This window comes from Pseudophryne corroboree, chromosome 3 (assembly GCF_028390025.1).
Source record: "Pseudophryne corroboree isolate aPseCor3 chromosome 3, aPseCor3.hap2, whole genome shotgun sequence".
In the NCBI taxonomy this organism is placed as follows: domain Eukaryota; kingdom Metazoa; phylum Chordata; class Amphibia; order Anura; family Myobatrachidae; genus Pseudophryne; species Pseudophryne corroboree.
The window spans coordinates 240,248,938-240,460,347 of record NC_086446.1 but is presented as its reverse complement, the minus strand read 5'-3'; the positions used below and the strand labels follow the sequence as shown (position 1 = coordinate 240,460,347).

The 211,410-nt window shown below is 46.1% G+C and overlaps 1 protein-coding gene across 1 annotated transcript; it reads right to left on the bottom strand.

The window, feature by feature from the left end:
- Positions 1 to 1,472: 1,472 nt before the first annotated feature.
- LOC135057649 (opsin-5-like) lies at positions 1,473 to 139,772 on the bottom strand. The gene is made up of 5 exons (XM_063963463.1): positions 139,685 to 139,772; positions 85,436 to 85,598; positions 56,820 to 56,947; positions 53,095 to 53,429; positions 1,473 to 2,270 (listed from the first exon to the last, which is right to left on the bottom strand). The coding sequence occupies exons 1-5, from the start codon at positions 139,770 to 139,772 to the stop codon at positions 1,692 to 1,694; spliced, it is 1,293 nt and encodes a 430-aa protein (XP_063819533.1). The 3' UTR covers positions 1,473 to 1,691.
- Positions 139,773 to 211,410: the final 71,638 nt, after the last annotated feature.

Sequence of the window (211,410 nt, the reverse complement as noted above, 5' to 3'; positions counted from 1 at the left end):
AGTACAGCAGAATCACCTCTAAAGGTAACAACAATTTAGGAAAGTACAGCAGAATCACCTCTTTCTATTGGTGAGAACCAAGCAACACCTGTACCATTGGTTTTAAACTGATGCTACGCAGGCTCATGTACCATTATTTTAATAACATTTTTGGAAAAAAACAAACTTGAAACATTGTATTCAAAAATACATTTTGATAAAATAAATTATATTTAAAGGTGATAAAAAAAAATGTCACTGCTTCTGACCAATATAATGTCAATATCATGTAAAGACCAGTTTGAAGTTCCTGACTTACTCCTCTTCAGATCATGGCCTAATGAAGGTGTCACCAATTTAACCAATTAACTGTTTTCAAATACATTTTAATGACTTGACCCTAGTCCAACAGGTATGATTGCGGAAGCCCAGAAACACACAGATGTCACAAGATGAATCAAAGAAAGTGTTTCATACATTCTGGAGGCAGTGACCCTGCTGTGACCTCAGTGGTCTCAATCATGGATCTAGATGTCGAGGAATGTACCACAAGATGCACAGAGGATGGTGATGCATCACTGCCAGTTTGAGTCTTGACCAAAGATAAGCCATGGAACTCAAGCTCTCATTGTACAAGAGACCACTAACAATGTACATCACCAAAGAATTGTCTATTTAAAAATAAATATATAAATAAATTAATAAATAATGCAACAAGGGGAATTAGCAGTGCCAGCCTATAGGCCCGTGTCAATGGATCAAAATAATATTGATTTGACCTTAAAAGAAAATTACAATGAAGCTTTTTTACATTGTTTCCAAATGACAGAAAAACTGAATAAACTCAAAGAAACAAAAACTTTACATTAAAGACTCCATAGAGAAAATACTGTATTAATGTAATGTACCCATTAACAACTTAAAGTACATAAACCATAGACATCAGATTCACATTACAGTTTTCACATCGACCATAGACTCGTGGTTGGTAAATTAAAAATGTATTAGGAGACAATCTGACTAGGGGCCTCCACGCGGTTTAATCCAGCACTGGGCATTAGTGAGAAACACGTTTCTGTTTTCTCCTTAGTGTCTGACCCAGGAGGGTACATGATTTTTAGAAGTTGCAGATGTAAAAGGGCAACCGGTATGAGAGGCTACAAGCACCTCTAAAGGTAACAACAACTTAGGAAAGTACAGCAGATTCACCTCTAAAGGTAACAACAACTTAGGAAAGTACAGTAGAATCACCTCTTAAGGTAACAACAACTTAGGAAAGTACAGCAGAATCACCTCTAAAGGTAACAACAATTTAGGAAAGTACAGCAGAATCACCTCTTTCTATTGGTGAGAACCAAGCAACACCTGTACCATTGGTTTTAAACTGATGCTACGCTGGCTCATGTACCATTATTTTAATAACATTTTTGGAAAAAAACAAACTTGAAACATTGTATTCAAAAATACATTTTGATAAAATAAATTATATTTAAAGGTGATAAAAAAAATGTCACTGCTTCTGACCAATACAATGTCAATATCATGTAAAGACCAGTTTGAAGTTCCTGACTTACTCCTCTTCAGATCATGGCCTAATGAAGGTGTCACCAATTTAACCAATTAACTGTTTTCAAATACATTTTAATGACTTGACCCTAGTCCAACAGGTATGATTGCGGAAGCCCAGAAACACACAGATGTCACAAGATGAATCAAAGAAAGTGTTTCATACATTCTGGAGGCAGTGACCCTGCTGTGACCTCAGTGGTCTCAATCATGGATCTAGATGTCGAGGAATGTACCACAAGATGCACAGAGGATGGTGATGCATCACTGCCAGTTTGAGTCTTGACCAAAGATAAGCCTATTGGCTGTCTGACATCCGTTTGTTCCAAATGACAGCATTGTTGGTAATTACTGAAACACTCAAAAGCATCCACACAGCTCTGGCTTGTGCCATAATTCTCCATAAAAGGGGTTGCAAGTTTTTTTGAACTCCTAACATCCCTGTGTATACACTGGTCTCTCTTTGCAGGGGTCTTGCATGTTCCGCATGTCACCGCGCACACGGTCTGAAACACAGACAAGTCTTTGATTACAACATTCAGAAAGTTAGGTTTCAGCAGAAGATACACCATTGGGTTGTAGAGAGTAGATGATTTTGCAAACACAGCTGCAAGGGCAAATGCCAATGGTGGCACACTTCTAGCATCCCCAAATGTTGCCCACATAGCAACAACAGCATATGGTGTCCATGCCAAGAGAAATCCAATACAGACTGCGACACTGAGCTGAGAATAAACAAAGGGAGATTAATACAAAATAGTGTACAAAAACGTATTCACTGCCAGGTACTTTCTAGTGCTAAATAGCTGTAAAATGTCACATAAGCAATGCTATAAACACTGTGTTATAAGTTCCATGTATGCCTGTACACGTTTTACATCACCCAATACAACCTTTCCTAGTTATACTTTACCCAGCTAGATATAACCTTTTACTACTTAACAGGATGTAGGGATAACAATCGATAAATTTTTGGGTGCCTTCTTGCTTTTATTCCCTGGCAGACTGAAGTTAACGTCTGATTGATGTGTAATGTCACCCAATGATAAGTGCAGACTGACATATTGAAGGTGCGGTGGGCAGAGATCAGTAGATTGACGAGTGTGAAGGCTATATAAGATGTATGCTGAGAGATCAACTATTTCAGACTAGGCACATGAAACATACATGATGCATAGCAAGAGCAGGGCATTCTCCCCTCATGTCCCTTTCCTTCTCTTACTTACACTATCCTATACTCCATATTCCTTTTCATGGTACCTAACCTCTGGTTTTCCGCACTTGTCCTATATTGTCTTAAACTTTAAGTGCTGTTTTGCTTATTTGTTTATGTACGCTGTAAGGGGCGCTGCAGATACCTGGTGGTGCGATATAAATAAAGGATAATAATAATAATAGTGCCGTTAATACATACTGCATCACTACTGCATCTTATTCTAAGCGACATTCATCTGAACTAAACACAATGGAAATAGTAGCCTGTTTGGGGAGGCACTCGATATCACGGCGCTCTGCATAACAGCACCGGAATACTGACAACTATTCTCCCTCTTGTGGTGTCCACGACCCCCCTGGAGGGACAATAATTAGCATGGCGGGCGTAGCGCACCACCGCGCCCGCAGCATGTGGAGCGCAGCGAGCATGCCCGCAGCATGTGGAGTGCAGCGAGCTTGCCTCGCTGCCAGCATTCTGGTGGTCGGGATCCTGGCGCCTGGTATGCTGGGTGCTGGGATCCCAAGCGCCGGTATATCGTAGTAGACCTGCCTGTTTGTTACTACGGAGATATTACAACAGACTGAGACATAACATTGTTGAGTAATTACACTGAAGGGCCATCAGGTGGAGCTGTTGTTTATGTGTTGATTATGTGTTACAGTCTGTGATATGGGGGGGTCATTCTGAGTTGATCATTCGCTAGCTAGTTTTAGCAGCCGTGCAAACGCTATGCAGCCGCCCACTAGGGAGTATATTTTAGCTTAGCAGAAGTGCGAACGCATGTGCAGCCGAGCTCTACAAAAAAAGTTTGTGCAGTTTCAGAGTAACTCTGAACCTACTCAGCGCTTGCGATCACTTCAGCCTATTCGTGTCCGGATTTGACGTCATGCATCCTCCCATGCCTGTGTTTTTTCAGACACGCCTGCGTTTTTACAAACACTCCCTGAAAACGGTCAGTTGACACCCAGAAACGCCCCCTTCCTGTCAATCTTCTTGCGGCCGTCAGTGCGACTGAAAACTTCGCTATATCCTGTGCACAACCACAACGGGCTTTGTACCCGTACGAAGTGCGTGCGCATTGCGGCCCATACGCATGCACATAAATGCTGATTTTTAGCCTGATCGCTGCCCTGAGAACAACGGCAGCTAGCGATCAACTCGGAATGACCCCCATAGTACGGTACTTGTTTGTTATAGGAATCTTCCAGAAGGAGTAGAAGGAGAAAGAGAAAGAAGATGCATGCAATGTCTGTTTATATATACCTGTAATGTTCAGCATGTTAGTTTGCTTTATGATCTAAACAATTTCCTTATATAAATTATACCACTAAGAATCTTCCCAGTGTGTGCCTACTGATTATGTAACAGAGGGGATCCAATCTGCGAAGAAACACTTGTGCTAACAGTTATAGTGTCCATTTTTAAATGGTTGACGTGTTTTAATGGAGGATTAGCAGTGAAGCCCTAATATCATGGCGTGGATGGCATTATGCAGTATTCTAAACAATTACGTGGTAATAATGAGTACACCATTAACAGTGCTTTAAACATATTCATTCATCTGTCAGTGCTGTCCCTTATCTATAAAAGAAGAGTTGTCTCCAATATACATAAATCAGCCCCTGTCTGGTTTTATTTTTATTAAGTGCTATTTGTAGCCAACAGGTTAGCATCTAAAATATAATGACAAACATTAAGACATTTTTTTTGCTTTAACATGAGACGGCCTCTACTTACAATGGAAGTTTTGTTTCTGCGTATGAAAGGCTATTGAAGAAACTACAGGAAACAACCTCAAGCCTGTTAAGGCAGATTATACTGACAATTGCTTGAAGACATAAAATTCACTCATAAGATGATATGAAAATTGTTACTTTTACTTCTGACTGTAGTTGTTGTAATGTGTGTGTACAGGTGGTATGGCAGAGTGTAGGTACACACCAGCGGATGACCTGAGACAACGAACAGCCAAGTACTTAACCAGTGAGGTGGGTTATTCAGCAGTAATGTGATTTGTACAGCCGTAGTTACAATTATGCTTATACAGTTGTCCTGCAGCGGGGCATACAGGTCACTAGCCATTGACGGTATCCAACTAGCGGTGCAAGGTAGAAGTGGTCTCAGCATCTCCAAAGGCATTAACGATAGCAGTAACATCAGGTCACACTGAGCTAAGTGGAATACATCCGTCTCCCACTCTGGTCCTCTAACACAACAACAAGACCGTGGCCATCTTGGGTAAGGACTGAAGTCTTCCTGAGAAGCCATAATGGAGTAAGTGAGCAACACTCTCTAGTTTCAACAGCTGTAAGCTGTCAGGTGCTGTGTTCAGGGGTGTAACTCCCAGAGGCTATGAAGGTGCCTGCCTCCGGGCTCCAAGCTCTAAAGGGGCACCTACATGTACAGCAGCACCTGTATGGTTCACAGCGGGATCCGAGTGTGACCGCTGCTCTTCCAATGGAGCTCTGCAGCGCACCCACTGCTGCTGCATAGTTAATTGACTATATCCCAGAAATCCTGCTAAAACCTGAAATAGGGGACGGGATGGCACCCGTCTGATACCACTCAGCCTGTGCTGCAGCAAGTGACTGTACATCCGCCACTGCTGCTGGACAATGAGATGGGTTCCCCCAGTGATCACTGATTCTGCATGCTGCAGACGTGAGTCTGACCCTGACCCACCATCTGTTGTTACACAGCATAGCTGGAGCCCAGCCAATACACTGTGGGCACTGGTCCTAGTAGGCTGAGTGAGATCTGTAAGTTGTGTGTGTTATGTGTATATGTGTGTATGTGTATATATATATATATATATATATATATTAGTGATGAGCGGGTTCGGTTCCTCGGTTCACCCATTTTACACGGTTCCGAGGCGGACTCGAATCTTCCCGCCTTGCTCGGTTAACCCGAGCGCGCCCGAACGTCATCATCCCGCTGTCGGATTCTCGCGAGATTCGTATTCTATATAAGGAGCCGCGCGTCGCCGCCATTATTCACTCGTGCATTGGAGATGATAGTGAGAGGACGTGGATGGCGCTCTCTCAGTTTCTGTGTTCAGTGTGCTGCAAATATCTGTGCTCAGTGTGCTGCAAATGTCTGTGCTCAGTGTGCTGCAAATATCTGTGCTGAGTGTGCTGCAAATATCTACGTTCTCTGCCTGAAAAACGCTCCATATCTGTGCTCAGTGTGCTGCAAATATCAGTGCTCAGTGTGATTTATTGTGGGGACTGGGGACCACCAGTATTATATAGTAGGAGGACAGTGCAGAGTTTTGCTGACCAGTGACCACCAGTATTATACGTTCTCTGCCTGAAAAACGCTCCATATCTGTGCTGCATTGTAGTATATAGTAGGAGGACAGTGCAGAATTTTGCTGACCAGTGACCACCAGAATTATATCAGTACGGTACAGTAGTCCACTGCTCTACCTACCTCTGTGTCGTCAAGTATACTATCCATCCATATCTGTGGTGCATTTAAGTTTTTGTGCGCAGTATATATATAGTAGTAGGACAGTGCATAATTTTGCTGACCACCAGTATATAATATATAGCAGTACGGTACAGTAGGCCACTGCTCTACCTACCTCTGTGTCGTCAAGTATACTATCCATCCATACCTGTGGTGCATTTAAGTTTTTGTGCGCAGTATATATATAGTAGTAGGACAGTGCATAATTTTGCTGACCACCAGTATATAATATATAGCAGTACGGTACAGTAGGCCACTGCTCTACCTACCTCTGTGTCGTCAAGTATACTATCCATCCATACCTGTGGTGCATTTAAGTTTTTGTGTGCAGTATATATATATAGTAGTAAGACAGTGCATAATTTTGCTGACCACCAGTATATAATATATAGCAGTACGGTACAGTAGGCCACTGCTCTACCTACCTCTGTGTCGTCAAGTATACTATCCATCCATACCTGTGGTGCATTTAAGTTTTTGTGCGCAGTATATATATATATATAGTAGTAGGACAGTGCATAATTTTGCTGACCACCAGTATATAATATATAGCAGTACCGTACAGTAGGCCACTGCTCTACCTACCTCTGTGTCGTCAAGTATACTATCCATCCATACCTGTGGTGCATTTAAGTTTTTGTGCGCAGTATATATATAGTAGTAGGACAGTGCATAATTTTGCTGACCACCAGTATATAATATATAGAAGTACGGTACAGTAGGCCACTGCTCTACCTACCTCTGTGTCGTCAAGTATACTATCCATCCATACCTGTGGTGCATTTAAGTTTTTGTGCGCAGTATATATAGTAGTCGGCCATTGCTATTGATATAATACTGGCATATAATTCCACACATTAAAAAATGGAGAACAAAAATGTGGAGGGTAAAATAGGGAAAGATCAAGATCCACTTCCACCTCGTGCTGAAGCTTCTGCCACTAGTCATGGCCGAGACGATGAAATGCCATCAACGTCGTCTGCCAAGGCCGATGCCCAATGTCATAGTAGAGAGCATGTAAAATCCAAAAAACAAAAGTTCAGTAAAATGACCCAAAAATCTAAATTAAAAGCGTCTGAGGAGAAGCGTAAACTTGCCAATATGCCATTTACGACACGGAGTGGCAAGGAACGGCTGAGACCCTGTCCTATGTTCATGGCTAGTGGTTCAGCTTCACATGAGGATGGAAACACTCATCCTCCTGCTAGAAAACTTAAAAGAGTTAAGATGGCAAAAGCACAGCAAAGAACTGTGCGTTCTTCTAATTCACAAATCCCCAAGGAGAGTCCAATTGTGTCGGTTGCGATGCCTGACTTTCCCAACACTGGACGGGAATAGGTGGCGCCTTCCACCATTTGCACGCCCCCTGCAAGTGCTGTAAGGAGCACCCACAGTCCAGTTCCTGATAGTCAAATTGAAGATGTCACTGCTGAAGTACACCAGGATGAGGACATGGGTGTTGCTGGCGCTGGGGAGGAAATAGACAAGGAGGATTCTCATGGTGAGGTGGTTTGTTTAAGTCAGGCACCCGGGGAGACACCTGTTGTCCGTGGGACGAATATGGCCATTGACATGCCTGGTCAAATTACAAAAAAAATCACCTCTTCGGTGTGTAATTATTTCAAAAGAAATGCGGACAACTGGTGTCAAGCCGTGTGTTGCCTTTGTCAAGCTGTAATAAGTAGGGGTAAGGACGTTAACCACCTAGGAACATCCTTCCTTATACGTCACCTGGAGCGCATTCATCAGAAGTCATTGACAAGTTCAAAAACTTTGGGTGACAGCGGAAGCAGTCCACTGCCAACTAAATCCCTTCCTCTTGTAACCAAGCTCCTGCAAACCACACCACCAACTCCCTCAGTGTCAATTTCCTCCTTAGACAGGAAAGCCAATAGTCCTGCAGGCCATGTCACTGTCAAGTCTGACGAGTCCTCTCCTGACTGGGATTCCTCCGATGCATCCTTGAGTGTAACGCCTGCTGCTGCTGGCGCTGCTGTTGCTGCTGCTGGGAGTCGATCGTCATCCTAGAGGGGAAGTCGGAAGACCACTTGTACTACTTCCAGTAAGCAATTGACTGTCCAACAGTCCTTTGCGAGGAAGATTAAATATCACAGCAGTCATCCTGCTGCAAAGCGGATAACATAGGCCTTGGCAGCCTGGGCGGTGAGAAACGTGGTTCTGGTATCCACCGTTAATTCACAGGGAACTAGAGAATTGATTGAGGTACTGTGTCCCCGTACCAAATACCATCTAGGTTCCATTTCTCTAGGCAGGCGATACCAAAAATGTACACAGACCTCAGAAAAAGAGTCACCAGTGTCCTAAAAAATGCAGTTGTACCCAATGTCCGCTTAACCACGGACATGTGGACAAGTGGAGCAGGGCAGACTCAGGACTATATGACTGTGACAGCCCACTGGGTAGATGTATTGCCTCCCGCAGCAAGAACAGCAGTGGCGGCACCAGTAGCAGCATCTTGCAAATGCCAACTCGTTCCTAGGCAGGCTATGCTTTGTATCACCGCTTTCCATAAGAGGCACACAGCTGACAACCTCTTACTGAAACTAAGGAACATCATCGCAGAATGGCTTACCCCAATTGGACTCTCCTGGGGATTTGTGACATCGGACAACGCCAGCAATATTGTGCGTGCATTACATCTGGGCAAATTCCAGCACGTCCCATGTTTTGCACATACATTGAATTTGGTGGTGCAGAATTAGTTAAAAAACGACAGGGGCGTGCAAGAGATGCTGTCGGTGGCCCGAAGAATTGCGGGCCACTTTCGGCATTCAGCCACCACGTGCCGAAGACTGGAGCACCAGCAAACACTCCTGAACCTGCCCTGCCATCATCTGAAGCAAGAGGTGGTAACTAGGTGGAATTCAACCCTCTATATGCTTCAGAGGATGGAGGAGTAGCAAAAGGCCATTAAAGCCTATACATCCACCTACAATATAGGCAAAGGAGGGGGAATGCACCTGACTCAAGCGCAGTGGAGAATTTCTGTCTTGTGCAAGGTTCTCCAACCCTTCGAACTTGCCACACGTGAAGTCAGTTCAGACCCTGCCAGCTTGAGTCAGGTCATTCCCCTCATCAGGCTTTTGCAGAAGCAGCTGGATAAATTGAAGGAGGAGCTAATACGGAGCGATTCCGCAAAGTATGTGGGACTTGTGGATGGAGCCCTTCATTCGCTTTGCCAGGATTCACGGGTGGTCAATCTGTTGAAATCAGAGCACTACATTTTGGCCACCGTGCTCGATACTAGGTTTAAAGCCTACGTTGTATCTCTCTTTCCGGCAGAAACAAGTCTGCAGAGGTGCAAAGACCTGCTGGTGATTAAATTGTCAACTCAAGCAGAACGTGACCCATCAACAGCTCCTCCTTCAATTTCTCCAGCCACTGAGACTGCGAGGAAAAGGATAAAATTTCCTAGCCCACCCGCTGGTGGTGATGCAGGGCAGTCAGGAGCGATAGCTGACCTTTGGTCCGGACTGAAGGACCTGCCAACGATTACTGACATGTCTACTGCTACTGCATATGATTCTGTCACCATTGAAAGAATGGTGGAGGATTATATGAGTGACAGCATCCAAGTAGGCATGTCAGACAGTCCGTATTTATACTGGCAGGAAAAAGTGGCAATTTGGATGCCCTTGCACAAACTGGCTTTATTTTATCTAAGTTGCCCCCCTCCAGTGTGTACTCCGAAAGAGTGTTTAGTGCAGCCAGTAACCTTGTCAGCGATCGGCGTAGGAGGTTACTTCCACAAAATGGGGAGAAGATGATGTTCGTCAAAATGAATTATAAATTCCTCCGGGAAGACCTTTACCAGCAATTGCCTCCAAACAGTACAGAGGGACCTGTGATGGTGGATTCCAGTGGGGACGAATTAATACTCTGTGAGGAGGAGGATGTATACAGTGAAAGGGGTGAGGTATCGGAGGATGAGAATGAGGTCGGCATCTTGCCTCTGTAGAGCCAGTTTGTGCAAGGAGAAATTGATTGCTTCTTTTTTGGTGGGGGGATTAATTGCTTTTATTTTGTGGGGCTGTTCAAGTCAAAATACTTTCTAACAAATATTTAAAATGCCAGCTCTATTAAATACTGTGGATGCGCATCTTATTACCATGTGCTATGAATGTGCGCTATACATCGCAAAACACTACATCCCATAAGAGAAAACAATACACCCACATATTATCTGAGTTCCAAAGCTCATTGATGTATATATTTGTTATTAAAAGGATATGTATTCAAAATATCACAATGTACAGTATATATATAGTTACATGGTTACAATTTACACAGTAAGCAGCTATTACAAACTAATTCAAATACAGACACGGCCAGCAATACAATCACCATATTTTGCTCAAATGTCCTCTCCACTCCATATCACTCTTTCTCTCTCAGTAAAATCATGCAGCCACTGGACAGATAGCATCTCGACCATCGTCTGGGACAAACAGCAACTAACTCTCTAAGTCCTAGAAACTGCCTATATCACACAGTGGGAGTTTACAGTCTGTTGGTTTTGGTCTCCTTCTATTGGTCCAGAGGCCAGACAACTCAAGAACTCAACGGCTCATTGGTCAGAGTGAGGGCTTTTCTCCTGTGTTGCTGGCACATGTGTCTGCCCCCAGGGCCATGCTGTGGAGCTAGTTTCAAGTCTTCAAGAGGTCTTTTGTTCACTTTAGAATTGTGGCTTCATATTCCTACATATTCCTACATTTAATCATATCTACTCATGGCAATGTGCTACAACATAACCACAGGCATCAAATTGACACACACATTAATCTGGTTACTTTGACACCAAGCACGATATGTCCATCTTGCTCCACTCCAATAATACACATACATGATTTTACTCCATTATATAATTTGAAACCTTATGATGTCTGGTGCTTGATATGTTTAAATTTATGTGCTGTATGAAATATGTGTTGAATCTATCTCTGTGGCATGTCTGTGTAAATGCGTATGTTACCATATATTGCTGTGCGCGCTGTGCGTCTTCGCAAGCATAGCGACTCACAATGTGTGGAGTCTGTATGTTCTCTCTATGTATTTTTGACTTTGACAGTCCACCCTTTGGCAGTAAACAATAACTGCCATAAATTATTAACATAAGAAAAAACTATTTCAAACAATAATCGGTGACCTAGACACAAGTATGTATTCATTTCGCAAATCAGACATTTGACTATATTTGGGGAAGACAGGGAGGAGGATGAGACATCCTCTATATGCACTCGGTGGTAACAGGACCACTGGTTGGGTGTGGGACAACATTCAACCTATAGAGTATGCTGGGATAGTGCTATGGCCTATGATGTCTGATTTGAACGAACATTTCACACATACATGTCTTTGTACACTGATGTTCGGATTCTATTGAGGTTCTGCTGGGTAGAGGGTGAAAACAAAAACAAATTGTGAAAGAGACATATAAAATTTTCATGATTTACATTCCTATCATTCCCTGAACATTGTTTCCATTTCTGGAATGTATGCTAGGTCTGTTTTATCATTGGACAAGGGTTATAAGTAGTGTCCTTCCTAGATAACATAAACCTTCGGAGTTCGGGGAGAGCCACTCATAAACCTTTCTTCCACATATATTAATGAGCTCTTTATCTGCAATGTGTGAATAGCCATTGTCTGATTGTACCTGATTACCTCCCAATTTCCTGATTTCCTGAAATTGGTGAGATTTTAACATACCAAGGATTTATCTATGGTACTGGTGGATCTTAAGACTAGGAGGTCTAGTTATATTATATTCTTTGTCCACCAGTCTCCTCCCCCTTCCTTGTAATTCAAGTACCTCAGCTAACTCAAAAAAAAAATATGGCACTAATCCTGCATCATTTCATCTTAGAGGAACCTGTGAGCACATCCAACATTCCGTTTGGTTTAAGACCTTACCCACTAGTGAGTGGTAATCACTCAAGGGATGTCCATCAAATGCTGCCTTATTGCTAGACTGACATCTCTGGATGCACTCATCTTCAAATATGGGGTCACAATAACTACAAAATACAGTATTCCTCAGGCAATAGCATATCACGTTACTTCCGAACTCCATAACTAGTAGACATTTGATTTTTCTCTGGCTTTAACAAACTGATAGGCTAATCCTGGGATCCTCTAAGGAAATCACTCCTTACTCCAGAGCCAGTTCCAGTCCCACACTCGACTCCTCATGAAAAACCTCGCAAAAATAGAATGTCCTGAAAAAAATGTTTGTCAGCGGGAAAAAGGAAAAAAAATAGAACAAAACAAATCTTGTCCATAGCAAATCAATTACAACGACTGGTCTTTCTGTAACCCTTTCGTACGCTCAGGTAGTGTTCAACAGTGCCGCCTTTCAGTCTTCACGGAACAGACTCTCTGGTGATACTTTTGCGATCTCACTCCATTTACAAGTTCCTTCCGGACTACCGACTTTCCTGCAATGGGAATCGTGGACCCAAGTCTCTCTCTCGGCTACTTTCACTGGGATAGTGCTGTCAACAAAACTTGGTACGGTCTTTCCCACCTGTCTATTAGGCAACCTGAGCGTAAGAACAATCACACAGTCTCTTGGTTCACAATCAAGACAGTTAGTATTTGGCATACCAGGAATCAACAGTTTCAAGTTCTTTTGTCAAGTTCTAAAATGCTGGCTCATCTCGATAAGGTACTGTACTGTCACCTCATTGGTGTATTTCTGATCATTGTGCAGATCAATCATGACATGAGGTTGTCTTCCAAGAACAAAAAGCAAAACAAAAACAAAAACAAAAATTTCGAAGAGGGTGATTCGTCAAGTGAAGATCTGGGAGTGGTTCCGATGCTACATAATACTAGTGGCAGTGTCTATGACCACAATAGTCCAATTTCAAGCTTCGCTCCTACTCCTAGGTGTACCATATCTACACACAAATTTCTGCACAATTTTTTCTTTGCGGTATTCACAGCAGCATCCGTGGCGGCAGGAAATGCCTCTACCCAGTTTGAGAAAACATCAGTGCACGCCAATACCTAACAATAATTCCTAAAGTGTGTTAACTGTACGAAGTCGATTTGTATTACCTGAAAAGGTCCGTCTGCAGGAGGGATATGGGATGGCTCTGTTAGTACTACCTTACCAAATGTTCTTCCTCATGCAAGTAAGACAGGTCATTGCTTTCCTGCTTGCCTGAGAAGAGAACCCTGGTACATGCCAGTAAGCTCTTACCAATTTGCACATACCTTCCTTACCCCAGGTCAGTCAGACCATATGCCGCCTCAGCTAGGCTTGGGAGATACGTCCTGGGGGCCACTGGATTAACTTGTCCATCTCTCCAGAGTCCTGGGGACTCCTAACCATACCCCTTCCACTTCCAGACCTCCTTTTCCTGTAGGGAACACAAATTTGTATCTTAATTTAACTGTTGTGTGTTTGCAATGTAGAGTACCATGAGCATAACTTAAAAAAAAAAAACATCTCTAGAGGAGAGAAAGAAGAAGAAAATATCAGGTCTGCGTTCACCAACGGGCATATCAGTGTCTATACAAAATTTCCCTTCACCAGTATTCTCATCCTTCCTCCACCCTTTGTGCATGACAAGGCACACTGCAGTAATGCTGGTGTCATCGTGATGGCGAGATATACTGGGTTCGGGCAGAACTCTGAAGGACCAATTAGGCATGTAGTGTTTGAACTGTAATCGGGTCCATGTATTGTACCCTCCTGTTGGTGAACGTAAAAGATGAAGAGGGAACTGTTGAGAAATAGAATAGAGGTTGGTGATTTTATTAAAATGACAACTGGATTGGGCACTACTGGGAATTGATTAACTACTTGGTCTACCCCTCTTAAAGCTTGTGCATACTGTGTCACCACTGGGACTACTTCAGCCATCAATCCAGTCCATCCTAAGTTCATAGGGAACCCGATATCTGTGAGATAATTTCCTCTACCTGTGATGGACATGATTCTAGAACAGTGTAATGCAACATTAGTCTTTGAGGGTATCTAACATACCTTGTACTTCCTGAGCGGGAGTACAATATATGTATTTCACATTTAACAAAATCTCTGTCGATTAAGTTAGTCAGGGGCCACTGCTGTTTGTAAAAAGAAGGAAAGGAAAGGGTTTAGCATCGTAGAGGCCCAATCATAACTTCAGCAGGTTTTTGTCAAAGGGTAATGTTGCACTTCTTTCGTTCCTCCCATTTGCCGAATTAGTGTTTACCAGTGATCTTATCCAGATGGAGAATTTTCTAGTACTGCAAAAGACAAAAAAAAATCAACAAGCTTCCAGGTCATGCAAAGTATTCATTCAATCCTTCTCATCCCATATTAAGGGTCTGTACATGGTCCAACAAACATTTCCGAGCTCATCTTAACTAGGGGCATTATTAGGAATGAATACTTCTTATATGGTAACTAAAAGAAATACCCGGGGGTTACCCTATTTCTGTCCGCTTTCCTACTGGCAAATACTAATGTGCGGACAGGATTATTCTCCATTTCTGACTTTACTTTCTTGATTTTTATTTTATTTTTGGGTTTTACTATGTATGTACACGAATGACTCCATACTTACCAGTTCCACTGGTCTCAACCACTTCCCCTGCAGGCTACTCCTCTGAGTGCATGAGAAATGGCTGAAACCAGTCAGGTCGCCTTCTCCTCATAAATAAAACTTCAACATTTATTAGTACATATATAGGTTACATTCATATTTTTATTATTTTTATTATTTTCTATAGTTTGTATGCTGGCCGTAACTGCTTCCACATCTACATATGGCGGTGTACTTGCTTTCTCTTTTTTTCTACTTGTTTATTGTTGCTACAAGTTCAAACAGTTCTTATATTTCCGTTCTTGTCTTATATGACTGTGGTTAGACATACTACCTGCAATACCTTAGGATCAAACTCACCAACCCTAGGGAATGATGCCCTATCCCCCGCAGTCATACATACCCATTCATTGCAAAAAGCCTCTGCGTGTGGACCACATTTCCCTCACATTATAAACCGAGCTGACCCTCTTGGCCGTAGCTCTCCAGCCTGAACCCTGGCTGCTGAACGTCTCTCACTTGAGCAACTGGCTCCCATTGTGGGTCCTCTTCACCTGCTCTCGCCAATGCTGGCCAGTACTATGATACACTGTTGATAGCGGATCACGATGTACCCAACTTAGGGCTCCTATCAGACCTTACAGCACTGTAATTTCTTTCGGTGGAGGTTCTGTTGGAATATTTTCCTGAGAGAGGCAGCAAAAAATTCCTTTTCAGTATCTTTCCACTGCAATTTTTGTAGGGTGGAAAATAGAAAACTTCAATAACTATTGCTCACCCTTTCCAATGGACTTCCACCAGGAAGATTTTCCGACGTAATCAGCGAAAAAAAACCTTGTTTACACAATCACGTCTGCGTATGCTTTTCCACAGCACATATGACACTATAGTATCACGTTGTGCTGTGTAGAACACACGGACGTGCGGTTCAATCGCACGGCCTATAGATACTTGTTATCTGTATGCCCTACGAATCCACAAGCTGCGCTCCTCAGCTGGAGCGTAACAAAAAACCTTTACTTCAATTCACAATTCTATATTCACAATTCACAATTCCCTATCACGCTCCTGTGCAAGTCTCCTCACGACTTGCATATTTCTCTATATATTCACATAAGGTAGCGGACCTTACGCCACTGGGCCTCTACTAACCCAGTGTTCCCACGGGATCCTGATTTCCCGGTTCAATACATCCATTCCTACTTTCACTCACTCAGATACACAGTGTTTTTCTTTTCTATACAGAAAATATCACTCCCTTTGACTAGTAGTCTTATCCCAGAGGTAGTACAGTTTAAACAAAGTCTTACACTAATCTGCTTTTGAAATCGGATAGTTATGTGCTATTGTATTAAATGTAATTTATCCCGCCTTAATTTGAACTGCTATTGTGCGGTTATAATTTGCGCTCGCAACTCTAAGTTACCTTGCGTAAACATGCAACCGTGCGTGTTTCTACGCCATGTGTGTGCCTCTGTACGGTGTCCTCACGTACCATACCACGTGTACAAACGTGCATTCTCAATTTAATAAACCACACTATCTTGATAAATGTGAGCAATAAAAACTACTATTACTCACTGACACGACACACAATTGTCCCATATAAACCTAAACGACTAGGCCAGAACTGCATTTCCTTTTTTTTATAATTACTCCCTTAACACACTAATTCAAATATATATATATATATAGCAAATAAATGTATCCGATTTCACACAGATCTATAATGACTGCAATTATCTATAATGTAAATGCTATGATTCAGATTGGATAGCTATCTTGCAGAACATACACTAATATATATATACACACATAATTATAATAATATAATATATATACATATATATATATATATATATATATATATATATATACATACACACACTTGTGAGACACCTCACCCCTTCACTGCCTCTAATTTGAATATCAAAGATATTTGCCTTGCTTGTACAAGAAAGTAGTTACACAAGTTAATTAACATTTGAATCGCTATCCTACCCTAGCAAACAGAGTCAACAAGTCTTGGAAGAAAAAGAAAGAAAGGAAAAAAAAACCCTCTATTTCCTTTTTCTATCTGTGTGCAACTCCCCCACTTGATGTAAGGGAATTACACACAGATAAAAAGAAAAAGTATTCACTTATCTCACCATTTATTCTCACTAGACCCAATTGAAACTATTTGTAGTTGACTATGGCATGGGTTAAATAAATTCATTGGTAACTTATAAATGGTGCTGGATTTGTAGAAATGTGGAAACTTTGTGACAAAGGAAACTGATTGTTTTAACCAAACTGAAAGTCAGCTATTTAGAAAGTGACCTTCCTAAAATGGCCACTGCTCCTCCCCCTTTCACATCCATGTGGCTTGAACAAAATGGTGGACAGGCCATGTGGCTAGCCCAAAATGGAGGACAGACCATGCGGCTCTTAGGTCACAAAGAAATCACACTCTATACAGGCACCAAAAGATACTTTAGGCCTGAGTTTAAAAAGTATACAAATTTTCTTAGCATGCTAACACAGCTATATTATGGCTATGCAGCAACTTTTAAATGTTCTTTAAATTTACTTAACAGATAAACAATCCAATCTGAATCAAACACAATATGACTTATTTGAACTTTGTTTTGCAACAATAAAAATACGCTGTAGCATTTTGAATATTGTGAGAAACTCACTGTCCCTTGAATTTCATATCAGCGCCTTACTGATAACACAACAAAACACACGGATGTGATTCGGCAGCATGTCGCAATGCATCCATCATTAGCTAGTAGACCACAGCGGCGTTTGTACAGTGCAATCATCAAGAACGTGATATCGCGGAAGCAGCCCCCATCTGTTCAAGTCAAATTACTTTCTAACAAATATTTAAACTGCCAGCTCTATTATATACTGTGGACGCCTGCGCATCTTATTATGTGCTATGAATGTGCGCTATACATCACAAAACACTACATCCCATAAGAGAAAACAATACACCCACACATTATCTGAGTTCCAAAGCTCATTGATGTATATATTTGTTATTAAAAGGATATGTAATCAGTATATCACAATGTACAGTATATATATTTAGTTACATGGTTACAATTTACACAATAAGCAGTTATTACAAACTAATTCAAATACAGACACGGCCAGCAATATAATTACCATATTTTGCTCAAATGCACTCTCCGCTCCATATCACACATCTCGACCATCATCTGGGACAAACAGCAACTAAATCTCTAAGTCCTAGAAACTGCCTATATCACACAGTGGGAGTTTACAGTCTGTTGGTTTCGGTCTCCTTCTATTGGTCCAGAGGCCAGACCTCTCAAGAACTCAACGGCTCATTGGTCAGAGTGAGGGCTTTTGTCCTGTGTTGCTGGCACATGTGTCTGCCCCCAGGGCCAAGTCTTCAAGAGGTCTTTTGTTCACTTTAGAATTGTGGCTTCATATTCCTACATATTCCTACATTTAATCATATCTACTCATGGCAATGTGCTACAACATAACCACAGGCATCAAATTGACACACACATTAATCTGGTTACTTTGACACCAAGCACAACATGTCCATCTTGCTCCGCTCCAATAATACACATACATGACGTTACTCCATTATATAATTTGAAACCTTATGATGTCTGGTGCTTGATATGTTTAAATTTATGTGCTGTATGAAATATGTGTTGAATCTATCTCTGCGGCATGTCTGTGTAAATGCGTATGTTACCATATATTGCTGTGCGCGCTGTGCATCTTCGCAAACATAGTGACACACAATGTGTGGAGTCTGTATGTTCTTTCTATGTAATATTTTTTTACTTCAACAGGGCCCAAACAAACCAATCATTTCAGCCACAGTTGTGTGGCAGACCCTGTCACTGAAATGATTGGTTTGTTAAAGCGTGCATGTCCTGTTTATACAACATAAGGGTGGGTGGGAGGGCCCAAGGGCAATTCCATCTTGCACCTCTTTTATTTCTTATCATCATGTGCTGTTTGGGGACTATTTTTTTTAAAGTGCCATCCTGTCTGACACTTCCGTATATGTCCAGTGGTACTGCCATTTAATTCCAGTGATTTGGACGTATAATTTCAGTGATTTTGACATTTAATTCCAGTGATTTGGACATATAATTACTTTTAATACAAAGAAAGGATGTTGTTGTAATGATACTCGGACTAGTGACTTTATTATGTCAGATACTGTCTTTTATTTAAACTGAAAAATATGTCTTCATCTGCTGCAAACACTAAGAACTTATGCAGTTCTATGGATGGTTGTGGTTTAAAAATGGGGAAGGGGACGGGGCAGTGGGGGATGTGGGGGGGGGGGGGAATTGGGATCTGTGTGCCTGGAGGTATATTAACGAGTCCGTTAATGTGAAGGAATGGAGACACTCAGGTCGGTGGCGTCCCACCTCTGTAATGTCTATAGTTCTGTTAGAATGTCCAGAGCCTCTAATAAGTATTTGTAATGTGTCCAAGTGGAAAGGTTCAAAACAAATAGGGGTACCCCCGGAGGGCCGGTATGGCACGGGATCCTAGTGGTTGCTATTAATCAGGTAGTGAGGGCTCCGGACATACCGTCCACCCCTGTGCTCTGACAGTTCGCGGTGTCGCTCTTTTGAGCGCACCGTGGTTGTCTGTGCAATTGAGGAAGCGGTCACCGTCTTGGAGAGGGAGGAAGACAACTGCTTCTAGCCCTATTGGGCTGTCTGCCGTGTCTTCTCCTCTCCTACAGAGTCCCTTACCTTGTCCTCGTAGCTCCGTCTTGTATCCTCTAGCCGGCGGCCTGCTCCGTTCTTCTTCAGCGGCGCTGTCCTCCTCTTGCTTCCGGGTTGTTCTGGTCACGTGTTTAGGTCACGTGGCCGCGGCGTTTTCCTTCAGTGAGGCGGCTGTTCTTCCTTGCCCGTCTTCGTTTCTCTCTCTCTTGAGGCTCTGTTAAGGTTAAAGTAAATGACTGAAGTACTCTGTAATAGCTTGGTGATGTGTTTCCAACGCGTATCGGCCCATTGCGGCCTTCGTCAGGGAATCTAGTTCAGCCATGTTTGGTGTGGGCTATTTAGCCCATCTTCAGAAAAATTCTCTCTGTCTCATTGGTCCTCTATGTAATTAGGGGCGGGGTAAGGGGCGGGTTAGAGTGGGAATGGTTCTGTACATGGGGGTTTGAGAAGGACAAGAATAAATAAATAAAATAAAATAAAAATAAATGAAAAATTGCACGAGATCTAGAAAAATTAGACAACAAAACAAAGAATTTCAATCTTAGCTTAAGAGAAAAGGAGGCACTTAAAGATCTAATAGAGAACAAGGACATAGTGGTAAAACCGGCAGATAAGGGAGGGGGGATTGTCATCTTAGAGAAAAGTGATTATGTAAAAGAATCCCTGAGAATATTAGGTGACACAAACACGTATGAGACTTTAAAGCAAGACCTGACCCCAAAATACAAAAAGACGTTAGAACCTTTACTCAAACAAGGCCTAGAACAAGGCATTCTAACCAAGAAAGAATATTGCTTTTTAGACAACACACATCCCATTATACCAGTCTTTTACTATTTGCCAAAGATACACTAAGACCGGACCAACCCACCAGGACGCCCAATAATATCCGGGATAGGATCACTAACAGCAAACTTGTCCCAATACATCGACAGCTTCCTACAACCCTATGTACAGATCCAAAAATCATACATTAGGGATACAACCGACATCATAAAGACACTTGACGACATCACATGGTCAGAGGAATACTGGCTATGCACTAGTGACGTGACATCACTATATACAATTATAGATCAATCTCAAGGATTAGACTCACTACGATATTTTTTGAATCTGGACCAAACAATGACAACAACACAAACAAACTTCATTCTAGACTGTGTAAATTTAATTCTAAAGCACAATTACTTTTGGTTTCAGGACTCATATTACAGACAAACCACCGGTACCGCTATGGGGACCAGGTTCGCCCCAAGTTATGCTAATTTATTTATGAGCAGATGGGTGGATAACCACATTTGGGACGGGCATGACTTTGGGGCAAACCTGGTCCTTTGGCGGCGATATATAGATGACGTAATTTTCATATGGAAAGGGACTGAGGATCAACTTTTAAGTTTCCTTGAACATATCAACTCGAACAACAGTAACCTAGTATTCACCACCAACTACAGTAGAACCACTGTTAACTTTTTGGACATCACCATCTTTACAGAGGAGACGAACATTTGCACAAAAATATATCAGAAAAGCGTGGATGTCAATAGTTATATCCTCACAACCAGTGGACACCATCCCAACTGGTTAAAAAATGTACCGTCAGGCCAGTTCAAACGAGTTAGAAGAAATTGCACTAAAATAGAAGACTATCATATCCAAGCAAACAAAATGAAAAAACAATTCATGGATAGAGGATACAAAGAAGAGTTCCTAGACAAGGACTTACAAGAGACTGCAGAGTTAGAAAGAAAAAAACACTCTTAACATATAAAAATAAAAAAGGACAGACAAAAGACCCAAAGGATTGGAAAATCACTTTCCAAACTCAATACAGTTGTAAGAACCGAAACATAGAAAAGATCATACGTGATCACTGGAACATTCTTTTAGAAGATGAGCTATTAGGGACTTTACTACCCAGACAACCAAAGGTGATATACAGGAAGGCACCAGACTTAAAATCCAGGGTGACCCATAGCCATCTAGAAAGAAAAGAGTCAGTACAAACCACCTTAACAGGGAATAAATTGAACAAGGGCTTTTTCCATTGTAACTGTTGCCAATACTGCAAGTCCATCCACACCACAACAAAGGGCACATTTAACTTTCAGTCAAACAATACACAGGAATCATTCACTATTCAGGAACACATTACATGCCACACCAAGGGGGTCATCTACCTAATAGAATGCCCCTGCCATTTACAATATATAGGGAGAACAGTGAGACCCCTCAAGACTAGAATATCAGAACACATAAGGAATATAAGAAAGGGTCTAGAAACACATAGTCTCTCGGATCACTTTAGAGAGAGACACAAACAAGATCCAGCAGGGATGAGAATCTTAGGGATAAAAATGGTTAAACAAAACTGGCGGGGAGGAGACTTTATTAAGAAAATAAATAAAGAAGAACTTAAATGGATATTCACACTTAAAACCCTGAAACCGTATGGGCTGAATATAGATAACGAAGTAAGGTCAGTGATTGTGGGAGTTAGACCATGAGACGGTGGACAAATTCTTGAAAGTATTCTTTATTTCACCCCCAGCATTATACCAACATCAAGCACCTGGAACATGGTAATTCATAACCCCTCACTACAATACGAAGGGAGTATGTGCAGATGTGAATGCATGCATCCAACAGAATGTGCACATGCATGCAAAGGTTATATATAAATATATGGTCAGCTTCATCTATTTTTAATATCAGGACATTATACTTTTATTTATCACTCCTTTTTGGATGCTCATTATTAATTTGGCATCCAGACACTATTGTAAGACTGTCAAGACTTCATCCCCCACACAGCGCTAGTTAACTAGCATCGTCGTGCAATTTTTCATTTATTTTTATTTTATTTATTTATTCTTGTCCTTCTCAAACCCCCAAGTACAGCACCATTCCCACTCTAACCCGCCCCTTACCCCGCCCCTAATTACATAGAGGACCAATGAGACAGAGAGAATTTTTCTGAAGATGGGCTAAATAGCCCACACCAAACATGGCTGAACTAGATTCCCTGACGAAGGCCGCAACGGGCCGATACGCGTTGGAAACACATCACCAAGCTATTACAGAGTACTTCAGTCATTTACTTTAACCTTAACAGAGCCTCAAGAGAGAGAGAAACGAAGACGGGCGAGGAAGAACAGCCGCCTCACTGAATGAAAACGCCGCGGCCACGTGACCTAAACATGTGACCAGAACAACCCGGAAGCAAGAGGAGGACAGCGCCGCTGAAGAAGAACGGAGCAGGCTGCCGGCTAGAGGATACAAGACGGAGCTACGAGGACAAGGTAAGGGACTCTGTAGGAGAGGAGAAGACACGGCAGACAGCCCAATAGGGCTAGAAGCAGTTGTCTTCCTCCCTCTCCAAGACGGTGACCGCTTCCCCAATTGCACAGACAACCACGGTGCGCTCAAAAGAGCGACACCGCAAACTGTCAGAGCACAGGGGTGGACGGTATGTCCGGAGCCCTCACTACCTGACTAATAGCAACCACTAGGATCCCGTGCCGCACCGGCCCTCCGGGGGTACCCCTATTTGTTTTGAACCTTTCCATTTGGACACATTACAAATACTGATCAGAGGCTCTGGACATTCTAACAGAACTATAGACACTACAGAGGTGGGACGCCACCGACCTGAGTGTCTCCATTCCTTCACATTAACGGACTCGTTAATATACCTCCAGGCACACAGATCCCAATCCCCCCCCCCACATCCCCCACCGCCCCGTCCCCTTCCCCATTTTTAAACCACAACCATCCATAGAACTGCATAAGTTCTTAGTGTTTGCAGCAGATGAAGACATATTTTTCAGTTTAAATAAAAGACAGTATCTGACATAATAAAGTCACTAGTCCGAGTATCATTACAACAACATCCTTTCTTTGTATTAAAAGTAATTGTCTATTTGGCGCACCTAACCCTGCATTTTCCTGTATCTATATCGAAGTTTGAGGTACTTCTGAAACAGGTTGCAGCCTTAGGACAATATAAATACTCATACACACGAGCGCTGGATACCCTTCCTTCTAACCTTTCTTTTAATTATGGTCAACAACTGCAGCCACTGGTGGCTGACTTACACAAACAACATCATCAACACCATCAGTGTCAGATAGTAGTAGTACACACAAATCCCCCTTATCCTATTCTACTTCCACACATGAATCCTCAATTTCTATTATGTCCTCCACGTCATCACCATCTTTACTTGTACTGCTGCCCGCATGTGCAGATGGTGCAGAAATAGCGGAAGGAGGTGAAAGTTGCTTCTCTATGAGGACTGTGTGAGAAATGTCAGACTCACATATACTGTAGCTGACGTGTACACCCCTAAACGTTCTTCAAGAATATCAAATGGTTCTGATTCTGAATGCACAGTTTGGCTTTCTGCCTATGGAGCTACCTTTCCCTTTGATGTTTTTTTATTTACCACTGTAAAATTAAATTGCTTCTTTGATTTTTAGATGCCCTGATTTAAGCACTCTGTGCCCCTGGGCATCGGCCTTAGTAGATGACGTTGACGGTCTTCTATCATCATGATTGGTGGCAGCACCTGCACCACTAGTATGTGGTGCACTCCTGCACCACATACTAGTGGTGCAGGAGTGTGTCCTAGTATGTCCTGCACTCCTCTCAATTGTTCATTCTCCATATCTATCCACAAACATGAATGAAGTGGGGTGCAGCACACACCACAATTTTTACCAAAAATGTACCACCTTTAGTGTTGCACAATATGTGTATGAATCAAAACTAGTATTCAAATACTGCCGTTTAATTTCACCAACAGTGTCGCACAATACTTGTATAAGCATAAAATAGTAATCAAACACTGAGGTTTAATTTCACCAACAGTGTCGCACAATACGTGTATGAGTATGAAATAATAATCAAACACTGCAGTTCAATTTCACCAACAGTGTTGCAAAATACGTGTACGATTCAGAAATAGAACACTGCAGTTGACCTTTACCAACAGTGCCGCACAATACATGTATGAGTAGGAAATAATATATTACTGTGATACCACCTGCACCCACAGCGTCACACAATACGTGTGTGTATCAGAAATAGTAATTGAACACTGCGGTTGAACTTCACCAATAGTGTCACACAACACGTGTATGAGTACGAAATAATAATATACTGCAGTCTGACCTGCAGTTTCACAGTACTTATGAAAATAAAATAAATATTGTATAGTACACTGGGGTATAGCACAAACAAAAAGCAATAATTTCTCTAACGTCCTAGTGGATGCTGGGGACTCCGTAAGGACCATGGGGATAGACGGGCTCCGCAGGAGACTGGGCACTCTATAAGAAAGATTTGGTACTATCTGGTGTGCACTGGCTCCTCCCTCTATGCCCCTCCTCCAGACCTCAGTTAGATTTCTGTGCCCGGCCCGAGCTGGTTGCACACTAGGAGCTCTCCTGAGCTGCTAGAAAGAAAGTTTAATTAGGTTTTTTATTTTACAGTGAGACCTGCTGGCAACAGGCTCACTGCATCGAGGGACTAAGGGGAGAAGAAGCGAACCTACCTGCTTGCAGCTAGCTTGGGCTTCTTAGGCTACTGGACACCATTAGCTCCAGAGGGATCGACCGCAGGACTCGTCCTTGGTGTTCGTTCCCGGAGCCGCGCCGCCGGCCCCCTTACAGAGCCAGAAGCATGAAGATGGTCCGGAAAATCGGCGGCAGAAGACTTCAGTCTTCACCAAGGTAGCGCACAGCACTGCAGCTGTGCGCCATTGCTCCTCATACACACTTCACACTCCGGTCACTGAGGGTGCAGGGCGCTGGGGGGGGGCGCCCTGAGCAGCAATAATATCACCTTGGCTGGCAAAATAACCACAATATATAGTCCCAGAGGCTATATATGTGGTAATTACCCCTGCCAGAATACAGAAAAAAGCGGGAGAAAGGCCGCCGAAAAAGGGGCGGAGCCTTCTCCCTCAGCACACTGGCGCCATTATTCCCTCACAGTTCCGCTGGAAGGAAGCTCCCTGACTCTCCCCTGCAGTCTACACTACGGAAAGGGTAAAAAAGAGAGGGGGGCACTAAATTTGGGCGCAGTTTAATATAATAAGCAGCTATAAGGGTCATAATTCAGTTAGTCCCTGTATTATTATAGCGCTCTGGTGTGTGCTGGCATACTTTCTCTCTGTCTCCCCAAAGGGCTTTTGTGGGGTCCTGTCTCCTTGTAAGAGCAATCCCTGTGTGTGTGTGCGGTGTGTCGGTACGGCTGTGTCGACATGTTTGATGAGGAGACTTATGTGGAGGCGGGGCAGATGCCTATTAATGTGTTGTCACCCCCTGCGGGGCAGACACCTGAGTGGATGGATTTATGGAAGGAATTACGTGCAAGTGTCGACTCCTTACATAAAAAATTTGACGACATGCCAAATTCGGGACAGCCGGCTTCTCAGCTCGTGCCTGCCCAGACGATTCAAAGGCCGTCAGGGGCCCTGAAACGACCACTACCTCAGATGGCAGACACAGATGTCGACACGGATACTGATGCAAGTGTCGACGACGATGAGTCAAATTTAATGTCCACTAGGGCCATTTGTGGCATGATTGAGGCAATGAAAGAGGTATTACACCTTACTGATATAAACCCGGGTACCTCAAAGAAGGGTATTATGTTTGGGGAGAAAAAACTACCTATAGTTTTTCCCCCATCTGAGGAATTGAATGAGGTGTGTGAAGAAGCGTGGGCTTTGGTGATTGGTGAAATTGGTGATTTCAAAAAAATTACTAAATTACTTTCTCGCCAGAGGATAGGTCACGTTGGGAAACTCCCCCTAGGGTGGATAAAGCGCTCACACGATTGTCTAAAAAGGTGGCACTACCGTCTCCGGATACGGCCGCCCTAAAGGAACCTGCTGATAGAAAGCAGGAGGCTATCCTAAAATCTATTTACACACACACTGGTGTTATACTGAGACCAGCTATTGCCTCAGCCTGGATGTGCAGTGCTGCTGCTGCCTGGTCAGATTCCCTGTCGGAAAATATTGACACCCTAGACAGAGACACTATATTGCTAACCATAGAGCATATAAAAGACTCGGTCTTATACATGAGAGATGCACAGAGGGAGATCTGCCGGCTGGCATCTAGAATAAGTGCTTTGTCCATTTCTGCTAGGAGAGGTTTATGGACTCGGCAGTGGACAGGAGATGCAGATTCTAAAAGGCACATGGAAGTTTTGCCTTATAAGGGTGAGGAGTTATTCGGGGACGGTCTCTCAGACCTTGTTTCCACAGCAACGGCTGGGAAGTCTGCATTTTTGCCCCATGTCCCCTCACAGCCTAAGAAAGCACCGTATTACCAAGTACAGTCCTTTCGACCCCAGAAAAACAGGCGCGGAAAAGGCGGGTCCTTTCTGTCTAGAGGCAGAGGAAGGGGGAAAAAGCTGCAACACACAGCAGGTTCCCAGGACCAAAAGTCCTCCCCCGCTTCTTCCAAATCCGCCGCATGACGGTGGGGCTCCACAGGCGGAGCCAGGTACGGTGGGGGGCCGCCTCAAGATTTTCAGCGATCAGTGGGCTCGCTCACGGGTGGATCCCTGGATCCTTCAAGTAGTATCTCAGGGGTACAAGCTGGAATTCGAGGCGCCGCCCCCCCGCCGTTTCCTCAAATCAGCCTTACCGACGACTCCATCGGGCAGGGAGGCTGTGCTAGAGGCCATTCACAAGCTGTATTCCCAGCAGGTGATAGTCAAGGTACCCCTACTTCAACAAGGCCGGGGCTACTATTCCACACTGTTTGTGGTACCGAAACCAGACGGTTCGGTGAGACCCATTTTAAATTTGAAATCCTTGAACACTTACATAACAAAATTCAAGTTCAAGATGGAATCGCTCAGGGCGGTTATTGCAAGCCTGGACGAGGGGGATTACATGGTATCCCTGGACATCAAGGATGCTTACCTGCATGTCCCTATTTACCTTCCTCACCAGGAGTACCTCAGATTTGTGGTACAGGATTGCCATTACCAATTCCAGACACTACCGTTTGGACTGTCCACGGCACCGAGGGTGTTTACCAAGGTAATGGCAGAAATGATGATACTCCTTCGAAAAAAGGGAGTTTTAATTATCCCATACTTGGACGATCTCCTTATAAGGGCGAGGTCCAGGGAGCAGTTACTGGTCGGTGTAGCACTATCTCGGGAAGTGCTACAACAGCATGGCTGGATTCTGAACATTCCAAAGTCACAGCTGGTTCCTTCCACTCGCTTACTGTTCCTGGGGATGATTTTGGACACAGAACTGAAAAAAGTGTTTCTCCCGCAGGAGAAAGCCAAGGAGCTGTCATCTCTAGTCAGAGACCTCCTAAAACCAAAACGGGTATCGGTGCATCGCTGCACACGAGTCCTGGGAAAAATGGTGGCTTCATACGAAGCAATTCCATTCGGCAGGTTCCATGCGAGGACCTTCCAGTGGGACCTCTTGGACAAGTGGTCGGGATCGCATCTTCAGATGCATCAAATGATAACCCTGTCTCCAAGGACCAGGGTGTCTCTACTGTGGTGGCTGCAGAGTGCTCATCTTCTAGAGGGCCGCAGATTCGGCATACAGGACTGGGTCCTGGTGACCACGGATGCCAGCCTTCGAGGCTGGGGAGCAGTCACACAGGGAAGAAACTTCCAAGGACTATGGTCAAGTCAGGAGACTTCCCTACACATAAATATTCTGGAACTAAGGGCCATTTACAATGCCCTAAGTCAGGCAAGACCCCTGCTTCAAAACCAGCCGGTACTGATCCAGTCAGACAACATCACGGCAGTCGCCCATGTGAACCGACAGGGCGGCACAAGAAGCAGGATGGCAATGGCGGAAGCCACAAGGATTCTCCGATGGGCGGAAAATCACGTACTAGCACTGTCAGCAGTGTTCATTCCGGGAGTGGACAACTGGGAAGCAGACTTCCTCAGCAGACACGACCTACACCCGGGAGAGTGGGGACTTCATCCAGAAGTCTTCCTACTGTTGGTAAACTGTTGGGAAAGGCCACAGGTGGACATGATGGCGTCCCGCCTCAACAAAAAGCTAAAGAGATATTGCGCCTGGTCAAGGGACCCTCAGGCGCTAGCTGTGGACGCTCTAGTGACACCGTGGGTGTACCAGTCGGTTTATGTGTTTCCTCCTCTGCCTCTCATACCAAAGGTACTGAGAATAATAAGAAGGCGAGGAGTAAGAACGATACTCGTGGTTCCGGATTGGCCAAGAAGGGCTTGGTACCCGGAACTTCAAGAAATGATATCAGAGGACCCATGGCCTCTACCGCTCAGACAGGATCTGCTGCAGCAGGGGCCCTGTCTGTTCCAAGACTTACCGTGGGTGCGTTTGACGGCATTGCGGTTGAATTCCGGATCCTAAAGGAAAAGGGCATTCCGGAGGAAGTCATTCCTACGCTAATAAAAGCCAGGAAAGAAGTAACCGCGAACCATTATCACCGTATTTGGCGAAGATATGTTGCGTGGTGTGAGGCCAGGAAGGCCCCAACAGAGGAATTTCAGCTAGGTCGCTTTCTACACTTCCTACAGTCGGGAGTGACTATGGGCCTAAAATTGGGTTCCATTAAAGTCCAGATTTCGGCCCTGTCGATTTTCTTCCAGAAAGAACTGGCTTCACTGCCTGAAGTTCAGACTTTTGTAAAGGGAGTGCTTCATATTCAGCCCCCTTTTGTGCCTCCCGTGGCACCTTGGGATCTCAATGTGGTGTTGAATTTCCTAAAATCACATTGGTTTGAACCACTTAGAACTGTGGATCTGAAGTATCTCACGTGGAAAGTGGTCATGTTGTTGGCCTTGGCTTCGGCCAGGCGTGTGTCAGAATTGGCGGCTTTGTCTTGTAAAAGCCCTTATCTGATTTTTCATATGGATAGGGCAGAATTGAGGACTCGTCCCCAGTTTCTCCCTAAGGTGGTATCTGCTTTTCACTTGAACCAACCTATTGTGGTGCCTGCGGCTACTGGGGACTTGGAAGATTCCAAGTTACTGGATGTAGTCAGGGCCCTGAAACTTTATGTTTCCAGGACGGCTGGAGTCAGAAAGACTGACTCGCTTTTTGTCCTGTACGCACCCAACAAGATAGGTGCTCCTGCTTCTAAGCAGTCTATTGCGCGCTGGATTTGTAGCACTATTCAGCTGGCGCATTCTGCGGTAGGCTTACCGCAGCCTAAATCTGTAAAAGCCCATTCCACACGGAAGGTGGGCTCATCTTGGGCGGCTGCCCGAGGGGTCTCGGCTTTACAACTTTGCCGAGCTGCTACTTGGTCAGGGGCAAACACGTTTGCAAAATTCTACAAATTTGATACCCTGGCTGAGGAGGACCTGGAGTTCTCTCATTCGGTGCTGCAGAGTCATCCGCACTCTCCCGCCCGTTTGGGAGCTTTGGTATAATCCCCATGGTCCTTACGGAGTCCCCAGCATCCACTAGGACGTTAGAGAAAATAAGATTTTACTCACCGGTAAATCTATTTCTCGTAGTCCGTAGTGGATGCTGGGCGCCCATCCCAAGTGCGGAGTGTCTGCAATACTTGTATATAGTTATTGCCTAACTAAAGGGTTATTGTTGAGCCATCTGTTGAGAGGCTCAGTTATATTTCATACTGTTAACTGGGTATAGTATCACGAGTTATACGGTGTGATTGGTGTGGCTGGTATGAGTCTTACCCGGGATTCAAAAATCCTTCCTTATTGTGTCAGCTCTTCCGGGCACAGTATCCTAACTGAGGTCTGGAGGAGGGGCATAGAGGGAGGAGCCAGTGCACACCAGATAGTACCAAATCTTTCTTATAGAGTGCCCAGTCTCCTGCGGAGCCCGTCTATCCCCATGGTCCTTACGGAGTCCCCAGCATCCACTACGGACTACGAGAAATAGATTTACCGGTGAGTAAAATCTTATTTTTTTTTTAGAATTATAATTTTAGGCTTTTTGTTTTTAACTGTTATTATTTTAAATTTACACTGGGGCAGAGCCCCTGGACAGACGGACAGATCACCTCTTTCAGATACAGCAGACAGGGCACCCCTGGACTGATACAGCAGACAGGGCACCCCTGGACTGATACAGCAGACAGGGCACCCCTGGACTGATACAGCAGACAGGGCACCCCTGGACTGATACAGCAGACAGGGCACCCCTGGACTGATACAGCAGACAGGGCACCCCTGGACTGATACTGCAGACAGGGCACCCCTGGACTGATACTGCAGACAGAGCACCCACCTGTCGCCAGACAACACAGTACTGAGACGGACACGTCCATCCAGTACACTCTCCACAGCTGGAGTGAAGATGGCGCCGATCACCCGGGACCATTATAGAATTCAAAACCCGTGAGAATCCGACAGCGGGATGGTGAAGTTCGGCCTTGATTTGGGATCTGAGTAAGGTGGGAATCCCCGAGCTGAAATCCCGCCTTGGATTCCAAAGTTCAGGTGGGTCCGGTTCTCCCATAACCGGACCCGCTCATCTCTAATTCAGATTTGTATGCAATGAAGATGTTCAAGCAACTGAACAATTATTGGTAGTCTGTGCACGTGCCATGATCCTACTACATATGCACCAAGGTACTTTTGTGATTTCACTCATAACCAAGAATGAAAATATAGTGCTACGGATTGTTAAAGGAGGGGAGCCCCAAACCAGTATCTTGCCTGGGGCCCTATGAGGTCTAAATTTACAGCAAATGCCCCCCAATTGTGTCCGTGCACAGTCCTGATTTCAAACACGCCGGGAGAGATGTAATGAAAATGTAGTGGGTTCCTGGGTGGTGACAGGGAGGTGTCTTACCACATGTATGGAGACAGTCTGTTTTATGAGCGTGGTATGAGAGTGTCGCAGGTGTGTTATTGATATTGGTTGCATACACAGACGCTCAAAAACTCACATAGGAGGTCATACATGCAGGGATAGAGAAGCTGCACCTGCAAGTGGGCTGGTGAAAGTTTCAATGTTGCGTATGTCAGTGTATACGGGCACATTCACACACACGTGTGTACACCAGGGAAGGACTTTGTAGCTATATTTGCATAAAGTCACAGAAGGGCCACTCCCAACCCAGTTGCGTGCAATTCTGTGTCCAGCTCTGAATCAAGCCCACAGTCTTTTCTCCTCTCCTTCTAAGAAACCACCTTGTACAGTACATTATTTTGTTAAACTAAAGATGCCAGTTAGATGTGTGTGACAGCATTGTAGCAGGCATTGGCACATCAGTGATGAGGAGACAGGCAAGTCCCAAGTCCCATATTTTCCTGGAATTGCTCATATACAGTTTAATCTTTCACCAGTACAATATTTTCTTCACATTTCTGCATATTAAGTTCTGCTTTAAAGGGATGAACTTCACCATGAAATGAATACCAAAAACATATATGGGAATGATCATGGTACTTTAAATAAAATATATTAAGGCATAAGGAAACCTTTGCAGTAAGCTGATTGAGAGAATGCCAAGAGTGTGCAAAGCTGTCATCAGAGCAAAAGGGGGCTACTTTGAGGAATCTAAAATATAAAACATATTTTGATTTGTTTAACACTTTTTTGTTTACAACATAATTCCATGTGTGTTCTTTCATAGTTTTGATGTCTTCAGTATTAATCTACAATGTAGAAAATAATTACAATAAATAAAAACTATTGAATGAGAAGGTGTGTCCAAACTTTTGACTGCTACTATACATATATATTTTAGATGAGGCATACTGTGTCTTTTGACATTGTGAGTGGAATCCAATTGTTTCTTGCATGCCCATAAGTAATGTCAGATGCAAATGGAAGTGAGTTCCGCGAGCGCCTGTTACTTGTCATTCAAAAGTACTTGGTTTAACTGCGTAAAGTTGCTAAACCAGTCTAAACTATTGGGCATGCTGCCAAAACAGCAGTTTGGGCGCTCCAACAGCCAGACTTTCACAGAAATCATGCAGTCATGGCAATACAATTGAATAGTTCTGTCGGGGGCCCATTACTCATAATGGCACCCAAAACATAAATTCCCCACAGTGACTCTCTCTCTCTCTCTCTCTCTCTCTCTCTCTTGCTAGATAGATAGATAAATTGATACATATAGATATATAGATAGATTTTCTATTTCTCCTTCGTCCTAGAGGATGCTGGGGACTCCAAAAGGACCATGGGGTATAGACGGGATCCGCAAGAGACATGGGCACTTTAAGACTTTAAATGGGTGTGAACTGGCTCCTCCCTCTATGCCCCTCCTCCAGACCTCAGTTAGATTCTGTGCCCAGAGAGACTGGACACACACTAGGGGAGCTCTACAGAGTTTCTCTAGAAAAGACTTTCTGTTATGTTTATTGTTTTCAGGGAGCACTGCTGGCAACAGGCTCCCTGCTTCATGGGACTGAGGGGAGAGAAGCAGACCTACTTCTGTGAGTTAAAGGCTCTGCTTCTTAGGCTATTGGACGCCATTAGCTCCAGAGGGACTGATCACTTGGTATAGCCTAGCTGCTCGTTCCCGGAGCCGCGCCGCCGTCCCCCTCACAGAGCCAGAAGAGAGAAGCCGGGTGAGTAACCGGAGCAAAGAAGACTTCAGTGAAGGCGGCAGAAGACATCAGTCTCTGAGGTATCGCGCAGTGGTCGCCCTGCGCGGCATTGCTCCCACTCACAAACGGCACTACACGGGTGCAGGGCGCAGGGCCCTGGGCAGCAATAAAACCTCTTTTAAGATCTGGCACAGAGGTATACAGTGCGCAGGCACTGTATACAGACCCCCGCCAGTATAAATATAAGCGTGACACAAGCGCGCCATTTTGGGGGCGGGGTTTCGTCCTTCCAGCTCTTATCAGCACCATCTTTTCTCTTCACAGCAAGCTGCAGAGACGCTGGTCCTGGCCCTTCACTTCTGTCACAAGTAACAGGGTGCAAAAATAGGGGGGGGCACAGCATATTTGGTGTTGAATATATATATATATATATATATATATATAAAAGTGCTGCAAGGTCTGGGGCATTGTATATTCCTTCAGACCGGGTGAGGTGCAGGGTGTGAGCTGGCAAACTCCCTCTCTGTCTCTCTAAAGTGCCTTACTGTGGGTCTGTTCCCTATAGCCCAGTGTGATAGTGGGTGTCGGTACGCGTGTGTCGACATGTCTGAGACTGAATGCTCTTCCCAGGAGGAGGCTGGTGTGGGGGCAGAACAGAATGTGGGAGTGACTCTGTCGGCACCGCCGACGGCTGATTTGGTAGATATGTGGAGTGTCTTCAATGCAAGTGTGGCTTTGTTGCATAAGAGATTAGACAAATCTGAGTCTCAGAATCAAGCATGGAGACAATCCATGGAAGATATTTTGTCACAAGCTCAGACCCCCTCAGGGTCACAGAAACGTTTGTTTTCCCAGATAGCAGACACAGATACCGACACGGATTCGGACTCCAGTGTCGACTATAGTGATGCCAAATTGAATCCTAAACTGGCTAAGAGCATTCAGTACTTGATTGTGGCAATTAAGGACGTGTTACATATCACGGAAGACCCTGCTGTGACTGAGACAAGGGTCTGTTTGTATAAGGGAAAGAAACCTATGGTAACGTTTCCTCCCTCTCATGAACTGAACACTCTTTTTGAAAAGGCTTGGGATACTCCTACAAGAGGTTGTTGATTCCCAAGAGAATTTCTATGGCATATCCATTTCCCTCTGAGGATAGGGTAAAGTAGGAGTCGACACCCACGGTGGACAAAGCTCTAGCGCGGTTGTCCAAGAAGGTGGCACTTCCGTCTCCTGACACGGCAGCCCTAAAGGATCCTGCGGATTGTAAGCAGGAAACTACCTTGAAATCTATTTATGTCACTACAGGTACGCTGCTCAGACCTGCCGTGGCAGCGGCATGGGTGAGTAGCGCTATTGAAAAGTGGGCAGATAACTTGTCATCTGAAATTGACACCCTGGATAGAGATAGCGTGCTTTTGACGCTGGGTCATATCAGGGACGCTGCAGTCTATCTAAAGGAGGCTGCGAGAGATATTGTCTCTTGGGATCAAGGGCCAATGCCATGGCGATCTCGGCTAGGAGAGCATTGTGGACTCATCAATGGAATGGTGATGCTGACTCTAAGAAGGCTATGGAGGCTCTGCCCTACAAAGGTGATGTTTTGTTTGGTGAAGGCCTCGCGGACCTGGTATCTACAGCTACCACGGGTAAGTCATCTTGTCTACCTTTTGTCCCTCCACAGCAAAAGAAAACGCCTCAGTATCAGAGGCAGTTCTTTCGGTCTTATAAATTCCAAAAAGGACGAGGATCCTCCTTCCTTGCTGCTAGAGGTAAGGGAAGGGGAAAAAGATCGCCGGCTGTGGCAAGCTCCCAGGAGCAGAAGTCCTCCCTGGCTTCTACCAAGTCCACCGCATGATGCTGGGGCTCCGCTGCAGGAGTCCGCACCGGTGGGGGCACGTCTTCAGCTCTTCAGTCGGGTCTGGGCTCACTCAGGCCTGGATCCTTGGGTGCTGGAAATTGTGGCCCGAGGATACAAATTGGAGTTTCAAGACGTGCCCCCCTTCCCCCACCGATTTTTCAAATCGGCCTTGCCAGCTTCTCTTCCGGAAAGAGAAGTAGTGTGCGCTGTAATACAAAGCTGTGTCAACAGCAAGTCATTGTCACTGTACCCCCGTCACAACGGGTAGAAGGGTTTTATTCAAGCCTGTTCGTGGTCCCAAAGCCAGATGGCTCGGTCAGACCAATTCTGAAATTAAAATCCCTCAATCTATATTTGAAAAAATTCAAATTCAAGATGGAATCTCTCCGAGCAGTGATCTCCATTCTGGAAGGGGGGGATTTTATGCTGTCAGTCGACATAAAGGATGCTTACCTACATGTCCCCATATATCCTCCACATCAGGCTTACCTGAGGTTTGCTGTTCAGGATTGTCATTACCAATTTTAGACATTGCCGTTTGGTCTTTCCACGGCCCCGAGGATTTTCACCAAAGTAATGGTGGAAATGATGGTACTCCTGCGCAAGCAGGGTGTCACGATTATCCCATACTTGGACGATCTCCTGATAAAGGCGAGATCAAAGGAGCAGTTACTAAAAAACATTGCGCTCTCCCTGACAGTTCTGCCACAACATGGTTGGCTCCGAAATTTGCCAAAGTCACAGTTGATTCCGACAACACGGCTGTCGTTCTTGGGCATGATTCTGGAAACGGAACTGCAGAGAATTTTTCTCCCGATGGAAAAAGCTCTGGAAATACAGAACATGGTCAAGGGGATTCTGAAACAGGCAAGAGTGTTGATTCATCAATGCGCTCGGGTGCTGTGGAAGATGGTGGCGGCCTATAAGGCCATCCCATTTGGCAGGTTCCATGCCAGGGTTTTTCAGTGGGACCTGTTGGACAAGTGCTCCGGGTCTCACCTACACATGCACCGGAAGATAAGCCTATCTCCCAGGGCCAGGATTTCTCTCCTGTGGTGGCTCCAAAGTTCTCACCTTCTAGAGGGACACAGGTTCGGGATCCAAGATTGGATCCTGGTAACCACGGATGCAAGTCTCCGAGGTTGGGGAGCAGTCACACAGGGACAAAATTTCCAGGGAAAATGGTCAAGCCAGGAAGCTTGTCTGCACATAAACATTCTGGAATTAAGGGCCATCTACAACGGCCTTCTACAAGCGGAACATCTTCGCGGCCTGCCCATACTGATTCAGTCGGACAACATAACAGCAGTGGCGCACATAAACCGCCAGGGTGGAACAAGAAGCAGAGCGGCGATGGCGGAGGCCACAAAAGTTCTTCGCTGGATGGAAAAACAGGCAAGCGCTCTGTCGGCGGTCTTCATACCAGGCGTGGACAACTGGGAAGCAGACTTCCTCAGCAGACAGGGGTCTTCATCAAGAGGTTTTTGCAGAAGTGACAAGTCATTGGGGAATTCCTCAAATAGACATGATGGCGTCTCGCCTCAACAAGAAACTTCAGACATATTGTTCCAGGTCGAGGGACCCTCAAGCAGTAGCAGTGGATGCCCTAGTGACACCATGGGTGTATCAGTCGGTCTATGTGTTCCCTCCACTTCCACTCATCCCAAAGGTGATACGGATCATAAGAAGAACAAGGGTTCAGGTGATACTCGTTGTTCCAGATTGGCCACGGAGGGCCTGGTATCCGGATCTTCAGGAGTTACTCATAGGAGATCCCTGGCCTTTTTCCTCTAAGAGAGGATCTGTTACAGCAAGGGCCATGTGTGTTCCAAGACTTACTGCGGTTGCGTTTGACGGCGTGGTGGTTGAACGCAAAATCTTAGCGTGAAAGGGTATTCCCGGTGAGGTCATCCCCACTCTTCTGAAAGCTAGAAAGGAGGTGACGGCGAAGCATTACCACCGTATTTGAAGAAAATATGTGTCTTGGTGTGAATCCAAGAAGGCTCCTATGGAAGAGTTTCAGCTGGGTCGGTTTCTCAATCTTTTACAAGCACGTGTGGATGCGGGCCTGAAGTTAGGCTCCATTAAAGTGCAGATTTCGGTCTTATCAATTTTCTTTCAAAGGGAATTGGCCTCGCTTCCAGAAGTACAGACTTTTGTGAATGGCGTGCTGCACATCCAACCTCCATTTGTGCCCCCAGTGGCACCATGGGACCTTAACGTCGTGTTACAGTTCCTTATGTCTCATTGGTTTGAACCTTTACAAACGGTTGAGTTGAAATTTCTCACTTGGAAAGTGGTCATGCTATTGGCGCCTTTGTCTCACAAAAGCCCCTATTTGATTTTCCACGAGGATAGAGCGGAGTTGAGAACTCGTCAACAATTTCTACCAAAGGTGGTTTCTTCGTTTCACATGAACCAACCTATTGTGGTACCTGTGGCTACTGAAGCCTTGGCTAATTCAAAGTCTCTCGATGTGGTCAGAGCTTTGAAAATTTATGTAGCCAGAACGGCTCGTATTAGGAAAACGGAGGCTCTGTTTGTCCTGTATGCTTCCAACAAGATTGGGGCTCCTGCTTCAAAGCAAACTATTACATGCTGGATCTGTAATGCGATTCAGCATGCTCATTCTACGGCTGGATTGCCGTTACCGAAATCAGTGAATGCCCATTCTACCAGGAAGGTGGGCTCATCTTGGGCGGATGCCCGGGGAGTCTCGGCGCTACAACTTTGCCGAGCAGCTACTTGGTCGGGTTAAAACACTTTTGCAAAATTCTACAAGTTTGATACCCTGGCTGATGAGGACCTCATGTTTGCTCAATCGGTGCTGCAGAGTCATCCGCACTCTCCCGCCCGGTCTGGAGCTTTGGTATAAACCCCACTGTCCTTTTGGAGTCCCCAGCATCCTCTAGGACGAAGGAGAAAATAGGATTTTAATACCTACCGGTAAATCCTTTTCTCTTAGTCCGTAGAGGATGCTGGGCACCCATCCCAGTGCGTACTATATCTGCAGTACTTGTTCATAGTTATTGCTTTTGTTACACAAAGGTTGTGTTTTTGGTTTCGATCAGCCTGTTGCTGATTTTTTGGTTCATGCTGTTAACTGGTTTTAGTTAAATGCCATAATATAGAGATATGGATCAAACAATAGCGCTTAGTGGATTAAAAGCTGCCCAGATATATTCAGGTGATTCCCAATCACCAATAATGAATAATCTAAGTATACAAATTTTGAATATAGCTTGGGCGCTACCACCTTAAACACATAGGAACAAAGTTAATGGATGGAAAAAAAAAAAAAAAGTCTACGATATTGTCCCAGCAAGATTTCCTTATTCTTCCACAGGTCCACTTTTCTCCAAATAATCCTCACATCAAAGAACGTCTTGTGTAATTAATGTCCTTACAAAAAAAGGAAAAGTAAAAAGGCACATATAGTGTAGTATTTTAGGTTTTAAAATTGGTAATTTATTTTAATTCCAAAAGAATATAAAAAGAATAATCTTTTACATAAAAGTGAAGGCAATCACTTTAACATTGATAAAAATGGAACCGTACCGTGCCAAGCTCCCAGCATGGAGCAATGAAAAGAGCAACAAATTTTGGAGTTTTCCGGAATTCCTCCTTACTCCTTCCAAGCTAGACGCCGGCAGCAGGACTAGGTAAGTTCCTTTCCAATTATGGATGCAGGTGAATGGATCAGAAAGCCGCCAACGCGTTTCGAGTTCTTATCAACTCTTCCTCAGGGCAGAATGATCCATACCTGCATGCATCCCCTTTTATACTAGAAGTAACCCGGAAATGAATCCATCATTTCCTTTGCAATCCATATATCTTGAACAAATAAAAATTCAAATCAACAATAGCTCATCATACTCATACACTTACGTGTAAAAAATTGATCAGTTATATATCATAAAACTTATATTGTACATCAATATTAAAAATCATATACTGTAAGTACTTCCTGTGGGTCAGAGTTACACCCACAGTGATGACACCTCAAATCACAAAATAGAGTTCCACTTGTCCCATGCTGTCCATCCCCACACAGCCTCCATATCAAAACGCCGCCTCACAAAATAAATACATTCATAATAAGTGTTTTTTCATATCGGAACGCTATGCGTTCCACGCTCGCGTACCCGGAAGTTCTATGCGTTCCACCGGTCTTTCCGATGACGCACTTCCGTTATAGTCATAAATAGCGCTATGCGTTCCACAGTAGCTTAGCCTGTGGACGCATGCGTTCCATAGGTATAAGGGGGATGTCATGCTATTTCTTATCATAGCGGTACACTCAGTTTAAAACGATACATAATACACACTATAAAATACATAAAACTTACATATAATCCACCAACTAATCTAAATTTTTAACATCCTTATCTCTTCAATTAAAAAGGATTATTGGTATACACAATAAATCATTAGTCACTCTAAAAAATATTATATATATAGATCAAGATGTAAAAAAAGGGATTTTTTCTTAAAAGGCTTTGTGTTCAGATTTCTCCCAGTGTACTGCAATCTAAAGAAACCACTTTATTTCGAATTCTTTGTTAAGTCCATCAGGGACAATGGTCTTTAAATTGTGTATCCACTTCATCTCTGCCCTAGCTAGCATACTTTCGGAGTCCCTATCTTTCCAATTTATTTTTTACATGCTGTATTCCCAAAAAAACGTTTTATTCCATTTACTTTACACTTGTGTTTGATTTTGAAGTGATTGGAAAGATTGTGCGTTTCTAAACCTTTGCCAATATTCCTGACATGTTCCCCCATACGTGTCTTCAGTGCTCTTGATGTTCGTCCTATGTAGATTAGTCCACATTCGCATTCCACCAAGTAGATTACATTACTTGTATGGCACGTTATAAAATTACGGATCTTATATTCCTTATTTTTTATATAAAAACTTGAAATTTTTTGATTATTTCCCGGGACTAATTTACACATGGTGCAACTACCACATCTATAGAAACCTTCTGATCTAATTGGGTTCATTGATTGAATGGGTAACGAGCTCCTTACTAGATTTAATTTCAGGTTATTGGCTCTTCTGTAAATGAATTTTGGTATATCTGGAATTAGTTCATTTAGTATGGGGTCCTTTTTAAGGATACACCAATGTTTTTTAATAATAGTTTCCACTTTCTTATAATCTGCTCCAAAGGTGGTGACAAAGGCTAGATTGAATTTATCTTTTTCCTTAGGATTCGATTTCTTTTTTTGTAACAAATCCTTTCTATTCATTCCTTTCACTTCCTCCTTAGCTTTAATTAATTGTTTTTCCGTATATCCTTGTGATCTGAAATTATTTAACATGGCTTCACTTTGTTCAACATATTCCTCTGGATCATTACAATTTCTTTTTATGCGTATGAGTTGGCTTTTCGGTATACCTTTGATCCAATTAGGGTGATGTTGACTTTCTTTGCTTAGATATTGCTGAGAGTCTGTTGGTTTCACATATCCCTTTGTGTTCAATTTATTATTTTCTTTATAGATGGTTATATCAAGAAAATTGACACTAGTTTTATTTATATCAAAGGTAAAATTAATACCGACATCTGTCCTATTTAAATCCTTACATAGATTCAAAAGGTCATCTTCTGTGCCTTCCCATAAAAATATAACATCATCGATGAATCTTTGCCCCATGTTCCCGCGCCTAGCTACGCTAACCTCTTCATGGCATATTGGGAGAATACCCATGTTTGGGGAAATGTGGCGATGGCGTCGAACTTGGTCCTCTGGCAAAGATTCATCGATGATGTTATATTTTTATGGGAAGGCACAGAAGATGACCTTTTGAATCTATGTAAGGATTTAAATAGGACAGATGTCGGTATTAATTTTACCTTTGATATAAATAAAACTAGTGTCAATTTTCTTGATATAACCATCTATAAAGAAAATAATAAATTGAACACAAAGGGATATGTGAAACCAACAGACTCTCAGCAATATCTAAGCAAAGAAAGTCAACATCACCCTAATTGGATCAAAGGTATACCGAAAAGCCAACTCATACGCATAAAAAGAAATTGTAATGATCCAGAGGAATATGTTGAACAAAGTGAAGCCATGTTAAATAATTTCAGATCACAAGGATATACGGAAAAACAATTAATTAAAGCTAAGGAGGAAGTGAAAGGAATGAATAGAAAGGATTTGTTACAAAAAAAGAAATCGAATCCTAAGGAAAAAGATAAATTCAATCTAGCCTTTGTCACCACCTTTGGAGCAGATTATAAGAAAGTGGAAACTATTATTAAAAAACATTGGTGTATCCTTAAAAAGGACCCCATACTAAATGAACTAATTCCAGATATACCAAAATTCATTTACAGAAGAGCCAATAACCTGAAATCAAATCTAGTAAGGAGCTCGTTACCCATTCAATCAATGAACCCAATTAGATCAGAAGGTTTCTATAGATGTGGTAGTTGCACCATGTGTAAATTAGTCCCGGGAAATAATCAAAAAATTTCAAGTTTTTATATAAAAAATAAGGAATATAAGATCCGTAATTTTATAACGTGCCATACAAGTAATGTAATCTACTTGGTGGAATGTGAATGTGGACTAATCTACATAGGACGAACATCAAGAGCACTGAAGACACGTATGGGGGAACATGTCAGGAATATTGGCAAAGGTTTAGAAACGCACAATCTTTCCAATCACTTCAAAATCAAACACAAGTGTAAAGTAAATGGAATAAAACGTTTTTTTGGGAATACAGCATGTAAAAATAAATTGGAAAGATAGGGACTCCGAAAGTATGCTAGCTAGGGCAGAGATGAAGTGGATACACAATTTAAAGACCATTGTCCCTGATGGACTTAACAAAGAATTCGAAATAAAGTGGTTTCTTTAGATTGCAGTACACTGGGAGAAATCTGAACACAAAGCCTTTTAAGAAAAAATCCCTTTTTTTACATCTTGATCTATATATATAATATTTTTTAGAGTGACTAATGATTTATTGTGTATACCAATAATCCTTTTTAATTGAAGAGATAAGGATGTTAAAAATTTAGATTAGTTGGTGGATTATATGTAAGTTTTATGTATTTTATAGTGTGTATTATGTATCGTTTTAAACTGAGTGTACCGCTATGATAAGAAATAGCATGACATCCCCCTTATACCTATGGAACGCATGCGTCCACAGGCTAAGCTACTGTGGAACGCATAGCGCTATTTATGACTATAACGGAAGTGCGTCATCGGAAAGACCGGTGGAACGCATAGAACTTCCGGGTACGCGAGCGTGGAACGCATAGCGTTCCGATATGAAAAAACACTTATTATGAATGTATTTATTTTGTGAGGCGGTGTTTTGATATGGAGGCTGTGTGGGGATGGACAGCATGGGACAAGTGGAACTCTATTTTGTGATTTGAGGTGTCATCACTGTGGGTGTAACTCTGACCCACAGGAAGTACTTACAGTATATGATTTTTAATATTGATGTACAATATAAGTTTTATGATATATAACTGATCAATTTTTTACACGTAAGTGTATGAGTATGATGAGCTATTGTTGATTTGAATTTTTATTTGTTTAAGATATATGGATTGCAAAGGAAATGATGGATTCATTTCCGGGTTACTTCTAGTATAAAAGGGGATGCATGCAGGTATGGATCATTCTGCCCTGAGGAAGAGTTGATAAGAACTCGAAACGCGTTGGCGGCTTTCTGATCCATTCACCTGCATCCATAATTGGAAAGGAACTTACCTAGTCCTGCTGCCGGCGTCTAGCTTGGAAGGAGTAAGGAGGAATTCCGGAAAACTCCAAAATTTGTTGATCTTTTCATTGCTCCATGCTGGGAGCTTGGCACGGTACGGTTCCATTTTTATCAATGTTAAAGTGATTGCCTTCACTTTTATGTAAAAGATTATTCTTTTTATATTCTTTTGGAATTAAAATAAATTACCAATTTTAAAACCTAAAATACTACACTATATGTGCCTTTTTACTTTTACTTTTTTTGTAAGGACATTAATTACACAAGACGTTCTTTGATGTGAGGATTATTTGGAGAAAAGTGGACCTGGTGGACCTGTGGAAGAATAAGGAAATCTTGCTGGGACAATATCGTAGACTTTTTTATTTTTATTTTTTCCCCATCCATTAACTTTGTTCCTATGTGTTTAAGGTGGTAGCGCCCAAGCTATATTCAAAATTTGTATACTTCGTTAAATGCCATGTTGTATGGTGTGTTGTGGTGTGAACTGGTATGTATCTCACCCTTGGTTAACAAAAATCCTTTTCCTCGAAATGTCTGTCTCCCTGGGCACAGTTCCTATAACTGAGGTCTGGATGAGGGGCATAGAGGGAGGAGCCAGTTCACACCCATTTAAAGTCTTAAAATGCCCATGTCTCCTGCGGATCCTGTCTATACCCCATGGTCCTTTTGGAGTCCCCAGCATCCTCTACGGACTAAGAGAGAGAAAATTACCGGTAGGTATTAAAATTAGAGATGAGCGCCTGAAATTTTTCGGGTTTTGTGTTTTGGTTTTGGGTTCGGTTCCGCGGCCGTGTTTTGGGTTCGAACGCGTTTTGGCAAAACCTCACCGAATTTTTTTTGTCGGATTCGGGTGTGTTTTGGATTCGGGTGTTTTTTTCAAAAAACACTAAAAAACAGCTTAAATCATAGAATTTGGGGGTCATTTTGATCCCAAAGTATTATTAACCTCAAAAACCATAATTTACACTCATTTTCAGTCTATTCTGAATACCTCACACCTCACAATATTATTTTTAGTCCTAAAATTTGCACCGAGGTCGCTGTGTGAGTAAGATAAGCGACCCTAGTGGCCGACACAAACACCGGGCCCATCTAGGAGTGGCACTGCAGTGTCACGCACGATGTCCCTTCCAAAAAACCCTCCCCAAACAGCACATGACGCAAAGAAAAAAAGAGGCGCAATGAGGTAGCTGTGTGAGTAAGATTAGCGACCCTAGTGGCCGACACAAACACCGGGCCCATCTAGGAGTGGCACTGCAGTGTCACGCAGGATGGCCCTTCCAAAAAACCCTCCCCAAACAGCACATGACGCAAAGAAAAAAAGAGGCGCAATGAGGTAGCTGTGTGAGTAAGATTAGCGACCCTAGTGGCCGACACAAACACCGGGCCCATCTAGGAGTGGCACTGCAGTGTCACGCAGGATGTCCCTTCCAAAAAACCCTCCCCAAACAGCACATGACGCAAAGAAAAAAAGAGGCGCAATGAGGTAGCTGACTGTGTGAGTAAGATTAGCGACCCTAGTGGCCGACACAAACACCGGGCCCATTTAGGAGTGGCACTGCAGTGTCACGCAGGATGTCCCTTCCAAAAAACCCTCCCCAATCAGCACATGATGCAAAGAAAAAGGTTAGGTGGTATACAATTATGGACGGACTGCCTGCCGAGTGCAGACACAGAGGTAGCCACAGCCGTGAACTACCGTACTGTACTGTGTCTGCTGCTAATATAGACTGGTTGATAAAGAGATGTCGTAGTAGTATGTATGTATAAAGAAAAAAAAAAAACCACGGTTAGGTGGTATACAATTATGGACGGACTGCCTGCCGAGTGCAGACACAGAGGTAGCCACAGCCGTGAACTACCGTACTGTGTCTGCTGCGACTGGATGATAAATGATATAAAAAATATATATATATCACTACTGCAGCCGGACAGGTATATATTATATATTATATAATGACGGACCTGCTGGACACTGTCTGTCAGCAGAATGAGTTTTATTTTTATAGAATAAAAAAAACAACAACACACAAGTGAAGTCACACGACGAGTGTTTAACTTTTTCAGGCAATCACAATATAAGTATACTACTAACTATACTGGTGGTCAGTGTGGTCAGGTCACTGGTCAGTCACACTGGCAGTGGCACTCCTGCAGCAAAAGTGTGCACTGTTTAATTTTAATATAATATTATGTACTCCTGGCTCCTGCTCTAACCTATAACTGGCACTGCAGTGCTCCCCAGTCTCCCCCACAATTATAAGCTGTGTGAGCTGAGCAGTCAGACAGATATATAATATATATAGATGATGCAGCACACTGGGCTGAGCCTGAGCAGTGCACACAGATATGGTATGTGACTGAGTCACTGTGTGTATCGCTTTTTTCAGGCAGAGAACGGATATATTAAATAAACTGCACTGTCTGGTGGTCACTCACTATATAATATTATGTACTCCTGGCTCCTGCTATAACCTATAACTGGCACTGCAGTGCTCCCCAGTCTCCCCCACAATTATAAGCTGTGTGAGCTGAGCAGTCAGACAGATATATAATATATATAGATGATGCAGCACACTGGGCTGAGCCTGAGCAGTGCACACAGATATGGTATGTGACTGAGTCACTGTGTGTATCGCTTTTTTCAGGCAGAGAACGGATATATTAAATAAACTGCACTGTCTGGTGGTCACTCACTAGTAAACTCTCTGCACTCTCTACACTTCTACAGTACTCCTCCTAGTCCTAAGCTCCAGTAAATCTCTCTCTCTTATAATCTAAATGGAGAGGACGCCAGCCACGTCCTCTCACTATCAATCTCAATGCACGTGTGAAAATGGCGGCGACGCGCGGCTCCATATATAGAATCCGAGTCTCGCGAGAATCCGACAGCGTCATGATGACGTTCGGGCGCGCTCGGGTTAACCGAGCAAGGCGGGAAGATCCGAGTCGCTCGGATCCGTGTAAAAAAAGCTGAAGTTCGGGCGGGTTCGGATTCCGAGGAACCGAACCCGCTCATCTCTAATTAAAATCCTATTTTTTCACACGTATATATATATACGTACTACTTCCCGCCCCCTACGGTCGACCAATGACCGTCACCTCTCCCCCGCCCTGGTCACTGCTTCCCATGCTCGAGTTCAAGACTATGCCCATGCTGCATCCCTTCAGTGTAACACACTCCCCGCTCCATTAGACTCTCCCCGACCTTGCAAAGCTTCAAACGGACACTAAAAACCCACCTATTCTTCAAAGCATATCCTCCCGATGCATAACCTAGTCCTGAGGCCGCTCCTCCATCCCCCTGCCTCATGCCTTGAAAATCTCAGCTTTGTTTAAATACTGCCATCAGGCTAACTCCCGCTTGCTTGCACCTCATGTCATCTGTCCGTCGACCCTTCCCACTAGACTGTTAGCTCTTCAGAGCAGGGCCCTCTTTCCTCTTGTTATCTAAGCCCTCTTCTCGACACATTTCACTCGCAGCTCTCCCCTACTCAGCGACCATCTTTACCCCCTTCTTCTCCTGCTGGTAAAGGCTCATCTCCATCTATGGCCACCAGCCTCTAGTAGTACGATAATCACTCCCTCACTACTTACATCTTAGCTGTATTATGTCTTGAGAATTGTGGTGCTCCTTGTTACCTGCACTCTATTTCTGTTATTTATTTACTGTAATGCTAAGTTTTGTCTCCCTGTACTGTCTTTTCTATGGCACTGCTAAACACTTGTGGCGCCTTATAAATAAAATGTAATAATAATAATAATAAATAAATACAGCCCTGATCACGCACCTATCTCCATAGCTCCCATCACAGCCCCACACACACCCCATGCGGAAGCACACAATAGGCCCTTTAAAAATTTCAGCTCCAGGCCCATTAAGACCTTAATCGTGCACTGATCTTATGTATATAGATAGTTTATGTGTATTGTCAAGTAATAATAAGATGAGGTAGTGCATCTGTAAGAATCCTGCAGCACAAAAGGACGTGATCAGGGAATAGATACAGAGAGAAAGGAAGGAGAAGAACAACAGCCATGAGGAGCTGAATCCATTGTCTGTCTGTAATAATGCAAGTATTACCATTAAGAAATAAAATACATAATCAACATACTTGATGATTAATTGCTCTAATGAGAGATACATCAGACTACAACAACTGGCGACAAGTAAAAACTTTTCAGTACTGACACTCCGCTACCTCCCTCACATTCACCATGGCTGACATGCTAGCATTCATTCCTCAGTTCCTGCATGTTGATACTCCTAATGCTGCAGAATTATGGAGACAATGGCCTGCATGGTTTGATAATTTTATTGAAGCCATGGGGGTAACTTCTGACAGCAAAAAGAAAAGCATGCTTCTTATCAGTGCTGGCCCCAAGATTTATGAGCTTTATGATACTATGGCAGAGGCAGAAACCAAGGACTATAGCAAATGCAGGGATTCTTTGACTGCCTACTTTGCTCCAAAATGTAGCCTATCGCATTCAAAATACCTGTTCAGGACAGCTATGCAACTGCAAACTGAATCTGTTGATGCATATATTACTAGATTAAGGATTCTTGCCAGAACATGTCAGTTCCATGATGTTGAAGATGAAATAAAGCTGACGTGCTCTTAAATCTGCAATGACACTGACAGCTGCAGCAATATGCTAGAAGTTTTGAACTCTCAGAAGCACATGCTAAAGACATGGGAGGTCATTCCGAGTTGTTCGCTCGCAAGGCGATTTTAGCAGAGTTGCTCACGCTAAGCCGCCGCCTACTGGGAGTGAATCTTAGCATCTTAAAATTGCGAACGATGTATTCGCAATATTGCGATTACACACCTCGTAGCAGTTTCTGAGTAGCTTCAGACTTACTCGGCATCTGCGATCAGTTCAGTGCTTGTCGTTCCTGGTTTGACGTCACAAACACTCCCAGCGTTCGCCCAGACACTCCTCCGTTTCTCCGGCCACTCCTGCGTTTTTTCCGGAAACGGTAGCGTTTTTTCCCACACGCCCATAAAACGGCCTGTTTCCGCCCAGTAACACCCATTTCCTGTCAATCACATTACGATCGCCAGAACGATGAAAAAGCCGTGAGTAAAATTACTAAGTGCATAGCAAATTTACTTGGCGCAGTCGCAGTGCGGACATTGCGCATGCGCATTAAGCGGAAAATCGCTGCGATGCGAAGATTTTTACCGAACGAACAACTCGGAATGAGGGCCATGGAGAGGGGCATGAACCAGCTGCAAATGTGCAATATATTACATACTGACACAAGTGAGAATCGAAATACAAGTAAATTTAAATCATGCTACAGGTGTGGAATGCTTCTATCCACATACAGGAGACTGTCCTGCCACTGGCAAAATTTGCACTGCATGTGGCAAAATGAATAATTTTTCCTCAATCTGCAAATCCAAAGAAACAAAATCTACACCCAAACAGTCTTCACAGCAGTTTAAATCCAGAAGAAGTGCATTGTGTGTATCAACATTCTACATCGTCTCCAACTGCAGAATCATCTAACAGTGATGATACACCAGAAGGCTTTATCTACATGATTCATCAGGTAGGAAAAAAACAAGGTCAGTCTAAAAACGGACATCACGTAGACAACACTTCTGTTGAATTTCTAATAGATTCCGGTGTTTCTGTAAATCTCTGGATGCTACCAGTTTTAAGAAGCTACATGGCAAGGTGGTTTTGAATCCAACATCGGTAAAAATAATCACTTATTGTAATAAATGACCCCTTTCCCTTACAGGGTTCTTTTGAAGTTATTGCACACAAAAATGACCAAAGTCTTATTTTTGTCACTAAATATGCGAAAGAAAATTGCTTGGGATTAATACTGCATCAGAGCTAGGTCTTATACAAATTGTTGCCCACACTCACAATTCTTGTCCTGTCATACACAACACTCCCAATTCCACTCCTGTCCTGCATGAACCAAAACCACTACAAAATGATGTGGATGTTTTACTACAGGAGTATCTTTTTCATGGGATCGGAAAACTTAAAGACTATCAAGTTCATCTTCACATTGATCACTCCGTTATACCAATTGCTCAAGAACATCTGCGCATTCCTATCAACATAAGGAAACAAGTGGAAGAGGAGATACAAGCTCTTGAAGACTTAGATATCATTGAAAAGGTGTCTGGCCCAACACCATGGTATCACCTATTGTGGTTGTGCCCAAATCAGGGCTACCAAATGCAGTCAGAATATGTGTTGATATGCATCGTCCTAATGTTGCCATTAGAAGAGAGTGCCATATTACTCATACTATGGATGATATTATACACAGACTAACAGGTGCATGCTTCTTTTCAAAATTGGATTTAAATAAAGGTTATCACCAACTGGAACTTTATGAAGAGTCATGACAAATAACATTCTCAACTCATGTTGGGTTACGAAGATACAAACGACTGTCATTTGGAATTGTGTCTGCAGCTGAGGTGTTTCAAAATGCTATCCATCAAGTTATACAGTCAGTTCTAAATGGCATCAATTACAGTGATGATATTCTGGTTTTTGGAGCAACACGCCAGGAACATGATGTGACTCTGCGTCAAGTGCTTCAATGTCTACAAGACAGGAATTTAACACTGAATAAAGATAAATGCATCTTTCTTCAACAGAAGCTCACATTTTTTGGTCACATTTTCTCTCAAGATGGGGTGAGTCCTGATCTACAAAAAGTTCAGGCTATCACAAATATGTTGAAACCTACCAATGCTGGTGAAGTCAAGTCATTTCTTGGGATGACTAACTATTGTTCCCAATTTATTCCAAATGATGCCACTCTGACAGCTCCACTTAGGGAACTCACAAAGAAAAATGCTAAATTCTTATGGACTTTCTCTCAATCACAAGCATTTAATGACATAAAACGATGTCTGCAGGATAGTGTCACAATGTCATTACAACACTTCCTGGAAAACAGAACTTATTATGGATGCTAGTCCGTTGGGGCTAGGATCTATTTTGAGTCAGCTGACTACCCATGGGTATCATCATATTGTAGCATGTGCAAGTCGCAGTTTGACAGAAGGGGGAAAACGTTACTCTCAGCCAGAAAGGGAAGCTCCTGCAGTAGTCTGGGGTTGTGAAAGCTTTCACCTCTATTTATACTGCATTGACTTTACCATCCAGACTGATTATCAAGCACTGGTGACACTCTTTGGAAATCCAAAATCCAAACACACCAGCTAGGATACAGCGATTGGTCTTACGCCTGCAGGCATACAACTTCTCTCTCATTCATAGAGCTGGCGCTGATAAGCCTTCAGATTACAAGTCTAGACACCCTCTGCCTTCTGACTTCACAAAGTCTACTTCAGTGGAGGAGTATGTGAAGTTTACTATCAATAATTCAATTCCTGATTCACTTACTAGAGAAAGCATCAAAGAGGCCTCATCCTCAAATAAAGTTTTGTCGGCAGTAAAACACTGTTATCTCCAATGATTGGCGGCTGGGACAGTTTTTATTTTAAATTGATGAAGAACAGGATTTTAGAGCACTTCATAAATATTGTCAAGAACTAACTGTGCATGATGATTCAATCATTCTCAGAGGTGACAAAATTGTTATTCCAGCTGCTCTGAGAAAGCGGGTAATTGACATAGCCCATGCCAGTCATTTAGGAATTGTAAAGACCAAACAACTTTTGCATGAAAAGGTATGGTTTCCCTCCATGGAGCAACATGTTGAATTGGAAATCCAAAACTGCATGACATGCACCCTTCTTTCTACCCAAACTAAGAGTGACCCATTATGGATGACTAACCTACCTGACAATTGGGGGAATTCAAAGTTGATCGCAGCAGCAAATTTGTTAGCAGTTGGGCAAAATCATGTGGACTGCAGGTGTGGCAGATATAACATTTGCAGAGAGAGTTAGATTTGGGTGGGACATTTTGTTTCTGTGCAGGGTAAATACTGGCTGCTTTATTTTTACACTGCAATTTAGATTTCAGGTTGAACACACCCCACCCAAATCTAACTCTCTCTGTACATGTTATATCTGCCTCCCACACCCTGCAGTGCACATGGTTTTGCCCAACTGCTAACAAATTTTCTGCTGCGATCAACTCTGAATTGCCCCCAATGTCTGGTAAAATGTTGATGTTGACTTCTGTGGCCCATTATACAATGGTAAATACATACTAGTGGCTGTGGATGAATATTCACGATATCCTGTTCTTGAAATAATATCTTCAACATCTGCCACATCTGTCTTACCAGCGTTGGATAGAATTCTCACTACTTATGGAATTCCAGGCACAATAAAGACAGATAATGGTCCGCCATTTCAAGGTAGTGATTTCAGAAAATTCATGAAACATTTTGGAATACGACACCAAAAAATTACTCCCCTGTGGTCACAAGCTAATGGTCTTGTTGAACGTTTCATGTGTAATCTTAGAAAGCAAGAAAAGATTTGTAAAGTTTCCTAAATTCCTATTCAACAATCTTTAAATTAATTTCTAAGACAATATCGTTCAGTGCCTCACTCCACAACAAATGTCCCTCCTCAGACATTAATGTTTCAAAGAAAAGTGATCAGATCCACACTTCCGGAAATTAATTTGACTCCTTCATCTGAAGATCGTCAGGTTCGGAAGATGGATTCTGCCAATAAACAAAAGGCTAAACAATATGCAGATGGGAAAATGAGGGTTACTGTTTCTGACGTACAAGAGGGAGATCGTGTTCTGGTGAAACAAAGAGTAGTACACAAGTACATAACTGCTTTTCACCCATGTCCACTGACTGTAGTAAAAAGGAAAGGAACGATGATTGTTGCAGGAAATGACAATCAAACAGTGACAAGAAATGTGTCCCATTTCAAGAAGATATTTCCTCCTTTATCTTCTGATGGACCAAGTCAAGAGGATGTCATCACAGTACCTTTAGCATACTCAGCACAAAGTGATCCTATTATGGAGTCTACTTCTTTGAGTGAAGGATCAAATATCCAGACTAAAAGAGGCAGAGTCATTAAACCTCCTGCCAAGTTTATTGAGCAGATATAAGTCGTAACTTGTTGTTCTAGAACAGTGGTAGCCAACCCTGGTCCTCGAGAGCTACCAACAGTTCACATTTTCTAGCTCACCTGGCAGGTACACATGTGCAGTTAAAACTAACTGTCACATTTTAAAAGATCCACAGGTGTATTCTGCGAGGAGACCTGGAAAACGTGCACTGTTGGTAGCTCTCGAGGACCAGGGTTGGCTACCCCTGTTCTAGAAGGTATTCCAGTTTCATGTGTATTGGGTTAATGTTCATGCTCAGGTACAGTTAATATATCATTATAAGTTTAATTTCATAAATGCATTACTTGGTTGAATATAACGTCAATGTTATGTGTCCTAAAGCAAATATATGAAAAGAAGGGGGAGATGTACTATATTATGTATATAGATAGTTTATGTGCATTGTCAAGTAATAGTAAGATGAGGTAGTGCATCTTTAAGAATCCTGCAGCACAAAAGGACATGTGATCAGGAAGTTGTTACAGAGAGAAAGGAAGAAGAACAGCCATGAAGAGTTGATGCCTTTGTCTGTCTGTAATAATGCAAGATTACCATTAAGAAATAAAATACATAATCAACATACTTGATTCATTGCTATAATGAGAGGTACATCAGACTACAACAACTGCGATGTTACAGGCTCTCTACACTTTATCTTTCTCAAAGGTGTAGTATATCTTCTACTATGTCACCTGTGCTCAAACATGGATAAACTTAAAACCTGGACTGTAAGGACAGAGTATGGGAAAATCTGATCTAAACATTTAATGAATGGATCAGGGTCCTTATTCAGCAGCATACGCTGCTGCAATGCGATCGCATTTCCCCTGTACCCGGAGAACTGAATAAGTGAACCGAACGCTTCTGCCTGATTGACAGGCAGAGGTATTCACGGGGCGGTGATGCAGCACTGCAGTGAAAATGGGGACAGGCTGGTGCCGCTTTTGAAGGTGGCCACGTGACGTCAGACAGAGAAAATGGCGACAGCCCAACTGTTATTAGCAAAACTGCAACTGAAGCTGAATGAGGGCCTAGACCAGTGGTTCCCAAACTGTGTGCCTAGGCACCCTGGGGTGCCTCAGGACACTTGCAGGGGTGCCTTGGATTGGTGGTCCAGGACCAATCAAAATTATTTCTGGACAATGTAATACGCAAACCAGCTCCTAACTGTCATTTTTCAAACCCAGCCTGTGACATGGTAGTTAGGAGCTGATTGGCTGGTACTTTATCTCCATCCACTTTATCTCCACCCATGGCTTAGTAAATAGACCCCTATGTAACAACAACAAAAAACTAAAGTTAATGATGGCCATCCAATTCATGGCTTTGCATTAGCATTGTGGGTGATCTAGACTGTAGAGAAACACACCTTTATGATGAGACTGTGGATGCTGCTTCCTTTGTTCTGCGGGGACAGGTGTTGCTGCACTGCTTTTCTTGACCCCATCACGGTGAGGAGTATGAAGGTGTAGGAGATCATTATTAATATGCAGGGAATGATATAACAGAAGACGAACAAAGAAACAATATAGGTAATGGCTGTGTGCTCTTGGTTGGAGGCTTTCCAGTCTATACAGCAGGCTGTACCATATGGCTCCGGTCCATAACTTCCCCAGCCGGCCAGTGGGGCCGCAGCAAACACAGAGGCATAGGCCCAGACACAAAGCAGCAAGATGCGGGAATGGGATGAAGAAAACTTATTTCCTATCAGAAAAGAATACATTTCAATTTACAAACATTACACAATCCAGGAGTTTCAATGGTAGATTACATTATGCAAAAAAAAAAATCTCTATAAGTGAACATATAACATGTTACAACAGCACAATATTACTAGATAAATATTATTATATATAATAGTAGTGGTAAAGACTCCCAGTTACTCCATATGTGGTGCAGCGATCTTACCCTTTATTAATGGTTGTCCCCTCTAATGCTGATGGGGACACAGAGGCTAGTTGCCTTTAGGGAGGGATGATGGGTGAGTGCCGTTTCAGAATTATTTATGTGGCAGAAGGGTTTGATAAAAAGGCCCCTATTAGCATGCCATATCCTACTTCGTTCTACTAATACAACATTGCAACGTTTATGTGTTTGTATCTATCTAGTGTGGTGCATTCATTCACTTCGTAGCCTTACACGTTAAAAAGACTATGTGAATACATCCAAATACCCAGGCCCACTAAGTCTGCGTCTGACGATGCAGACCATAGACCCATCACACCGGGATCCGCCCCCCAAATGCACTGTGGCTAACAGGTGGCTGCGATCGATAACGCAAGACCGTTCAGTACATCTGCACAGCGGGTCTAGCTCCTGCGCAGACCCCTAACCAACTAATTTGTATTGGTTTGCATACAAATCTGAATTAGGCCCTAAGTGAATGTAAGCTCTCACGAGCAGGGCCCTCAACCCTCATGTGCTTGTCCTTCTCTTACTTAAACCATCCTCAATGGCATCAAATCCTGCGGTTTTCTGCCACTCTGATACTCTGATATGTCAGTGTTTATTTACCGGGTACTTGTCCTATATTGTCTTCAACTGTTAGTCACTATTGTCCTGTTTTGATTTTTTGTTTATGCACTCTGTAATTGGGCGCTGCGGATCCCTTGTGGCGTGATATAAATAAAGGATAATAATAATAATTCTAATAAGTGCATGAATGTAACACAGTAGAATGATACAAACACACGACCACTGTAACACTGTATTATGAGTTCATAGCAGGATACAGAAGTACTGGCAATATTTTGGACAAGCATTTAACCCTATATTATCAGACTATCTAATCAAAATCATAAACACACTGATGAAGGTTATTGCATGGACCACCTAGACTATGTTATTAATGTTATGGTGTCTTTAATGTGGTAATCTGTGGGAATACATATTTATTAATGTGTAGAAAACACATGTATCTCACTATCTCGCAGTCATATGATAGATGAAGGTAACATGATAAATGGGCATTGATATATGCAGGTTACAGATGATAGAGCTTCCAGTAATAACTGTAATGTAATTTAAACACTAGAGGGAGCATTTCCACATGAAAACATTTCGTATGAGTGGTAAATGTAATAAGCTGTAAATCATACTGATGGTTAAGGGGTCTATTCAGTTATTGTCGGAAATTCCCAGCTTGACAAAAAAACATAATTTTCCGACTTTTTTAGGTTGAATCTGGATTCGACCTATTCAAGTCCAGTGCCGTTTTTCAGACTTGTCGGAAAACACGTGGATTGGCGGATTAGCCGCGGATGCATGTATTTTGTAGAATTTGGGGGCGTTTCCAACAAGTTTTTGCCCTGTTTTTGACAATGCCAATCTGACTATAAAAAAAAATGGATCGGCATTGTCGAAAACGGGTAAAAACCTGTCGGAAATGCGCGCAAATTGAATACTGAAGTGTCGGATCCTCTCCATCAGAGAGGGACCGACAATAATTGAATAGACCCGTAAATCATAAATGAGGATTAACCATAACTGTTTGTGTAATATTATTATTATTATTATTATTATTATTATTATTATTATTATTATGAAGTATTAGAACGCATCACGGAAGACTGTACCAGCTCTATGGATGCTCAGATTCTCAGTCTGAACATGGCCGCTGGTGTAAGTGTGTCTTTACTCTTTAGACTCAGCTATGACCACAACACGCTCACGACACACCTGCATCTAGCTAGCCCCATCTAGAAACACCCACCGAAATTGCATCTCTCTTGGGCGGTAACCATTGGGACACATGAGCAGACGCATATGCCAGTTGAAAACATTGGCTGCCTGCGTCCAACAACACCACTGTGCCCACCTCTGATTCAGTCCCTTTGTGTCTTTATCATTAGTTCCGTATACAGTGACAATACACTATTAATCTCTCAGCCTGAGGATGATTGCTTATTATCCCTCCCTCTGATCTCCAGCATTTTTTATGTGCAGCCCATCAACTGAGCCCCTCTAACCAGTGGTGTAACTAACGTGGGTGCAGCTGCTATGGGGCCTGAGATGCTGCAAGGGCCCGCAGCTCCCCCTGAACCCAATCACGGGCTGCCTCCGATGACTGCTGCTCCACTTTCACCCCCGCCCACAGGATGAACGGCCGCTGCCGCCGTTAGCACCCCCTTGCAGCCGTGTGGAGGATGAGGCAGAGGGTGGGGATTTAGGGGTGTGGCCTAATGCCGTGAAGCCCTGCCCTCATCAGAGACCTTCGCTGTAGCAGGTAATGTATCTCCTGCTCACCCCCCCCCTCTCTCTACCCTCGCTCTCTCTCCCTGACACTTTCTATCTTGCTACACTCTCTCTCCCTGACACTGTCTGTCTCTCCTTCACCCCCTTCCTGACCTGACACTCTTTTTCTCTGTCATTGTCTCTCAATCTCTCCCTGACACTGTCTCGCTCTCCCTCTCTCTACCCTCGCTCTCTCTCCCTGACACTTTCTATCTTGCTACACTCTCTCTCCCTGACACTGTCTGTCTCTCCTTCACCCCCTTCCTGACCTGACACTCTTTTTCTCTGTCATTGTCTCTCAATCTCTCCCTGACACTGTCTCGCTCTCCCTCTCTCTTACACTGTCTGTCTCTCTTCCTGACACTGTCTCTCTCTGGAACTCTCTCTCCCTCTCCCTCCCTCTCTTCCTACCTGACACTTTCTCTCTCTCTCCCACTGACACCCTCTCTCCTGCTCCTTTCTCTCTTTCTCTTATTCCCTCTATTTCAATGAAACCCTCTCTCTCTCCCTGACCCCACTCTCTCCCTCTCTCTCTTTCTTTCTTGCTCCTCTCTCTCTCTCTTCTCTCTCCCCCTGACACACTCTGTTGTTTCTCTCTCACACCCCTCACTCTCTCTCTCCTGCTCCCCTAAGGGGAATTGTAGTGACAAAGGCCTGGGGGGGGGGGGGGTAAGGGAAGGGGGCCCCTTTAAGATTTTGCTATAGGGCCTTCATGGTTCTAGTTATGCCCCTGCCTCTAACTAATGACCTGGATGATATCCTATAGAGCCTAATAATAAAGGTATGTCACCATTTGTCTTTCAAAGAGAACTGACACAGAATTGCAGAGACTTGGTATAGTGCCAATAAGGTGTAACTCACCATAAGATGGGTAACACACTTTCATACAACAGACAGAGCTCAATACTGTGAGATTAGTTAAGCTGCAAAGACCAAACAGAACTCCACAAAAAGCGTAGTATTTACACGTCACTCTATCAAACAGCCACCTAAGGAGAGGGAGAAGATTATATTATACTCTGGAACATTAAGGTTGGGAAAGAAATATACAAATTAGTGTGTGTGTCTGGTAATGTAGGTGAATATGCTTAATTTTGTGGGACCCTTAGCAACATTTTGAAAGTGCTCCCACCTAATGCTTCTAGAGAGACAGAGACACCTCTCTCCAGCAGTTGGTTATGTTTTGCTCCATAATAGTGCCTTAGTTAATGCTATGCCGCAAAGCAGTGTCCTGGGTTCACTTTCTGCCACATTTCAGTTCATACTGTGCAACATCACATACCTCCGAGTTCATGCAGTGCAACATGACAGTGCCCCAGTTTATACAGTGCGACATTACAGTACTCCCAGTTCATATCATGCAACATTACAGTGCCCCCCAGTTCATACAGTGCAACATTACAATGCTCCCAATTCATACAGTGCAACATTACAGTGCCCCCAGTTCATACAGTGCAACATTACAGTGCTCCCAATACGTTGTAACATTACAGTGCTCCCAGTTCATACCGTACGACATTATAATGCTCCCAATTCATACAGTGCAACATTACAGTGCCCCCAGTTCATACAGTGTAACATTACAGTGCTCCCAATACGTTGTAACATTACAGTGCTCCCAGTTCATACCGTACGACATTACAATGCTCTCAATTCATACAGTGCAACATTACAGTGCTCCCAGTTCATACCGCGCGACATTACAGTGCTCCCAGTTCATACAGTACATTACAATGCTCCCAATTCATACAGCGCAACATTACAGTGCCCCCAGTTCATACAGTGCAACATTACAGTGCTCCCAATACGTTGTAACATTACAGTGCTCCCAGTTCATACCGTACGACATTACAGTGCTCCCAGTTCATACCGTGTGACATTACAGTGCCCCCAGTTCATACAATGTGACATTACAATGCTCCCAGTTCATACCGTGCGACATTGATGTGCCCCAGTTCATAGTATGCGATATTACAGTGCCCTCATGCCCCCAGTTCATACAGTGCAACATTACAGTGCCCCCAGTTCATACGGTACAACATTACAGTGCCCCCAGTTCATACAGTACAACATTACAGTGCCCCCAGTTCATACAGTACAACATTACAGTGCCACTAGTTCATACTGTGTGACATTACAGTGCCCCCAGTTCATAACGTGCTACATTACAGTGCCCCAGTTCATACTGTGCAATATTACAGTGCTTCCAGTTCATACAGTGCAACATTACAGTGCCCCCAGTTCATACAGTACAACATTACAGTGCCACTAGTTCATACTGTGTGACATTACAGTGCCCCCAGTTCATAACGTGCTACATTACAGTGCCCCCAGTTCATACAGTACAACATTACAGTGCCACTAGTTCATACTGTGTGACATTACAGTGCCCCCAGTTCATAACGTGCTACATTACAGTGCCCCCAGTTCATACAGTACAACATTACAGTGCCACTAGTTCATACTGTGTGACATTACAGTGCCCCCAGTTCATAACGTGCTACATTACAGTGCCCCAGTTCATACTGTGCAACATTACAGTGCTCCCAGTTCATACTGTGTGACATTACGGTGCTCCCAGATATACTGTGCAACATTACAGTGCTCCCAGTTCATACAGTGCGACATTACAGTGCCCCCAGTTCAGACAGTATGACATTACAGTGCTCCCAGATCATACTGTGCTACATTACAGTGCCCGCAGTTCAGACAGTATGACATTACAGTGCTCCCAGATCATACTGTGCAACATTACAAAAACTCAGGGGTTGATTCAGACCTGATTGTAGATGTGCTAAATTTAGCACAGCTACGATCGTCCACACAGACATGTGGGGGGACGCCCAGCACAGGGCTAGTCCGCCCCGCATGTCTGGCCCGGCCCCACCGCACAAGTACAAAAGCATCGCACAGCGGCGATGCTTTTGTACTTGAAGAGTAACTCCCACCGCTGCTACTGCGTGCTGCCCGAGAGTTATTCGTTGTTGTGATGGTCGCAGCGGCTGCGGCCCGCCCCCTGCACGGCCTGACCACGCCTGCATTGGCCGGACCGCGTCCACAAAATGGCGGCCATTGGCCGTGCCGCCCCTCCTGCCCAGCGACCGACGCTACCTGTCAATCAGGCAGAGGCCTTCGCTGGACAATAACAGCCGTCGGCTGTCTGGCATGCGCCGGCGCACTGCGGCGCCAGCTCATACGCACTTCTGAACTGATCGCTGCACTGCGATGAACGGCAGCGTGTGATCAGGTCAGAATGACCCCCTCAGTTCATATTTTGGGGGAGATGTGTCAAACCTTCGAGAGAGATAAAGCACAGTCTATAAAATAATCATTAGAAGCCAGGTGACCAACCAGTTAGAAATTCCACTTTATCTGGAGATCTTCTTAACCTTGCAGCTCAAGCCACACCCTAGGTTAATTCACAAAGGCTGTAATCAATGAGAAGGCTGCTCACAGCTGTGTCTGTTAGGGTGAAACATGAGTTCAGGAGATGGATCATATCAGTGTGGAGCTTTACTGAGAAGGAGAGACAGAGACCACAACCTATAGTCATACTTGCCTACCTGACCCTCTCCATGAGGGAGAAAATGCTCTGTTCCTGGTCTTTCCTGGTAATGTATGATTGCCATCACCTGTGGTGAGCTAGGTAATTGATAAGAAAGGTGTTTCACCACAGGTGATGGCAATCATACATTACCAGGAAAGTCCAGGAACAAAGCATTTTCTCCCTCATGGAGAGGGTTAGGTAGGCAAGTATGCCTATAGTATATAAGTGCCAATGACGTCATGCAGCCGCTGCGGCCCGCCCCCCACACGGTCCAGCCACGCCTGCGTTGGCCGGACCGTGCCCCGAAAAATGGCGGCCAAATGCCGCCGTGCCACCCCCTCCCGCCCAGCGACCGCCTCTGCCTATCAATCAGGCAGAGGTGATCGTTAGGCAAAGACGGCCTTCGGCCGTCTGGCATGCGCTGCCGCACGCCGGCGCATGCGCAGTTCCGACCCGATCGCTGCGCTGCGAACAGCAGCGTGCGATCGGGTTGGAATGACCCCTATATGTCCTGGGTGCAGGGGAGACAGGCCCTAAAGACAGACCCCATAACCCTCTAGACCCCATAGTAATGGCGCCACCTGCATCCACTATAGCTAAGCCCATGTGCATATGCATTGTATGGTGAGAAGGTGCAAGTTTTTCCATTTCAAGTACAGGGACGTGAGCATCTAACTAATAGCGGTTCTATTTAAAACTCAGGAGGGCCCAGAGAACAGTTGCATTTAAGGAGGGATGTTTGATAAGGGGGACAGAGCTGATGCATTTGAAGAAGATATTATAGGCCTAATTCTGAGTTGATTGCAGCAGCAAATTTGTTAGCAGTTGGGCAAAACCATGTGCACTGCAGGTGGGGCAGATGTAACAAGTGCAGAGAGAGTTAGATTTGGGTGGGGTGTATTCAAACTGAAATCTAAATTGCAGTGTAAAAATAAAGCAGCCGGGGGGGCGTGGCCTGGCAGGCAAGCAGGGAGGACGTGTCTGAGGGGAGCTCCCAACCTATGCCTCAAAAAGTGCCTTCTCTGACCCCTTTTTCAGCCCGCATATTGCTCTCCCTGCTCCCTGCATTCCATCCCTATCACCCCTGATCTCGGTGTGTGAGGTCCCGGAGCCGGAGGGGGCCTCCTGCCTCCTTGCGGATTGGGGCCTGCGCACCCTCCAGAAGCCAGGAGCTAAATTAATGCTGAAGCCCGAACTTGGCGGACCCCGCCGTGGAGACTGTGCAGTGGCTCCCTCTGACCCAGCTTCCCTCTATACCCAGCTCCTCTCCCCTCTACTCTGCCCTGTATGGGTCCTCCGCGTGCGCCTGAAGGGGCTGACAAGTGTGCTCCGTACCTTGAGTCCGTCCTGAGGCCTGTTTCCGCCCACTGAGCTGGGGACTGCAGTGACTGCGGCGGCCGCCGCATACAGCCGGATACATATCAGACCCGACACCTCCGCGGCTGGCCTGGAGGTGCTCCCTCCTGCTCCACAAGACCGGCGTCACCTGTCTCCCAATCCCTGGCACCCGGGGAGCCGTTACCTGTTTGGTGCTGGGCCCTGGATGCTCCAGCCTCTCCTGATGCCGGTGGCCATTTTGGATTCGTGGCCTGCGGAGTTCCTGCTTCTCCCTGTAGTTGGAGGTAAGGGTGGGGTGCCCTGGCTACTGGCTGGTCTGTGGCTGGGGCCCTCCGCCTTCTAGGCACTACCTCCTGTCACCCGGGGGCGCTTGATGGAGAACCGTGGGGAGGAGGTCTGCACACGCCATTACTCATCTCCCTATCTTCATTCTGCCTGGTTCTCTCTTATAATTTTACCACAGTTGGGGGCCTGACCACGCTGTGCCACGGTGATAGATATCAGAGGGGACCCCCCTTAGACTGTACTTCACATACTGGGATTATTTCTATTATACACCTCCAGTGCCTCGGATGTCTCACATCACCTATGATAACTAACGCTGGAGCTCCATCGTCTGGTGGCTTTTATTGTTTGATTTACTTTGCCTGAGAGAGCTCGCTTTCCTTAACATGTGATCCATTGGACCATGCTCTGAGTCTTGGGACTTTCTTTTACCGATATCTATGTCATAATAATTACAGTATTGTCTCCCTACTACCGAGATTTTCCTAGCTACGTACTACAGTGACCTTCTCAAGTTGTTCTGTCTCTAAGTTCCATCATGCCTAGAAGTAACAAAAAACAACGTGGAGCGGATCTGACCCAAAGCATTAAAAAAATTGCCTACTCCCATGCTAATTCTCTGGGTCCAGATACCCCCTCGCTACCTGATATTTCAGACTCGGAGGACTCAGACCACTGCCCATTGACCCGGAAAGATTTACAACTGCTCTTCCGTGAAATAAAGGAGACAAGGAAATCCATCCAGGCGGAGGTACATACGCCAATTGCCTCTTTTAAAACCGACGTTACTGACCTTGGGGACAGAACAGATCACCTGGAGTCCAAAGTGGACGAAGTGATCACTTCCCAACAGGGCATGGGCGATGACATTCATGGTCTAAAAAAGGAGATCCAGCTTATCCTGGAACACCAAGAAGACCAAGACAACAGGGCACTACGTAATAATCTCTGCATCAGAGGCGTCCCTGAGGACGTTGACATGACGTCCCTGCATGATTACCTTAAAAAACTGTTTGTGCACCTTTTGCCATCGACTCCAGAGGACCATCTCTTGTTGGATAGGGCTCACAGGGCTCTTCGTCCTCGTTCACAGGACTCTGCTCAACCTAGAGATGTTATTCTGAGATGCCATTATTATACGACTAAAGAGGCCATTCTTAGAGAAGCTAGGAAGATCTCCAAACTACAATTCCTGGGCCACTCACTCCAAATATTCCAAGACATTCCACCTGCTACTTTGATCAAGAGAAAGGATTTTAGGCCTATAACCTCGGTGCTTCGGGACAATGGCATTCGCTACAGATGGGGTTTCCCCTTTCGCATTTTGGTGTGGCATCATAACCGCCTCCATTCGGCTAGAGACCTGGCTGAAGCGCACAGACTTTTGCACACCTTGGGCCTCTCTCCTCCACCGGTCTCATCTGAATCTCCGCAGCGGGCACACGTGGCCTCGCCTATGGGGTCGACTGCCACCCCCTGACGCACCTGAACCGGGACTGGACGAGAGTACCCTCTGCATGGAAATCTGCTTCTGCTGGCCCTCCCACCTGATGCTTCATATGTCTTTATGCCATTTCATTCTGTATTTTACCATTTTTGATCACGCATATGTTGTGGAGAGGTTATTTTTCTCTTTTTCTGCCTCAGCTTTTAGCCCTGATTTCCCCCGCACCTTATATGTATATGTAGAACCTACGTTCTTTCCACTGTATTAGTGCATATTTGACATGTTTCTTGCTTTGTCCCCCCTTACGGGTGATGTACCCCTCTGTACTGGAACCAACGCCCCTTGTCTTGTTGTCTGTTAGTACCATCACCTGTTCCAGACAAGATTTGTTATAGACCTGGGGAGTTCCGTTTATGTTACTGGCTGCCCTATATGGTAGTAGGATCTGGGACGCTCTGTCCCATCTTTTCTCCCTTTACCACTAGTCCCTAGACTCAGGACACATGTTGTTCAGTGTTCGCTGTCCCTGATGCGCCTGGCCTGGCTAGGCCACGTCCCCTCAACAGGGTCTTATACCCGAGTCTGGTTGTTGTCACTTAGTAACTCTTCTCTGTCGTTTCCTGACCGGCATGTTGGACCAGATGTCGTTTCTTCTGGTCCCCAACTTTCCCTTCTTCCCTACTTTCCCCGAACCCTGTTTCTCTTGTTCCTTTTTCTTTCTTCTCTCGCTCAGCTGTTTATTGATGTATGCCGATTGCCATGTCTGTTTATAATGTTTTTTGTTTGGTTTGTTGTAGAGCTGCGGAGTCCGGAGGGAGGAAATAAGGCGTTCCGAAGAGTTGACTGTCATGGCTCTTAGGATATATTCACATAATGTTAAAGGTTTGCACAGTCCTACCAAACGCACCAAGCTCTTTCTTTCCCTTTAACAGGCCAGGGGTGACTTGGTTTTCTTGCAGGAAACCCACTTTAAAAAGTCCCTTCACCCTGACTTAAAATCTAAATCCTACCCACTTACATTTCATGCGTGTGATGCGACACACAAAAAAAGGGGGTCTCCATCTTGTTCGCTGCTCATCTCACGTTCGAGTTGTTGGACAGTCATGCAGATAAATCTGGTAGATGGCTAATTCTTGTTGGGAAATTAAATCGCACCTTGTGTACCCTTGTTAATGTATATGCTCCGAAAAAAATCAGGCTGCCTTTTTTAGAAGTTTGAACTCACATCTGACTAGGCTCCGTCAAGGAGAAGTTATAGTGGCCTGCAATTTTAATGAGGTTCTTGACGCCTCGTTAGATAGATCCTCCCCTTCCTCTTCTCTTCCTTCTACCTCCAAACGTCCATCCTTGGCATCTCTCGCCCTGCTAGATCTTTTGAAACTCCAATTACTATTTGATTCCTTTAGATTAACTGACCCACTTACTAGGTACTACACTTTTTATTCCCCTGTCCATAAGTCCTACTCTAGGATCGATATGATCCTACTCAGCCGGGACCTTTCCTCTAAACTGAAGTCTACACGTATAATCCCTATGATATGGTTTGACCATTGCCCGATCACTGTTGATCTCCATTCTATTGCCCCCCGTCCCCCTCCTGCCTCTTGGCGATTGAATGACTCCCTATTGCATAGCCCGGAAATTACTAATCAGATTAAAAATTGCATCACTGATTATTTTTTATTTAACGATCTTCCAGAGACTTCGCCTATCACTCTATGGGAAGCACATAAGGCTGTTCTCCGGTCATTTGATAAGCCAGGCAGCTAGGTTCAAAAAGACACAGGAATCTAATTTTCTCTCTCTGTCAACTAAACTCCAGGTGCTTGAAAGACAACATAAACTCTCCCCTACCCCTGCTAACCTAGAGATTTTGCTGAGGGCGCGGTCTGAGATGTCGCTTTCTTTATCAGAGCACACAGCTAAGACTCTCCAGAGGCTTAATCAGTCCTTTTATGAGAAAGGAGACAAAGCGGATAGAATGCTGGCATCCCTCCTCAGAGCACAGCGCTCTCGGAATAATATCCTGGTGGTACATACTGAATCAGGTGAGGTCACATATGCCCCGGATGCCATAAACAGGGTGTTTCAGGACTATTATTCTAAGTTTTATAATTTAAATCCTGCTAATCCAGGTCCTGGCCCCCCAGATGTTTTAATCTCAGAATTCTTACATCGGGCTAACCTCTCTTGACTGTCTGACTGTGCCTCTTCGGAGTTGAATAAGGATATAATGATATAAGGATATAACAGACAAGGAAATTGCTGCCGTTCTGAAGACCTTTAAATCCTCTAAAGCTCCAAGGCCCAATGGCTTTTCAGCCTTGTAAGAAATTTGCTTCCATTTTAATCCCCCATCTCAGAGTATTGTTTAATGCTGTACTACATGGCACCCCATTCCCAAGCAATATGCTGGAGGCCAGAGTAATAGTTATCCACAAAGAGGGCAGAGACCCTCGGGACTGCGCTAGCTATCGGCCGATATCCCTATTGAATTTGGACATTAAGCTCTGTGCCAAAATTTTAGCTACTCGTCTCAGTGGTGTGCTCCCTGATCTGATACATTATGAATGATCATGCAAGTTTTATTCCTGGACGTCAGGCCAGGGACAACACTAAGAGAGCAATCGATCTTATACAACAATTGAACTGCAGACACACTCCATCTATTAACCTTTCACTTGACGCTGAAAATGCATTTGACCGCATTTCATGGCCTTTCTTATTTCAGACTCTGCAGGCGTTTGGGATATCGGCTGAATTTTTGACGGGGGTCTCTGCTCTCTACTCCTCCTCTATAGCTAAGGTTCTTACTAACGGAGTGCTATCCGCTCCCTTCCCTTTATCCAATGGTACGAGGCAGGGCTGTCCTCTCTCCCCCCTGGTGTTCGCCATGGTCATAGAACCCCTGGCAGCTATGATAAGAAACTCTGACAGAATTCGGGGAGTGAAGGTGGGTTCGCAGGAGTTTAAGATCTCGCTCTTTGCGGATGATGTACTGCTGTCCCTCACTCAGCCACAGTCTTCTCTCCCTGCCTTGTATCAAATTATAGAGGACTATGGTTCCCTGTCGGGATATAAAATCAATTTTATTAAATCTGAAGCTATGTTATTACATGTATCAGGAGATCTCAGACGCACTTTACAGTCCTCCTATGACCTTCGCTGGCAGATTAATAAGATTAAGTACTTAGGTGTCTATATTACATCCCACTATAGCTCCTTGTATTCAGAAAACTTCCCACGCCTGTTCACTAAGATTAAGTCTGACCTGGCAAGATGGAGGGCTCATATCATATCCTGGCTGGGTAGGATAATTGCTCTCAAAATGACAGTTATGCCACAACTTCTCTACCTCTTTCAAACTTTACCTGTCAGGGTTCCGGAGAAGGTGCTTAGAGACGCCCAGGCCTCATTTGTGAAGTTTGTTTGGAATGATAAACCTCCAAGGATAGCTTTTACGGTACTTCGGCTCCCTCGTTCTGAGGGTGGTCGGGGATTCCCCGACGTTAAAATTTATTACCTGGCTAGCCACCTGAGCCAAATAGTAACTTCCTTTGTACCCCGAGGCTCTATTGCCTGGGTTAATTTGGCGGCCCTTTCCTTGGGGATCTGTTCATTGGCTTCGCTATGGGGTCTGGGCAAACCATACCAGCTCACTCTGGTGAACTCTTCTCCTTCTCTTAAATTCCATCTTTTTGTCTGGCATAAATCTCTCACGAAATATAAACTGTCCTCCTCCTGCTCCCCCCTCACCCCCCTCTGGGATAACCCTGCTTTTCCCACTGGGGTTTCAACCTTTCGATTCACACCCTGGTATAGCGCTGGGGTCCATGTGGTGCATGATTTATGTCTTCAAGATCACTGGATGTCAATAGATGATCTCAACTGTAAGTTCTCCTCTATATCCCCTCCATTCTTTGAATACTTTCAGATCCAACACTTCCTTCTCTCCTTACCTCAAACTGATGTTCTGCGGGACCTTACCCCCTTTGAATCTCTATGTACCAAAAAACCTATATGTAGAGGGCTAATCTCACTAATATACTCCATGTTGGTTGGGGCTTCCTCGGGCCCGCAGACTCGCCATGAACGGGAGTGGGAGAGGGGCCTAGGCCCCCCGCCGTACAATTCCTGTTGGGAGGAGGTACGGGAGGGCATAGCTAAAAGTTCTATCTCAACCCGACTCAAGGAGACATCCTATAAACTATATTATTGGTGGTATTACACCCCGGATAAATTGTCTAGGATGTTCCCTTCTGCTACCCCGGTTTGTTGGCGAGGATGTGGGCATCGGGGAACTCTCTTCCATATTTGGTGGACCTGTCCATGTATAGCTCACTTCTGGAATAGGGTACTCGATATATTGAAGTCCCTCTCTGGACTTCCCCTCGTGTTGGACCCGTGGGTATTTTTGTTAGCACGTCCATATCCAGATCTTGACCCACTTTTGAATAAATTGTTTTCCAATATAATAGTGGCCGCTAAATCCTTGATTGCCAGAAATTGGAAGTCCTCCGCCGCCCCTACTGTCTCTGCGCTGAATAATTAAATTTGGTTTCTTGCTAATATGGAGAAGATCACTTATTATCTGCATGACTGTCCCCACAAATTTGAACTTGTTTGGAGCCCCTGGTTGCTTAAGATGTCTCCATCTCATTGATGTTCAAACTGTCCTTCTGTTCAGGCCTTCTGGAGTTACCCGCCATACTGTACCTGGACCCTCCCTCCGGACGCCCTCCTGCCTTCCCTGGCCGTCTCTTGTTTTCGAGCAGTAATCTGTCCATCTGTCTGTATTCATATTGCTATGTTTATACACTACATATAGTTACGTTTGGTATACCTTTCTCCCCATGGCTTAGATCGGCCCTGTTCGTTTCTATTGTTTCTACCCTTTTCTTCTTATCTTCTCCTCTCCCCGTTCCCCCCTTTTCCTTTTCCTCTGCCCCTCTCTGTCTTCTTCTCCCCCGTCTGTTGTCCCCTCTAGAGGGACACACTTGTTTTGTTAACTGTAGAAAAAATTTGAAAAACATCTAGGAGAACTATCTGTACTTTCTCTAACGTCCTAAGTGGATGCTGGGGACTCCGTAAGGACCATGGGGGAATAGCGGCTCCGCAGGAGACTGGGCACAACTAAAGAAAGCTTTAGGACTACCTGGTGTGCACTGGCTCCTCCCACTATGACCCTCCTCCAGACCTCAGTTAGAATCTTGTGCCCGGCTGAGCTGGATGCACACTAGGGGCTCTCCTGAGCTCCTAGAAAGAAAGTATATTTAGGTTTTTTATTTTCAGTGAGATCTGCTGGCAACAGACTCACTGCAGCGAGGGACTAAGGGGAGAAGAAGCGAACCTACCTAACAGGTGGTAGTTTGGGCTTCTTAGGCTACTGGACACCATTAGCTCCAGAGGGATCGACCGCAGGACCCGACCTTGGTGTTCGTTCGTTCCCGGGGCCGCGCCGCCGTCCCCCTTACAGAGCCAGAAGAGTGAAGAGGTCCGGAAAATCGGTGGCAGAAGACTTCGGTCTTCACCAAGGTAGCGCACAGCACTGCAGCTGTGCGCCATTGCTCCTCATGTACACCTCACACTCCGGTCACTGATGGGTGCAGGGCGCTGGGGGGGGGGGGGGCGCCCTGAGGGCAATATAAGACACCTTGGCTGGCAAATCTACATCATATATAGTCCTAGAGGCTATATAGATGTAAAAATACCCCTGCCAGTATTCCAGAAAAAGCGGGAGAAGTCCGCCGAAAAAGGGGCGGGGCTATCTCCCTCAGCACACTGGCGCCATTTTATCTTCACAGTGCAGCTGGAAGACAGCTCCCCAGGCTCTACCCTGTAGTTTTCAGGCTCAAAGGGTTAAAAAGAGAGGGGGGGCACTAAATTTAGGCGCAATATATGTATACAAGCAGCTATTGGGGGAAAAATCACTCAGTTATAGTGTTAATCCCTGCATTATATAGCGCTCTGGTGTGTGCTGGCATACTCTCTCTATGTCTCCCCAAAGGACTTTGTGGGGTCCTGTCCTCAGTCAGAGCATTCCCTGTGTGTGTGCGGTGTGTCGGTACGGCTGTGTCGACATGTTGGATGAGGAAGGTTACGTGGAGGCGGAGCAGAGGCCGATAAATGGGATGTCGTCCCCTGTGGGGCCGACACCAGAGTGGATGGATAGGTGGAAGGTATTAACCGACAATGTCAACTCCTTACATAAAAGGCTGGATGACGTAACAGCTGTGGGACAGCCGGCTTCTCAGCCCGCGCCTGCCCAGACGTCTCAAAGGCCATCAGGGGCTCAAAAAATGCCCGTTACCTCAGATGGCAGACACAGATGTCGACACGGAGTCTGACTCCAGTGTCGACGAGGTTGAGATATATATATACACAATCCACTAGGAACATCCGTTGCATGATCTCGGCAGTGATAAATGTGTTACGCATTTCTGACATGAACCCAAGTACCACATAAAAGGGGTTTTATTTTTGGGGAGAAAAAGCAGCCAGTGTTTTGTTCCCCCATCAGATGAGTGAATGAAGTGTGTAAAGAAGCGTGGGTTCCCCCGATAAGAAACTGGTGATTTCTAATAAGTTACTGATGGCGTACCCTTTCCCGCCAGAGGATAGGTCACGTGGGGAGATATCCCCTAGGGTGGATAAGGCGCTCACACGTTTGTCAAAAAAGGTGGCACTGCCGTCTTAGGATACGGCCACCTTGAAGGAGCCTGCTGATAAAAAGCAGGAGGCTATCCTGAAGTCTGTATATTCACACTCAGGTACTATACTGAGACCTAAAATTGCCTCAGCATAAATAGTGCTGCTGCAGCGTGGTCTGATACCCTGTCAGATAATATTAATACCATAGACAGGGATAATGTTTTGCTAACATAGAGCATATTAAAGACGTCGTCTTATATGAAGGATGCACAGAGGGATATTTGCCGGCTGGCATCCAGAATTAATGCAATGTACATTCTGCCAGGAGGATATTAGAGACCCGGCAGTGGACAGGAGATGCTGCCTTGAAAGGCACATGGAGATTCTGCCTTATAAGGGTGAGGAATTGTTTGGGGATGGTCTCTGGGACCTCGTATCCACAGCAACAGCTGGGAAGAAAAAAATTTACCTCAGGTTTCCTCACAGCCTAAGAAAGCACCGTATTTTCAGGTACAGTCCTTTCGGCTTCAGAAAAGCAAGCGGGTCAAAGGCGCTTCCTTTCTGCACAGAGACAAGGGAAGAAGGAAAACGCTGCACCAGACAGCCAGTTCCCAGGATCAAAAATCTTCCCTCGCTTCCTCTGAGTCCACCGCATGACGCTGGGGCTCCACAGGTGGAGACAGGTGCGGTGGGGGCGCGTCTCGGGAACTTCAGGGACCAGTGGGCTTGCCCACAGGTGGATCCCTAGGCTCTGCAAGTAGTATCACAGGAATACAGGCTGGAGTTCGAGGCGACTCCCCCTCGCCGTTACCTCACATCAGCCTTGCCTGCTGCCCTCGGAGAAAGGTAGTACTGGCGGCAATTCACAAGCTGTAGTTCCAGCAGGTGAAATCAAGGTACCCCTCCTTCAACAAGGCCGGGGTTACTATTCCAAAATGTTGTGGTACCGAAACCAGACGGTTCGGTGAGACCCATTCTAAAATTAAAATCCTTGAACACTTATATACGAAGGTTCAAGTTCAAAATGGAATCGCTCAGGGCGATTATTGCAAGCCTGGAGAATTTCAGGGTATCACTGGACATCAAGGATGCTTACCTGCATGTCCCTATTTACCCTCTTCACCAGGTGTACCTCAAAATTGTGGTACAGGATTGTCATTACCAATTCCAGACGTTGCCATTGGTCTGTCCCCGGCACCGAGGGTATTTACCAAGGTAATGGCCGAAGTACTGATCCCGTACTTGGACGATCTCCTTACAAAGGCGAGGTCCAGGGAGCAGTTGTTCGTTGGAGTAGCACTATCTCGGGAAGTGCTACAACAGCACGGCTGGATTCTGAATATTCCAAAGTCGCAGCTGGTTCGTACGACGCGTCTACTGTTCCTGGGTATGGTTCTGGACACAGAACAGGATAAAAAGGGGTTCTCCCGGAGAAGTCCAAGGAGTTGGCGTCTCTAGACAGAGACCTCCTAATACAAATACAGGTGTCGGTGCATCAATGCACGCGAGCCTTGGGAAAGATGGTAGCTTCTTACGAAGAAATTCCATTCACCAGGTCCCATGCAAGGATCTTCCAGTGGGATTTGTTGGACAAGTGGTCCGGGTCGCATCTTCAGATGCATCGGCGGATAACCCTGTCTCCAAGGGCCAGGGTGTCGCTGTGGTGGTGACTGCAGAGTGCTCATCTTCTAGGGGGCCGCAGATTCAGCATACAGGACTGGGTCCTGGTGACCACGGATGCCAGCCTTCAAGGCTGGGGGGCAGTCACACAGGGAAGAAACTTCCAAGGCCTATGGAAAAGTCAGGAGACTTCCCTACACATAAATGTTCTGGAACTATGGGCCATTTACAATGCCCTAAGTCAGGCTAGACCCCTGCTTCAACACCGGCCGGTGCTGATCCAGTCAGACAACATCACGGCGGTCGCTCATGTAAACCGACAGGGCGGCACAAGAAGCAGGATGGCGATGGCAGAAGCCACAAGGATTCTCCGATGGGCGGAAAATCAGGTGTTAGCACTGTCAGCAGTGTTCATTCCCGGAGTGGACAACTGAGAAGCAGACTTTCTCAGCAGACACGACCTCCACCCGGGAGAGTGGGGACTTCATCCAGAAGTCTTCCAAATGATAGTACACCGTTGGGAAAGGCCACAGGTGGACATGATGGCGTCCCGCCTCAACAAAAAGCTACAAAGATATTGCGCCAGGTCAAGGGGCCCTCAGGCGATAGCTGTGGACGCTCTGGTAACACCGTGGGTGTACCAGTCGGTGTATGTGTTCCCTTCTCTGCCTCTCATACCCAGGGTAATGAGAATAATAAGAAGGAGAGGAGTAATAGCTATACTCATTGTTCCGGGTTGGCCAAGAAGAGCTTGGTACCCAGAACTCCAAGAAATTATCTCAGAGGACCCATGGCCTCTGCCGCTCAGACAGGACCTGCTGCAGCAGGGGGCCTGTCTGTTCCAAGACGTACCGCGGCTGCGTTTGACGGCATGGCGGTTGAACGCCGGATCCTGAAGGAAAAGGGCATTCCGGAGGAAGTTATCCCTACGCTATTTAAAGCTAGGAAAGAAGTGAACGCAAACCATTATCACCGCATATAACGGAAATATGTTGCATGCTGTGAGGCCAGTAAGGCCCCAAAGGAGGAATTTCAGCTAGGTCGATTTCTGCACTTCCTACAAGTCAGAGGTGACTATGGGCCTAAAATTGGGTTCCATTAAGGTCCAGATTTCGGCTCTATCGATTTTCTTCCAAAATAGAACTGGCTTCACTGCCTGAAGTTCAGACTTTTGTTAAGGGAGGGCTGCATAGTCAGCCCCCGTTTGTGCCTCCAGTGGCACCGTGGGATCTCAACGTAGCTGAAGTCGCATTGAGTTGAGCCACTTAAATCCGTGGAGCTACAATACCTCACGTGGAAAGTGGTCATGCTGTGGGCCTTGGCGTCGGCCAGGCGTGTATCAGAATTGGCGGCTTTGTCATGCAAAAGCCCTTATCTGTATTTTAGATGGATAAGGCGGAATTGAGGACTCGTTCCCAATTCCTTCCTAAGGTGGTATCAGTTTTTCATGTGAACCAACCTATTGTGGTGCCTGCGGCTACTTGGGACTTGGAGGATTCCAAGTTTCTGGACGTAGTCAGGGCCCTGAAAAGTATATGTTTCCAGGACGGCTGGAGTCAGGAAAACTGACTCGCTATTTATCCTGTATGCACCCAACAAGCTGGGTGCTCCTGCTTCTAAGCAGACTATTGCTCGCTGGATCTGTAGCACGATTCAACTTGCACATTCTGCGGCTGGACTGCCGCACCCTAAATCTGTAAAAGCCCATTCCACGAGGAAAGGGGCTCTTCTTGGGCGGCTGCCCGAGGGGTCTCGGCTTTACAAATTTGCCGAGCTGGTACTTGGTCGGGTTCAAACACTTTTGCAAGAGTCTACAAGTGATACCCTGGCTGAGGATGACCTAGAGTTTGCTCATTCGGTGCTGCAGAGTCATCCGCACTCTCCCGCCCGTTTGGGAGCTTTGGTATAATCCCCATGGTCCTTACGGAGTCCCCAGCATCCACTTAGGATGTTAGAGAAAATAAGATTTTACTTACCGGTAAATCTATTTCTCGTAGTCCGTAGTGGATGCTGGGCGCCCATCCCAAGTGCGGATTGTCTGCAATACTTGTATATAGTTATTGCCTAACTAAAGGGTTATTGTTGAGCCATCTGTTGAGAGGCTCAGTTGTTATCATACTGTTAACTGGGTATTGTATCACGAGTTATACGGTGTGATTGGTGTGGCTGGTATGAGTCTTACCCGGGATTCAAAATCCTTCCTTATTGTGTCAGCTCTTCCGGGCACAGTATCCTAACTGAGGTCTGGAGGAGGGTCATAGTGGGAGGAGCCAGTGCACACCAGGTAGTCCTAAAGCTTTCTTTAGTTGTGCCCAGTCTCCTGCGGAGCCGCTATTCCCCCATGGTCCTTACGGAGTCCCCAGCATCCACTACTGACTACGAGAAATAGATTTACCGGTGAGTAAAATCTTATTTTTTGTTGTACACCTGTTTGTCTCTCCTGGTACAAATAAAGAGTTTAAAAAATAAATAAATAAATAAATAAAGCAGCCAGTATTTACCCTGCACAGAAACAAAATAACCCACCCAAATCTAACTCTCTCTGCACATGTTATATCTGCCTCCGCTGCAGTGCACATGGTTTTGCCCAACTGCTAACAAAGTTCCTGCTGTGATCAACTCAGAATTACCCCCTCGGTTTTGCCCAATTGCTAACAAACTTGCTGCTGCGATCAACTCAGAATTACCCCCTATGTGCGAACAAGGGACAGCTGGCATGTATCAAGAAATTATTATGTGTCAGCAAGACACAGCTCAAAATATATTGACCAAAACATTAATCAATTTAAGTAGTATGAAATATAGAAACATATTTTTATAGTACAATGCAGTTTTTTAGACCATACTAGGGTTGGATTCAGACCTACCATACTGGTTTGTACATTAAGTGCATGATATGCAGATATTGGAGTGTTCTTTCTAGGGTGACAGCGGACAGGATGCTGTCCGTGAAATAAGGCTCTTCTGCCTGACCCAAAGGCACGTGTGCCCAAAGATGGGGTGTGGCCACTAGGGGATGGGTTTGACCTTGTGACACACCACCTTTTCATCACTCGAGGGGGGATACCCAATAAGTACGGAGATGTTGGACTGCCCCAAATCTATCCCTGCACTGTGAACACTAAACTGCAACAGCAGAGGGCAGGCTGTTTCAGTTAGGAACCTCCATAATGGGCGCATTTTGTCATTTTAAAAATCGGGCAGGGTGCAGCGCACACACTATATTGGAAATGTAATGTGGAATAGTGTCTAACAACACTTTCCATGTCATTCTGCCATTGGTATTTGGAATAGGGGTATGCAGGGGGCTACAGAAATAATGCGATTGGCCCTGAGAATATTCGATGAATGCAAAGCAGATAGGCTATGGCAGGAATAAGGTGAGGAGTCTTGGTTATCAGAGCCTAGCAGGGCACATCTGGCACTGGCATGCACCTTGCTTGGAGTAATATGCATGTTTCAGGAACATAGCAATGGAAAATATTTGGGTTCTGCTAAGATAGATAAGACGTTACCTGCTGCAGCTATAATGATCAATCTTGCTAATGGTATCAACAATGATAAAGCTCAAGGGACAGTGATGTTGCAATACAGGCCATAGCTTCAACCAGATCTAAGAACCATTATATAAAATGTGCCCTATTTAAATCTGAGGCACTTCAAATATTGCCAGTCACTGGAATACAATATGGGCACCCAGCTTCCATGTTTATTGTACAAAACAGTGATTTCTTCTCCCCCAGGAAGGTCTTCCTAATGACAGGAACACAAAGCTGCAGCTATTGACCCATAGGCCTACTTTATTAAATTAAATAAAATAAGGTAAATGTGATTCAACCCAGCCAAGCATGTGACCGCTCTTGGCAAACTAATGTGATGATTGTTGTGAGCGAATCAATATAGAATGGTTTTGAAAAAGGGAGTGGTGTTATTCATGTTACTATGCTGACATGTGACTTATTACAGAGGGGAGAACAGCCCAGCACCTTCTCTATCCATCAGAAACGTCACATTTATGGACAATGCAACCACTACCTTACTGGCATATTTAATAGATCACAGCAGTATAAATGTTCTAAGTACCAGAACTCATGGAATAGTGTAATAACTGAATAGGTGTTTGGTCGGAACGTGTCTTTAATTAATTCCACACAACTGTAGTTACGGTAAAACAAAAGATTTATTTTGAGTCAAGAAATTACTTAAACTGAATTGTGGGGATTCTAAACACAACTCCAATTACCTTTTAGTAATTCTGATGGAAAACCTCTGAAGATAGCGAAAACGTTTATTTTACTGCTCCGGATTAGTTGAACTCTCTTTTTAAAAAAAGGTACCTAGAGTTCAGTTAGCACAACTATACGGTTAATCTATACTATGTTTCAACATATAAATCAGACTTAGTGAATCTTTCTATATAGTATTATACGTGCATATCATCACAGAAAAATTACTGAACACAACATCGGACAAAACAATTTATGGAACATTAACATGTATTGCAGTTGCTTTGATGCTAGCAGGGTTGGTAGTCTTGTTCAGCTAAAATGTGGTCCCTAGCAAACGGGTTAGCGTTTTACTTCCAGAATTTGGAAATTGAAGTTGTAGTTTATAGGCAGGGTCCCTGAACCTATGCGGTACTTTAATTATAGGAGATGGCGCTACACTGTTAAATACTTGAATGATGCAAACCCGGGTTTGTTAGCGCAATTTTAGGTATCTTCCTGTCCTGATCACTGAATTCCCTAGATGATGCTGACGTGACTGTGTACTACTTCAACTGGGTTTGCGCAGATCTGTAGCTTCTTCTGGAATATTAAGCAAATCCGGACACTGGTGAAGTTCTCTCTATCCGGTCATATGGCATGGCCAAGCTCCTTTTCCCTGTCAACTGAATGTGTGGACTGTCTGTACTCAAATATACTATGCTAGATGATGCAGTGCAGCGGCAGTGGGTCTGGAGTTCAGTTAGTTAATGACCCACAACGGGTCTGTGTGCACTATTCAAGATTCTGTGCGGCGCAGGTGACAGACATTAAGTACATTCCAATATCTGAAGAAAAGGGCGGCTGAGATCATAAGCATGCAACTTTTCACTAGTCGCTTAACTGAAGTACTGCGTTTCCATATACTCTCCCTTACTATTAATCGGGGATGGCTATTATCAGTTCGGTTAAATACAGACAGTCTATAATATTTGTTGACTGCTGTTGGGTGCAATTACAGCCGATCTCTGGCTGACAATGTCTCTAGAGTCTCACTATAGCCTGTGGATCCTATGTGTCAGTTTAGACTGCAGCTTCTATAGGCCTCCCTGTGCTAGCTGTGTGTCTGTCCTGAGGCTTTGCTGTGCGGGGTTAGTATAAATCTGCGACCATACCTTATTTCCAGCAGTTTCAGCTTAAAGGTCAGTTTACCCCTCGGTTAATGGATGTCAATCAGAGGCAGCCTGTTCTTCCCCTTGCCTTATTTGGTGATGGGGCGGCACCCTTGAGGTGGAGCCACCTCCCGAGGCAGGCTGATTACACCTCCGTTGTGACAGTCTATCCGACTTCACTTTTCCTCCGCACGCAGCGTGTCTGTGTTATAGCCGGGAGCTCACTGCCGCCGCTGTCAGCGCCGCGTCCCCGTCCGTCTCTGGCGCTGGTAAGTTTTCTCCCCCGTGCCAACTGCGCAGCTCCCTCTTTTTATATCAGCAGCCGTTGCCGCGGGCTCCAACCGCTCCATGCCCGCGAGCGGTCCATGCCTGCACATTCCCCTCGCGATGCTGGACAGTCCACCCTTCCAGGGACACTGCTCAACCCGAGCTGCTCCTCTGTCTGCGGCTCAGTTTACTGGTCTGCCGCGTGTTGGGAATCGCTATCCCCTGCATTTTAATACAGCTGCTCCCTTCATATCCCCTCCATGAGGGAGAACATATATTTCAGGAGCATGTTATATTTAATTTTCTTAACATATATTATATACATTTATTATTTGTAGACCTTGGGGTATTACAATAGGAAGTTCCCTCCTAAAAGGATGCGTGTCCTCACGCATAACAATCTTAACTTATACTTCCATTTCAGTTATAAGTTCTACCAATTGTAACAACTTTACACTAAGTACTTGTAGATTTTCGCAGCAAATTACTTTCGGTATCTGCTGTGTAGAACACCCTTGGTACTACGTCCTGACCTCCTGACTTTTAAGTCAGTAATATTTCTCTCGGTGAGATCAGTCTTCTCCTCTACAGTTCGTTCCATTAAAGGTGCGGGAGTGACGTCTCTAGCGATGCTCAAGGGAACAGGTCCACACATGTACATTAATAAGTATATGGGACTTTTAAAAGGATTATTCTCAAAGAGTCTCCCGTCTTTAATGCCAATAGAACTCCTGGGTACAAGGTCAGGGACCTCTACAGTGCAGTTTTATTTGCTCCCGCGGTACTGTGCTGACAGATCCATCCTTATTTTTTTGAATTTTATAAGCATGAAAGTGGTTATCAGGAACTCCAACCACAATATAAGGAGTCTCTTCCCACATTGTGTCTAGCTTGCTGGATTGGTAATTCTTTCTCTTCCAGACTTTGTCTCCCACTTGCAAAGGAGCGGCTCTTACACCGGCATTATAATTTCTCTCTTGGCGTTGGTGTACTATTTCCATACGCCTTTCAACAATCTTTCTCGCCGCCTCCATGTGGTACTGGTGTGCGCTAACCCAATCAGTCTGCGGAGTTGTCAAGTCATTTGCCCCAGAGGTTAATTCTAAGTCCTTGGGTAGTTTCCCATGTCGTCCAAACATTAAATAAAAGGGTGTAAAACCAGTGGAGCAATGATTGGTGTTGTTGTACAAGTATGCTAGTGCCGGTAACAGGGAAGGCCACTGTGAGCGTTTGTCTTCCGAGAGGCTTCTGAGCATCCCGATGACAGTCTGATTTGCTCTTTCACACAACCCATTACACTGCGGATGGTAAGCTGTCGTATGTAACTTCTTATAACCATACAGGGCGCACAGTTCTTGAAACAGCTGTGCTTCGAACGCTGGACCTTGATCTGTCAATATTTGGTCAAAGAATCCATAGGGTCGGCCAAAGTATTTCAGAAATGTTGTAGCCGCCGTTTTTGCGGTTATATCTCTTACTGGGACTACGACCAGAAATTTACTGTAATGATCAACAATGGTCAAAGCATATTGAAACCCATTTGAGTTAGGCTCGAGTTTTACTTGGTCCAGTGCTACCAGCTCCAGTGGACGGCAGCTTTTTATTGGATGTAAGGGGTCCTATTGACTGGATTTGGGATATTGTTTTAGACTGCAGGCTGTACAATCATGACACCAGCGCTCGATGTCTATCTTCATTCCAACCCAGAAGCATCTTTTTCTTAATACGGCTTCTGTTTTCTTGGAGCCAAAATGCCCAGACTGGTCATGGTAAGTTTTGAGCAGAAATTCAGCCGATTGTCTGGGGACAATTATTTGTGTAATTTGCTGATGGGTTCCAGGGTCGAGACTAATCCGTACTAATAGTCCCTTTCGGAATTTAAGGCGGTCCCGATGTCTCAGTAATTTAATTAACTCTGGACTGGCTTCAGCTCTCTGTGCCTTAGTGAGTTGGTCGTTCCGCCGAATGATGTCAGATAATTCTTGTATCACCTGACTTTCTCTCTGTATGGTCTCCCAGTCAAAATGATTTAAATTGTTAGAAGCAGTTTTGGGTTCCAAGTCTCCTTCTACAGATACAGGGTCAGATGTTACGACTAGTGGCTCCCATGATGGGGACTTGAACAATGGGATCTCTACCTCTTCAGTACAATCTTCCCCCTTCTCCGTGACGTCAGTAGTCGGCAGACGCGATAATGCATCGGCATTACCATTAGACTTGCCGTTGCGGTAGGTGACCGTGTAGCGGAAATTAGCTAATGGAGATAACCACCTCTGCTCCAATGCCCCCAGACGGGCAGTAGATAAATGGGCCAATGGATTATTATCCGTTACAATAACGAATGGTGTGGCGATCAGGTAATTCCGGAATTTTTCAGTAACAGCCCAAATAAGGGCGAGTAGTTCCAACTTGAAGGTGCTGTAATTTTCGCTGTTCCTTTCCATCTTTCGCAACCCTCTACTGGCGTATGCAATGACCCTCTCTTTTCCATCTTGCACCTGTGACAACACTGCGCCTAATCCTTGATAACTAGCATCTGTATATACCCGGAAGGGTCTATCGTAGTCTGGATAAGCCAGCAGTGGAGCTTCTATTAAAGATGATTTTAGTTGCTTAAATGCATTTTGTTGTTCCTCTGTGCAAACTACCGGCGAGGTACCCCTCTTTTCTCGACCCAACTTGCCCCTTAAGAGCTTGTGTAATGGGGCTGCGATTCTGTCAAAACGTTCAATGAACCGTCTGTAGTAGCCGGCAAACCCCAGGAAGCTACGGACATCCTTTATTGTTTTGGGTGTGGGCCAGTCCCGCACCACTCGAATCTTCTCTGGATCGGGTCTTACCCCTTCATCACTGACTATATGGCCTAAATACTGCACCTTTGGTTTTAATAGGTGGCACTTGGATGGTTTAAGCTTCAATCCACATTTGGTCAAACGAGTGAATACATCATCTAGGTGTTTCAGATGTTCTTCGTAGCTTTTAGAAAATACTATGATGTCGTCTAGATATAAAAGAACCATCTCAAAATTACAATGACTGAGGCAGTGTTCCATTACTCGTTGGAAGGTGGCTGGGGCATTGCAGAGCCCAAATGGCATCCTATCAAACTCGAAAAGACCCATTGGGGTCATAAATGCCGTCTTTTCTTGGTCATCTGGGGCCATGTGTATCTGCCAGTACCCACTCATCAGGTCGAGTGTCGAGAAATATCTCGCCGTCTTCAGAGCAGTCAGTGATTCTTCTATCCTGGGTAGAGGATAGGCGTCTTTATGGGTGACAGCATTCAATTTCCGGTAATCGACACAGAATCGCAAACTACCATCTTTTTTTCTTACAATTACTATGGGAGCGGCCCATGGACTGTGGCTCTCATGAATTACTCCTGTGTCCTTCATATCGGTGAGCATCTTTAGAACTGGTTGGTACAAGGTGGGTGGCAAAGGCCGGTGTCTTTCTTTGATGGGCGGGTTAGTCCCGGTAGAGATGTGATGATAAATATTCTCTGCTTTCCAAAAGTCAGATGAATGTTGGCTAAAGGCTTCAGCATGATTCCGTACAATCTGAAGCACTCCTGCCCATCGGGCTAACGGGGTATCAGCATCTCCTACTTGAATTTCTCTCCACCACGGGCCTTCACTATTTCAGAGATTTTATCAGTAAGAATCCCCATAGGATCCTGCCCAGATTGTACCTGCTGGGCAACTGCTCCCTTGTATAGAACGTGTTCTACCTTCATAATTTGTTCAATATTTCCTGAAATTTCCCCTTCCAGTGCTTCAGGATCTGCCTCATATTCAGCATCCATGGTTGGGTTAAGGCCAAGAATCTGTAGCACTTCCTCCTTGAATTCCGAAAATGAACATGTTGTATTCTGACGCCTCCACATCCGTAGTTGGGCGCGCATGGCTTCTTCACGGGCCCCTTCAATAAACAAATTAATAAGCGTCTCGTCTTCCTGTATTTCTCCACTTGAATCTTTGGCCTTTATGGCTCGCATAGCCTCCTGAAGCCCCAGGGCAAAATCCCTCATCGATTCACGTGGTCGCTGTCTTCGCGCATAGAGGCGTCCCTTAAGTTTGGCGATTGTTCGTGAATCGTAAATACTGGCTAATTTCTTAAAGATGCTGTCAACGATCTCCTCTCCTCGTCTGACCATGCTTTCACCTCGCGACTTGCAGATCCTTTCAACTGCCCAACTACTATTTCCACTTGTTGGGCGTCTCTTAGTGGATATAGTCGGAACATAGCTTGCATCCTATCCTTAAATTCTTTAAATGTACTGGCGCCTTGTATTCGATTATCTCCGGAAAACGTTGGTAACCATGGAGCACCAAAATAATACGGCATCGTGATGGATGAGGCTTCCATTGTAGATGTCACCCTCTTACTGGGTGATGGATTTATTGCGGGTAACAACCTTCGACCTGATGCCGATGTAGGAGTTTGGGGATTAGACATTGTATACGTTTTTCCGTATCCTGTTAGTGGACGCCAAAAATGAATTGTAATAACTGAATAGGTGTTTGGTCGGAACGTGTCTTTAATTAATTCCACACAACTGTAGTTACGGTAAAACAAAAGATTTATTTTGAGTCAAGAAGTTACTTTAACTGAATTGTGGGGATTCTAAACACAACTCCAATTACCTTTTAGTAATTCTGATGGAAAACCTCTGAAGATAGCGAAAACGTTTATTTTACTGCTCCGAATTAGTTGAACTCTCTTTTTAAAAAAAGGTACCTAGAGTTCAATTAGCACAACTATACGGTTAATCTATACTATGTTTCAATATATAAATCAGACTTAGTGAATCTTTCTATATAGCATTATACGTGCATATCATCACAGAAAAATTACTGAACACAACATCGGACAAAACAATTAATGGAACATTAACATGTATTGCAGTTGCTTTGATGCTAGCAGGGTTGGTAGTCTTGTTCAGCTAAAATGTGGTCCCTAGCAAACGGGTTAGCGTTTTACTTCCAGAATTTGGAAATTGAAGTTGTAGTTTATAGGCAGGGTCCCTGAACCTATGCGGTACTTTAATTATAGGAGATGGCGCTACACTGTTAAATACTTGAATGATGCAAACCCGGGTTTGTTAGCGCAATTTTAGGTATCTTCCTGTCCTGATCACTGAATTCCCTAGATGATGCTGACGTGACTGTGTACTACTTCAACTGGGTTTGCGCAGATCTGTAGCTTCTTCTGGAATATTAAGCAAATCCGGACACTGGTGAAGTTCTCTCTATCCGGTCATATGGCGTGGCCAAGCTCCTTTTCCCTGTCAACTGAATGTGTGGACTGTCTGTACTCAAATATACTATGCTAGATGATGCAGTGCAGCGGCAGTGGGTCTGGAGTTCAGTTAGTTAATGACCCACAGCGGGTCTGTGTGCACTATTCAAGATTCTGTGCGGCGCAGGTGACAGACATTAAGTACATTCCAATATCTGAAGAAAAGGGCGGCTGAGATCATAAGCATGCAACTTTTCACTAGTCGCTTAACTGAAGTACTGCGTTTCCATATACTCTCCCTTACTATTAATCGGGGATGGCTATTATCAGTTCGGTTAAATACAGACAGTCTATAATATTTGTTGACTGCTGTTGGGCGCAATTATAGCCGATCTCTGGCTGACAATGTCTCTAGAGTCTCACTATAGCCTGTGGATCCTATGTGTCAGTTTAGACTGCAGCTTTTATAGGCCTCCCTGTGCTAGCTGTGTGTCTGTCCTGAGGCTTTGCTGTGCGGGGTTAGTATAAATCTGCGACCATACCTTATTTCCAGCAGTTTCAGCTTAAAGGTCAGTTTACCCCTTGGTTAATGGATGTCAATCAGAGGCAGCCTGTTCTTCCCCTTGCCTTATTTGGTGATGGGGCGGCACCCTTGGGGTGGAGCCACCTCCCGAGGCGGGCTGATTACACCTCCGTTGTGACAGTCTATCCGACTTCACTTTTCCTCCGAACGCAGCGTGTCTGTGTTATATCCGGGAGCTCACTGCCGTCGCTGTCACCCCGCGTCCCCGTCCGTCTCTGGCGCTGGTAAGTTTTCTCCTCTGTGCCAACTGCGCAGCTCCCTCTTTTTATATCAGCAGCCGTTGCCGCGGGCTCCAACCGCCCCATGCCCGCGAGCGGTCCATGCCTGCACATTCCCCTCGCGATGCTGGACAGTCCACCCGTCCAGGGACACTGCTCAACCCGAGCTGCTCCTCTGTCTGCGGCTCAGTTTACTGGTCTGCCGCGTGTTGGGAATCGCTATCCCCTGCATTTTAATACAGCTGCTCCCTCCATATCCCCTCCATGAGGGAGAACATATATTTCAGGAGCATGTTATATTTAATTTTCTTAAGATATATTATATACATTTATTATTTGTAGACCTTGGGGTATTACAATAGGAAGTTCCCACTTATCTGTAACAGGCCAGATGAACTTGCTGGCATAGTGTATGGCAGATGTACAAGCTAGCTATCTGTGCCCTGTACTCCGAGCACCATACCACATAGTAAAATAATGATCTGTGCCATTTTCAGCATAATTTAATCATTCTACTCAGTGACAGAGATATTTCAGACTAGGACAGGTTTTTGCGAGAGATACAAAATTCAAGTTATCTTTGAGTGAAGCTATAGGTGCGCTTTCATCCCCATAGCAACAGAAACATACAACTGAGGCATTATCATTACATGCTAACTCTGGAGTCAGTTCAGAGGCAATGCACAAAGCACATAATGATTATTGCTAGAAACGGCAGGAGGGTGTGTCGTGACGAGGGGGTAAAATAACTGCAGATTACTCTGTGTGTGCGGTGGGGGGGTGATACAGAATGCATGCGTGTGTGTTGGGAGGGTGTACTGGAAGGGACTGGAAAGGTAGAGCACATCTCTGTGGGGGATGGAGAAGGAGAAGTACACAGGTGCTCTAACTCTGGAAAGGAGGGGGGTAGAGAAGGAGAGGTGCACATGTTCAATATCTCTGTGGGGAGGGGGGGGAGTCAGTGGCAAACGCAGGATTTGCATGGGGGGGTTTCCAGAACTGGGTGGAGCCAATCATGGGGGTGGGGACTGAGGTGACCCAGTATATGCTGGGTCCGTAAAACTAGTGTGTGCGTGTGTGTGTGTGTGTATATATATATATATATATATATATCTACATATCTACACATATATAGGGTTCACTATGGTATGCCGGCGGACAGGCTCCCGGCGACCAGCATACCGGCGCCGGGAGCCCGACCGCCGGCTTACCGACAGTGTGGCGAGCGCAAATGAGCCCCTTGTGGCCTCGCTACACTCGCCACGCTACGGGCACGGTGGCACGCTATGCACGCCACACTATTTTATTCTCCCTCCAGGGGGGTCGTGGACCCCCACGAGGGAGAACAATTATCGGTATGCCGGCTGTCGGGATCCCGGCGCCGGTATACTGTGCGCCCGGATCCCATCAGTCGGCATACTGAAGACCACCCCATATATATACCGTGTATGTGTGTATATATATATATATATATATATATACACACACACACATACATATACACATATACATAGCATATTAAACATGCATATATATATATATATATATATATATATATATATATACACATACAGTACACGTATATATACACATGTATATATATCATATGTGTGTGTGTGTGTTTATATGTATGTATGTATATACATGTGTATATATGTATGCACATGGATATATATGTACTATAATTAAAATAAAGTAAACTTTTATTGCACTTACAAGTGCCACCAGGAAGACAGCAGGCTGCAGAGGACGCTAGACAGCCATTAATAATACTCATGCAGCTAAATAAAAAAATAATTTTTTTTTTTATTTTTTTTTAGTGGAGGGGGGTTTCTGGGTGCTCGGAAACCCCCCCCCTGGGTACGCCACTGGGAGTGGATGGAGAAGTGCACATGTTCTCTATTCTCTGGGGAGGGGTGGGGGAAGAGCTAAGATCCTCTATCTCTGGGGGTGAAGGAGAGGTGCACACATTACCTATCTCTGGTGGATGAAGGAGAGGTGCACACATTCTCTATCTCTGTGTGTGGGGGTGGAGGAGAAGTGCACATGTCCTCTATATCTGGGGGGGAGGTGGAGAAGGCGACGTACTAAGGTCCTTTATCTCTGGAGGGGGGGGGTGAAGAAGGAGAAGGTCACACATTCTCTATCTCTGGCAGGGGGTGTAGATGGAGAAGTGCACAGTTTCTCGATCTCTGGGGTGTGTGAACAATGAGAAGTGCTAAGGTCCTCTATCTCTGGGGGATGCAGAAGGAGTGGTGCACAGGTTCTTTATCTCTGGGGGGAGGGAGGTGGTGGAGAAGTAAAAGTGAGCACGATCTCTATCTCTGGCAGGGGGTGTTGAAGGGTAGTAGTGATGGTGCGGTGCTGTGGCACACAGTGTGTGTAAGGTGGGTACTATGGGGAAGGGATGCGGTCATGTGACTGGCGCATGGGATCCCAGCGGTCACCATGCCCACGTCAGAATCCCAATCGCTAAAAATGCCAGTCGACAGAATGCCGACCACAGGGTCTATTCCCACTCGTGGGTATCCATGACTCCCGTACAGTTGGAATAGAACCTGTGGAGAGAGTGCCGCAAGCCACCGAGCCCACTGCATGACAAACGCAACAAGCCCGCAAGAGGCTTTTCTGCGCTTGCCCCCCACCCCCCTGGCGTTATTCTACTGCCGAAATCCCGGGATCGGGATGCTGACCGCCAGGATCCCAGAGCCAGCCACGTGTTACCAACCCATGGAGAAGAGTACTAGGAAGACTCAGCCCTTGATATTACTATATACAAGCAGTTATGAAAAGAATATGTACTCAGGATATAAAGAAAGTACAGGATCTGGTCTAGTGATTGGGATGTAACACATAATTATATAGCTAAAAGAGTCCTTTGTGTTTATTAGCTATGCACATACCTATGAGCAAACAGTGAGGGGATAGCCAGGGGGAACAGTGTTCCTGTCATGCCGAGGTCACTGACAGCCAAGTTCACAATGAAGAATTCAGCCAGTTTAAGTATTGAGCGTTTCCGGTAAGCAACCAGTAGCAGCATGGAGTTTCCCATCAGGGAGAGAAGTCCTAGGAAGAGAAACAGACAATAAAGGCGTAATCCATATTGCAATTGTTTAAAATAATAAATTAGCAAATGTATATAATGGAAACTTGTTCTGCATGACCATTTGGCATCTTTACGCTCTCATTGCCTACCAGTGCGGACAATGTAAGCACCACAGTCCTAGCATCAGCCCTGATCTGCTCTATGGACGCAGAGTGATCGAGTCACACAGATACAATATTAATTAGTAGGTCATTTTATACACTACTTGCACTGTTCATACCATTACAGTCATAGGGGGTAATTCCAAGTTGATCGCAGCAGGAATTTTGTTCGCAGTTAGGCAAAACCATGTGCACTGCAGAGGAGGCAGATATAACATGTGCAGAGAAAGTTAGATTTTGGTGGGTTATATTGTTTTTGTGCAGGGTAAATACTGCCTGCTTTATTTTTACACTGCAAATTAGATTGCAGATTGAACACACCCCACCCAAATCTAACTCTCTCTGCACATGTTATATCTGCCTCCCCTGCAGTGCACATGGTTTTGCCCAACTGCTAACAAAGGTGGTCATTCCGAGTTGTTCGCTCTGTAATTTTCTTCGCATCGCAGCGATTTTCCGCTAATTGCGCATGCGCAATGTTCGCACTGCGACTGCGCCAAGTAAATTTGCTATGAAGTTTGGTCTTTTACTCACGGCATTACAAGGTTTTTTCTTCGTTCTTGAGATCGGAGTGTGATTGACAGGAAGTGGGTGTTTCTGGGCGGAAACTTGCCGTTTTATGGGAGTGTGTGAAAAAACGCTACCGTTTCTGGGAAAAACGCGGGAGTGGCTGGAGAAACGTAGGAGTGTCTGGGTGAACGCTGGGTGTGTTTGTGACGTCAAACCAGGAACGACAAGCACTGAACTGATCGCACTGGAAGAGTAAGTCTCGAGCTACTCAGAAACTGCACAGAGAAGTCTTTTCGCAATATTGCGAATCTTTCGTTCGCAATTTTGATAAGCTAAGATTCACTCCCAGTAGGCGGCGGCTTAGCGTGTGCAATGCTGCTAAAAGCAGCTTGCGAGCGAACAACTCGGAATGAGTGCCAAAATTCCTGCTGCCATCAACTTGGAATTACCCCCATAGTCATTACTTGAACATCTAAAGAAGTACTATTATTGTAGGGAGGGGACCTTTATGCTTGAAGTATTGAAGTAAGAAAATACCGTAGCTTATTATTTACTTGTGAGTGTTTTTTCACTTTACTTGCAATAAAAAACGTTCCCTATCTCCGTGTCTATATTCTATTTTCCTATGGATTACTAACATGTAACATTAGGGCAGTCGTGTAACTATCATGGGTACAACTGCTATGCAGCCCGGGCTGCTTTGAGGGCCTGGTGCTTCCCCTGCACCCAGTCACTGGCTGCCTCCAAGAGCCATAGCTCACCTTCACACCCCTCTAGGAAAGGCCACCACCGATAGCATAATCCCCTCCCCCGTTCCCCTGGGGCTGCAGCAGCACGGAGTTTGCAGCGGGGGGGGGGGGGGGGGGGCTACCTGGCTGGCTCCGGGTGCTGCGATTTGCAGGTATTAGGGGGGTAGGGCCTAATACCGGGAAGTGCCTGCCCCCATCACAAACCTCTACTGGAGTCAAGTAGTGCTCGCTCCCACTCCCTCTCTCAATCCCCCTCTCTCTCTCCCTGACACTATCCCTCTCTCTTGCTCCTATCTCTCTTTTTTCTCTCCCTGACACTGTCTCTCTCTCCTTGATGACACAGACACACTCTCCCTCACTCTATTCCTGACATACTCCCTCTCGCTCTCTCTCCCTGACACTATCTCTCTTTCTCCTTGACACTCTCTCTCCCTAATATTGTCTGTCTCTCTCCCCTTTACACTCTCTCTCTGACACCTGACACTTGACACTGTGTCTCTCTCTCCCTCTCCCTGGCACTGTCTCTCCCTCTCTCTGTCTCCCTGACAGTCCCTCTCTCACTCTCTCTCCCTGACACTGTCTCGCTCACTATCCCTGACACTGTCTCGTCCTCTCACTATCCCTGGCACTGTCTTGCCCTCTCTCTCCCCCTGACACTGTCTTGCCCTCTCTCTCTGACACTGTCTCTCTCTCTCTCTCTCTTTCTGACACTGTCTTTCTCTCTCTCTGACACTGTCTTTCTCACTATCTTTCTCTTCCTGACACTCTTTTTCCCTGACACACTCTCTCTCTCTCTCTCTCTCTCCCTGATACTGTATCTCTCCCCCTCTCTCTCTCCCTAATTCTCTCTCTCCCTGACACTGTCTCTTTCTCTCTCTGACACTCTATCTTGTTCTCTCTCCCTCTCTGTCTCTCTCTATTTCTCTCTCTGACACTCCTATTTTCTCTTGCCCCCTCTCTTTCTCTCTCCCCCCGACACTCTCTCCCTCACTTCCTCTCACTCCCCTCCTTCTCTCTCTCTGACACCTTCTCTCTCTCTGACACCCACTCTCTCCCTGATGCCCTCTCTCTCCCCTCTTATCCCTTTCTCTCTAACACCATCTCTCTCTTACCCCTCCCTCTTTCTCTCATTCATTCTTTTTCCATGAAACCCTCTTTCTCTCTCTCTCTTTTGTTCCTACCCTTCCCCCAGTTCTCTCTTCTTGCTCCACTCTTTCTCTCCCTCTGACACCCTTTTTGTCTCTCACTACCCTCACTCTCTCTCTCCTGCTACCCTAAGAGTCATAGTAGTAACAATAGCAAGGGGGTGGTTTCAAGATTTTGCTTTGGGGCCCAAAAAATTCTAATTACGCACCTGCATTAGAGAGATGTAAAAGTCTACTATAGTGGAGAAGTGAGCCAGTGGAGACGTTGCCCATGGCGTAACATTTATAAAGTGCATTCTATAAAATTATACATAGCAACTGATTGGTTGGGCAACTTCTCCACTGGCTAACTTCTCCACACTTTTCACTGCTTCATGGATAGACTCCTAGGTATTAAATCTAGTACAGTCTATAAAATGATAGTGATGGGGAACACCTCCACTTGACCACCTTAGAATGTTTGATAAATCTCCCCAACAGTGGAGCCAATTCAGACCTGTTCGCTGCTGTGCGTTTTCACACAGCAGCTGATTAGGTCTGAATTGTGCATGTGCCACAGTGCACCGGTGCATGCCAGACAGCCGACGGTGGTCTCAGCCCTGCAATCGCCTCTGCCTGACTGACAGGCAGAGGCGGTCACTGGGCGGGCCGGCGGCGTTTGGCCACCGTTTATGGGGCACTGTCTGGGCAATGCAGGCGTGCCCGGACCGTTGGGGGGATGGGCCGTGGCGGCTGCGTGATGTCACACACAGCCGCTGCGACACTCACAGCGATGAGTAGCTCCTGCAAACCCGCAGGAGCTGCACTGGTAGGGAGCTACTCTTCCAGTACAAAAGCATCACTGCTGTGCAATGTTTTTGTACTTGTGCGAGGGGGTCGGGCCTGACAAGGCCTGACATGCGGGGCAGACTGGCCCTGTGCTGGGCGTCCCACCGCGTGTCTGTGTGACTGATCGTAGATGTGCTAAATTTAGCACATCTGCGATCAGGTCTGAATTAGGCCCTGTGTTTGTACTGTGAATCATGTGTGCAGCCCAGGCTGTCGTGAAAAAGTAATGGTGATATAGTACAGCCCTCATGCTTTCCTCTTGTTTTCTTCACCATGTTCCATTGAGGTCCACTGACAAACAGTGAAGTGGAGGAAGTATCATAATAGTCTATAGCAAGAGTAATAAAATCCACTCCAAATGCTCTGACTTCCAGCACATCAAATAAGGTGGCCAAGGGATAGCATTGAAGGGCTTACTTGTAGTTGGCTTCAAGAACATCTTGTCAATAGCTGGGTATAAAGATGCTTCTGGTAGTGCTGGGCTGATACCTTTTACTGAGTGTTGTACCTGTCCCCCACAAAGCCCAGCTGATGTACCGTGTGAAGTGCCAGAAGACGAGATTGGATGGTACAAATTAGTGTCTAGTTTCAGTATGAGAGTCTTGGCCACAATGAAATGCAGGCAAAATGGACAGTTGTAATGAATTGTTTGTTATAATGGGGCTTATTCAGATACCGAAGGATCTGTGTCCTGATGCACAACGTACCGATGTTTGGTACTTTGCGCATGTGGATGTTAGGCGCCGGGGTCCGCTCGTCGGTGCGGCCCGGCGCCTAGCAACCAGGGACGCCGTGCGCGTACAGCCGCCGGCTCCCTGGCAACGCTAGACGCCGGGCGCACGGAGCCGCACGGACCCTAGCAACGGGGACGCCACTGGCGGGCCGCGTTCCCCGTTGCTGGGTCCATTTAAATTAATAAGGGCACCTGTTTCCTGGCCGTGCAGCAAGGCAGCTGCACGGCATTTAGTCCAATCAGCCTCTAAACAGCTGATTGGAGGACTCCCTGTTAAGTACACTCCCAGGGCTTCTCACAGACGCCGGTAATAGCTTCCTGCATGCTGTATCTGTTTGCTGAGAGTGTTTCTAGTCCTGCTGTACCCGGTCGTTCCTGTCCTCAGTTGTCCTGTACTCGGAAGTTGTCATCTGTTCCTGGAGTCCTTACTGAGCACCTTTAAACATCCAGTGGTGTTCGTGAGTCACGGCGTAGCCGTGTGTTGCGGCTTGGCCGCTTTATTACTTATTATTTATTATTTGTGTTTCGGAGCTTTTGCGGAGGATTCCGCTCCCACAGATCCACTCTGGTATCCAGCGGTGCTGGGTAGGAGTAACGGACTAGTGGATTTTGGTTGTCCTTTTATCTGGCGGTTTTTCCGCGCATACTTCTGGTTTGGTTAGTTAGCTTGTTGCCCCTGGCCTGTTGTCAGTCAGAGGTCCTCTTGTCATCATCCTGCCTCGGATTTCCCTTTGTCTCTCACTAAGACCGGGGGGCACCGGAGTTGGGCAGACATAATCCGCCTTTCAAACGTGGCTGCCAGGGGCTCAAGAAACCATAGTCTCGCAAGGGATTTCCGATAGCACGGGTGAGACAATAGAGTTAGGGCGCCAGGGGCAACTAGTCTTTCCAGCTCCCGTAACCAGCATTCCCTTCCAGTACTCTGGCCATTGCCATGAGATCTCCTCCGGTCAGGAGTACTGGAATCATAACATTATTACCGGCCAAACCAAAACTTAAAATTAAACAGGGTTTAATTTTTTACTTATTCAGTTTTGTAAGAGTTATCGGCCTCATGAATCCCACAGGTTTAGGGCCAAATCCTGGTCAGCTCCTAGTCAGCCAGATTCAAGAACTTACTCAGATGGTTCAGGATCTTTCCCTTCGGGTGAAGTCGCAGGAAGATCTTTTACGAACTTCCCCGAGGGTAGTCCCTGAACCAAAAATACACTTGCCTGACCGTTTTTCTGGTGATAGGAAGGAGTTTTTTAATTTTAAAAAATCCTGTAAACTTTATTTTCGTTTAAGACCGATCTCCTCAGGTACTGAATCTCAGCGGGTCGGAATTATTATTTCTTTGCTCCAGCGGGATCCTCAGACCTGGGCATTCGGTTTAAAAGCAGAGGATCCGGCGTTGTTGTCAGTAGACGCCTTTTTTGGGTCTTTAGGGCTTTTGTGTGATGACCCTGATGGAGAGGCATCCGCTGAGAGTCAGTTACGCGCTCTCAGACAGGGTAGAAATCCTGCAGAGGTTTTTTGTACAGAGTTTCGCCGTTGTGGCTGGAATGACCCAGCCCAGCGCAGTCAGTTTCGCCTCGGCTTATCAGAGTCTATAAAAGACAGTCTCCTTCAGTATCCCGCTCCTGAGACTCTCGATAAACTCATGGAGCTTTCTATTAAGATTGATCGTCGTCTCAGAGAGCGGAGGGCTGAAAAAGGAGCACCTGTCAGGTCTACTCCATGTGTATTTTCCATTCCTGAGGACGTAGAGGAGCCCATGCAGATGGGTCTCTCCCGGCTGTCTCCAGAAGAAAGAGCCAGAAGGCAAAACTCTGGTCTTTGTTTGTACTGTGGGGGTAAGGGACATTTTGCCCGTAATTGTCCGAACAAGTCGGGAAAACGCCTCGACCAAGTGAATTGTGAGGGGGTTCACTTTGGTCTGCAGCTTATCTCCTCGAATAACTCCCTTTTAGTCCCAGCTAAAGTTTCCTTTGGCAGCCTCAGTTCTTCGGTGTCGGCTTTTGTTGACAGTGGAGCTGCAGGGAACTTTATGGACTTAACGTGGGCCAAGGCCTTAGGTATTCCTCAGTTAGCCTTGGGTAGGTGTATCACCATGCATGGTTTAGATGGGAGTCCCTTGTCCAATGGGGTTATTTCCCTCCGTACACCCCCTGTACTACTTACGGTAGGAGCTCTTCATTCCGAAAAGATCGAGTTTTTCCTTACCCATTGCCCAGCAGTTCCAGTGGTTCTGGGTCACCCTTGGCTGGCCTTTCATAATCCCATCATTGATTGGCAGTCGGGGGAGATTTCACAATGGGGTACCATCTGTAATAAGGAATGTATTACGTTTCCCGTCAGAATAGCTGCTGCCATTCCCGAACTCATTCCCGTGGAATACCAGGACTTTGTTGATGGGTTTTCCAAGGGCAATGCGGACATTCTGCCTCCCCATCGGCCTTATGATTGTGCTATTGAGCTAATTCCTGGTGCCACATTGCCAAAGGGAAGGTTATATGCATTATCCGGGCCAGAAACTGCGGCCATGAATGAGTATGTTAAGGAGAGCCTAGGGAAAGGATTTATCAGGCCATCTAAATCCCCTTTAAGTGCAGGCTTCTTCTTTGTGGAGAAAAAAGATGGATCACTCAGACCTTGCATTGACTTTAGAGCCCTGAATAAGATCTCAGTTAAAAATACTTACCCTCTGCCGCTGATTTCTGTCCTCTTTGATCAGCTGCGTTCGGCTGTGATTTTCTCTAAAATTGACCTGAGGGGAGCGTATAACCTCATTCGAATCAAGTCGGGAGATGAGTGGAAGACGGCTTTTAGTACTCAGTCGGGTCACTACGAGTATCTGGTGATGCCGTTCGGCTTGTCTAACGCTCCGGCAGTTTTCCAGGATCTCATTAACGATGTGCTCCGTGATTTTCTAGGAAGATTCGTGGTCGTTTACTTAGACGACATCCTGATCTATTCTGATTCAATTGAACAACATGTTACCCAGGTGCGTCAGGTTCTTCAAAAATTACGTGAAAATCATCTATATGCCAAGCTGGAGAAGTGTGAGTTTCATGTCACGGAGGTATCCTTTTTAGGGTACATTATTTCCCCTCGGGGATTCTGTATGGAACCTAAGAAGCTCCAAGCCATCCTTAGTTGGGCGCAACCCACCAACTTAAAAGCAATTCAGCGCTTTTTAGGGTTTGCGAATTATTATAGAAGATTTATTCATTCTTTTTCCGACCTGGTTGCTCCCATTGTGGCACTGACTAAGAAGGGAGCGGATCCTACCAACTGGTCACGTGAAGCTGAGTTATCCTTTCAGGCCTTGAAACAAGCTTTTGTCTCAGCTCCAGTCCTCAGACATCCCAACCCAGAATTTCCCTTCATTGTTGAGGTTGATGCCTCGGAGGTTGGAGTGGGGGCTATCCTATCTCAGAAGGATCCGGACTCTCTGGAACTACATCCTTGTGCCTTTATGTCCAGGAAATTCTCATCCGCTGAATCCAACTACGATGTTGGTAACCGGGAGTTACTGGCTATTAAATGGGCTTTCGAGGAGTGGAGGCATTGGCTTGAGGGAGCAACACATACCATTTCAGTATTGACTGACCACAAAAATCTTCAGTACATCGAATCAGCTAAGCGGCTGAATGCCCGGCAGGCTCGTTGGGCTTTATTTTGTACTCGTTTCAAGTTTATTATCACTTTTAGGCCAGGTTCCAAGAATACCAAGGCGGATGCCCTGTCACGCAGTTTTCTTCCAGTTCATAATAACAGTCCTGTTACTCCCATACTTCCGTCTTCAGTCATTTGGGCAGGCCTCACACAAGATTTATTTACCCAGTTAAAGCAGCTTCAACATCAAGCTCCTGGAAATACTCCTGCTGGTCGTCTTTACGTCCCTGAGTTTTTGAGAGCTACTGTTTTGACTGGGTTTCATGATAGCAAAGTTGCCGGGCATCCGGGGATCTCTAAGACTTTGGAATTAGTCTCCCGCTCAGTATGGTGGCCTGGTCTTTCTAAAGACATTAAGGAGTTTGTTTTTTCTTGTCAGGTCTGTGCACAGCATAAGGTTCCCCGTTCCTTGCCTATCGGGCAACTTATGCCCTTAAATGTTCCTCTCAGGCCATGGTCTCATATTTCCATGGATTTTGTGGTAGACCTCCCTCTGTCAGCCGGATTCCGAGTCATATGGGTGGTAGTGGACCGTTTTAGCAAGATGGCCCATTTCATTGCTCTTCCCCGACTGCCATCTGCCCAGGGATTGGTTGTTTTGTTTCTCCGCCATGTTTTCAGACTTCATGGGTTGCCCACTGATATTGTTTCTGATCGGGGTCCACAATTCATTGCACAATTCTGGAAGTCTTTTTGTGCCTCATTAAAGATGAAATTGTCTTTAACATCCGGCTACCATCCCCAATCCAACGGGCAGACCGAGCGAGTTAATCAATCATTAAAACAGTATTTGCGTTTGTACTCAGCCAAACTCCAGAATGATTGGTCCGAGTTTCTTCCTTTGGCGGAGTTTGCTTACAACAATTCTTGTCATTCCTCCACTAATGTGTCTCCATTCTTTTCAGTTTTTGGTTTTCACCCCAGAGCTAATTCTTTTTTTCAACATTCTTCTGTTTCCTCGCTAACCTTAACCTCTCATCTCAGAGTCATTTGGAAAAAAGTGCACCTTGCTCTCAGAAGAGCGGCATTTCGAGAGAAAAAAATTTCTGACAGGCTCCGGCGTCCTTGCACTTTTAAGGTGGGAGACAGGGTATGGTTGTCGACTCGTAACATTAGACTTCGACAAACCTCAGCTAGATTGGGCCCCAAATTTATTGGACCATTTCATATTATTAAAAAAATCAATCCAGTTGCTTTCCGGTTACGTTTACCAAGAGCTCTCCGGATCGGAAATACGTTCCATTGCTCCCTGTTGAAACCATACGTTTCTTCCAGTAGATTTCCTCGGAAGATCTCTCAGGGGAAATCACCAGTAGATGTACAGGGACATCAGGAGTTCTTGGTGGAGAAGGTTCTCGATTCCAAATTGTCCCGGGGTCGGCTTTATTTTCTGGTGCACTGGAAAGGCTATGGTCCAGAGGAAAGGTCTTGGGTCCTGGATAAGGATCTCCATGCCCCGAGGCTCAAGAGGGCATTTTTTCGGGAATTTCCTCGGAAACCTGGCTTTAGGGGTTCCTTGACCCCTCCTCAAGGGGGGGGTACTGTTAGGCGCCGCGGTCTGCTCGTCGGTGCGGCCCGGCGCCTAGCAACCAGGGACGCCGCTGTGTGTACAGCCGCCGGCTCCCTGGCAACGCTAGACGCCGGGCGCACGGAGCCGCACGGACCCTAGCAACGGGGACGCCACTGGCGGACCGCGTTCCCCGTTACTGGGTCCATTTAAATTAATAAGGGCACCTGTTTCCTGGCCGTGCAGCAAGGCAGCTGCAGGCATTTAGTCCAATCAGCCTCTAAACAGCTGATTGGAGGACTCCCTGTTAAGTACACTCCCAGGGCTTCTCACAGACGCCGGTAATAGCTTCCTGCATGCTGTATCTGTTTGCTGAGAGTGTTTCTAGTCCTGCTGTACCCGGTCGTTCCTGTCCTCAGTTGTCCTGTACTCGGAAGTTGTCATCTGTTCCTGGAGTCCTTACTGAGCACCTTTAAATATCCAGTGGTGTTCGTGAGTCACGGCGTAGCCGTGTGTTGCGGCTTGGCCGCTTTATTACTTATTATTTATTATTTGTGTTTCGGAGCTTTTGCGGAGGATTCCGCTCCCACAGATCCACTCTGGTATCCAGCGGTGCTGGGTAGGAGTAACGGACTAGTGGATTTTGGTTGTCCTTTTATCTGGCGATTTTTCCGCGCATACTTCTGGTTTGGTTAGTTAGCTTGTTGCCCCTGGCCTGTTGTCAGTCAGAGGTCCTCTTGTCATCATCCTGCCTCGGATTTCCCTTTGTCTCTCACTAAGACCGGGGGGCACCGGAGTTGGGCAGACATAATCCGCCTTTCAAACGTGGCTGCCAGGGGCTCAAGAAACCATAGTCTCGCAAGGGATTTCCGATAGCACGGGTGAGACAATAGAGTTAGGGCGCCAGGGGCAACTAGTCTTTCCAGCTCCCGTAACCAGCATTCCCTTCCAGTACTCTGGCCATTGCCATGAGATCTCCTCCGGTCAGGAGTACTGGAATCATAACAGTGGAAGACCTGATCTGCACGAGCGCGAACTGGTCCTGCAACACAGGATGCAGTACGGCATCAGGCTTTCAGTGATTGACAGTCTGATGCTGTTTGGGGCGGAGAGGGCGCGGTAATTGCCTCCATTTATGAAAACGGAGGCATATCGCCACCATTTAGGGGGAGGGTAGATGCCAAGATCTCCACGGCCTGAGGTCCCACCCCTTACTCTATGGATCAGGATCCAGACTGTGCACTTGAATTATACATTATACATATGCTACATTATACTACACAGGACTATGTTGTATATTCAACAGCTGTTACTAATCATTACTATCATGCATGAACAAGCTGTACTGTATTCACTGTATATATTTATCAATTGGACCATGTTATGTACTCTCTAATGACTGACTGAGCCTCTGTGGTGGCTGGCCACACCCCATGCATGGGCCCTACCACTGCATTACCCTGGTGGGCTCTTCATGACCCAGTCTGACGGTGTTGCATTGATCTGCTGCTGCATCCTAGGACGCAGCTCGGTTCAATAATGCAGCAGGAGGTGTCTACTTGTAATAGACACCTACTGCTGCATTTACATACAGCGCTATCTCTGCTGCTTCCAAGGAAGAAGCAGTGATGGCTATTCCACCCACATCTGAATTAGCCCCAATGTTAGTAGAGTGGGAGCAGCTACTTGTAGAATTTTATAATACTCAGAGAATTATGAGACTGTATATAAGAAATGGTAATTTACACTTATTGGATCATTATATATATCTCAACTAACTTGCTTCCATCAAATCGCTTTCTAAAAAAATGTAAAAAATTTAATAATATGCATAAAATACAATGGCAGTTACTTCAGATTTTTGCAAAAAAATAAAATAATAATTATGTTTCCACTGTTTGGCATCTCTTGTCACATTGGACAGAAAAATGCTCTAACTTCTTCCTCCCACCTATAAAAAATATTTTGGGTGCAATCTAACATATGTGGTCATTCTGAGTTGATCACAGCCAGCAACTTTTTGCTGCTGCCTATGGGGGAGTGTATTTTAGCTTAGCAGGGCTGCGATCGCTTGTGCAGCCCTGCTAAGCTAAAAAAAATTCAAGCAAAACTAGACTGTGCGATGGATCCAGCGATGATGGGCCCTGCTTTGACGTCACTCCTCCGCCCTCCGTTCTGCTGGACATTCCTGCGTTATACTCACCACTCCCCGAAAAGGGCTCCAAACGGTCCGGATCTGCCCAGCCACGCCTCCGTCCTCCTGTCAATCTTCTTTGCCCACCACCTCTGTCACCGGGCAACGTCGCGCACAGCGTCTGCCACACATACGCATTCCGCACCCGTTCACACCGCAGCGAAAAAGCGCTGCGTGCGAACGGGTCGGAATGACCCCAAATAGTCTTAGTGCAGAAGAGGAGGAAGCTCTTCAAGAACAGAGGAACCTACGTATTATTTTCTATTATATCATTGGATTGGACACGTTTCCATTGTTTCCTGTAGGGAGTGATGTTTGCCCTGTTTTCTTCTTTAATTTAATTAGCCATATACAGTAGGTGATAATGTGTGTCCACGAGGTTTTCGAGGTCTCTTGAAAAAGACTGTAATATCCCAATGTTGTATACTGTCGTCGAGATACGCCATCCATGTAATTTTGAGAATCTATAAATAATTGTTCCAAATGAAATAAATAGGTTGGGAAATGCCAGAGATAAAAATGTGCCCCAGGAATGGGCAGCTGGATAGATAAGGAGACCAGCGGCAGCTCCAGCACCAACCATATGTCAAATCGGTAGAACTTAATGGAAGTGTGTGCTGAGGACTACTCGTACCTTGCAGCCCTGCAAACCATTCTGCCAAGGTGCTGAGTCACCTAGTAAGTCCATACCAACTGAGTTGAGTGACCCGTACCAACACCAGGAAAGGAAGGCCTGACAGATAATAGCCTTAATCCAATAGGCCAGTGTCTGTTTGGTAGCAGGCCACCCCTATTTGTTCATACTGTATAAGGCAGAGTCTGCGCGCTGAGCATCCTTGGTCAATACAGTTTAGATACAAAGAGCCCAGATCAGTGGCGTATCTAGAAATTTTTCTCCCCCAAGCTAAAAAATTATCTTGCGCCCCCCCCATCATAATTTGCACTATCAAAGCGCCAAAAAGGGGTGTGGCTTCATTACAATGGGTGTGGCTTCGTTGAAAGTGGCGTGGTGTTGCAGGAAAACACTACCTTATACCCCAGTTTTGCAACCTGCACGCCAAGACATTGGCGACCACAGGAAGAAAAAATAATCCTGATTCATGCCCCTTACATTATTTGTCATTATTCCTCCTTATAGTAATGCCCCTTACACATGACATTATACCATACACTGCAATGGCCCTTAGACATTAAGCCACACACCGTAATGCCTGTGACACATTATGCCACACCGCAGTGCCCGTTATAAATTATGCCACACACTGCAGTGTCACTGAGACATTATACCACACACCGTCATGCCTGTGACACATTATGCCACACATCGCAATGCCTGTTATACATTATACCACACACTGCAGTGCCCCTAAGACATTATGCCACACACTGCAATGGCCCTTAGACATTATGCCACACACCGTAATGCCTGTGACACATTATGCCACACCGCAATGCCCGTTATAAGTTATGACACACACTTCAGTGTCCCTGAGAAATTATACCACACACCATCATGCCTGTGACACATTATGCCACATGATTTGGAAAGGCACACACCTGTCTATATAAGGTCCCACACTTGACAGTGCATATCTGAGCACAAACGAAGCATCAAGTCAAAGGAATTGTCTATAGACCTCCAAGACAGGATTGTCTCAAGGCACAAATCTGGGGAAGGGTACAGAAAAATATCTGCTGCTTTGAAGGTCCCAATGACACAGTGGCCTCAATCATCCGTAAATGGAAGAAGTTCGGAACCACCAGGACTGTGGAGAGAGGAGAACCTTCCAGAAGACAACCATCTCTGCAGCAATCCACCAATCAGGCCTGTATGGTAAAGTGGCCAGATGGAAGCCACTCCTTAGTAAAAAGCACATGGCAGCCCGCCTGGAGTTTGACAAAAATGCACCTGAAGGACTCTCAGACCATGAGAAACAAATTTCTCTGTTCTGATAAGACAAAGATTGAACTCTTTGGTATGAGGGCCGTGTTTGGAGGAAGTCAGGCACCACTCATAACCAGGTCAAAACCATCCCTACAGTGAAGCATGGTGGTTGCAGCATCATGCTGTGGGGATGTTTTTCAGCGGAAGGAACTGGGAGACTAGTCAGGATAGAAGGAAAGATGAATGCAGCAATGTACAGAGACATCCTGGATGAAAACCTGTTCCAGAGCACTCTTGACCTCAGACTGGGGTGACGGTTCATCTTTCTGCAGGACAATGGCCCTAAGCACTCAGCCAAGATATCAAAGGAGTGGCTTCGGGACAACTCTGAGAATGTCCCTGGAGTAGCCCAGACTTGAATCCGATTGAACATCTCTGGAGAGATCTGAAAATGGCTGTGCACGGACGCTTCCCATCCAACTCGATGGAGCTTGAGAGGTGCTGCAAAGAGGAATGGGCGAAACCGCCCAAAGATAGGTGTGCCAAGCTTGTGGCATCATATTCAAAAAGACTTGAGGCTGTAATTGCTGCCAAAGGTGCATCAAAGTATTGAGCAAAGGCTGCCAATACTTATGTACATGTGATTTCTTTGTTTTTTACTTTTTTTAAATTCAATAATCTTTTATTGTTTTTCTGTTTTCTTTTAAACAAAAAGACATAACAACCGAACAAAAATACATTGAGAAATAAAAAAACAAAAACAAAGAAAACACAATACCGAACAATAGCGGCAGGTAAAAGAGAGTATGCATTATACAATCAGTAGTGTGGTCAGACAATGGGCACATATTATAGGGTCAGCATACAGCAATAGGTCAGGATCTACAATACACCTTAAATAAGAGTAAGAACCCACAGGCATCATATGAGCTCCCGCATCAAGGATAAAGTAAAAAGGACACATGAGGCCTAACACTGTAGACCATGAATAAAACACTTGCATAGGTATATAGAATACAATTAAAATAAGTGAAATCCTTAGACATCTGCCATACATAGAAATAAAACATAAAACCCTGCAGTATAAAATGAAAACAAAACACCCCAAAACAAACCACTGCATAACCCCCCACCCTGTATAGCCTAACCCCAACCTAGGTATACCTGGATCCCCAAAAGCCCTCTCCCCACTAAACTACTTACCCATTAACCCCCCCCCCCCCACCCTGTATAGCCTACCCCCAACTCAGGTATACTTGGATCCCTAAAACCCCACCCCGCCCCGAGCTACACTAACCAGCCAACCCCCCACCCCCACCCCACCCCACCACTGGATATTAAAGCAGAAGGATATTAAAGCACACGTCTGATAAGGGCAATAGACTAAAGATGACCTTATAGCTAGACTAAACCCAGCTCTCCCGTGGTTCAAGGATATCGTGTGCTTCTCATGCAGAACGCTAACCAGTTTACAAACAATATATATATAAAACAAAACAAAAGATGGAGGGCCCATAACCAGAAGGGTATATCAATACCGCATTATACAATACGAAACATCATCAACATAAAATCACGATAGGTGTTATTTAACACATATCGAGTAACAGTCCGGCCAGTCCTTCAGCGCAAGTAGGATAGCGAAGATGGTCACATCCCCAGTCACCCAGGGCCAGATAGAACAGGAGAAAAAATACTTATAAGCCAAATATCGAAACTTCCCTGCCATCCATGGACTTGTAAAGCGATACTGGAAGTGTGTGGGTGAGCGGGCACAAAACTGGAACATAGGCCCCAGAAGGGTAAAATCTACTAACAGGATATTATGGCCAGAATCAATGAATCCCTTAACAGGAAGAAACACAGACACGAGTGAAAGCACCTCCTGTATTGCAGGGGAGTCCAGGAGCATGTCTTGTACAGCAGGCGAGTCCAGGAGTACAGCGTGCACATCAGGTGAGGCGAGAGGCACATCTCGCACAACGGGTGAGGCGGAAAGTACATCCCGTGCAGTGCCGGCGCTACCCGCTCAGCAAGGACCTGCATTGCAGGGAGGCGCTGGCCAGGATAGGCGCTCTCCCTGCTCTGCTGCTGTCTGTCCACTGTTGCGATGCTACCGGCTGCTGGAGCCTGCGCCTGTCACACTGTGTGACAGGTAGCGGGCGGCTGCAGCAGCCAGCTTGAACAGTGAAGTGCGTCGTCCCTCCCACCTACCCCCCACACCTCCGCTCATCCCAGCTGCACTTGTTGGCAGGTCCTGCAAAAGGACGCTACTACGAGCAGAGGCGGAACTTCCTCCACTGCAGCCGGTGCAAAGCACCGAGGCCCAGCGCAATAAAGGGGCCCAAAGCCGGCACCATTATAATGAGTCAGAGTGACTCATTATTCAGTTTAGTGCCGCTTGCTGCCCGTCCGTCCCGGTCCAGTAGTGAGCTCGCTGATGCCTCTTGCTGTGGAAGCCATGTGATCCACAGTCCGGCCAGAGGAGGAGGAGGGGCACCAATCCCCTACTGTTCCCCACTCCTCCCCTTTCCTTCTGACCAGTCCGGCTCTTCCTATCTGCCAGGGAGGGGAAGGGAGGAGCCCTAGATTTGGAGCGGGTGCAGAGGTCATCGGGGGAAGGAGCGGCAAAGCCGGTAAGAGGAGGAGGGGCCACCTGCTGCAGAGAGCCCACTACCCACCGCCTGTCAGGCTTCTGGCGCAGCGGTTCCCCTGAGAAGCCGAAGGAGCAGTTGAGGCTGCCTTTGTCCTCCCCACCAAGAGTGTCCAGCCGCTGAGTCACCTATAGAGCCAGTGCAGAGAATGGGACCAGGCGGTGACTGTACAGTTCTCACTGCCCAGCGGAGCCTTAGAGGACAACTGGCAGGAGCTTGTTGTTGAAGCCATCAGTGCCAGTGTCTTAGCCATCCCCGCAATTAAGAAGTCTCCATTCACGCTGGTCTGCAGTTCAGGGCCTAGGTAAATCAATTGAAGTATATACAATATACATAGAACTCACTGTGACTCACTTATCTGCCTATATCTGTCACCCGCTGCCTGTACCTGTCACCCTCGCCCTCTACCTCTCACCCACTGCCTGTACCTGTCACCCACACCCTCTACCACTCACCCACTGCCTATACCTGTCACCCACTGACTATACCTGTCACCCTCTACCTGTCACCCACTGTTTATACCTGTCACCCTCTCCGTCTCCCACTGCCTATACCTGTCACCCTCTCACCCTCTACCTGTCACCCACTGATTATACCTGTCACCCTCTCCGTCTCCCACTGCCTATACCTGTCACCCTCTCCCTCTCACCCTCTACCTGTCACTCACTGACTATACCGGTCAAATCCCTCCACATCATCCTCTGCCTATCCCTGTCACCCACTGACTATACCTGTCACCCTCTCCCTCTCACACTCTACCTGTCACCCACTGACTATACCGGTCAAATCCCTCCACATCATCCTATACCTATCTCTGTCACCCACTGACTATAACTGTCACCCTCTCACCCTCTGTTAGGCGCCGAGGGTCCGCCCGTCAGTGCGGCCCGACGCCTAGCAACTAGGGACGCCGCATGCGGACAGCCGCCGGCTCCCTAGCAACGCTAGACGCCGGGCGCACGGAGCCGCTCAGACCCTAGCAACGGGGACGCCACTGTCGGACCGCGTTCCCCGTTGCTGGGTCTAGATTAATCACCTCATTGGTATCCTGGCCGTGCAGCATGCAGCTGCACGGCATGATTGTTAATTACCCTGTCTGGCTCCTGATTGGAGAGCTCCCAGTTAAAAGCACTCTCTGGACTTCTCACAGACGCCGGTAATAGCTTCCTGTTTGCTGTGTCTGTTGCAGAGAGTTTTCCAGTCCTGTCTATCCGGTCGTTCCTGTCCTCAGTGGTCCAATACTCGGAAGTTGTCATCTTTTCCTGGAGTCCTGACCGAGCACCTTTAACATCCTGTGGTGTTCGTGAGTCGCGGCGTAGCCGTGTGTTGCGGCTTGACCGCTTACTATTTATTATTTGGTTTTATTGTGTTTCGGAGCTTTTGCGGAGGATTCCGCTCCCACAAATCCACTCTGGTATCCAGCGGTGCTGGATAGGAGTAACGGATTTGTGGATTTTTGGTTGTCCTTTTCCCTGGCGGTTTGTCCGCACATACTTCTGGTTTAAGTTAGTTAGCTTGTAGCCCCTGGCCTGGTTGCTTAGTCAGAGGGCCCCTTGTTATCACCCTGTCTCGGATTTCCCTTTGTCTCCCATTAAGACCTGAGGGGGCATCGGAGTTGGGCAGACATAATCCGCCCTTCAAACGCGGCTGCCATGGGCTCAAGCAACCATAGTCTCGCAGGGGATTTCTGATAACACGGGCGAGACAACGGAGTTAGGGCGCCAGGGGTTACTAGGCTTTCCTGCTCCCGTATCCAGCATTCCATTCCAGTACTCTGACCTCCGTCATAAGATCTCCTCTGGTCAGACGTACTGGTATCATAACATTATTACCGGCCAGACTAAAATTTAAAATTAAACAGGGTTTGATTTTTTTTTCCCTTATTTCGGTTTGGAAGATTTGTCGGCCTCATGAATCCCACTGGTGTAGGGCCAAATCCTGGCCAGCTTCTAGTTAGTCAGATTCAAGAACTTACTCAGATGGTTCAGGATCTATCCCTTCGGGTGAGGTCACAGGAAGATCTGTTACGGACTTCCCCGAGGGTCGTTCCTGAACCAAAAATGCATTTGCCTGACCGTTTTTCTGGGGATAGAAAGCAGTTTTTTAATTTTAAAGAGTCTTGTAAACTTTATTTTCGTTTAAGACCAGTCTCCTCAGGTACGGAATCTCAGCGGGTCGGAATTATTATTTCTTTACTTCAGGGGGATCCCCAGACCTGGGCTTTTGGTTTAAGAACAGACAATCCGGCATTGTTGTCTGTAGACGCCTTTCTGGGGTCTTTAGGGCTATTGTATGATGACCCTGATAGAGAGGCATCCGCCGAGAGTCATTTGCGTGCTCTCAGACAGGGTAAGAATCCCGCAGAGATTTATTGTACGGAGTTTCGCCGTTGGTCGAACGACTGTGGATGGAATGACCCAGCCCTGCGCAGTCAGTTTCGCCTCGGCTTATCTGAGTCTATAAAAGACAGTCTCCTTCAGTATCCCGCTCCTGAGACTCTCGATAAACTCATGGAGCTTTCTATTAAGATTGATCGTCGTCTCAGAGAGCGGAGGGCTGAAAAAGGAGCATCTGTCGGGTCTACTCCTGGTGTTTTTTCCATTCCTGTGGACATAGAGGAGCCCATGCAGATTGGTCTCTCCAAGCTGTCTCCTGAAGAAAGAACCAGAAGGCAAAATTCTGGTCTTTGTTTGTACTGTGGGAGTAAGGGACATTTTGCCCGTAATTGTCCGAACAAGTCGGGAAACGCCTCGACCAAGTGAATTGTGAGGGGGTTCACTTTGGTCTGCAGCTTATCTCCTCAAATAATTCACTGTTAGTCCCAGCTAAAGTTTCCTTTGGCAGCCTCCGTTCCTCGGTGTCGGCTTTTGTTGACAGTGGAGCTGCAGGGAACTTTATGGACTTAACGTGGGCCAAGGCCTTAGGTATTCCTCAGTTACCCTTGGGTAGGTGTATCACCATGCATGGTTTAGATGGGAGTCCCTTGTCCAATGGGGTTATTTCTCTCTGTACACCTCCTGTACTATTTTCGGTAGGAGCTCTTCATTCCGAAAAAATTGAATTTTTTCTTACCCATTGCCCAGCAGTTCCAGTGGTTCTGGGTCACCCTTGGCTGGCCTTTCATAATCCCATCATTGATTGGCAGTCGGGGGAGATCTCACAATGGGGTACCATCTGTAATAAGGAATGTATTACGCTTCCCATCAGAATAGCTGCTGTCATTCCCGCACCCATTCCTGTGGAATACCAGGATTTTGTTGATGTATTTTCCAAGGGCAATGCGGACATTCTGCCTCCCCATCGGCCTTATGATTGTGCTATTGAGCTAATTCCTGGTGCCACTTTGCCTAAGGGAAGGTTATATGCATTGTCCGGACCAGAAACTGTGGCCATGAATGAATATGTTAAAGAAAGCCTAGGGAAAGGATTTATCAGGCCATCTAAATCCCCTTTAAGTGCAGGCTTCTTCTTTGTGGAGAAGAAGGATGGATCACTCAGACCTTGCATTGACTTTAGAGCCTTGAATAAAATCTCAGTAAAAAATACTTACCCTTTGCCGCTGATTTCTGTCCTCTTTGATCAGCTACGTTCGGCTGTGATTTTTTCTAAGATTGACCTGAGAGGAGCATATAACCTCATCCGAATCAAGTCAGGGGATGAGTGGAAAACGGCATTCAGTACTCAGTCGGGTCACTATGAGTATCTGGTTATGCCATTCGGCCTGTCTAACGCTCCGGCAGTTTTCCAGGATCTCATTAACGATGTGCTCCGTGATTTTCTTGGAAGATTCGTAGTAGTCTATTTAGACGATATCTTGATATATTCTGACTCTATTGAACAACACGTTACCCAGGTGCGTCAGGTTCTAAAAAAATTACGTGAAAATCACCTATATGCCAAGCTGGAGAAGTGTGAATTTCATGTCACGGAGGTATCCTTTTTAGGGTACATTATTTCCCCTCGGGGATTCTGTATGGAACCGAAGAAGCTCCAAGCCATCCTTAGTTGGGCGCAACCCACCAACTTAAAAGCAATTCAGCGCTTTTTAGGGTTTGCGAATTATTATAGAAGATTTATTCACTCTTTCTCCGACCTAGTTGCTCCCATTGTGGCACTGACTAAGAAGGGAGCGGATCCAACCAACTGGTCACGTGAAGCTGAGTTATCTTTTCAGGCCTTGAAACAAGCCTTTGTCTCAGCCCCAGTCCTCAGACATCCCAACCCAGAATTGCCTTTCATTGTTGAGGTTGATGCCTCGGAGGTTGGAGTAGGGGCTATCCTATCTCAGAAGGATCCGGATTCTCTAGAATTACATCCTTGTGCCTTTATGTCCAGGAAATTCTCATCTGCTGAATCCAACTACGATGTTGGTAACCGGGAATTACTGGCTATTAAATGGGCTTTCGAGGAGTGGAGGCATTGGCTTGAGGGAGCAACACATACCATTTCAGTTTTGACTGATCACAAAAATCTTCAGTACATTGAATCAGCTAAACGGCTGAATGCCCGGCAAGCTCGTTGGGCTTTATTTTTTACTCGTTTCAAGTTTATTATCACCTTCAGGCCAGGTTCCAAGAATACCAAGGCGGATGCCCTGTCACGCAGTTTTCTTCCAGTTCATGATAACAGTCCTGTTACTCCCATACTTCCGTCTTCAGTCATTCGGGCAGGCCTCACACAAGATTTATTTACTCAGTTAAAGCAGCTTCAACATCAAGCTCCTGGAAATACTCCTGCTGGTCGTCTTTATGTCCCTGAGTTTTTGAGAGCAACTGTTTTGACGGAGTTTCATGATAGCAAAGTTGCCGGGCATCCGGGGTTCGCTAAGACTTTGGAATTAGTCTCCCGCTCAGTATGGTGGCCTGGTCTTTCCAAAGACATTAAGGAGTTTGTTTTTTCGTGTCAGGTCTGTGCACAGCATAAAGTTCCCCGTTCCTTGCCTATCGGTCAACTTATGCCCTTGAATGTTCCTCTCAGGCCATGGTCTCATATTTCCATGGATTTTGTGGTGGACCTCCCTCTGTCAGCCGGATGCCGAGTCATATGGGTGGTAGTTGACCGTTTTAGCAAGATGGCCCATTTCATTGCTCTTCCCCGATTGCCATCTGCCCAGGGATTGACAGTTTTGTTCCTCCGCCATGTTTTCAGACTCCATGGGTTACCCACTGATATTGTTTCTGATCGGGGTCCACAATTCATTGCACAATTTTGGAAGTCTTTTTGTGCCTCTTTAAAGATGAAATTGTCTTTAACGTCTGGCTACCATCCCCAATCCAACGGGCAGACTGAGCGAGTTAATCAATCATTAAAACAATATTTGCGTTTGTACTCAGCCAAACTCCAAAATGACTGGTCCGAGTTTCTTCCGTTGGCGGAGTTTGCTTACAACAATGCCTGTCATTCCTCCACCAATGTGTCTCCATTTTTTACAGTTTTTGGTTTTCACCCCAGAGCTAATTCCTTTTTTCAACATTCCTCTGTCTCCTCACTGACCTTGACCGCTCATCTCAGACTCATTTGGAGAAAAGTGCACCTTGCTCTCAGAAAAGCGGCATTTCGGGAGAAAAAATTCTCTGACAGGCTCCGGCGGCCGTGCACTTTTAAAGTTGGAGATAGGGTGTGGTTGTCGACTCGCAATATTAGACTTCGACAAACCTCAGCCAGATTGGGCCCTAAATTTATTGGACCATTTCATATTATAAAAAAAATCAATCCAGTTGCTTTCCGGTTACGTTTACAAAGAACTCTCCGGATCGGAAATACCTTCCATTGCTCCTTGTTGAAACCATACGTTTCTTCCAGTAGATTTCCTCGGAAGATCTCTCAGGGGAAATCACCAATAGATGTACAGGGTCAGCAGGAGTTCTTGGTGGAGAAGGTTCTCGATTCCAAGTTGTCCCGGGGTCGGCTTTATTTTTTGGTACATTGGAGAGGTTATGGTCCAGAAGAAAGGTCTTGGGTCCTGGATGAGGATCTCCATGCCCCGAGGCTCAAAAAGGCATTTTTTCGAGAATTTCCTCAGAAACCTGGCCTTAGGGGTTCATTGACCCCTCCTCAAGGGGGGGGTACTGTTAGGCGCCGAGGGTCCGCCCGTCAGTGCGGCCCGACGCCTAGCAACTAGGGACGCCGCATGCGGACAGCCGCCGGCTCCCTAGCAACGCTAGACGCCGGGCGCACGGAGCCGCTCAGACCCTAGCAACGGGGACGCCACTGTCGGACCGCGTTCCCCGTTGCTGGGTCTAGATTAATCACCTCATTGGTATCCTGGCCATGCAGCATGCAGCTGCACGGCATGATTGTTAATTACCCTGTCTGGCTCCTGATTGGAGAGCTCCCAGTTAAAAGCACTCTCTGGACTTCTCACAGACGCCGGTAATAGCTTCCTGTTTGCTGTGTCTGTTGCAGAGAGTTTTCCAGTCCTGTCTATCCGGTCGTTCCTGTCCTCAGTGGTCCAATACTCGGAAGTTGTCATCTTTTCCTGGAGTCCTGACCGAGCACCTTTAACATCCTGTGGTGTTCGTGAGTCGCGGCGTAGCCGTGTGTTGCGGCTTGACCGCTTACTATTTATTATTTGGTTTTATTGCGTTTCGGAGCTTTTGCGGAGGATTCCGCTCCCACAAATCCACTCTGGTATCCAGCGGTGCTGGATAGGAGTAACGGATTCGTGGATTTTTGGTTGTCCTTTTCCCTGGCGGTTTGTCCGCACATACTTCTGGTTTAAGTTAGTTAGCTTGTAGCCCCTGGCCTGGTTGCTTAGTCAGAGGGCCCCTTGTTATCACCCTGTCTCGGATTTCCCTTTGTCTCCCATTAAGACCTGAGGGGGCATCGGAGTTGGGCAGACATAATCCGCCCTTTAAACGCGGCTGCCATGGGCTCAAGCAACCATAGTCTCGCAGGGGATTTCTGATAACACGGGCGAGACAACGGAGTTAGGGCGCCAGGGGTTACTAGGCTTTCCTGCTCCCATATCCAGCATTCCATTCCAGTACTCTGACCTCCGTCATAAGATCTCCTCTGGTCAGACGTACTGGTATCATAACACCCTCTACCTGTCACCCACTGCCTTCCTTGTGAACATACACCCCTTTATTTGCAAAGTATAGGAGGGAGGGCGCAAATTTATAGTTTGCAGGTGGGCGCCGAACACCCTAGCACCGGCCCTGATCCCGTGCAACAGATAAGTCCAGGAGGAGTTCAGGTAACAGCGACCCGAGGGTTTCCTTCACAGGCCCTGAGACGTCAGCTGCTAGTGCAGCATCTAACTGAGCAAGAAGCCTTTCAGTAGAGGCATTTACAGCCAGGAGGATCTGTTGTACAGAGACAGCCATCGTTATACCAGGATCAAGCAGGGAAGACGGGAGCCAGCATCAAAATGGCGGCGGCCGGCACACCACCAAATCTCATCAGCAACCGTGATGGGCACAGAGACACGATGGCGCCAAGCTTCAATCCCACCTCACATACACCGCAGCAGTCGGATGGAGCAACCAGGATCTTCCACCGAAGACAACCGCCAGCAGGATGAGAGCCACAGGGTAAGTATACGATCACTGACCAGTCCTGGGAGCCGGAGGCTAAAACACCAACAACAGGAGCGAAGGACAGGCCGTCAAGAACGCTCCGCGAATCACGCTGTAAATCACCACAGAAAAGTCCCCACACGGAGTCTCCGATAGTCAGGAACCACTCCCTCACTTCTCTGGCAGCATGAGGGGAAGAATTAGCACAGCAATCAGGAGAAATGAAGGATATCAGCGGGAGAGCCGAGCAAACGCACCCTTCCTCTAGCTACTCCAGGCCACGCCCCCAGACAGTCTCCTTTGTTTTTTACTTTTAATAAATTTGCAAAAATCTAAAAAAAAATTTTTTTTTCATGTTGTCTTTATAGGGTATGGGCCCTCATTCCGAGTTGTTCGCTCGCTAGCTGCTTTTAGCAGCATTGCACACGCTAAGCCGCCGCCCTCTGGGAGTGTATCTTAGCATAGCAGAATTGCGAACAAAAGATTAGCAGAATTGCGAATAGAAAATTCTTAGCAGTTTCTGAGTAGCTCGAGACTTACTCCTACATTGCGGTCTGTTCAGTCAGTTTCGTTCCTGGTTTGATGTCACAAACACACCCAGCGTTTGGCTAGACACTCCCCCGTTTCTCCAGCCACTCACGCGTTTTTCCGCACACTCCCAGAAAACGGTCAGTTTCCATCCAGAAACACCCACTTCCTGTCAATCACTCACCGATCAGCAGAACGATGAAAAAACTTTGTTACGCCGTCAGTAAAATACCTAACTTTTGTGTAAAATAACTAAGTGCATGCGCTATACGAACCTTGCGCATGCGCAGTAAGCGACTAATCGCAGTATAACGAAAATCGGCAAAGAGCGATCAACTCGGAATGACCCCCATTGTGTGTAGAATTTTGAGGGAAAAAATTAATTTGTTCCATTTTGGAATAAGGCTGTAACATAACAAAATGTGGAAAAAGTGAAGCGCTATGAATACTTTCCGGATGCACTGTATTTATGACACCTTGCATCTCAATTTACCAATGCCTCTGTGCGCACTTACAGATGTAGCCACGCTCAATGTGGCTACATCTTGCCACAATCGCTCCTTGTTAGGCATGACTGCGTCCACATCTGGGGCACGCACACGTCTTAGACATAGCCACGATGAGCATGGCTACATCTATACCATGGGATGCATGCGCTGTATGACGCTTTAGTGACTTAGACCAGTGGCTCTAAAACTCGCGCCTCAGGACCCCAAACAGTTCATGTTTTCCAGGTCACCTAGCTGGGCACAGGTATATGACCAGCTGTCACATTTCAAGGATCCACAGGTGACCTGGAAAACAAGAATGTGTGGGGTCCTGAGGACCGAGTTTGAGAATTACTGACTTAGGGGTCTATTTACTAAGCCTTGGATGGAGATAAAGTGCATGGAGATACTGTAAGGTACCAGCCAATCACAGGGGCGTTTTAAGAGAGGAAGAGGCCCGTGTGCAGCCTTCTGCTTCAGGGGCCCCCTCCTCTCTGACTGATGAACAGGTATTTTAATACTTACCTCTCCTGGGTCCCCCGGCGGTGCCATCCCTCTCCGCAGCACAATAGAGTCCGAGAACAGACTCTATTGCGCATGCGCAAACCTCCGGGACCACGGCACGGCGGCCATTTTCCCAAAGATTTTGCTAATGCGCATGCGAGAAACTCCGGAAAAAAGGCCGCCGTGCCATCTTTCCGGAGTTTTCAGAAAGCGCAATAGAGTTTGTTCCCCCTAGTGTTCAAATTCTATTACGCTGCTGAGAAGGGATGGCTCCAACGGGGGACTCCAGAGAGGTAAGTATTAAACAAATGGGTGCAGTGTGTGCGGGGTGGGCCCCCCAGGACCCTGGGGGCCCGTGTGCCTCGCACACACTGCACCCATTATAGATACGCCAATGGCCAATCAGCTCCTAAATGCCATGTCACAGGCTTGATTTGAAAAATGACAGTTAGGAGCTGATTGGCTGGTACTTTATCTCCATCCACTTTATCTCCAGCAGAGGCTTAGCAAATAGACCCCATAGACACATATACAGTACCATAAAAACTCTATGAACATCGGTATTACAGTATATGCCTAGTCTGTCAGAAGTGCTATAAACATACTGTACGGCAATAGAAGGAATAGACACTAATCTGATTGCTAGCAGCCATCTACTTGGTATGCCCACGTATCTAGTAACTCTGTGGCCACACATATAGGCTACTATTTAGTGGCTTGGATGTTCCACCAGATTGGTTAACGACATCAAAAAAAAAAAATCAACATCCGCCTACCCCCTCTGTGTCTGCAACCTGTATTGCAGACACAGGGGGCAGCTGCAGCCCAGCCCACAGCCTCCAGCGGCCTGCTGCATGATGAGGATGCTGCGTTCTGCTCCATCAATACGGGCAGCTCGACTCCTCTTCACAGTGTGCAGTGGCACGACATCATGACATCACTCTGCTGTGCCTGGACAAAAAAAACTTTATTGTGCTGCCCACCAGCGGCTGTGAGGGCTCTGCTGCTAGCTCCAGCAGCCGACTCCTTCTCTCTTCCTAAAGTTTTCCCCATTTTCATGTCAGACATGAAAACAGGTCAGACTGTGTCCCACAGGCGGTAGGGTGGTAGGGGGTATGGCTACTCATTTCTTAATGGTACAACGTACCACCCTGTACTGCCTAAATTTCACCACTGGAGTTGGGCATCTTTTTTCTGAAAATGCATCATAGCTGTAATGCAGTGCAACTAGGATGCACCAGGAGACATATGTCAGTATAGCTGCCTTTTGCCTTTTTATCAGAATTGTTCGGTTTGACAGTGTTCTCACAGTTCATAGTGTGCATGTGCATTTTCTCTTTTTTTTCTGTCTCAGCATAGTAGCGTCTCTTATTATGTTTAGAATTAGGGTGTGCAGTCCAGCCCCCCCCCCCTCCCCCTTCCCCTTCATATTCTATATTGTGTACATATGTGCACACTTGAAGGTGGAGACTTGGACTAGCACCCCCCTCTCACCTGCCCATGGGTGTTTTTAATTAGCATAGAGTCCTTGCATTTGCAGACTGCATATTTAAACAGTCACTATGAATGGTAATTTATATATGTCAGTATTAGGAATGGGTTCGGGGCATAGGGCCCGCTGGTCTGGTGTGGAAGGGCTGCTTCGGGGCTTCATTATTGTAACACTTAATCTAACACTTTGTACAGCAGTACCTAACTGCTTTTCATTAATGGAACACTTTGTAGCACCCTGATTATTACTGTACTTCTCACCTATGTAACACGTTTAGTACTGAGTTGCTGCTTTTTATTAATGTAACACCTTTTAACACTTAAACAGCTACCTCTCACTAGTGTGATGCCTTGGGGTGGTTTTGTTGTGCTGGTCCGGGGAGTCCCGTACTTTGGACTCGAACCTTAGGAATTTTAGGGATCCAACTGATGAGGTCACCTGGCCATGGTAGGTGGGCCCATATTTTTTTGCCAAAAATTATGCTAAGAATATCAGTTATACTTTGTGTTAAATTGCAGTTTATTATAATCATTGCCAGTGTTCTTAGAGTTTAGTATGCACCTGCATTTTCTCTTTTTTTCCTGTGTGATATTAATATAAGCCACGGGAATCAAGCAGCCCTGTTATACCATACAATACAAGGCACGAAAATCTGCAAGGTGATTTAATGTCATGCCTCCACCATAACTGACACTGGACTGCTTGGCTTTCACATTGCTCTGCTAGTTAATGTTTTTAATCAGTTGGGTGACTTTTTAACAACATCATCAACAAGCTTTGAGCAACATCATAGTACTTAAAAGAACACTGTTAACGGATTCAAACCAGATACACAACCAACACTAGAATCTCGAAGACTGTATATTAGCCCAAGAAGCCCCCTTAAGTTTTAGCAAGAGAGGATATCTCTCTCAATGACAAACCTTGGGACTAAAAGGAAGTAAAAATAAAAAAGGTATTAAATACAGTAGTAGGAGGATTGGAGATTTGAACCACTGTTACAACCAGGAGAATGTTGGTGTATGGAGTAGGCTACTGCTCTGTCTCCATAATGCTCCATTAGATGAATCATTCACCTTTGCCAAGATGGCTGCCGTTCTTTAGTCTGCACATGGGCTGAACCATCTTGTCACCATGTTTGAGCGCAGCAGTAGTACACCTGTGTGTCCTGTTATCCTGCCTATATACATGACCATTTGGTCCTCTGTATGCTCCAGGCCACCTACATTGTATGCGCTATCAGCGCCGCCTGTAAAACTCAACTGTGAGTACGGCTGTTGCCCACCATGTGAAGAGACGTTCAATAAACGACTAAAACATTTGGTTACCTATCTTTATTTTAATATTTTCTTTAAAGGCGGACTACAGGTGGCAGCGGTCCCTTAATGTCCAGGCATGCTGGCACTTGTTGTTCCAGCACAGGGCTCAGGGTTGCTCAGTAGGAGGGACCCTATTTTATTTTGGGGTGCTGCACTTTCTGAGGATGTCCAGCCCTGGGCTGACCAGTTTGGGAAAGCAGGAGGACCCCTTTCTTTCCCATTCTCTGTGATGTTCCCTTTCTATGGAATTCTCTACCTCTCCCCCTCAGACTCTCCGCCTCTCTACAAAACTTCAAACGGCTCTCAAGACACGCTTCTTCCCCAAACCCAACTATCTCTAATCCTAAACCCCCTGTGTCCCACGCTCACTGTCTATCCCATCTGTGTCACCCCTGTCTGTGTGGCCCTCCCCTATAAAATGTAAGCTTTCACGAGCAGGGTCCTCTTCCCTCATGTGCTTTTACGTCTCTTACTTAACCTATCTTCTTTTCAATACTCCCTTTGGCAGCACCAAATCCCTCGGTTTTCTGCCACCCTGATGTTTATTTCAGTGTTGTCTGCTGACGCAGCCATGTTTATATACCATGTACTTGTCCTATATTGTATTGAATTGTAAGTCACTGTTTTCTTGTTGTTGCATATTTATTAACTGTGTATTTGGGCGCTGCAGATCCCTTGTGGCACCATATAAATAAAGGATAATAATAATAACCACATGTCAGTTTTTTCTCTTTAATTTCCAATACCAAACCAGGCTGAAAGATCTGGGGCTGGTTACTAATTTGGGCTAGACCTCATGCTTTTTTTTGTCTATTCTCTAATTAGCCAGCGCCTTCCCAGCCATTGACGTCCCTTCCTGTCACTGTTCCATGGTCTGCCAGGAACTCAGGAAACTGCTACCTAACCCCCTAGAATTTACTTGCAGGGATGCACAGGCATGGCAGATAGAGTAAGCTACTTGCCATGTTTATTGGGATACATACATGGTAGCCTGTGGCCTTTCACTGGACCTGTAATGTACAGGGTTTGTAAATGATGTCCAAAAGGTATAGAGTAGTATAACCATGAACCTTTAAAAATTAAGGGGGTATCCAATTAGCTGCCAAAAATTTTCAGACGCAAAAAAAAAAGGGGGGTTTTCGAAAAAAAAAAAAATTACTGATTTTTTTTTTCAGGCTATCCAATTTGCCCCCATCATTTTTCCATTTTTAATTCAAAAACACATAGGATCCGCAAATAGTCCCGGGCCTACGTGTTTTCACGGGCGTGATCATAGAAAAAAAAGGCTTCTTATCACAAATTTTATCCCCGATAAGTGTCGGCATCGGGGCAAATTGGATAGCCCAAGGGGAAGTAATTAGGGGCCTAATTCAAGGTTGATTAAAAAATCTTCCTCTAATGGGCAAAACCATGTGCACTGCAGGTGGGGCAGATGTAACATGTGGAGAGACAGTTAGATTTCGGTGGGTTATATTGTTTCTGTGCATGGTAAATACCTATATTGGCTGCTTTATTTTTACACTGCAATTTAGATTTCCGTTTGAACACACCCCACCCAAATCTAACTCTCTATCTCTCTGCACGGGATCCGGTCTCTAGGTCGACAGTAAGTAGGTCGACAATGTTTAGGTCGACCACTCTTGGTCAACAGTAACTAGTTTGACAGGGTCTTTAGGTCGACATGTTATAGGTCATCAGGTCATAAGGTCGACATGAGTTTTTAACTTTTTTCTTTTTTTGAACTTTCTCATACTTAACGATCCACGTGGACTACGATTGGGAATAGTAACCCGTGCCGAGTGCAGTGGTAGCATAGCGTGGCACCTTGTCCGAAACATGGCGAGCGAAGCGAGCCATGCAAGGGGACATGGTGCCCTAATTGGGGTTCCCGGTCACTGTACGGAGAAAACGACACCAAAAAAAAATAAAAACCTCATGTTGACCTTTTGACCTGTCGACCTAGACCATGTCGACCTAAAGATCCTGTCGACCTACTTACTGTCGACCAATAGTGGTCGACCTACTTACCACATACTTACCTACCTGACCCTCTCCATGAGGGAGAAAATGTTCTGTTCCTGGACTTTCCTGGTACAGGTACACCACCGATTTTCCGGCATCCTCGGTTCAAGTGTCGTGCTGGATTATCGATTTTGCCGGATTAATGGTGGAAACTAATTTTGCACCTTCAGAACATTTCTAAAGCAATAAATAGTAAAATATATGCTACAGTATAATATTAATTAATGAATAAACACAGTAGTGTATGCAAAACTGTTTATAAGCAAAACAGGTATCAGGTACGTTTTGAACAACCATTAACAGTAAGTGAAACAGTCACCTGCAGTGCCCTCAGAAGCTGTACTCACTGACACTTGTGCGCGCTGTGTCTTCCGCCCATGTGCGGTACTTGCTGTGACCTTGGACGCCATAACAGCCCCACTGATGCTTGCTGTGTCACCTGCAGTGTCCGTGGAAGCTGTACCCACTGACACTTGCGCGTATTGCGTGTTACGCCCATGCGCAGAAAATGTTCCGGATTAAAGGATGTCCCTAACCCCCTTTAATCCGGACAAATCAAAATTGTCCGGATTAAAAGAGGTTCCGGATCATTGGTTGCCGGAAAATCGGTGGTGTACCTGTAATGTATGATTGCCATCACCTGTGATGAAACACCTTTCTTATCAATTAACTAGCTCACCACAGGTGATGGCAATCATACATTACCAGGAAAGAGCATTTTCTCCCTCATGGAGAGGGTCAGGTAGGCAAGTAAGACTTACCATTGACCTTACATACCACACCCCTCTGCACGTTTTATTTGCCCCACCTGCAGTTCACATGGTTTTGCCCATTACAGTAAGATTTTGCTTTTGCAATCAACCTTGAATTAGACCCTAGCTGCAGTAAGTTACCTTGGCTAACAGGATACAACCTTATTTGTTTCAAACACAAACACATGTAACAATATTGGCCCTCATTCCGAGTTGTTCGCTCGCTAGCTGCTTTTAGCAGTTTTGCACACACTAAGCCGCCGCCTACTGGGAGTGAATCTTAGCTTTGCAGAATTGCGAACGAAAGATTCGCATAATTGCGAATAGAAATTTCTTTGCAGTTTCTGAGTAGCTCGGGACTTACTCTGCCACTGCGATCAGTTCAGTCAGTTTCGTTCCTGGTTTGACGTCACAAACACACCCAGCGTTCGCCCAGACACTCCCCCGTTTCTCCAGCCACTCCCGCGTTTTTCCCAGAAACGGCAGCGTTTTTCCGCACACACCCATAAAACGTCCAGTTTCCGCCCAGAAACACCCACTTCCTGTCAATCACACTCCGATCACCAGAACGAATAAATTTCTTCGTTAAGCCGTGAGTAAAATACCTAACTTTTTGGCAAATTTACTTGGCGCAGACGCACTGCGAACATTGCGCATGCGCAGTTTGCGACAAATCGCTCCGTTGCGAAAACCACTAACGAGCGAACAACTCGGAATGAGGGCCATTGTTAGCAGGAATTTGGAATAATAGCAAAAATACAGAACATAAGGCAACTGGATTACTCAAGGAATGAACCTGTGAATCTCTCCTTCCATTTATTCTGGTGTCTTTCTGAATTTCTTCCTCTGGCCTTCTATCTAGCTCTTTCTCTCTTCCGGACCTGGATATGAATTCTTCTTTCTTGTAAAGGACCCCAAGCAGGCTAGGCTTTAATTACCCTGTGGGGTTGGTATTCTCCTACTATACTCTTGAAGCAAGATCTAATAATTTTGTAGCCCTGTCTGACAAACTGGCAACCTTCTTCACTAAACTGACAGCCTTGTCATCAGTTTAGGAGCTCTACCTGCTAGTGTGGCAGCTTTCTCTGTGAGACTGATGGCTCTGTTTATAGAGTGTAATGCTCTCATCTCTCATTATCTGTATGGGTGGGAAAGTTTCTATGTTCCCCTGTTTTCCCCAGCAACTCCAGTAACCAAATGGTATGTATGTTGTCTGCTCCTCTGGTTGGCTCCTGGACGTCCACACATGCCGCAGGGTCCCTTGCTGTCAGTGGCAGATCCAGAGGAAGAACTAGGTGATCTGGATGACCACCATCCTTAACAAGGGCTACAATATAGTTTGGGTACCTGCAAACTATATTGTAGTGTCTGATGGGTAAAAGGTGTTAGACTATGAGTATGTTACTGCAAATTTTCCATATTGGTTCCCACAGGGAGGCCTCATTCCCTAAACAAGATGGCCACCAATTGTGGTGGATTGGCCATAGGGTTAAAAGGGAATATTCCTGGTGGACCGATGTACATGTGGGGCCTGTTTTGTTTTGTTGACATGCGAGGGGTGGTGCTGCCGCCATGGTTACATGGTACACCTCTGGTACTGCCCATGTGAAGTCTCTTCTACAAATTTTTCCAGCGCCACTTTAAATTCCCAATCCACCCTATCCCAACTTTTAAAGAAAGTGCAATGGAATATGCTAGGGCTAAGTAAATGTTAGTAAATGAATATATGTTAGAGCCAAGAATTATAAAACCTCTTGGTGTCACTGGGCCTTTTAAACAGCAGTGGAAATTTTAAAACAAATTGTAATACCAAAAGCTATTTTATACATTTATTTATTTATTTTCCTGTGGGGGCCAATTTGTCCTATTGTTTTCTGTGGGGGCCAATGTGTTTTATTTTTTTTCTTGTGCAGTGTTTTTCATCTGTGCTTGTGAGTTGCACCACACATGCATGCACTGCGATGGTGTTCATACAGAGTTGCAGTACAGAGTCAGACACACGCACCAAGAATTGTATTAGAAATGTGTTGGGCACATAAACTAATTCGTACCCTGCCTTCTCATGGGAGGGTTACGGCTTTGTACTCCTCCCTTCTCTCCTCCTCTGGATTGGGTGGGTTGCCCGTTGCCCAACCTCAGGGCTAAATGGATGCTAGATTTAGGTGAAATTGATGAGGAGGATTGGAGTTATATATTGGCTTCCCCGCGTGCGGCCTCGGCGAGTGCTAGATTCCAGCAAATACAGCTATATATTTTACATAGGGTCTACTGGACTCCTTCTCGTCTATTTAGATTTGGAGGCTCGACCTCTGATAATTGCCCGAAATGCTCTGCTCCGGCTGCTGGGTTCTAGCACTTGCTCTGGCAGTGCCCGTGGGTGTATGGCTTTTGGGAGGATGTTGCGGCGTCTGTTGCCCGTACGGGTATTCGCATCCCGTTGCTGACTCCGCGTATTTGCATATTCGGCCTTGACTTGAGGGACCGCCTCCCACTTCACTCCTGTCTCTATGTGACTATTGTTATGGCACTGGCCGGGTGTGTATTGCTCGCACCTGGATGGCTCATGCTCCTCCGTCAACTGCTGAATGGGTTGCCATTGTAAATTCTACCCTTTCCCATGAGCGCTTTATGTACACTAAGCGTAATTCCTTATTGAAATTTGATAAGATTTGGGCTCCTTGGCCGAACTCTCCGTACTCTATTGACCCCCTACTTTAAACAATGTATACATGTGTTGACTCCCCCTGTGCACTGCTTCTGATACGGCCCGGCTCGCCTCCCTTCAGTATCTCCCCTTGATTTCTAGCACGACTTTTGATTTCTCTGTTTTCTCTTCTATGTCTGTTCTACATTGTTCTGATGAGTGGATGTGACTATGTCCTATATCCACATAACGCAATAGTTTGAAGAACTGCTTCTAAAGCACGTCTTTGATTTTGTAGATGTTTTTTAGTAATGTTTTCTTTTTTGTATTGTTTATTTTATGTACTTTTCTCATGCAAAACAATAAAAAAAATACTTGATTTAAAAAAAGAAATGTGTTGGGCATTCCTGTGTGGTTACAGGGGGCTGGCTAATCAGATGCAGATGTAACGTAGTATGGGTATGTTTCTGATAATGGGTGCATATAGAGAATTGAATTGCTTTAACATAGGGCTGGTGAAAGTTTCAATGGTGCGACCAATGGTGGCGTCTAAAAATACACAAAGCATGATTGCAGCATCTGTAGACACTGAAAGTGGGCATCTCAGTCTTTTCATATTTGGATGAACAGATGTACACCAGGGAAGGGCATTGTATCGTCATTAGCATAAAGTCACAGACACAACTGCAGCAAAAGATGCAAGGAAGGCCGGAACTGCATCCAACTCAAAATTAAACACTCAAAGGAGGACTCCCGCTCCCTCAACAGACTCCATCCCCACAACAGACCCGGCCCCCATTAGGATTGCTTCCATAAATTTCCTGGGCTGGTTTTCAATCCGCCCCTGGCCACCAAACATATTTCTGTGCATGTGCAGTGCCATCTTGTTACTGTGATAGAATGCCACAGTGGAAGATTGTGAATAAACTAGTGAATAAATCACTTCACTGGTTAAGCATTTGGGCTGTTTGTAGTTCAAGGCATCCACTGGTGTGTACACTAACTCTGCCCCATCATCACTAACACATTGTCACAACTGAGGGTTTTGGCTGACAGGAGGAAGCCTCAGTTGTAGGGGCTGGAATGAAATTAAACCTGGAGGGTTTAATCAGACCCCTGGACATGTAAGTGTAAAAGATTACCCGAAGGTGTGACCATGACAACCAGTTTAAAAGTCAATAAAGATTTTATTAACAGACTCCGTGTATAACAACAGTATTCACAGTTGATAAAAGCAAGTGGCATATAACACAGTTCCTGGATCACTTGTAACCATAGAAGGTATCACAGAGCACTGGTAGGTTAAGGAATAGATGTTAATGTCCCTTGATGGATTAACCTTACCAGGCCTGGCTGTAGTAGTGAAGATAGCTGAGGAACACGCCAGTGGAGGTATAGATGTAGTTGGTAACTTGAACAGACTGTTGTAGATACTGGATGGAACCAGCCAGGTGGTAGAGACACGGAGTGGATGCTGAATGGAATCAGCCAGGTGATGAAGACACGGAGTGGATGCTGGATGGAACCAGACAGGTGGTGAATACACGGAGTGGATTCTGTGAGATGCTAGGGAGCGGGGAAACAGGAGAGTAATGTAGAGGTTACCGGTGGTAGTGGATACTGCTGGTAAGTAGGGATCCACTGGAGTAACACCGGCACTTGAAGAAAGTGAATACTGCTGAAAGCTGAACGCTGGAAGCAGATGATAGTAGTTGGAAGCTGGAATAGCCACGGAGGGCTGCAGAGTCAGGCTGCACCGCAAGATGGAAAGCAGGTGCGGGTCTCGTTGTAGCTGCTGGAGACAGGAGCTGGAACCTGGAAAAACAACCACAGGGAAGAGACACTGGAACAAGGTATGACATTCAAAGCACTGACCATTTCCTGGTTCAGGCACAGGATACTTATACCTGCTGCAGGACAGGCATTGGCTGGCCAATCATGCAGGTTCACTGTGTAGCAGATTGGTGGAGACTGAACATGTGACTAAGGCAAACATGGCTGCGCCCATGTTAGTACTTGGAGGGAAAGCTGGTTTGGAAAACCATGTGGAATCATAACAGTAATGGCGGCGCCGGCCACGGAGGACAGGAGACGCCAAACTGACAACTGCACCCTGAGACACATGGATGACATCGGAGGCCGCGGCAGACATGGGGCACCACTCTGACAACCTGCATACTGTAACACAGGAGCGACGGCGGAGGCCGCGGAGGACGGGAGACGCCATGCTAGATTCAAACATGGCGCCGCTGTGACAGCGTCTCAGAGTGACAGGAGGGACATGCACAGTGTGGACATCAGGAACACAGATGAGATCCAGCCCTGGAACGCTGAGCCAGCCTCAGAAGGCATCTGAAAGGCAAGTAATGGCGTCCAGATACCCGGATCGTGACAGCACCCCCCCCCCCTTTAGGAGTGGCCCCAGGACACTTCTTCGGCTTTTGAAGAAACTTAGAGTGGAAATTCCGGACCAAGGCAGGAGCGTGGACATCTGAAGCATTGGTCCAAGAGCGTTCTTCAGGACCATAGCCCTTCCAGTCAATAAGATACTGCAATTGACCGTAACGGAAACGTGAGTCCAGAATCTTGGCCACTTCATACTCAACTCCCCGTTGAGTTTGGACTTTCGGAGCAGAAGGAAGTGCAGAATGAAACCGATTCAGGATCAGCGGTTTCAACAGAGATACATGGAATGTCCTGGGTATTTTTAGGAAGGGAGGTAACTGGAGTTTGTAGGCAACAGGATTGATGACTTGTTCAATTTTGAAAGGACCGATGTAACGAGGTGCAAATTTCATGCTGGGAACTCTCAGCATCAAATTTTTCGTGGACAACCACACACGATCACCCACCTTGAGAGCAGGAACTGCTCTACGCTTCCTATCAGCAAACTTCTTGTACCTGAATGAGGCTTTGAGCAGGGCCGCTCGCACATTCTTCCAGTTATTAGAAAACTGACGCAAAGTGACATCCACTGCTGGAACTGAAGTTGCTGGAAGCGGTTGGAATTCAGGAACTTTAGGGTGGTATCCATAGTTGATGAAGAATGGTGTTGAAGAAGATGAGGAGTGGTATTGATTGTTGTGGCTGAATTCGGCCCAAGGAAGGAGTTGAACCCAGTCATCTTGAGAGGAAGACACATAAATGCGGAGGAAGGCCTCCAAGTCCTGATTTACCCTCTCGGTTTGACCATTGGTCTGAGGATGGAAAACTTTAACTTGACTTGGAGGGCTTGACATAAACTTCGCCAAAACTTGGCTACAAATTGCACACCACGGTCGGAGATGATCTCTTCAGGAAGACCGTGGAGTCGGAAGATCTCTTGAAAAAACACTTGAGCCAGCTTGGAAGCTGATGGAAGACCGGTGAGAGGTATGAAATGTGCCATCTTGGTGAACCGGTCAACTACCACCCAGATGGTATTAAACTTGTTGCACATGGGCAGATCTGTAACAAAGTCCATCGACAAATGGGTCCACGGTCGACGGGGAACAGATAATGGAACCAGTTGGCCAGCAGGCGACTGGCGGGAGACTTTGTGTTGGGCACACTTTGGGCAGGAGGCAATAAATTCCATGACGTCCTTCTTCAGAGTTGGCCACCAATAGGACTTAGAAATAAACTCAAAGGTCTTCTGGATGCCTGTATGTCCGGCAAAACGGGAAGCATGAGCCCAATGCATGAGCTTCTTCCTTAACACCGGCTTCACAAAACTTTTCCCTGGTGGAGGCGTAGAGTCCATCCCTACCGTGGAAAATGCCAACGGATTAATAATAGGATGCTTGTCCGAAGACTCTGACTCATTTTCTTGCTCCCATGAGCGAGAAAGGGCATCGGCCTTGCGATTCTGAGAACCCAGACAGAACTGGAGTTTAAAGTCGAACCTGGAAAAGAAAAGTGCCCATCTGGCTTGACGAGGGTTAAGACATTGTGCGCCTTTCAAATATAAAAGATTTTTGTGGTCGGTAAGTATAGTGACTGAATGAGAAGCTCCCTCTAACAGATATCTCCATTCTTCCAGAGCGAGCTTGATGGCTAGCAACTCCTGGTTGCCAATGGCATAGTTGCGCTCAGCTGGGGAGAACTTCCGGGAGAAGAAACTGCAAGGATGTAGATGATCATCTTTAGCCCTCTGGGATAACACCGCTCCTACTCCAACGAAGGAGGCATCTACCTCAAGGATGAAAGGAGAGTCGATGTCGGGCTGTTTCAGAACTGGTGCAGAGATGAAGCGTTGCTTTAATAGATAAAAAGCTTGCGTAGCTTCTTCAGACCACTTGGACGGGTTAGCACCCTTCTTGGTAAAAGCAGTGATAGGCGCCACAATGGTGGAAAAGTCTCGTATAAACTTTCTGTAGTAATTGGCAAACCCTAAGAACCTCTGGACCCCTTTGAGGGTTAGGGGAATCGGCCAATTCTGGATTGCTTGTAGTTTCTCAGGATCCATCTCTAGTCCGGAACCGGACACAATGTAACCTAGAAACGGAATGGATTTGACTTCAAAAACACATTTCTCTAATTTGCAATAGAGATGATTGACACGGAGACGGGACAGAACCTCCTTTACCCAGAAACGATGTTCCTCTAGATTATTAGCAAAGATAAGGATATCATCTAGGTAAACTACGACATGGCGGTACAGGATGTCTCTGAAGATTTAATTTACGAAATGTTGGAAAACGGCTGGAGCGTTGCTCAATCCGAAGAGCATGACGAGGTACTCATAGTGTCCATTCCGGGTGTTAAAGGCGGTCTTCCACTCGTCACCCTCACGGATCCGGATGAGATTGTAGGCCCCCCTCAAATCCAACTTTGTAAAGATGGTTGCTCCGCTAACTCTATCGAAGAGCTCTGTAATCAAAGGTAAAGGATAACGGTTCTTAACGGTAATGTCGTTCAAACCTCTGTAGTCGATGCACGGCCGCAGGCCACCATCTTTCTTTTTAACGAAAAAGAAGCCTGCGCCAGCTGGAGAAGAGGAAGGTCGAATGAAACCCTTCGCCAGGTTCTCTTTGATGTATTCCTCCATGGAATGCGTCTCTGGAAGGGACAACGGATAAGTTCGGCCTCGAGGTGGAACCTTCCCTGGGATGAGATCAATTGGACAGTCCCATTCTCTATGAGGAGGAAGGATATCAGCAGAGGCTTTACTGAACACATCTGTGTAGTCTTGATATGGAGGAGGTGGAACATCAGACGACCTGGGGGAGGAAGAACAAACAGGAATCACTTTGGACAAACAGGTCTCGGCACAGGAGGGACCCCATGCTAGAATCTGCGTAGTCGTCCAGTCAATCGATGGATTGTGAAGACGGAGCCATGGAAGGCCCAAAACCACTGGATGTGTGGCTCTTGGAATCACTAAAAAAGAAATAAATTCTGAATCAAGAACTCCTACTCTCAGACGAACTGGTAGAGTCCTAAAAGAAATAACTGCGTCAAAAATCTTACTGCCATCAACGGCAGTCAAGGAAACAGACGTAGGAAGTCTCTCGGTGGGTAGGGACCACCGTTTAACATAAGCTTCGGTTATAAAATTCCCAGCTGCTCCGGAATCAAGGAGGGCAATGACGTTCTTATAACGTTGAGCAATTTGAAGCGAGACTGGGAGATTACAATCATGAGGAGATGGAGAGGAGATCATTACTCCTAGCCGGCCCTCTCCCTGGCGAGCTAGGATTTGGAGTTTCCCGGACGTTTGGGACAGGCATTGATAGTGTGAGACGGAGCTGCACAGTAGAGACAGAGAGACTCAGAAAGACGTCTTCGACGCTCAGCGGGAGATAGACGGGAACGGCCAATTTGCATGGGCTCATCTTTGGATGGAGACGGTTGACGAGGAGGAGGAGAAGACTTTGGAACAGATGATCTTCCTCGCTCAGTTGCTCTTTCTCTTAAACGAAGATCAACCTTTGTGCATAGTGAAATTAGCTCATCCAATTTAGAAGGCAAGTCTCTGGTAGCTAATTCATCCTTGATGCGTTCTGATAAGCCATGCCAGAATGCAGCATACAGGGCCTCGTCGTTCCATGCCAGTTCGGATGCCAGGATTTTGAACTGTATGAGATACTGTCCCACAGCACGTGTTCCCTGGCGTAAACGGAGAATCTCAGATGAAGCAGAGGTTACCCGGCCTGGCTCATCGAAGATGCGCCTGAATGTAGCTATAAAATCAGTATAGGAAGACAACAGGGTATCGGACTTCTCCCATAAGGTGATGCCCAGTCAAGGGCTGAGCCACTGAGAAGAGAAATAATATAGGCAATTTTAGTCCGGTCACTGGGGAAATTGCCAGGTTGTAGCTCAAAATGGATTTCACACTGGTTGAGAAATCCCCTGCAGAATTTTGGAGATCCGTCAAATTTTGCTGGCGTTGGAAGATGAAGACGTGGAGTAGAAATGGGTAAGGTGGGTGGGGTTACAGCTGGTGTCACTGTTGTGGACGCACCGGACGTGCCAGGTCCACGGAGGGTCGTTTGAATCCCATCCAGTCGGGTAGAGAGATCCTGGAGACAGCGGATGATGTGGCCTTGTGCAGCCTCCTGATGTTCGAGTCTGGCTGCCAGTTCTTGCATCGGCCTGGCCGCTTGATCCTGGTCTCCGACTGGATTCATATGGTCAGTGCTTACTGTCACACTGAGGGTTTTGGCTGACAGGAGGAAGCCTCAGTTGTAGGAGCTGGAATGAAATTAAACCTGGAGGGTTTAATCAGACCCCTGGACATGTAAGTGTAAAAGATTACCCGAAGGTGTGACCATGACAACCAGTTTAAAAGTCAATAAAGATTTTATTAACAGACTCCGTGTATAACAACAGTATTCACAGTTGATAAAAGCAAGTGGCATATAACACAGTTCCTGGATCACTTGTAACCATAGAAGGTATCACAGAGCACTGGTAGGTTAAGGAATAGATGTTAATGTCCCTTGATGGATTAACCTTACCAGGCCTGGCTGTAGTAGTGAAGATAGCCGAGGAACACGCCAGTGGAGGTATAGATGTAGTTGGTAACTTGAACAGACTGTTGTAGATACTGGATGGAACCAGCCAGGTGGTAGAGACACGGAGTGGATGCTGAATGGAATCAGCCAGGTGATGAAGACACGGAGTGGATGCTGGATGGAACCAGACAGGTGATGAAGACACGGAGTGGATGCTGGATGGAACCAGACAGGTGGTGAAGACACGGAGTGGATACTGTGAGATGCTAGGGAGCGTGGAAACAGGAGAGTAATGTAGAGGTTACCGGTGGTAGTGGATACTGCTGGTAAGTAGGGATCCACTGGAGTAACACTGGCACTTGAAGAAAGTGAATACTGCTGAAAGCTGAACGCTGGAAGCAGATGATAGTAGCTGGAAGCTGGAATAGCCACGGAGGGCTGCAGAGTCAGGCTGCTCCGCAAGATGGAAAGCAGGTGCGGGTCTCGTTGTAGCTGCTGGAGACAGGAGCTGGAACCTGGAAAAACAACCACAGGGAAGAGACACTGGAACAAGGTATGACTTTCAAAGCACTGACCATTTCCTAGTTCAGGCACAGGATACTTATACCTGCTGCAGGGCAGGCATTGGCTGGCCAATCATGCAGGTTCACTGTGTAGCAGATTGGTGGAGACTGAACATGTGACTAAGGCAAACATGGCTGCGCCCATGTTAGTACTTGGAGGGAAAGCTGGTTTGGAAAACCATGTGGAATCATAACAGTAATGGCGGCGCCGGCCGCGGGGGACAGGAGACGCCAAACTGACAACTGCACCCTGAGACACATGGATGACATCGGAGGCCGCGGCAGACATGGGGCACCACTCTGACAACCTGCATACTGTAACACAGGAGCGGCGGCGGAGGCCGCGGAGGACGGGAGACGCCATGCTAGATTCAAACATGGCGCCGCTGTGACAGCGTCTCAGAGTGACAGGAGGGACATGCATAGTGTGGACATCAGGAACACAGATGAGTTCCAGTCCTGGAACGCTGAGCCAGCCTCAGAAAGCATTTGAAAGGCAAGTAATGGCGTCCAGATACCCGGATCGTGACACACATATTCCAACAAGAGGCATGGAGAGGATCCTGTCCATTGAAGAGGCCAGACAGCATCCATTGTTTGCTGCTCAGACACAGCCATTCAGAGTGTGGCCAGAATAGCACACTGATTGGTGGATGGCACTTGTCTACGCTAACAACCCTTCTCCCAGATGACCCCTCTGAATCCACCATTGTTTGCTGTGTGTTTGTCTATCTTGTGCAGGCTCAGCAGACATGCAAACACTGGCATTTGGTAGCAAGTGTCTCTCCTCTGGGTCCTTTGGATGCTCCAGATATGCACACTGCAACCTATACATCCTTAGGATGCACTGGACAGAGTGGGTCATTCTGTCCCGTTCGCTCACTGCTTTTTGTCGCGGCCGAGCGAACGGGTCCCTACTGCGCATGCGTCGTAGTGCGTCGGCGCATGCCAGACGGCCGAAGACCATAGCAGGACAGCGATCGCCTCTGCCTGATTCACAGGCAGAGGTGGTCGCTGGGCGGGACGGTGGCGTTTGGACGCTGTTTCATGGGAGCGGTCCAGCCAACGCAGGCGTGGCCGGATCGAATGGGAGCCGCTGCTGGCCGGGGAGCGATGAGTAGCTCCCGGCCAGCACGCTAAAGCTGCGCTGCTCGGGAGCTACTCTTGAAGTGCAAAGGCATCGCCGCTGTGCGATGCCTTTGCACTTCTGCGGGGGGGGGGGGGGGGCGGCACTGACATGTGGGGCGGACTAGCCCTGTGCTGGGCGTCCCCGGCATGTCAGTGTGAAAGATCGTAGCTGTGCTAAATTTAGCACAGCTACGATCAACTCGGAATGACCCCAAGTGCTGTACTTCCCAGTAGCTGGCAGCTCTTCCCCCTTGGCATGACATCATGACATCATGCGCTTAGGCGTCGTGGCCGGTAAAACGGTGCCATAAAGAAAGGTTATGGAGCAGGTTTTGAGCGATCGTTACTATTACAGGCACGTTTTTACGATTCAGCAGCAGTCTGACTTGCATTTTGGCAACCACCACCTACTTTGTATGCCAGCAAGGTTTTCACTCAATGTATTTGTGACCCAATGGGTGCTACCATATTGTCTGAAGCAGATGTTCAATAAGTCAGACACAAACACTCAGACAAACAACTGTATTATAAATTAGGCTTTATGCACTTTTCAACATTAAGCACTTTTTGGGTACACTACTTATATACGTAGAAGCTATTGAAACTCGTGCGACTTTGCGGAGCTGTACTTGTATGCCACTATTTTGGAGCTGAGGTGGATTTAGACTTTATAGGGTCCTAAGCAAATAAACAATTTGGGGCCCCCCTTCCTCATACAATACATACAGTAGCATTATATAATGTCATCCCTGCCCCTGGCTGTGCCTGCCGATTTTGGCCACCTTCCCTCATACTGCCATGAGTTGACAGCAGCAGCGCAGGTCCTACCTGCATTGCTGTAGTGGGGGCAGATTCCGGAGCCTTCTCTCAGGCAGTGTGGTGACCAATTCTGCTTGTCTCCAGCCTCCGCCAGCTGCCGTGCTGCTGCTGGCAGCGGAGGCTGGAGATGGGTAGAATGAGAATCATACCCAAAAGCAGCACCAGCAGGGGCCGATCTATACTTTTCTTTAAGAGCTGGCAGTGGACATCCCCCCACTGTGAGAGGTTTGTGTTGTAGTTCAGAGAGAGATGCAGGCCAAAGGGGGGCAACAAGAAAGGGGAGGAAGAGATTGTGGACATGTGCAAGTAGTAAGATGAGAGTTTGCGTTAGACGTTTAAGAAGAGAGAGAGGGTTATATGTACTGAGTCTTGGAGAGAGATAAAGTGGAGAGAGATAAAGTACAGCCAATCAGCTCCTAACTGCCATGTTACAGGCTGTTTGAAAAAGGACAGTTAGGAGCAGGTTGGTTGGTACTTTATCTCTCTTAACTATATCACTCTCCAAGGCTTAGTACATCTGCCCCATAGAGAGAGCAAAAGAGGTGGAGAGGCAGAGAGATGGGAACGGAGAGAGGAGAGAAACACAGAGAGGAAGAGAGGGAGGCATAAAGAGAGAGGAGAGAGATGAGATAGTGGCACAGAGAGAATCAGAATCAGCTTTATTGGCCAGGTATACTTGCATATACTAGGAATTTGTCTTTGGTTTGCTATACAACAGTTACAGTAAGTAGGTGGTGGTGGAGTTGGGGGGGGATGTAAAGTCATACAGATAGGTATGCCGTAGGGACACAAGTGAGTTACATGTACGTCTAGTCAGTCAATGTTCAGGAGTTCAGCAGGTCCGCTTGGGGAAATAAACTTTTGAGGCTTCTAGTGGACCCGGCAGGGACGGCCCTGTAACGCCTGCCTGAAGGAAGCAAGTTAAACATGCTGTGGCCGGCGTGTAGCTGGTCCTTTACTATCTTTGTTGCCCGCTTTTTAGCTCTGGACAGGCACAGGTCCTGGACTGAGGGAAGGTCGGCCCCAATGATCTTCTCTGCGGTTCTGACCACCTTTTGGAGCCTGCATCTGTCCCTCACGCTGGCTGAGCCGTACCATACCAGTATCGATGAGCACTCCACAATCGTGGAGTAGAAGCTTTCCCGACAGTGGCGTCAGTGTTGTACCCTCATTTAAGGTCCCGGGAGATTGTTGTCCCTAGGAACTTGAATGAGTCCACTAGTGATACCACACTGTCAGCAATCGTTAGTGGAGGTGCACTAGCTGACTTCCTCCTGAAGTCCACTATCATCTCAACAGTTTTGAGGGGGTTGAGCTAAAGGTTGTTGTGGCTGCACCACTGGGCCAAGCAGTCTACTCCCTGTCTATAGGCCGATTCGTCCCCGTCCTTGATGAGGCCGATGACGGTGGTGTCATCGGCAAATTTGATGATCTTTACTGACTGCGCCTCTGAGGTGCAGTCATTTGTGTACAGGGAGAAGAGCAAGGGTGAGAGGACACAGCCCTGAGGGGCCCCTGTACTAATGGACCGCGCTTGAGAGGTGAATTCCCCCGCTTTCACTACCCGTGTCCTATCTGTCAGGAAGTCTACCATCCAGGAACATGTATCTGGAACACCTAGGCAAAGTAATTTGGGGTGGAGGATGCTGGGTACGATTGTATTGCAGACCGAGCTGAAATCGACAAACAGGACCCTCGCATAGGTACCAGGAATGTATAGGTGCTGTAGAATATAGTGCAGGCCCAGGTTGACTGCATCCTCGACACACCGATTCAATTGACAGGTGAACTGTAGGGGTCCAGGGGGCCAGTCACAGTTTTCAGGTGATTCAAAACCAGACGCTCAAACATTTTCATGTCCACAGACGTCAGTGCTATCGGCCTGTAGTCATTCAGGTTCGTGATAGAGGGTTTCTTGGGGACCAGGACAATAGTGGACCTTTTGAGGCAGGAAGGGACTTTCTGTAGCTCCAGCGATTTGTTGAAGATCTTGGTGAATATGGAGGCGAGCTGACCCGCACATGCTCTCAGGGCAGATGGTGACACTCTGTCAGGACCCGGAGCTTTCCTGGGTTTGGCCCTTTTGAACAGTGACTCCACCACTTCTTGGGCGACTTGCAGTGCCTGGAGTTGACAATCGGTGTTCGGGGCATCGTAGAGGTGATTGTGTCGCAGGGGACTTCGTTTGCGAACCTGCAATAAAAGTGGTTCAGCTCATCTGCTAGGTCTTGGTGCATGGTGGTGGACTTCGATGTTTTCTTGTAGTTGGTTATGGATTGCATTCCTTTCCATACAGATACGGGGTCATTGGTGGAGAGATCGTTTGTCAGCTTGTCTGAGAACCACTTTTTTGTTAGCCTGATTTCTTTAGTCAGAGAGTTCCTAGTTCGGTTGTATAGTGCTCTGTCACCACTGCTATAGGCCTCCTCTTTGGCCCTATGAAGTTGCCTGAGCTGGGCGTTGAACCAGGGCTTTTTGTTGTTGTAAATGCGGTAAGTCTTGAGAGGTACACACATGTCCTCACAGTAGCTGATGTAGGATGTGACAGTGTGTCAGGTCGTTCAGGTCTGTTGCCGAGGCTTTGAAGACCCCCCCATCCCGTGCAGTCGAAGCAGGCCTGGAGCTTCATCTTAGCCTCCTTGGTCCATTTCTTAACAGTCTTGACGACAGGCTTAACCGCTCTGAGCTTCTATGTATAGGTAGGGAGTAGGTGGATAAGGCAGTGGTCAGATAAACCAAGTGCAGCATGCGGGATAGACCAGAAGGCAGACTTGAGGGTAGTGAAGCAGCGGTCAAGGGTGCGCCCTTCCCTGGTGGGGCATGTGGTTTGTTGTTTGTACTTAGGTAGCTCCTTGCTCAGGTTAGTTCTGTTGAAGTCGCCCAGCACTATAGGCATAGATTCTGGGTGTCTTTGTTCTATGTCAGATATGCATACGGCCAGGTGGTGCAGGGCTTTGTACGCACAGGCGAGGGGGGGGGGGATGTACACTCCCACAAGGACAATTGATGCAAATTCCCGGGGGTAATAGAAGGGGTTGCAGTTGATATTTAGCATCTCCAGGCGAGCGCTACATGATTTGCCTAGGATCGTGACATTGGTGCACCATCTGTCATTGATGTAGAAGCAGATGCCACCACCCTTCGTTTTTCCTGAGAGAACCTTGGAGCGATCGGCCCTGAAGAGACCAAAGCCCGGCAGAGACATCGGGTTGTCCGCAATACGGTCGTCCAGCCACGTCTCCGTAAAGCAGAGAACGGATGACCTTGTAATGCCTGACCCTGTGATGCCCAGAAGTTCGTCGAGCTTGTTTGCCAGTGAGTGCACATTCGAGAGCAGAATCGCGGGAAGTGCAGACCGATGCCCTCGCCACCTTACTAGGGCGCCTGCGTGACAGCCTCTCCTCTGAGCCCAGGTCCTTCTACTAGGGCCGTTATGAGGGCCTCTGTCATTCTCTTTCCGGGGCCGCCGATCCTCCCGCCCGCCAGTCGCCGCCCGGGCTGAAGGGGGTGGGGGGGGCACGGCCGCTTGGCCATCCACGACATCTGCATCCCTGTCACACAGGCCAGCGAGGGCTGCAAGGGCCGCTGATCTGCCCACCGACGGGCCCGAACATGGGGTAAGTACCGTGGGAGCGCTCCAACTTAGGAGGGCTTCCCTGCTGTATTTGGTCACCAGTGGGGTAGACAAGGGCAGGGGAAAACAAGGGGAAACAGGTATTTTGGCTGAGCTGCATAGCTCCGAGGCAGCCATATACAGCACCATCTTGGATTGTAATCGCTACAATCATTATTGCTATAACCTATTGCTGCTCTTTAATCCAATGGGTATATTTGAAACAAGTGATAAATAAGAAAACTTTGCTTTTTCTGTTGCTGATTTAGTCAATTATTCCAGGACAAAGCAGTCTTGTGGAAAGGTGTTAGAATCCAATTCCTATTGTGTAGGTGGAAAAAATCTCAGTGTTATGGGCCCTACACACTTGGCGACCCTCCGCCGAGCTGCCCAGCAACTGTTAGACTACCTTTTGGAGGGGGGGGGGGGGAGGGGTGACGAGATTGTCCATACTGACCTGCAGGTATGAACGAGCCAGCACCAATGCTAAGCAAGCGCGGGGCTGGCATCGTTTATCGGTGGTGCCTACACACTGAACGATGTGAACGAGTTCTCATTCATTAATGAACGAGAGCGTTGATGACGTTCAGTAAAATTTTTAAGTGTTTAGGGCCTATAAGAGGCCTTTGAAGTAGATTTCTTGTGGGGGCAGTGATAACATATGTCCTGGGGAATGGCTCCTGCAATTTGAAATGAACAGTGACCCTTCAGCAATTCAGAGCCTGAATATACTGTATAGTAGTTGATTAATGCAAGAAGTCAGAGTTATTTGTTGCTCAGAGAACAGAGGTGAATGATGTCTAAGTGAGGGGCAGGATGGAGCCAAAGATAGGTTGTAGTCCACAGTACTTTGTCTGGGATGTTCAATGCAGAGAACAGTAGATTCCAAACTGAAGGACTTCTCAGTGGAGAGATGCAGAGGTTTCAATCCAGTGTGTATCCAGCGCAGTAATGCAATCTGTTGGTTTTGATGAGATGTCCGTGTAGAGTAGTACAAGTTAGAGTTAAGTCCTTGGACATTTATGATGATTCATGGGTCAGATGTGGTGAATTTAAGCTGTTTTATGGAGAAGATCAGGAGCATGCAAAAGGTGAGGCAGCCATCTTAGCTGGCATATCAGTAGGCAAAGAGGAGAGAGAGAGAGAGAGAGAGACGATAGAGGCAGAGAGGGAGGAGAGAGCAACAGAGGTGGAGAGATAGGGAGGCAGAGAGGAAAGGGGCAGAGAAAGGAACAGAAAGGAGAAGAGGAGCAGGAAGTAAGAGGAGAGAGGCACAGAGAGGAGAGAAAGAGAGAAAGGAGATGAGAGAGAGGCAGAGGGAGGAGAGAGATTGAGGGAGAGAAAGTGGAGCGATAGAGCCAGAGAGAGGACAGAGAGGTTCAAGAGTAGAGTGAGAGAGGCAGAGAGACACACAAACATACACAGAGAGGAGATAAGATAGACGGGATGTACTAAAAAGAAAATGCAACAAAAAAACTGAAAACAGATGTTTTAGGACTTCGGCTGCATTCCCCTTATGTACCGAGCTCTGGAATGCAATGCATTTCGGAGCTTGGATGTGGTGGATCACCATATAGAACCCTAAGGGCTTATTTCGTCATTTTCCCTACGAAGAATCCAATTGGATCCACCCCCAGCACCCCCCGCGGCCACTGCATTGCTCTGTGCAGAAGGGCTCCCGGGACCTAAACCTGTAACTATTCTATCGAAAAGGACAGCTCTCATTGGAAGTGCTGTCCTTTGCGAACAGTATCGATTTTCTCAGTACATACCCAAAAAGTTAGCGAAGCGTGACTGGATGTACCACATTGCGGATGCGATGCCTAGTACATCCCGCCAATAGAGAGCGAGGCACTGAGGGGAGAGATCGAGGGTGCAGAGACAACTTTAGACAGGTTTAGCTGGTGTTTTTAGGTACGAAAAGCTTGATATTTAATGTGTAGTACGCAGCCCCAGCGTCAGGCAGTACCCAGCCACTGCCAGCGTCAGAGATTGAGCTGGGGACAGAAGGCGGGGCCTCCTGGCCTCTGTTCAGTCTGTTCACTCCTCTGACTCTGAAATTACCACGTGATAAGACCAGGGCTGACTCCCAATTAGCGTTGGCCGGGTCACAAATTTTAAAATAATTAAAATCAAATAAAACTCCTATTGAAGTTTACCGCCAATCAGCGCCTGCCTGTCGCTGAGCCCTCTGGAACCTGCCGGGACCTAGAGCGGCTTCCTATGTTGCTTAGCGGTAAATCCGCTAGTGTCCTGGAGCATGCACACTGCAAATTAATCCATGCAAGATACACTCCGCAAATGGGCACACATTCTACACTGCATAACACCCTAATGAGCCTTTGTAAATATAATTAATAGTTCATCATGATAAATAAGCAGATAATTAATACCAGGCCATAAGCAATGACACTGATAGAACAGCTTTGTTGAAAGTTGTTTGATAAACTCTGCCTATTAAGGGATGACAGTCAATGTAACATTTCCTGAATTATCCAAATACACAGAAAGCCATCTGATAACTCTGGATAATAAACATTACAGTAGAAACTACCATCCAATGACGGGAAAGCAGGGACGGTGTATTATGCATGCGTAGTATCCAGTATAATTATTACAGAACATAAAAGGACCCGGGATGCACATTTTAATTGTAACAGTCATGTACTGAGTACACCACTGATCAGCTGCTTCCACTATACAGTAAAGTGAAACCTTAAAGACAAATAACTATTGGAAGATATATATTCTTAAAATCCAGTTATACAATTTAACTGATAAAATAGGGCCACAAAATATGTTGTTGGGTTTTTCATTAAATTATACCGGGATTGCAGAAACAGGGAAATCAGTGTTTCTAAGAACATTTAAATAGAAGCGTAACTAGGGGTGATGGCGCCCAGGACAAATAAATAAATGGCACCCTTTGAAACTGTTCTCTAAAATTCAGATACTGGTACTGAAATAAACATACACTGGAAACACAAACTAGAGAAGCACAAGAGCAAGCTAAACATCAATATGACATCATCTGAGCTAGTGTCATTGATTGTTCTGCACCCTTATGGCACTAAGTCATTATTTACTTCTTATTAGATTTTGCAGATGACAGTGTTTGCCTTGTGGAACTGCCTATGACTAAGAAACTACTTCGCAATCTCTCTGGGCGCCACAAATCAGTACTCCCTGTACCCTCCTGATGTTGCTCATAAATTAATTCAAATAAACCTGGTAAAGTCAAAATGTCATATTCTGTATAGTATTGCTATTGCACTAGGTTCCTGTCCTTGGACTGACATGTTGTCCTCTACACATATACATAGTGTGCTGTACATATGTATACTTTGTGTATATACATACTTGTATACATACTTTCAGGGCCAGATTAAGACTTGGGGGGGCGGGGGGGGGGGGGGCGACCGGCAGCCAATCCGGAGTCTTAGCTGCTGGTCCGCGAACTCTGATTGGCTCACGGACCGGCGCCTAATTAGAGAGGATCAACGCTGCCGGAGAGTGGAGACTGAGGGGCAGGAGAGGCGCACGCTGCTATCTCCTCCCCTCACAAGCAGCAGACTGAGCAGAGCAGCAGCGTGGCAGTGAGAAGCACTTGGGGGGGTGCAGTGTGGGGACATGTGTATCTTACACTAGGAGCATTACTGGCACTGGGGGGATGTGTATTTGGCACTGGGGGCATATCTGGCACTGGGGGGTACATGTGTTTCTAGCACTGGGGGCATATCTGGCACTGGGGGGACATGTGTTTCTAGCACTGGGGGCATATCTGGCACTGGGGGGACGTGTATCTAGCACTGGGGGCATATCTGGCACTGGGGGGACATGTGTTTATGGCACTGGGGGCATATCTGGCACTGGGGGGGAGTGTATCTGGCACTGGGGGCATATCTTGCACTGGGGGCATATCTGGCACTGGGGGGTACATGTGTATCTGTCACTGGGGGCATATCTGGCACTGGGGGGGGAGTGTATCTGGCACTGGGGGCATATCTTGCACTGGGGGCATATCTGGCACTGGGGGGGACATGTGTATCTTGCACTTGGGGCATATCTGACACTGGGGAGATGTGTATCTGGCAGTGGGGGCATATCTGGCACTGGGGAGATGTGTATCTGGCAGTGGGGGCATATCTGGCACTATGGGGACATATATGTATTTGGCACTGTGGGAGCATATATGTATCTGGCACTGTGGAGGAATATATGTATCTGGCACTGTGGAGGAATATATGTATCCGGCACTGTGGGGACATATATGTATCTGGCACTGTGGGGACATATATGTATCTGGCACTGTGGGGGCATATATGTATTTGGCACTGTGGAGGCACCCATTTTTTGGTGTTTTTATATGTATGTGGCACTTACAGGGGCTTTATTTGTATGTGGCACTGTACAACATGACTAAAAATGGGGTTATGACACAAGGTCATACTCCTACAAACGTCAAACCGAAAGGTGTGCGCATAAAAATGGGGTGTGGCTTTGTGACAACTATGCCCCAATTTTTGCCCGCACGCCGAAGGCTCTTACCCTTTACTACAGATCTTTTCTGGCTCTTTGCCACTAACTGGTTGGCTACCCCTGCACTACACAGCTCTGCTGAAGCTGCGGCCACACTAATAAATTTATAATAAAGTATCTTTGGGATAATTTACACCAGGCTTAATTTTTTTTTTTTATTAATAAATATTTTTTAAACAAAAAAAACTCCATTTAAGATGGCGCCATTACTTATGGACCAGTGCTCTGGACTTGCCCCCCAGGCTAAAAGTTGCCAGCCAGCCCCTGCTCTACACCCTCCTATCTCTCCTCTGGTCAGGAAGCTTCAATGGTAGGTCATGAAATCTGATACTCCTGTGTCTCTGCCTGCACTACATACTGTTCTTCTTGCATTCTGGCTAACTGGTTCCGCTGCTGCACAAGAGGGAGAGCTAGTGATGTCATTGTGATCTGTCCAGGGGGCCCCCTGAAGAGGGGGGCCCGGGGTACAGTATCCCCTGCGCCCCCTCCTAAATCTGATTGTGCATACTTTACATACATATAGTATACATATCAATAAAGTATATCCAGAAATATACCCACACATACTTAGGGGCTTATTTATAAATTATTATTGTGTATACCCACAAATAATAAGTGTCCCCTGAATTTATCTACAAGGCCTCCCATTTTCAACTGAAAAAGTGGCCCACATAGAATCCAGGGAGACGACGACTGCATTTTTGCCACATTTACCAAGCTCCAGAATGCTAAGCATTCCGGCGCTTCGACTCGATAGCTAACGTCATCTGAAGAGAAGATTCTATAGGATTCCGTCCCAGCACTAACCACTAGCGCATGCTCAGTAATGCAGCAGCACCCTGAAACTAATACAATCACTTTACTTTTACAAATCGCAGGGACAGGATCCTATCAGGGGCCCTATCCCAGCCTGTGTTTAACAATACATCTTGGTGGTAGATCATTTACTGTCACTAATAGCGGTGATCATGTCTTAACCTGGGTCGCGGTGCAGTGTGAACAGGAAAGCCAGGTCGAGGCAACCAGAGACCCTCTCACACTATAGGAATATCCGGTGCTTGGAGATGATGTCATCTTAAAGCACCGCCTCCGCACATTGCGTGGTGATGTAATCGACCCGGCAATAAGTCGGGGTGGGGCCACCAGTCTGAAAGGGTCTCAGCCAGGTCGCATCCGCCATATACCCGTGTAAAAACTCCTGGGCTAATCCGGCACTAGTGGTGTGAAAGGGGTATAAGTATCATGGGTATGGGACTCAGGGTTGACAGTGTCTAGGTCGACACCTATTGGTCAACAGTGGCTAGGTTGACACTAGAAATAGTTCGGCACGGCCATTAGGTCGACATGAACAAGGTCGACATGAAAAAAGGTCGATATGAGTTTTTCATGTTTTTTGGGTGTTGTTTTCTTCGTAAAGTGACGGGGAACCCCAATTAGTGCACCGTGTCCCCTCACATGGCTCACTTCACTTGCCATGCTTCGGGCAAGGTGCTTCGCTCCGCTACCGCTGCGCTCGGCACAGGTTACCATTCCCAATCGTAGTCAACGTGGATCATAAAGTATGATTGGGTAAAAAAAACAAGAAAAAAAATGTGAAAAGCTCATGTCGCCCTTTTTGCATGTTGACCTTGTTCATGTTGACCTAATGGTCACGTCAACCGATTTCTAGTGTCAACCTATTCACTGTCAACCAATGGCTGTCGGCCTAATGGGTGTCGACCTAAGTGGTGTCAACCCAGGGTCCGGATACCAAGTATCATGCCTTGGTGTGGGAGGTCATGGCAGATAGCAATATAGGCAGATAGTTCTTGGGAATTCGCAATACCTTATTTATTTATTTATTTATTTATTTATTAACAGTTTCTTATATAGCACAGCAAATTCTGTTGCGCTTTACAGTTGGAAACAACAAACCAAACAGTCATAAAGGTAGGCCCTGCTCGCAAGCTTACAATCTATAGGATTGTAAACTTATTATGAGATTCATCTGCCAGGCCATGCATCCGACCAACTTCTGCACCCAGGACACTTGCACTGCTTGCCCCACCTTGTTAGGCCATTGTTCGCACATCTGTGACTGTAAAATGGCTGGCAGTGACCTAATGGTAATAATAGATATTTACCAGACACACATGTATATCCTGACCTAAATGTAACTTATTATTTATTAACAGTTTCATGTATAGCGCAGCAAATTCCAGCGCACTCTGCAATAGGAAACAACAGTGATAAAACAAAACTGGGTAATAACAGACAGACATAGAGGGAGGAAGGCCCTGCTCGCAAGCTTACAATCTATATAACTTAAATCACTGAAAGCTCGCTCATTTGTGTTATTTAATTGATGTAATAATATGTAAATTCTAGTAAAGGTAAAGCAACATTTGTAAATATCTTGCCAAAATACAGACGCAGGGATCCCAACACTACTCGGAAAGTCGACACCGGCATCCCGAATAAGGTCACCAGCGCCGCAGGAACGAGCATCTGCCGGCCCACCTGAGAGGTAAGCCAGGGGGTGGGGGAGGTTAGGTTTAGGCTGTGGGGGGAGGGTAAGGGTTAGGCTGCACCCCGAGGGTGGGGGTTGGGTTAGGTTTAGGCTGCGGGGAGGGTGGGTTAGGTTTAGGAACCACCGCGGCAGGATAGGTTTAGGATCTTAAGTTTAGGCTGCTAGAAGGGAGGGTTAGGGGGCTGGGGGGGGGGTAAGTATACTTACCTTTCCCTGTCAGGATTCTGATCATCGGGATGCCGTGGTTGGTATTCTGACCGCTGGCATCCCAACCGCAAGTATTTCAATCCCAACCCCTCTGTGGCACTAAGGTTAAACAGTTTTATACAGTGCAGCAAAATTATAGGCACAAAACCAGTGAACCCCAACAGCACCGGTGGGTCCAAACACTTTCTATTCTAAAGAAATGGGAAGTAGGGAAGGTGGAAGCGCTGGCTGCATTATTATTCTGAATTCTCCAGAACACAAGTAGATAGGTTAGAAGCTACTTCAATATATGCACTACCAGAAGTATATTAAGGTTAATCTTTCTGTGGAGTTCCCAACAACAAGTTTAAGGAATGGTTATCGCTGTCTCCTTAATTCTTCATTGCCGACTATTTAATGCTCCTAAACAAAGGTAAAAACTAAAATTCATCCAAGTACAAATAAGAATATAATTAAAGCATGCGGAAAGATGGGACAGTTGAGATACATTACCAAACACAGAGTACACAACTCCCAGAATAATATCATTTGTTTTTGAAATTGAAGAGTGAAATTCAGAAGATTCAGATTCATTTCCCATCTGCAAGATGAAGAGGAGGGAGTTAGACAAATATTATTTGAGAATGTTAATTAGCAGCTTATTCATATTATGTGCATGCTATTATTAGAGGGTATACATTTTTTTTTTAAAGTTAGAATTTTTATTGAGAATGATCGGTAACCAAAACAGTATCAATAACAAAGTTGTACAGGGTGAGGTATTGAACATGAAGACAACAGGTGTTCATAGTATACCAGCCTAATAAAGACAGTTCTATGGTAATATAGGCTATCCGGTATTAGCAATATGTGCCCTGTGTAAGTCCGAATGTTTACTTGATCAGTCTCATTTTATTTTTCATTTATCGAATCGATTCTATATCAAAACAGAGTATAATCCTATAGAGAGTGGAAGCAAGAGAGAGAAAGAGGAGGAAAGGAGAGAAGAAGCAAGAAAACGAATGTTAGTAGAGGAGGAACGTTGAGAAAGTTACCTATAGGGAAGCAAGAGGTTGGGAACATTCCTCTGTATTGATAACAGAGGGAGGGACAATTGAAGTGATCGAGGTAATAGTAGTGTTAGCAGTATTAGCAGAGTCCGGGCATCAATAAAGACCTGCGAGGTACCAAGGAGACCAGGTGTTGTGGAACTGAGCCACAGTGTTATTCCTTAGGCTTGTAATGTATTCCATATTGGCTATGTAGTTAATCTTGGTTAACAGTACAGCCTTGGAGGGTGGTTTATGATCTTTCCAGCATTTAGCGATCAGTGATTTAGCCGCCATGCAAAGTTGCATGGTAAGCTTGTCTTGGGTTTTGGGTAGTGACGGTATGGGGGCGTGAAGCAAAGCAATTTCAGGGGAGAGATCAAGGTTATGCCCGCAGGTTTGAGCAATAAGTGCTCCAACCGTGTTCCAGAAGGGGCGGATAGAGGGGCAAGTCCACCATATGTGAAAAAAGGTGCCCTCCTCTCCACAGAGTCTCCAACACAGGTTTGATGACATATGTTCAAAGGAGGTGGGTGGTTTCAAAGGGGTAGTTTTAAGCTGAGATTTGAGGAAGCTAAGAATTTGGACATAATGGTATTGACACGAGGATGGGATACCAAAGCGTTCTTGAAAATCTCCAAACGAGGTCGGTGCTGAGTGGCCTTTAACATGGATAAATCTCGTGACACCCTGGGATTGCCATGGGGCTGCTATTCTTCGTTCGCAGCCTGGGGGGAAGGCAGGGTGACCCCAAATGGGTGATAATGGTGAGGGGTATGAAGATAGATTGTGGGTGCTGCGGAGTTTGTCCCACAGTCCAAGGGTGAATTTAATCGTGGGGACTGAATAGGCCGAGGCTGGTCTGCAGGACCTGGGGAGCCATGGAAGAGAGTCGAGGGGGATACCCTGATATATTGCATTCTCAATATCGACCCATTTTCTGTTCCCTTGGGGGGAATGCCAGGACACTATATGGTTAAGGTGACAGGCGTTAAAGTAAGCCTGAAGATCAGGGTATCCCAAACCGCCTGAGGTGGTACTCTTAGTCAACAGTGTTCGTCGCAATCGAGATTTACGATGAGCCCAAATAAATTTGTTGCACAGTGATTGCAGGGAAGCCAAAGTCACTCGGGGCACCCTTATTGGAATGGTCTAAAACAGGTAAAGAATACGGGGGAGGAGATTCATTTTTAGGGCATTAATCCGTCCGATCCATGAAACAAATAAACGGTCCCATTTATCTAGATCTTGAGTGAGAGTTTTAATCATGGGAACATAATTAGCCTGATATAGGCTTGTGTAGGATTTAGTAATAAATATGCCAAGGTATTTAATAGCCGAAGGTCTCCAAAGAAAGGGGAAAGAGGAAGTTAAAATCAAATGGGTATGGGATGGAACAATAAATGTAAGGGCCTCGGATTTGGTGTGGTTTCTTTTGTAACCAGAGAGGGAACCATATAAGAGTAATTCTTTCTGTAGGTTAGGGAGAGAAATCAGAGGGTTAGAAAGAGTCAAGAACACGTCATCTGCAAACAAAGATATTTTATACGAGTTCTGTCCCACTGTAACGCCCCCAATGTCAGTATTAAGTCTAATTCGGGCCGCAAGAGGTTCAATGCATAGAGCAAAAAGTAGGGGTGAGAGGGGGCAGCCCTGCCGAGTACCATTCTTCAGGCTAATTCGAGGTGAGCTCAAACCGTTGGTCAGGACCGCTGATGAGGGGTTAGAATAGAGAGCCGCTATTGCTGTGATGAAATGACCATGGAAGCCAAATGCGGATAAGGTAGAAAACAAAAAGGGCCAAGAGATGCGATCAAATGCCTTCTCGGCGTCTAGTGCCAAAGCAATCGCTGGTGTTTTCGTCGAGTTTATTTGATGAATCAAATTAACAATACGTCTGGTGTTGTCCGAGGCCTGACGGCCAGGAACAAATCCCACTTGATCAGGATCTATTAATGATGGCAGCACAGCGTTTAGGCGTGATGCCAGTATTTTGGCAAAAAGTTTGAGATCGGTATTTATCAAAGAAATGGGTCTATAATTTGAGCAATGCGAGGGATCCTTTCCGGGTTTTGGGATTACTATAATGCGGGACGTCGTGGAGTCAGTGTGAAAAGGCGTACCCTGTAGTATTTTATTAAACAGAGAAACCATGTGAGGAATGAGTTGAGGGGCGAAGGTTTTATAATACACCATCGGATAACCATCCGGGCCAGGTGCTTTAGAAGGCTTCTGGGTTTTTAGTGCAGCTTCAATATCCTCAGCTGAGATATCAGCATTGAGAGCAGAGTTAGTCTCCTCGTCTAACCGAGGGAGAGCGCACGTGTCTAGATATTGTTGTGTCTGGTCTGCTTGTGCTAAAGGGTCGGACGGGGGATCAAGGTTATAGAGTGTCTTATAATAATCAAAAAAGACACTATTAAGTTTTTTGGGGTCATAAGTAATGTTACCTGAGGGTTGTCTAATAGAGTGGATGCATTGATTAGCCTTTTTGGCACGTAAGCGATTAGCCAACAAAGTGTGTGCTTTGTTACTTTTGTCATAAAACGATTGGTTAGCCTATCGAAGTGAGCGCTCGATATTTTCCGCCAAAAGTGATTGTAGGCCATCACGTGCTTTAGAAAGTTCGGCTAGAGTTTTTTTAGAGCGTGTACGTTTGTGTTCCTGATCCAATGTTGCAATGTTATCTGTTAACAAAGCAATTTGGTTTTCCCGGTTTCTCTTACGGTGGGATGCAAATTGGATAATGGATCCCCTGATGACCGCCTTATGGGCATCCCATATAGTGGCTATACTGCAATCACTTTCTACATTAACCGCGAAATATTCCCGAAGCTCAGTTTTAATTAAGTCTTGGAACTTAGGGATCTTCAATAACGTCTCGTTAAGTCTCCATGTCGGTCTACCGTCAGGTATATCAAAAATGTCAAATGTCGCAACTAATGCTGCATGATCAGTCCAGGTAAGTGGGGTTATCGAGGAAGAGCAAGCGGTCCGGGAAAGAGGTGCACAACTCAAAAACATATCAATGCGAGAGTACACATCATGTGGATTGGAATAAAAAGTGTAGTCCCTGGTGGTCGGATTAAGGAAACGCCATACATCGAACAAACCAGCCTCGGCCATGCTCCTGTGTAATACTGAGGAGTTTAGGGTTTGACTACTACGCAAAGGGCCGGATCTGTCCATGTTTGTGAGAGCCATATTGAAGTCACCTCCGACAAGTGTTTTGCCTCGTCTATATGAGTAAAGGTCGTGAAAAAACTTACGATAGAATTTGGATTGGGCAGTGTTTGGAGAGTACAGATTAGCCAAGGTAACCTCCTCGTGTCCAATTTTTCCTCTCACCATTATATAGCGTCCTTCATTGTTGCGTTTACAATCTAGGAATTGAAAAGGGACTGACCCTCTTACTAAGATGGCCACCCCATGCCTTTTTGCTGTGTGATTGGAGTACCAGGCCATGGGAAATTGTTTAGATGTCAGGGAGGGATGGGAGTCCGATTTCAAGTGTGTCTCCTGTAAGAAAATCACGTCACCTTTTAATGTTTTAAGAGATCTGTGGAGATGAGAGCGCTTCTGGGGAGTATTCAGTCCCTTGACATTAATGGACAGGCATGTTAACGGCATGGTTGAAGCAAGAGAGGAAGTGGTTCGCTGGAAATCTTTAGGATCCCGGACTCTGCTAGGGTGGACGAGAAGAACAGAAAGGAAAAATAGAAAGGGAAAAATGGAAATGTATATTACTGTATACGAACAATATTTAATAATTAGGTCTATCTGTCTGTGAATACAGAGATGTCAACTTGCAGCTGTACTGTAACGGGGGCCTAAGAGAGGAAGAAAATAGGAGAAAGAGAAACAAATAAGAAAGAAGCAGACGTAGTATCCAATAGGCAGGATACTCGGCTGCCAAGGTTGAGCTCTAGAAACAAGAAAGAGCTCACTTGCGGGATACAAATGCAGTATAGCAAAAGGGGGTATTAACCCACTATGTTTGAATGTACCTTTGATCCCTATGAGTTGGGGGAGGATGTATCAAGACAGAGCACTGACGCCCCCCACCCGAAACCATTAATAATCAAAAAGAATGGACCGTCATGTAGCTAACTAAAACTTAACATTGGGGCGGAACAGTCCTGGATACAAAACGCTAAAGAAAAAGTGATCATATTACAGCTAGTATCAATAGAATAATAACACTAGAGCATACAGTAAAGTCGCAGAACAGGTCGGCGGCCAGAGACAGGCTCCATGGTGTCGGAAAAGGAGTCAATCCAGAACCCCATCCACAAGGCCGTGTCTCCGACCCGTCGACCAGACCAGCGAAACAACAACGTAGCAATGCGTGAAGTATTAAGATCCGCCAACAGGAACATTGTGTGAAAAAGTTAAAAGGGTCGTTAGTGTACAAAAACGGTATCTAATACATGGATTACATGACAGTTGAGCAAAGTTGAGAACAAAATCAAGTATACTAAACGTTACAAAAACACAGAATTTAAACGTAAACGTAAGGAGCATCACATCTATGAAGTAGCAGCTGGGGACAGCTGCAGCTTTCGAAGCAGCTTGTCCCCTTCATCAGGAGAGCGGATGGTGTGAACTTTGCCATCAATCTCCACAATGAGGCGAAAAGGAAAACCCCAGCGGTACTTGTAACCATTGTCGCGCAGTGTAGAGGTAACGGGACGTAGATCACGCCGTTTAGCAATGGTCACCGGTGACAAGTCTTGGTAGATCTGAATCCGGGAGTCTTCGAATAAAATTGTGGTTGAATTCCTGCACGCCAGTGTGATACTATTTTTAATCTTGAAGGACAGAAACCGGAGGATAACATCGCGGGGAGGATCCGAATCCTTCGGTTTAGGTCTCAGGGCGCGGTGCGCTCTCTCTATCGAGATGGCAGAATCCGTAAGCGATGGGACCAAGTGAAGGAACAAGCGTCGAAGGTATGGTTCCAGTTCGGATGCTGAGACAGCTTCGGGGATATTGCGGACGCGTAAATTATTCCGTCTCTCGCGATTTTCGCTATCCTCAACTTTATCCTTAAGGAGTTCCAGCTCGCTGGATAGGTAGCTCATGTCCTCGCCCACTTGTTTGCGGAAATTTTGTTGGTGGTCTTCCCGTGATTCCAGCGCGGTTGTGCGGGAGTCTAGAGCCGCCATATCAGATTTTAATTCCCCGATCGCTGACTGGAGAGCTGTCGTGAAAGAGTTCTTAAGGTCTAAGATCATGTTCTGAAGGGATTGAATGTCCGCCTTGGTTGAGGGTGCATCCGTCTGATCCATAATGGGGGTAGGCATCGGTGAGGATGGAGATGAAGTTTCAGACAGTTTTTCCCGGCGTGAGAAGTGTTGCGAGATATCTTGTGAAGCTCCCGGTTTTTTTGCTCTGGTGTTCGCTCTGCTTATAATATCTGGTAGGATTAAAACGTCCGTTTAAGGATTGGTAACAAGAATGGTCCACTTGGATGTTACGTGTTCAACAGTTGGTCCGGGTGAGGGGGAAGTCAGGCATCCGTAATACTACATCATTTACAGGACCTAGGTCCTATTTATCTGTGAAATCAGTGAGAGGGATCCCCAGGAGAGCGTCCCGATTTATCACACTCCTTTCCTTGAGTATATGGAAAGGTATATCAGCAGCTGCAGGGTTAAGGATCTGGACAGCTAAAACAATTGAGATAAAGCTGTTAGAGCAAGGAGCTTATTTCCATACAGCTCCAGCAGGGGCAGCACAAGTCAAAGAAAAGGGGCCTGTCCTGCCACCTCCAAGATGGCCGCTGTCAGCAATGTGCAGTGTGTTTCCCCACGTGTTCTCACAGCATTGCCTCCGTGGGTCCAAACCCTCCCGATGCTCCTGGTCTCCTCAGCGCCCTCAGCCAGACCGCCTCTGTCACTGTCGCGGTCCGCCTGCTGATCACAGCGATGCAGCGCCTGACTCCTGACAGACGCCACATCCAATATGGCCGCCGCCACCGGACCTCCGCAGCGCTGCTCGTCTCCGGCCCTGCCGCTCCCGGGGCGCCCGGGCTCACCTCGGCCTCCCGTCTAGGTCTCCCCAGGCAAGGGGCACACAGCAGGGCAGCAGGGTAAGTTCTTGTGCGTTTTTTAAAGCGGCCGGAAGTCGATCACTCTCGGGCGGGGGTGGAGGTAAATTGAGGTCCCGGCTTCACCTCACAGGGTAGGCCGCAACCTGCAAGCACAGGGCAGGCCTGTGCTCCGGCTCCGCAACTCGCTCCCCAAGTGTCCCTAATCGTAGGAGTTGATGTGGGACAATATAGAGGAGGTTTAGGCAGCGTGAGGGTTATTTTAATGTATTATAGGGGCTCGATCCAGCAGGAGCTCTCCAGGGACACGTCCTCTCAGTCAGGCCACAAGCCACGCCCCCTAGAGGGTATACATTTTATTTCTACATTCATCTCAGTATGAAAAGCTACATAACTGGTCACATACGTACCTATGACACACTTGTCTATGTAGGTGTAAAGTGACAAAACATAATTTTTTACGTATGGAGCACTGGCTAAGAAACCCTCAGCAGACTTTAGGATCCCCAACATCCTTTGGATGAATAGGTTAAACTGGGAAATAACCAGTGCTGCAAATGACTAGTCCGAACGAGGAATAGCCTGACATATATGAGTGTGTGGATAGATAGCAAAGTACAATTTGCTGCGGAAGGTGTTTTGCCAATCCAGCCAAACCACATAGTCACAAACACTGGTTCATGAATGGTAAAACAGTCAGAAGTCAGGGATGCAAGCACAAAGTCGGGAATATAAGCAAGGAGCTGGTACACAGTGGATGCTGGAGCTAGGGAAGTGGTCCTAATATTCTGGCTCCAAATGATGCACGTAGCAAAGTGTTTATATGCCCGCCAATAGCTGCAAATACCATTAAATGTTGCAAAGTGCCAGGCTCCAGCCCGGCATCTGCAACCAAGACTGCCACAAGGAGGAAGAAGCCAAGGAACGGTGGAGGTTAGGCCATGCCTCGCTGCTGGACTCAACTTTTGTGACAACTATACAGATAGGGGGGTCATTCCGACCTGATCGAACGCTAGGATTTTTTGCTGCGCTGCGATCAGGTCAGAACTGCGCATGCGTATGCACCGCAATGCGCAGGCGTGTCGTACGGGTACAAAGCAGATCGTCGCTGAGCGATGGATTTTACGAAGAATTCATTCACACAGCCGGAGATTGACAGGAAGAGGGCGTTTGTGGGTGTCAACTGACCGTTTTCTGGGAGTGGTTGGAAAAACGCAGGCGTGTCCTGGCGTATGCAGGGCGGGTGTCTGACGTCAATTCCAGCCCCGGACAGGCTGAAGTGATCACAAGGGCTGAGTAAGTTCTGAGCTACTCAGAAACTGCACAAAATGTTTTTGTACAGCTGGCTGCACATGCATTCGCACACTTGCAAGGCTAAAATACACTCCCCTATAGGCGGCGACTATCTGTTCGCAGCGCTGCAAAAAATAGCTAGCGAGCGATCAACTCGGAATGACCCCCCATAGTGCGTTGAATGTGTTGACCGAGGTAAGGGGAAGAATGTGTTATTACACAGGTGAGAAGGAGCTATTAAAGAGATGAGGGGGTTGGACAAATTTGTTACTACAGATGTAAGGGAGATGTGCCATGTGCTACTGTATGTCATGTGACCATACCTACTACATGGGGTGGTCACACAACTGCTAATGACGCACCATCTGTCTTAATGGTAACTGTTTGTAGTGATGTGCACCGGAAATTTTTTTGGGTTTTGTGTTTTGGTTTTGGGTTCGGTTCCGCGGCCGTGTTTTGGGTTCGGACGCGTTTTGGCAAAACCTCACCGAAATTTTTTTGTCGGATTCGGTGTGTTTTGGATTCGGGTGTTTTTTTCAAAAAACCCTAAAAAACAGCTTAAATCATAGAATTTGGGGGTCATTTTGATCCCATAGTATTATTAACCTCAATAACCATAATTTCCACTAATTTTCAGTCTATTCTGAACACCTCACATCTCACAATATTATTTTTAGTCCTAAAATTTGCACCAAGGTCGCTGGATGGCTAAGCTAAGCGACCCAAGTGGCCGACACAAACACCTGGCCCATCTAGGAGTGGCACTGCAGTGTCAGACAGGATGGCCCTTCAAAAAAATTGTCCCCAAACAGCACATGATGCAAAGAAAAAAAGAGGCGCAATGAGGTAGCTGTGTGACTAAGCTAAGCGACCCAAGTGGGCGACACAAACACCTGGCCCATCTAGGAGTGGCACTGCAGTGTCACGCAGGATGGCCCTTCAAAAAAATACTCCCCAAACAGCACATGATGCAAAGAAAAAAAGAGGCGCAATGAGGTAGCTGTGTGACTAAGATAAGCGACCCAAGTGGCCGACACAAACATCTGGCCCATCTAGGAGTGGCACTGCAGTGTCAGACAGGATAGCCCTTCAAAAAAATTGTCCCCAAACAGCACATGATGCAAAGAAAAAAAGAGGCGCAATGAGGTAGCTGTGTGACTAAGCTAAGCGACCCAAGTGGGCGACACAAACACCTGGCCCATCTAGGAGTGGCACTGCAGTGTCACGCAGGATGGCCCTTCAAAAAAATACTCCCCAAACAGCACATGATGCAAAGAAAAAAAGAGGCGCAATGAGGTAGCTGTGTGACTAAGATAAGCGACCCAAGTGGCCGACACAAACATCTGGCCCATCAAGGAGTGGCACTGCAGTGTCACGCAGGATGGCCCTTCAAAAAAATACTCTCCAAACAGCACATGACGCAAAGAAAAAAAAGAGGCGCAATGAGGTAGCTGTGTGACTAAGATAAGCGACCCAAGTGGCCGACACAAACATTTGGCCCATCTAGGAGTGGCACTGCAGTGTCACGCAGGATGGTCCTTCAAAAAAATACTCCCCAAACAGCACATGATGCAAAGAAAAAAAGAGGCGCAATGAGGTAGCTGTGTGACTAAGATAAGCGACCCAAGTGGCCGACACAAACATCTGGCCCGTCTAGGAGTGGCACTGCAGTGTCACGCAGGATGGCCCTTCAAAAAAGTACTCCCCAAACAGCACATGATGCAAAGAAAAAAAGAGGCGCAATGAGGTAGCTGTGTGACTAAGATAAGCGACCCAAGTGGCCGACACAAACACCTGGCCCATCTAGGAGTGGCACTGCTGTGTCACGCAGGATGGCCCTTCAAAAAAATACTCCCCAAACAGCACATGATGCAAAGAAAAAAAGAGGCGCAATGAGGTAGCTGTGTGACTAAGATAAGCGACCCAAGTGGCCGACACAAACATCTGGCCCATCTAGGAGTGGCACTGCAGTGTCACGCAGGATGGCCCTTCAAAAAAATACTCCCCAAACAGCACATGACGCAAAGAAAAAAAAGAGGCGCAATGAGGTAGCTGTGTGACTAAGATAAGCGACCCAAGTGGCCGACACAAACATCTGGCCCATCTAGGAGTGGCACTGCAGTGTCACGCAGGATGGCCCTTCAAAAAAATACTCCCCAAACAGCACATGATACAAAGAAAAAAAGAGGCACAATGAGGTAGCTGTGTGACTAAGATAAGCGACCCAAGTGGCCGACACAAACATCTGGCCCGTCTAGGAGTGGCACTGCAGTGTCACGCAGGATGGCCCTTCAAAAAAATACTCCCCAAACAGCACATGATGCAAAGAAAAAAAGAGGCGCAATGAGGTAGCTGTGTGACTAAGCTAAGCGACCCAAGTGGCCGACACAAACACCTGGCCCATCTAGGAGTGGCACTGCAGTGTCACGCAGGATGGCCCTTCAAAAAAATACTCCCCAAACAGCACATGATGCAAAGAAAAAAAGAGGCGCAATGAGGTAGCTGTGCGACTAAGATAAGCGACCCAAGTGGCCGACACAAACATCTGGCCCATCTAGGAGTGGCACTGCAGTGTCACGCAGGATGGCCCTTCAAAAAAATACTCCCCAAACAGCACATGATGCAAAGAAAAAAAAGAGGCGCAATGAGGTAGCTGTGTGACTAAGATAAGCGACCCAAGTGGCCGACACAAACATCTGGCCCATCTAGGAGTGGCACTGCAGTGTCACGCAGGATGGCCCTTCAAAAAAATAAACCCAAACAGCACATGATGCAAAGAAAAAAAGAGGCGCAATGAGGTAGCTGTGTGACTAAGATAAGCGACCCAAGTGGCCGACACAAACATCTGGCCCGTCTAGGAGTGGCACTGCAGTGTCACGCAGGATGGCCCTTCAAAAAAATACTCCCCAAACAGCACATGATGCAAAGAAAAAAAGAGGCGCAATGAGGTAGCTGTGTGACTAAGATAAGCGACCCAAGTGGCCGACACAAACACCTGGCCCATCTAGGAGTGGCACTGCAGTGTCACGCAGGATGGCCCTTCAAAAAAATACTCCCCAAACAGCACATGATGCAAAGAAAAAAAGAAGCACAATGAGGTAGCTGTGTGACTAAGATAAGCGACCCAAGTGGCCGACACAAACATCTGGCCCATCTAGGAGTGTCACTGCAGTGTCACGCAGGATGGCCCTTCAAAAAAATACTCCCCAAACAGCACATGATGCAAAGAAAAATAGAGGCGCAATGAGGTAGCTGTGTGACTAAGATAAGCGACCCAAGTGGCCGACACAAACATCTGGCCCATCTAGGAGTGGCACTGCAGTGTCACGCAGGACGGCCCTTCAAAAAAATACTCCCCAAACAGCACATGATGCAAAGAAAAAAAGAGGCGCAATGAGGTAGCTGTGTGACTAAGATAAGCGACCCAAGTGGCCGACACAAACACCTGGCCCATCTAGGAGTGGCACTGCAGTGTCACGCAGGATGGCCCTTCAAATAAATACTCCCCAAACAGCACATGATGCAAAGAAAAAAAGAGGCGCAATGAGGTAGCTGTGTGACTAAGATAAGCGACCCAAGTGGCCGACACAAACATCTGGCCCATCTAGGAGTGGCACTGCAGTGTCACGCAGGATGGCCCTTCAAAAAAATACTCCCCAAACAGCACATGACGCAAAGAAAAAAAGAGGCGCAATGAGGTAGCTGTATGACTAAGCTAAGCGACCCTAGTGGCCGACACAAACACCTGGCCCATCTAGGAGTGGCACTGCAGTGTCACGCAGGATGGCCCTTCAAAAAAATACTCCCCAAACAGCACATGATGCAAAGAAAAATGAAAGAAAAAAAGAGGTGCAAGATGGAATTGTCCTTGGGCCCTCCCACCCACCATTATGTTGTATAAACAGGACATGCACACTTTAACAAACCCATCATTTCAGTGACAGGGTCTGCCACACGACTGTGACTGAAATGACTGGTTGGTTTGGGCCCCCACCAAAAAAGAAGCAATCAATCTCTCCTTGCACAAACTGGCTCTACAAAGGCAAGATGTCCACGTCCTCCTCATCGTCCGATTCATCACCCCTTTCACTGTGTACATCCCCCTCCTCACAGATTATTAATTCGTCCCCACTGGAATCCACCATCTCAGGTCCCGGTGTACTTTCTGGAGGCAATTGCTGCTGGTGAATGTCTCCACGGAGGAATTGATTATAATTCATTTTAATGAACATCATCTTCTCCACATTTTCTGGAAGTAACCTCGTACGCCGATTGCTGACAAGGTGAGCGGCTGCACTAAACACTCTTTCGGAGTACACCCTGGAGGGAGGGCAACTTAGGTAGAATAAAGCCAGTTTCTGCAAGGGCCTCCAAATTGCCTCTTTTTCCTGCCAGTGTACGTACGGACTGTCTGACGTGCCTACTTGGATGCGGTCACTCATATAATCCTCCACCATTCTTTCAATGGTGAGAGAATCATATGCAGTGACAGTAGACGACATGTCAGTAATCGTTGACAGGTCCTTTAGTCCGGACCAGATGTCAGCACTCGCTCCAGACTGCCCTGCATCACCGCCAGCGGGTGGGCTCGGAATTCTTAGCCTTTTCCTCGCACCCCCAGTTGCAGGAGAATGTGAAGGAGGAACTGTTGATGGGTCACGTTCCGCTTGACTTGACAATTTTCTCACCAGCAGGTCTTTGAACCCCTGCAGACTTGTGTCTGCCGGAAAGAGAGATACAACGTAGGTTTTAAATCTAGGATCGAGCACGGTGGCCAAAATGTAGTGCTCTGATTTCAACAGATTGACCACCCGTGAATCCTGGTTAAGCGAATGAAGGGCTCCATCCACAAGTCCCACATGCCTAGCGGAATCGCTCTGTTTTAGCTCCTCCTTCAATGTCTCCAGCTTCTTCTGCAAAAGCCTGATGAGGGGAATGACCTGACTCAGGCTGGCAATGTCTGAACTGACTTCACGTGTGGCAAGTTCAAAGGGTTGCAGAACCTTGCACAACGTTGAAATCATTCTCCACTGCGCTTGAGACAGGTGCATTCCACCTCCTTTGCCTATATCGTGGCCAGATGTATAGGCTTGAATGGCCTTTTGCTGCTCCTCCATCCTCTGAAGCATATAGAGGGTTGAATTCCACCTCGGTGCCACCTCTTGCTTCAGATGATGGCAGGGCAGGTTCAGGTATTTTTGGTGGTGCTCCAGTCTTCTGTACGCGGTGCCTGAACGCCGAAAGTGGTCCGCAATTCTTCGGGCCACCGACAGCATCTCTTGCACGCCCCTGTCGTTTTTAAAATAATTCTGCACAACCAAATTCAAGGTATGTGCAAAACATGGGACGTGCTGGAATTGTTCAGATGTAATGCACGCACAATATTGCTGGCGTTGTCCGATGTCACAAATCCCCAGGAGAGTCCAATTGGGGTAAGCCATTCTGCGATGATCTTCCTCAGTTGCCGTAAGAGGTTTTCAGCTGTGTGCGTATTCTGGAAAGCGGTGATACAAAGCGTAGCCTGCCTAGGAACGAGTTGGCGTTTGCGAGATGCTGCTACTGGTGCCGCCGCTGCTGTTCTTGCAGCGGGAGGCAATACATCTACCCAGTGGGCTGTCACAGTCATATAGTCCTGAGTCTGCCCTGCTCCACTTGTCCACATGTCCGTGGTTAAGTGGACATTGGGTACAACTGCATTTTTTAGGACACTGGTGAGTCTTTTTCTGAGGTCTGTGTACATTTTCGGTATCACCTGCCTAGAGAAATGGAACCTAGATGGTATTTGGTACCGGGGACACAGTACCTCAATCAAGTCTATAGTTGGCTCTGAATTAACGATGGATACCGGAACCACGTTTCTCACCGCCCAGGCTGCCAAGGCCTCAGTTATCCGCTTTGCAGCAGGATGACTGCTGTGATATTTCATCTTCCTCGCAAAGGACTGTTGTACAGTCAATTGCTTACTGGAAGTAGTACAAGTGGTCTTCCGACTTCCCCTCTGGGATGACGATCGACTCCCAGCAGCAACAACAGCAGCGCCAGCAGTAGTAGGCGTTACACTCAAGGATGCATCGGAGGAATCCCAGGCAGGAGAGGACTCGTCAGACTTGCCAGTGACATGGCCTGCAGGACTATTGGCTTTCCTGGGTAAGGAGGAAATTGACACTGAGGGAGTTGGTGGTGTGGTTTGCAGGAGCTTGGTTACAAGAGGAAGGGATTTACTGGTCAGTGGACTGCTTCCGCTGTCGCCCAAAGTTTTTGAACTTGTCACTGACTTATGATGAATGCGCTGCAGGTGACGTATAAGGGAGGATGTTCCGAGGTGGTTAACGTCCTTACCCCTACTTATTACAGCTTGACAAAGGCAACACACGGCTTGACACCTGTTGTCCGCATTTGTGTTGAAATAATTCCACACCGAAGAGCTGATTTTTTTTGTATTTTGAACAGGCATGTCAATGGCCATATTCCTCCCACGGACAACAGGCGTCTCCCCGGGTGCCTGCCTTAAACAAACCACCTCACCATCAGAATCCTCCTTGTCAATTTCCTCCCCAGCGCCAGCAACACCCATATCCTCATCCTGGTGTACTTCAACACTGACATCTTCAATTTGACTATCAGGAACTGGACTGCGGGTGCTCCTTCCAGCACTTGCAGGGGGCGTGCAAATGGTGGAAGGCACAAGCTCTTCCCGTCCAGTGTTGGGAAGGTCAGGCATCGCAACCGACACAATTGGACTCTCCTTGGGGATTTGTGATTTCGAAGAACGCACAGTTCTTTGCTGTGCTTTTGCCAGCTTAAGTCTTTTCTTTTTTTCTAGCGAGAGGATGAGTGCTTCCATCCTCATGTGAAGCTGAACCACTAGCCATGAACATAGGCCAGGGCCTCAGTCGTTCCTTGCCACTCCGTGTCGTAAATGGCATATTGGCAAGTTTACGCTTCTCCTCAGACGCTTTTAATTTTGATTTTTGGGTCATTTTACTGATCTTTTGTGTTTTGGATTTTACATGCTCTGTACTATGACATTGGGCATCGGCCTTGGCAGACGACGTTGATAGCATTTCATCGTCTCGGCCATGACTAGTGGCAGCAGCTTCAGCACGAGGTGGAAGTGGATCTTGATCTTTCCCTATTTTTTTAACCTCCACATTTTTGTTCTCCATATTTTAATGCGCACAACTAAAAGGCACCACAGGTATACAATGTAGATGGATGGATAGTATACTTATGGACGACAAGTGACGACACAGAGGTAGGTACAACAGTGGCCTACCGTACTGCTATATACAGTATAATGGACCTGGTGGACACTGTCAGCAGACTGCTAAACTAGTACTACTAGTATAAAGAAAAAAAGCCACCACAGGTATACAATGTAGATGGATGGATAGTATACTTATTATAATTAATGGATGACGAGGGACTGACGACACAGAGGTAGGTACAGCAGTGGCCTACCATACTGCTATATACAGTATAATGGACCTGGTGGACACTGTCAGCAGACTGCGTTTATAGTATAAAAAAAAAGACACCACAGGTATACAATGTAGATGGATGGATACTTAGTATACTTATGGACGACGAGTAACGACACAGAGGTAGGTACAGCAGTGGCCTACCGTACTGCTTTATACAGTATAATGGACCTGGTGGACACTGTCAGCAGACTGCGTTTATAGTATAAAGAAAAAAAGACACCACAGGTATACAATGTAGATGGATGGATACTTAGTATACTTATGGACGACGAGTAACGACACAAAGGTAGGTACAGCAGTGGCCTAACGTACTGCTATATACAGTATAATGGACCTGGTGGACACTGTCAGCAGACTGCTAAACTAGTACTAGTAGTATAAAGGAAAAATGCCACCACAGGTATACAATGTAGATGGATGGATAGTATACTTATTATTATTAATGGATGACGAGTGACTGACGACACAGAGGTAGGTACAGCAGTGGCCTACCGTACTGCTATATACAGTATAATGGACCTGGTGGACACTGTCAGCAGACTGCGTTTATAGTATATAAAAAAAAGACACCACAGGTATATAATGTAGATGGATGGATACTTAGTATACTTATGGACGACGAGTGACGACACAGAGGTAGGTACAGCAGTGGCCTACCGTACTGCTATATACAGTATAATGGACCTGGTGGACACTGTCAGCAGACTGCGTTTATAGTATAAAGAAAAAAAGACACCACAGGTATACAATGTAGATGGATGGATACTTAGTATACTTATGGACGACGAGTGACGACACAGAGGTAGGTACAGCAGTGGCCTACCGTACTGCTATATACAGTATAATGGACCTGGTGGACACTGTCAGCAGGCTGCGTTTATAGTATAAAGAAAAAAAGACACCACAGGTATACAATGTAGATGGATGGATACTTAGTATACTTATGGACGACGAGTGACGACACAGAGGTAGGTACAGCAGTGGCCTACCGTACTGCTATATACAGTATAATGGACCTGGTGGACACTGTCAGCAGACTGCGTTTATAGTATAAAGAAAAAAAGACACCACAGGTATACAATGTAGATGGATGGATACTTAGTATACTTATGGACGACGAGTGACGACACAGAGGTAGGTACAGCAGTGGCCTACCGTACTGCTATATACAGTATAATGGACCTGGTGGACACTGTCAGCAGACTGCGTTTATAGTATAAAGAAAAAAAGACACCACAGGTATACAATGTAGATGGATGGATACTTAGTATACTTATGGACGACGAGTGACGACACAGAGGTAGGTACAGCAGTGGCCTACCGTACTGCTATATACAGTATAATGGACCTGGTGGACACTGTCAGCAGACTGCGTTTATAGTATTAAAAAAAAAGACACCACAGGTATACAATGTAGATGGATGGATAGTATACTTATGGACGACGAGTGACGACACAGAGGTAGGTACAGCAGTGACCTACGTACTGCTATATACAGTATAATGGACCTGGTGGACACTGTCAGCAGACTGCGTTTATAGTATAAAATAAAAGACACCACAGGAGTGTTTTTCAGGCAGACAAACGTATACTGGTGGTCACTGTCAGCAAAACTGTGCACTGTACTCCTGCTATAGCTGCTCCCCAGTCCCCACAATTAAGCAGTGTGAGCACTCAGCACAGATATATCATGCAGCACACTGAGCACAGATATGGTATGGAGCGTTTTTTTCAGGCAGAGAACGGATAAAAAACTGGTGGTCACTATTAGCAAAACTCTGCACTGTACTCCTCCTAAAAGCTGCTCCCCAATCCTCCCCACAATAAGCTAAGTAATCAGATCAACTGTGTAGTATATAACTATATAAATGGAGAGGACGCCAGCCACGTCCTCTCCCTATCAATCTCAATGCACGTGTGAAAATGGCAGCGACGCGCGGCTGCTTATATAGAATCCGAATCTCGCGGGAATCCGACAGCGGGATGATGACGTTCGGGTTAACCGAGCCATACGGGAGAATCCGAGTATGGCTCGGAAACCGAACCCGCTCATCACTACTGTTAAGAATGGTGAAAGGCATAGCATAACAGTTATTAGTAACTTTGGTTACAAGTTTTACGCCAAATTAATGCTATTTACCAATGTGGCCAAAAAAGAATTTGCTTCTCTGACTTACACAACACTATAAGTATAGCCTAAAAATAATACATAATGAGTAGAACTGCAATTAGAACCAACAGTACAATCTAAATGAAACAATCTATTGGGTGAGCAGCAGGTCACCATATAACAATGTGTATAATAAATGCACAGACTACCGTACCCATCCTTATACTTATACGGAACGTGAGAAAACCTTACTACACAAGATAATATGCCCCAAGATATCGGACATTAAAGAAAATATATGTTATGTGCAATAACACCCTATGTCAAAACCAGGCTGTTATCACCAAATAGATGAATGCACTCCATAAACAGACATGAACAACTGGTAAGCATTGTGGTGTAGCTGAACACACACAATTTCATCCTGGCATACATGCTGCGTATTACGCGAATCAAGGGCGGAACTGCCGGATACAATGGAGACAGTTGCTGCCAGGCCCCAGCCCTGAAGTGGGTAGCTCTCCATTGTCCTAGCACCCAAAGCCCCCTCCGTGTCTTGTACTCATCTGACTGTAGCCGAGCACCGCACAGATGGTAATAATAAACTTCTGGAGGTGGTATCGGAAGCACTTTAAGTAGCCACTGACAGGCACAGTAGGGCGTGAGTGGGCACATTACAGAACATACTGAAGGGGGGACTAAGTAGCACAAGAAAAGAAAAAAACAATTGGAGGGGAGTCAGAACGATGCTAATTTTGGTAAACACCAATGGGGGGGGTGGGGGGGGGAATATAATGGATGGTAAGGAGTACATTATAATAATTACTAATGTTGGTGGGGAGGCGGGGGTTTGAGGAGCACATTATAATAATTACTAACTGGGGTGTAAGGGGCACATTATATTAATTACTGGTGTGTAGGGAGCATGTTATAATAATTACTGACTGTCGGTGAGGAGCATACTAAATTTGTTTTACATTTGTCTACATTTGTTTTGCTAATTTTTTTTGTTTAAGTTAAAGGGCAGTATTCTAATGATTATCGCACCCGTCCTGACATCTAAAGTGACGTGAGATCATGGGGACAATCGCGTCCATAAAATTCTACGCAGCTAAACCTGACCAAAGTGCTGGTTGGTATTGCAAAAAGTGCTGTTTGGGTGCCAAAACTGGTCACTTTTTGTGCAATTAAGGTCGCCGACCCCATCACCTCACGCCTGAATGGAGCTACAATTAAATAGCTCCGTTTGGATGCCATCTACTGGCTGCTGGCAGAGCAAAATTTGAATCTCGGTCAAAGTGTCAGCTTGCGGGACACAAACATCTATCTTGCCTCAGGGCTACTGGGAGAAAGTTACACCACTGACATGAATAAGGCGTGATATATATATATAGGCATCGGGATGTATTTAATCAGTGTTAATTTAAAACTCTAAAATAAAAACCAAAAACAAATTCAGTATTTAATAAAAAAAAGTCAGCAAAATGTATGTAGTATTTAGTAACACTCTGTAAGTCTTTATATGCACCCCATGTTGTGTGAGTTTCCTCTGACTGCTCTGGATTCTACCCACACCCCAAAGACATACTGGCAGGTCAACTGGCTTCTGGTGAAAATAGCCTTCAGGGCAGATTCAGCTAGCCGTGGGTTGAGTTGCACAGTCTGTTACATTAGGTAAAATGCCCAGAGCTATTCAATTACAGACCTGTGATCAACCCACTGCATTAGGTAAAATGCCCAGAGCTATTCAATGTGATCAACCCACTGCATTAGGTAAAATGCCCAGAGCTATTCAATTACAGACCTGTGATCAACCCACTGAAGCACTGAGTAAGCTCTCATGGGTTAATTACTTGTGTGCAAATAATTAGCTTCATTTATTTAAGCAGCGTGATTCAACCCTTGGCTAATTGAATCTGCCCCTTAGTATGTGGCAGGATATATAATTGATTAAATATCTTCTGTAAAGTACTGCATAATATGTAGATGCTTCAAAATTAACAGTTAATAAAATAAACTAACTAGTTTGTAAACCCATACCATCAGAACATAATTAAATTGGTTGTAAGTTAGCTAAATGAAAATGAGCTAAATATAAATAATAGAAAAATTTTTAAGAAAGACAGCAAAAATGTTTTCCCAGTTAAATGCCTTCAATTCACAACATCTTCAGTGTAAGGAATGACCTAGTTAACTCTGGCATCCTTTAGTTGGAATTAAGTCCTTTTATTGTTTACTTTTAAACGAAAATGTTCATTCTGTACCTGTGCACAAAAGACTAGTGCATCTTACTCTGCAACTCCTCATGTGTGCTTACAGAGGCAGAAGGAGGAGCAGAAGGGTCGGGCAAGTATAGGGTGTGTACAGTAAAAATTAGAGATGAGCGGGTTCGGTTTCTCTGAATCCGAACCCGCACGAACTTCATGTTTTTTTTCACGGGTCCGAGCGACTCGGATCTTCCCGCCTTGCTCGGTTAACCCGAGCGCGCCCGAACGTCATCATGACGCTGTCGGATTCTCGCGAGACTCGGATTCTATATAAGGAGCCGCGCGTCGCCGCCATTTTCACACGTGCATTGAGATTGATAGGGAGAGGACGTGGCTGGCGTCCTCTCCGTTATAGTAGAAAAGAGTAAAGACTGAGTGACTTAGTTATAATTGTGGGGAGGATTGGGGACGGGGAGCAGCTGTTAGGGAGTACAGTGATTTAGATTAGGAGAGAGAGAGAGAGAGAGATTGACCTGATTTACTGGAGCTTAGGAGTACTGTAGAAGAGAGTGCAGAGTTTACTAGTGACTGACCACAGTGACCACCAGACAGTGCAGTTTTATTTAATATATCCGTTCTCTGCCTGAAAAAAACGATACACACAGTGACTCAGTCACATACCATATCTGTGTGCACTGCTCAGCCCAGTGTGCTGCATCATCTATTAGAGATGAGCGGGTTCGGTTTCTCTGAATCCGAACCCGCACGAACTTCATGTTTTTTTTCACGGGTCCGAGCGACTCGGATCTTCCCGCCTTGCTCGGTTAACCCGAGCGCGCCCGAACGTCATCATGACGCTGTCGGATTCTCGCGAGACTCGGATTCTATATAAGGAGCCGCGCGTCGCCGCCATTTTCACACGTGCATTGAGATTGATAGGGAGAGGACGTGGCTGGCGTCCTCTCCGTTATAGTAGAAAAGAGTAAAGACTGAGTGACTTAGTTATAATTGTGGGGAGGATTGGGGACGGGGAGCAGCTGTTAGGGAGTACAGTGATTTAGATTAGGAGAGAGAGAGAGAGAGAGATTGACCTGATTTACTGGAGCTTAGGAGTACTGTAGAAGAGAGTGCAGAGTTTACTAGTGACTGACCACAGTGACCACCAGACAGTGCAGTTTTATTTAATATATCCGTTCTCTGCCTGAAAAAAACGATACACACAGTGACTCAGTCACATACCATATCTGTGTGCACTGCTCAGCCCAGTGTGCTGCATCATCTATGTATATATTATATATCTGACTGTGCTCAGCTCACACAGCTTATAATTGTGGGGGAGACTGGGGAGCACTGCAGTGCCAGTTATAGGTTATAGCAGGAGCCAGGAGTACAAGACAGTCACATACCATATCTGTGTGCACTGCTCAGCCCAGTGTGCTGCATCATCTATGTATATATTATATATCTGACTGTGCTCAGCTCACACAGCTTATAATTGTGGGGGGGACTGGGGAGCACTGCAGTGCCAGTTATAGGTTATAGCAGGAGCCAGGAGTACATATTATATTAAAATTAAACAGTGCACACTTTTGCTGCAGGAGTGCCACTGCCAGTGTGACTGACCAGTGACCTGACCACACTGACCACCAGTAAAGTTAGTAGTATACTATATTGTGATTGCCTGAAAAAGTTAAACACTCGTCGTGTGACTTCACTTGTGTGGTGTTTTTTTTTTATTCTATAAAAAACTCATTCTACTGACAGACAGTGTCCAGCAGGTCCGTCATTATATAATATATATACCTGTCCGGCTGCAGTAGTGATATATATATATTTTTTATATCATTATTTATCATCCAGTCGCAGCAGACACAGTACGGTAGTTCACGGCTGTAGCTACCTCTGTGTTGGCACTCGGCAGTCCGTCCATAATTGTATACCACCTAACCGTGGTTTTTTTTTCTTTCTTCTTTATACATACATACTACGACATCTCTTTATCAACCAGTCTATATTAGCAGCAGACACAGTACAGTACGGTAGTTCACGGCTGTGGCTACCTCTGTGTCGGCACTCGGCAGTCCGTCCATAATTGTATACCACCTAACCGTGGTTTTTTTTTCTTTCTTCTTTATACATACATACTACGACATCTCTTTATCAACCAGTCTATATTAGCAGCAGACACAGTACAGTACGGTAGTTCACGGCTGTGGCTACCTCTGTGTCGGCACTCGGCAGTCCGTCCATAATTGTATACCACCTAACCGTGGTTTTTTTTTCTTTCTTCTTTATACATACATACTACGACATCTCTTTATCAACCAGTCTATATTAGCAGCAGACACAGTACAGTACGGTAGTTCACGGCTGTGGCTACCTCTGTGTCGGCACTCGGCAGTCCGTCCATAATTGTATACCACCTAACCGTGGTTTTTTTTTCTTTCTTCTTTATACATACATACTACGACATCTCTTTATCAACCAGTCTATATTAGCAGCAGATACAGTACAGTACGGTAGTTCACGGCTGTGGCTACCTCTGTGTCGGCACTCGGCAGTCCGTCCATAATTGTATACCACCTAACCGTGGTTTTTTTTTCTTTATTCTTTATACGTACATACTACGACATCTCTTTATCAACCAGTCTATATTAGCAGCAGACACAGTACAGTACGGTAGTTCACGGCTGTGGCTACCTCTGTGTCGGCACTCGGCAGTCCGTCCATAATTGTATACCACCTACCCGTGGTTTTTTTTTCTTTCTTCTTTATACATACATACTACGACATCTCTTTATCAACCAGTCTATATTAGCAGCAGACACAGTACAGTACGGTAGTTCACGGCTGTGGCTACCTCTGTGTCGGCACTCGGCAGTCCGTCCATAATTGTATACCACCTACCCGTGGTTTTTTTTTCTTTCTTCTTTATACATACATACTACGACATCTCTTTATCAACCAGTCTATATTAGCAGCAGACACAGTACAGTACGGTAGTTCACGGCTGTGGCTACCTCTGTGTCGGCACTCGGCAGTCCGTCCATAATTGTATACCACCTAACCGTGGTTTTTTTTTCTTTCTTCTTTATACATACATACTACGACATCTCTTTATCAACCAGTCTATATTAGCAGCAGACACAGTACAGTACGGTAGTTCACGGCTGTGGCTACCTCTGTGTCGGCACTCGGCAGTCCGTCCATAATTGTATACCACCTACCCGTGGTTTTTTTTTCTTTCTTCTTTATACATACATACTACGACATCTCTTTATCAACCAGTCTATATTAGCAGCAGACACAGTACAGTACGGTAGTTCACGGCTGTGGCTACCTCTGTGTCGGCACTCGGCAGTCCGTCCATAATTGTATACCACCTAACCGTGGTTTTTTTTTCTTTCTTCTTTATACATACATACTACGACATCTCTTTATCAACCAGTCTATATTAGCAGCAGACACAGTACAGTACGGTAGTTCACGGCTGTGGCTACCTCTGTGTCGGCACTCGGCAGTCCGTCCATAATTGTATACCACCTACCCGTGGTTTTTTTTTCTTTCTTCTTTATACATACATACTACGACATCTCTTTATCAACCAGTCTATATTAGCAGCAGACACAGTACAGTACGGTAGTTCACGGCTGTGGCTACCTCTGTGTCGGCACTCGGCAGTCCGTCCATAATTGTATACCACCTAACCGTGGTTTTTTTTTCTTTCTTCTTTATACATACATACTACGACATCTCTTTATCAACCAGTCTATATTAGCAGCAGACACAGTACAGTACGGTAGTTCACGGCTGTGGCTACCTCTGTGTCGGCACTCGGCAGTCCGTCCATAATTGTATACCACCTACCCGTGGTTTTTTTTTTCTTTCTTCTTTATACATACATACTACGACATCTCTTTATCAACCAGTCTATGGCCCTCATTCCGAGTTGTTCGTTCGGTATTTTTCATCGCATCGCAATGAAAATCCGCTTAGTACGCATGCGCAATGTTCGCACTGCGACTGCGCCAAGTAACTTTGCTATGTAGAAAGTAATTTTACTCACGGCTTTTTCATCGCTCCGGCGATCGTAATGTGATTGACAGGAAATGGGTGTTACTGGGCGGAAACACGGCGTTTCAGGGGCGTGTGGCTGAAAACGCTACCGTTTCCGGAAAAAACGCAGGAGTGGCCGGAGAAACGGTGGGAGTGCCTGGGCGAACGCTGGGTGTGTTTGTGACGTCAAACAGGAACGACAAGCACTGAACTGATCGCACAGGCAGAGTAAGTCTGAAGCTACTCTGAAACTGCTAAGTAGTTAGTAATCGCAATATTGCGAATACATCGGTCGCAATTTTAAGAAGCTAAGATTCACTCCCAGTAGGCGGCGGCTTAGCGTGTGTAACTCTGCTAAATTCGCCTTGCGACCGATCAACTCGGAATGAGGGCCTATATTAGCAGCAGACACAGTACAGTACGGTAGTTCACGGCTGTGGCTACCTCTGTGTCGGCAGTCGGCAGTCCGTCCATAATTGTATACCACCTAACCGTGGTTTTTTTTTCTTTCTTCTTTATACATACATACTACGACATCTCTTTATCAACCAGTCTATATTAGCAGCAGACACAGTACAGTACGGTAGTTCACGGCTGTGGCTACCTCTGTGTCGGCACTCGGCAGTCCGTCCATAATTGTATACCACCTAACCGTGGTTTTTTTTTCTTTCTTCTTTATACATACATACTACGACATCTCTTTATCAACCAGTCTATATTAGCAGCAGACACAGTACAGTACGGTAGTTCACGGCTGTGGCTACCTCTGTGTCGGCACTCGGCAGTCCGTCCATAATTGTATACTAGTATCCATCCATCTCCATTGTTTACCTGAGGTGCCTTTTAGTTGTGCCTATTAAAATATGGAGAACAAAAATGTTGAGGTTCCAAAATTAGGGAAAGATCAAGATCCACTTCCACCTCGTGCTGAAGCTGCTGCCACTAGTCATGGCCGAGACGATGAAATGCCAGCAACGTCGTCTGCCAAGGCCGATGCCCAATGTCATAGTACAGAGCATGTCAAATCCAAAACACCAAATATCAGTAAAAAAAGGACTCCAAAACCTAAAATAAAATTGTCGGAGGAGAAGCGTAAACTTGCCAATATGCTATTTACCACACGGAGTGGCAAGGAACGGCTGAGGCCCTGGCCTATGTTCATGGCTAGTGGTTCAGCTTCACATGAGGATGGAAGCAATCAGCCTCTCGCTAGAAAAATGAAAAGACTCAAGCTGGCAAAAGCACAGCAAAGAACTGTGCATTCTTCGAAATCCCAAATCCACAAGGAGAGTCCAATTGTGTCGGTTGCGATGCCTGACCTTCCCAACACTGGACGTGAAGAGCATGCGCCTTCCACCATTTGCACGCCCCCTGCAAGTGCTGGAAGGAGCACCCGCAGTCCAGTTCCTGATAGTCAGATTGAAGATGTCAGTGTTGAAGTACACCAGGATGAGGAGGATATGGGTGTTGCTGGCGCTGGGGAGGAAATTGACCAGGAGGATTCTGATGGTGAGGTGGTTTGTTTAAGTCAGGCACCCGGGGAGACACCTGTTGTCCGTGGGAGGAATATGGCCGTTGACATGCCAGGTGAAAATACCAAAAAAATCAGCTCTTCGGTGTGGAGGTATTTCAACAGAAATGCGGACAACAGGTGTCAAGCCGTGTGTTCCCTTTGTCAAGCTGTAATAAGTAGGGGTAAGGACGTTAACCACCTCGGAACATCCTCCCTTATACGTCACCTGCAGCGCATTCATAATAAGTCAGTGACAAGTTCAAAAACTTTGGGTGACAGCGGAAGCAGTCCACTGACCAGTAAATCCCTTCCTCTTGTAACCAAGCTCACGCAAACCACCCCACCAACTCCCTCAGTGTCAATTTCCTCCTTCCCCAGGAATGCCAATAGTCCTGCAGGCCATGTCACTGGCAATTCTGATGATTCCTTTCCTGCCTGGGATTCCTCCGATGCATCCTTGCGTGTAACGCCTACTGCTGCTGGCGCTGCTGTTGTTGCTGCTGGGAGTCGATGGTCATCCCAGAGGGGAAGTCGTAAGCCCACTTGTACTACTTCCAGTAAGCAATTGACTGTTCAACAGTCCTTTGCAAGGAAGATGAAATATCACAGCAGTCATCCTGCTGCAAAGCGGATAACTGAGGCCTTGACAACTATGTTGGTGTTAGACGTGCGTCCGGTATCCGCCGTTAGTTCACAGGGAACTAGACAATTTATTGAGGCAGTGTGCCCCCGTTACCAAATACCATCTAGGTTCCACTTCTCTAGGCAGGCGATACCGAGAATGTACACGGACGTCAGAAAAAGACTCACCAGTGTCCTAAAAAATGCAGTTGTACCCAATGTCCACTTAACCACGGACATGTGGACAAGTGGAGCAGGGCAGGGTCAGGACTATATGACTGTGACAGCCCACTGGGTAGATGTATGGACTCCCGCCGCAAGAACAGCAGCGGCGGCACCAGTAGCAGCATCTCGCAAACTCCAACTCTTTCCTAGGCAGGCTACGCTTTGTATCACCGGATTCCAGAATACGCACACAGCTGAAAACCTCTTACGGCAACTGAGGAAGATCATCGCGGAATGGCTTACCCCAATTGGACTCTCCTGTGGATTTGTGGCATCGGACAACGCCAGCAATATTGTGTGTGCATTAAATATGGGCAAATTCCAGCACGTCCCATGTTTTGCACATACCTTGAATTTGGTGGTGCAGAATTTTTTAAAAAACGACAGGGGCGTGCAAGAGATGCTGTCGGTGGCCAGAAGAATTGCGGGACACTTTCGGCGTACAGGCACCACGTACAGAAGACTGGAGCACCACCAAAAACTACTGAACCTGCCCTGCCATCATCTGAAGCAAGAAGTGGTAACGAGGTGGAATTCAACCCTCTATATGCTTCAGAGGTTGGAGGAGCAGCAAAAGGCCATTCAAGCCTATACAATTGAGCACGATATAGGAGGTGGAATGCACCTGTCTCAAGCGCAGTGGAGAATGATTTCAACGTTGTGCAAGGTTCTGATGCCCTTTGAACTTGCCACACGTGAAGTCAGTTCAGACACTGCCAGCCTGAGTCAGGTCATTCCCCTCATCAGGCTTTTGCAGAAGAAGCTGGAGACATTGAAGGAGGAGCTAACACGGAGCGATTCCGCTAGGCATGTGGGACTTGTGGATGGAGCCCTTAATTCGCTTAACAAGGATTCACGGGTGGTCAATCTGTTGAAATCAGAGCACTACATTTTGGCCACCGTGCTCGATCCTAGATTTAAAGCCTACCTTGGATCTCTCTTTCCGGCAGACACAAGTCTGCTGGGGTTGAAAGACCTGCTGGTGAGAAAATTGTCAAGTCAAGCGGAACGCGACCTGTCAACATCTCCTCCTTCACATTCTCCCGCAACTGGGGGTGCGAGGAAAAGGCTAAGAATTCCGAGCCCACCCGCTGGCGGTGATGCAGGGCAGTCTGAAGCGACTGCTGATGCTGACATCTGGTCCGGACTGAAGGACCTGACAACGATTACGGATACGGACATGTCGTCTACTGGCACTGCATATGATTCTCTCCCCATTGAAAGAATGGTGGAGGATTATATGAGTGACCGCATCCAAGTAGGCACGTCACACAGTCCGTACTTATACTGGCAGGAAAAAGAGGCAATTTGGAGGCCCTTGCACAAACTGGCTTTATTCTACCTAAGTTGCCCTCCCACAAGTGTGTACTCCGAAAGAGTGTTTAGTGCCGCCGCTCACCTTGTCAGCAATCGGCGTACGAGGTTACATCCAGAAAATGTGGAGAAGATGATGTTCATTAAAATGAATTATAATCAATTCCTCCGCGGAGACATTGACCAGCAGCAATTGCCTCCACAAAGTACACAGGGAGCTGAGATGGTGGATTCCAGTGGGGACGAATTGATAATCTGTGAGGAGGGGGATGTACACGGTGATATATCGGAGGATGATGATGAGGTGGACATCTTGCCTCTGTAGAGCCAGTTTGTGCAAGGAGAGATTAATTGCTTCTTTTTTGGTGGGGGTCCAAACCATCCCGTCATTTCAGTCACAGTCGTGTGGCAGACCCTGTCACTGAAATGATGGGTTGGTTAAAGTGTGCATGTCCTGTTTATACAACATAAGGGTGGGTGGGAGGGCCCAAGGACAATTCCATCTTGCACCTCTTTTTTCTTTTATTTTTCTTTGCGTCATGTGCTGTTTGGGGAGGGTTTTTTGGAAGGGACATCCTGCGTGACACTGCAGTGCCACTCCTAAATGGGCCCGGTGTTTGTGTCGGCCACTAGGGTCGCTAATCTTACTCACACAGCTACCTCATTGCGCCTCTTTTTTTCTTTGCGTCATGTGCTGATTGGGGAGGGTTTTTTGGAAGGGACATCCTGCGTGACACTGCAGTGCCACTCCTAAATGGGCCCGGTGTTTGTGTCGGCCACTAGGGTCGCTTATCTTACTCACACAGTCAGCTACCTCATTGCGCCTCTTTTTTTATTTGCGTCATGTGCTGTTTGGGGAGGGTTTTTTGGAAGGGACATCCTGCGTGACACTGCAGTCAGCTACCTCATTGCGCCTCTTTTTTTCTTTGCGTCATGTGCTGTTTGGGGAGGGTTTTTTGGAAGGGACATCCTGCGTGACACTGCAGTGCCACTCCTAAATGGGCCCGGTGTTTGTGTCGGCCACTAGGGTCGCTTATCTTACTCACACAGTCAGCTACCTCATTGCGCCTCTTTTTTTCTTTGCGTCATGTGCTGTTTGGGGAGGGTTTTTTGGAAGGGACATCCTGCGTGACACTGCAGTGCCACTCCTAGATGGGCCAGGTGTTTGTGTCGGCCACTAGGGTCGCTTAGCTTAGTCATCCAGCGACCTCGGTGCAAATTTTAGGACTAAAAATAATATTGTGAGGTGTGAGGTATTCAGAATAGACTGAAAATGAGTGGAAATTATGGTTTTTGAGGTTAATAATAATATGGGATCAAAATGACCCCCAAATTCTATGATTTAAGCTGTTTTTTAGGGTTTTTTGAAAAAAACACCCGAATCCAAAACACACCCGAATCCGACAAAAAAAATTCGGTGAGGTTTTGCCAAAACGCGGTCGAACCCAAAACACGGCCGCGGAACCGTACCCAAAACCAAAACACAAAACCCGAAAAATTTCAGGCGCTCATCTCTATCATCTATGTATATATTATATATCTGACTGTGCTCAGCTCACACAGCTTATAATTGTGGGGGAGACTGGGGAGCACTGCAGTGCCAGTTATAGGTTATAGCAGGAGCCAGGAGTACAAGACAGTCACATACCATATCTGTGTGCACTGCTCAGCCCAGTGTGCTGCATCATCTATGTATATATTATATATCTGACTGTGCTCAGCTCACACAGCTTATAATTGTGGGGGAGACTGGGGAGCACTGCAGTGCCAGTTATAGGTTATAGCAGGAGCCAGGAGTACATATTATATTAAAATTAAACAGTGCACACTTTTGCTGCAGGAGTGCCACTGCCAGTGTGACTGACCAGTGACCTGACCACACTGACCACCAGTATAGTTAGTAGTATACTATATTGTGATTGCCTGAAAAAGTTAAACACTCGTCGTGTGACTTCACTTGTGTGGTGTTTTTTTTTTATTCTATAAAAAACTCATTCTGCTGACAGACAGTGTCCAGCAGGTCCGTCATTATATAATATATATACCTGTCCGGCTGCAGTAGTGATATATATATATTTTTTATATCATTATTTATCATCCAGTCGCAGCAGACACAGTACGGTAGTTCACGGATGTGGCTACCTCTGTGTCGGCACTCGGCAGTCCGTCCATAATTGTATACCACCTAACCGTGGTTTTTTTTTCTTTCTTCTTTATACATACATACTACGACATCTCTTTATCAACCAGTCTATATTAGCAGCAGACACAGTACAGTACGGTAGTTCACGGCTGTGGCTACCTCTGTGTCGGCACTCGGCAGTCCGTCCATAATTGTATACCACCTAACCGTGGTTTTTTTTTCTTTCTTCTTTATACATACATACTACGACATCTCTTTATCAACCAGTCTATATTAGCAGCAGACACAGTACAGTACGGTAGTTCACGGCTGTGGCTACCTCTGTGTCGGCACTCGGCAGTCCGTCCATAATTGTATACCACCTAACCGTGTTTTTTTTTTCTTTCTTCTTTATACGTACATACTACGACATCTCTTTATCAACCAGTCTATATTAGCAGCAGACACAGTACAGTACAGTAGTTCACGGCTGTGGCTACCTCTGTGTCGGCACTCGGCAGTCCGTCCATAATTGTATACCACCTAACCGTGGTTTTTTTTTCTTTCTTCTTTATACATACATACTACGACATCTCTTTATCAACCAGTCTATATTAGCAGCAGACACAGTACAGTACGGTAGTTCACGGCTGTGGCTACCTCTGTGTCGGCACTCGGCAGTCCGTCCATAATTGTATACCACCTACCCGTGATTTTTTTTTCTTTCTTCTTTATACATACATACTACGACATCTCTTTATCAACCAGTCTATATTAGCAGCAGACACAGTACAGTACGGTAGTTCACGGCTGTGGCTACCTCTGTGTCGGCACTCGGCAGTCCGTCCATAATTGTATACCACCTAACCGTGGTTTTTTTTTCTTTCTTCTTTATACATACATACTACGACATCTCTTTATCAACCAGTCTATATTAGCAGCAGACACAGTACAGTACGGTAGTTCACGGCTGTGGCTACCTCTGTGTCGGCACTCGGCAGTCCGTCCATAATTGTATACCACCTAACCGTGGTTTTTTTTTCTTTCTTCTTTATACATACATACTACGACATCTCTTTATCAACCAGTCTATATTAGCAGCAGACACAGTACAGTACGGTAGTTCACGGCTGTGGCTACCTCTGTGTCGGCACTCGGCAGTCCGTCCATAATTGTATACCACCTACCCGTGGTTTTTTTTTCTTTCTTCTTTATACATACATACTACGACATCTCTTTATCAACCAGTCTATATTAGCAGCAGACACAGTACAGTACGGTAGTTCACGGCTGTGGCTACCTCTGTGTCGGCACTCGGCAGTCCGTCCATAATTGTATACCACCTAACCGTGGTTTTTTTTTCTTTCTTCTTTATACATACATACTACGACATCTCTTTATCAACCAGTCTATATTAGCAGCAGACACAGTACAGTACGGTAGTTCACGGCTGTGGCTACCTCTGTGTCGGCACTCGGCAGTCCGTCCATAATTGTATACCTCCTAACCGTGGTTTTTTTTTCTTTCTTCTTTATACATACATACTACGACATCTCTTTATCAACCAGTCTATATTAGCAGCAGACACAGTACAGTACGGTAGTTCACGGCTGTGGCTACCTCTGTGTCGGCACTCGGCAGTCCGTCCATAATTGTATACCACCTAACCGTGGTTTTTTTTTTTTCTTCTTTATACATACATACTACGACATCTCTTTATCAACCAGTCTATATTAGCAGCAGACATAGTACAGTACGGTAGTTCACGGCTGTGGCTACCTCTGTGTCGGCACTCGGCAGTCCGTCCATAATTGTATACCACCTAACCGTGGTTTTTTTTTCTTTCTTCTTTATACATACATACTACGACATCTCTTTATCAACCAGTCTATATTAGCAGCAGACACAGTACAGTACGGTAGTTCACGGCTGTGGCTACCTCTGTGTCGGCACTCGGCAGTCCGTCCATAATTGTATACCACCTAACCGTGTTTTTTTTTTCTTTCTTCTTTATACGTACATACTACGACATCTCTTTATCAACCAGTCTATATTAGCAGCAGACACAGTACAGTACGGTAGTTCACGGCTGTGGCTACCTCTGTGTCGGCACTCGGCAGTCCGTCCATAATTGTATACCACCTAACCGTGGTTTTTTTTTCTTTCTTCTTTATACATACATACTACGACATCTCTTTATCAACCAGTCTATATTAGCAGCAGACACAGTACAGTACGGTAGTTCACGGCTGTGGCTACCTCTGTGTCGGCACTCGGCAGTCCGTCCATAATTGTATACCACCTACCCGTGATTTTTTTTTCTTTCTTCTTTATACATACATACTACGACATCTCTTTATCAACCAGTCTATATTAGCAGCAGACACAGTACAGTACGGTAGTTCACGGCTGTGGCTACCTCTGTGTCGGCACTCGGCAGTCCGTCCATAATTGTATACCACCTACCCGTGGTTTTTTTTTCTTCTTTATACATACATACTACGACATCTCTTTATCAACCAGTCTATATTAGCAGCAGACACAGTACAGTACGGTAGTTCACGGCTGTGGCTACCTCTGTGTCGGCACTCGGCAGTCCGTCCATAATTGTATACCACCTAACCGTGGTTTTTTTTTCTTTCTTCTTTATACATACATACTACGACATCTCTTTATCAACCAGTCTATATTAGCAGCAGACACAGTACAGTACGGTAGTTCACGGCTGTGGCTACCTCTGTGTCGGCACTCGGCAGTCCGTCCATAATTGTATACCACCTAACCGTGTTTTTTTTTTCTTTCTTCTTTATACGTACATACTACGACATCTCTTTATCAACCAGTCTATATTAGCAGCAGACACAGTACAGTACGGTAGTTCACGGCTGTGGCTACCTCTGTGTCGGCACTCGGCAGTCCGTCCATAATTGTATACCACCTAACCGTGTTTTTTTTTTCTTTCTTCTTTATACGTACATACTACGACATCTCTTTATCAACCAGTCTATATTAGCAGCAGACACAGTACAGTACGGTAGTTCACGGCTGTGGCTACCTCTGTGTCGGCACTCGGCAGTCCGTCCATAATTGTATACCACCTAACCGTGGTTTTTTTTTCTTTCTTCTTTATACATACATACTACGACATCTCTTTATCAACCAGTCTATATTAGCAGCAGACACAGTACAGTACGGTAGTTCACGGCTGTGGCTACCTCTGTGTCGGCACTCGGCAGTCCGTCCATAATTGTATACCACCTAACCGTGGTTTTTTTTTCTTTCTTCTTTATACATACATACTACGACATCTCTTTATCAACCAGTCTATATTAGCAGCAGACACAGTACAGTACGGTAGTTCACGGCTGTGGCTACCTCTGTGTCGGCACTCGGCAGTCCGTCCATAATTGTATACCACCTAACCGTGTTTTTTTTTTCTTTCTTCTTTATACGTACATACTACGACATCTCTTTATCAACCAGTCTATATTAGCAGCAGACACAGTACAGTACGGTAGTTCACGGCTGTGGCTACCTCTGTGTCGGCACTCGGCAGTCCGTCCATAATTGTATACCACCTAACCGTGGTTTTTTTTTCTTTCTTCTTTATACATACATACTACGACATCTCTTTATCAACCAGTCTATATTAGCAGCAGACACAGTACAGTACGGTAGTTCACGGCTGTGGCTACCTCTGTGTCGGCACTCGGCAGTCCGTCCATAATTGTATACCACCTAACCGTGGTTTTTTTTTCTTTCTTCTTTATACATACATACTACGACATCTCTTTATCAACCAGTCTATATTAGCAGCAGACACAGTACAGTACGGTAGTTCACGGCTGTGGCTACCTCTGTGTCGGCACTCGGCAGTCCGTCCATAATTGTATACCACCTACCCGTGGTTTTTTTTTCTTTCTTCTTTATACATACATACTACGACATCTCTTTATCAACCAGTCTATATTAGCAGCAGACACAGTACAGTACGGTAGTTCACGGCTGTGGCTACCTCTGTGTCGGCACTCGGCAGTCCGTCCATAATTGTATACCACCTAACCGTGGTTTTTTTTTCTTTCTTCTTTATACATACATACTACGACATCTCTTTATCAACCAGTCTATATTAGCAGCAGACACAGTACAGTACGGTAGTTCACGGCTGTGGCTACCTCTGTGTCGGCACTCGGCAGTCCGTCCATAATTGTATACCACCTACCCGTGGTTTTTTTTTCTTTCTTCTTTATACATACATACTACGACATCTCTTTATCAACCAGTCTATATTAGCAGCAGACACAGTACAGTACGGTAGTTCACGGCTGTGGCTACCTCTGTGTCGGCACTCGGCAGTCCGTCCATAATTGTATACCACCTAACCGTGGTTTTTTTTTCTTTCTTCTTTATACATACATACTACGACATCTCTTTATCAACCAGTCTATATTAGCAGCAGACACAGTACAGTACGGTAGTTCACGGCTGTGGCTACCTCTGTGTCGGCACTCGGCAGTCCGTCCATAATTGTATACCACCTACCCGTGGTTTTTTTTTCTTTCTTCTTTATACATACATACTACGACATCTCTTTATCAACCAGTCTATATTAGCAGCAGACACAGTACAGTACGGTAGTTCACGGCTGTGGCTACCTCTGTGTCGGCACTCGGCAGTCCGTCCATAATTGTATACCACCTAACCGTGGTTTTTTTTTCTTTCTTCTTTATACATACATACTACGACATCTCTTTATCAACCAGTCTATATTAGCAGCAGACACAGTACAGTACGGTAGTTCACGGCTGTGGCTACCTCTGTGTCGGCACTCGGCAGTCCGTCCATAATTGTATACCACCTACCCGTGGTTTTTTTTTTCTTTCTTCTTTATACATACATACTACGACATCTCTTTATCAACCAGTCTATGGCCCTCATTCCGAGTTGTTCGTTCGGTATTTTTCATCGCATCGCAATGAAAATCCGCTTAGTACGCATGCGCAATGTTCGCACTGCGACTGCGCCAAGTAACTTTGCTATGTAGAAAGTAATTTTACTCACGGCTTTTTCATCGCTCCGGCGATCGTAATGTGATTGACAGGAAATGGGTGTTACTGGGCGGAAACACGGCGTTTCAGGGGCGTGTGGCTGAAAACGCTACCGTTTCCGGAAAAAACGCAGGAGTGGCCGGAGAAACGGTGGGAGTGCCTGGGCGAACGCTGGGTGTGTTTGTGACGTCAAACAGGAACGACAAGCACTGAACTGATCGCACAGGCAGAGTAAGTCTGAAGCTACTCTGAAACTGCTAAGTAGTTAGTAATCGCAATATTGCGAATACATCGGTCGCAATTTTAAGAAGCTAAGATTCACTCCCAGTAGGCGGCGGCTTAGCGTGTGTAACTCTGCTAAATTCGCCTTGCGACCGATCAACTCGGAATGAGGGCCTATATTAGCAGCAGACACAGTACAGTACGGTAGTTCACGGCTGTGGCTACCTCTGTGTCGGCAGTCGGCAGTCCGTCCATAATTGTATACCACCTAACCGTGGTTTTTTTTTCTTTCTTCTTTATACATACATACTACGACATCTCTTTATCAACCAGTCTATATTAGCAGCAGACACAGTACAGTACGGTAGTTCACGGCTGTGGCTACCTCTGTGTCGGCACTCGGCAGTCCGTCCATAATTGTATACCACCTAACCGTGGTTTTTTTTTCTTTCTTCTTTATACATACATACTACGACATCTCTTTATCAACCAGTCTATATTAGCAGCAGACACAGTACAGTACGGTAGTTCACGGCTGTGGCTACCTCTGTGTCGGCACTCGGCAGTCCGTCCATAATTGTATACTAGTATCCATCCATCTCCATTGTTTACCTGAGGTGCCTTTTAGTTGTGCCTATTAAAATATGGAGAACAAAAATGTTGAGGTTCCAAAATTAGGGAAAGATCAAGATCCACTTCCACCTCGTGCTGAAGCTGCTGCCACTAGTCATGGCCGAGACGATGAAATGCCAGCAACGTCGTCTGCCAAGGCCGATGCCCAATGTCATAGTACAGAGCATGTCAAATCCAAAACACCAAATATCAGTAAAAAAAGGACTCCAAAACCTAAAATAAAATTGTCGGAGGAGAAGCGTAAACTTGCCAATATGCTATTTACCACACGGAGTGGCAAGGAACGGCTGAGGCCCTGGCCTATGTTCATGGCTAGTGGTTCAGCTTCACATGAGGATGGAAGCAATCAGCCTCTCGCTAGAAAAATGAAAAGACTCAAGCTGGCAAAAGCACAGCAAAGAACTGTGCATTCTTCGAAATCCCAAATCCACAAGGAGAGTCCAATTGTGTCGGTTGCGATGCCTGACCTTCCCAACACTGGACGTGAAGAGCATGCGCCTTCCACCATTTGCACGCCCCCTGCAAGTGCTGGAAGGAGCACCCGCAGTCCAGTTCCTGATAGTCAGATTGAAGATGTCAGTGTTGAAGTACACCAGGATGAGGAGGATATGGGTGTTGCTGGCGCTGGGGAGGAAATTGACCAGGAGGATTCTGATGGTGAGGTGGTTTGTTTAAGTCAGGCACCCGGGGAGACACCTGTTGTCCGTGGGAGGAATATGGCCGTTGACATGCCAGGTGAAAATACCAAAAAAATCAGCTCTTCGGTGTGGAGGTATTTCAACAGAAATGCGGACAACAGGTGTCAAGCCGTGTGTTCCCTTTGTCAAGCTGTAATAAGTAGGGGTAAGGACGTTAACCACCTCGGAACATCCTCCCTTATACGTCACCTGCAGCGCATTCATAATAAGTCAGTGACAAGTTCAAAAACTTTGGGTGACAGCGGAAGCAGTCCACTGACCAGTAAATCCCTTCCTCTTGTAACCAAGCTCACGCAAACCACCCCACCAACTCCCTCAGTGTCAATTTCCTCCTTCCCCAGGAATGCCAATAGTCCTGCAGGCCATGTCACTGGCAATTCTGATGATTCCTTTCCTGCCTGGGATTCCTCCGATGCATCCTTGCGTGTAACGCCTACTGCTGCTGGCGCTGCTGTTGTTGCTGCTGGGAGTCGATGGTCATCCCAGAGGGGAAGTCGTAAGCCCACTTGTACTACTTCCAGTAAGCAATTGACTGTTCAACAGTCCTTTGCAAGGAAGATGAAATATCACAGCAGTCATCCTGCTGCAAAGCGGATAACTGAGGCCTTGACAACTATGTTGGTGTTAGACGTGCGTCCGGTATCCGCCGTTAGTTCACAGGGAACTAGACAATTTATTGAGGCAGTGTGCCCCCGTTACCAAATACCATCTAGGTTCCACTTCTCTAGGCAGGCGATACCGAGAATGTACACGGACGTCAGAAAAAGACTCACCAGTGTCCTAAAAAATGCAGTTGTACCCAATGTCCACTTAACCACGGACATGTGGACAAGTGGAGCAGGGCAGGGTCAGGACTATATGACTGTGACAGCCCACTGGGTAGATGTATGGACTCCCGCCGCAAGAACAGCAGCGGCGGCACCAGTAGCAGCATCTCGCAAACTCCAACTCTTTCCTAGGCAGGCTACGCTTTGTATCACCGGATTCCAGAATACGCACACAGCTGAAAACCTCTTACGGCAACTGAGGAAGATCATCGCGGAATGGCTTACCCCAATTGGACTCTCCTGTGGATTTGTGGCATCGGACAACGCCAGCAATATTGTGTGTGCATTAAATATGGGCAAATTCCAGCACGTCCCATGTTTTGCACATACCTTGAATTTGGTGGTGCAGAATTTTTTAAAAAACGACAGGGGCGTGCAAGAGATGCTGTCGGTGGCCAGAAGAATTGCGGGACACTTTCGGCGTACAGGCACCACGTACAGAAGACTGGAGCACCACCAAAAACTACTGAACCTGCCCTGCCATCATCTGAAGCAAGAAGTGGTAACGAGGTGGAATTCAACCCTCTATATGCTTCAGAGGTTGGAGGAGCAGCAAAAGGCCATTCAAGCCTATACAATTGAGCACGATATAGGAGGTGGAATGCACCTGTCTCAAGCGCAGTGGAGAATGATTTCAACGTTGTGCAAGGTTCTGATGCCCTTTGAACTTGCCACACGTGAAGTCAGTTCAGACACTGCCAGCCTGAGTCAGGTCATTCCCCTCATCAGGCTTTTGCAGAAGAAGCTGGAGACATTGAAGGAGGAGCTAACACGGAGCGATTCCGCTAGGCATGTGGGACTTGTGGATGGAGCCCTTAATTCGCTTAACAAGGATTCACGGGTGGTCAATCTGTTGAAATCAGAGCACTACATTTTGGCCACCGTGCTCGATCCTAGATTTAAAGCCTACCTTGGATCTCTCTTTCCGGCAGACACAAGTCTGCTGGGGTTGAAAGACCTGCTGGTGAGAAAATTGTCAAGTCAAGCGGAACGCGACCTGTCAACATCTCCTCCTTCACATTCTCCCGCAACTGGGGGTGCGAGGAAAAGGCTAAGAATTCCGAGCCCACCCGCTGGCGGTGATGCAGGGCAGTCTGAAGCGACTGCTGATGCTGACATCTGGTCCGGACTGAAGGACCTGACAACGATTACGGATACGGACATGTCGTCTACTGGCACTGCATATGATTCTCTCCCCATTGAAAGAATGGTGGAGGATTATATGAGTGACCGCATCCAAGTAGGCACGTCACACAGTCCGTACTTATACTGGCAGGAAAAAGAGGCAATTTGGAGGCCCTTGCACAAACTGGCTTTATTCTACCTAAGTTGCCCTCCCACAAGTGTGTACTCCGAAAGAGTGTTTAGTGCCGCCGCTCACCTTGTCAGCAATCGGCGTACGAGGTTACATCCAGAAAATGTGGAGAAGATGATGTTCATTAAAATGAATTATAATCAATTCCTCCGCGGAGACATTGACCAGCAGCAATTGCCTCCACAAAGTACACAGGGAGCTGAGATGGTGGATTCCAGTGGGGACGAATTGATAATCTGTGAGGAGGGGGATGTACACGGTGATATATCGGAGGATGATGATGAGGTGGACATCTTGCCTCTGTAGAGCCAGTTTGTGCAAGGAGAGATTAATTGCTTCTTTTTTGGTGGGGGTCCAAACCATCCCGTCATTTCAGTCACAGTCGTGTGGCAGACCCTGTCACTGAAATGATGGGTTGGTTAAAGTGTGCATGTCCTGTTTATACAACATAAGGGTGGGTGGGAGGGCCCAAGGACAATTCCATCTTGCACCTCTTTTTTCTTTTATTTTTCTTTGCGTCATGTGCTGTTTGGGGAGGGTTTTTTGGAAGGGACATCCTGCGTGACACTGCAGTGCCACTCCTAAATGGGCCCGGTGTTTGTGTCGGCCACTAGGGTCGCTAATCTTACTCACACAGCTACCTCATTGCGCCTCTTTTTTTCTTTGCGTCATGTGCTGATTGGGGAGGGTTTTTTGGAAGGGACATCCTGCGTGACACTGCAGTGCCACTCCTAAATGGGCCCGGTGTTTGTGTCGGCCACTAGGGTCGCTTATCTTACTCACACAGTCAGCTACCTCATTGCGCCTCTTTTTTTATTTGCGTCATGTGCTGTTTGGGGAGGGTTTTTTGGAAGGGACATCCTGCGTGACACTGCAGTCAGCTACCTCATTGCGCCTCTTTTTTTCTTTGCGTCATGTGCTGTTTGGGGAGGGTTTTTTGGAAGGGACATCCTGCGTGACACTGCAGTGCCACTCCTAAATGGGCCCGGTGTTTGTGTCGGCCACTAGGGTCGCTTATCTTACTCACACAGTCAGCTACCTCATTGCGCCTCTTTTTTTCTTTGCGTCATGTGCTGTTTGGGGAGGGTTTTTTGGAAGGGACATCCTGCGTGACACTGCAGTGCCACTCCTAGATGGGCCAGGTGTTTGTGTCGGCCACTAGGGTCGCTTAGCTTAGTCATCCAGCGACCTCGGTGCAAATTTTAGGACTAAAAATAATATTGTGAGGTGTGAGGTATTCAGAATAGACTGAAAATGAGTGGAAATTATGGTTTTTGAGGTTAATAATAATATGGGATCAAAATGACCCCCAAATTCTATGATTTAAGCTGTTTTTTAGGGTTTTTTGAAAAAAACACCCGAATCCAAAACACACCCGAATCCGACAAAAAAAATTCGGTGAGGTTTTGCCAAAACGCGGTCGAACCCAAAACACGGCCGCGGAACCGTACCCAAAACCAAAACACAAAACCCGAAAAATTTCAGGCGCTCATCTCTATCATCTATGTATATATTATATATCTGACTGTGCTCAGCTCACACAGCTTATAATTGTGGGGGAGACTGGGGAGCACTGCAGTGCCAGTTATAGGTTATAGCAGGAGCCAGGAGTACAAGACAGTCACATACCATATCTGTGTGCACTGCTCAGCCCAGTGTGCTGCATCATCTATGTATATATTATATATCTGACTGTGCTCAGCTCACACAGCTTATAATTGTGGGGGAGACTGGGGAGCACTGCAGTGCCAGTTATAGGTTATAGCAGGAGCCAGGAGTACATATTATATTAAAATTAAACAGTGCACACTTTTGCTGCAGGAGTGCCACTGCCAGTGTGACTGACCAGTGACCTGACCACACTGACCACCAGTATAGTTAGTAGTATACTATATTGTGATTGCCTGAAAAAGTTAAACACTCGTCGTGTGACTTCACTTGTGTGGTGTTTTTTTTTTATTCTATAAAAAACTCATTCTGCTGACAGACAGTGTCCAGCAGGTCCGTCATTATATAATATATATACCTGTCCGGCTGCAGTAGTGATATATATATATTTTTTATATCATTATTTATCATCCAGTCGCAGCAGACACAGTACGGTAGTTCACGGATGTGGCTACCTCTGTGTCGGCACTCGGCAGTCCGTCCATAATTGTATACCACCTAACCGTGGTTTTTTTTTCTTTCTTCTTTATACATACATACTACGACATCTCTTTATCAACCAGTCTATATTAGCAGCAGACACAGTACAGTACGGTAGTTCACGGCTGTGGCTACCTCTGTGTCGGCAGTCCGTCCATAATTGTATACCACCTAACCGTGGTTTTTTTTTCTTTCTTCTTTATACATACATACTACGACATCTCTTTATCAACCAGTCTATATTAGCAGCAGACACAGTACAGTACGGTAGTTCACGGCTGTGGCTACCTCTGTGTCGGCACTCGGCAGTCCGTCCATAATTGTATACCACCTAACCGTGTTTTTTTTTTCTTTCTTCTTTATACGTACATACTACGACATCTCTTTATCAACCAGTCTATATTAGCAGCAGACACAGTACAGTACAGTAGTTCACGGCTGTGGCTACCTCTGTGTCGGCACTCGGCAGTCCGTCCATAATTGTATACCACCTAACCGTGGTTTTTTTTTCTTTCTTCTTTATACATACATACTACGACATCTCTTTATCAACCAGTCTATATTAGCAGCAGACACAGTACAGTACGGTAGTTCACGGCTGTGGCTACCTCTGTGTCGGCACTCGGCAGTCCGTCCATAATTGTATACCACCTACCCGTGATTTTTTTTTCTTTCTTCTTTATACATACATACTACGACATCTCTTTATCAACCAGTCTATATTAGCAGCAGACACAGTACAGTACGGTAGTTCACGGCTGTGGCTACCTCTGTGTCGGCACTCGGCAGTCCGTCCATAATTGTATACCACCTAACCGTGGTTTTTTTTTCTTTCTTCTTTATACATACATACTACGACATCTCTTTATCAACCAGTCTATATTAGCAGCAGACACAGTACAGTACGGTAGTTCACGGCTGTGGCTACCTCTGTGTCGGCACTCGGCAGTCCGTCCATAATTGTATACCACCTAACCGTGGTTTTTTTTTCTTTCTTCTTTATACATACATACTACGACATCTCTTTATCAACCAGTCTATATTAGCAGCAGACACAGTACAGTACGGTAGTTCACGGCTGTGGCTACCTCTGTGTCGGCACTCGGCAGTCCGTCCATAATTGTATACCACCTACCCGTGGTTTTTTTTTCTTTCTTCTTTATACATACATACTACGACATCTCTTTATCAACCAGTCTATATTAGCAGCAGACACAGTACAGTACGGTAGTTCACGGCTGTGGCTACCTCTGTGTCGGCACTCGGCAGTCCGTCCATAATTGTATACCACCTAACCGTGGTTTTTTTTTCTTTCTTCTTTATACATACATACTACGACATCTCTTTATCAACCAGTCTATATTAGCAGCAGACACAGTACAGTACGGTAGTTCACGGCTGTGGCTACCTCTGTGTCGGCACTCGGCAGACCGTCCATAATTGTATACCTCCTAACCGTGGTTTTTTTTTCTTTCTTCTTTATACATACATACTACGACATCTCTTTATCAACCAGTCTATATTAGCAGCAGACACAGTACAGTACGGTAGTTCACGGCTGTGGCTACCTCTGTGTCGGCACTCGGCAGTCCGTCCATAATTGTATACCACCTAACCGTGGTTTTTTTTTTTTCTTCTTTATACATACATACTACGACATCTCTTTATCAACCAGTCTATATTAGCAGCAGACATAGTACAGTACGGTAGTTCACGGCTGTGGCTACCTCTGTGTCGGCACTCGGCAGTCCGTCCATAATTGTATACCACCTAACCGTGGTTTTTTTTTCTTTCTTCTTTATACATACATACTACGACATCTCTTTATCAACCAGTCTATATTAGCAGCAGACACAGTACAGTACGGTAGTTCACGGCTGTGGCTACCTCTGTGTCGGCACTCGGCAGTCCGTCCATAATTGTATACCACCTAACCGTGTTTTTTTTTTCTTTCTTCTTTATACGTACATACTACGACATCTCTTTATCAACCAGTCTATATTAGCAGCAGACACAGTACAGTACGGTAGTTCACGGCTGTGGCTACCTCTGTGTCGGCACTCGGCAGTCCGTCCATAATTGTATACCACCTAACCGTGGTTTTTTTTTCTTTCTTCTTTATACATACATACTACGACATCTCTTTATCAACCAGTCTATATTAGCAGCAGACACAGTACAGTACGGTAGTTCACGGCTGTGGCTACCTCTGTGTCGGCACTCGGCAGTCCGTCCATAATTGTATACCACCTACCCGTGATTTTTTTTTCTTTCTTCTTTATACATACATACTACGACATCTCTTTATCAACCAGTCTATATTAGCAGCAGACACAGTACAGTACGGTAGTTCACGGCTGTGGCTACCTCTGTGTCGGCACTCGGCAGTCCGTCCATAATTGTATACCACCTACCCGTGGTTTTTTTTTCTTCTTTATACATACATACTACGACATCTCTTTATCAACCAGTCTATATTAGCAGCAGACACAGTACAGTACGGTAGTTCACGGCTGTGGCTACCTCTGTGTTGGCACTCGGCAGTCCGTCCATAATTGTATACCACCTAACCGTGGTTTTTTTTTCTTTCTTCTTTATACATACATACTACGACATCTCTTTATCAACCAGTCTATATTAGCAGCAGACACAGTACAGTACGGTAGTTCACGGCTGTGGCTACCTCTGTGTCGGCACTCGGCAGTCCGTCCATAATTGTATACCACCTAACCGTGGTTTTTTTTTCTTTCTTCTTTATACATACATACTACGACATCTCTTTATCAACCAGTCTATATTAGCAGCAGACACAGTACAGTACGGTAGTTCACGGCTGTGGCTACCTCTGTGTCGGCACTCGGCAGTCCGTCCATAATTGTATACCACCTAACCGTGGTTTTTTTTTCTTTCTTCTTTATACGTACATACTACGACATCTCTTTATCAACCAGTCTATATTAGCAGCAGACACAGTACAGTATGGTAGTTCACGGCTGTGGCTACCTCTGTGTCGGCACTCGGCAGTCCGTCCATAATTGTATACCACCTACCCGTGGTTTTTTTTTCTTTCTTCTTTATACATACATACTACGACATCTCTTTATCAACCAGTCTATATTAGCAGCAGACACAGTACAGTACGGTAGTTCACGGCTGTGGCTACCTCTGTGTCGGCACTCGGCAGTCCGTCCATAATTGTATACCACCTACCCGTGTTTTTTTTTTCTTTCTTCTTTATACATACATACTACGACATCTCTTTATCAACCAGTCTATATTAGCAGCAGACACAGTACAGTATGGTAGTTCACGGCTGTGGCTACCTCTGTGTTGGCACTCGGCAGTCCGTCCATAATTGTATACCACCTAACCGTGGTTTTTTTTTCTTTCTTCTTTATACGTACATACTACGACATCTCTTTATCAACCAGTCTATATTAGCAGCAGACACAGTACAGTACGGTAGTTCACGGCTGTGGCTACCTCTGTGTCGGCACTCGGCAGTCCGTCCATAATTGTATACCACCTACCCGTGGTTTTTTTTTCTTTCTTCTTTATACATACATACTACGACATCTCTTTATCAACCAGTCTATATTAGCAGCAGACACAGTACAGTACGGTAGTTCACGGCTGTGGCTACCTCTGTGTCGGCACTCGGCAGTCCGTCCATAATTGTATACCACCTACCCGTGGTTTTTTTTTCTTTCTTCTTTATACATACATACTACGACATCTCTTTATCAACCAGTCTATATTAGCAGCAGACACAGTACAGTACGGTAGTTCACGGCTGTGGCTACCTCTGTGTCGGCACTCGGCAGTCCGTCCATAATTGTATACCACCTAACCGTGGTTTTTTTTCTTTCTTCTTTATACATACATACTACGACATCTCTTTATCAACCAGTCTATATTAGCAGCAGACACAGTACAGTACGGTAGTTCACGGCTGTGGCTACCTCTGTGTCGGCACTCGGCAGTCCGTCCATAATTGTATACCACCTACCCGTGGTTTTTTTTTCTTTCTTCTTTATACATACATACTACGACATCTCTTTATCAACCAGTCTATATTAGCAGCAGACACAGTACAGTACGGTAGTTCACGGCTGTGGCTACCTCTGTGTCGGCACTCGGCAGTCCGTCCATAATTGTATACCACCTAACCGTGGTTTTTTTTTCTTTCTTCTTTATACATACATACTACGACATCTCTTTATCAACCAGTCTATATTAGCAGCAGACACAGTACAGTACGGTAGTTCACGGCTGTGGCTACCTCTGTGTCGGCACTCGGCAGTCCGTCCATAATTGTATACCACCTAACCGTGGTTTTTTTTTCTTTCTTCTTTATACATACATACTACGACATCTCTTTATCAACCAGTCTATATTAGCAGCAGACACAGTACAGTACGGTAGTTCACGGCTGTGGCTACCTCTGTGTCGGCACTCGGCCGTCCGTCCATAATTGTATACCACCTAACCGTGGTTTTTTTTTCTTTCTTCTTTATACGTACATACTACGACATCTCTTTATCAACCAGTCTATATTAGCAGCAGACACAGTACAGTACGGTAGTTCACGGCTGTGGCTACCTCTGTGTCGGCACTCGGCAGTCCGTCCATAATTGTATACCACCTACCCGTGGTTTTTTTTTCTTTCTTCTTTATACATACATACTACGACATCTCTTTATCAACCAGTCTATATTAGCAGCAGACACAGTACAGTACGGTAGTTCACGGCTGTGGCTACCTCTGTGTCGGCACTCGGCAGTCCGTCCATAATTGTATACCACCTACCCGTGTTTTTTTTTTCTTTCTTCTTTATACATACATACTACGACATCTCTTTATCAACCAGTCTATATTAGCAGCAGACACAGTACAGTACGGTAGTTCACGGCTGTGGCTACCTCTGTGTCGGCACTCGGCAGTCCATCCATAATTGTATACCACCTAACCATGGTTTTTTTTTCTTTCTTCTTTATACATACATACTACGACATCTCTTTATCAACCAGTCTATATTAGCAGCAGACACAGTACAGTACGGTAGTTCACGGCTGTGGCTACCTCTGTGTCGGCACTCGGCAGTCCGTCCATAATTGTATACCACCTAACCGTGGTTTTTTTTTTCTTTCTTCTTCATACATACATACTACGACATCTCTTTATCAACCAGTCTATATTAGCAGCAGACACAGTACAGTACGGTAGTTCACGGCTGTGGCTACCTCTGTGTCGGCACTCGGCAGTCCGTCCATAATTGTATACCACCTAACTGTGGTTTTTTTTTCTTTCTTCTTTATACATACATACTACGACATCTCTTTATCAACCAGTCTATATTAGCAGCAGACACAGTACAGTACGGTAGTTCACGGCTGTGGCTACCTCTGTGTCGGCACTCGGCAGTCCGTCCATAATTGTATACCACCTAACCGTGGTTTTTTTTCTTTCTTCTTTATACATACATACTACGACATCTCTTTATCAACCAGTCTATATTAGCAGCAGACACAGTACAGTACGGTAGTTCACGGCTGTGGCTACCTCTGTGTCGGCACTCGGCAGTCCGTCCATAATTGTATACCACCTAACCGTGGTTTTTTTTTCTTTCTTCTTTATACATACATACTACGACATCTCTTTATCAACCAGTCTATATTAGCAGCAGACACAGTACAGTACGGTAGTTCACGGCTGTGGCTACCTCTGTGTCGGCACTCGGCAGTCCGTCCATAATTGTATACCACCTAACCGTGGGTTTTTTTTCTTTCTTCTTTATACATACATACTACGACATCTCTTTATCAACCAGTCTATATTAGCAGCAGACACAGTACAGTACGGTAGTTCACGGCTGTGGCTACCTCTGTGTCGGCACTCGGCAGTCCGTCCATAATTGTATACCACCTAACCGTGGTTTTTTTTTCTTTCTTCTTTATACGTACATACTACGACATCTCTTTATCAACCAGTCTATATTAGCAGCAGACACAGTACAGTACGGTAGTTCACGGCTGTGGCTACCTCTGTGTCGGCACTCGGCAGTCCGTCCATAATTGTATACCACCTACCCGTGGTTTTTTTTACTTTCTTCTTTATACATACATACTACGACATCTCTTTATCAACCAGTCTATATTAGCAGCAGACACAGTACAGTACGGTAGTTCACGGCTGTGGCTACCTCTGTGTCGGCACTCGGCAGTCCGTCCATAATTGTATACCACCTACCCGTGGTTTTTTTTTCTTTCTTCTTTATACATACATACTACGACATCTCTTTATCAACCAGTCTATATTAGCAGCAGACACAGTACAGTACGGTAGTTCACGGCTGTGGCTACCTCTGTGTCGGCACTCGGCAGTCCGTCCATAATTGTATACCACCTAACCGTGGTTTTTTTTCTTTCTTCTTTATACATACATACTACGACATCTCTTTATCAACCAGTCTATATTAGCAGCAGACACAGTACAGTACGGTAGTTCACGGCTGTGGCTACCTCTGTGTCGGCACTCGGCAGTCCGTCCATAATTGTATACCACCTACCCGTGGTTTTTTTTTCTTTCTTCTTTATACATACATACTACGACATCTCTTTATCAACCAGTCTATATTAGCAGCAGACACAGTACAGTACGGTAGTTCACGGCTGTGGCTACCTCTGTGTCGGCACTCGGCAGTCCGTCCATAATTGTATACCACCTAACCGTGGTTTTTTTTTCTTTCTTCTTTATACATACATACTACGACATCTCTTTATCAACCAGTCTATATTAGCAGCAGACACAGTACAGTACGGTAGTTCACGGCTGTGGCTACCTCTGTGTCGGCACTCGGCAGTCCGTCCATAATTGTATACCACCTAACCGTGGTTTTTTTTTCTTTCTTCTTTATACATACATACTACGACATCTCTTTATCAACCAGTCTATATTAGCAGCAGACACAGTACAGTACGGTAGTTCACGGCTGTGGCTACCTCTGTGTCGGCACTCGGCAGTCCGTCCATAATTGTATACTAGTATCCATCCTTCTCCATTGTTTACCTGAGGTGCCTTTTAGTTGTGCCTATTAAAATATGGAGAACAAAAATGTTGAGGTTCCAAAATTAATGAAAGATCAAGATCCACTTCCACCTCGTGCTGAAGCTGCTGCCACTAGTCATGGCCGAGACGATGAAATGCCAGCAACGTCATCTGCCAAGGCCGATGCCCAATGTCATAGTACAGAGCATGTCAAATCCAAAACACCAAATATCAGTAAAAAAAGGACTCCAAAACCTAAAATAAAATTGTCGGAGGAGAAGCGTAAACTTGCCAATATGCCATTTACCACACGGAGTGGCAAGGAACGGCTGAGGCCCTGGCCTATGTTCATGGCTAGTGGTTCAGCTTCACATGAGGATGGAAGCAATCAGCCTCTCGCTAGAAAAATGAAAAGACTCAAGCTGGCAAAAGCACAGCAAAGAACTGTGCATTCTTCGAAATCCCAAATCCACAAGGAGAGTCCAATTGTGTCGGTTGCGATGCCTGACCTTCCCAACACTGGACGTGAAGAGCATGCGCCTTCCACCATTTGCACGCCCCCTGCAAGTGCTGGAAGGAGCACCCGCAGTCCAGTTCCTGATAGTCAGATTGAAGATGTCAGTGTTGAAGTACACCAGGATGAGGAGGATATGGGTGTTGCTGGCGCTGGGGAGGAAATTGACCAGGAGGATTCTGATGGTGAGGTGGTTTGTTTAAGTCAGGCACCCGGGGAGACACCTGTTGTCCGTGGGAGGAATATGGCCGTTGACATGCCAGGTGAAAATACCAAAAAAATCAGCTCTTCGGTGTGGAGGTAATTCAACAGAAATGCGGACAACAGGTGTCAAGCCGTGTGTTCCCTTTGTCAAGCTGTAATAAGTAGGGGTAAGGACGTTAACCACCTCGGAACATCCTCCCTTATACGTCACCTGCAGCGCATTCATAATAAGTCAGTGACAAGTTCAAAAACTTTGGGTGACAGCGGAAGCAGTCCACTGACCAGTAAATCCCTTCCTCTTGTAACCAAGCTCACGCAAACCACCCCACCAACTCCCTCAGTGTCAATTTCCTCCTTCCCCAGGAATGCCAATAGTCCTGCAGGCCATGTCACTGGCAATTCTGATGATTCCTCTCCTGCCTGGGATTCTTCCGATGCATCCTTGCGTGTAACGCCTACTGCTGCTGGCGCTGCTGTTGTTGCTGCTGGGAGTCGATGGTCATCCCAGAGGGGAAGTCGTAAGCCCACTTGTACTACTTCCAGTAAGCAATTGACTGTTCAACAGTCCTTTGCAAGGAAGATGAAATATCACAGCAGTCATCCTGCTGCAAAGCGGATAACTGAGGCCTTGACAACTATGTTGGTGTTAGACGTGCGTCCGGTATCCGCCGTTAGTTCACAGGGAACTAGACAATTTATTGAGGCAGTGTGCCCCCGTTACCAAATACCATCTAGGTTCCACTTCTCTAGGCAGGCGATACCGAGAATGTACACGGACGTCAGAAAAAGACTCACCAGTGTCCTAAAAAATGCAGTTGTACCCAATGTCCACTTAACCACGGACATGTGGACAAGTGGAGCAGGGCAGGGTCAGGACTATATGACTGTGACAGCCCACTGGGTAGATGTATGGACTCCCGCCGCAAGAACAGCAGCGGCGGCACCAGTAGCAGCATCTCGCAAACGCCAACTCTTTCCTAGGCAGGCTACGCTTTGTATCACCGGATTCCAGAATACGCACACAGCTGAAAACCTCTTACGGCAACTGAGGAAGATCATCGCGGAATGGCTTACCCCAATTGGACTCTCCTGTGGATTTGTGGCATCGGACAACGCCAGCAATATTGTGTGTGCATTAAATATGGGCAAATTCCAGCACGTCCCATGTTTTGCACATACCTTGAATTTGGTGGTGCAGATTTTTTTTAAAAACGACAGGGGCGTGCAAGAGATGCTGTCGGTGGCCAGAAGAATTGCGGGACACTTTCGGCGTACAGGCACCACGTACAGAAGACTGGAGCACCACCAAAAACTACTGAACCTGCCCTGCCATCATCTGAAGCAAGAAGTGGTAACGAGGTGGAATTCAACCCTCTATATGCTTCAGAGGTTGGAGGAGCACAAAAGGCCATTCAAGCCTATACAATTGAGCACGATATAGGAGGTGGAATGCACCTGTCTCAAGCGCAGTGGAGAATGATTTCAACGTTGTGCAAGGTTCTGATGCCCTTTGAACTTGCCACACGTGAAGTCAGTTCAGACACTGCCAGCCTGAGTCAGGTCATTCCCCTCATCAGGCTTTTGCAGAAGAAGCTGGAGACATTGAAGGAGGAGCTAACACGGAGCGATTCCGCTAGGCATGTGGGACTTGTGGATGGAGCCCTTAATTCGCTTAACAAGGATTCACGGGTGGTCAATCTGTTGAAATCAGAGCACTACATTTTGGCCACCGTGCTCGATCCTAGATTTAAAGCCTACCTTGGATCTCTCTTTCCGGCAGACACAAGTCTGCTGGGGTTGAAAGACCTGCTGGTGAGAAAATTGTCAAGTCAAGCGGAACGCGACCTGTCAACATCTCCTCCTTCACATTCTCCCGCAACTGGGGGTGCGAGGAAAAGGCTCAGAATTCCGAGCCCACCCGCTGGCGGTGATGCAGGGCAGTCTGGAGCGACTGCTGATGCTGACATCTGGTCCGGACTGAAGGACCTGACAACGATTACGGATACGGACATGTCGTCTACTGGCACTGCATATGATTCTCTCCCCATTGAAAGAATGGTGGAGGATTATATGAGTGACCGCATCCAAGTAAGCACGTCACACAGTCCGTATTTATACTGGCAGGAAAAAGAGGCAAATTGGAGGCCCTTGCACAAACTGGCTTTATTCTACCTAAGTTGCCCTCCCACAAGTGTGTACTCCGAAAGAGTGTTTAGTGCCGCCGCTCACCTTGTCAGCAATCGGCGTACGAGGTTACATCCAGAAAATGTGGAGAAGATGATGTTCATTAAAATGAATTATAATCAATTCCTCCGCGGAGACATTGACCAGCAGCAATTGCCTCCACAAAGTACACAGGGAGCTGAGATGGTGGATTCCAGTGGGGACGAATTGATAATCTGTGAGGAGGGGGATGTACACGGTGATATATCGGAGGATGATGATGAGGTGGACATCTTGCCTCTGTAGAGCCAGTTTGTGCAAGGAGAGATTAATTGCTTCTTTTTTGGTGGGGGTCCAAACCATCCCGTCATTTCAGTCACAGTCGTGTGGCAGACCCTGTCACTGAAATGATGGGTTGGTTAAAGTGTGCATGTCCTGTTTATACAACATAAGGGTGGGTGGGAGGGCCCAAGGACAATTCCATCTTGCACCTCTTTTTTCTTTTATTTTTCTTTGCGTCATGTGCTGTTTGGGGAGGGTTTTTTGGAAGGGACATCCTGCGTGACACTGCAGTGCCACTCCTAAATGGGCCCGGTGTTTGTGTCGGCCACTAGGGTCGCTAATCTTACTCACACAGCTACCTCATTGCGCCTCTTTTTTTCTTTGCGTCATGTGCTGATTGGGGAGGGTTTTTTGGAAGGGACATCCTGCGTGACACTGCAGTGCCACTCCTAAATGGGCCCGGTGTTTGTGTCGGCCACTAGGGTCGCTTATCTTACTCACACAGTCAGCTACCTCATTGCGCCTCTTTTTTTCTTTGCGTCATGTGCTGTTTGGGGAGGGTTTTTTGGAAGGGACATCCTGCGTGACACTGCAGTGCCACTCCTAAATGGGCCCGGTGTTTGTGTCGGCCACTAGGGTCGCTTATCTTACTCACACAGTCAGCTACCTCATTGCGCCTCTTTTTTTCTTTGCGTCATGTGCTGTTTGGGGAGGGTTTTTTGGAAGGGACATCCTGCGTGACACTGCAGTGCCACTCCTAAATGGGCCCGGTGTTTGTGTCGGCCACTAGGGTCGCTTATCTTACTCACACAGTCAGCTACCTCATTGCGCCTCTTTTTTTCTTTGCGTCATGTGCTGTTTGGGGAGGGTTTTTTGGAAGGGACATCCTGCGTGACACTGCAGTGCCACTCCTAAATGGGCCCGGTGTTTGTGTCGGCCACTAGGGTCGCTTATCTTACTCACACAGTCAGCTACCTCATTGCGCCTCTTTTTTTCTTTGCGTCATGTGCTGTTTGGGGAGGGTTTTTTGGAAGGGACATCCTGCGTGACACTGCAGTGCCACTCCTAGATGGGCCAGGTGTTTGTGTCGGCCACTAGGGTCGCTTAGCTTAGTCATCCAGCGACCTCGGTGCAAATTTTAGGACTAAAAATAATATTGTGAGGTGTGAGGTATTCAGAATAGACTGAAAATGAGTGGAAATTATGGTTTTTGAGGTTAATAATAATATGGGATCAAAATGACCCCCAAATTCTATGATTTAAGCTGTTTTTTAGGGTTTTTTGAAAAAAACACCCGAATCCAAAACACACCCGAATCCGACAAAAAAAATTCGGTGAGGTTTTGCCAAAACGCGGTCGAACCCAAAACACGGCCGCGGAACCGAACCCAAAACCAAAACACAAAACCCGAAAAATTTCAGGCGCTCATCTCTAGTAAAAATGTGGTCAAATACTGTATTTGGGATTAAATGACTAGTACTGTGGCACAATGGTTTTTTCATCACAAGAGTTCCTGCATTGAATGTTTTTATGAAAGGGTTATGGAAGTGGAAGATTCAGTCCACTAAACCCACAAATGGTGCAAGAGAAAAAAATCTAAATTTGATTATGGATGAAAATGCGGCAATGAAAAATTCAACTGTGCTTAATCATTAAACCTGCTGTCAAAAGTATTGGGATAGTGGTCTATGATGCAATTATCTAAAAGAAGTCTACCACTGTTTAAGCAGTAAAATATTCAACATGCCCTTAGGTTCTGACCCTACTTTAGAGCATAACACCGGGTATTTCACCATACAAAGCAGAGGAAGCGTAATTAGCAGAGTTGAACCCCCCTCCCAGAACTTATATGTATATGTCCAGTATATAATACATCTCAGTAGTGTACATAGGTGTCGGTACGGGGGATGCAAGGGGGCATCTCACCCCTTCCTCAATCATTTGGGAGGCAGTCAATGTACGGGTTGCGGGTGCCCTCTAAGGTTACCAGGGTCAGTGTGTGTTGGTATTCTCTGGATGGAGATAATCCCCTTTCCAGTTGCTCCACTTCTTCCCACTCCACAGCCCTTTTCCGCCTGTCTTCTTGGCCCTCCATCCTCCCCCTGGACCCAGCTCTGACCCCTACAGTGTGTGGCTAGTTACACTGAGCTTGCCCTTCCTCATTACCCTCCATGCACATCCTCAGGCAGGGTGTGAGCTATGAGTGGGTCCCCCAAATCCTTCCCTGATAACAGACACTTGTGCACATGATATATAAAATGTATCCTCCCTGGCCAGACAGTATCTTCAGCTGGAAAACAACAAAAAAATGGCTGCGCTGTGTGTCAGCAGCTGTGTATAAACAGAGAGCACAACGTGTAATAAAATTGTATATTTAATCTCATAATAAGAACAATTAAAATATATAGTTAACAGCACACCTATATCTGTCTCAGGTGATATAGCAAAGTTCAGCCTTATAATCAAAAGTGGCTATCCATAACGATGCTTCCTATTATACAGTGCAAAGGAAACAGGAGGATTATTGAGTGCAGTTCCAGATGATAAGTTCTATTGTTCACCGAATAGATAATTAAGCATATAATACCTCTCCAAAAGAGCTGGTGTACTAGCCGAGCGTCCCCGGCTAATAAGTCCTGCGTTGCCCAATATGCTGCACAACGGAGAGGAATTGTCGGATGCCCGATGCTTAGCACCTGCCGCTGTGGAAGAGTGTGCGGCAGTCTCCTGTTTCTGTAGTTGCTGACCGGCGGTAATGACGAGCCGCAGTGGTGAGATGGAAAGCGGCCTCTTGCAGCAGTCAGCCGGTCAGCTGGTGGAGATGAGACGGTGTGGATTGCACAAGGATAAATCACCTGGACCAGGTGTGCAGAAGGCGGAGTCTTCTCTGTTGTTCAGTATCTTCAGCTGGTATTCGCTATTGATGTAGGAGGTCACATGTTTCAGAATATGCATACTTGTGTAGGAATATTAGCAAGGTCATCATCATACAAGAAAGGTTCAACAAGACTGTCCTCTGTGTCATCTCCTCCCCTTGCATCTCTCAGCCACACCATCATTTCCCCCGTGTCTCTCACTATCCCCTTCACTTTGTGTCTCTCAGTCTCCCCACTTGATTCTGTGTCTCTCAGCCTGCCCTCCCCTTCACTTTGTGTCTCTCAGCCTGCCCCACTTCACTCTATCTCACAGCCCCCCCCCTTTAATCTTTGTCTATCAGCCTGCCCCCCCATCACTCTTTGTCTATCAGCTTCCTCCCCCGTTCACTCTTCTTCGCAGCCTCACCTTTTCCTTCTTAGTCTGTCTGAGGCGGACAGTGAGGCCAGGCAGGCACTGTAGGAAGTGCACAGCGGGGCAGGCACTTGTTTGTGCCAGGATATAACACCCTGGGGTTGGCAGGTGGGATCAGAGATGTTCGGTGGCTATGTGATAGACCTTTTCCTTAAAGTGTTCTCCACCGTACCTTGGGGGTTATTCTGACCTGATCGCTGTTGTGTAAATTTGTATGCGGGATGATTATCATTTGACTACGCATGCGTACGGATCATAGTACGCATGAGCGAGGCCAAACAGCAAAAAAATCCAGCGACTTTTTTATTGCTAGCCATACGCAAGTTGATTGACAGGAAGCCGGTGTTTGGGGGTATTAACTGGACGCTTTCTGGGAGAGTAAGGAAAAACGCAGGCGTAACTAAACGTTTTCAGAGAGGGTGTGTGACATCAGCTCCAGTGCCGATCAGCCTGATTGTATTGCACTGTAAGAGTAGGTCCTGGGCTACGCACAGACTGTAAAAATCATTAGATGGTGAGTGAGTTGCAAACGGATTTGCAGCTGACCGGCAATTGCTGAGATTTTTGCAAGCCATACGCAGACTTGCAGGGGGCGGGTTTTCACTCTGACTGGCCGGCGAATATCTGATCACAGACTTCTGCAAATTTGCAGATCAAGTCTGAATAACCCCCCTCGTCCATAGTACTGTTCTCATAGAGGTAGGATAGATTGATACGCATCAGGAATATATAGACAGCAATTCCAACAGGATGCATTTTTTATTGAGCTGCAATGGACTCTGGATTAAAGGTGATGGTTGATTATTTGGCAAAAATTAGACAATCACAAAAATAAAATGACATTGAAGATTTGCAAATCACAGTTGATCATAGTTTACAATGCAGTGGAACATTTAGTAATTCGATAGGACAATCAATCTAATCACAGATACAGTATATGCATATTCCAATAACAATACAATAATGAGGGTGGTGAGAAGAGTGATGAAAAATACAATTCTCAAGGACAGTTTCTATATTCCTAACTTTCCCTAATAACGATGTTTCAATATTCACCGGCAAATGACATTGGAGCTTTCTTTTGATCCAGAAGTGCCACAGTGTTGCAATGGAGTGGTAATTGCAATTGTAAAGCAAATTAGGAATGTCACTGTGAGTCAGTTATGCAAAGAAGATGTAAATAGTGAAGATATCCTAGTGTCTAGTAAGGGTTCCTTGGATATGTTAACTCAGTCTCTCTTTCTCAAGTTACTCAATATTCCTTGGGTAAAGAATTCAGTCCTTGTACTCCTTAAAACTCCCGCAAGCTCTTCTTAGAAAATGTGTCTCTGTCCTGACAACTGTGTTCAAATGAGGGGCTTGTTTTTTAGCTGTTACTAAAGGGCCTGGTGACTACACTTCTCGTCCAACAATACTACACAGTGTATGTAACCAAAGGACAATTGGGCCTGGCACTTGCCTGCTTACAGACCTCCACACCAACAGTCTCTGTTTACTCATTCCGATCCTCTGCTGTAGTTACTTCCACTGGCTGGACCTGATTTAGTGGTTCTCATCGTTACAAGATGGCCACGACATCCGCACCTTTCAATAGGCCTGGCGTTGTCCGGTCCTCAGCTGCGACGTCTCACGCCCGCTCTCCGGTTCTCTGTATTCTGGAAGCACCCTGCTGCTTCAGCTCTGCAGCGCTGCTCTGCACCACCCAGTGTGACCACCCGGTTTGCTCCATCTTGTCAGCTCCCGCTTCGTGTGTCCAGACCTAATGGCTTCATCTCAACTCCACCTTCTTCTCCTTACAAGGCTCTTCTGCTCCCAGACTCCCTTGTCCAATCAAAACTTACCAGCTAGACCATGTGACACTTCACCAGACTTCAGACACTGTAAGTCACTTTTTAAAGGGGAACACACACTCACTTTCTGGGGTGCCACAAAGACAAGAAGCATGACATCCCTGGCTAGATATAAAGAGCTGTAATGACACCAAGAACTGTGGATTTGCTCGGTGGTGCAGTTTATAATTGATAGCAGCTACAGGGTGGTCGGGCGGTATGGCGTACCGGCTGCCAACTTGTTGATCGTACGCTGTACCAGCCCATACCACCATACTTGCCCCACTGGAAGTAATATAAAGGTATTCTAAGTATCATTGAAATACAAGTCTAGATTTAGCAAAGCTTGGAGAGAGATAAAGTACCAACCAATCAGCTCCCATCATTTTTCAAACACAGCCTGCAACATGGCAATGAGAAGCTGATTGGTTGTTAATTTATCTGTGTCCACTTTATATATCTCCAAGCCTGGATAAATCTAGTCCCTAATATGCAAGCAAAAAAATGGGTGTTAATAAATGTAACATATGCTTAACGTAAACCTAGCGCATATTCTGCTGGTAATTAACCTGTATGCATTCTGCAAAGACTTCAGCTAGGTACAGTATACAGTATGCCCTCTATCACAGCCTTTATATTGAGCATATTTTACACCTGCGATTTGGGACACAATTGCGGCAATGCAGCATCAGAATCATCAGCTTTTACACCCACTACACCCACTATAGACTCTGAGCAAGAGGTGAAGAATAAATAAAGTATTTCGGTTACTATAGTGCCTGGTGGGGAGATGAGAAAGGGACAGTGTGGAAGAACTTGGAAGATTGTAATGGGTGGCAACTACATTATAACAGGTTTATTACTGGACTAACTGCTCCTGCTTTCTGAATTTCAATTGATGTCTTTGATCAGTTTCAATTGTCATTACTTACTGTACTATAAACAACAGATGGCCATTTAATGCTGTCTTCTGCACGAGATGCGGTTAAGATGCAGTCGAATTACCGTTGCCAGAATCCCGACACACTTCACAATCCCGACATCAGAACTCCGATGGCCATTTAATGCTGTCTTCTGCACGAGATGCGGTTAAGATGCAGTCGAATTACCGTTGCCAGAATCCCGACACACTTCACAATCCCGACATCAGAACTCCGATTGAGACAGGAGACCAAGGCCGGAATCCCAGCAGCCGGCATCCCGGCCGTAAGTATACCCACTATCTTAGGTTGCGGGGAGGGTGGGATAGGGTTAGGCTCCCCCGGGGGAGGTTAGGATTAGGCTGCGGGGATGGGGGTAAAGGTTAGGCACTCCCGTGGGGAGGGGGGTAGGGTTAGGCTGCGGGGGAGGGAGAGTTAAGCTGCAGGGATGGGCTTTAGGATTAGGCACCTACGCAGGGGGGTTAGGGTTGGGCACTGATGGGGAGGTTAATGTTAGGCTGCGGGAAGGGAGGGTTAAGGGGGTGGGTAAAGGGAAGAACACCCCATACTCACCCCTGTTGGTCTTTTCACCAGCGGGATCCCGGCATCAGTATTAAGACCACCAGGATCCCAAGCGCCGGAATATCATACTGATTCCTACTGCACATAGGGGGATCTATTTACTAAGCCTTGGAGAGATATAAAGTGGACGGAGATAAAGTACCAGCCAGTCAGCTCCTAACTGCTATGTTTACAGACTGTGTTTGAAAAATGACAGGACCTAATTGGCTGGCATTTTATCTTTCTCCACTTTATCTCTTTGCAAAGTTTGATACATCTCCCCCTAAATCAACCCCCCTTTCTGAGACAGTGTCACTTCTTCAGGAGTTTTCTTATACGAAATGTGCAGCAGAGAGGGGGGGCAGCTAAACATGCGTTTGCAAACATGTGTGACTAATTCTCTGAATTTCTATTACCAGATAGGTTCAGGTATGGTTACAGGTCATTTTTAGTGTGCTGGGGGGATACCCAGGGAGGAAAAGAGCACCCCCTCTGCTGTTTGTTTGTGACCCCTCCCCCTTTCTAGCACCTGATATATAATTATCTCCAGGAATGACCGAGCAACTGACAATGTTTGTCTGCTTATATGAAACATGCCCTAGAGTGTACAGAGCAAATACTATTACTGGGTGACACTCAGGGGTTAAAGTGGGGCGGAACTGCGTTCCATCACTTCCAATTCAAGGCAGCACCATTTCCGCCACCAGTATGAAGCATTGGTGTGCAATTGGCACCATATTCAAAGAGCGGCCTCTTCTTTTGATTGACAGCTGGTCCGCAGGAATGTCTGGCGGCCACTGACAACTTTAAACTGCACTGCAGCCGGGAGTCGATGCTCTCTGCACCTCCTTCATCCTAGTACAGACAGAAGTGTGTCTCAGGGGAATGATAGGAACAGGGGGTGAGGTAGGAAAGTGAGAGGAGCAGGGGATGAGATGAAGGAGTGAGAGGAGCAGGGGGTGAGAGGTTCAGGGGGTGAGATGGGGAAGTGAGAGGCGGAGGGGGTGAGATGGAGGAGTGAGACACAGGGAGTGAGACAGGGAAATAAGAGGTGCAGGGGGTGAAATAGAAGCAGAGGCTGAAGGGGTTGCAGGGAGTTAGAGGTGCATGGGGTGAGATGGGTAAGTGAGAGCTAGAGAGGGTGAGATGAAAGAGTGAGACACGGAGTGAGATAGGGGAATAAGAGGTGCAGGGGGTGATATAGTAGCAGAGGCTGACGGGGTAGCAGTAAGTTAGAGGTATAGGGGGTAAGTAAAGGAGAGAAAATTCAGGTGATCAGATAGAAAGGAGAGTATATAGGCAGTAAGAGGATTACCTAGGATGAAGATATGGACACATAAGGAGAGTGACAGACAAAGGAAACATAAGAAAGCAGAGGGGACACATGGAAGACATAAGAGGTGAGCAAAGGTTGTTCAACATATCCTGCTATATTGTGCACCACATCTAAAATTAGGTAGGGGGGAGCACTGCTGTGGGCACCTTGTGTGTAAGTGTGACAGTCTGAAATGGACCCCTGTTGTATGGACGTACAGTATGGGGGTTATATATATGAATTGACGCTGTCACTCATTGAACTGAGACAATTTAAGTGGGACCCCTAAATTCCCCAAATGAGCCCAAATCACTAGCCGGCCCAGTAATGCTGAAGGGGTTAATACCCCTTCTCATCAGTCCCTATGGATGACGTAAGCGGCAGTCCTAACATGGAGGACACATGGATCCTGAGAATCCCAGCCGCAGCTCCTCAGAGCGGGAAGGCTGGGAGACAGCTGATTGGAAGTGGCCAGGCGGGAGAATGAGGAGGCGGAGTTCACACCCAGTGAGGAGAAGCCGCCGCTGAGGTGACCGTGGTGAGGAGCGCTCTGAGGAGGGAAATGGTCTGCCGGGAGAGGAGCCCTTGGGAGGAAATCGTGCGCCCGCGGGAAGGAGACAGCAGAGTCGCTACTGGAGGAGACCCATCCAAGAGCCCTGAGCTGCCGCCCGCCACCCGCTGCAGTGACCAGAGCCAGAGATCCAGCGCTGCCCGTTGCCATGACGCGCTGAGGGGATCCACCACCTGGGACATCTGCACGGAGAGAGACCTGAGCTGCCAGTCGCAGCCGTGATCAAAGACAGGAAACGACCGCCAGCCTATCCACCACCAAACGGATCCCAGGGTGAGCCTGCAGACAGGGACTCAACAGAGGTACAGAGACCAGAACGGGTGAGCCGGAGAGAGTTAGTGACCGACAGGTAGCCATAACCCTCACCTCTTCATGTGCCACTAGCCCAGCCAGTGATTATACTCAAGTTACCTTGATTAAGCAGCACAGAGAGGGAGACACAGGGGAGAGGGGCCAGCCACCCACACATATCTCTGCCAGTTATATTGAACAGTAGGGGCGCCCCCAGTTTAGAAAGTGACTTCTTCATAGCTACTATCGCGGTCACTTTGAGTCTGCATTACCCATGCGCAAAGCAAGCTTAATGCCTACCAAGGAATAGGCTTCCAGCCAAGTGGAAACCCCAAACTGATCACAGAGTTACCACCAGTGCAAGAGAGGGGTGAGGAAAAAGCTACTGAGTGTCTCCATACATAAGATTGCCTGAGATAAAGGAGCTGATGCTAGATGCAGGAGTTAAGTCCCACCTATATGCTTCACTGAGACGCTGTTAACTGTTACCTTTGCTAGGAGAGAGTACAGTGCTTAAATTCAATACTACTTCTGAACTGTTCAAATACCTCCATACCTGCATGCTACCACCCTGCGTTTACTTGCTAGCTCATGCTTATTGATCCCTGCTTGAAACTGCATGAAACGTTTTAAACTGGAACTAGCCCTGTTGACCACTTGTTTGCTTACTTGCTTCTGTCACAACAGACTAAACCTATATAACAGCTTATGCATGCTGCCCCTTGTTGACTGAGCACTTTTAGGAATCTGCATGCACTCTGTCACTTTCATTAGACTGCTTGCCTTAAATTTGTACATATACTGCCTGCTATTCAGCATTACAGAACTGTACTGAATGTTGCTTTGACTGTGCTTAATTATATTACCCTGCACTAGAGACTGTGCTATTTACATATATATGCAATTGCGGTCGAATTCCCGAAATTGTCGAATTTCGGGACATTTTCGCCCAAAAAAAAAATTCGTCAATGCAATTCAGTACTTTCCGTCAAAAAAACGGACTTTCAAAAATTCGACTTTTTGAAATTCGACTTTTTGCAAATTCGACTTTTCTGCAATGATACAAGTGCTGCAATTCGACCAAAGTGTATTCAATTCAAGTTTGGAAATTCGACAACAGTGCTTTTAGACAGCAAATTCGTCATTTTCAATCCGCCACACTTTGGAGGGTGAAACCAATAAAAAAAAATTAAAACATGTTTTTTTTGTGTTTTTTTTTTCTTGGTAAAATCAGATCTATTTATATTAGAAGGGATTAGGTACTTGGTTTGTCTTTTTTGGAGGCACAAGTATTATTTATATATTTTTAAAAATAATATTTTTATTTTTTTATTTTTTTTATAGATGGAATGGTAAAATCCCTGAAAAAAATGGCGTGGGGTCCCCCCTCCAAAGCATAACCAGCCTCCAAACCGGACACCTGACCAAACGGACTGAAAGGGGTCCCATGCTTACACATGGGACCCCTATCCCCGAATGCTGAGACGGCTCCGTGACAGCTGTCACACAAAGGTCCCTTCAGCCAATCAGGAAGCGCTACTTCGTGGCGCTCACCTGATTGGCTGTGCGCTGTCTGAACTCAGACAGCGCATCGCACAGCGCCCTCCATTATATTCAATGGTGGGAACTTTGCGGCTAGCGGTGGGGTCACCCGCCGGTCAGCGGCTGACCGCGGGTAACCCCCGCAGACGGCAAAGTTCTCACCATTGAATATAATGGAAAGGCTTTGCGATGCGCTGTCTGACAGCTCAGACAGCGCACAGCCAATCAGGTGAGTGCCACGTAGTAGCGCTTCCTGATTGGCTGAAGGGACCTTTGTGTGACAGCTGTCACGGAGCGGTCTCAGCATTCGGGGGAAGGGGTCCCATGTGTAAGCATGGCACCCCTTTCAGTCCGTTTGGTCGGGTGTCCGGTTTTTTTTTTTTTACAAGTCCGTGGATTTATCTCTGGACCCTGGTTGAGGTGAGTATATTTATCTTTTCTTTTCAGGTATCCGTGGATTCTACTTGGAGAAGAGGACCGATGTCGGCGTGTGAACATAGGTAAGTATGTGTGTGTCGACGTATGAAATAAAGTTTTACTATCAAGGTGTCTGTCTCCTGTTTTTATTTGGGTATTTTTTTCCAGTAGAACTACAGGTACCAGCGGGCCCGTTTTTCTCCCGCATGCTGGTACTTGTGGTTCTCCAAGTACCAGCTTGCGGGGGAGGCTTGCTGGGACTTGTAGTACTACTGGAAAAAAACAATATTCTTGTCATTTTTCTCAAGGCTATCAGCCTCCCATCCGCAGCCATTGGATGGGGGGGACAGCCTCGGGCTTCACCCCTGGCCCTTGGGTGGCTGGGGGGGGGGACCCCTTGATTGAAGGGGTCCCCACTCCCCCAGGGTACCCCGGCCAGGGCTGACTAGTTGGATATTTAATGCCACGGCCGCAGGGTACTGTATAAAAGTGACCCCCGGCTGTGGCATTATCTGTCCAGCTAGTGGAGCCCGATGCTGGTGTGAAAAATACGGGGGACCCCTACTCTTTTTGTCCCCCGTATTTTTTGCACCAGCACCAGGCGCAGAGCCCGGTGCTGGTTTTAAAAATACGGGGGATCCTCTGTCAAATTTCCCCCCGCATTTTTAGAACCAGGACCAGCTCGAAGAGCCCGAGGCTGGTTATGCTTTGGAGGGGGGACCCCACGCCATTTTTTCCCGTTTTCCCCCTGTTTTTTCCCGTTTTTTAAAATCGCGGCAAAATCCGGCAAATCGGCCGTTTTTCACCCGCGGGAATGTCGAATCCATTTTTCATTGAATATGGTGAATTCCGGCAGCCACCTGCCGGAATTCACCTGTCGAATTGTGTCGAATTAAAAAACGGCGATAATTTGCCGCGATTCGCCGTGAATTGCATATACCCCATAATCTGCTATTTACTTTCAATTAACAGCCTTACCTGCTAGGCTGCTACCGCTAGGGTTAGGGTTCATAATCCTAGCATTTAAATTGATTCCTCTGCTGCCAGGTTTAACTACTGTTCTAGATACACAATTCAATTACCAGCAGCTTATAGTGGCAACCAAGATTATATAACCACTGTGTGGACATAACAGAATATTGCAAGCCACCAGTGTATTAATGCCAACATAGCTGGTGTAATGATTTGTTTTGATTGAACACTGTGATTTCACTTTATTGTTTGCCATATACTGTGACATGCCTTTGCCTCTTAACCATTTAATCACACAGCGGTGACCAGTTTGTTCCCGAATAATAAATGTTATGTAGGTCCATCGAAGCCGGGGTGGGGGCCTCCATACGTCAGAGAGTGTCCCCACCTAAAGATCCAAGTTAACTGGATAGAGGTGTCTGCTCTTCTGGATACAGGTGATGACAATACAGCTTGTAGAGTTTCAGAGACACTGGGATGAATCTGAGATAGTACGCCCACCAAACAACTGGTAACACCTACTGGCCAGTAATGGTTAGCAAATCAAGTTCCGTGGTTATTGGAAGGCTAATCTAACTATCGGCAAGGCTAACCTGGAGCAACAAGGGTGTCTGGTCACCAAACATACAACGAATATCTACCCCCGGTCATGACCTGTCCGGATACATTGGTGTAGGCTCTTAAAGTGGAAATGCGGTCTGCAGCCCCGATGGAACAGAAGACTCTACAGCAGACAGTCAAGTTGCTTGAGTGGCAGAAAAGGTTCACCAATGTAAGGGGAGAAGTTGGAAAGGCGAGAATCACCAATCGCCAGCACGTCATCCTGCAACCAAATTCTGAGGATGTAGTGTGGTGCAAGGCCCGGATCGGCCCTGGGGGCAGAGGCGTAACTAGGGCAGGGCGAGTGGGGCACGTGCCCTGGGCGCCTTGGCAGGCCCAGGAGAGGGGGGGGCGCCACCGGTGGCCAGGGCATCATGCCCCACTCGCCCCCGTCACGCTGAAATGTGAGGGGAGGAGAGCGCAGCGTCTCTCCCTCCCCTCACCGCCGCTGCCAGCACTAGCTGTGTCCGGTCTCCGGCGGCGTTAGCCAATCAGAGCTTGCGGACCGGCTCCTGATTGGCTGCCGGTCCGCAAGCTCTGGTTGGCTAGCGAACCGGCGCCACACAGCCGCCGGAGACCTGGAGCAGTGAGGGGAAGGAGAGGCGGTGCGCTGCGCTCTCCTCCCCTCACATATCAGAGGCGAGCTGGAGCCACAAGCGGTGAGTGACCGGGGAGGGAGCACAGTGGCGTATGTATCTGGCACAGTGGGGCATGTATCTGGCACAGTGGGGCATGTATCTGGCACTGTGGGGCATGAAGCTGGCACAGTGGAGCATGTATCCGGCACAGTGGGGCATGTATCCGGCACTGTGGGGCATGTATCCGGCACTGTGGGGCATGTATCCGGCACTGTGGGGCATTGTATCTGGCACTGTGGGGCATGTATCCGGCACTGTGGGGCATTGTATCCGGCACTGTGGGGCAATGTAACTGGCACTGTGGGGCAATGTAACTGGCACTGTGGGGCATGTAACTGGCACTGTGGGGCATGTATCTGGCACTGTGGGCATTGTAACTGGCACTGTGAGGCAAGTAACTGGCACTGTGGGGCATGTATCTGGCACTGTGGGGCAATGTAACTGGCACTGTGGGGCATGTAACTGGCACTGTGGGGCATGTATCTGGAACTGTGGGGCATGTATCCGGCACTGTGGGGCATTGTATCTGGCACTGTGGGGCATTGTATCTGGCACTGAGGAGCATGTATCTGGCACTGAGGGGCATGTATCTGGCACTGAGGGGCATGTATCTGGCACTGTGGGGCATGTATCTGGCACTGTGGGGCAATGTAACTGGCACTGTGAGGCATGTAACTGGCACTGTGGGGCATGTATCTGGCACTGTGGGGCAATGTAACTGGCACTGTGGGGCATGTATCTGTCACTGTGGGGCATGTAACCGGCACTGTGGGGCATTGTATCTGGCACTGTGGGGCAATGTAACTGGCACTGTGGGCCATTTTCAGTGGCCACACCCCTTCTGGGGTGTGGTCACGCCCATATTTACGCCATGCGCGCACATGTTTCTGTTGGTGGTTTGTTTGTTTGTTTGGTTTTTTTGGGGGGGCGCCATTTTCCATCTTGCCCTGGGCTCCGAAAACCCTAGTTACGCCTCTGCCTGGGGGGCAAGATTATGAGGAAATTGTGGAACCCTGCGGCTTTGATGGACAGCAGCCGTTCACAGTGGCACGAATGCTGGCTAAAGTGACACGTGGGAGAGTACCTGTGAGGATATTAAACCCGCATAGCTATCCAGTTCGATTGTTTCAACACTGCCCGGTGGCTAGAGTAATTCTGGTCAACTTTCAAGAGTCCTTGGTAAGGCTCTACCCAAGATTCCACAGCGAGCTGTGGCTGGCCAAACCAGTATGACCACTGGTGAGACTCCATGGTGGAGAGAATTACAGATCGGCGGCTCAGATACTTCAGAGAGTCAGCGTGAGGGCGTACTTCAGGTTGTGCGCAGGAATGCCGGAGCCTTTAGTCAGTACCCGTCAGATTTTGGGAAGACTGAAGTAGTCCAACACCATATCCCTACTGGGACCAATCCGCCAATTAAGGAGAGACAGGCCTCTACCACTGGCCATGTACCAACCGGTGAGAAACATGATACATGAGATGAAAGAAGCCAGTGTGATACCTGAAAGCCATAGTACATGGGCAGCACCATTAGTGATTGTGTGAAAAAAAGATGGCAGCCTCAGATTCTGCGTCAACTATCGGAAACTGAATGCGGTGACGCACAAAGATGCCTGCCCACTGCCCCGGATAGAGGAATCATTGACAGCACTTAAGACAGCTCAGTACTTCTCAACTCTTGACCTGACGAGCAGATACTGGCAGATCCCAATAGCTCCAGAAGACCAGGAGAAGACCGCGTTCATGACTTCCATGGGTCTGTTCGAGTTTGACCGGATGCCATTCGGGCTTTGCAATGCTCCTGCCACCTTCCAGAGAGTCATGGAGCACTGTTTGGGGCACAGGAACTTCAAGATGGTCCTGTTATATCTTGATGATGTCATCATATTCTCGAAGTCCTAAGACAAGCACTTGAAACATCTGGAGGAAGTCTTTACCCAATTGACCAAATGTGGTCTAAAGTTAAAGCTGTCTAAGTGCCATCTTCTGAAACCAAGTGTGCAATATCTGGGCCACATAGTTAGCTCTGAAGGGTTGAAGCCTGACCCCGAGATGATACAGGGGGTGCGGGACTGGCCTGTACACCGTACAGTGAAAGACGTCCGCAGCTTTCTCGACTTTGTTGGATATTAGAAACGCTTCATCCAACATTTCACCAATGTGGCGGCACCACTCCATGAGCTACTACATGGCAAGTCAAGAGAGGTGGAGTACTGCCTCGGTCGCATGGGCAGAAGAGCAACAGAATGCTTTTGAATGATTGAAGTCCCACTCCTTGCATATCCGGACTATGAGAAACCTTTCCAGGTCTATACAGAAGCCAGCCACCATGGACTGGGAGCTGTACTCTCCCAAATACAAGATGGACGTGAGAGAGTCATAGCATACGCCAGCAGAGGTATAAGGAAGACTGAAAGAAACAACAAAAACTACAGTACCTTTAAGCTGGAAGTCCTTGCCCTCATCTGGGCCATCACCGAAAAGTTCAAGAATTATCTGACAGCCACACCCTTCGTGATCATCATGGACATTAATCCACTGGCGTACTTGTCCTCCGCCCATCTTGGAGCTCTAGAGCAGCGATGGATGGGACGTCTTGTCTACTTCAGATATACAGGGTCTTACCGGAGTGGCAAGTCTAATGGAAATGCCAATGTTTTGTCTCACCTCCCAACCACCGATGTCACAGAAGAAGAAAGGGATTGGCCTGAAGATATCGAGACCCCTGTGTTCAAGCCTCCCAGGAAAAGAGAGCCGATAGTTACTTCCAATCCTGTTACCGCCACTACCGACCTCACACCTGATAATGCTTCAACGGACAATCTTGGGTTCGACTGGAAACAAGTGCAGGAAGCGAGTCATGTGTTACAAGACTTAATGGGCCTCATTCACAGCAAGAGTCGTCTAACCAAGTCCCAGAGAGCCGCTGTTGATCCTGAATTGATCAAACTGTTGCGCCACTGAGACTGAATCCACCTCTGACAGGGCCTTGTCATCCGCACCAGCCTTGATCCCGGTACCCACCAGCCCATCTCTCAAATTGTAGTACCTAGACAGCAAGCTGACATGTTGCTTACCACCTACCACAGCCAGTCGGGAGTCAGAAGACGGAGGCAGTACTTCAGCAGAGATTCTTTTGAATCGGGATGAGATCTTTTATCGACAAGTGGTGTCGTAATTGCAGGACATGTAATCTGAAAAGACCAGATGACTCGTCCCAAAAGGATCCTCTACATCCGATACAAAGCTCTTGCCCACTTGAACTTGTTGCGTTAGATCATGTGAAACTTGAACATAGCTCCGCTGGGTTCCAGTATGCCCTGACCATTACGGATCACTACAGCAAATTATTGGTGGTGGTACCAGCACGTGACTTGACAGCAAAAACAATGGCTGAGCTGTTCCTCACTTCGTCCGCCCTTACGGCTACCCCGACAAAGGGGCAGATTTATTAAGCCTGGTGAAGTTATAAAGTGCAAGGTGATAAAGTACCAACCAATCAGCCCCTAACTTCCATGTTACAGGCTGGGTTTGAATAACGACAGTTAGGAGGTGATTGTCACTTCAATAGGCTTAATAAATCTGCCCCACAGTTCTTACCGCCAAGTCCCCGCATTCAAGTCCTAGTTGTTCCAAGAACTCTGTTCTCTCTGCGCCTGTAAAAAAACTGTTAACTACGGCTTACCACCCGCAGGAAATGGCTTATGTGAGAGAGCCAACCAGACTCTAATTGGAATGCTCTGAAGTCTCTCGGCAGAAAAATGCACCCAGTGGCCTAACCTGACCTACCTCTATAACAATATGGAGCAGTGCTCTTTGGGATTCACCCCTTTTTACTTAATGTTCGGGAGACAGGGCTAACTCCCAAAGGACTTAGAGCTGGCTCCAATGGTGGATAAGCATGACACCATGCTGACTGACTTGGTGTAAGAACATCAGCATCAGAAAGAAACTACTCAGCAACTGGTTGAACAACGGATGGAAATGGTGCATCACCGTCAGGAGAAAAACTATAACTCTGATGCCTGACCAACGCCCCTCCAGATCGGAGATAGGGGTTGGAAAAAGAAAAATAACTGGTCAAGTAAACTAGATGCCATGTGGGAAGACGTTCCCTATGTTATTGTCCGAGTTCCAGCTGATGGACTATATACCTACCACTAGTATGTAGGGCAATGTGAATAAGATTGTGCTACCGTGAGGCATAATTTGAATTGGGGGTACTATTGTTTGGCCACGCCCCTTCAATGTGAGGCAACACCCCTATTGTGGCATGCACGCCGTCAGTGCGCACTGAGGGGGAGAGGTGGCGGGGGAGATGAGTTCCTCCACCTCTCCAGGACCACTTTAAGCCCTGGTGACACTGACCATCATTATAGGATACCAAATAAAATGGGTTAGGGCTGGGAGACCGGTGCTGGGGATCCTGGTAGTCAGCATACCGACCCCAGGATCCTGGCAGCAGAATGCCAGCTGGGGGGCGAGTGCAACAAAGCTCCTTGTGGGCTCGGTGGCTCACTGCACTCGCTCGTGTTGTGGACACCCATGAGTGGTCATAGTACCTGTCAGTCGGCATGGTGACCGCCGGGATCCCGAGTGCCAGTCACATGACCGGATCCCAATAACATAACTTATCACTACAGGAAATCTCCTTGCTGCTGCTTCAATCTAAAGTTATTATAACTTTATTTATCAGCTTTTGGGCGGCAGGTGGCAGTATTTCTGAAACAGCGCAGTTTGTGAACTATATGATTAGGCATCACTTAACCTGTGACTCTTCATATGTAGTTTATTAAATTTTGTGTCCATGCGGACTATCATATATTGGTAAAACCCAGTGTAGGTTTAAAGAACGAATGACAATGTATCATTCTGCTATTAGAGCTGCCTTATTGGGGAATGGCAAAACTGATCGACCAGTTGCCTGTCGTTTCTCAGAGTTTGTCCATAGTTTGGTCACAATAAACTCCTTTTACAAAGGGAAGCCTAATGGATTCACCATTTGGGAGTTGTAGCTACTTGAGTCTTAAACGAACAATTTAGTATATCATGTTTCTAATTAGTTATAAGTCTTTATATTAGTCGGCGCTGTGTCAGTTATTTTCTCTCATTGTGTATCAGCAGAGCTTGTTATTTGTTGATTACATAATAATATGTAAAATAGCTACCACTCAGCTAGCAGACAAAATAATAGATCTACACAGATTATAGTGGACTATGGGGGTAATTCCAAGTTGATCGCAGCAGGATTTTTGATAGCAACTGGGCAAAACCATATGCACTGCAGGGGAGGCAGATATAACATGTGCAGAGAGAGTTAGATTTGGGTGTGGTGTGTTCAATCTGCAATTTAATTTGCAGTGTAAAAATAAATCAGCCAGTATTTACCCTGCACAGAAATAAAATAACCCACCCAAATCTAACTCTTTCTGCACATGTTATATCTGCCTCCCCTACAGTGCACATGGTTTTGCCCAGTTGCTATCAAAAATCCTGCTGCGATCAACTTGGAATTACCCCCTATTATAAATTATAGATTTACTGGAGCTGTAGTAAGGAAGTTTTAGTAATCGGATTGTGTGCACCATCAATATGTCAGTTTTTTTTCTGTCCAAACAATAACATCAGAAAATTGTAATAAACTAAATAAATCAGCAAAACTAATGGTAATAACATATTGATTGTGTTCAGCTGACCGCTTCCAAGCCAAAAATCTGCCATGGATGGACTTTCTTCTAAGTTTGTATAAAGGTTCAGAAATAAAAGTTTACAGACAATGGCCCTCATTCCGAGTTGTTCGCTCGGTATTTTTCATCGCATCGCAGTGAGAATTCTCTTAGTGCGCATGCGTAATGTTCGCACTGCGCATGCGCCAAGTAACTTTACTATGAAGAAAGTAATTTTACTCACGGCTTTTTCATCGCTCCGGCGATCGCATTGTGATTGACAGGAAATGGGTGTTACTGGGCGGATGTATGGCGTTTTATGGGCGTGTGGCTGAAAACGCTACCGTTTCCGGAAAAAACGCAGGCGTGTCTGGAGAAACGGTGGGAGTGCTTGGCCGAACGCTGGGTGTGTTTCTGACGTCAGCCGGGACCGAAAAGCACTGAACTGATCGCACAGGCAGAGTAAGTCTGGAGTTACTCAGAAACTGCTAACTCGTTTTTGATCGCAAAAATGCGCATACATCGGTCGCACATTTAAGAAGTTTAGATTCACTCCCAGTAGGCGGCGGCTTAGCGTGTGTAACTCTGCTGAAATCGCCTTGCGAGCGAACAACTCGGAATGAGGGCCAATCTTCTCTCTTGTTCTTTGTAACATATAAAATCTAACAAAAATAGCATTCAAATTCTCATCACACGGCTATTACATTAATAGCAGAATAGGAGTGATCTATCATAAGCAGAGGCGTAGCTAGGGTTTTTGGAGCCCAGGGCAAGTTGGAAAATGGCGCCCCCACCCCAAAAAAAAAAAAAAAAACAGCAAAAGAAGCACGTGCGCGCGCGCCGAAAAAATGGGCATGGCCACACACCAGAAGGGGTGTGGCCATGCACCAGAAGGGGTGTAGCCACTGAAAATGGCCCACAGTGCCAGTTACATTGCCCCACAGTGCCAGATACAATGCCCCACAGTGCCAGATACATGCCCCACAGTGCCAGATACATGCCCCACAGTGCCAGATACATGCCACACAGTGCCAGATACATGCCACCCAGTGCCGGATACATGCCCCACAGTGCCGGATACATGCCCCACAATACATGCCCCACAGTGCCAGATACATGCCCCACAGTGCCAGATACATGCCCCACAGTGCCAGATACATGCCACACAGTGCCGGATACATGCCCCACAGTGCCGGATACATGCCCCACAATACATACCCCACCGTGCCGGATACATGCCCCACAGTGCCAGATACATGCCCCACAGTGCCAGATACATTGCCCCACAGTGCCAGATACATTGCCCCACAGTGCCAGATACATTGCCCCACAGTGCCAGATACATGCCCCACAGTGCCAGATACATGCCCCACAGTGCCAGTTACATTGCCCCACAGTGCCACATACATGCCCCACAGTGCCAGTTACATTGCCCCACAGTGCCAGATACATTGCCCCACTGTGCCAGTTACATGCTCCACTGTGCCAGATACATGCCCCACAGTGCCAGATACATGCCCCACAGTGCCAGTTACATTGCCCCACAGTGCCAGTTACATGCCCCACAGTGCCAGATACATGCCCCACAGTGCCAGTTACATTGCCCCACAGTGCCAGATAAATGCCCCACAGTGCCAGTTACGCTGCGCTCTCCTCCCCTTACATTTCGGCGTCATGGGGGCGAGTGGGGCATGATGCCCTGGCCGTCGGCTGCGCCCCCCCTCTCCTGGGCCTGCCAAGGCGACCAGGGCACGTGCACCACTCGCCCTACCCTTGTTACTCCTCTGATCATAAGATATTTACAACTGAGACTTCAAGTATTTTGTATGATGGATAATTCACATCACCTGACTAAGCAACAGTGTGCAATTATATCTACATCAGATGTGGACAAATCTGTTGGTACCTTTACATAAAAAAGAAGAATCTATGTGAAATAACTTAAAAGTGACAAAAGATATTGGCATTCAGCATTTTTTTTCATGGTAACCCGAGGACAAAAGTTTCTTATTTAGAAATTCAGCAAAAATTGCTCTGGTTTTGTCATATGACCATAAATAATTTGATTTGATCCTGGACCACCAACATGTGGTACCCCTGCAATTGACCCGTGGCATCCTGGGTTGCAGCAGCAACCAGTTTGGGAACTATTGGTTTACTCCTATTTATTAGAAGTCAGACTTTAATTTCAATTTTTGATTCAACAGAATATTTTAGATAATAAAACTAATGAGAATGACATGGACAAAAATGAAACTTCATTTAATATTTTGTTGCACAACCTTTAGAAGCAATCACTGTAAGCAAGCAATTTCTTTAGTTCTCGAGACTTCTGTACCTGTCAACAGGTAGCTTGCCCCACTTTTCCTGACCAAACTGCTCCAACTGTCTCAGGTGTGATGGGTGCCTGCTCTAGCCTGCTTGTTAAATTTTTTTCCATAGATGTTCGATAGGATTCAGAATCACATCAGGACTCATAAAA

What these genes read in the sequence shown, in the direction of transcription:
- LOC135057649 (XM_063963463.1), bottom strand. Translation starts at nt 139,772, where the DNA reads ATGGGAAATGAATCTGAATCTTCTGAATTTCACTCTTCAATTTCAAAA. An exon ending in AGTGTGTTACCCATCTTATG is followed by an intron (nt 53,430 to 56,819) that starts GTGAGTTACACC and finishes CTTTTCTGATAG; the next exon opens with GAAATAAGTTTTCTTCATCC. An exon ending in TCCACAGTCTCATCATAAAG is followed by an intron (nt 2,271 to 53,094) that starts GTGTGTTTCTCT and finishes GTTTATTCTCAG; the next exon opens with CTCAGTGTCGCAGTCTGTAT.